This window comes from Bombina bombina, chromosome 6, assembly GCF_027579735.1.
Source record: "Bombina bombina isolate aBomBom1 chromosome 6, aBomBom1.pri, whole genome shotgun sequence".
Taxonomy (NCBI): Eukaryota; Metazoa; Chordata; class Amphibia; order Anura; family Bombinatoridae; genus Bombina; species Bombina bombina.
The window spans coordinates 165,061,163-165,329,361 of NC_069504.1; the positions used below are offsets into that span (position 1 = coordinate 165,061,163).

At 38.4% G+C, this 268,199-nt stretch overlaps 2 protein-coding genes across 5 annotated transcripts; both read right to left on the minus strand.

The window, feature by feature from the left end:
* Positions 1 to 28,032: 28,032 nt before the first annotated feature.
* LMOD2 (leiomodin 2) lies at positions 28,033 to 35,903 on the minus strand. Its single transcript, XM_053719767.1, has 3 exons — positions 35,504 to 35,903; positions 30,488 to 31,858; positions 28,033 to 28,268 (listed from the first exon to the last, which is right to left on the minus strand). The coding sequence occupies exons 1-3, from the start codon at positions 35,774 to 35,776 to the stop codon at positions 28,242 to 28,244; spliced, it is 1,671 nt and encodes a 556-aa protein (XP_053575742.1). The 5' UTR covers positions 35,777 to 35,903; the 3' UTR covers positions 28,033 to 28,241.
* A 46,036-nt stretch (positions 35,904 to 81,939) lies between these two features.
* On the minus strand, positions 81,940 to 223,345 carry ASB15 (ankyrin repeat and SOCS box containing 15). Of its 4 annotated transcripts, none has more exons than XM_053716661.1 (11): positions 223,327 to 223,345; positions 212,926 to 213,009; positions 191,332 to 191,455; positions 172,913 to 172,965; positions 172,688 to 172,819; positions 170,093 to 170,251; positions 149,035 to 149,280; positions 143,110 to 143,281; positions 116,894 to 117,464; positions 116,618 to 116,771; positions 81,940 to 82,460 (listed from the first exon to the last, which is right to left on the minus strand). In XM_053716661.1, the coding sequence occupies exons 3-11, from the start codon at positions 191,430 to 191,432 to the stop codon at positions 82,456 to 82,458; spliced, it is 1,593 nt and encodes a 530-aa protein (XP_053572636.1). In that variant the 5' UTR covers positions 191,433 to 191,455; positions 212,926 to 213,009; positions 223,327 to 223,345; the 3' UTR covers positions 81,940 to 82,455. The 4 variants fall into 4 exon arrangements, with proteins under 4 accessions (XP_053572636.1, XP_053572635.1, XP_053572638.1 ...); XM_053716660.1 differs by lacking the exon at positions 81,940 to 82,460 and adding an exon at positions 115,117 to 115,411; XM_053716662.1 differs by lacking the exon at positions 81,940 to 82,460 and having other exon boundaries at positions 116,639 to 116,771; positions 116,890 to 117,464.
* Between the last annotated feature and the right edge of the window lie 44,854 nt (positions 223,346 to 268,199).

Sequence of the window (268,199 nt, forward strand, 5' to 3'; positions counted from 1 at the left end):
TGTGTTCTTGATGTGGGATTCTTCTTGGGTAGAAATTAGTCTTTTTTTTCTTCTAGGAACCTGTCCTGACTCTGTTACCACTTCATATGATCTGATTTCTACCATGGCTTGTATGCTTGCTTTACACAACTCTGTTCCCTTGTTTTAAAGCTGTACCCACACCTGTTCCCTAACACTTAGAGGACATAGGTCTTTGGCTCCCTTGTTGTCAGTGTTGTTGTCTATAGGAGCACTTGAGCACGTGAACCCCCTGACCCCCTGGCCCTGCTGAACCCCCTGGCCCTGCTGAACAAAAAATAGTGAGAAATAAAAAAAAATGACATTTTTAAACCTTTTTTTGATGAATAATACAATTTTAAACCTTTTCGGCTCAATAAATAAATAAAAATCCTCCAGGCTCCACTGCAGTGTACCTAAAAAACAAAAATTGCCGTTTTTACTTCTATCTTTTGCACAGCACAGCATGTGCGATAGATAGAAGTATAGGCAAAATCCCTTTCCATTGTCAGACTGCAGTGTCTGCAGCGCCACCTACAGCCCAGCCCATAGGCTTGCTAATCACACAGCACTTAGTGTGCGAGTGAGAGCCAGCTGTCACGTGACACTTGCACACTAAGAGCTGTGTGTGTGGGAGGAGGAGGAGCATTGTGGGTTTAATTTCAGAAGCTGAGGAGGTGCCGAGCAGAGAATCTGCTGTAGCCTGTAGCAGTTAGGTCAGCTCAGCTGCCGTTAGGTATCAGGCATCCAGTTGCAGAGACAATGAAGAGGGGAGATTAGAAAAAATCCTCCAGCTTCATGGGTGACCAGGGGAGCCATGATTTAGTAAGTTAGTCAAATAAATTTAAACACCTTCACTTCACTTCTACTCTGCTGCATTGTTAGATTTATTATTGTAAAGGAATACTTTTGGGTTTTTTTCAGAAAAAAAATTACTTTTCCAAGGCTTTAAGGATTCTGTGTAGAATGCTAGAGAAACTGTACTGTATTGTTTATATGAATAGAAATGATCTCTTTTCAAACATGCCATGTGCAGTGCTTAGAACTTCTAATCACATGGCATGTTTGAAAAGAGATAATTTCCATTGATATAAACAATAAGTTAGAAGGGAGGACTATCTGTTCACATTTTTTATTTATTTATTTTACATTCCAGGCAAAACGGTGCAATTTAACATAAAACATGCAGCAAACACTTAAAAAAAAAAATCTGTTTATCGCAATGGCCACTTTAATGTTTATAGTATGCACACATACACACTAAACAAACTTACACATTCACACACACACACACACACACTACACATTTACACACATACTATACATACACACATACATACACACACACTACACAAAATACACTACACACATACAAACATACACATTCTACATACTACACATACAGTATACACACATTCACACTCATATACATACTACACATATAACACATTCAGATTATTTATAATATGATTACCACTAACTGAACCAGATTACACCTGAGATCTCCCATATTCTTAAACTAAGCTGGATGAGGAAAAAAAAATAATATATATATATATATATATATATATATATATATATATACTGTATATATAAGCCTAGTTCATCCCTTGTGAACCCCCATTTGAATAGCCCACGAGCCGTCACTGCCTGTTGTAATGAGCAACCTACAGTTAACATTGCTTCATGCACAGGTGCTTTCCTTTCATCACTTGAGGCTGTAGTAGTAAACACCCTCTCATTGGGTAGTCTTTGAGCAGAACTACACTCTAGGCCTTGCATTGGTGTGTTGCAATGACCCAACAATGCCAGGTAAGGATCAGTTCCTGAAGACAAGACCTTTTGCAGATGTCTCTTAGCACTCTTTATTGGTGGCTCCACTTTCCCATTGATCTGAGGGTATACAGGTGAAGAGGTAAACAGGTCAAAGTTACATTCTCTACTAAAGTATTTGAATTCTATTGATATAAACTGGGGTCTATTATCTGGAACATACAGTATCTGAGATTCCATATCTAGCAAAGTGGGCCTTTAACTTTCTTATTTCTGTGGTAGATCTTGTATCCTTTAGACAATCTATCTCCCAGAAGTTAGAGTCATAATCCACTTTTATTAAATACTCCTTGCTGTGAAATGTGAACATATCTGTCCCAAGCTTTTACCAAGTTCTAGCTGGGATCTCATGTGGCATTAATGTTTCTTTCTGTTGTTTGGTATCAAATAAACAGCGAATAGGTCAATATATTCTTTCAATAGCGCACTCATTCCTGGCCAGTAAACCCTCTCCCTGGCTCTTCGGAAGCATCCTTCCACACCTAAATGTGAAGAATGTATTTATGACATAATATCCACTCTGAGATTTGATGGAATAACTACCCGCTCTCCTTTAAATAGAACACTATCTTTTACACTCAGTTCATCACGTATGTTGTAAAATGGCAAAACATCCAGGGGTACTTGTTCCCTTTAAAACAATTTGCTTCACTGCTTATAATGCCTTGTCTTTATCTGTACTTTATTGTATGGCAAAAAGTCTTCTGTTTGAGATGGGTATATGTTTATAGTTTCAATCTGGTGCTCCACAGAGCCCTTCATGAAAACTTCTTTTAGATAAGCCTACTTAATGATGTATTGGTGCTTTAAACAAGGGTTTCTTCATAATGCTTTCAAATGGCTTATAGTCAGATTGTACAGCTATTCTTTCCCCAAACGTGAATTGGTGGAATTTTTCCACTCCAAAGGGAACCGCTAATAGTTTCTCCTCTTTCTGTGCATAACCTTGCTCTGTCTCTGTAATTATTATGATTGCAAAAGCTATTGGTTGTTTTCCTTGCATAAACACTGCTGATTCATCTGGGTTATAATACTTAAGTACAGATGCACTGCCTATTTTTAACTTAATTTGCTCAAATGCCTCTTCATGCACCTAAGCACACTCCCACACTGCATCTTTCTGGGTTAGTTGGCGCAGTGGTGCAGCAAAATCTGAGATGATCTCACAAAACCTTGATAGATAGTTAACAACCCCAAAAATCTCTGGACTCCTTTAACAGCTGTATTTATGTTTTGTTTTTCACTAACCTTGCTGGTAGGACATTACAGATTGCTCCAAAATCCAAACAAAATGCAATTGCCTCCTGGCCAATTAACATAGCAGCAAACTCAGCTGATGGAAATCTGCCTACTGTTTTCTTCAGTGAATAAATCTGAAAAGCTGGTTGCAAAGTCAGACCCAGAATGTCTTTATTTCTTTCATGTAATTAGCAAGAGTCCATGAGCTAGTGACGTATGGGATATACATTCCTACCAGGAGGGGCAAAGTTTCCCAAACCTCAAAATGCCTACAAATACACCCCTCACCACACCCACAAATCAGTTTTACAAACTTTGCCTCCTATGGAGGTGGTGAAGTAAGTTTGTGCTAGATTCTACGTTGATATGCGCTCCGCAGCAGGTTGGAGCCCGGTTTTCCTCTCAGCGTGCAGTGAATGTCAGAGGGATGTGAGGAGAGTATTGCCTATTTGAATTCAATGATCTCCTTCTACGGGGTCTATTTCATAGGTTCTCTGTTATCGGTCGTAGAAATTAATCTCTTACCTCCCTTTTCAGATCGACGATATACTCTTATATATACCATTACCTCTACTGATTCTCGTTTCAGTACTGGTTTGGCTTTCTACTACATGTAGATGAGTGTCCTGGGGTAAGTAAGTCTTATTTTCTGTGACACTCTAAGCTATGGTTGGGCACTTTTATATAAAGTTCTAAATATATGTATTCAAACATTTATTTGCCTTGACTCAGGATGTTCAACGTTCCTTATTTCAGACAGTCAGTTTCATATTTGGGATAATGCATATGAATAAATCAATTTTTTTCTTACCTTAAAATTTGACTTTTTTCCCTGTGGGCTGTTAGGCTCGCGGGGGCTGAAAATGCTTCATTTTATTGCGTCATTCTTGGCGCGGACTTTTTTGGCGCAAAATTTTTTTTTCTGTTTCCGGCGTCATACGTGTCGCCGGAAGTTGCGTCATTTTTTGACGTTTTTTTGCGCCAAAAGTGTCGGCTTTCCGGATGTGGCGTCATTTTTGGCGCCAAAAGCATTTAGGCGCCAAATAATGTGGGCGTCTTTTTTGGCGCTAAAAAATATGGGTGTCACTATTGTCTCCACATTATTTAAGTCTCATTATTTATTGCTTCTGGTTGCTAGAAGCTTGTTCACTGGCATTTTTTCCCCATTCCTGAAACTGTCATTTAAGGAATTTGATCAATTTTGCTTTATATGTTGTTTTTTCTATTACATATTGCAAGATGTCCCAGATTGACACTGAGTCAGAAGATACTTCTGGAAAAACGCTGCCTGGTGCTGGATCTACCAAAGTTAAGTGTATCTGCTGTAAACTTGTGGTATCTGTTCCTCCAGCTGTTGTTTGTAATGAATGTCATGACAAACTTGTTAATGCAGATAATATTTCCTTTAGTAATGTTACATTACCTGTTGCTGTTCCGTCAACATCTAATACTCAGAGTGTTCCTGTTAACATAAGAGATTTTGTTTCTAAATCCATTAAGAAGGCTATGTCTGTTATTCCTCCTTCTAGTAAACGTAAAAGGTCTTTTAAAACTTCTCATTTTTCAGATGAATTTTTAAATGAACATCATCATTCTGATTCTGATAATGGTTCCTCTGGTTCAGAGGATTCTGTTTCAGAGGTTGATGCTGATAAATCTTCATATTTATTCAAAATGGAATTTATTCGTTCTTTACTTAAAGAAGTCTTAATTGCATTAGAAATAGAGGATTCTGGTCCTCTTGATACTAAATCTAAACGTTTAAATAAGGTTTTTAAATCTCCTGTAGTTATTCCAGAAGTTTTTCCTGTCCCTGATGCTATTTCCCTGTAATCTCCAGGGAATGGAATAATTTGGGTAATTCATTTACTCCTTCTAAACGTTTTAAGCAATTATATCCTGTGCCATCTGACAGATTAGAGTTTTGGGACAAAATCCCTAAGGTTGATGGGGCTGTCTCTACTCTTGCTAAACGTACTACTATTCCTACGGCAGATAGTACTTCCTTTAAGGATCCTTTAGATAGGAAGATTGAATCCTTTCTAAGAAAAGCTTACTTATGTTCAGGTAATCTTCTTAGACCTGCTATATCTTTAGCGGATGTTGCTGCAGCTTCAACTTTTTGATTAGAAGCTTTAGCGCAACAAGTAACAGACTATAATTCTCATAGCATTGTTAATCTTCTTCAACATGCTAATAACTTTATTTGTGATGCCATCTTTGATATCATTAGAGTTGATGTCAGGTATATGTCTCTAGCTATTTTAGCTAGAAGAGCTTTATGGCTTAAAACTTGGAATGCTGATATGTCTTCTAAGTCAACTTTGCTTTCCCTTTCTTTCCAGGGTAATAAATTATTTGGTTTCAGTTGGATTCTATTATCTCAACTGTTACTGGAGGGAAAGAAACTTTTTTACCACAGGATAAAAAATCTAAAGGTAAATTTAGGTCTAATAATCGTTTTCGTTCCTTTCGTCACAATAAGGAACAAAAGCCTGATCCTTCACCCACAGGAGCGGTATCAGTTTGGAAACCATCTCCGGTCTAGAATAAATCCAAGCCTTTTAGAAAACCAAAGCCAGCTCCCAAGTCCACATGAAGGTGCGGCCCTCATTCCAGCCCAGCTGGTAGGGGGCAGATTACGATTTTTCAAAGAAATTTGGATCAATTCAATTCACAATCTTTGGATTCAGAACATTGTTTCAGAAGGGTACAGAATTGGCTTCAAGATAAGGCCTCCTGCAAAGAGATTTTTTCTTTCCCGTGTCCCAGTAAATCCAGCGAAGGCTCAAGCATTTCTGAAATGTGTTTCAGATCTAGAGTTGGCTGGAGTAATTATGCCAGTTCCGGTTCTGGAACAGGGGCTGGGGTTTTATTCAAATCTCTTCATTGTACCAAAGAAGGAGAATTCCTTCAGACCAGTTCTGGATCTAAAAATATTGAATCGTTATGTAAGGATACCAACATTCAAAATGGTAACTATAAGGACTATTCTGCCTTTTGTTCAGCAAGGGCATTATATGTCCACAATAGATTTACAGGATGCATATCTGCATATTCCGATTCATCCAGATCACTATCAGTTTCTGAGATTCTCTTTCCTAGACAAGCATTACCAGTTTGTGGCTCTGCCGTTTGGCCTAGCAACAGCTCCAAGAATTTTTACGAAGGTTCTCGGTGCCCTTCTGTCTGTAATCAGAGAACAGGGTATTGTGGTATTTCCTTATTTGGACGATATCTTGGTACTTGCTCAGTCTTCACATTTAGCAGAATCTCATACGAATCAACTTGTGTTGTTTCTTCAAGATCATGGTTGGAGGATCAATTTACCGAAAAGTTCATTGATTCCTCAGACAAGATTAACCTTTTTATGTTTCCAGATAGATTCAGTGTCCATGACTCTGTCTCTGACAGACAAGAGACGTCTAAAATTTATCTCAGCTTGTCGAAACCTTCAATCACAATCATTCCCTTCGGTAGCCTTATGCATGGAAATTCTAGGTCTTATGACTGCTGCATCGGACGCGATCCCCTTTGCTCGTTTTCACATGCGACCTCTTCAGCTCTGTATGCTGAACCAGTGGTGCAGGGATTACACAAAGATATCTCAATTAATATCTTTAAAACCAATTGTACGACACTCTCTGACGTGGTGGACAGATCACCATCGTTTAGTTCAGGGGGCTTCTTTTGTTCTTCCGACCTGGACTGTAATTTCAACAGATGCAAGTCTTACAGGTTGGGGAGCTGTTTCGGGGTCTCTGACAGCACAAGGGGTTTGGGAATCTCAGGAGGTGAGATTACCAATCAATATTTTGGAACTCCGTGCAATTTTCAGAGCTCTTCAGTCATGGCCTCTTCTAAAGAGAGAATCGTTCATTTGTTTTCAGACAGACAATGTCACAACTGTGGCATACATCAATCACCAAGGAGGGACTCACAGTCCTCTGGCTATGAAAGAAGTATCTTGAATACTGGTATGGGCGGAATCCAGCTCCTGTCTAGTTTCTGCGGTTCATATCCCAGGTATAGACAATTGGGAAGCAGATTATCTCAGTCGCCAAACGTTACATCCGGGCGAATGGTCTCTTCACCCAGAGGTATTTCTTCAGATTGTTCAAATGTGGGGACTTCCAGAAATAGATCTGATGGCTTCTCATCTAAACAAGAAACTTCCCAGGTATCCGTCCAGATCCAGGGATCCTCAGGCGGAAGCAGTGGATGCATTGTCACTTCCTTGGAAGTATCATCCTGCCTATATCTTTCCGCCTCTAGTTCTTCTTCCAAGAGTAATCTCCAAGATTCTGAAGGAATGCTCGTTTGTTCTGCTGGTGGCTCCAGCATGGCCTCACAGGTTTTGGTATGCGGATCTTGTCCGGATGGCCTCTTGCCAGCCGTGGACTCTTCTGTTAAGACCAGACCTTCTGTCGCAAGGTCCTTTTTTCCATCAGGATCTCAAATCCTTAAATTTAAAGGTATGGAGATTGAACGCTTGATTCTTAGTCAAAGAGGTTTCTCTGACTCTGTGATTAATACTATGTTACAGGCTCGTAAATCTGTATCTAGGAAGATATATTATCGAGTCTGGAAGACTTACATTTCTTGGTGTCTTTCTCATCATTTTTCCTGGCATTCTTTTAGAATTCCGAGAATTTTACAGTTTCTTCAGGATGGTTTGGATAAAGGTTTGTCTGCAAGTTCCTTGAAAGGACAAATCTCTGCTCTTTCTGTTCTTTTTCACAGAAAGATTGCTAATCTTCCTGATATTCATTGTTTTGTACAAGCTTTGGTTCGTATAAAACCTGTCATTAAGTCAATTTCTCCTCCTTGGAGTTTGAATTTGGTTCTGGGGGCTCTTCAAGCTCCTCCGTTTGAACCTATGCATTCATTGGACATTAAATTACTTTCTTGGAAAGTTTTGTTTCTTTTGGCCATATCTTCTGCTAGAAGAGTTTCTGAATTATCTGCTCTTTCTTGTGAGTCTCCTTTTCTGATTTTTCATCAGGATAAGGCGGTGTTGCGAACTTCTTTTAAATTTTTACCTAAGGTTGTGAATTCTAACAACATTAGTAGAGAAATTGTGGTTCCTTCATTGTGTCCTAATCCTAAGAATTCTAAGGAGAGATCATTGCATTCTTTGGATGTAGTTAGAGCTTTGAGATATTATGTTGAAGCTACTAAGAATTTCCGAAAGACTTCTAGTCTATTTGTTATCTTTTCCGGTTCTAGGAAAGGTCAGAAGGCCTCTGCCATTTCTTTGGCATCTTGGTTAAAATCTTTAATTCATCATGCTTATGTCGAGTCGGGTAAAACTCCACCTCAAAGGATTACAGCTCATTCTACTAGGTCAGTTTCTACTTCCTGGGCGTTTAGGAATGAAGCTTCGGTTGATCAGATTTGCAAAGCAGCAACTTGGTCTTCTTTGCATACTTTTACTAAATTCTACCATTTTGATGTGTTTTCTTCTTCTGAAGCAGTTTTTGGTAGAAAAGTACTTCAGGCAGCTGTTTCAGTTTGATTCTTCTGCTTATAATTTCAGTTTTTTTCATTATAAGATTTAAACTTTATTTTGGGTGTGGATTATTTTCAGCGGAATTGGCTGTCTTTATTTTATCCCTCCCTCTCTAGTGACTCTTGCGTGGAAGATCCACATCTTGGGTAGTCATTATCCCATACGTCACTAGCTCATGGACTCTTGCTAATTACATGAAAGAAAACATAATTTATGTAAGAACTTACCTGATAAATTCATTTCTTTCATTATTAGCAAGAGTCCATGAGGCCCACCCTTTTTGTGGTGGTTATGATTTTTTTGTATAAAGCACAATTATTCCAATTCCTTATTTTTTATGTTTTCGCACTTTTGTCTTATCACCCCACTTCTTGGCTATGCGTTAAACTGATTTGTGGGTGTGGTGTGGGGTGTATTTATAGGCATTTTGAGGTTTGGGAAACTTTGCCCCTCCTGGTAGGAATGTATATCCCATACGTCACTAGCTCATGGACTCTTGCTAATATGAAAGAAATGAATTTATCAGGTAAGTTCATACATAAATTATGTTTTTCCTTTGGTCTTCTGTCTTATTATAAACTGCTTGTACTGCTGCCTTCCTTTGTTGTATACTGGCACAGTATTGGCTAATGAAATGATTGGCTTAACACATCCTTTACATTCCTGTCAAAATGCTCGGCATTTCTCTTTCAGTATCTTGTGATGCTTCCCACAATACGTGCACTGTATTGTCTGGGGCCATTGGCATTCTTCTGCGACCCTTCATGAGTGGGTCCCTTGTTTACATCCCATGAACTGACACTGCACTGGTGCTGGGACTCTCTATAATTTTAACCTTGTCTAGACAGCTCAGCAACTCTACCTATTTGTAAACATTTTTCCAGAGTTAAGTTAACCTCTCTCAACAAGCACTCTAATATTTCCAAAGCTGCAAGTGGCTACCGGAGTACACAGTTCTGTGGCATATTCATCTATTCCTTCCTCTTCCCTCTGACTTCTTGAGAAAAAAAAATATATCTTTCCAGCCTCATTCTGCTTTGGTTAACAATGATCATTAAATACTCTCATTATTTTTACCAGTAAGGGAGCTACTACTCCTGTTTTTATCCTCTCTGCTTTTTTCCTCAAGTAAGTTTCAAGCGCGTTTTCTCAGGATGTTTGGAATTTTCAAATTTTATACAAAAGCATTTTGCTGATTTTATGGGCATTTCTTCATCATTCACACAGCTATTTCTTTCATACAGGTGATGAGAGTACCCTATTACTCATGGGAATCACTCCTCTTTACCACTAGTAGGAAAAGAGTCCCAAACCTCAAGAACTCTATAAAACCCCTACCATGTCACACATACCTCAGTCTTTACCTCCATTGGAGGAAGTTGAAGAAAACATTTGATTCTTCAGAGAGAGGGGTTTTCAGTCTATATCGAGGCCCTGTTTCCCCTCAGAGTACAGTGCTTGTCAGAGGGACTTGTCTTTTGCCTCCCTATGGATCTACAATATACAACTATTCCATAACCTCTGCTGATATGTTTCTGTTTGACTTGTTTCTGGTTTGGCTATCTGCTGCTTGTTTGTTAGTGGTCGAGTGTCTATTAGATAATGCTGATGTAGTGTTTCTTGCCATGAATTTTTTTTTCAAGGCTGCAGTTTATGAAGCATTGGCAGCTCTCCCGCCTTCAAACAAGTGTAAGAAGTCAGTTCAGATTTTACCTTCTACAAGTGCTTCCCTGTTATGTGCACAGTATTTCCCTATGGAACTTCAGCCATGGCTGTCCTCAGCTGTCGTATGGACTTGTCCTGCAGCATCCACTTGTGGGATTCCTACTGCAATCCTACTGCAATTTCCTACTACAATCCTCTGTGGTACTTGTATCTGCATTGGATGGGCTTCTACTGGATACTGATGCAGCTACATGTCGGGTAAGCCGGTGAAAGGGTACTATTGTAGGTAAGTGCCTTACCTTAGCACACACAGCCCAGTGGCTATTTGTAGGTACTCAGACACAAGTACAACATAGCCAGGGGACTCAACCTGTTTCTCCTCTTGACACACTTTTTTTTCTTATTTTGCAGGTTTCTGCATACTTTATTCTGTTTACAAACATTACAGACAACACTGAACAGCTTTATTAACTCTCTGGCTGCTCTGTGGAAACAATTTTTAGCACCTTTATGGAAATAGTTGTTTGGCCCATTAAGAAATCTCCTATCTGCTCTGTGCAGTTAGCAGTTCAGATGTGCACACTCCAGCCTTGTAGGGGATGTATGTGTTTTATGGGGGGGGGGGGGGGTTATGCTCATTATGCCAAGTACAAAGTGTGTTTGCAATTTTAAGTTTTTCTAATATTAGTCCTTACACTGGCCATTAGCCCCTCTCCCCACCTACAGCTTCACATTTATTTTCAAATACTCTAAGGCCTTCAGTATAGAGAATCAGTGCAGAGGTCTGGTCTTTAATTCTTCCAGTTTGATGCATCTAAACTTGGATTTAGTTGCACGAGGGGGTGAGTACTCATGTAAAGAGCAGACAGTTTTTTTCTAGTTTACAAGTTCAACAATGTAGGTGCAAACACTTTGAAACACATTGTTGTGACTATGTTTGGACTTATCATACATGAAGGTCCATCCCCTATAAAACTCCTACAAATAAGGCTAAGGGTGGGGAGAGTCTGGCTATTGAAAAACAATCGCAATAAAAAGGATGTTAATTTGTTTTAAACTTGGCTGATATGTTATTCTATAGCAACACAACAGAAAAGTCTTGTAAATAAACAGTGTTTAATGTCATTTTAAAACCTGTCTTTCCTTGTGGAAAGTTGTGTGGGTATACATACCCAACATATCCTCTTTATCCTTTTACTTCCCACTCTACAGAGAAGGCTACTGTGCTAAAGGTGCTTTCCATATGGATGCATTTCTGTTTTGAATATAAGCATTTTATAATAGACATGCATTAGCTAAAATGCTTCTAATAAAAGCTATAGCTTTTTCAGATCTGTATTTAAGTATGCACTGTGCACCAGCATTTTAAACACAGCACTTGCTCAGAGTCTAAAGTGCTTGTACCATCTGGTAATGACTGAATTTGTTAATTGCCGACATGATACAAGCCCCACTTGTGCTCTGAGCAGCTGCAGTACTTAAAATCCTGGTGCACTGAGCATATCTAACTTCACATCCATGTGCAGAGAAAAATGTTAACACTAAACCAGTGCTAACTTTTACTAGAAGCATTTTTGCAAATACATGTATATTGCAAATATATTTATATCTAAAGATGTAATTAATCTATGTGCATTTAAATTTTGACCGGAATGTCATTTTATAGACTAATTTCTCTCGGCTTATAAGCATAACCCCTGCCTAAGAGACATTCAAACGAGATTGCAACTGGGTGACCGGGTTTTATAGAGAACGCGCCTTAATACAAACATGGTCATGAGAGTGCGTTTTACAGTGCTTGCACCTACAGCTTTTGATGCATTGCTGTTCTTGTTTGATATGTGAGATATTATGTATTGGTCACCTCATTCAATTAAAGGTGTTAATTGCAGAAATGCCAACTGGTGAAAGTGGTGATAGGCTGGAGAAGATAAGTGAAGGACAGCCTAATGAGAATCCATTAATTTAGGCCAATGACACACTTTACTAACATAAAAACAAGCTGTTTTGCTTCCTAGTAAAGGAATTATGCAAAATTATGTTTTAAAATTAAATTAAAGAAATAAAATTGCATTGATGATCCTGTGAGATTTGTTAATCCTTAGTACTTTTATGATTGTATGCATAACTTCCAAACAAATAAATTGTGGCCTCCAGATGCTTATAGGAATGTGAAACTGGACCTTATTACATTTGTATATAATTATGAAAAAGGGAAAGAGAATATTGTATTGTTAAGTGGAAAAGGTCTTAAAAGACCATTAAAGGATCACTAAACACAGTAGAACAGCATAAAAAACAATGCGAAAGCACTTAGGGGCTCCATGTACAAAGCAGCGTAAGCTGCTCTGGAGCCCTTGTGGGAAGCAGCGGGCATTACACTCTTACACTCTTCTCTTGCAGCAGAGTGTGTAATGAATACGGGCCAGTGGATAAACAGATCCACTGCCCGTATGCGTGAAGCTGTCCACACGCCCTTTGATACATGGGCCCTTAGTATGTATGGCAAATGAATAGTAGATTTTTTCTGACAAATGTCAAAGTTTATCATGTGACAGCCATCAGCCAATTACAAAATACATATACGTATATCCAGTGAATCTTGCACATGCTAAGTAGGAGCTGGTGCCTCATAAAGTGTGCAGATAAAACGATTGTACACATTTAGGTAATGGAAGTGAATTGCTACGTTTTTTAAAACAAAAAGACAATGGGGTTATTCTGAATTTTAAATCAGTAGTAGATTTTTTTCTGAGAAATTTAAAAATGTATTTCAATTTTCCAGCCCCTGTATCATGTGACAGCCATCAGCCAATCACAGACTCATATAACTATGTGCTGAGAACTTTTGCACATGCTCAGTAGTAGCTTGTGCCTCAGAAAGTTTGCATATAATAATAATGTTAATGCTCTATCTGAATCATGGAAGTTTAATTTTGACCTGAGGGATTAGAATCTCCTTTTTTTTTTTAAACAGCTATAAATAAAATATTCTATGATTGCCTCATGTGTTATTACCAATTTGTGTATATTTGTGCACTTCAATTAACTAGTAACTGTGTTATAATTTATATCTTAGTAAACTATAGTTAAGAATAGCAGATATTCATCACTGTGTGAATCATGTCTGCTTTATTCTTCAGCTGTTGATATTTTATGGCTGGAATTTTATTCTGGCTCTGAGGGTTGCACTGATGTGTCAAGACCTTATGTTACTGAAAACCAAGGGATGAGTCAAGCAGTACTAAATCTGACAGAACAAATACAGAGTGGGAACTTACTGGGTGACAAAAAAAAGAAAAGAATCTACTACAGTTGTAAACATTAGGCAGGTGTTATCTCCGACTCCCTGAAGAGTTTTATTCATAATACAATAAAGAAAAAGGAGTGAACAAAATTAAGACACCCCAAAGAATGGCCAAGTTGCAAACAAAATACGTTTTAAAGGGGGGCGGAGCAAGCTTTGGAACTGAGCTGTCGCACACTATCATAGCTCTGCATATAATCCATGATTTTATAATTAAGTGACTGCTTGGCGGACCAAACTTTACTTTAAAGGAGAGACGAAATCCTTGGGGAATGGAAGTTACATCCAGGGGCCACCTCTGAAACTGAATTAAGCCCCTTTCAAGTGGAACTCCTCAATATAAAGCAGCTTTATATTTGCGTGGCGCATTGCATCTCTAACAACATAAGCCACTCAAGGTAATATCTACCAGATATCTATGGCAGGTACGAAGCATATATCAGAGGAGAGGGTGCTTGCACCCCTGGAGGAACATTTTACCGTTCTGAATGCATGGGTAGATCGCAGCATTGACCACTTTCTCATCTCTCTGGCTATCAAATAGGGCGAACCGACTCCTCCGCATGGCCAAGCAGTAACTTCCGAAAGCAACACACAGGTGGGCGCTGCACCAAGGGAACAAACCGATGCCGCTGCTTACCTCTGGTGCTCCCAAGTGGGACGAAGATTTGGCCTCTACTTGTTCTGGAGCCCATGGGTGAAACGGGGGAGTGTGGATGCTCTTACATTGTCTCTCCTTTGACGACTATGGATAATATAACAACTCACAGAGATATGATTGAGATTTTGAGGAGGGGGATTGACCCCTCAGAGTCCTGGCTGCACTCACTTCTCTGGATTGGGGTCCCCACGGACCTCTCCAGGGGTCTTGTCGGCTAGATGTGCGGTGCTGCGGCTGGTGCAGACTTGCAAAGTTGGTGTCTGCTAAAACTTGGGTCAGATTCTGGTGGAGCTAGAGGCTCTTGACTGTGACATTCTATGACTATCTCATGGTGCTGTACCAAACAGCCGTCAACTTTTGTGATTCCTAAGATATCTGAGGACTGAGTGCGGGCCCTGCTCCTACCAAATTTTTTTTTTTTTTTTTTTTTTGAGGCTCATCCATGTTTTCTCTTATTCCCACATGTAAGGTCTATTGGGCTAATATTTGTAGTGACAGATAAATATTCATGCTTCCTCCAACTCTAACTTAACTTTTATTAAATATATATGCTATGCTTTAGCTATAAGGGTGAGCTTCTCATACCTATATACATATTATATGCAGGTAAAATATAATGTGTTAGATTTATTGCATAGGTTAGAATGTCGCCTCTGTATATATCTGTTAGGTTACTCTATTTTGTCGAGTATATATTGTCTCCATTCTTGTCTAACTGGGGTAAACTACATGAGATTTAAATTTCTCACTCTACCAACTTACAGTCTTTAGGATAAATATTACTTTTGGCTGTGTCTCTGGTGTCAGCGGCCGGGATGGCAGAGTTCACTATGCCTCTACAACTTTTGGTGGAGGGGAGTTCATGCTTGGCTAACTACTGTTAGATAATTTTATAGGGTACAAATGCTAAAATGTATTATCATAACTAGACTATACTGGAGTTCATGTTATTCTGCTTTGTTGTTTAAAGGTTTGGAGGTTTTATTCAGCTAACTAACATTTCCATAGTCCCAAGCACGACCCTTCTTGCTACTGATATATTTTATTTTGAGACCATGAGTGAGCGCTGGTTTCTAATATTACTATCCAGCTAGGGGCGGCCTATGCCTATCTTATAGTTATTTATTTTGTTACTTAGTAAGTTTTAGCTCAAGAGTGTTTTCAGTGTGCATAGCATTTACTACAGCAAGGAGATATCGCCCTGTTAGGCGTCACCCCCCTTACTAGAATTATTGCGGATAGGCAACTAAAACCCTCTGCAAATCTAGGCAGAGTTAGGTCGTCTCTGCTCTACCCTAAGTGCTAAATATTCTTTACCTTGTAGCTAATGGACCCTACCGTTCATTACACTTTTTTCTCTATAAACATAAGGCAGGTGTTCTTAGTTTATTTATACATAAAAGCTGTACTTTGATGTAAATGTATTATATATACTGACTAAATACCTTAAGTCTCTCTTTAAGTGAGATCATGGCACAGTATCTTTTGTATTTTCATAGTACAAATTTACATTCAGTGACTACTTTATAAGTTTATATAGGCCATTATCTGGCACCCATAAGTAGGTCCGTTGGCTACAGCGGTTATTATTGCATTAAGTTTATGGCCTACAAGTGGCCTGCTAGGCCTTCCTCCTATTTAAAAAATAAAATTAGGTTCTACTTTCTAGATGGGATCCAAAAGCGGTCCCATATTTTTCATTAGCCTTCCATAAGTCTTAAAAGTGTGAAAGGCCCAAAAGTGGCCTTCATTATCGGCCAGAAGGTGTACTATGTTGTACTGTATGATGTAAATACCATTCAATGTGATTGTTATTGTTGTTTGCAGCAAGATGGGGTGCCTAGCGCCTCCCATTCTATGCACTTGTAAATGTACGCATTAGTGTCTCACATTGTGAGTTGCTTTATTCCCTGTACTGCTTAGTGAACCTTAATAAAAAATTATTTAAAAAAAATAAATAAATACATTTTAAACAGTTTTATTACAGCATCCAAATATCCAAAACATGTATCAAAACATAAATCAAACTTATCTGCAGATAAGATACAATGCATTCACAAGGGGTGAGACAATTCTGCTGAAGACTCCAAGAAAATAATATATGTCCAATCAAGCAGGTCACCATTAAAAGTTCTCTTCTGAGGGGGCGTGTCCGGGAAGCGGCCATATCCGCTGCTAATCACAGATCTAAGACACCATCTGAAGATTACCACAATTTCAATACCCATTTTATAAGCCCAGATCTAGTTTGCAGTCTCTATGACCCTTGATTTCTGCATCAGACCTCCTGGAACTCAGGCAATGGCCTAGCACAAGTCTCCAGTACCACCCGGTAACCTGGGTACTGTAGTTCATTCAAGTCTGCACTTACTTACTGAACTCCACATTAGTTGTATAAGCATCTAAGAATGCCTACTCCTGTCCTTTTGGAGGTGCTAAGAATTTTATAACAAGGATATGAAGCTGCTTTTGCAACAGAAATGCAATCACCACTCAGCCCTTACGCCATTAATCTGTCAGCTACAGAGCCTCACTCAAACTCTATTTCTTTCATGTAAGCTAGTGACGTATGGGATATACATTCCCATACAAAGTTTCCCAAACCTCAAATGCCTATAAATACACCTCCCACCACACTCACACCTTAGTTTTACAAACTTTGCCTCCTATGGGGGTGGTGAAGTAAGTTTGTGCTAGATTTCTTCTATGATAAGCGCTTCTAAGCATTTTGAAGCACAATTCCTCGCAGAGTACAGTATTTATCAGAGGGATATGAAGAGAGTATCGCCTATTGATTTTTAATGTTTCACTTATGGGAAATCTTTTCAAGGGTTCACTGTTATCGGTCGTATGGATTAATCTCCTACCTCCCTTTTCAGATCGACAATATACTCTTATACCATTACCTCTGCTGATAGTTTTCAGTACTGGTTTGACTGTCTGCTATATGTGGATGGGTGTCTTTCGGTAAGTATGTATCATTGTTTAAGACACTCTCAGCTATGTTTGGCGCTTTATGTATTAATATACGCCTAGATTTAGAGTTTTGTGTTAGCCGTCAAAACCAGCGTTAGGGGGTCCTAACGCTGGTTTTGGCCGCCCGCTGGTATTTAGAGTCAGTCAGGAAAGGGTCTAACGCTCACTTTCCAGCCGCGACTTTTCCATACCGCAGATCCCCCTACGCCAATTGTGTATCCTATCTTTTCAATGGGATCTTTCTAATGCCGGTATTTAGAGTCTTGGCTGAAGTGAGCGTTAGAAATCTAATGACAAGACTCCAGCCGCAGAGAAAAGCCAGGAGTTAAGAGCTTTCTGGGCTAACGCCGGTTAATAAAGCTCTTAACTACTGTGCTCTAAAGTACACTAACACCCATAAACTACCTATGTACCCCTAAACCGAGGTCCCCCCACATCGCCGCCACTCTAATAAATTTTTTTAACCCCTAATCTGCCGACCACACACCGCCGCAACCTATGTTATCACTATGTACCCCTAATCTGCTGCCCCTAACACCCTAATCTGCCCCCCCCAACGTCGCCGCTACCTTACCTACAATTATTAACCCCTAATCTGCCAACCGGACCTCACTACTACTCTAATAAATGTATTAACCCCTAAAGCTCAGTCTAACCCTAACCCTAACACCCCCCCTAAGTTAAATATAATTTTTATCTAATGAAATAAAATAAATCTTATTAAATAAGTTATTCCTATTTAAAGCTAAATACTTACCTGTAAAATAAACCCTAATATAGCTACAATATAAATAATAATTATATTGTAGATATTTTAGGATTAATATTATTTTACAGGCAACTTTGTATTTATTTTAACCAGGTACAATAGCTATTAAATAGTTAATAACTATTTAATAGTTACCTAGTTAAAATAATTACAAAATTACCTGTAAAATAAATCCTAACCTAAGTTACAATTAAACCTAACACTACACTATCAATAAAATAATTAAATAAACTACCTACAATTACCTACAAATAAATACACTAACTAAAGTACAAAAAATAAAAAAGAACTAATTTACAAAAAATAAAAAAATAATTTACAAACATTATAAAAATATTAGAACAATTTAAAGCTAATTACACCTACTCTAAGCCCCCTAATAAAATAACTAAGCCCCCCAAAATAAAAAAATGTCCTACCCTATTCTAAAATAAAAATTGAAAAGCTCTTTTACCTTATCAGCCCTTAAAAGGGCCTTTTGCGGGGCATGCCCCAAAGAAGTCTGCTCTTTTGCCTGTAAAAAAAAACCATACAATCCCCCCCAACATTACAACCCACCACCCACATACCCCTAATCTAACCCAAACCCCCTTTAAATAAACCTAACACTAAGCCCCGGAAGATCTTCCTACCTTATCTTCACCACGCCGGGTATCACCGCTCGCATTCTATTGGCTGTTCCGATCAGCCAATAGAATGCGAGTTCAATCTGATTGGCTGATCCAATCAGCCAATCGGATTGAACTTGAATCTGATTGGCTGATTCAATCAGCCAATCAGAATTTTCCTACCTTAATTCCGATTGGCTGATAGAAACCTATCAGCCAATCGGAATTCGAGGGACGCCATCTTGGATGATGTCCCTTAAAGGAACCTTCATTCGTCGGGAGTTCGTCATGGATGAAGGATGTTCCGCGTCGGCGGGATGAAGATGGAGCCGGAAGAAAGAAGATTGAAGATGCCGCTTGATAGAAGACTTCAGCTGGATGATGGACCTCTTCAGCCCCCGCTTGGATGAAGACTTCAGCCAGATGATGGACCGTCACCTCTTCATCCCCCGCTTGGATGAAGACATCGCCCGGATAGGATGAAGACTTCGGACCCTCTTCTGGACGGATCGGTGATACCCGGCGTGGTGAAGATAAGGTAGGAAGATCTTCAGGGGCTTAGTGTTAGGTTTATTTAAGGGGGTTTTGGGTTAGATTAGGGGTATGTGGGTGGTGGGTTGTAATGTTGGGGGGGTATTGTATGTTTTTTTTTACAGGCAAAAGATCAGAATTCTTTGGGGCATGCCCCGCAAAAGGCCCTTTTAAGGGCTGGTAAGGTAAAAGAGCTTTTCAATTTTTATTTTAGAATAGGGTAGGGCATTTTTTTAATTTGGGGGGCTTTGTTATTTTATTATGGGGCTTAGAGTAGGTGTAATTAGCTTAGAATTGTTGAAATATTTTTATAATGTTTGTAAATTATTTTTTAATTTTTGTAACTTAGTTCTTTTTTTATTTTTTGTACTTTAGTTAGTGTATTTATTTGTATTTATTTGTAGGTAATTGTAGGTAGTTTATTTAATTAATTTATTGATAGTGTAGTGTTAGGTTTAATTGTAACTTAGGTTAGGATTTATTTTACAGGTAATTTTGTAATTATTTTAACTAGGTAGCTATTAAATAGTTAATAACTATTTAATAGCTATTGTACCTGGTTAAAATAAATACAAAGTTGCCTGTAAAATAAATATTAATCCTAAAATAGCTACAATATAATTATTATTTATATTGTAGCTATATTAGGGTTTATTTTACAGGTAAGTATTTAGCTTTAAATAGGAATAATTTATTTAATAAGATTTATTTTATTTCGTTAGATTTAAATTATATTTAATTTAAGGGGGTGTTAGGGTTAGGGTTAGACTTAGCTTTAGGGGTTAATACATTTATTAGAGTAGCGGCGAGGTCCGGTCGACAGATTAGGGGTTAATACTTGAAGTTAGGTGTCAGCGATGTTAGGGAGGGCAGATTAGGGGTTAATACTATTTATTATAGGGTTTTTGAGGCAGGAGTGAGGCGGATTAGGGGTTAATACATTTATTATAGAAGCGGTGAGGTCCGGTCGGCAGATTAGGGGTTAATAATTGTAGGTAGGTGGCGGCGACGTTGGGGGCGGCAGATTAAGGGTTAATAAATATAATATAGGGGTCGGTGGTGTTAGGGGCAGCAGATTAGGGGTACATAGGGATAACGTAGGTTGCGGCGGTGTACGGAGCGGCAGATTAGGTGTTAAAAAAAATATGCAGGGGTCAGCGATAGTGGGGGTGGCAGATTAGGGGTTAATAAGTGTAAGGTTAGGGGTGTTTAGACTCGGGGGTTCATGTTAGGGTGTTAGGTGCAGACTTAGGAAGTGTTTCCCCATAGGAAACAATGGGGCTGCGTTAGGAGCTGAACGCTGCTTTTTTGCAGGTGTTAGTTTTTTTTTCAGCTCAAACTGCCCCATTGTTTCCTATGGGGATATCTTGCACGAGCATGTTTTTGAAGCTGGCCGCGTCCATAAGCACCGCTAGTATTGAGAGTTGCAGTGGCGGTAAATATGCCTCTACACTCCCTTTTTGGAGCCTAACGCAGCCCTTCTGTGAACTCTAAATACCAGCGGTATTTAAAAGGTGCGGGGGAAAAAAGCACGCGTAGCTAACGCACCCCTTTGGCCGCAGAACTCTAAATCTAGCCGATAAAGTTTTAAATATATGTATTTACTTATATTTGCCATGAGTCAGGTCTATGTGTATTTCCCTTTGCAGTCTAACAGTTTCAATATGGGAATTATGTTTTAGGAAGTTACTTTTTAATATTTTCTTACCTGGGGTTTAGTCTTTTTTCCATTTTGACTTGTTTTTCCTTAATTTCGGGGGCAAATCTAGGCTCGGGAGGGCACAAAATGCTGTTATTTATTGCATCATTTTTGTTGCAAATTTTTTTTTGGTGCGAATTTGCGTCTATAGTGTCACAAGTTTCATAATTTCCTGCGTCTTTATTGATGTTAGGTTGTTTGGCGCAAAGTCGCACTTGTTATGATGCGAGTTGCGTCATTTCCAGATGTTGGTTGGCGCCAAAAAATGTTCACTTCCCTTTGTGTCGTGCGTCATACTTGCCGCCAAATATTTTTTTGGTTATATTACCTCACTTCCTTTATGCTCCTTGCTCTCTTTATATTCTAGAGGGCTATGCTGTTTTCTTTTCTGCCTATTTAGCATATGCATTTTGTCCCATTCCTGAAACTGCTATATGAGGAAATTGGATATTTTGTTTAAATGTTATTTTTTATTTTACATTTTGAAAGATGTCTAAGTCTGATCCTGTCTCAGAAGCTACTGTAGGAACCATGCTGCCTGAACACAGTTCTACCAAAGCTAAGCGTATCTGTTGTAAGCAAGCTGAGATTATTTTCTCCGGCTATATTATGTAACAGTTGTCATAATAAGCTTTTGCATGCTGATAATGTTTCTATTAGTACTAGTACCGCGTCTGTTGTTCCCTCAACATCCAATTTAAAACTTCTCATAAAACTGATGAAATTTGTAATGACTAACAGCATACTGAAATATCCTCCTCTGAAGAGCATCTCTCTGCTTCAGAAGATCTTACTTCAGGCATTGAAACTGATAAATCTTCTTATCTTTTTAAGATTGAATATATTTGGTCTTTGTTGAAAGACGTATTGGTTACTTTGGGTATTAAGGAGTCTGGTCCTCTTGATAACAAAACCAGTAAACTTTTAAATTCTGTTTTCAAACCTCCTGTGATTACTCCTGAGGTTTTTCCTGTCCCAGATGCGGTTTCCGATGTGATTGCTAAGGAATGGTCTAAACCTGGTGCTTCATTTAATCCTTCTTCTAGGTTAAAGGAAGAAGTTATGTCCTTTACCAGTGGCTAATTTGGAGTTTTGGGGAAAAGTCCCTAAGGTTGATGGGGCTATTTCTACTCTTGCTAAATGTACTACTATTCCTATGGAAGATAGTACTTCTTTTAAGGATCCTTTAGATAGGAAGATTGAATCTTATCTGAGAAAAGCTTATTTACATTCTGGTTATATTCTCGGGCCTGCTATTTCTATGGCTGATGTTGCGGCTGCATCAACATGCTAATCATTTTATCTGTGATGCTATTTTTGATATCATCTAGATTGATGTTAAATCTATGTCTTTAGCTATTTTAGCTAGAAGAGCTTTATGGCTTAAATCATGGAATGACATGATATAAAAAAAATCTAGATTACTATCTCTATCTTTCCAGGGTAATAATTTATTTGGTTCTCAGTTTGATTCTTTTATTTCCACTATTACGTGGGGAAGGGAGTTTTTTTGCCCCAAGATAAAAAATCTAATGATGAATCGAAAGTTTCTAATCGTTTTCGTTCCTTTCGTCAGAATAGAGAAAAGAAAACCACTCCTTCCCCTAAGGACTCTGGTTCAAATTGGAAGCCATCTTCAAGTTGGAAGAAATCCAAGCCTTATAAGAAACCAAAGCCAGCCCCCAAGACTGCATGAAGGTGCAGCTCTCAATCCAGTTCAACTAGTGGGGGGCAGATTTAAATTATTTTAAAACATTTGGGCAGATTCTGTTCAGAATCAGTGGATTCAGAGCATTGTCTCTCAAGGGTCTCTCAAGAAAAGGTTTCAGAATAAGACCTCCTGTGAGAAGATTCTCTCTATCTCACGTTCCAACAAATCCTGTGAAAGCTCAGGCTTTTCTGAAGTGTGTTTCAGATCTGGAGCTTTCAGGGGTGTTTATACTAGTTCTGCTTCAGGAACAGGGTCTGGATTTTTATTCAAATCTATGCATTGTCTCAAAGAAAGAAAATTCATTCAGACCAATTCTGGATCTGAAGTTTTTGAATCGTTTTGTAAGGGTCCCAACTTTCAAAATGGTTAATATAAAGACTATTCTGCATTTTGTTCAGCATGTCCACAATAGACTTACAGGACGCTTATCTTCACATTCCGATTCATCCAGATCACTATCAGTTTCTGAGATTCTCTTTTCTAGACAAGCATTACCAATTTTTCACTCTTCCATTTGGCCTAGTGACAGCTCCAAGAATCTTTTCGAAGGTTCTCTGTGCTCTTCTATCTGTAATCAGAGAGCAGGGTATTGCAGTGTTTCCTTATTTGGACGATATCTTGGTACTGGCTCAATCTTTTCATTTAGCAGAATCTCAGACAAATCAACTAGTGTTGTTTCTTCAAAGACATGGTTGGAGGATCAATTTACCAAAGAGTTTCTTGATTCCCCAGACAAGGGTCACCTTTTTAGGTTTCCAGATTGATTCAGTGTCCATGACTCTATCTTTAACTGACAAGAGATGAATGAAATTGGGTTCTGCCTGTTGACACCTTCAGTCTCGATCATTCCCTTCAGTGGCTATGTGCATTTTAGGTCTCATGACTGCAGTATCAGACACTATCCCCTTTGCTCGTTTTCATATGAGACCTCTGCAGCTTTGCATGCTGAATCAATGGTGCATGGATTATACTCGGATATCACAATTAAATTCTTAAATCCCAGCATTTTACTCTCTCTGACTTGGTGGTTAGACCATCATCGTATTGTTCAAAGGGCCTCTTTTGTTCGTACTTCCTGGACTGTAGTCTGAACAGATGCAAGTCTTTCAGGTTTGGGAGCTGTCTGAAGGTCTCTGACAGCGCAAGGAGTTTGGAATCCTCTAGAGGCGAGGTTACCTATCAATATCTTAGAACTCTGTGCTATTTTTAGGGCTCTTCAGGCTTGGCCTCTATTAAAGAGAGAATTTTTCATTCACTTTCAGACAAACAATATCACAACTGTGGCATATGTCAATCATCAGGGAGGGACTCGCAGTCCTTTAGCAATGAAAGAAGTATCACATATACTTTCTTTGGCGGAATCCAACTCTTGTCTAATTTTCTGTGATTCATATCCCAGGTGTAGACAATTGGGAAGCGGATTATCTCAGCCATCAGGCTTTACATCTGGGGGAGTGGTCTCTCCATCCAGATGTATTTTTTCAGATTGTACAGATGTGGGGTCTTCCAGAAATAGATCTGATGGCTTCCCATCTAAACAAGAAACTTCCCAGGTACCTTTCCAAGTCCAGGGATCCTCATGCAGAGATGGTGGATGTCTTAGCAGTTCCTTGGTCTTAACAACTTGCTTATATTTTTCTGCCTCTAGTTCTTCTTCCAAGGGTGATCTCCAAGATCCTAATGGAACAATCGCATGTGTTTCTGATAGCACCAGTATGGCCTCACAGGTTTTGGTATGTGGATCTTCTGTCTCAAGGGCCGTTTTCCCATCAAGATCTCAAATCTCTAAATTTGAAGGTATGGAAATTGAACGCTTAGTGCTTAGTCATAGAGGTTTCTCTGACTCAGTGATTAATACTATGTTGCAGGCTCGTAAGTCTGTTTCAAGGAAGGTTTATTATCGGGTTTGGAAAACCTATATTTCATGATGTTCTCATAAATTCTCTTGGCATTGTTTTAGAATTCCTAGAATTTTACAGTTTCTTCAGGATGGTTTGGATAAAGGCTTGTCTGCAAGTACTTTGAAGGGACAAATCCCTGCTCTTTCTATTTTATTTCATATAAAGATTGCTAAACTTCCTGATATTCACTGTTTTGTTCAGGCTTTTGTCCGTATCAAGTCTGTTATTAAATCTATTTTTTTCACCCCTCTTTCTTTCTTTCTTTCTTTCTTTCTTTCTTTCTTTCTTTCTTTCTTTCTAAAAGAGACCTTTTAATGGTAACTTGCTTGATTGGACATATAATTTTTCTTCAGCAGAATTGTCTCATCCCTCATCATGTATGCATAGTATACAGTATGTCTAATCTGCAGATAAGTTTTATTTTATGTTTTGATACACATTTTGGAAATTTGGATGCTGTAATAAAGCTGTTTAATATGTATTTTGTGTGCCACTTGGACATTCTTTAGGGTGTCTTTATTTTTTTCACCCCTCTTTCTTTCTAATAGTGATTAATTATATTTAGGGCCGTTGGCACCAAGGAATCTGTTAGATTCTAAAAGGTTATATGTTTAGCACCATCAATCCTATTTTTGTCACTTGAATTAATCCTTGCAAAAAATCTGTGTATATATATATATGTGTGTGTGTGTGTGTGTGTTTGTGTGTGTGTGAAACCCAAAATCTATTGCATAATGTATGTATACTTGAGGCTCTGTTGGACGTGTTTTGTTTTTTTCCTCTCCCTTTCTCTCTTCTTCCCCTTCCTCTCTCTCTCCCCTTATCCCCCGACACTCAGACATACACATGTGTCCTTCTCGTAGTTTTGTACTTATTCATGTATCCTTGCTAGATGGACACAACTTTATTATCTTGGTCATAATACACACCGTGCTGTACAACGACTGTTAATATTTGCCCATGTATTCACCATATATTGTAATGGTTGTTGTTTTTGATTATTATTGTTACTTTATTATAATGCCATTAATCTTGTAACTTTCACTTTTTTTATTGTTGTAACTTTGGCATGTTCTAATAAAAAATATTTTAAAAAAAAGATTGGAAGAATTAAGCAAAGTAATTGCACTTGCATATATATATGAATGGATTTTAATGCCTTTTAATGTTTATTATTATTAAAGAAGCATTGGAGTAAAAAAAAAAAAATCTGGTGTCTATGAAAGATCAGCATTTAATCATGTTAAAAATATTCAGGTGAAAATATTAATTAAAGCATTTGTCAAAAAGAAAAGCACTAAAATAGCCTCCTAGCGTTTTTTGTTTGAGAGTAGAAATATTATTCACACACACATACACACACATACACACAAATATACACACACATATACACACACATACATACACACAAATATACACACACACAAATATACACAGACACATACACACAAATATACACATGCACACACACACACACACACACATACAAACACACACATTCACACACATACACACACATTCATACATACAAACACACACACATTCACACACTAACACGCACATACACATACATTCACACATATACACACACATACAAACACAAACACATTCACACACTAACACGCACATACATACAAACACCGACACATTCACACACTAACACACACATACACACACATAGTGCACCTAAAATTGACTGACAAAGCAGCTGCTATCCAAAGCTGATCCACACATTTGTAAATCTGGTTCGGAGTATTTTTTAAAACAGCACAATTCTAACGTACCTACATTTTGTGGCCTAGATTCAATTAAACTTGTTGGTAAACCTAATATTTTGCTTAAAAAAAACTTGATGCAACTTCAGTATTCAAAAATTGTGGAATTCAGTTACTTGAGAGGCAAGATCCATATCACTGAAATCAAAAGAAGCTGCTTCTATTTTGCAACTGTTAACTACCGGCTTCCAACCAACATCATAGGTACTGGCATTGCAAGAATGCTTTAAAAACATTGCAAAACAAAGAAAGAAATCCTCTCTTACATATGCACAAAAGACAACTTGAAAACATTTCAAGAAAAATAAAATAAAACAAGCCAACCTCCTCAGCTTTGACATAGAGAGACATGACCGAAACTCAGTTTAGGTGAAAAATCCAGACTATGGGCACCATTTATCAAGTAGCGGTTGGTGCTTCAGAAGCGCATCATTTGAAGCTCGCCTGAAACAAAAGTTAGGAAGCAGCAGTCATAAGACCACTGCTCGGCTTAACCTGTCTGCCATCTAAAAGGTGGTGGATTGAAATCTTTCCGATCTAATGCGATCGGGATGACCGAGAGCCCCTGCTAGCGGCAGATTGGCTGCGAGTGAGCAGGGGGCAGCATTGCACAAGTTTTTCTGTTGAAATGCTTGTGAAATGTTAATTGCGGACAGTGTATGCTGTGCACCTGCAGCGATATCCAGCGGACCTAAATGACTAAAGTAAATTATGTCCACTTGGCAATTGATAAATGGAGCCCTTTGCCTTTAGAATGCCTGGTTAAACCTGGAACATCCAGTGAGTCAGCCCCTTGTTCATATCTGTGAGATTGAAGAGGAAAGTTCCATTCTATCCAGTGACATAACTTTAATATAACAAATATACACATTTACAGAATCCATTTAGTCCGTGTTGCTAGTGGTTCTTCTTTGCTATGTAAGATATCATGTATTGGGATATTTAAATAGAGACAAAGATAAAGTGAAAATTAAACTTTTTTAATATGTAATTTTAACCCCTTAATGACCACAATTTACTCTGTATGTTGCTGGTCATTAAGGGTTTTTCAGGCTATAATAGCACGGGTCTCGCTAGTGGCAATACCACGCTATTATAATCTCCCTCCAGCAGGCCTCCTGGAATATTACAGTCTCGCCGCTGGCTGTAAGACTGCGCTATACAAAATCAAGTCCCAAAGAAAGGGGTTAAATAACTTTGAAAATTACGTCTATTATTATATTTGCTCTGCTCTCTTGGTATCCTTTGTGTAAGTCTAAGTAGGTTCAGGTTCATAGGAGCTTTGGAGTGTGCATGTGTCTTTAGAATAGCAGCAGTGATTGAAACAATTTATAACACTGCTACATACAAGGTAGCAAAACACAGCTACTATAGAGTACTAACGACACGTGCACGCTCCTGAGGCAATGTGAGCCTACCTAGATTTTCTCTTTAAACAAAGGATACCAAGAGAACAAAGCTAATAGGATGATAGAAATAAATTGGAAAGTTGTTTACAATTCCATGATCTATCTGAATCATGAAAGTTTAATTTTGACTTTACTGTCACTTTAACACAACTATATACATGTTAATGACATGAACGCTCACTAAAGATTGGTTAGAAGAGATAGGTGAAGTATTCTCTCACCTTAACAAAGAGGCAACTTAACAGGCTAATAATCATCCATGAATCTAGCCCAATAAGCAAAACATTTTATTTATTCTGACCTTTTTCTACTGGGAAAAAAATTGTTAAGATTAAAATTAATATTTATTTCATGTTCATAAAAAAATGATAAGCCACATAAACAAAACAATTTAGTGCAAAAGACAAGACGTTTGATAAATGATCAGTATAGCTAAACATTATTATTTAATAGAAATGCATTTTTTTTTATTTTTTTTACATATTTACAAATCATCTTGTTACAATTAACATATTTCTGCCAGTAACGGCTACCATTAAAAAAATATATTTCAAACTTGAGTGTATTTTGCTAATAACATAAATATGTTTAAAGAACTGCAGATAACTCAACAAAGCTTCTTTTTTTTCATTTGGTTGTCACTTGATATTATCGAAGGTATTCTGGTACTTCCACCTACAAAATAAAGGTATTTATTAAATAGTCTTTTTTAATTCACATTCAATTATAACATATGTATAAATACACTATAGTCATTGTCAGGGATACACAAAACTGTAATATAACCTATCAGGTGAGAACAGAGCACTGTAAAATGTCTTTAATGTGTTCCCAATTATCCCATTTAACCTGCTGGGTTGTATTAAATTGTTCCAAATATATAATATACCTTTATTTTGTCATTTGAAATAACTGCTTTTGTCATTTTGAAAGTGCCACTTATACTGAACATTTCAGGAATACAGGAATGGCTACAGAAAAGCTATGTAACGAGATATGAGAAGAAATCACACTCACAGTGGGGGTGGGAGTGAGAGGTTCTAAGATGTTGTTATTTTTTTTTTTTTAAAGATGTTAATTTTCTATTGCTCTCTTTAAGTATTGGGCTTTGGGTATACAGGCAGATGTACGATAAAGAAGCCTCTGTGTGTAAATAGAGTGATACGATAAGGAGATCTGCACTTCCTGAAAACTAAGCCCATTTAAATAGTTATGGGGGAAAGTTATTTCATATACAAAAAATAATCCAAAAGGGGTGATGTCCCATCCTTTTTATATAGAATAATACAAAAACAAAAGTGACAGTATACTAGCACTCATGAACGTACCAATAACCGTTATCCTTTGAGGAAGCCGTGATAACCCATTTTTTACCTCTTACCCATCCTTTTAATACACTGCAGCTGGTATAACAAGTCATTGAAACACATTAAGGAGAACCTATTTCTAGAGTACACTTTCTATGTTGTTATAGACAGTGATAAGGGATAAGAAAGTTGAAATTAAACTTGCATGATTCAGATACAGCATGTAATTTTAAGACACTTAAATTCCCTTTTATTTTCAAATGTGCTTCGATCTCTTGGTATCCCTTGTTAAAAAAGAATACTCACATATCCTACACTAGTGGTAGCTAGCTGCTGATTGGTTCCTGCACACATTTATCTCTTGTGATTGGCTAACTAGATGTATTCAGCTAGCTGCCAATAGTGCAATGCTGTTCCTTCAGTAAAGGATAACAAGATAATGAAGCAGATTTGATAATATAAGTACATTGGAAAGTTGCTTGAAATTGTATGTTCTATCCAAATTATAACATTTTTTTTTGTAGTTTCCTGTCCCTTTAAATGTTAAATCAAAGCATTCTTACACATTCACAAGTCTAGACCATCTCTAACTTAAAATTAACCAGAATCAGGCTGACTTGTTGATTGATCTTATTACTGGATACAGTGTGATGGGTTTTATGCTACATGCAATAAAAATAAGAACAACTGAAAATGAACATTTTTAGAGCTTTATCTCTTCCACCTCCCACTGTGAGTGTAATTTCTTCTGCTGGCTATGTTTACATAGTTACTTAATAGCCTATACCTAGGTATAGAGACATTCAGTATAGGTAGGGATACTACAGGCTAAATCCGCTATTATCAATGCTGATATAAATGCTAAGGAGCTATTTGTAAACAATTTAATACACTGCAGCAGGTAAAATGGATCATGGGGAACAAATTAAAGGAGAGAAAGTTTTTGGGTAAACTGTCCCTTTAAGTAAACAAACGGTATTCTCATAAATACTATATCTTCTGGCACAATGTTTAACTTTCACTTTGGGTTTGTATATTTTGTTCCCATCTCATAAATTCTTGCTTAAAAAAACAGTTTCTTGTCTTTTCTGAAATAAAAAAAAAAAAAAAATGATTGAGGGGTGTATATGGTGTGTGTTTATATAGGCTAATATGTGCTACAAGACACAACTGCAGGTACTCACTGCCCCCCAGGCTAAAGCGCAATATAGTGTCCGAGGAAGTGCACATGAACTGCATGACTGTAATGTCATGTTTGCATTAGATGTGTAGATTCCATTCCATTTGAAAAGCCAATCAAATTATTTAACAAAAATAATCCATAGAAAATTTGGAAATTTCTGGTAAGCTTTTCAACTTGAACATATAATACCTTGTTATAGTATTGCAAATAAATTAAATTCATAATATGCTATAAAATGGAGCTATTTCCTTTAGAGTCCCCCTTACTATGTACTTATTTTGGAGAAAACAAAGGGGATTTTTCTGTTCCCCTATTCCTTCTTCCAACTACTCATTATTATGAATAAATCCACAGAACTATAATATTATATAGTTAAATTGTATCTACAATAGTCTGAAATTTACCTTTTTCAACTGCCTTACGCTGCTTCCTCTGATAGCTTCCATTAGATCATCATGTACAGACCGTTGGGGGGTAGATGGTCTTGATGACTCTTCCACTTTCTTCTCTGATATTGACCGTAATGAATTTTTTATTTCTTTCAATATGTTATTTTGTTCCTTTTTATTTTTTTTGCCTTTCGTCTTGTGATGTCCATTTTGTATTTTCTTGGCTGAGCGCTCATGCTGTTTGATAACTTCTGCTATATTTCGAGAGGGAACTTTTTTCTCATTTAGTGATTGTACTGGTGGAGGAGGAGGAGGTGGGGGAGGTGGAGGTGGTGGAGGTGGTGGAGAAGGAGGCAAATTATTTGCCGGTTGAACTTTTCTAGTAAGTTTTGGGGATGACCACGGTGAACCTCTCGGGGAGGAATATGGTGAGGATCCGGGTGTTCCTCTCTGGAAGGCCTTGGGTCTTAGATTGTTTGTTGGATCATAACCAGATTCCTTTTGCTCTTGCATTCTTTTCTGTCTTTGTTTATCCATATTTCTGGTTAGGATACTTGTCATAGACATACGTGGTCCTGGAAGCTCAAAGTGATATCCTAGCTTCACTACACTTGTATTGTCCTTTAAAAGTTTTGCGATTTCCATTTCCACCTGGCTTCCCATGATATGCCTCTGATTATGGAATCTTAGTTCTGTTAACACATTATTGCTGTACTGCAAAGCTCTCATAATGGCTAATATGCCTTTTCCTGTGATGTAGTTGGATTCTATATTTAGGCTTGTGATACTCTGATTAACTCTTAACATACTAGCAATAGCTAGAGCAACATTGTCATCAGCGTGTGTGTTTGCTAAGCTAAATATTTTGACATTGGTATTATCTTTTAATGCATTTGCAAAATCTATCAGTGTATCTGCCGTACTATTTTCTATGTTATTCAGGTTGACCTCATGTGTGTCTGGATCATTGGCTTTAATATTTTCAAGTGCTTCATCTATGACAGTTGGGTTAGAGCCAGAAATACACATAGCTGATCGGTTGTTTGGTGCTTCTTCTGTTTGTCTGCAATTTTTCACTGCATTTCCACTATAACCATTATATGCTTTACTATTGTCCATCAAACCATTCAGCTTTATAGAAGGGATTTGTATAGAAGATATTTTAACTTCAGGTTGTTCAGTTCTGCTAGATATAACATCATCACTGTCTTCTTTGTCACTTTCTTCCTGTTCACTTTCTTCTTCCTCCTCTTCTCCCTCCTCTTCTTCCTCTTCTTCCTCTTCCTCCTCTTCCTCTGTGTATATCTCTTCTGAAACCTCACTGTTTGTCCCGGTAAAGTCTTCTTCCTCACTTTTGTCGTCGTCTTCATCTTCCTCTTTTGAACTCTGAATAGAAAAGAAAAATGTTAATTATCACTTTTTAATTTAAAGAAATAAAATTTTTATAACATAAATTATTCTCTTCTTGAAATACCTTAATATATAGGAATAGAATAGACTATAGGTCAAGCATGCCAAAATGAAGTTGTGCTATGTAGACTTAACACAATACTGAACCTATGCCGAGGTCCATTGAGGTGCAAATTAATACGTATATCAAAAATGTCAAAGATGTCAAAGAAACTATGTGGAGGGTCATGATAACTTGTCACGTTAATATGTAATTCACCATGTCAAAATGAAATTGTGTTGAGGGTTATATTACTAGGTTCCACTATACCAGGGGTGCTCAACCTTGGTGCTCCAGAAGCTTTGGAACTTTCCCATGATGCTCAGACATGGGAGCATCAAGGTTGAGTGCCCCCGCTCTATACAGTCGGCCATGGTTAAGATTTTGTTTTAAACAATCAGCTGATGCATTTATATTCTAAATGTGGATATATGCAATAACATGTTATCTAGCCATTCTAACATTATTGCCATTACTCATATTCTCTATCCTAACCACTAGGCTTTCTCTAACCTCTATATCAATTTCTGATCATTGCTATCAGTTTCTAACTTATTTGATAAATGGCTTTGTAGAACTTTTTCTCCCCAGCTCTTTTTTTTACTGCTTGTGCAATACAAATGATAGACTTCGGGACCACAGAACAAAACAGCAGAGGATTAAGAAAAACAACGTAGTTATAAGTAGAGTATCCAGGGATTTGAAGATGTGTGGTGTTTTCAGCAGGTAAAGGAGAATTTAAAAACAATTTGATACAATCCAGCATGTAAAACAGATAAGTGAAAACACATTAAAGCAGAGAAAAATGTACAGTACACTGTCCCTTTTAAAATCTACATGTTTAAGAACATAGAAGTCAAACCAATTGCTGTTTGGTTACTAAGCAGAGATATTCTTAACCCCTTAATGAACAACGTACCCTGTATGTCCGCAAAGCGGCAAAGCCGTGCTAGTACTGCATGCTACACTTCCGGAGGCATTATTATTATTCATATCATCGATTATTTGTATGCAGATATAGCACGGTCCTGAAGACATCGGAAAGACCTGCACTATTTCCAGCACATGTGTTGGGGCTATGTGAAACACCGCCGACATACAGGGTAAGTTGGTGGTCATTAAGTGGCAAAAGATACGTATTGTTTACAGGCCTCATAGACTGTAATTTAACACCCCTGTAAATGACAATCATGAACTATGTATATTATAGGACACATTGTGAAATCTAAAGTTTAATAAAGTGAAATTTAAATAGTTGGACTTAAAGGGACACTGAACCCAAATTTTTTCTTTTGTGATTCAGATAGAGAGGCCTATTTATGAAAGGTCTTGCGGACCTCATCCGACAGTGCAGATCAGGTCCGCAAGACCTCGCTGAATGCGGAGAGCAATACGCTCTCCGTGTTCAGCATTGCACCAGCAATCTTGTGAGCTGCTGGTGCAACGCCACCCCCTGCTGACTCGCGGCCAATGGGCCGCCAGCAGGGGGTGTCAATCAACCCGATCATACTCGATCGGGTTGATTTCCAGCGATTCCTGTCCGCCTCATCAGAGCAGGAGGACAGGGTTATGGAGCAGCGGTCTTTAGACCGCTGCTTCATAACTGGTGTTTCTAGCGAGTCTGAAGACGGCCCTTCAAGCTCCATACGGAGCTTGATAAATGGGCCTCAGAGCATGCAATTTTAAGCAACTTTCTAATTTACTCCTATTATACATTTTTCTTCGTTCTCATGCTATCTTTATTTGAAAAAGAAAGGCATCTAAGCTTTCTTTTGGTTCAGCCCTCTGGACATCACTTTTTTATTGGTGGATTAATTTATCCACCGATCAGCAAGGACAACCCACGTTGTTCACCAAAAATGGGCCGGCATCTAAATTTACATTCTTGCATTTCAAATAAAGATACCAAGAGAATAAATAAAATTTGATAATAGGAGTAAATTAGAAAGTTGCTTAAAATGTCATGCTCTATCTGAATCACAAAATAAAAAAATTGGGTTCAGTGTCCCTTTAACAAGGAATCTTAATACAGTATAGATGTAACTATATTTTACTGAATGTAATAGCAAACTGGGCATAGGACCTGTAGAGTAAGATATACATTTTAATAGCCAATACAGAAAATAAGGAACACATGAAATGAATTATAATGCACAATACAATAATTTAAAGTTGATAGGGAGATGATTCATGGTTAAAGCAGCGATTAAAGGAAAATGAAGCCCAGAATTTTTCTTTCATGATTCAGATAGAAAACACAAGTTTATAAAAGTCTCCAATTTACTTATGTTATCAAATTTGCTTAATTTCTATAGTATTTTTATTGAAGAGAATACTTTAGTAGGTAGAATGCATATATGTAGAGGAACTGTCATTAGTTTTGCAGGTATCCTTTTGAGTACTAGATAAAAGCAGTGTTACCACAATGTACAACATTGTTTAAAGCATTCATGCTAAACTGCTACCATATAGTGCTCTAGACCAATACACACTCCTGAGACTGCCTATCTGCTTTTCAACTAAGGATACAGAGAGAACAGAGTAAATTTAACAATATAAATAAGTTGAGAACTTTTTAAAATTGTACCCTCTATATATGAATCATGAAAGAAAAAAGTAATGTCTCTTTAATAATGAGGTTAGTATGTATGTGGCATATATACTTTCTACTTTAGAATATATACAACTTTAATTTAGCTGTTATCTGTTATCAAAGTATATATTACTTTACAATATTGTATTTATCTTTAACTTCTTAGTCATATCCTAACAATAGCATTTTTTCAAGGACATTCAAGGTGTTATGACTAATGCAGCTGTCAATCAGACAACACATGGCAATTCATCTGAGGGTATCAGGCAGTGTGATGATTACAGATGTAAATATAGAAGCAGGACAATAAGTGCTGATAAAAGCCTTGTTTTGGAAACAATATAATGCAGGGGGCATTAGAGGAGCCAGGGAATTTATAACACATCATTGGGACAATTCTAATAGATGGTTTTAAAAAAAATAATTAGCATCTTGAGAATCTTTTTAGCTTCATTTAATTTTAACAATTCCCTGCATTTGTACCAATTTTATGTTATCTATAATTAGGAAATATTTGCTGTAAAGAATTTCAGTGCTTTGAAAATATCTTGTAGATTTACTATAAGTGCCCCACAATTAGAATGTAATGGGATTTTTATAAGCAAACACACATTGATACTGATTGCTTCATCAATAAGTTTGCATAAACAAAGCAAGAATGGTATTTTTTAGTTAATATCAGGTATATTCTAATAATTTACAAACATTTTATTTACAAAAAATACATATTATGCAAGCAGATTTGTAGAGAACAAAATTGTGATTATGTTTCCATAATAGATTAGAATATGCAGCAAAGATAGTTTGCAAACCATTATTCTGTGTAATGAAAACGTATGTCATTTTCTTTTCATTATGGAGTTAAATTACACATTAAGATTTTATTGGGTCTTCCAACTTACATTATATAAGTTATAAATATAGCATTCATTTACTTATTATTAAAATAGACTCTAAACTAACATAATGTAGGAAATAAGGGGGATACCTTATCACATGCACCCAAATTTTCCTTTTCCATCAGCTTTTTAGTCTCTTTTTCCCAATAGGCCATTAGTGCTTCTCTACTAAAGTTTGCAGTTGGAGACTTTTCTGTTAGGCTTTTTTGTCTCATCCCAACTGGGAGTTTACGGTCAGGTTCAATATCATCCAGTTCTCTTTCCAGTTCCTTGAGCTCCTCTGGTGAAAGTGAGGCCAGTAGCTCATCTTCATCAATATCTTCATATTTACTAATCTCTCTCCTGTATCCGAAAGTAGACATTTTGCCCCTGTTTAAAACCAGCAGGGCTGATATATAAGCAGCTGACAAATGACAATACAGAAAGATATGCTCAGTGGATTCTTCATGAAGCAACTGGTTTACTAGCAGAGAAGAGGAAGCCTTTTAAGAAAAGCTCAATGGGTGTTCCCATAATACAAAAAGGGATGAAAGCATACTCTATTTCAGCCTCAAACGTCAGCTGAACAAGGGGACAGAGGCAATGTGACATCACACTGAATGCCAGGCTCTCAGACTGAGGGATTACTGACACTTTATATAAAGTTTATCTTGATTAGGAAAGAATACTCATGTTGCAAAAGACTAAAAAATTAATATTGAGCAGAAAATTCTACAATCGCAAAGTAAAAAAATAGTTTATATATTTTTTTAAATGTTAAGTCATGTACCACTGTGTAACAGATAGTTTTCAATTACTGGATACATTATTTATGGGATAGATAGATCTAATACGCATCAACGCCTACCTGTGATCTGAGAGTCAATTTACCTTATTAAATAATTGAGCAAGAGTATCAAATGTTATTGTTATGTGCAAGAACAAAGCTTAAAGCAATATTTTTATAGTGCTACAGCTACAAAAAATGAGCATACACAGCTTTTACACATGCTTATCTTGAAATATACAGAATATTTTAGTTTTATAGTGCTACAGCTACAAAAAATGAGCATACACAGCTTTTACACATGCTTTTCTTGAAATATACAGAATATTTAACAGCTAGTTATGCTCTCCTAGGTCCATGATTGGCGGTCAAGTGAAGTCATGGCCCATATACACAGTCAATAAAAGGGACAATAATGGACCATTATAGGCCCAGATTACAAGTGGAGCACTAATGATAGTGCAATATCAATATTGCTGGACCACTCTAAAATTAGTGCGCAAATTGGTATTACAAGTCCATGGTACAACTGAATTTTCCGAGAAGGTTTAGCACGGCCGACATACCTAAACATTGCTCATATTACAGTTGAAAGTTGCTAATGGGCGAAAGCCAAAATATTACTAGAAGAATTAGCACAACCTGAGACATGAAGTAAAGTGTTAGGGCTAAAATAGAAGTTTCACAAACACATATAAAACATAATAAAATGATTACACACACACACACACACATATATATATATATATATATATATATATATATATATATATATATACAGGTAGCCCTCAGTTTACGCCGGGGTTAGGTTCCAGAAGGAATGGTTGTAAATTGAAACCGTTGTAAATTGAAACCCAGTTTATAATGTAAGTCAATGGGAAGTGAGGGGTTTAGGTTCCAGGCCCCTCTCAAAATTGTCATAAGTAACACCTAATACATTATTTTAAAGCTTTGAAATGAAGACTTTACATGCTAAACAGCATTATAAACCTAATAAAATAAGCACACAACACAGAATATATAATTAAACTAAGTTAAATGAACAAAAACATTTGCTAAACAGCATTATAAACCTAATAAAAAATCACACAACACAGACTTTACTTGCATTTTTTTGAAAACAGTTATTTCTATGCATTCCGATTTGGACTGATTTATAGACAGGAATATCTTGTTCCTTTGAAATCTGCTCGATAGCTCAGGTCTGGTCAAACTGATTAATTACAGCTTGCTTGGCTTGCATATCTTTGCTGCAACACAAGCGGACAGCTCCACCTACTGGCTATTTTAATCAATGCACTGCTTCTCAATGCTTTTCAATAGCAGTCACATGACTGAAAAAAAGGTTGTTATTCTGAAACGGTGTAAATTGAACCGTTGTAAACCGAGGGCCACCTGTATATATATATATATATATATATATATATACTGTACATATTAATATATATATACATACTGAACATATCTAATAAAAAATATAAAGGGATATGAAACCCTAAAAAAAACTTTACATTTTTAAAATCATATTCTGTTCTATAAATTAACATCTATTAGCCATTTGTTATCCTTTACATGTAATTTTCTCTGGAAAATATTACTGCTGCCAAACCCTTCTTTTGACTAATTATGCTTGGCGAATTACAGCGTTCTACCTAGGTAGAACAAATATGGCGGACCACATGCGCATATCCTATAATACGAAGCAACACATGCGCACAACTAACCTCACTCCAGTTATCCACTCCGCGCTGGATACTGACTAAGTGGCCAGTGACGTTGCGGTGGGAGTGGCACACCAGAGCTCTGAAGACAGAGAGAAGCAGGCAGTGAGGTTTGGAGGAGCGCATGGAGCACCATCAGCGGCGGCAGTTTTGGTAAGTAAAACCCCTAGACTGACGAGCATTTTAATTTTTGTAAACCCCTATAGCCCATCAGTGTGTGCGCATGTGTGATTACCGATAATGAAATATGGAAAGCCGGCACTTAAATCTCCATTGCGCATGTGATTGCCCAAAGTTTTAAACTGCGCATGCAAAATAGTAAGATACTCTCCTTTATGCATATGCAAATAATTACATCAGTGCTGCACCACTAAAGGCAGATAGGATTGAAGGCATAATCTGTGAATCCAGCCCTCAAATAGGGGCAATTCTTGGAGCCATTAGATGCAGAAAATAAAATATAGTTTTAATATATTTTAAAGCTCAATTTCAAGGAAACATTATGGGCCAGATTATAAGTGGAGTGCAAACATTTGTGCGCGAGCGATAAGGGCTTTATCGCGGGTTTTGTGTTCGTTGGGCTTATCGATAGTATTACATTGAAAGTAAACGCAATTGATGGAGCGCAATCGCTATTTACACTAGAATGATTACCGCGACATCAGAGCTCTGGTTAACTGTTTCGCGAAACTAAAAAGTTGCACAAAACTAAACTCATAATAACACTATCTAATAAAAATTATTAAAAAAAAATATTGAACCCAAAAGTGCTCAAAGATATGAGATCTTAAGTGTAAGAAAAAAAAGACAGGAAAAGGTCTTTAACATTGAGATACATACATATAAATGTCTAAATATGTATATATATGTGTGTATATATATATATATATATATATATATATATATATATATATATATATATATATATGTGTGTGTACTATTTACCTACACATAAATACAATTGTACACACATATAAATATATAAGTGAATTGGAGCCCTTTGCAGTTAAGTAGATGAAAACATATAAAAGCATATTTATGCAATATTCATATTTAATAAAGAATTTAATTGTGCATTTACTGTAAATATTTCAGATTCCAATGCTCTGCACATAGCAGAATATGTTCTAAGTATTTATAAATAGATATTCCTATATATATTTGTAAATCCAAGAGAAAAGCAACAAATGGCGCCAGAACTGTTTCTTTAAAAGTAGAAAATCTTTATTGAGGTGTCATCTTAGAAGGACAGTCTAAGTGACCTGAAACGTTGCTGTCCTCCTAAGATGACACCTCAATAAAGATTTTCTACTTTTAAAGAAACAGTGCTGGTGCCATTTGTTACTTTTCTCTTGGATTTATATACAAGAGGTGATACAGGACCCTCTGGCGGACGTGCACTTCAGTATAGATAGATATTGTACCAAAAAGCATCATATCTATATAGAAATATTTATTTATGAATAAATGGAAAATATTCTTGTATGTGAAGAACATTGGAATGTGAAATATTCATATTTTCATGTCAGATTAGCCCACTTTTTTTGCTCCATTGACTTCTAGGGGGGAATATGTGAACGTGCACGCAATATTCTAAGTTAGGCTTTTTGCACTCGTCGTGTTAGTGCAAGAGCAAAAGCAGTTTACTTTCAACTCAAAATATGGGGTAGATTTATCATAGTGCCAGTGGACATGATACGATGTAGCGTATCATGTCTGCTGCACATCGATAAATGCAGATAGTATACTGTCTGCATTTATCATTGTTCTTGTTAACTGCTAAGGCAATGCCACCCCTGCAGATTTGCGGTCAATTGGCTGCTAGCAGGGGGTGTCAATCAACTCGATCGTATTCGATCGGGTTGATTTCTGTCCGCGGCCTCCGAGCAGGCGGACAAGTTATGGAGCAGCGGTCTTTAGACCGATGCTTCATAACTTCTGTTTCAGACGAGCTTGATAAATCGGCCCCTATGAGCACAACTTGATGAGCGCAAAAAGCTTACTTCTAGCGCAGTTATTGCTCGAGCTTACCCAGGTGGCCCACCAATCACTATACGTGCCGAGACAAAGTGTCGGATTGCGGATAGGGCACCAAAGAAGCACACCGCTGCAGCCACAGAAGTATTAAGGTAAGAGTTGATAGTGACACTGTGGCCCATAACACAGCGGGGCTGGGGAGCTGCAATACTTAAGTTAATTTGCCCATCAAAATTGCCTTAACAGTCCCTTAGTGGGAAGGCCATAGTCCGGACCGGAAGCATGACACGGATCTATCATAGGTGCCATGTCTGATGGTGCTGTTCACTTAAAATAATTGCACAGCTGCATTATCATTGCATTAAAAACCCAACACGCCTCAAAAAAGGGTTTCAGCTCCACACTCCTAGACAAACAACCAGATTATCCCAGTACCTGAGTGTTTAGAACCCCCGGCACTCTGAATTATATCTATATATAGACAATCTAACAATATAAGACCTGAATAATAGTTATAAAATGGCTGTGAGACACCCGACAAAAGCAGATAAAACACCTAAAAGTGGGTCCTCCACAGGCCCTAAGATGGACAACTACTTTAGAGCATTAGAAACTGCCTCATCTGGGTCTGACGATGCATCATCACAGATAGCAAATTAAATAATTGCAGAGACAACCACATCACCATTGGAGGCTGACAGACCAGTTACAAAAGCAGATTTAAAATACCTACCCACTAAAGCAGACTTTGCTTCTTTCCTGAGTCAGTTTAGCCAACTTATTAAAGACGGCTTATCAGAAGTTAAGCAAGACCTCAACACGTTAGGCCACAGAGTTTTACAATTAGAGGAGAATGCTGATACAACCTCAACATGTTAGGCCACAGGGTTTTACAATTAGAAGAGAACGCTGATACAACCTCAATGCGTTAGGTCACAGAGTTTTACAATTAGAGGAGAACGCTGATATAACCTCAACGCGTTAAGCCACAGAGTTTTACAATTAGAAGAGAACGCTGATTCAGTGATCGCTGACCAAGACACTTTTACTATACAATTACAACAACAAGGTGCTCAGATAGGAGCATTGCAACAGCAAGTTGAGGACCTCGACAACAGGGGTCGTTGACCGAATTTAAGTGGGAGAAGAGTACTAGAGTCTGTTACACCCAAACTAATTCATAAATATCTGCAAAAATTGTTTACAATATTAGGTACTTCACCTGATACAATAATCCACCTAAACAGAGCTCTCAGACCCAGACCCCCAGACACAGTGCCATCAAGAGACATCATTCTAAAATGTCACAAGTATAGTGACAAAGAAAAGATCATGAATGCAGCCATAAAACTACATCCAATAATGATGGAAGGACATCAGATACAAATATATGCAGGCACCAGTCCACTCACGCTTTCCAGAAGGCGGGAAGCAAAATACCATACACTACATTTATTTGAGTTAGGAATACCATAAAGATGGGGCTTCCTATTTTGCATTAAAGTTCTTAAAGATAACCAAACTGCTGTGTATAAATCACCTGAAGACCTGGAGGACTTTGTTCAAAGCTAGACATCTCATGCCCGACATTACACAAGATTGACACAACCAGACCTTCGAAAAAACAACTAGACTATGCACCTGCTCTGAGACCTCAATGTGTTCCCTGGACCTCAGTCTCCAAGAAGCGGTGAACCAACAAACAGCCACCTAGCCCTACAATTCATCAACATGAAGAGAGACCTATGTCATCACCTACAGAATGGCACTAACCCAAAATTTGATGTAAGTGAACCCTAGATAACCTTACTTAGTACTAGATGCACTAAGACATTTCCCAACTTTTGATACTACCTATGTGCTAACTAACCTTGGCCTATAAAAGACAAACTAATTACCTTCCTGCAAACTATGGTCATAAAGCAGGAAAGTATGCAGTTTATAATGTTCCTAGTCTTCCTTGCCCACTTGCCTTCTATGGGTTTCCATGCAAGAAGCATGAGACTGGAGGGTTGCCTTTTTTGTTCCACTAAATAACTAAATATGCCCCGCCGGCAGTACTGGACAAAGCTGTTTAGAAAATAGGAGTCGGTAAGAGTATTTAGGAGCCAGGTATATTTTTAGGAGTCAGACAGTTGGATTTGTATATAGATATATGGAGAATAATCCAAAAAGTTAGGAGCCAGGGGTAAAATTCTAGGAGCCAGTGGCTCCCAGGCTACTGGGTTTGTCGAGCCTTGAAATATTGTTATTACCTTGTTAGTATAGCCTGTTATAATGAGTATGTTTAGTAAGCATGAGGAGTCTCAGGTTCTCTTATGTTGAGTTGCATTACCCTCTATTTGAACTGAAAATGTGTTATTTGAGAGTTGATAAATTTCGTTATGTTTTTGCTATGTTACAATAAAAAGACATATAAATATTGCTAATTATTTTTGAAAAATGTACCACACAAGATTGTATTTTTCTTATTTACTTCTACCCATCCCCTTTTCCCTTGTTTCCTTCTGCTTCCCTAGAGAGAGAAAGCTACAAATATGACATACCTCACCTAATTTACTTTTGAGAGGAATGGCCACGCCTAAGACTACTTGTCTATCCCTCAACATGAAGGGCCTAAATTCCCCTTTTAAAAGATCACTTGCACTAAACTGGTTTAAAAAACAGAGTGCAGAGATAATATTTATCCAAGAAGCTCACTTTTCTAGTATTAACATGCCAAAATTTCAATCTAAAGAGTACCCCACATTCTACTTTAGCTCAGCGACCAAAAAACATAAAGGGGTCGGCATTCTTCTCAAGAGGTCCCTTAAAAGGTATGCTTAGAATTACAACAATTAAAGAAAATCAGAAAAGCACTTTCTCCGAAGCTCCTTCTATTATGAAGGGAATAGAGCAAGACCCCTTTTAGCAAGAACGCTTAAATAGAGAACTTACAAGTCATATATTTACAAACTAAAAGATACAGACGGATCATATACACACAACAGTAAGAACATAGCCAATATTTTTAGCAAATTTAACAACTCGTTATATAATCTATCTTCTGATACTTCCCCTATGTTTCTCCAACAACAGGCATCCTACATTGCCACCGCTAACCTCCCTAAAATACACCCCAACCCTTAGAAAATCCCATTACACTACAAGAAATAACAAAGGTGATAGATGATCTTCCAACTGAAGAATGCCCAGGCCCAGATGGATTCCCAAACCTGTACTATAAAACATTTAAATATGTCTTGGCTCCACACCTGTTGTCTGCATTTCAAACAATAGATGACACCTTAACACTCCCCTCCACGTTTTTGGAGGCATACGTAACTGTTATCCCCAAGGCAGGTAAGGACCCAGAGGAACAGGGAAGCTATTGACCAATCTCTCTCTTAAACTCTGATCTGAAGATTTTAAGTAAAGTGTTAGCTAAAAGAATAAACACTGTTCTTTGAGACTTAATACACGTAGACCAGGCAGGCTTTGTCCTAAACAGAGAGGCACAGGATAACACAATTAGAACACTGAAACTCATGTCCTATGCTAAACTAAAAAAATATAATCCGTTCTGGTCTCACACAATGCAGAAAAAACATTTGACCGCAAAAGCTAGTCTTTCTTTCACAGAACATTGGAGGCGTTCAATTTCGGCCCTCATATGATAGCTAAGATCCTTAGGCCTAGATTTAGAGTTTGGCGTTAGCCGTGAAAACCAGCGTTAGAGGCTCCTAACGCTGGTTTTAGGCTACCTCCGGTATTTGGAGTCACTCAAAAAAGGGTCTAACGCTCACTTTTCAGCCGCGACTTTTCCATACCGCAGATCCCCTTACGTAAATTGCGTATCCTATCTTTTCAATGGGATTTTTCTAACTCCGGTATTTAGAGTCGTGTCTGAAGTGAGCGTTAGAAATCTAACGATAAAACTCCAGCCGCAGGAAAAAAGTCAGTAGTTAAGAGCTTTCTGGGCTAACGCCGGTTTATAAAGCTCTTAACTACTGTACTCTAAAGTACACTAACACCCATAAACTACCTATGTACCCCTAAACCGAGGTCCCCCCACATCGCCGCAACTCGATTAAATTTTTTTAACCCCTAATCTGCCGACCACCAACTACGTTATCCTTATGTACCCCTAATCTGCTGCCCCTAACACAGCCGACCCCTATATTATATTTATTAACCCCTAATCTGCCCCCCACAACGTCGCCGCCAGCTACCTACACTTATTAACCCCTAATCTGCCGTCCGCACGCCGCCGCCAGCTACATTATCCCTATGTACCCCTAATCTGCTGCCCTAACATCGCCGACCCCTATATTATATTTATTAACCCCTAACCTGCCCCCCACAACGTCGCCGCCACCTACCTACAATAATTAACCCCTAATCTGCCGACCGCAAAGAGCCGCCAGCTACATTATAGCTATGTACCCCTAATCTGCTGCCCCTAACACCGCCGACCCCTATATTATATTTATTAACCCCTAACCTGCCCTCCCTAACATCGCCGACACCTAACTTCAATTATTAACCCCTAATCTGCCGACCGAATCTCGCCGCTATTCTAATAAATGTATTAACCCCTAAAGCTAAGTCTAACCCTAACACTAACACCCCCCTAAGTTAAATATAATTTACATCTAACGAAATTAATTAACTCTTATTAAATAAATTTTTCCTATTTAAAGCTAAATACTTACCTGTAAAATAAACCCTAATATAGCTACAACATAAATTATAATTATATTATAGGTATTTTAGGATTAATATTTATTTTACAGGTAACTTTGTATTTATTTTAACCAGGTACAATAGCTATTAAATAGTTAAGAACTATTTAATAGCTAAAATAGTTAAAATAATTACAAATTTACCTTTAAAATAAATCCTAACCTAAGTTACAATTAAACCTAACACTACACTATCAATAAATAAATTAAATACAATACCTACAAATAACTACAATGAAATAAACTAACTAAAGTACAAAAAATAAAAAAGAACTAAGTTACAAAAAATAAAAAAATAAGCGCTGGAACTGTAGCAAGAGTAAATTTGTTATATTCTTACAGTATCACAATATGACAATACATAGGAGATCATAATATTAGCAACTACTATATCTGTCAAAGGGTGTATAAGTTTGACTAAGTGCTCTGCAGCTTATCCTATTCGATATTGACCTATTCATATAACTATTTTTCTCTCCCATTAACGTAATGGTAATATTACCTTAGTTTATCACATATCAGGGTAATTCACATTTTGACCACTAGATGGCCATAACGATTTAGCAGATGGAGCCATGATAACTTCACGTTTTTTTTTTAGTCACCACATTTAGTTTTTAGAAGTATATTCTTATTTATAGTGGACAATTATGCTCCCATGGTGCAGACCTTCCATAACAGCTTAAATGTCAGTTCTTGTTTAACAGCTACAAGCCACAAAAACATATATCTTAATTTTTAGGCTTAGAGACCAGACAAGCTAGTACACTATAGATACCAGTGGAAGTGTTTAAGAAGAGTAGTTGCTATTTCATTAGGTCTATATTCTCCTCACATTACTTAAACGACTAATTGTGAGGGATACCTACTATTGGACTGCTATGGATAGGCTTACCATAATTTTTAGAGGTGAAACTGGGACCACCTGGTGCGGTGCCAGTGGGGGTATGGTCAGGAGCGTGGTCAAGGGGGCGTGGCAATTACCGGTCCTTTTAAAGTAGTAGCTTTTATGTGTCTAATGTTTCATGGATACTCTACCCTTCTTCAGTCAAACAAGTGAATCACACAGTTTAAATAGACCATAACACCACCCCCTAGTGAAAAAAGCACCATTACGTTGTCATGGCAAATAAATCATTAATCTAAATCTCAGAATCTCTAAATAATGCCAAACATCAAGCATAATTATCACTTTATCAATTTCACAATTTAATATCTGCAGTGTAATATGTGTTTTATGTGTCTAATTAAGGAACAGAGCCAAATACTGATAAGGCATAAATACAATATTGAATGAAAGTAAAAGAGAAACGCGTACCCACTAAAGCTGTTTAAGAGGCTACTCTATACCATAATGCAGGAAGATTATAGCCAAAATGCTATCCTGCATGAAGTAAAGCAAGATCCAGGCCAAAAATCCTTCCTGACTGTACTTCCTAGTCATACCCATATGATTCCCCTAAAGGTGTATTACCGGCAATGTCACCAGGGGTCGGGGGGGTGTTAAATTCTTAGAAAAATAAACCAAGTAGTACTACAAAATTAAAAAAACCTATGCTGCTCACTCAGCCTGTATTACTAAATGTAAACTTTGAAGGACACGAACGTTAAGTTAAGCAGGGCTGTATGTAACAAAGTACCAGCATCCAACTATGCTGGAGAGCCACAGTCCAGTCATTTTGAATAATGTGTCTGGGTTTCAGATGGTCTGAAGCCCGGAAACATGATTTGAAACCTGGAGGTGGCAACCCTACTGGGACAGAATGAACAACTGGGTGGGACACTGGGACAGCCCCTCCAAACCGGGACAATCTCAGTAAAAGTGGGACTTCTGGTAAGCCTAGCTATGGAGGATTACAATCTAAACAGCTCACGTATTCTTGGAAAGTCTGCCTGGCTCTGAGGTATAGTTAAGGTTATAAATGTGTCCCTTATCCATTTTCACTCCTAGCACCCCAAAATATGTGTTTTTTTTTTTTATTTGAAGATTAGGATTAGGCTAGAATATAAGAAGCCTATAGTAAGTCAGAGACTCATTGAAGTAGCCAGCTGCCTATTAGCCATTTTCTCTGCTGAGATCTTGTGTGCTTATATTTTGTGTGTTAACATGTCTAGTACCATTGATAATCTGCTAATGTTGGTGCAATTTTGGACAAAGCTATTACTAACAACTGTGTATTTTTTACATCTGTTCCTTGTATTCTGAAATTCATATTTCATTTTAGACAAGTGGTAAAGGGTTAATTTATAAGAGGCTTATAGTGGGTAAGTGGTGGACTTTCAAAAATATACTACTATATTGATATTCTCACTTCTCCATAAACCACAAGCTAAGGGTTTAAGGTCTAATGGCACCTCTGTATCCATCTCACATAAAGAACCTGCAGTTGCATACTTTATAGAGGCTATCCTTGACACTCACTTCATGATGTTAACTCTTATATGATGATTGTTTTTTATCTTGTTCTACAAGGAGTTTTGTATTAGATTAGTCCCTTCATTATACCAGTTTGGGCTCCGCTTGGTGACATAGTGACCGCGGGACCCCTAACATTCTATATAACAAGAGAACTATACCAAATGATAGATTAGAAGATATGACCTGGAATCTGCACTGTATTCATTACTTACTATATTTAAATAGATGCAGAAGCAACTCCAATATTGCTGTTTTAGTATAGTTTAACGGTCAAATAAGATAGCATGTCTTGAAATCTATACTACTCAAAGCACTTTAAAGATAGTTACAACATGTAAGCTAACATCTCTCTAGCTTGATAATTATTTCCAAGTTTATTCCCTACCTATTTGAATGTATATAGTTCAGCTACATTAAACTTCAATATCCTCCATTGCTCAGTAATGTTAGTGCTAAAGGTCCAAAAGAGGACTAAATGTATAAAGGAGGATTACTACAGCAAATATTGAACACAGATAGTCGTTATCACAAACTTATAGTAAAATGAGGTTCTTTAGTTGAGACCCAAGAGTGGTCTCCTTATGTTTGAGAATTGCCTACTGATGTTGTTTATTTTCGTGTCTCTGAGAGGTCCAAAAGTGGCCTCATGATTTCTATAGTAGGCATATAATGTGATTGGCAAACAATTTGTATTCTAAGATCAAGATATGTCATATAACCTGTAATAGACATTCATTCTGATTTTTACTAGATATGTAACTGGAAAATATTGTTATTCAAACTGTTCACATATATTTTATGTTTGTATGCCTTATTTTGAACCTCAATAAAAATATTTAAAAAAAAAAAAAAAAAAAAAATATTTACAAACATAAGAAAAATATTACAACACTTTTAAACTAATTACAACTAAGCCCCCTAATAAAATAACAAAGCCCCCAAAATAAAAAAATACCCTACCCTATTCTAAATTACTAAAGTTCAAAGCTCTTTTACCTTACCAGCCCTGAACAGGGCCCTTTGCGGGGCATGCCCCAAGAAGTTCAGCTCTTTTGCCTGTAAAAAAAAACATACAATACCCCCCCCCAACATTACAACCCACCACCCACATACCCCTAATCTAACCCAAACCCCCCTTAAATAAACCTAACACTAAGCCCCTGAAGATCATCCTACCTTGTCTTCACCTCACCGGGTATCACACCGATCCGTCCTGGCTCCGATATCTTCATCCAACCCAAGCGGGGGCTAGACATCCACTGAAGAAGTCCAGAAGAGGGTCCAAAGTCTTCATCCTATCCGGGAAGAAGAGTAGATCCGGACCGGCAACCATCATCTTCCAAGCGGCATCTTCTATCTTCATCCGATGAGGACCGGCTCCATCCTGAAGACCTCCACCGCGGACCCATCTTCATCCGGCGACGTCCAACTGAAGAATGACGGCTCCTTTAAGGGACGTCATCCAAGATGGCGTCCCTCGAATTCCGATTGGCTGATAGGATTCTATCAGCCAATCGGAATTAAGGTAGGAATATTCTGATTGGCTGATGGAATCAGCCAATCAGAATCAGAATCAAGATCAATCCGATCGGCTGATCCAATCAGCCAATCAGATTGAGCTCGCATTCTATTGGCAAAGGGCCCTGTTCAGGGCTGGTAAGGTAAAAGAGCTTTGAACTTTAGTAATTTAGAATAGGGTAGGGCATTTTTTTATTTTGGGGGGCTTTGTTATTTTATTAGGGGGCTTAGAGTAGGTGTAATTAGTTTAAAATTGTTGCAATATTTTTCTTATGTTTGTAAATATTTTTTTATTTTTTGTAACTTAGTTCTTTTTTATTTTTTGTACTTTAGTTAGTTTATTTCATTGTAGTTATTTGTAGATATTGTATTTAATTAATGTATTGATAGTGTAGTGTTAGGTTTAATTGTAGGTAATTGTAGATATTTTATTTAATTAATTTAATGATAGTGTAGTGTTAGGTTTAATTGTAACTTAGGTTAGGATTTATTTTACAGGTAATTTTGTTATTATTTTAACTAGGTAACTATTAAATAGTTCTTAACTATTTAATAGCTATTGTACCTCGTTAAAATAATTACAAAGTTACCTGTAAAATAAATATTAATCCTAAAATAGCTATAATATAATTATAATTTATAGTGTAGCTATATTAGGATTTATTTTACAGGTAAGTATTTAGCTTTAAATAGGAATAATTTATTTAATAAGAGTTAATTTATTTCGTTAGATTTAAATTATATTTAATTTAGGGGCGTGTTAGTGTTAGGGTTAGACTTAGCTTTAGGGGTTAATACATTTATTAGAATAGCGGTGAGCTCCAGTCGGCAGATTAGGGGTTAATAATTGAAGTTAGGTGTCGGCGATGTTAGGGAGGGCAGATTAGGGGTTAATACTATTTATTATAGAGTTAGTGAGGCGGATTAGGGGTTAATAACTTTATTATAGTAGCGCTCAGGTCCGCTCGGCAGATTAGGGGTTAATAAGTGTAGGCAGGTGGAGGCGACGTTGTGGGGGGCAGATTAGGGGTTAATTATTGTAGGTAGCTGGCTGCGACGTTGTGGGGGGCAGGTTAGGGGTTAATAAATATAATATAGGGGTCGGCGGTGTTAGGGGCTGCAGATTAGGGGTACATAGGGATAATGTAAGTAGCAACGGTTTACGGAGCGGCAGATTAGGGGTTAATAATAATATGCAGGGGTCAGCGATAGCGGGGCGGCAGATTAGGGGTTAATAAGTGTAAGGTTAGGGGTGTTTAGACTCGGGGGACATGTTAGGGTGTTAGGTGCAGACGTAGGAAGTATTTCCGCATAGCAAACAATGGGGCTGCGTTAGGAGCTGAACGTAGCTTTTTTGCAGGTGTTAGTTTTTTTTTTCAGCTCAAACAGCCCCATTGTTTTCTATGGGGGAATCGTGCACGAGCACGTTTTTGAGGCTGGCCGCGTCCGTAAGCAACTCTGGTATCGAGAGTTGAAGCTGCGTTAAATATGCTCTACGCTCCTTTTTTGGAGCCTAACGCAGCCTTTATGTGGACTCTCAATATCAGAGTTATTTTTATGGTGCAGCCAGAAAAAAGCCGGCGTTAGCTTTTCGGGTGTTTACCGACAAAACTCTAAATCTAGCCGTTAGTCTTTATTCAAATCCATCAGCAAAAATTAAAGCTCAGGATATCCTATCGGAGGCCTTTTTACAATCCCTTGATGCTGAGAAGGCCTTTGATAGGATTGAATGGAATCAACTATTTTATACTTTGGAGAAACTAAATATTAGGGATAGATTTCTTGAATATATTAAAGCAGTTTATACCCCAACAAATGCATATCTCTGCAAAAATGGACATACATCCACCTCAATCCAACTAAATAGAGGTACATGACAGGGGTGTCCCCTTTCCCCTCTTCTTTTTAATTTAGCACTAGAGCTGCTTATACACCTTATAAAAAATACTAGGTATTCAATTAGGAGATACATATTTGAAGATGGCATTGTTCGCAGATAATCTGCTGCTTTTTGTATCTGAGCCAGAACTATATATAGAATTTTTTTTAGAAAGAATTCTTTTATTTGGAAAGATTTCAGGGTTTAAGATCAATATGAATAAATCTCAGATATTATGGCTTTATAAAAAATCAAAGGAAATTTTTTTTTTTTGAAGAAGTGGAGGTGGAAATTATGACTTATTTGGGAATAAAAATATCTAATAATCCCAATAAAATATATGCTATGAATTTTCTACCCCTAATCAAAAAGATAGTTAAAGATCTCAGAATATGGCAACAACTTAATTTGAATCTGACAGGTAGAGTCCATGTAATAAAAATGTTTATTCTTCCTAGACTGTTATATCCTATTCACATGCTGCCCTTAAGAATTCATAATAAAGACATTAAAATATTAAATACTGCAATCAGGAACTTCATCTGGAAAGGGCATAAATCCAGGATTAGTATTTCCAAATTGCAAATGTCAGCTAGTAAATTAGGATGGAGCATGCCAAATATAAAATGTTATAATTTGACGGCACTGGCAAGATATAATATTGAATGGCTAACAGGTAAAGACAAGTATACCAATATAAAAGTGGAAAAAACATTGCTCTTGCCTTTATCAATATCCTACCTATGCCATGCAGAGACCCATGAAATCCCTAAAAATATCAAGACACATATAGTGTATCGGGACTGTCTAACAACATGGAAGATTATTAATAGATACCTTGGAGTGAATTATAAATACTCACGATATATATCAATTACTGGGAATCCTAAATTTCCAATGGGAAATAACTATCCATTCCGAAACTGGAATATTCTTGGGATCCATAAAATAGGAGGATCTATATAGTGAGAATAGTAAAGATGTATTCTCCATTCAAGAGTTGTCTGATAAATTCCAAGTCAAAGTAAAAAACTATCTATATTATGTACAGATTAAATATTATCTCAAAACGGTAATTAGGGTTTCACAAAATGTGATTAAGGAAAATAATATCACAGAAATATGTGAAAAATATATAAAAGGAAACTACAAGATCACTAATATATATAAAAAAAATATTGATAAAATTGATGAGGGTAATGCTATAAAGATTATCGATAAATGGAAACAGGTAACGGATCTAGTAACTACCAAAGAACAGCTATATTATAGTATCAATACTGTCAAACAAATTACACTGGCAAGTGAATTAAGGGAACCACAATATAGAATTCTTCATAATGATTATATCACAATAACAAAGAGGAGCAAATGGACAAAAGAAGTAAATCCAATTTGCCCAAAATGCTCATATGGCTTTCCCAATTTGTCTCATTATTTTTGGGAATGTCCCAAAATGTATCAATATTGGTCCCAGATATCATTTTGGATATCAAAGATACTTAAAATCCAGTTCTGCTTAGATAAAAAAGCAGTTCTTCTACTACAAATACCTAAATTGAAAAGCTCTAATTATAAACCTTTTATTATAATAGTCATATTGATAGCGAGAAAGATAATCACTAAACTTTAGATTGAAAAAAAGAAGCCTTCTATTCCTATGTTTAATAAAGCAATATGGAATCAATTAATAATAGAGAAATATGATGTATTAAATGACACTAATAGGAGAAAGAAAATCTTTAGGAATAAATGGGAAATGTATATTAAATCTATGGGGGTATAAACCCAGAATATAATGGGATATAGCTGACCAATTATGTAATAAAATATGATTGACAACAGTATAATTATCAACACAGCAGGAATCAGTTGCTAATTTTAAGACACAAATGTATGGTTTATCAGTATAACTGGTAGGATATATCTGTAAAACTGATATATATATATATATATATATATATATATATATATATATATATTTATATATATATATATATAATATGTCATTATGAATTTTAAAGTATATATGTAATATAAAAACTTTTTTTGTGATATATTATAAAGATATTAAAAAAAAATTAAAGCTAATGGCATGCTTTTCTCATCATTTAAAATTCGGAACGGCACTAGAAAAGGATGCCCTCTGTCCCACACACATTAGACATAACACTCATATCACAGGCATAAAAATAGGACCACAATCTCATAAAATAGCCATGTATGCAGACAATGTCCTTCTCACCTTGTCTGATCCACTGCAGTCCCTTCAACAGGCTATCAACACAATCCACACTTATAAGTGATATTCAAATTGTCTGATCAACAGTTCTAAATCGGAAATATTGAATATTAACCTATCAAAACATGAATTGCAATCATAACAATCTTTCAGCCACCTAACAGATTTAAACTACCACTATTAAATACTTGGGCATATACCTCACGCTTCAATCCCAGCTCCTATTTAAGGCCAACTATTTATCTCTTTTAAAAAATATTGAAAAAGAACTTAAACTTTGGGATATGAAACAAATTTCATGGTGGGGAATAATACAGTCAATTAAAATGACCGTATTACCAAAAATTCTCTACATCCTGCAAGCTTTACCCATTGTTTTACCACGCTATTATTTAAGACAATTACACAATACTATATTGACCTTTATATGGGGTAACAGAAAACCTAGAATCAACAAGCACTCTTTATGTCATAGTTTTAAAGATGGAGGCCTGGGAGTTCCCAACCTTGGCATATACTATGATGCAGTAACTCTGGATCGTATCCTTGATTAGCATGGCTTCCAATCAGAAAAGCTTGGGTCACTATCGATGCCCAGATCTTAAAATGCCCACAGGTGGGTGCATTGTGCTGGGTACCAGAAAACTGTAGACCACCAATATGCTCTTCCATCGACACTTATTTGTTTTCTGGAATCGGATCCTAAAGTCTTATAAAGGAATCTCAACTTCTCGCTCAACACTCTTCCCGATCCCAATAAACACAGAACTTCAAGGGGGATTAGATCATAGATTTCCAGGGAAGAAGGAATGGGGATATACAATTCCATTGACCAAACTATTAAAAAATGGTAAATTGCTTCCAAGAGACATGGCTGAAATACTCTCAACTTCACCATCTAATACAAACATCGAAATACAAACAACACGTAACCCAAAACAGCCACCATAACACTCGCTCGAGATAGCCTCAAGGATACCCAAAAACACTTCTGAAACAGATCTACCTGCATACACTGCAAGGTGGCAAAATGAGCTAGAAGAGCAGTTTACAATAGCAGAATGGAAATCTATATTTAAACAAATAAATCCTCAATATTTCCCCAAATATTAGAGTTAAATACTAAACTGTTAATGCAGTGTTACCTCATACCTGCCCGCCTGGCAGCAATATATAAAACTGTGTTGGGGGCCTGTTGGAGAGGATGCGGAACCCATGGCACTCTAGAACACATCTGGTGGAATTGCCCACTTATAACCCCTTATGGAGAACAATAGAAAAGCGCTTCCAAAAAATATTATCAGTCACCTTAACGCTAACACCCAGAATAGCTCTTTTAAACAAACTACCGAAAAGAACACGTAAACTACGCACACACCTATTACAAATCAGGATAAACAGCGCTAAATCCTTGATAGCTAGACATTGGAAAACCACTACCTCCCCATCTAAACAAACGTGGATAGATAGAACATATGAACTTCTATATTTAGAAGAAAATGGCTATATCAGGCACAAGGAACACACTTTTTTTTATCAGTCTTTAGGACCAGACATCTGACATAATTATCAGCACCTCACTATACTATAGAAGGCCTAATAACACTCATAGACCGAATTCTGACCCACTCCCTAAGTAAATTAACTGTAAATTAACTGTAAATTAACTGAAGAACTCGCTCTCACCGATAGTCCTTAACTCTCCCTTCCCTTCCCCCTTGCTTCCTCCCTTCTATTTTACCCATCTTACTTCTGACCCATTGTTTTCTTTCCAATCCAAGACCCTTTCATTTCATTAAAAGTCAAGGCAAGCAAAACCTGTAATGTAATTTTTCACATTGTATATTCAGAGTCATCATATTAAATGATGATATGATATGTATAATTATGTACAACTTCTGTAACCTTCTCTAATTAAAAAAACACTGTTTTTAAAAAAAAAAAAAAAAGGATATGGTATATGTCAAGGTGTTTAACTGGTAAGGGCTCCAAAGTGCATATGTATGTATGTGTGTATATATATATATATATCTCAAAGTAGATAATCAGTACAAGACTGACATTATAGTACACTTGTATAGCACTCACTTTCCCCTTCGGCTATTAAATTAAAGAGCAATTGTGTAATAATGATCAGCAGAGATATAGAAAGTTAAAATATAACCTTTAATAGGATGTTTTAAAATAAATGTTCAACTCACACACATACAACTTAAAAATGCAGAGAAGAGAATCAGGTTATATATGTTTGGATACTTATGAGAAGGTGGAGGCACAGTTTCAACTTCTATATCAATCCCGAGCTAGGATGTCGGTGTTAATCCATAGTCGGGTCGTATACAAGAAGGCCTATTTAACAAATGTCTGTCGGACCTGATCCGACAGTGCGGATCAGGTCCGACAGACATCGCTAAATGCGGAGAGCAATACACTCTCCATATTCAGCAAGAGCTGCTGGTGCAACGCCGCCCCCTGCAGACTTGCGGCCAATCAGCTGCCAGCAGGGGGTGTCAATTAACCCGATCGTACTCGATCGGGTTGAATTGCGGTGATTCCTGTCCGCCTCATCAGAGCAGGCGGACATTGTTATGGAGCAGCGGTCTTTAGACCGCTGCTTCATAACTGGTGTTTCTGGTGAGCCTGAAGGCTCGCCAGAAACACGGGCCCTCAAGCTCCGTACGGAGCTTGATAGATAGTCTCTAAGATGTGTAGTAGTGCTTTATTAGAGTTTGCTGCCATTCAGGGGCAAGAACATCAATCTATTAAATCATGTTGATGGTAATGCTGTGTAATAAAGTATGGATTATACTAATTTAAATACACATAGAAATGCTCTAATTGTAGGTCTAATATTTGGCTCAAGCAGCTTTATGCTGAAAAGATACTAGAGTAATTCAATTCCTAATAATGAGCCAATACTAGGAATATTTTGAGCCCTTAGTGAATTGGAATCAATTAGATCTGAAAAGCAATCAGATGTCTCTATATTAGGTAAAAACATACGATATAGTTATTCTTAATATATTATGTATGTTAACGGTAAAGGACAGTAAGAGGTAATAACATCTAAAATCAAGTCATTAGACAGCATGTAATGAATACATCTACACGCTAATGGTGCTTGAATAGCCTGTTTGATATTATAAAGATTGTATCTAAAGTTTATGCTTGCACTCCTAATTATGTATCTGATAGTGTACATACACACTTTGTAACGCTGTTATTTAATATATATTTAGCCTTTGGACACGCGCACACATCCGCAGAGTGTCAGACATTAATGTGTCAATTACATTCAGTTACATGAAAGGTGCTGTATGTTTCTCTTATCGCTCAGCAGGTTAAGTACTATAAGTAATTTCTTAGACTTCTGATAGGTAATCAATATAATTGTACCATTAGGAAAAGGCACACGATAATCCACACTCCACGCACCTAAATTCTATCTCAAATCCTGGACTGTAATAACATATACAGATATATCCATACTTCTATTATGATATAATGAATACTAAGATCGATGCTTGTACCCTCATATGCGCCCCTCCACAACTCTTTCTAAGTGCTCGGAATATGACTAAATGGAATATAGTCAAAAATAAATAACACGCGCCAACATTTGCAGCATGTCTTGTATTACAATTTCAAATCCCATCAGTCTATATATGAGATAACCTAAGTCTTCTCGCAATTTAAAAAAATATTAACCGTATTAATCTTAGCCCTTACATGTTTTGCCACTTATTTGGCTTTTTTAAAAGGTACGGGCCGGCGTCTCGCGTGGGTATTTATTGGCTGTCATAACTCCACTTACATGATGTCACTCGCCAATCGATTTGTGTTTTCCTTTCTCCAACATTGGTGTGTCCGGTCCACGGCGTCATCCATTACTTGTGGGATATTCTCCTCCCCTACAGGGAAAGGCAAGGAGAGCACACAGCAGAGCTGTCCATATAGCTCCCCCTCTAGCTCCGCCCCCCAGTCATTCTCCTTGCCACTCTGAACAAGTAGCATCTCCTCGGGGATGGTGAGGAGTTTGTGGTGTTAGTTGTAGTTTTTTATGTCTTCTATCAAGAGTTTGTTATTTTAAAATAGTGCTGGCTTGTACTATTTACTCTACAACAGAAAAGTGATGAAGATTTCTGTTAAGAGGAATATGATTTTAGCACAAGTAACTAGAATCCATTGCTGTTACCACGCAGGACTGTTGAAACCAGAGAACTTCAGTTGGGGGTAACAGTTTGCAGACTCATCTGCTTCAGGTATGACTAGTCTCCTTCTAACAACACAGGCTAATGCTAGATGACAGTCATTTTTCCCCTCAGGGAAAATGGTAAGCCATTTTTCTTTCACCTCAGCAAAAAAGATAACAGGCTTCCCCTTTTTGATTTTTATGCTGGTAGACACTGTTAGGGGCAAAATCGATTGGTTTTTATTACAATATCATGGCATTTGAACTGTTTTATAAGCTCATATACACTTGGGAACGTTTTTTATTGATCTGGCATGTTTTAGACACCTAAATCTAGTCAGGAAGGCCCCTTCACTCTAGTGTGCTGAGGGAGGAAGCCTCATTTTGGTGCTTCAGCTGTGCAGTTGATTTCAAGGCAGTGCATGCAGTTTTCATGTGAGAGGGTCCTGTGACTCAGAAAGTGACTCCAGAAGGCTTATTTCTGTGGATGATTGACCCCTAAGGAAGGTAAAATGCTGCAGCAATACTGTAGCAGGGATTGTAGTGTATAAAAACGGTTAAATCCAACAATTAGCTCTGGTTTGCTTGTTTTAAGAGCTAGGGTCTCCATATTTGCTGTGCAATACTTTCTAAGCATTAAGACACTGTGGTCCAAATTTCATAAAAATCGGATATTGCCTTCATAGTTTTTTGAACATTCAGAAATAAAGTGTGTAATTTTATTATTTAAAGAGAGAGTAACGTTTTTGTTTAAAATCGTTTTTATTGCATTGTTTGCCTGCCTAAATCTGTTTAACATGTCTGTGCCTTCAGATAACCTATGTTCTGTTTGTGTAGAGACAAATGTGTTCCCCCTTTGAGTGTTTGTGATAATTGTGCCATAGCGTCCAAACAAAATAAGGACAGCTCTGTTACATTTCATAATGTTGCCCAAGATAATTTATCTAATGAAGGTAGTGAGGATAATTCTACATCCTCTCCTTCTGTGTCTACACCAGCTTTGCCCGCGCAGGCGACACCTAGCGCGCCAGTGCTTATTTCTATTCTATTATCCAAACTTCCAGCATTTCAGAGAAAGCGTGATTGTTCAGTTTTAAATACAGATAAAAAAAGGATGAACAATCAGACGCTGACGATGCCTTATCTATTTTACCCTCACATCAATCGGAATTGGCTGTGAGGGAAGGGCTGTCTGAGGGTGAAATTTCAGACTCAGGAAAAATTTCTCAACAGGCAGAACCTGATATAGTAGCATTTAAATTTAAGCTAGAACATCTCCGCGCTTTGCTTAAGGAGGTATTAGCTACTCTGGATGACTGTGATTCTGTAGTAGTACCAGAGAAGTTGTGCAAATTGGACAAATTTTTAGAGGTCCCAGTGCACGAAGACGCTTTTCCAATACCCAAGAGGGTAGCGAGCATAGTGGATAAGGAGTGGGAGAAGCCAGGTGTACCCTTTGCCCCACCTCCTATATTTAAGAAAATGTTTCCCATAGTAGACCCTAGAAGGGACGCATGGCAGACGGTCCCGAAGGTTGAGGGAGCTGTTTCAACACTAGCGAAGCGCACAACTATTCCTATAGAGGACAGCTGCGCTTTCAAAGATCCTATGGATAAAAATTGGAAGGATTGCTTAAAAAGATTTTTGTTCAACAAGGGTTCATCCTTCAACCAGCTACGTGTGTTATTACTGTCACTTCAGCGGCGTCCTTTTGGTTCGAGGAACTAGAAAGGTCGCTCCAGAAAGAGACTTCCTATGAAGAAGTCATGGACAGAATTCACGCATTAAAGTTAGCTAATTCCTTTATATTGGATGCCGCTTTTCAAATAACGAAATTGGCGGCGAAAAACTCAGGTTTTGCTATAGTAGCGCGGAGGGCGCTTTGGCTAAAATCCTGGTCGGCAGATGTGTCGTCCAAGACTAAGTTACTTAATATTCCTTTCAAGGGTAAGACCCTTTTTGGGCCGGAATTGAAGGAAATTATTTCAGACATCACTGGGGGTAAGGGCCATGCCCTCCCACAGGATAGGCCTTTTAAGGCTAAGAACAAGTCTAATTTTCGTTCCTTTCACAATTTCAGGAACGGACCGGCTAATAACTCCACTGCCGCTAGACAAGAAGGTAACGCGACCCAGCCCAAACCCCCTTGGAAGCCCATGCAAGGCTGGAACAAGGGTAAACAGACCAAGAAACCTGCTGCTGCTACCAAGACAGCATGAAGGGTTAGCCCCCGATCCGGGACCGGATCTGGTAGGGGGCAGACTATCTCTCTTCGCTCAGGCTTGGGCAAGAGATGTTCCGGATCCCTGGGTACTAGAAATAGTCTCCAAGGGATACCTGCTAGAGTTCAAGGGACTTCCTCCAAAGGGAAGATTCCACCTGTCTCACTTATCTTCAGACCAGATAAAGAAACAGGCATTCTCACATTGTGTAAGAGACCTATCAAAGATGGGAGTGATAAACCCAGTCCCCTCCGGGGAACAAGGTCTAGGTTTTTACTCAAACTTGTTTGTGGTTCCCAAAAAAGAGGGAACTTTCAGGCCAATCCTGGATTTAAAGATATTAAACAATTTCCTCAGAGTTCCATCCTTCACGTGGCTCTTCCATTCGGTTTAGCCACCGCTCCCAGAATTTTCTCAAAGGTGCTAGGGTCCCTTCTAGCGGTCCTAAGGCCGAGGGGCATCGCTGTAGCACCTTATCTAGACGACATCCTAATCCAAGCGTCGTCTCTTTCCAAAGCGAGGGCCCACACAGACATTGTGTTGGCTTTTCTCAGATCTCACGGGTGGAAGGTGAACATAGAAAAGAGTTCACTGTCACCGTCCACAAGGGTTCTGTTTCTGGGAACAATAATAGATTCTATGGAAATGAAGATCTTCCTGACAGAAGTCAGAAAGTTAAAGCTCCTAAACGCTTGTCGAGTTCTTCATTCTATTCCTCAACCCTCCATAGCTCGGTGCATGGAAGTAATAGGACTAATGGTCGCAGCAATGGACGTGGTTCCTTTTGCTCGAATTCATCTAAGACCATTACAGCTGTGCATGCTCAATCAGTGGAATGGGGACTATACAGACTTGTCTCCCCAAATTCAAGTAGACCAGGTAACCAGGGACTCACTTCTCTGGTGGTTGACCCAGGATCACCTGTCTCAGGGAATGAGTTTCCGCAGACCAGAGTGGGTCATTGTCACGACCGACGCCAGCCTCTTGGGGTGGGGCGCGGTCTGGGACTCCCTGAAAGCTCAGGGCCTATGGTCTCTGGAAGAGTCGCTTCTCCCGATAAACATTTTGGAACTAAGAGCAATATTCAATGCGCTCCTGGCTTGACCTCAGCTAGCGAAAGCCAGGTTCATAAGATTTCAGTCGGACAACATAACGACTGTTGCGTACATCAATCATCAGGGGGGAACAAAGAGTTCCCTAGCGATGAAGGAAGTAACCAAGATCATCCAATGGGCAGAGAATCACTCCTGCCATCTATCTGCTATTCACATCCCAGGAGTAGACAACTGGGAGGCGGACTATTTGAGTCGTCAGACTTTCCATCCGGGGGAGTGGGAACTCCACCCGGAGGTCTTTGCTCAGTTAACCCAATTATGGGGCATTCCAGACATGGATCTAATGGCGTCCCGTCAGAACTTCAAGATTCCTTGTTACGGGTCCAGATCCAGGGATCCCAAGGCGATTCTAGTGGATGCATTAGTGGCGCCTTGGTCGTTCAACCTAGCGTATGTGTTTCCACCGTTTCCTCTCCTTCCCAGGCTCATAGCCAGGATCAAACAGGAAAAGGCCTCGGTGATTCTGATAGCTCCTGCATGGCCACGCAGGACTTGGTATGCAGACCTGGTGAATATGTCATCGGCTCCACCATGGAAGCTACCTTTGAGACAGGATCTTCTAGTACAAGGTCCATTCGAACATCCAAATCTAGTTTCTCTGCAGCTGACTGCTTGGAAATTGAACGCTTGATTTTATCCAAACGTGGGTTTTCGAATTCTGTGATAGATACTCTGGTCCAAGCCAGAAAACCTGTGACTAGAAAGATTTACCATAAAATATGGCGTAAATATATCTGTTGGTGTGAATCCAAGGGATTCTCCTGGAGTAAAATAAAAATTCCAAGGATTCTCTCCTTTCTCCAAGAAGGTTTGGATAAAGGGTTGTCCGCTAGTTCTCTAAAGGGACAGATTTCTGCTTTATCTGTCTTGTTACACAAACGACTGGCAGCTGTGCCAGATGTACAAGCTTTTGTTCAGGCTTTGGTTAGAATCAAGCCTGTTTACAGAACCATGACTCCTCCTTGGAGTCTAAATTTAGTTCTTTCAGTTCTTCAAGGGGTTCCGTTTGAACCTTTACATTCCATAAATATTAAGTTATTATCTTGGAAAGTACTGTTTTTGGGTGCTATTTCTTCTGCTAGAAGAGTTTCTGAATTATCTGCTTTGCAGTGTAATCCACCCTATCTGGTTTTCCATTCAGATAAGGTTGTTTTGCGTACTAAGCCTGGTTTTCTTCCAAAAGTTGTTTCCAACAAGAATATTAACCAGGAAATAGTTGTTCCTTCTCTGTGTCCGAAACCAGTTTCAAAGAAGGAACGTTTATTACACAATTTAGATGTTGTTCGTGCTTTAAAGTTTTATTTAGAAGCAACAAAAGATTTTAGACAAACCTCATCTTTGTTTGTCGTTTACTCTGGTAAGAGGAGAGATCAAAAAGCTACTGCTACCTCTCTCTCTTTCTGGCTAAAAAGCATTATCCGATTGGCCTATGAGACTGCCGGACGACAGCCTCCTGACCGAATCACAGCTCACTCTACTAGGGCTGTGGCTTCCACATGGGCCTACAAGAACGAGGCTTCTGTTGATCAGATATGTAAGGCAGCGACTTGGTATTCTCTGCACACTTTTGCCAAATTCTACAAATTTGATACTTATGCTGCTTCGGAGGCTATTTTTGGGAGAAAGGTTTTGCAAGCCGTGGTGCCTTCCATTTAGGTAACCTGATTTGCTCCCTCCTTTCATCCGTGTCCTAAAGCTTTGGTATTGGTTCCCACAAGTAATGGATGACGCCGTGGACCGGACACACCAATGTTGGAGAAAACAGAATTTATGCTTACCTGATAAATTACTTTCTCCAACGGTGTGTCCGGTCCACGGCCCGCCCTGGTTTTCCTAATCAGGTTGGAATTTTTTTTGTCTTTATACACTACAGTCACCACGGCACCCTATAGTTTCTCCTTTTTCTCCTAACCGTCGGTCGAATGACTGGGGGGCGGAGCTAGAGGGGGAGCTATATGGACAGCTCTGCTGTGTGCTCTCCTTGCCTTTCCCTGTAGGGGAGGAGAATATCCCACAAGTAATGGATGACGCCGTGGACCGGACACACCGTTGGAGAAAGTAATGTATCAGGTAAGCATAAATTCTGTTTTTGTCCAATCAGAAATCTCTTGTTATTTGCAACTTAACATTATCAAGCTGTTATTGATTGTGATTAGTTCGCAGATAGTACATCCTTCATCACACCAATGGAAAAGGATTTGTATATATCATTATGACTGCAAACTGTGTATTACATTTATTAAAGGGACAGTCAAGTCCAAAAAAAAAAACTTTCATGAATTAAATAGGGAATGTAATTTTAAACAACTTTTCAATTTACTTTTTTTTTTTTTTTTTTTTTTGAGTTTTAAACAGAGTTTATTGAGATTCAAAATAGCATACAGTAAAAGGAAGTCACATAAGAAGCCAAAAAAAAAAAAACAAGCATTACAAGTAATTCACAATTTACATCAAAGCTCAGTACTTGCATGAAAAGGACACAAATGTACAGTAACTTCAAAACATGCGTATAAACTTCTGTTCATAATATCACATTTAGTCCAATAGTAATCTCAAGTGACAAAACAAATATATTTAATATTTACTGCTGGAAACCTGGGTTATCAACTATGAACCCTAAACTGGAACGTATCAACCAGGTTGCCCCAACTGGTCACGTTTTTTTTTTTTTTTTTTATTGTTTAAGGATAAGGGTGGGAGTGGGGAGAAGATGAGAGGGAAAGGGAGTCAGCTAGTGGGAGGGGGGGGGGAAAGGGAGGGAAGAGAGAGAAAAGAGAGGGATAAAAAAAAAAAATTTAAAAGGGGGGAGGAGGGATAATTGTGTTCAGAAAATTGTATTCTACAGAGTTATTGGATTTTGATCCAGTCTTCTCAGATCGCCTTTTCAATTTACTTTTATCACCAATTTTGCTTTGTTCTCTTGGTATTCTTAGTTGAAAGCTAATTCTAGGACGTTCATATGCTAATTTATTAGACCTTGAAGACTGCCTCTAATCTGAATGCATTTTGACCACTAGAGGGCATTAGTTCATGTGTTTCATATAGATAACATTGAGCTCATGCATGTGAAGTTACCCTGGAGTAAGCACTGGTTGGCTAAAAGGCAAGTCTGTCAAAAGAACTGAAATAAGGGGGCAGTTTGCAGAGGCTTAGATACAATGTAATCACAGAGGTAAAAAGTGTATTTATATAACTGTGTTGGCTATGCAAAACTGGTGAATGGGTTATACTTATAAAGGAATTATCTTTCTTTTTAAACAACAAAAATGCTGGTGTTGACTGTCTCTTTAAATGTGGATTTATATATGGATCTGCACTTAAAATCCTACAACTGTTTTGCTGAAAACTTACAATAAATTGCATTCTTAATTATATTAACTCTACCCTGGGTTCATACACACATATTAAAAGATTATATACCTGCTCCTTCGTTTTATATATAAAGAATGATAATAGCTTAGCACATACTTTTTACTAAAATGTGACCTTTTATTAGGGACATTAAATATAGCGTGAGTGAAAAGATTAGTGAATACCCTGAAACTGGGTTGTGTGAATATAATGATAATAACAATAAGTGCAGTGATGGAAAACTGCACTGTGATAACAAAAAATTGCTGTAAAATTGGACGTTCCTGTTCCAGAATGCTAGTGAATAGGGGATTCTTAAACTAATTCTAGGATCTAAAAATATTTTAAAAATCCATCAGTTTAATAAAATATGTGATGGGGTTCTTGGATAAATGAACTATATAAATAACTTGTGAGAATGTGCTTATTGGAAATAGTGTGGCATAAGTGCTGATTAGAGATATTAGTAAAATTTATTTCTTAAGTACCTATCATCTGTGTCTATAGTATGTGTAAGGTATAGGGCCAATTGTACGATAATTCATTTTCTACATTATATTTTGTGTCATACATTAGATAAGTATCTGCACCAGTTGTGATGCTGTGACAGTCATAATAATACTTTTTGGGCTCAAAACAATTTTAATGCTAGGTAGAAATAATAATTTAATTATATTTAATTCTTATGTTTTCAACCTAGTTATTTTTTTATTGAAAAAATTACTATGTTCTTCCCAATTCAGATACTAAAGTCTATTTATTTCCAATTTTTTCCAAATTTTCTATTTGGATGTCAGCATAGATGTTGATTCTTTATTCTAAATGTATGGCTGGAGAAAACCATTTAATTTGTTTCCTCAACCCTCAAAGATAAGAGAAATAGTTGTTGTGTTCATTTAGCCCTTGGGGTTGTACTGCATTAAGAAGATATATCCATCTGCATTCATGTTGTAATAAGATTTTTTTCTTTGTCCCCACCTCTTATTCCAAGGTTGATTTTTTTGCACTCCACAGCATTCCAAGCCATTCACTTTGGCTTGGTGATATCTGTAAAAGTGGTATGCTACTGAGGTGATCGTTCTCTTGTTTTTTATATCCTTTGCAGCATTCTTGATGTTTCGTAGTTGATTGTAGACGTACCTCACCTCTCCCTACCTATCCTTCGTTTATATATATTTATATATGTATGTGAAGAACATAGGAATTTCACAGGTAGAAATCATTTACGAACACTGCCACCAAAAAATGGTGTTTCAATGGCGGTGTTTGTAAATTATTTCTACCTGACCTCTGTCGGTCACCCATGGAGCAAGGTGATACAGCCTTTTGAGAGGTGGAGAGGCTGATAAGCTTTAGTAAAAGTCTGCAAGCGGAACTCACCTGCTAGCTTGCTGTTGTTTTATTAATCCTGCACCTGTGAATAAAGACTTCAATTACCTACATACCTAATTGGAAGGCCTTTTCCTGGATATTAGAGGACGTCTTTACCTCGTCTTCCAGTTACCTACCAGCAATCCATTTTTAGAGAACACACAGCAGCCTGTCTTATTTTCCTGGATACTAGAGGACATCTTTACCTCGTTTTCCAGCTGCTTATCACCAATCCAATCTAAGTGAACATACAGTACTTGGTGTCTGTGTGGAAAACTCATGGAGGTATTAACATCCTACCATAAGTGTACACATCACAGAAATCCACTTCTTACTGCCACGCAGGGCTGAATATAACATCTTATGAAACAAAGCACGACAGATAACAAATACAAAAATGATTCGTTATGGAATATTGTCAACCCCCTTGTAAACCAAAACAAAGAAAGAATAGTACACTTATCAACATCCCCGATTCCATACACTCCTATTTTCTAATATTTTCCTCTTTTTGACTCAAATCTTGAATAACACCTGTTTGTACAACAACCTCGCTATATGTATAGTTTAACAGACGCAACAGATAACGCTGAAAAGCAAGACACATAAAATAAATGTATACCAACGAAAAAAAAAAAAAAAAGGAAAAGGTTCTTTCCCCGACCGGGACCTATCTCCCCCCACCATAGTCAGTCATAGTCAGTCTCTTTCCAGCTCTCCCATGTTATGCCAGGATCGGGGAAAATGACCTGCCAATATCTGAAGTTGCATGTATGCAGTCTCGCTGAAAGGTTTAACCATCCTAACCTGCACTTCAACTGGAAAAGATAAAATAAATGTTCCCCATTGATTAAAGAACTTGGCTAACCTTTCATCTGAAACGTCTTGTAAGTTCCACTGTTCTTGTGTAAAATGGGTCATCAACGCGTTTTTAAGCTCATTCAATTTAGGTGCTGTTTTTGCCTTCCAGGCTCTCAGTATTATATTACGACCAAGAAATATAATCTGATTAATTAATTTGAAGTTTCTAGGGACAATTTGCGGTTGCACTAAAAAAAATATCTGTGTTGATTGAAAGTTAAAGTCTATCTTAAGCGAAGCCTGTATCCAATATTCTACCCTGCGCCAAAATTGAATAATCCTAGGGCAACTCCAAAAGCAGTGTAGTAAATCAGCGGTGTGAGAGGAACATTTGGGACACACCGTCTGTATCCTGTACCAATTGGTCAACCTAATTGGGGTCAGGTATGTCATAAAGGATAGTTTAATTTGAGTTTCTCTCCACGCCGTCAGTACCCAACTATTTCCAATTATTTTGAAAGTGTTCTCGATGGTCTGACTATTCACCGCCGGAAAAAACCTATTCCATTTTGCAGCAATGAATTCTCTTTGAAGAGCTGAAGGCCCCTGGTTCAAAAGGCTGTAAAGTGGAGATATAGAATATAGGCCTCCTTGAAAGATATTAATTTTAGCTTGGAGAACCGAAAGAGTCCAATCTAATCCATAGCTTTGCCTTAACTCAAAGAAAAAATGTCTTAGCTGCAAATAGGCGTAGAAATCTTTGTTCTCAAGATTCTTAAACTAATTCTAGGATCTAAAAATATTTTAAAAATCCATCAGTTTAATAAAATATGTGATGGGGTTCTTGGATAAATGAACTATATAAATAACTTGTGAGAATGTGCTTATTGGAAATAGTGTGGCATAAGTGCTGATTAGAGATATTAGTAAAATTTATTTCTTAAGTACCTATCATCTGTGTCTATAGTATGTGTAAGGTATAGGGCCAATTGTACGATAATTCATTTTCTACATTATATTTTGTGTCATACATTAGATAAGTATCTGCACCAGTTGTGATGCTGTGACAGTCATAATAATACTTTTTGGGCTCAAAACAATTTTAATGCTAGGTAGAAATAATAATTTAATTATATTTAATTCTTATGTTTTCAACCTAGTTATTTTTTTATTGAAAAAATTACTATGTTCTTCCCAATTCAGATACTAAAGTCTATTTATTTCCAATTTTTTCCAAATTTTCTATTTGGATGTCAGCATAGATGTTGATTCTTTATTCTAAATGTATGGCTGGAGAAAACCATTTAATTTGTTTCCTCAACCCTCAAAGATAAGAGAAATAGTTGTTGTGTTCATTTAGCCCTTGGGGTTGTACTGCATTAAGAAGATATATCCATCTGCATTCATGTTGTAATAAGATTTTTTTCTTTGTCCCCCACCTCTTATTCCAAGGTTGATTTTTTTGCACTCCACAGCATTCCAAGCCATTCACTTTGGCTTGGTGATATCTGTAAAAGTGGTATGCTACTGAGGTGATCGTTCTCTTGTTTTTTATATCCTTTGCAGCATTCTTGATGTTTCGTAGTTGATTGTAGACGTACCTCACCTCTCCCTACCTATCCTTCGTTTATATATATTTATATATGTATGTGAAGAACATAGGAATTTCACAGGTAGAAATCATTTACGAACACTGCCACCAAAAAATGGTGTTTCAATGGCGGTGTTTGTAAATTATTTCTACCTGACCTCTGTCGGTCACCCATGGAGCAAGGTGATACAGCCTTTTGAGAGGTGGAGAGGCTGATAAGCTTTAGTAAAAGTCTGCAAGCGGAACTCACCTGCTAGCTTGCTATTGTTTTATTAATCCTGCACCTGTGAATAAAGACTTCAATTACCTACATACCTAATTGGAAGGCCTTTTCCTGGATATTAGAGGACGTCTTTACCTCGTCTTCCAGTTACCTACCAGCAATCCATTTTTAGAGAACACACAGCAGCCTGTCTTATTTTCCTGGATACTAGAGGACATCTTTACCTCGTTTTCCAGCTGCTTATCACCAATCCAATCTAAGTGAACATACAGTACTTGGTGTCTGTGTGGAAAACTCATGGAGGTATTAACATCCTACCATAAGTGTACACATCACAGAAATCCACTTCTTACTGCCACGCAGGGCTGAATATAACATCTTATGAAACAAAGCACGACAGATAACAAATACAAAAATGATTCGTTATGGAATATTGTCAACCCCCTTGTAAACCAAAACAAAGAAAGAATAGTACACTTATCAACATCCCCGATTCCATACACTCCTATTTTCTAATATTTTCCTCTTTTTGACTCAAATCTTGAATAACACCTGTTTGTACAACAACCTCGCTATATGTATAGTTTAACAGACGCAACAGATAACGCTGAAAAGCAAGACACATAAAATAAATGTATACCAACGAAAAAAAAAAAAAAAAGGAAAAGGTTCTTTCCCCGACCGGGACCTATCTCCCCCCACCATAGTCAGTCATAGTCAGTCTCTTTCCAGCTCTCCCATGTTATGCCAGGATCGGGGAAAATGACCTGCCAATATCTGAAGTTGCATGTATGCAGTCTCGCTGAAAGGTTTAACCATCCTAACCTGCACTTCAACTGGAAAAGATAAAATAAATGTTCCCCATTGATTAAAGAACTTGGCTAACCTTTCATCTGAAACGTCTTGTAAGTTCCACTGTTCTTGTGTAAAATGGGTCATCAACGCGTTTTTAAGCTCATTCAATTTAGGTGCTGTTTTTGCCTTCCAGGCTCTCAGTATTATATTACGACCAAGAAATATAATCTGATTAATTAATTTGAAGTTTCTAGGGACAATTTGCGGTTGCACTAAAAAAAATATCTGTGTTGATTGAAAGTTAAAGTCTATCTTAAGCGAAGCCTGTATCCAATATTCTACCCTGCGCCAAAATTGAATAATCCTAGGGCAACTCCAAAAGCAGTGTAGTAAATCAGCGGTGTGAGAGGAACATTTGGGACACACCGTCTGTATCCTGTACCAATTGGTCAACCTAATTGGGGTCAGGTATGTCATAAAGGATAGTTTAATTTGAGTTTCTCTCCACGCCGTCAGTACCCAACTATTTCCAATTATTTTGAAAGTGTTCTCGATGGTCTGACTATTCACCGCCGGAAAAAACCTATTCCATTTTGCAGCAATGAATTCTCTTTGAAGAGCTGAAGGCCCCTGGTTCAAAAGGCTGTAAAGTGGAGATATAGAATATAGGCCTCCTTGAAAGATATTAATTTTAGCTTGGAGAACCGAAAGAGTCCAATCTAATCCATAGCTTTGCCTTAACTCAAAGAAAAAATGTCTTAGCTGCAAATAGGCGTAGAAATCTTTGTTCTCAAGCCCAAATGTATGTTTCAGTTCAGCAAAGGTTAAAGGTGTGCGATTCACATCCAACATTTGGGCGACAAATACCAAACCTTTAGTAAACCATATCCTAAAGACTTTATCTGACAGTCCTGGTGCAAAGTTAGGGTTCCCCGTAATGGGTAGATAATTGGAGATATAAGGTGAACAGTCCGCGAGGGAGCAACATTTTTGCCATGCTAGAATGACGTACCTAAAAGTACTGAGCGAAAAAAGCGAGGATGGGAGAGCATTCATAGGGCAATGTAAGATAGCGTCCAACCGAAAAGGGGCCACCAAAGCTGTCTCCCAGAGTACCGGCGAAACCTGATCACATTGCGTTAGCCAATCAACGGCAACCTTTAACCATGCTGCCAAGCTATAAAAATGCAAATTAGGCAGGGACAAACCTGCAGCTTCTTTATTACACATGAGACGTGCGGCAGAGATACGCACTCTGGCGCCACTCCAGATTAAATTCGAACATGCCCTGTTGTAATTTTTTATATCGCTATTATGAATAGGGATTGGCAGATTTTGTATGAGATAGAATAATTTGGGGAATAGAATAGTTTTTATAAGTGTAACCCTAGCTGTTAAGGATTCATCTTATCTATACACTCTAAAAAGCATTTACCGAAATTTAACTTATACCACTCCTCTGGATTTGCAGTTAACTTAATCCCAAGATAGGTTATCTGTGACGTCTCGATGAAAGGATGCTTAATATGACAATCTTTCCTATTGAGCCATAATAGCTCAGATTTAGTGAGATTGATTTTATAACCCGAAATTTTGCCAAACATTTCGATTACATCAAGTAAATAAGAAAGACTTTGTTCAATGTTGCTCAAACCCAAAAGTATGTCATCCGCATACATTAACAATATTATTTTCTGATCTCCAACCCGAATCCCCTCTAGTTGTTTCCGCAGTAGAATTGCTAAGGGTTCTAACGAGATGTTAAACAACAGCGGGGATAAGGGGCAGCCCTGACGTGTACCCCGTTGTAGAACAATCCGTTGAGAAATCTACCCATTAATGAGTAAAGATGAAATAGGGGAAGAATATATTAACTGTATAAATTTATGGAAGTGTCCTGTGAAGCCGAATTGTTCTAAAGTATAAAATAGATGTTTCCACGCAATGCGATCAAACGCTTTTTCTGCATCTAATGTTAATAAGGCGAGGTCTACTGTGTCCCTATATCTTGTTGTTCTGAATTTGTTCCAGAAAAAATCTATCAAGGTCATGACTTTTCGTATGTTCCTGGAAGGATTTCTCCCTGCCATGAACCCTGACTGATTTTCATGAATAATTGCACCAAGGTGAAGTTTTAATCTATTTGCTAGAATGGCCGTGAGCAATTTATAATCCGTATTTAATACGGAAATCGGTCTATATGATTCTGGGAGATCTGGTTCTTTGTTTTTTTTTAAGAATTAAAGATATCACCGCCGCAGCAAAGTATGGTGAGCAATTATTATTCCTGATGAAATAGAAATTAAACAGTTTTTCCAAAGCTAAAACAACATGTGGTTGGAGAATCCTATAAAATTCAATGGGAAGACAGTCAGGACCCGCTGCTTTGTTCGTTTTGGCAGACTTAATAGCTGCCACTATCTCTTCCATATCAATCGGTTTGTTTATCTCTGCTAGGCTTTCTGGGGATATTTTAGGAATCTGAATCTTGTCCCAAAATGCTGTCTGCTTTTCTATCGGATACTCTTCGGCAGTGTAGAGGGCACTAAAATAGTCAAAAAAGATCTTAGTAATGTCTGCGTTATTAGTGAACCTAGCTGTGCTAGATCTAATAGCTGTTATTGGGTTCCTATGATTCTTTTTAGTGAGCCTAGTCAAGAATTTGGCCGATCTCCCAACAAACCCTCCGTACAAGGCTTTTTGCCTCTGAATATCTAGGGCAGTTTTTTGTTTGATAAAAATATCACGTGCCATTTTGGCCTCTATATATTTCTGCCATTTATCTCTCGTATGTTCATTCAGATATGTTCTGTACGCATTTTTTACTTGATTACTTAGTTGGGTTTCTTGGTGTCTAATTCTTTTCTTAAGTTTACACATGTATGCTTTAATATTGCCTCTTAATACAGCTTTGGCTGCTTCCCAATATATCTCTGGCTTGTTTTTATAGTCTTTATTAATAGTTTCATAATCAGCCCATTGGTTAGTCAGCCAGTTCTGAAAATTGATATTATTCACTAGGTATTTGGGAAAAAAAATATTTTGATTAGTAGTACTTCGACACTGCTGTGCATTAAGTGACAGTGTAATCACTGCATGATCTGAAATTGTTATATCCTTTATGTCTGCTTCCCATTCTGAACCAGTCATAGAATCTGCCATCAGAAAGAGGTCTATCCTAGAGAGAGATTGCTGGCCTTTTGCTAGACACGTGAAAGCTCTCACATCTGGGTTTTGGATGCGCCACACGTCTATTAACCCAAGTTGCGCCAGAAATTTTTTAAGAGTATGAGTCTTTCTATCGCGAACAACCTTATGATCCTTACTTACCCTATCAAGAATAGGGTCCGCTGTTAGGTTAAAATCCCCTGCCACTATAAGGTTCTGACCTATAAATTTATGGAGATAAAGTACCATCTTGTCCCAGAATGTCTTATCCGCATTGTTTGGCCCATAAATGTTGCAAAACACAAAACGAGTTTTGTTAATCGTGATTTCTGCAATAATATAGCGACCTTCCGGATCTATAGCTGACGAATCTATTTTGTAGTCTAGATTTTTGTTTAAAAGAATGGCTTGCGTGTGTTAAACGGTGCCGCAATTACTTCCCCTACCCAATTAGTTTGAAGCTTCCCCATTTCCGAATTTTTCAAATGGGTCTCTTGTAAGAAGGCGAGATCTGGCTTTATTTTAGCTAAATGTTTAATTATGGTCTTTCTTTTTATTGGGGAATTTATGCCACCCACATTCCAAGACGCCAGCTTAAGCATGTCTAACATATACCAGAGAGTAAACGGACTCGTGTCTCGCCCCTATCATCACATTTATATAACCCATATATTCGTGCAGGGGGAGGCGGGACCCGGGGAAAGAGAAAAAAAAAAAAAAAAAAAAAACAGCGCCATATACAATTTTATACAAAATCCAATGCACGTAACAATATTTTCCATTCTAAATACAGTTTACTAACTTCCCAAGACTTTTTGCGTTACCGTCTGCTAGTCACACTATGCCCATTTTTTTACAAAGAGACCTGGCTTCCTCACTATTATTTACCACATATAAAACCCCTGCCTTATTGATTAAAAGTTTAGCTGGGTAAACCAATCTTACACTACATTCTGCTTTGCTAAATTTGTCAAAGAAAGGGGACATTTCTCTCCGCTTGGCCCTAGTTTCTGCAGAAAAATCTTGAAAAATTGCAATTCTATAAGAGTTGATGACCAGAGAATTAAGTTTACGGTAATGGGACAAAAATAAAACTTTGTCTTGATAATTGAAAAATTTAAAAATAATAGGCCTAGAATTGGATGAAGGGTTATTTTCTCTGGGTGCCCCAATTCTATGCGCTCTTTCTATCAGAAAGGGTGTAGGAGGAGGAGGAATCATGAGTGCCTGAGGGAGTGTGACAGAGACAAATTTTAATACATCTTGGAATTCCGCTGTTTCAGGAAGGCCAATCACTCTTAGGTTGTTCCGTCTTGACCTATCTTCGAGGTCTTCAACTCGCGCTTGTAGCTGGGTGATGGCCTTATCCTGAACAGAAGAAGCCGAACTCACAGCATTTAATCTGTCTTCCAGGTCAGACACCCTTGTCTCGACCTCCTCCATACGGGTAGTGAATTGTCTAATCTCATTGGAAAGATTAAAAATCTCAGACTTTATCTCTTGTTTAACTAGGTCTAAATGTGGAGCCATCATTTTAGCTACTTCCGCAGCAAACTCAGACATATCATTACAAAAATTCAAAACATTGCGGTCTTGTGAGGTGTCATGAAATGATTCTGTATTTTTAGAGTTGGCTCTCTTCTCTTTCGGTTTCGGGGGCATACTAGGCGAAGAGTTTTTTTGTTGTGAGATAAACCTCTCCATTCACATCAATATATATGAATTAAGTGCTATTTGTGAATACCAACGTGAAGGAAGGAAAAAAAAAAAAAAAAATTTTTTTTTTTTTTGAAGCTTGGATAAGCTCTGTGCTTTGAATATGTGAAAAACGTGAACAAAAAAAAAACAAAAAAAAAAAAAACCCAAAAGCAGGCTGTTAAAGTGTCAACAAAAAAAAAAAAAAAAGATCTTAGAGCTTAGTGAGCTCTGTATTGTGGATATGTGAAAAAAGTGAAAAAATGGGTAAGAGAGGAAAAAAAAGAAAAAAACTGGATGCGGACTGTTGAAAAACAAACAAAAAAACTTTGATGTGTTCTGTACTATTGATAAGTGAAAAAAGTGAGAAAAATGACTAAAAGAAAAAAAAAAGAAGGGGAATCACTGATCTCCTTGTGTGTGTAGGGGCTGAACTTAGCCAGTAGTGAACTTAGCCAGTAGTGAGAAAAAAAAAAAAAAGGGTGCAAAAATCTCAGATCCAATGCACTCAGTGTGCCAAACTAGTGAACCACTTAGTGAACCTTAGTGAATTCAATGGGGAGAAAAAAAGGAAGGGGGAAAAAAAAAAAAAAAAAAAAAAAAATTCTGAGAGCGAAAATTTGGCTCAAACCTCAATATGTTGCCTAAAAATTAGCAACAACTTCTCTCTTCCCAGGTTTCAAGCCAAAAAATTCACTGTGCCCAAGCGGTTGCATTCCGCCAACTCCAAGAATGTTACATGATATTTAACAGATATAGAAAGCTTTATAGAACTTAGTGTTGATATCTGACAAGATACTTTATATACACCGAACACACTTAGCAAAGTCTTTACAAACTATTTTCTATATACATAGTTTCAGGGCCAAACATGAGGCAATTGATAGAGTAAAGTCTGCTCAAAGCGCTCTATTCCATGTGTGGTTATCCGGCCTTGTGTTACTCTATATGACGTTAAATAGCCTCTATTATGACTCTGTAAAGACAATTATTACTATCTTTAAGCAAATGAGAGAGGTTTAGTGGGTGCCTGCAAGCACAGATTTTCCAGTCCCTCTAGAGTCACTAGAAAGTCTTATAGGGCCCAGACGCGATGTATTCTTCTTTGATTTTCAAGACTTTACAACTTGGGCTAATATCCTTCAATAGCCTTGTGATAGCAGTATTGCCTTGTATATACTTAGTCCTTGGAAATTTCCAATGCCATGTATTTTCTGATATATTGCTGTACAAAAGATGCTAGGGCCCTAGCCCCTGATGTATTTAAGGCCTTAAAGACAAAACACAGTATTATCTAGATACAGGAGACCGGCAACAATAGCATGAGATCAATGAGGGTCACACCTGCAAAGTGCCAGCTCCCAGCGTTGCAGCCTGTAAGATTTCCTCAACACCGGCAATCACAATTTCTATTTCTGACCCAGGGAGGAAAGATATAACGATATTTGTGGAGTAACTGCCTTCTACATATGCCTAAAAACGCGCCCACTTAAACAACTCATACAGTGGTACTCAACCCCCCGATATCTTCACGGCGTTATTTGAAACCTCTCAGTGAGCCTTCTCTTCCAAAGCGATACGTGCTATCTCTGGAGCTGCCACGCTGCTGCCACTTGCCGTATGCTGCTGACCACCACCAAGGCTCCGACAGTGCTCCGTAGAGCGGATGTGACGTCACTGTGCTACGCCGGCTTCCAGGGGGGATAGTGAGACGCTAGAATCCGGGGTCGATTAACTTCTCCCTGCCAACCAGGCAACTCCAGCCCAACAATCACCTGGACACTGCTTCACGGCTGCCGCCCGGAGCCTCCAGGGCGCACGACACGTGCCTCCCAACGCGGCACAGCCACCTTTCTGAGACCCAGTCCCGGACGGATGGTCCACCTCTCACCTGGGTCAGAGCTCTTAGCGAGACGTTTCTGAAATAAGGTATTCCCTCTGCAGGGTGTTGTGTAATTTTCCCTTGTAGTCTTCGCTGCAGCGCTGCCTGCACTTCAATTTGTTGCCATACTTCTACTTCAGTTCTGTGTTTAAGGCTGGTCCCAACCAGCCTAAAAGGGTATATTGGACTTCCTTATGCCATGTAATGTCCTCGGGTAGGGTATTATATTCTCCCCACAATAAGGCTCTATGACTGGGACACTGATGTTACGGTGCTCCTCTCAAAGGAGAGCCTGAGCGCACTCCATTACCACAGCGCTCCGCCCACAGGAAGTCTAGTGGTTATTTCTCATTCGATGTGGACACATATATATATATATCTATATATATAAATCTGTATATCTTCATCTAGATAAGTATATATATATATATATATATATTTTACAAAAATGATCATATATACAGTATATATATATATATATATATATTTTACAAAAATGATCATATATACAGTATATATATATATATATATATATATATATATATATATATATATATATATATATAAAACACAGGAATGGACCGCACTCACAGACTGGACTGGGTACACATCCTAAGCCACTGTTAACTCCACAGCCCTGAACCCTGACAGACAGCTGCAAAGTTCCCAGCAACCCAGGCAGTTAACCCCCGAGCAACCTGGGTGTCAGGTCCGCAGGGGAGCATTACAAACATTAACACAAGACAAAAAAAACCCAGCACTCACTAGCAGATTCACAGAAATGTTTAAAAGCAAAACTGGGGGAAGTCAGTTACATTTGGCGCCAAAGGATCAAGCCCAGGACCACGACAAGGTCTCCCCCTTCCTGGGACCCTAACCAGCACCCACACAATGCATACTTCCAAACAAACCAACTGGGAACCTCCCAGGGTGACACAGGCTTTTGTAACCTCCCCTATGTAAATACAAAACACAGGAATGGACCGCATTCACAGACTGGACTGGGTACACATCCTAAGCCACTGTTAACTCCACAGCCCTGAACCCTGACAGACAGCTGCAAAGTTCCCAGCAACCCAGGCAGTTAACCCCCGAGCAACCTGGGTGTCAGGTCCGCAGGGGAGCATTACAAACATTAACACAAGACACAAAAAACCCAGCACTCACTAGCAGATTCACAGAAATGTTTAAAAGCAAAACTGGGGGAAGTCAGTTACATTTGGCGCCAAAGGATCAAGCCCAGGACCACAACAAGGTCTCCCCCTTCCTGGGACCCTAACCAGCACCCACACAATGCATACTTCCAAACAAACCAACTGGGAACCTCCCAGGGTGACACAGGCTTTTGTAACCTCCCCTATGTAAATACAAAACACAGGAATGGACCGCACTCACAGACTGGACTGGGTACACATCCTAAGCCACTGTTAACTCCACAGCCCTGAACCCTGACAGACAGCTGCAAAGTTCCCAGCAACCAAGGCAGTTAACCCCCGAGCAACCTGGGTGTCAGGTCCGCAGGGGAGCATTACAAACATTAACACAAGACACAAAAAACCCAGCACTCACTAGCAGATTCACAGAAATGTTTAAAAGCAAAACTGGGGGAAGTCAGTTACATTTGGCGCCAAAGGATCAAGCTCAGGACCACGACAAGGTCTCCCCCTTCCTGGGACCCTAACCAGCACCCACACAATGCATACTTCCAAACAAACCAACTGGGAACCTCCCAGGGTGACACAGGCTTTTGTAACCTCCCCTATGTTTACAGTGGCTTAGGATGTGTACCCAGTCCAGTCTGTGAGTGCGGTCCATTCCTGTGTTTTGTATTTACATAGGGGAGGTTACAAAAGCCTGTGTCACCCTGGGAGGTTCCCAGTTGGTTTGTTTGGAAGTATGCATTGTGTGGGTGCTGGTTAGGGTCCCAGGAAGGGGGAGACCTTGTCGTGGTCCTGGGCTTGATCCTTTGGCGCCAAATGTAACTGACTTCCCCCAGTTTTGCTTTTAAACATTTCTGTGAATCTGCTAGTGAGTGCTGGGTTTTTTGTGTCTTATATATATATATATATATATACACACATCTGTTTAAAAAAAGAACATTTTCTTCTATGTGAATGTCATGCCGCTACCTCCGCTCCCTTGTTCTCCCGCCTCCGCTCCTCAGCCGTTGCCATGGCCCCATGAAGTTGTGCGGCGAATGCCAATCCGTTCCTCAGTTTGCACCTGTGTTTCCTCCTTGGCACGAGCCTGCGCCAATTTAATGTAATAACCTATTTTCAGTGCCCTAGTATAGATTGTACTGTGTGTACTTCTGGGTGCTCTATTTCAATTGATTGGACTGTTTTCCTGCTGCTGAACTCTGCTCTGCCTAACTGAATACTACTTCTGCTTAACCCTTTGGCACTCTGAAAGACTGGACTAACTTCCTGCTGCTGGTTACTCTTCAGCTTTGTACTCTGGAAGATTGTACTATCAACTAGTTGCTGTACCTGCTCTGCCTAGTAACTTTCAATCACCTAGATTACGAGTTTTGCGTTTGTGTTTTAATGCTTAAACGCCATTTCAGCGTTAAAACAGTAACGCAGCCATGACGAGTCTTGTCGGTATAGCTGTACTGCAAGCCTTTTAGCATGTAACGCAACATCAGTCCCACACTCAAAAAAATTACGTTTTTGCATGGGATTTCCATAGCGCTGCAATTACAAGTTTTGCAGTGAGGCTAATATGCTTGCATTGTAGCCTATACCGACACGATCCGTTTCGCAATCTGAGAACAGTAGTTATGAGTTTTACGCAACAAAAGTGTTACACAAAACTCATAACTAAACTATTACAAAGTACACTAACACCCAAAAACTACCTATTAACCCCTAAACCGAGGCCCTCCCGCATCGCAAACACTATTTTAAAGTTATTAACCCCTAATCTGCCGCTCCCGACTTCGCCACCACTAATAAAATGTATTAACCCCTATTCCGCCACTCCCCAACTTTGTCGCCACTATACTAAAGTTATTAACCCCTATTCCACCCGCATCCCAACATCCCCCACACTATAATAAAGATATTAACCCCTATTCCGCTGCTCCCCGACGTCACTGCCACTAAATAAAGTTATTAACCCCTAAACCTCTGGCCTCCCACATCACTACCACTAAATAAACCTATTAACGCCTAAACTGTCAGTCCCTCACATCGTCAAAAACTAAATTAAACTATTAACCCCTAAACCTAACAACCCAATAACTTTAAATTAAAATTACAAGATCCCAATCTTAAAATAAATAAAAACTTACCTGGGAAATAAAAAATAAAAAAATTAAACTATAAATTAAACTAACGTTACTATTATACTAAAGTTAAAATTACTACAAATTAAATTAATTAAATTACACATTAAAAAATGTAACCCTACTAAAAAAATTAAATCTACAATTACAAAAATTACAAAAAATTAAATTACAAAAATAAAAAAATACTAAAGTACAAAAAATAACAAACACTAAATTATGAAAAATAACAAACAAAATTATTCAAAATAAAAACAATTACACCTAATCTAATAGCACTATAAAAATAAAAAAGCCCCCCAAAAATAAAAAACCCTAGCCTACAATAAACTACCAATAGCCCTTAAAAGGGCCTTTTGTAGGGCATTGCCTTAAAGAAATCTGCTCTTTTCCCTGTAAAAAAAATACCCCCCAACATTAAAACCCTCTACCCAACCAACCCTCCAAAATAAAAAAACCTAACTCTAAAAAAACCTAAGTTACCCATTTCCCTGAAAAGGGCATTTGTATGGGCATTGCCCTTAAAAGGGCATTCAGCTCTTTTCATTGCCCTTAAAAGGGCATTTAGCTCTTTTAAGAATGCCCAAAACCCTAATCTAAAAAAAAAACCCACCCAAAAAAAGTTTAAAAAAACCTAACACTAACCCCCGATGATCCACTTACAGTTTCTGAAGTCCGGACATCTAGGAGGCGAGAAGTCTTCATCCAGGTGGAGAGGTCTTCATCCATCCAGGTGGCGTCTTCTATCTTCATCCAGGCGGCATCTTCTATCTTCATCCCGGCGGCGTGGAGCGGCTCCATCCTGAAGACATCTGGCGCGGAGCATCCTTTTCATAGGTCACCGCTGTATACTGATTCTTCAATATAAGGGAGCCTTTTCAAAATGGCGTCCCTTGTATTCCTATTGGCTGATTTGGTGGAATAGGGGTTAATATCTTTATTATAGTGTGGGCGATGTTGAGGCGCGAGGGAATAGGAGTTAATAACTTTAGTATAGTGGCAGCGATATCAGGAGCAGCAGATTAGAGGTTAATAGATTTATTCCGGTGGCTGTGATGTCGGGAGTGGCAGATTAGGGGTTAATACATTTATGTAGGTGTCGACGATGTTGGGGCAGCAGATTAGGGGTGTTTAGACGTAACTTTTTTTTTTCTTTATCTTTCCACTTGAGACCGGGATAAGAAGACTACTGGCCAGGATTGGTCTGATAAAGAAATATCCCATGAACTGACGAACATAGGAATATAAAGTATTCCTAAGGCACCTTTGGTTTTAGTGCAATTGTTCTTGTGTATCGCGCTAACTACTAAGGATTTCTTCAGCGTGCCCCATAGAAGTCAATGGGGAGGATTTAGCGTGCTTGAGATAGCTGAAGTGCTGAAGTTAGCACTCCTTAGTCTTTCGCTCTCGCCTTACCGTTTTACTTTCAACTTGTAATATGAGTCATAACTTTCTACTTTGAGCGCAGTTAGTGCTTGAAAAAAAAAATAATAAAAATAATAGCGTCCCACATGTAATCTGGACCCTCTTGTTCACATGAAAAAATTGTGCTTTGTGCCAAGCTTCCTAGAGAAGCCAGAAAGCAATATCAGTAACCTAGGTTTTCAAACTGATGTAAACTACTTAAATTAGCTATTAAATTTGGAACATTTGTAGGTTATAGAATGTGCATGTTAGCCTCTCTGAGAAGAATAGGACAGCAAGCGTAATGTCCTTTGTATGCCTAAACCTAAAAATGGCACCAGGCCAAGTTTTGTGCATTTTTTTTTACTATTAGTTTTTACACCAGTGTATGTACATAGTGGTAACAATTTGTGACTTCAGTTGGTCTCCTCCCTTGAACTGCGTGTGCAGCTGTGTGAGCGTCATTAGCAGTTTTTTAAATTTGTATTAAAAAGGAAATTAAACTTAAATCTTATACAAGCAGTGAAAAAATATGCAGTTTATTTCTTATTTATTTTTACTGTAAATATTATGCTTTTTCTACACCACCAGAAAGGCTAGAGTACATAATACCATACTTAAAAACACATTACATTTTTTATCTTTTTGAAAAAAAAAAACAGATATCTAAAAGCTATACTTAAAGGGACACTAAACCCACATTTTCTTCTTTCATGATTCAGATAGAGCATGCAATTTTAACCAACTTTCTAATTTACTCCTATTATCAATTTTTCTTCGTTCTCTTTCTATCTTTACTTGAAAAAGCAGGAATGTAAGCTTAAGAGTCGGCCCACTTTTGGTTTAGTATCTGAGTAGCGCTTCCTGATTGGTGGCTAAATGTAGCAAACCAATCAGCAACTCTTCCCAAGGTGCTGAACCAAAAATGGGCTGGCTCCTTACCTTACATTCCAGCATTTTCAAATAAAGATATCAAGGGAACGAAGAAAAATTTATAATAGGACAAAATTAGAAAGGTGATTAAAATTGCATGCTCTATTTGAATCATGAAAGAAAAAATGTGGGTTTAGTATCCCTTTAAGTATAGCTGAACATTGTTTTGGACTTTAGTGTCATGCATTAAAGGGACACTGAACCCAATTTTTTTATTTCGTGATTCAGATAGATCATGCAATTTTAAGCAACTTTCTAATTTACTCCTATTATCAAATGTTCTTCATTCTCTTGGTATCTTTATTTGAAAAGCAAGAATGTAAGTTTAGATGCTGGCCCATTTTTGGTGAACAACCTGGGTTGTCCTTGCTGATTGGACAGAACCAATAAAAAAGTGATGTCCATGGTTCTAAACCAAAAATTGGCTGGCTCCTTAGCTTAGATGCCTTCTTTTTCAAATAAAGATAGCAAGAGAATTAAGAAAAAATGATAAAAGAAGTAAATTAGAAAGTTGCTTAAAATTGCATGCTCTGTCTGGATCATGAAAGAAAAAAAATGGGTTTAGTGTCCCTTTAAGCCTTAGTTCAATCTTGCTGTTTATGTGATCTTTCATTTGAACTACCAACTATTCTTTTGCTATTAATCAGTAAAGCTTTTAAAAAGACTTTCATTGTTCTGTGTACTTGTTCCTGCATTCTGAGTTCCACACCATAACTCCCTCAGCCAAACTCTTACAGAAGAATCAGAACAGACTGGAACAGCAACGCCAGCACCAGTGCACCTGTATCAGAATCTACTGTTAACAATCTACCTGAACCTAGAATTGCTTTACTTCAGAAATTTAATGGGTATTTGTCCCAATTTCAGACTTGTATCACCTCTTATCAGATTCTGTTTTCTCTGCAACCCAGAACTTACTACAAGGACTTTTTACAAGTATGAACTGTTATTTCACTTCTCTCTGGAGAGCCACAGTTATGGGTTCACCAACTCCTGGTCACTCACAGCCCTATCCTTGAGTTTTGGGGCTCCATTTATTAAGCAGAGGATGCTGCTTCGGAGCCCCATCGTTTCAGGTCCACCTGAAATGGAAGTTAAGAAGCAGCGATCGTATGACTGCTGCTCCTTAACGTATCAGCCACCTTTTAGATGGCGTACTGAAAAAATCCTGATCCAATACGATGATTGATGACCCCTGCTAGCGGTCGATTGGCCGCCAGTGAGCAGGGGGCAGCATTGCACAAGCATTTCACCAGAAATGCTTGTGCAATGTTAAATGCCGACAGCAAATCATGTCCGCTCTTAAATCTACCACCTGGGATACATTTTTGCAAAGTCTTAGGTCACAATAGGAAGACCCCAACAAGATCTCCACTGCACAAGCTAAGATCCATGCCCTTAAACAGGGTGGAAGAGATGTGGAGGAATTTGTAATTGAGTTTTGTCCCCTTGCCATCATAACAGCTTGGAATTAAGCTGCCCTCCTGGATCAATTTCGGTTAGGCCTGTCTGTTACTCTGAAAGATAAACTGGCACGAGTAGGGGTCCCTAAAACACAAGAAAGCCTTGTCTCTCTGTCGACTCTGATTGACCATCGCCTTAGGGAGAAGCCCATGGAAAAGGCTGCTGCCCATAGTCCTCCTGTTCGTCCTCTGCCTCCACCTTTAGAATCTGTCTCTACTGAAGAACCCATGCAAATTTGGGGTGTCCGGGGTCCCCTCTCTGAAGCCTACCTCTCTCATTGCAGTGGAACAAGAACTCTGTTAGTCTAAAAAGAAAACAAATATATATGAGAACAACTAAAAAAAAACAAAAAAAACTGTCTGCGTCAATTGTGAACTGATATAAATATCCCTACAAAACACAAATATCAAATAGTGAGCATATTCATATATGCTATAACAAAAAAGTGTTATGTGATCACAGTAGTGTAGAAATGAACTAATAAATAAGTTCCAGTGATAAGAGTTCCAGTAATAGAAAATTCCTCCAGGAGCCACTCCTCTTCAAACGATAAACGTTTTCCCCCAAACAGGTGGGCAGAGTAATCTATATATACGAGATAAAAGAGGGTGCTCCAATGGTGAAGTATGACACAAACTACCAAAAGATAGAGAAGCAAGTATGTGCAATATACTCACAAACAAAGTGCAAATGGGGCAGGCTGAACTATCAGAGCCGTCCATCCAGCTGGCTCACGATCCAGCTACAGCTATTACTACAAAAGTCGTAATCCAAATTAGAAGAAGTAGGGCCCCCTTTGACATGTTCAGTTTTTGACCAAGTGACTAAAACGTATATGCACTTTATTCTTAAGTGTAGTCAAACTTGGAAATGTTGTAAAGGTAGTAACACACAAACACAGAAACACACAGACACACATAAGGATTCACATATAGACACTCTAGCAGACACGCAAAGAAACACACAAACACACTCAGACACAGACACCCACACAGACACTCAGCACTTGTTCACATTGACCTGACAAGTAATGAGGTAGACTACAGTTTTGTCAAAAAAGGAGATTTGCAATTCAAAATATGGAGTTCTGATTATCTTTTTTGTCAAGGAAGATGCCAACTATATGATGATAACAGCATGCAGTGGCTGAAAGGAAGGGCCCTGAACTTCCTAAACAATCATTTAAAGGTTAAGTGGTGGATTGGTGACTTTCAGAAAGGTCTCATTAGTCTCAAAGTCTGTAGAAAGATGTGAATAATCAGTAGTAAGGTCGAAATGTCCTAAAAAGGACATACACACACAAGAACTCAAACACAAACTTGCACATACACCAAAGGAAACACCCACAGAGACAGCCTCAGAAAACAAACAAAGACATACACACTCACAGACACCCACAGAAAACACACAAAGACATACACACACAGAGAGACACTAACCCACAGAAAACCACAAATACATACATACACACGCCCTCGCAGAGACATCCACAGAAAATGCACAAAGACAGACACACAAACCCTCACAGAGAGATCTACAGAAAAAAAAGACATACACACTCATAGAGACACCAACAAAAGCACAAAGACATAAACACAGACACCCACAGAAACACTCACAGGGGGTACAATTTCTGCACATTGCCATCCCCTAAATCAACAGTGTGTGACATGCATGATAAAAATAAAATAGCAGAAATTAAGAAATCACTTTTTAAAGAATCATATTTGTAAATGTACAAACAAAATACTTCTGTGAATTCAAAATTGTACATTACTGATCTGTCAAAATGGGTAGATGAAGAAAAGTAATTTTGAAAGTTTGACATATGTTTGCCCCCCCTCCCATTTTCCCCAACCAAGAACACCACCTCAAATCTGGTGTACAAATGTTCCCATCTGTCAGCTGTACTTATAGATTTTAAAAATGCTGTACTCTATATGGTCTTGGTGTAACAATAAGCTGTGGCACTAGGTTTCATACCATTAAATCTGGTTAAATGCAGGATTTAGGCTTGTTTGTATGTATTTCAAAATTAAGTCAGCTATAGTGTAAACTGAATAGTGTTAAGTTAACCTGTCTCATTTCAAACACTGAGCAATCTTAGCCTGAGAGTATAAAATTTTATGCAGATGTAAAAATCTTAGATAAAATGCCTCCTGGCATCTGGAAAGTCCTTGCATAAAGGGGCAGTAAACTGGAATATATATATATATATATATATATATATATATATATATATATATATATATATATATATATATATATATATATATATATATATATACACAAAAAATCATATCTGCCAAAAGGGTACCTACCATTTGTACATTGAGGAGGAAACATTTCTGCATGGTTTTAAATATAGAATTTCTACAGCATTGTCAAATAATCATAAATACACTGCTGCATATTGCTAAAAAATGTTTTGTTGGACCCCTGGCCCCACCACACAACTACCACACTGAAGTTACAATCTAAAATAGCACAAATAAATAAAATACATTTACTAAGTAAGTCCTACCTCCTCTGTACAAACTGAAGTGCCAAGTCTGTCTCACACTGTGCATATTTGTTCAGTGAACACTCAGAAATCCTGTCAAATCCTGTAATGACATTTCCCATGGCTGCCAAAATGTAAAAAAAAATAAAAAAATGTAAACAATAGTTGTGCTTGCCTCATGGGACCCCCTGGCCCACTGGGCCCCTGACAGGAGTAACCCTATTCACCCCCTGATGGCGGCCCTGGTGGTGCTTTCTACTTCTTCTAATTTTGGCTTTTGCAGTGATAGCTGTAGCCGGATCGTGAGTCAGCTGGACGGCTCTGATAGTTCAGCCTGTCCCATTTGCATTATTGAGTGCATTGTGATGTGAGTATATTGCACATACTTGTTTCTCTATCTTTTGGTAGTTTGTAACATACTTCACCATTGGAGCGCCCTCTTTTATCTCATCTATATAGATAACTCTCACCTAGATTACCCTAATGTTTAAACCTAACACCAACATAAACCCCGAGTCTAAACACCCCTAATCTGCCGCTCCTGATATTGCTGCCACATAAATAAAATGATTAATCCCTAATCTGCCGCTCCCGATATCTCCGCCACTATACTACATTTATTAACCTCTATTCCGCCGCACCCCAACATCGCTGTCACTATTTTAAAGTTATTAACCCCTATTCCGCCGCTCCCCAACATTGCCGCAACTAAATAAAGTTATTAACCCCTAAACCTCTAGCCTCCCACATTACTAACACTAAATAAACCTACACAATAAAAACAGTTGCAGCAAGTAAAAGTGGTTTTCAAACTAATGTAGTGAAAATGGTGGATAGTTACAAATTCTTATCCTGAATGGATATCATGGATAGTAACTCCAACCTAAAGAGGATTTGTGGTAAACTTTAATGGTAAAGGTATGTTTATAATATGCTGTGGGCTAACATCCCTGCTAAATGAGGCCAAACCTTTTGGGGGCCACTATTCAGTCAAAGTGTGTGCTTATATATTGTATACCCACTTAGGGGCCTATCTATCAAGCTCCGAATGGAGCTTGATGCCCCGTGTTTCTGGTGAGCCTGCAGGCTCGCCAGAAACAGCAGTTATGCAGCAGCGGTCACAAAGACCGCTGCTCCATAACCTGTCCGCCTGCTCTGAGCAGGCGGACAGACATCGCCGGAATTCAACCCGATCAAGTACGATCGGGTTGATTGACACCCCCCTGCTGGCGGCTGATTGGCCGCGAGTCTGCAGCGGGTGGCGTTGCACCAGCAGCTCTTGTGAGCTGCTGATGCAATGCTGAATACGGAGAGCGTATTGCTCTCCGTATTCAGTGAGGTCTGGCGGACCTGATCCGCACTGGCGGATCAGGTCCGCCAGACTTTGATAAATATAGGCCTTAGTGTCATGTGGATACTAAAATAAATTGTACCCATATGTACTCTGTGATAGGGTACTGCAACAGTAGTGGTATGGCTAGGTATTTTATTGAGTGTAACCCTTTTTAACCCTTTGAGTGCTTGGGAGTCTGTAGCTGCTTAGATGCCTGAGATACAGACTTCTAAGCAGCATGCCCCCTGCTCTTATAATTAACATTGTTAAGTATAAATAAAGTTGCGCGGTGACATCATCACGTTATTGCGCGTGACGTCACTGCGCATCACGTGAAGCCACGGCGATGCCTGTCACTATGTAGGCCCGATCGCTGGGGTAGAAGTGGGTGGGAGCCCCCAGATCTCCCTCAATGTGGGAGAGTGCTCATGACGGCTCTGAGCCGTCATTAGCACCAGAGTGAGAAACTCTGTGACGGCTCAGAGCCGTCATTAGCACTCAAAGGGTTAATTGAAACTAATAAAGTTGATATATTTTAAAACCTATATACACTAAGCCCATACGTATGAGGGCAGAGTGCTTTTCTGGTTAGTATCCTGTCCAGCTCTCTTGCTGGAATTGTTTTTGTATATGTTTTTCTCTGATACTCAGCACCAATACACACAATTACATAGTATAACTATATATTAGATTATATTCCATTCATTTAAATATAGTGTTCCCTCAAAGTAACAAGAGTGGTGCCATTGCTTATCTCTCAAATGTTACACTGGGGGTATCTGAGTCCTAGATCCGCTTGTTTTGAGATCCATGGAAACCACAGCGGTACCGTTTGTTTGTTTGGCGGCGGATCCCACGGTGGAGGCTGGAGCTGGATTGCGAGTTAGCTGGACAACTCTGATAGTTCAGCCTGCCCCATTTGCACTGTTGAGTGCATCGTGTTTGTGAGTATTGTGTGTATACACTTTACCTTTGTTTTTGTGTTCATCAAGACATACTTCACTATTGGAGCGCCCTCTTTTATCTCATCTCTAATTTGTAATGTATTTTTGATGTGTTTTGTGCAACTTTTTAGTTTCGGAAAACAGTTTACCATAAAGCTTGTAGATAGTGGAAAGGATTGAAGCGTAAAAGGCGATTTCGCTGCACTTGTAATATCAGCGGTATGAAAATGGTTCCGGAAAACGTAATTGCGCCTTCCTCAAACCAGCTGTGCCTGCTGTACCTACCAGGTATTTTGTAACATCCTCTCCATTTACTGCACAACTCAAGCACCAGTATCCATTTCAATTTGTTTCTACAACCTACTAAAGTATTCTGAACTTTGTTTTTGACTTTAGTGTCCTGCATTAGGCCTATGTTCAAACTTGTTGTTTCTGTGATCTTTAATTTGAACTACCAACTGTTCCTTTGCTTATAATTCAGTAAAGCTTTTAAAAAAGATTTTCATTGTTCTGTGTATATGTTCCTGCATTCTGCGTTCCACACATCATAACCCCCTCACATACCTACAGTTTTGTGTGTGTGTGGGATGTCACTCTCCACTAGAAGAACCGTAGAAGTGTTCTTATCAGCTACTAAGCAATGAGATCTGCACAAGTATGCATTTCCTTTTATCCGTCATTTAGTTTAATTATTATTTACTTACAGTACATACTACCAATCTTTTTATCATGCAAAAATATTGTAAAACATATTAAATAGTGCTCTTTTGGAAGTATTGCGATTTTTTTAAGACTATTTAACTAAAGTAGATTTTTCCTGAGCCTACTGCATGCTACACAGTGTTTACAGTGTGGTACTGCATTTATTTCTCTGATTATAATTGGTCAATTCAGAGAAGATAAGATAAAAAATACCAAAGTAACTACTCAAGTGGCTATTATTAGTGGATTACTGTAAAACAGAAAATGACTGTTTTAAAGCTACAGACAACAACCCTATAAAGGGCTAGATTACAAGTGGAGTGCAAAAATATTAGCATTATTGTGTATTATATTCACTCAAACACAATGCGTAGTGTTTCTATTTTAATGTTACAATTACGGTTATTTTTTAACGCTTGAGAGATAGTCTAGGACGCACTGCCACCTGCATGTCAGACAGAGCAGGTGCAATAAATCCCTTCATAACAGGCTTCTATGGGAGAAGCAGTAAAATTCATGTTAGATATCACATGGTGGTGCAAATAAGCCGATGGTGCGCAAGTAATGGAAAATGCGCAAAAAGGTTTATGTAAACATTTGTAACTGTAAAATATTTGCATGCTTGATTTGTTAGGCTAAAGTAGTCTAATTAAACAGAAGATGTCTCCAGGGGCTGGTCATGGACGCTCTGCAGAATTCTAGAGGCGTTTGGGATTTTTTTTGCCTCAACTAAGTATGCAGAATTCATAATGACTATATTGCCACTGTAAAGTATCTTGTCTAATGGTTATGGGCCACATGTACCAAGCAGTGAAAGCAGCTTTGGGGCCCCAGCATTTTAGACTTGTGTGAATGAGCCTGAAATGCTAATTAAGTAGCAGTGGTCTTAATACCGCTGCTACTTAACCTCTCCGCCACCTAAATTATGGCGGGTGAAATCAACACGATCCGATTGGGATGACTGACAGCCGCTACTCGCACACAATTGGCTGCATGTGAGCAGGGGGGCGGTATTGCACAACTAATATTAAATGCTGGCAGTGTATGCTGCTCGCAGCGAAGCCAGACGGACATGTTTGTGGTAGCGAAACTTGTCCGTCCATCCATTAATAAATGGGGCCCTATGTCTCACTATTTCAAAGCTGACTACATTGTCTTGTTTTTATTTTTATTTAATTTCCCTTTCAATGTTTTACATTTCTTTTTTTGGATATGTTAGTGTGAACTGTTATACAGAGGACGTTATTTTGTTTTAATTTGTTTATCCTGTAAGACTTTGAAGGCATTTTTCTGATGCTGGTATCCTTCAGAGTGGCAATTGCATGCTCCAAGAATTGAACAGTTCTAGATAGATGCTGTTTTATTGATTATACGGGAGAGCGACTCACAGCTTGTTGCAGTTTCAATCCTTTTTAAATTTCGCAATTTTCAAGTTCAGATGTTAGGATGAGTTTTTTTATTCCACCAGGTATTATTTTCACAAACAGGTTTTGAATATGCTAACCCATTGTTTACTTGAAAGAAAAACAAAAAAGCTGAAAAATGGCACATTGAGAATTTTTGTCTTCACATAATTCACAGGAAGTCATCTTGCTTAAAAATCAGTCAGCTAGATTCCAAGTTTTGAGCGTTATAGGGAAATTAAAGACCGCCACTAAAGCGGCGATATTTAACCTCCCTATAGCACTGCTATTACAGGTTTTTGTAAAACCCGGCTTGTGCAGGTGATATGGTGGCTTTGAGCTCCATACCTTACCCAAATACAATTATATACAAATATATTTTAATTATATTTAAGTTAGGGGGTGTTAGGGCTAGACTTAGGCTTAGGGTTACGTTAGGGTTAGGTTTAGGGGTTAATATATTTATGTAGTGATGTGGGAGGCCAGAGGCTTAGGGGTTAATAGTTTATTTTAGTATATTTCGTTGTGGGGGGCTTGCATTTTAGTGGTTAATAGGTTTATTATTGCGGCGGTGTGGGCGGACGGCAGATTAGGGTTCAATAATATTTAAATAGTGTTTGCGATGCGGGAGGGTAGCGGTTTAGGGGTTAATAGGTAATTTATGGGTGTTAGTGTACTTTTTAACACTTTAGTTATGAGTTTTATGCTACAGATTTTGTAACGTAAAACTTATAACTACTGACTTTAAATGGCAGTATAAGGTGTACCGCTCACTTTTTGGCCGTACAGCAAAACTTGCAATACCGGTGCTATGAAACTCCCATTGAAAAAGGACTTTTTTTAAAGTTTGGTACTGATTATACGTGATGGCCAAAAAGGTGTGCGGTACACCTATACCTACAAGACTTGTAATAGCGGCGTTAGGGAAAAAGCAGCGTTAAGAAGCATAACGATGCTTTTTCACTCATAACGCAAAACTCGTAAACTAGCTGACTGTTTGCTGCGTGCTCTTATCAAACCCTCAATAAATATAGGGCCATATTACTAGTGGTGCGCTAACTTGCACTCACGCTATATAGGGTTTATCGCGGGTGTTTGCGCACATGGGAAGCAGTGTGCGTATTACAAGTTAAAAGAAAACGAATTTAACGCAATTGAATTTAACGAGCGTCGGGATAGAGTGACAGAGCTCTGGTTAACTGTTCCGCTCAAGTAAAAAGTGTTACAAAAAACATCAAAAATGCATTTCACGGTACAGTTACACTCATAATAACACTGTCTGATAATAATTATTCAAAAAATATTGCAATAAGGGCTTAAAGATTTGAGGTTTCAGGTGTTAGAAAAAAAGAAAAAAAAAGCTGATAAGAGCTTTAGCATAGACATACATACATATACATGTCTAAGTATGTATTTGTATGTATATACGTGTATAGTGTATGTATTTATGTGTTTTACTGTATATTTACTGTACATATTTAGCATTCCAATGTTCTTCACTTAGAGAATAATTTCCTTTTTATTGTTAAATACCTATTTCTATATATGTGTGTATATACCTATGCCAACATATCTATTCCTATAGATATATAGGTATAGATATGTATTTTACATGAGCAGTATCAAATATATATATAAATATATTTCATAAAAAAAGTACATTATTTTCTATTAGAAAAACAAAGGTATGTAAAACATGCGTTTTGTGCATCACGTTTCTCAATTCAGATCTTAACGCAGTCGGTTGGCAAACATGAGAACTTAATATTCTTAAGGCACTTTATTGAAATATTACATATAAAATATTATATATATATATATATATATATATATATTTATACCTATGAATGTATAATCATCTATATATTAGAAAACGTAAGTAAAAGTTTTACAAAGCTGCACATACACATACAATAATAGTCTCAAACGAGAACTGTAATCCTTTCCTCTATAGTCCCTTTCGGAGCATCTTGGACAAAACAAGCAAATTGTTAGTTAACCCATTGGTATTATACTGAACAAGAGGTAACTGTCATATAGCAAACAGTAATTCAACGTTGTGGGACCCACACTACCCGGCTCATACGGCTGTGCATGCTAGAATCAGCGGTAGTGGAACCTTTAAAAGCAGCCTGTGCCCAACACAGCGTATAGCTGCTCCCACTCACCGCTCTTGCTGTGCCTTCTCGGTAGCTTTCACGCTGGGGTCTCCTGTTCTTGCAACAAACGATGCCGCTAGTAGCCGCATCCAGTTCCTGTATGGGTGGGTGTGTCCAAGCACCTGACCGGCCCAAGCCAATCACTGTAGACTTGCTCCGGGACGGATCTGCAGTAGTACAGAGTGGAGGAATGGCGAGCTTCCCTTCACCTTAGGTCCCTGGTCCAATTTCAAGAGTTTAGAAGTAAAGTAGTCCCAAGGCAAAGTAAAATTCTAAATTTTATTATAATCTGCATAGGATAAAAGAAACCCACGGGGGTCCCAAAAAGCACATAAAAGCACAAATGCATTAGGCTGACATGTTTCAGCTTGCTGCCGTAATCATAGCTGATTCAATACATTTGCGGCACTCATTTAAAAGCACACCTTCTTTTTCATTGGTTGTGAAAACTACCAATGCCTGTGTTCAATTTATGTGTCTTATTTTAAGTGTCTCATTTTAACTTCTTGTACTATTGTCTGTGGAGATTTAACTATATAACAACCTGTACCCTACTTCACTATTCCACTAAACTCTCCCATATGTATTTACACATGGCACTTAAAAATAAAAAGTAATTTTGGTCCTACTATATCTGTGTTTATATATATGGAGTTAAATATATGTTTATTCATATATATATATGGAGAGCTGTCCCTCTCATAGGGGTACAGTAGTGGATATTCTACTTGGAAGGCTATGGTATGAACATAATGTCAGAATAGATCAGCAATATGATATAAAGTTGCTACTATTACACTTGGTATATTTCCCCAAGGAAGGATCTATTTTACTATTGTGCTTAACTACCAGTGTCTCCTATCGGGGCTACTTTTATCAATGTTACTGTACTACATTATTTCTAAACTTTAGTGTTAACCTAATGGAAGTTACAAAAATAGAATCTATATGGTTTCAATGTGTTACAGTCTCTATCGGATACTTACATCTTATTATCATAGTCTCCCCTGAAATAAACATATGGGTATTATAGTCAGAAAGAATAAACATAGTATGAAGGAAGGGGTTTTGGTACCCATTATATACATTTGCATTTTTCCAAGTGCACACACATATATATTTACATATATGTTGGTAAGGTGCATTAATATATAATATATAAGTTGTGTTGTATTTTTCTTATTCATATTCATGTGTATTGCTTAACATATCTTGAATGCATTCTAGGTTCCATACAAAAAACTTAGCCCTGAGGAGACTAACAGTTCCTATGTCAAAAAGTGGAGCAGGCATCCTGGGGTGTCAGGGCCCAAGTCAGAGTATGATTCAATGCTCAAATCCAAATAATGTCTGCAATAGTTACTTCCAATAGTTTATCAAATCATACTCTGAGTTGAGCTCACTAGGCACCCTGGTCTGGAGTCTGAAAACTCAGAACATTTCACGTTTGCCTAGAATTTTGTCCCTATCTCCACCTCTAGTTGGATTCTTAATCCATTCTATAGCTTGCCACCTCAAAGTAATGTTACTCTTATTATGTGTGTTTTTGAAATGTTTAACCAGCAGTGTAGTAGCCTCACCAGTTTTTATTGTGGACAGGTGCTTTCCGATGCTTGTTTTTACATAATTTGTCGTGAGGCCTACGTATTGCAAATGACACTGAATGCATGTTAATACATATATGACATAGGAGGATGTACAATTGAGCCAAGTAATGTTAAATTCTTCTCCCGTAACGTCTGAGTGAAACTTATCAGAAAATATACAAAATTCGCAAGGCCTGCACCTTGTTTTCCCACATTTGTACATCCCCCTATGCCTGAGCCAGGAACCTTGTGCCATAGGGGTTAGAGTAGGTAGTTCTGAAGGGGACAAGTAGTTCCCTATTGTTCTGCTCTTCCTATAAGAGCAGCATAAGCCCCTCTCAACACATTTAGTGAGTTTATCATCTGCTGCTAGCAATTGGAAATGCTTTTTTACTATTCTACAGATGTCATTGTATTCCTCACTTTATTCTGTGACAAAGGTGACTTGATCTTGATATCTCCTATCCCTGCCATTCTTGACCTCTTTTGAACCTTTCAGTAACAAACTTCTGTCCTATTTGTCTACTTGAGCTTTTGCCCTATCTAACACACTCTTCGAATACCCTCTCAATTGTAATCTGTTCCTCATATCTTTACTTTGTTTTTTGTAATTGACTTCCTCTGTACAATTTCTTTTTACTGTAATCAGTTGCCCCTTTGCAACCGCAAACGGTACGTGCTTGGGTTGGCAGCTTTTGGCATGGAGAAGTGTATTTTTGGAGATTGGTTTTCTACATAAATCACTTGTTATCTGCCCATTTCCCATGGCTGTGAGTGTGAGATCCAAATAATTGATGGATATATCCTGTTTCTCAAAGGTAAAGCATAAACCTTTGTTGTTATTTAGGTCCTGTATAAAATCCTCTATAGACTCAACATTTCCTTGCCAAATTAAAAGCAAATCATCTATATAACACCTATAAAAGGCAATATTCTCTTTGTGTACATTTCTATCTCCATAGATGTGGGACAGCTCCCACCAACCCATAAACAGGTTGGCTTAGGAGGGGGCACATTTTGCCCCCATCGCTGTCCCACATCTCTGGAGATAGAACTTGCCTTCAAACCTAAAGTAATTGTGTGTGAGAATGAACCTTGTGACTCTCAATATGTAATCCACAAAATCTGTTGAAAAGTTAGAGAAATGTTGGAGAAAGAAGGCCATAGCTTTTAGACCTTCCTCAGGTGGGATAGATGAATAAAGCGCCACAACATCCACTGTCAGCCAAACATTATTGTTTTTATCCCAACGTACAGTTTACATCAAATTAATTAGATCTTTTGTGTCTTTCAGGTAACTTTGTAGGGAGACAACAAAGGGATGTAATATGGCATCTAGCCACTGGGACAGGTGCCCAAACAGAGAACCCATCCCACTCACTATGGGGCGGCCCTGTACGTTAGTTAGTGTTTTATGTTCTTTTGGAAGATGGTGGAAAATGGGCACCACTGGATGTTCTATGAACAAAAATTCATACGTGGCTAGATCATAGTGCCCATCTTCCAACCCATCATCCAAAAGTGACCTTAGGTCCTTTTTGAAAGTGGCAGTTGGATCTCTTTCCAGACACTCATAGTTACTCTCATCCTGTAACTGTTGAAGTGCTTCTCCAACATAATCCACCCTATCCAAGATAACTACTAAGCCCCCCTTATCCGCTGCACAAATAACTATGCCCTTGTTTTCCTGGAGTTCCAGTAGAGCTTCCTTCTCTATCCTTGATAGATTCTGTCTTCTATGTTTGGCACTGTTACTTGCTCTACTGTTAGTGGAGAGTTTTGTTAAATCACCCTCTATTCTCTTGAAAAAAGTCTCAAGAATTGACCCCCGACTTTGTATAGGGTAGAATTCTGATGCTTTTCTGTATCCACTGAAACTTTTTGCTTTTTCTGCCCCCTCATCCATATGTCTCCTCAAAATATCTAGGGTGGCAACATCACATGCTTCTTTGAAATTTAGAGGTGCATTATACCTACTGTTAACACAAAATCATCCCTTCCTGTCTCTATAGATACCTGTACTGTATCTCCAATTTCTGTGTTCCCACAGGTGGGGGCAAAATTTAGACCATAGCATAGGACCTTTAGTTGTACAGCAGACAAAATGCATGCAAAGAGATTTATCACATTATTTATTGATATACTTTGTGGTTTTGTTCCCCCTCAAGGGGTATCTGTCTTGTCTCTCCTGCCCTATGTCTGTCTTCTCCCTGGGCTTGTAAAAAACCTGCTAAAAAAACTGGCGATCTCCACCTAAATTAGTGGCGGCCCCTGTTTCTGGTGGAGTAACACTGCTGATATATTTAGACCCTGTGGTGTAAGTGATCTTGTTTGTAGCATATTCCTTGGGTCTTATTACCTGATTTCTCTTGTAAGATGTATCGAGTCCACGGATTCATCCATACTTATGGGATATTCTCCTTCCCTACAGGAAGTGGCAGAGAGAGCACCCACAGCAGAGCTGTCCATATAGCTCCTCCCTTAGCTCCACCCCCTAGTCATTCTCTCTGCCTGCTTAACTGCTAGGAAGGGCAAAGTGAGTGTGGTGACAAAAATGTTAAGTTTTTATTTTCTCAAGCAGGGAGCTTTCAGACCAATCTTGGATCTCAAATTTCTAAACAAATTCCTCAGAGTACCATCTTTCAGGATGGAGACTATTTGGACTATTCTTCCTCTGATCCAGGAGGGTCAATATATGACTACCGTGGATTTAAAGGATGCGTATCTACACATCCCTATTCACAGAGATCATCATCAATTCCTCAGATTCGCCTTCTGGACAGGCATTACCAGTTTGTGGCCCTTCCCTTCGGGTTGGCCACGGCTCCCAGAATTTTCACAAAGGTGCTAGGGTCCCTTTTGGCGGTTCTGAGACTGCGGGGTATAGCAGTGGCGCCTTATCTAGACGACATCTTAATTCAGGCGTCGACTTTCCAGCTAGTCAAGTCTCACACGTACATCGTGTTGGCTTTTCTGAGATCTCACGGGTGGAAGGTGAACATAAAAAAGAGTTCTCTCGTCCCTCTCACAAGAGTTTCCTTCCTAGGGACTCTGATAGACTCGGTAGAAATGAAAATATTTCTGACAAATTTCAGAAAATCAAAACTTTTAATCACTTGCCGAGCTCTTCATTCGATTCCTCGGCCATCAGTGGCTAAGTGTATGGAGGTAATCGGACTCATGGTAGCGGCAATGGACATAGTTCCCTATGCCCGCCTACACCTCAGACCACTGCAACTATGCACAAACAGTGGAATGGGGATTATGCAGATTTATTTCCTCAACTGCATCTGGACCAAGAGACCAGAGATTCTCTTCTCTGGTGGTTGTCTCAGGACCACCTGTCTCAGGGAATGTGTTTCCGTAGGCCAGAGTGGCTCATAGTAATGACAGATGCCAGCCTGCTAGGCTGGGGTGCAGTCTGGAAATCGCTGAAAGCACAGGGTTTATGGTCTCGGGAGGAATCTCTCTTCCCGATAAACATTCTAGAACTGAGAGCGATATTCAATGCGCTTCAGGCATGGCCTCAGCTTGCTGCGGCCAAATTCATCAGATTTCAGTCGGACAACATCACGACTGTAGCCTATATCAATCATCAAGGAGGAACACAGAGTTCTCTAGCGATGATGGAGGTAACCAAAATAATCTGATGGGCGGAGGATCAATCTTGCCATCTCTCAGCAATCCATATCCCAGGGGTAGAGAACTGGGAGGCAGATTTCCTAAGTCGTCAAACTTTTCATCCAGGGGAGTGGGAGCTCCATCCGGAGGTATTTGCCCAGCTGACTCAGCTATGGGGCACACCAGAATTGGATCTGATGGCATCCCAACAGAACGCCAAACTTCCTTGTTACGGGTCCAGGTCCCGGGATCCCCAGGCGGTACTGATAGATGCTCTAGCAATGCCCTGGTCCTTCAATCTGGCTTATGTATTTCCACCGTTTCCTCTCCTCCCATGTCTGGTTGCCAGAATCAAGCAGGAGAGAGCTTCGGTGATTCTGATAGTGCCTGCGTGGCCACGCAGGACTTGGTATGCAGACCTGGTGGACATGTCATCTGTTCTACCGTGGACTCTGCCAATGAGGCAGCACCTTCTAATCCAAGGTCCGTTCAAGCATCCAAATCTAATTTCTCTGAGTCTGACTGCTTGGAGATTGAACGCCTGATTCTATCAAAGCGTGGTTTCTCTGAGTCGGTCATTGATACCTTGATTCAGGATAGAAAGCCTGTTACCAGGAAAATCTATCATAAGATTTGGCGCAAATATCTTTGTTGGTGTGAATCCAAGGGTTACTCATGGAGTAAGATTAGGATTCCTAGAATTTTGTCCTTTCTCCAAGAAGGATTGGAGAAAGGATTATCAGCTAGTTCCTTAAAGGGACAAATATCTGCTCTGTCTATTCTTTTACACAAACATCTGGCAGATGTTCCAGACGTTCAAGCATTTAGTCAGGCCTTGGTCAGGATCAAGCCTTTAAACCTGTTGCTCCGCCATGGAGCCGAAACTTGGTTCTTAAAGTTCTTCAAGGGGTTCCGTTTGAACCTATGCATTCCATAGATATTAAGCTTCTATCTTGGAAAGTTTTGTTCTTAGTAGCTATCTCTTCGGCTCGAAGAGTTTCTGAGTTATCTGCTTTACAGTGTGACTCACCTTACCTAGTTTTCCATGCAGATAAGGTGGTTTTGCGTACCAAACCTGGGTTTCTTCCTAAGGTTGTTTCTAATAGGAATATCAATCAGGAGATTGTTGTTCCTTCTCTGTGTCCTAATCCTTCATCAAAGAAGGAACGTCTGTTGCACAATCTTGATGTGGTTCGTGCTTTAAAGTTCTACTTACAAGCAACTAAAGATTTCCGTCAAACATCTTCATTGTTTGTTGTTTATTCTGGTAAACGGAGAGGTCAAAAGGCTACGGCTACCTCTCTTTCCTTTTGGCTGAAAAGCTTCATCCGTTTGGCTTATGAGACTGCTGGTAAGCAGCCTCCTGAAAGAATTACTGCTCATTCTACTAGAGCAGTGGCTTCCACATGGGCTTTTAAAAATTAGGCTTCTGTTGAACAGATTTGTAAGGCGGCAACTTGGTCTTCGCTTCATACTTTTTCCAAATTTTCCAAATTTGATACTTTTGCTTCTTCTGAGGCTATTTTTGGGAGAAAGGTTCTACAAGCAGTGGTGCCTTCCGTTTAAGGTACCTGTCTTGTCCCTCCCTTCATCCGTGTCCTAAAGCTTTGGTATTGGTATCCCATAAGTATGGATGAATCCGTGGACTCGATACATCTTACAAGAGAAAACAGAATTTATGCTTACCTGATAAATTTCTTTCTCTTGTGATGTATCGAGTCCACGGCCCGCCCTGTCTATTTAAGACAGGTAGTATATTTTTATTTAAAAAACTTCAGTCACTACTGCACCCTATAGTTTCTCCTTTTTCTTCCTAGCCTTCGGTCGAATGACTGGGGGGTGGAGCTAAGGGAGGAGCTATATGGACAGCTCTGCTGTGGGTGCTCTCTCTGCCACTTTTTGTAGGGAAGGAGAATATCCCATAAGTATGGATGAATCCGTGGACTCGATACATCACAAGAGAAGAACTTTATCAGGTAAGCATGAATTCTGTTTTTTCGTATCCTATGTCTGTTTGGAGCTATTAATAGTGACCTGTTTGTTAATATTTTTAGTCGCATTTTTAAGTATGCCCTTTGGTGTATCCTCACTACCGGATGCCCCTGTTTCTTCTCCAGACTCCACTTCACTGTCAGAGACCCCTAATTGTCCTGAATCTCTGCCTTGTGTCCCATGATTGTCCCCCCCCTTCCTCTATTTCTACTTCTAGATCTCCCTCTTCTGTTTGTGAACCTTGTATTCTGATTTTTCTGTGTATGGTTCCAAATGTACACTGGCTTATTTTCATAGTCTGATGAATCCCTTAAATACTTACAGGGAGTGCAGAATTATTAGGCAAATGAGTATTTTGACCACATCATCCTCTTTATGCATGTTGTCTTACTCCAAGCTGTATAGGCTCGAAAGCCTACTACCAATTAAGCATATTAGGTGATGTGCATCTCTGTAATGAGAAGGGGTGTGGTCTAATTACATCAACACCCTATATCAGGTGTGCATAATTATTAGGCAACTTCCTTTCCTTTGGCAAAATGGGTCAAAAGAAGGACTTGACAGGCTCAGAAAAGTCAAAAATAGTGAGATATCTTGCAGAGGGATGCAGCACTCTTAAGATTGCAAAGCTTCTGAAGCGTGATCATCGAACAATCAAGTGTTTCATTCAAAATAGTCAACAGGGTCGCAAGAAGCGTGTGGAAAAACCAAGGCGCAAAATAACTGCCCATGAACTGAGAAAAGTCAAGCGTGCAGCTGCCAAGATGCCACTTGCCACCAGTTTGGCCATATTTCAGAGTGCCCAAAAGCACAAGGTGTGCAATACTCAGAGACATGGCCAAGGTAAGAAAGGCTGAAAGATGACCACCACTGAACAAGACACACAAGCTGAAACGTCAAGACTGGGCCAAGAAATATCTCAAGACTGATTTTTCTAAGGTTTTATGGACTGATGAAATGAGAGTGAGTCTTGATGGGCCAGATGGATGGGCCCGTGGCTGGATTGGTAAAGGGCAGAGAGCTCCAGTCCGACTCAGACGCCAGCAAGGTGGAGGTGGAGTACTGGATTGGGCTGGTATCATCAAAAGATGAGCTTGTGGGGCCTTTTCGGGTTGAGGATGGAGTCAAGCTCAACTCCCAGTCCTACTGCCAGTTTCTGGAAGACACCTTCTTCAAGCAGTGGTACAGGAAGAAGTCTGCATCCTTCAAGAAAAACATGATTTTCATGCAGGACAATGCTCCATCACACGCGTCCAAGTACTCCACAGCGTGGCTGGCAAGAAAGGGTATAAAAGAAGAAAATCTAATGACATGGCCTCCTTGTTCACCTGATCTGAACCCCATTGAGAACCTATGGTCCATCATCAAATGTGAGATTTACAAGGAGGGAAAACAGTACACCTCTCTGAACAGTGTCTGGGAGGCTGTGGTTGCTGCTGCACGCAATGTTGATGGTGAACAGATCAAAACACTGACAGAATCCATGGATGGCAGGCTTTTGAGTGTCCTTGCAAAGAAAGGTGGCTATATTGGTCACTGATTTGTTTTTGTTTTGTTTTTGAATGTCAGAAATGTATATTTGTGAATGTTGAGATGTTATATTGGTTTCACTGGTAAAAATAAATAATTGAAATGGGTATATATTTGTTTTTTGTTAAGTTGCCTAATAATTATGCACAGTAATAGTCACCTGCAAACACAGATATCCCCCTAAAATAGCTATAACTAAAAACAAACTAAAAACTACTTCCAAAACTATTCAGCTTTGATATTAATGAGTTTTTTGGGTTCATTGAGAACATGGTTGTTGTTCAATAATAAAATTAATCCTCAAAAATACAACTTGCCTAATAATTCTGCACTCCCTGTAGTGTGTTTCAGGTTCAGTATAAGATTTTTGGATTCTATCAATGTATTTCTTAGAATCCCATCAAACCTAGGGTAATCAACCTAATCTTTCCTGTTGTTCAGCTCTGATTGTATTACACCAATTTTATCTCTGATTATATCTAGCTGTTGTGTTGTGTATGTAATTAGCCAGTGCATCAATCTAAGTGAACACTCTGTTAATCTTATATTTATGGTAAGCAAGCTCAAAACATATAATATGTACTTTAATTACATCTTTAGGAAATGCTTTTAATTTTTTATTATTATTATATTGGTGCAGACCCAAAATTACTATATTTCTTAAACTTTTAAAAGATAGACACTATGGATATGAGAGTCATAGAGGCCTATTTATCATATGTCTGTCGGACCTGATCCGACAGTGCGGATCAGGTCCGACAGCTGAATGCGGAGAGCTGCTGGTGCAATGCCGCCCCCTGCAGACTCGCGGCCAATCGGCCGCCAGTACGGAGGTGTCAATCAACCCGATTGTACTCGATCAGGTTGAATTCCGGCGATTTCTGTCCGCCTCACCGCTGCTCCATAACTTGTGTTTCTGGCGAGTCTGAAGACTCGCTAGAAACACGGGGCATCAAGCTCCATTCAGAACTTGATAGATAGGCCCCATAGTGTAAAAGAAAGGGAATTCAGCACTCTTTTCTAGTAACACTCAAATTTATTTAATTAGCATAGTCATATATTTCTGAATGGACTAAAGGATACATCCCGTTGTCACAGCAATATACACACATCTTATCACCTAATAAAGTGCAACACAGTACAATACCAAACATAAGAATATATAAAAAATACACTTGAAGCAGCTCTGATGGGAGACTATACATGCAACACCCTGCTGAACCAAACCCTATATGCCACAGGTCTTGTCTGGCCAGGTTATACGTGGGGATCTATGCATGCATATATTCACAATGATGGTAGCAACTTTACTATAAATAGCATGTAATAAAGGAAACCATCCCTTATGCTTATGCAGATTCAAACTGATGAAAAAAGGCAAAAGTTAGTAATTGTGAGGCAAACATTTCAGTCAGTAGGCATTCAAGCAGTAAAGCATCCTGAAATTAGCAGCTTTAGATTAGCAAAAGCAAGCTGGGTTAGTGACGTAGCAGAGTCATGGCAAACATCCGTATTATCAATGTTCCACATCCAATTGATATAGGTAATCAGTGTATTATACACACAATATACTGAGGAGGCAACGTAGTGTATCCCGGATCACCTGCCACACATACTAAACAGGTTCAACATTTAGCGGCTCAGTAACTAATATGATACCTCTCCTTTTGACTGGATATCAATTTTGCCTTTTTAGAACGTGAGTCCTGTATCCATGCTTGCTCTGGTAGTAATCATCAAATGCTTGTGGTATTCACATCGAACCAAGTTTGAAACAGCGAAAGCCTCAATCTTTGCACCATCAGTTTGAAAGTACTCCCACATCAGACAGCACAGCCATGCCTACGCGTGTTTCACCCCCACTGGCTGAACAACAGGGCTTCGTCAGGGGGTAATGACATCACCAGGCACACCTAAAATTTATTGGTGATGAAGTGCAAAGTCCTCAAACAAAAGGTGAAATATTATTAGATGGTTTTTTGACATAGAAAAATAATGAAAATAAAATGAAACAGGTTAACAAGATCCGTGCATTATCATGGCGCTAACTGAACCCGATATGTATGGAAGTAATATAGACAAGGAACAAAAAGATATCAGTTTATAAAAATACCTTGTATTTATCTGCTAAGTTAAATCATAACCTAGAAATACATACAGTAAATACATGCCAAATAATTATAATTATTTCTTTCTTTCAAGTTTTACATAAGTTACCAGGCCCTTCATAAACAAACAGTATATGTCATGAAGCTATATAGACTATTGCCCTAAAAAACAGGAATAGTCTATTTTTTCATTTAGCCCATGAAGTGATAGAGTTTTAAGGCAATACGTATATCTTGATTATTTCCTTAACAGGCAGTTATCATAGTCCCCTCCTCTTCCATTAATTATGCATTTATCTATCCCTATGAATCTAAGTGACTCTGGGTTACTCTCATGATATTCCATGTAATGTCTAGCAATGCTACTATCCATGTTCTTATTTTTAACATCATCCCTATGTTCTCTTATCCTATCATTTAATTTTCTCTTAGTTTTTCCTACGTAAAAAATGGGACATGAGCAGTGTAGAAGATAAACTAGTCCTTCAGTATTACAATTAAAGAAGAATCTAATGTTATAAAAATATTTCCTCATTTGTAGAAAATCTTTTAGTCCTTTCCATGTATTCAAACGTTACACATTTTCCACAAGGAAAATTGCCTGTGATTTTCACGCCTGATAGCCAATTTTTTGTTGATGCTCTATAGTTACTGTGAGTAAGTCTATCTCTAAGGTTCGGTGCTCTACGAGCGTATTTGTTTATATACTTGGTTATCAAATAAAAATACATTATTGTCAAGTATAAATTCCATTAATTTTAAAACAAATTCAGTGTGTGTGTTATATGTTACCCAACGACTTTCAAGAAAGTAGCCACATGCCTTCAAACCTACCTTATGAGGGATGGAGGAATATAGACTCTCCACATCAAGTGAAACTCATAATGTTTATCTTTCTATGCTTAAACCATCTAATTTTTTAAGGAGGTCAGAGGTATCCAGAACAAAGGAAGGTAGAGTATTCAAAAAAGGCCTAAAAAAATAATCAACATATGTGCCAATTTTTTCCGTCAGACTTCCTATGCCGGCAATTATTGGTCTCTCTGGGTTTTTTTCTATATTCTTGTGTAGCTTAGGGATACAATAAAATACCGGCATAACAGGATGAGGGGGATAGAGATACTTGAATTCTTCTATATTTATTATTCCATCGTTTTTAGCATCATTTAGAATTTTAAATAGGGAAGATTATATATTTTTAATGGGATTAGTAGGTAATTTGAGATACTGATTTCTATCACATAGTTGTCTTTTAATTTCTGAAACATATTTATTCTCATCTAGGAGTACGAGATTGCCACCTTTAACGGCCGGCTTAATTATTAAATTGGGTGCATTTTCAATTTCTTTTAAAGCTTGTCTCTCTCTCACAGTCAGATTGTCATTAATCACTCCTGTAAACACAATTTTGTCAATATCATTTTCAACAGTCTTTACAAAATGTTGTACTGCAGCTATTAATGATAGTGGGGGCATATATTTTGATTTAACTTTAAACCCTATTTGTGTATTTACAATTTGTTCATTCTCAAAATTTTCTAATTGGCCCTCATTATCATTTAGAAGACTCTGCAGATCAGTTATTGCTGCAGAGTCTCCTCTGTCCAACTTGACAATATTCAACATTTCTGTTTTGTTTTTACTTTTGAACATTTGTGATAAAATAATCTTTCTTGCATAATACTGTAAATCTTTTAAAAATTCAAATTTATTAAGATGTTTTTTTGGGCAAAATGAGAGCCCCTTTTGTAATAGCTCTATATGGGCCATATTAAGTTTAAAGGAGGACAAATTGACAATCTGAAAGTTATTTTCCTCTTTAGGATTTTCTAGAAGTCCCTCTGTTTCCCTCTTCTCCTTCTGTAGTTCTGACCCTGCATTCGATTCTGATCTTGATATCCTGCTCTGCTGTACCGTGTTGGATATCTCCTCTCTTGTGAATTTATATCTCCACTTTTTTTTTTGCTTTTCGTTTCCTACCTCCCCTTCGTTTCCAGTTGATCATTTTCCGTTTTTTGATGCTGGCTCAGTTTCTGCATCAGAATTATCTGTTCCAGAGTCATAGGAATTTCTTATAGTATAATAGGAATATACTCTATTTTAATGTTGAGTTCCATGAGTCCACTAATTCGGATTCTTAAACTTCAAACATGGGGAACTTTTTCACTCTAAGACCCCTTGGAACAATTTGCATCTTTGCATACTTTTCAAAAGTCCATACATCAAATTGTAGTTTATGTTCTTTTATCAGTAATTTTTCCATTTCATCAAACAGTTCTTCCAGACAATAGGTTGTAACATCTGTTGAAAAAACTCTGTCCATATCCAGACTGACATTGCCTCTTTCTGTCACAGGCAGCAGAGAATAAAAGTTAAAATTGGTCCCCTCCATGTTTAAAGAAGCCCTTTTCTGTGCAAAATTGTAAATATGTGCTGCCAGGAAGCACCAAAATCAATCAAACATAAGTAAAAAGTTTCACAGTTGCACATACACGTACAATAATAGTCTCAAACGAGAACTGTAATCCTTTCCTCTATAGTCATTTTTGGAGCATCTTGTATTAATATGCATTCAGTGTCATTTGCAATACGTAGGCCTCACGACAAACAATGTAAATACAAGGATCAGAAATCACCTGTCCACAATCAAAATTGGTGAGGCTACTACACCGCTGGTTAAACATTTAAAAAACACACACAATAAGAGTAACATTACTTTGAGGTGGCAAGCTATAGAATGGATTAAGAAACCAACTAGAGGTGGAGATAGGGACAAAATTCTAGGCAAACTTGAAATGTTCTGGGTTTTCAGACTCAAGACCAGGGTGCCTAGTGAGCTCAACTCAGAGTATGATTTGATAAACTATTGGAAGTAACTATTGCATTTGAGCATTGAATCATACTCTGACTTGGGCTCTGACACCCCAGGATGCCTGCTCCACTTTTTGACATAGGAGCTGTTCTCCTCAGGGCTAAATTCTTTGTATGGAACCTAGAATGCATTCAAGAAATGTTAAGCAAAACACATGTGTATATGAATAAGAAAAATACAACACAACTTGATACAAGATTAGGTAATTAGATTCAATATGCAACATATAACATTAAGGCACGATCCTTTGTACATGATGCACTAATATATTAATGTGCACTTGGAAAAATGCAAAAGTATATAATGTGTGCCAAAACCCCTTCCTTCATACTATGTTTATTCTTTCTGACTATAATACCCCTATGTTTCTTCCAGGGGAGACTATGATAATAAGATGTATGTATCCGATAGAGACTGTAACACATTGAAAGTTTAGAAATAATGAACACACTGAAGTTTAGAAATAATGAAGTACAGTAACATTGATGAAAGTAGCCCCTGATAGGAGACACTGGTAGTTAAGCACAATAGTAAAATAGATCCTTCCTTTAGGATATATACCATGTGTAATAAGAGCAACTTTATATCATATTGTCAGGGTGCCAGGAATCAGACTGAGAGAGAAGTGCAAAAATAATCACACCTTTATTAATAGCAAAAAATAATAAAAAGTCCACAAGTCAAATAACAAGCCAGGAATCAAAACCAGAGCTGGTAGTCAGATGAGCCGAGTCAGGAGCCAAAGCGAATAGTCAGACGAGCCGAGTCAGGAGCCAAAGCGAGTAGTCAGACGAGTCGGAATCAGGAACAAGGAGAACAGCAGAGTCAGGAACAAGCCAGGGATCAGGAACCAGGAGGGACGGTTGCTGATCTATACTGACATTATGTTCATACCGTAGCCTTCCAAGTAGAATATCCACTACTGTACCCCTATGAGAGGGACAGCTCTCTCTCTCTCTCTCTCTCTATCTATATATATATATATATATATATATATATATATATATATGGATATACATATATTTACCTCCATATATATAAACACAGATATAGTAGGACCAAAATTACTTTTTATTTTTAAGTGCCATGTGTAAATACATATGGGAGAGTTTAGTGGAATAGTGAAGTAGGGTACAGGTTCTTATATAGTTAAATCTCCACAGGCAATAGAGTACAAGAGGTTAAAATGAGACACTTAAAATAAGACACATAAATTGAACACAGTCAGGGGTGTATTATGGCCTAGGCCAACAAGGCCCGTGCCTAGGACGGTAGATTTTGGGGGGGCGGCACTTTTTGCATAAAGCCCCTTTAAATTTGGCATCCTCACTTTCACTTTGTTGCTTAAATTTAGAGCAGTGTGGCTGGATGTTATATAGGTCACCAAGAAGATCCAGGAGACGCCAGTCAAAGATAAACTTAAAATGTAAACTTGCGTTTTAAGTTTAGCCTCTACTGGTGTCTACTGGGTTCTTCTTGTTGTTCCTCATTTGTTTTTGTTCACTGGGAGTCATAAAGTGGCTCCTGGTCCAGGTTGATGACGTCACCGATTGAGCGGCACTGTACTGCTGTGAATGAGAAGGCGATTGATATGGCACCACAATGTATGCACAGCACTTACACTTTAGAGCAAAAAGATTTTTTCTGCTGGGTGGTCACTGCTCAGCATTACGTGGAAATAATACACTGGAGGGTGAGTTACCATTTTATTCCCTTACTCAGATTACACTTGCACTGGTTTTACAATTCTCATTGCTACATATATCCATTCTTACCACTTATATTGGAGTGTTTTATTTTACCTCATTACATTCGTACGTGAACACTTAAGACAGCAGCTGTCTATATTGTGTAAAACACTGTTTTTTGTGACAGCACCATCATTTGTGTTTATAATGTGCAACTAAGGGACAATTCTTACTTAAAGATATTATTACTTGCGCAAGTAATATTCAGAGATATACAATATAGTGCAATTTTGCAGTTCAATAATCCATTAAATAAGTATTTGCTTTGTAGGTAGTGTTTTTAAGTATGAGGTGTGTGCGCAATGCTTGTGTGTGAGGTGTGCATGTGCTAAAAAAGGCCTATAACCTGGGGGGGCAGCAGAATTTTGAGTGCCTAGGGCAGCACAAAACCTAAATACGCCACTGAACACAGGCATTGGTAGTTTTCACAACCAATAAAAAAGAAGGTGTGCTTTTAAATGAGTGCCACAAATATATTGAATCAGCTATGATTACGGCAGCAAGCTGAAACATGTCAGCCTAATGCATTTGTGCTTTTATGTGCTTTTTGGGACCCCATGGGTTTCTTTTACTCTATGCGGTTTATAATAACAATTTGAATTTTACTTTGCCTTGGGACTACTTTACTTCTAATCTATATATGATAGATAAATACAGTATATATTTTACAAAAAGAAAAACAGATATACGTAGAAATTTGTATTTATGAATGAATAGAACATATTCTGCTATGTGAAGAACATTGGAATGTGAAATTATTAATATTTCATGTCGGGTTTGCGCACTTGAGAAACACATAAATACATATGTATACATATATAGACATATATACATATATAGACATATATATATTATACATATATAAGTGTTTTGGAACCTTTTACAGTTAAAGGGACAGTCTAGGCCAAAATAAACTTTCATGATTCAGATAGAGCATGTAATTTTAAACAATTTTCCAATTTACTTTTATCCCCAATTTTGCTTTGTTCTCTTAGTATTCTTAGTTGAAAGCTTAACCTAGGAGGTTCATATGCTAATTTCTTAGACCTTGAAGGCCACCTCTTTTCAGATTGCATTTTAACAGTTTTTCACCACTAGAGGGTGTTAGTTCACATATTTCATATAGATAACACTGTGCTCGTGCACGTGAAGTAATCTGGGAGCAGGCACTGATTGGCTAGACTGCAAGTCTGTCAAAAGAACTGAAAAAAGGGGCAGTTTGCAGAGGCTTAGATACAAGATAATCAAAGAGGTTAAAGTATATTATTATAACTGTGTTGGTTATGCAAAACTGGGGAATGGGTAATAAAGGGATTATCTATCTTTTAAAACAATAAAAATTCTGGTGTAGACTGTCCCTTTAAGGAAATGAAAACATGTAAAATTATATTTATGCAATATTCATATTTAATAAAGTGTTATACTGTGTATTTATTGTAAATATTTCACATTCCGATATTCTGTACATAGCAGAATATGTTCTATGTATTTTTAAATAGATATTCCTATATATATATCTGTATAGATCTATATATAATCATGTATATAAAAATATAAATATACATTTGTGCAAAAATCCATCTGATATATATTTAAGACTAAATAGAACATATTCTTCTATGTGCAGAACATTGGATAACGAAATATGAAATATTATCTTCTTATGATGCGCTTTTAAATAAGCGAGTTAGTGTTCACGCCACTTGTGGCTCCATTGAAGTCTATGGGGGAGTATTGTATTGGCGACTTCTCAAAGTTTGTTACCGCGATGTTACAAACGAGAGAGTGCAAAGTTTTTACTTTCAACTCGCAAATCGCGTGCGAATCTGTCAGTGCAAAAAGTTACTTCTAGCAGTTTTAACGCTTGAACACAAGTGCAAACAACTGTTCAACTCGTCATCTGAACTTTTATGCATATTTTACACTTGTTATTGAAAGTTCTTGCAGATGAATATTTATGTTACAAAGCAATTCTTAAATAACACATTATGAGCTAGATAACGAGTGGAGCTCTATTTATCACTCCCGATTGCGCACAAGTTGGGTCCGTACCGCTATTTCTATACTGCAGCTATTACAAGTTACAGAACAACTTTTTTGTTGTTGTGAGGTATGGTACGGTAAGCCCCATATAGCACCAAAAAAAAGTTTAGGCTTTGCATGCTCGTGAACGTTTTGGAAAAAAAACTAACACCTGTGATTAAAAAATGGCGTACGCATTAACGCCTTCCCTATTAAAGTCTATAGAGAAACTAAAGTTGTTTAAAAACCTAAAATAAGCCCCTAGTCTAATAACCCCTTAACCACCGTCCACCCACATTGCCAACACTAAAGTTATTAACCCCTAATCCGCCACCCCCCCCACATTGCCAACACTAAATAAAGCTATTAACCCCTAAACCGCCACCCCACATCACTACTACTAAAAATAAACCTATTAACCCTTAAACTGCCGGCCCCCACATCGCAACAAACTAAATTAAACTATTAACCCCTAAACCTAATGCCCTAAACCTAACACCCGCTAAATTTTATAAATAAAATAAAATTACGAGTTTTTGGCTATTGAGGGTGTGAAACGATTGCAACAAAAGTTGCGTTATTTCACCCTCCATAGCGTTTCTGAAAAGCCACCATGTGCGTGCGATATGGTGGTGATAAGCTCCATACCGCACAAAATCCAAGGGCAGCATCTTCTATCTTCACCCCGGCAGCATGGAGCGGGTCCATCCTTGAAGACATCCGGCGCGGAGCATCATCTTCACACGATCACCGCCGTACACTGAATCTTCAATGCAAGGGAGCCTTTTCAAAATGGCGTCCCTTGCATTCCTATTGGCTGATTTCATTTTTGAAATTCAAATCAGCCAATAGAATGAGAGCTACTGAAATCCTATTGGCTGTTCAAATCAGCCAATAGGATGAGAGCTACTGAAATTCTATTGGCTGATTTTTTTAATTTCACAGGTAAGTTTTTATTTATTTTAAGATAGGGATATTGTAATTTTAATTTAAAGTTAGGGGGTTGTTAGATTTAGGGGTTAATAGTTTAATTTAGTTTTTTGCAATGTGAGGGACTGGCGGTTTAAGGGTTAATAGGTTTATTTAGTGGTGGTGATGTGGGAGGCCAGAGGTTTAGGGGTTAATAACTTTATTTAGTGGCGGCGATGTAGGGGAGCGGCGGAATAGGGGTTAATAGCTTTATTATAGTGTTGGCGATGTTGGGGTGCGGGGAATAGGGGTTAATAACTTTATTATAGTGGTGGCAATGTTGGGGTGTTGCTGAATAGGGGTTAATAACTTATTAGTGGCGGCGATGTAGTGAGCGGCAGATTAGGCGTTAATAAGTTTTAAATGGTGTTTGCAATGCGGGAGGGTGTCTGAATAGGGGTTAATAGGTAGTTTATGGGTGTTAGTGTACTTTGTAACATTTTAGTTATGTGTTTTGTGAAACATTTTTGTGGTGCAAAACTCATAACTACTACTCTCAGATGGCGGAATGGATCGTATCGGTATAGGCTGTATCGCAAGCATTTTAGCCTCACTGCACAACTTGTAATACCGGCACTATGGAAATCCGACGCAAAAACGTCATTTTTTTGAGTGCGGGATTGACGTTGTGTTACAGGCTAAAATGCTTGCGGTATAACAATGCCGACAAGACTCGTAATGGTTGCATTACTGTTTTACGCTGAAATGCCCATTTTTTTCAGCATTAAAACCGTAATGCAAAACTCGAAATCTAGGTGAATATAACTACCGTAAAATAAATAAAAACTTACCTGTGAAATAAAAAAAAACTAAGCTTAAATTATAAATAAACCTAACATTACTATTTAAAAAAAATAAAAGATACCAAACTAAAAAACTTAAATTACAAAATTAAATTTTTTTAACACTACAAAAAAAAACTAACATTACAAAAAAATAACAAAATCTAAAACTAAACAAAATAACAAATTCTAACATTACACAAAATAACTAACTCTAAAATTACGAAAAATAAAAAAATCTAAGATTAGAGAAAAAAATTAATTTATCCAAGATAAAAAAATTAAACATAATCTAATACCCCTATAAAAACAAAAAAGCCACCTCAAAATAAAAACTCCCCTTAAGCTAAAACTAAACTACCTAGGGCATTGCCCTAAGTTTAACAGCTCTTTTACATTAAAAAATACAAATTAACCCCTAACAGTAAACCCCCCCACCCCCAACCCCCCAAAATAAAAAAGCCCTAATTTGAAAAAATCTGATCCACCCATTGCCTCTAAAGGGGCATTTGTATGGGCATTGCCCTTAAATGGGCTTTTTCCTCTTTTTAGTGCCCATTAAAAAAACAAAAAAAGCCCTAATCTAAAATAAAAAACACCCCCCAAAAAAAAACTAACACTAACCACGACATAGGTACTCACCATTCCTGAAGTCCGGCGGTGAAGGTTATTTTTCATAATTTAGTGTTTGTTATATTTTGTAATTTAGTATTTTTAATTTTTTTTTAATTTTAGACTTAAATATTTTTAGTAGTGTTAGTTTTTTTGTGTGTAATTTAGTTTATTTAATTGGTAGTTATTTTAAGATTAGTATAATAGTTATGTTAGGTTAATTGTTAGTTTAAACAGTTTTTTTTTTATTTTAATTTTTGAAATTCAAATCAGCCAATAGAATGAAAGCTACTGAAATCCTATTGGCTGTTCAAATCAGCCAATAGGATGAGAGCTACTGAAATTCTATTGGCTGATTTTTTTAATTTCACAGGTAAGTTTTTATTTATTTTAAGATAGGGATATTGTAATTTTAATTTAAAGTTAGGGGGTTGTTAGGTTTAGAGTTAATAGTTTAATTTAGTTTTTTGCGATGTGGGGGGCTGGCGGTTTAGTGGTTAATAAGTTTATTTAGTGGTGGTGATGTGGGAGGCCAGAGGTTTAGGTGTTAATAACTTTATTTAGTGGTGGCAATGTTGGGGAGCGGCGGAATATGGGTTATTAGCTTTATTATAGTGTCGGCGATGTTGGGGTGCGGGGGAATGGGGGTTAATAACTTTATTATAGTGGTGGCAATGTCGGGGAGTGGCGGAATAGGGGTTAATAAGTTTTAAATAGTGTTTGCGATGCGGGAGGGTGGCTGAATAGGGGTTAATAGGTAGTTTATAGATGTTAGTGTACTTTGTAACATTTTAGTTATAAATTTTGTGAAACATTTTTTGGCGCAAAACTCATAACTACTGCTCTCAGATGGCGGAATGGATTGTGTCGGTATAGGCTGTAACGCAAGCATTTTAGCCTCACTGCACAACTTGTAATACCGGTGCTATGGAAATGCCACGCAAAAACGTAATTTTTTTGAGTGCGGGATTGACGTTGCTTTGCAGGCTAAAATGCTTGCGGTGTAGCTATACAGACAAGACTCGTAATGGCTGCATTACTGTTTTTACGCTAAAATTGCCATTTTTTCAGCGCTAAAACCGTAACGCAAAACTCGTAATCTAGGTGAATATAACTACCTTAAAATAAATAAAAACATACTTGTGAAATAAAAAAAACTAAGCTTAAACTATAAATAAACCTAACATTACTATTTAAAAAAAATAAAAGATACCAAACTAAAAAACCTAAATTACAAAATTAAAAAATTCTAACACTACGAAAAAAAACTAACATTACAAAAAATAAAAAAATCTAAAATTAAACAAAATAACAAATCCTAACATTACACAAAATAACTAACTCTAAAATTACGAAAAATAAAAAAATCTAAGATTACAGAAAAAAATTATTATAAAAACAAAAAAGCCACCTCAAAATAAAAACTCCCCTTAAGCTAAAACTAAACTACCTAGGGCATTGCCCTAAGTTTAACAGCTCTTTTACATAAAAAAATACAAATTAACCCCTAACAGTAAACCCCCCAAAATAAAAAAGACCTAAATCTAAAAAAGCTGATCTACCCATTGCCCCTAAAGGGGCATTTTTATGGGCATTGTCCTTAAATGGGCATTCAGCTCTTTAGTTCCCATTAAAAAAACAAAAAAAAAACCTAATCTAAACCCCCCCCAAAAAAAACTAACACTAAGTCCGACATAGGTACTCACCATTCCTGAAGTCCGGTGGTGAAGATCTTCTTCCAGGTGGTTCCATCTTCATAAAATAGGATTTAAATAGCTCTCATCTTATTGGCTGATTTTTTTTAGCCAATAGGAATGCAAGGTACCCCAATATAAAACGGGTACCTTGCATTCAATCTTCAGTGTGCGGCGGATGATCAAATGAAGAGGAACCTCCACATCAGATGTCTGAGCAGCCGCCGATTCTGCTTCACTCCGTGCCGCCTTCGCTCTGTGCCACCAGGATGAAGAAAAAAGATGGTTGTGCGCTGGATGAAGATGGAGTCGCCTAGAAGAAGCCCTTCACCGCTGGACTTGGTGAGTACCTATGTCAGGGTAAGTGTTAGTTTTTTGGGGGGGTTTTTGGGTGTGTTTTTTTTTTTTAGATTAGGGTTATTTTTTGTTTTTTTTTAAAGGGCACTAAAGAGCTGATTGCCCTTTTAAGGCCAATGCCCATCCAAATGCCCCTTTAGGGGCAATGGGTAGATTCGTTTTTTTTAAGTTAGGTCTTTTTTATTTTGGGGGGGTTGGGTGGGTGAGGGGGTTGTACTGTTAGGGGGTAATTTGTATTTTTTAAAGTAAAAGAGCTGTTAAATTTAGGGCAATGCCCTACAAAAGGCCCTTTTAAGGGCTATTGGTAGTTTAGTATTAGATTAGGGGATGTTTTTATTTTGGGGTAGCTTTTTTTATTTGGGTATTAGATTAGGTTTAATTTTTTTATTTTGGATAATTTCGTATATTATTTTCTGTAATCTTAGATTTTGTTATTTTTCGTAATTTTAGAGTTTGTTATTTTGTGTAATGTTAGGTTTTGTTATTTTCGGATACCGCGATTATTATTAGTTGAAAGTAAAAAGTTCTCCCATAGGGGGCGATTTATCAAGCTCCGTATGGAGCTTGATGCCCCTGTTTCCGTGTGAGCCTTCAGGCTCACTGGAAACAGAAGTTATGAAGCAGAGGTCTAAAGGCCGTTGCTCCATAACCCGTCTGCCTGCTCTGAGGCCGCGGACAGAAATCAACCCGATCAAATACGATTGGGTTAATTGACACTCCCTGCTAGTGGACGATTGGCTGCGAATCTGCAGGGGGTGGCATTGCACCAGCAGTTCACAAGAACTGCTGGTGCAAGGATAAATGTCGACAGCGTATGCTGTCGGCATTTATCGATGTGCAGCGGACATGATACGCTACATTGTATCATGTCTAAACGCACTATGATAAATCTACCCCATAGACTTCAATAGAGCACGAAAAGTGGAAAACACCTAACGCCCGACAAGTAGCGCAAACTCGTTCGCATTTTTGCAAATGCGCTAACCAACATAAAATATATTTCCCATTCCAATGTTCTTCACATAGCAGAATATTAGAATATGTTCCATTTATTCATAAATACACACACACACACACATATATAAATGTTTTTTTTTGTAATATATTTATATATAGAGATATAGATAAATATATATATATATATATAGGAATATATATTTAAAAATACTTAGAACATATTACCCTATGTGAAGAACATTGGAGTGTGAAATATTTACAGTGCAAAACACAGTAAAACACTTTATTAAATATAAATATTGCATAAATATGATTTTACATGTTTCAGCTACTTAACTGCAAAAGGCTCCACTGCACTTATTTATATGTCCATATAGGTATACATATGTAATTATGTGTTTTTATGTGTATACATGTCTGTAAGTACATATATACACATATAAATACATGTGTACCCACATATATATTTTTAGACATGTATATGTATGAATCTCTATGGTAAAGCCTTTTGAAGTCCTTGAGACCTCGTATCTTTTGAGCCCTTTTTATAATAATTTTTATCAGATAGTGTTATTATGAGTCTAACTGTACTTTTAAATGTAATTTTAATGTTTTTTGTGCAACTTTTTATTCTTGTGTACCAGTTAACCAGAGCTCTGATGCTGCGCTAACCCGACGCACATTAAATTCAATTGTGCTTGAGTGAAAGCATTTACTTTCAACTTGTAATATATTCACTACTTCAATAAACGTGCAAACAGCCGCGATAAACCCTATATCATTTGTGCACAACTATTAGCACACCACTTGTAATCTTTTCCCATGAGTTGACAAAATGGTTACCAAAAAAGTAGTCAACTTTTGAGTGAAAAACATTTTAGTCCGCGTTGAAGTCAAGTGAAATATCAATATTGTTTCTATATTGAAATTCCAAAATGATTAAATCATACCTATAGACATTACTAAAATAAGCACCCTTCATCATTTTAAAAACGTTGATTAATTTCTCATAATAAGATAATCAGCAAATTAAAAGAGCATGATTAAATTAAAAAAAATATATATATCATAGTATATTTTCCCTTTATTCTTCCATACTAAATAAAATGTGGGAGATTACAGTGACATTAGTAATGGTCCATAACAAGCAACACAATATCATTTTTATATAAAAAATGTTTCTTAACATGACTCGAATTCTAAACCTTTGCCATACAAATCATACTCTTTGAACATTAAATAGGATTTAAGCAGAGGGGGGAGTGGAAGTTTATTCATTAATAGTGGCCTGTTTAGCCTCTCCAACCCAACGAGATTCCGTATCTTGAGACGACACAAATGTTTCAATGGTCGAGGATTTTCTTAATACAAAAAAAGGTAAAAAAAGATGGAGTTAGTAATAACGGATTGTTAAACCATAGTACAAATGTTATTGTAATGTATTGTGCTGATAAATAACCACTTTCAAAATTCTTTACTTTTAGAATACTAAGGGGCATATTTATCAAGCTTGGTACAGAGCTTGATGCCCCCTGTTTCTGGCTTTCAGCTCGTCGGAAACAGAAGTTATGAAGCGGCAGTCTAAAGCCCGCTTCTCCATAACCTGTCCGCCAGAAATCAATCCGATTGAATACGATCAGGTTGATTGACACCCCCTGCTAGCGGCCTCGAATCTGCAGGGGGCGGCATTGCACCAGCAGTTCACAAGAACTGCTGGTGCAATGATAAATGCAGAGAGCGTATGCTGTCGGCATTTATCGATGTGCAGCAGACATCTGTAATATCGGATCATGTCCGCTCACACAATGATAATTCGGCCTCAAAGAATTACAACTACATGTCTCAATTTCTTTCTTCCATTTACAGTATGTATATGACTTCATCTTCTTTATTTTTGCTACATCAATGACATTTAAAAAGAACCACTTGGGTCTAATACCAATGGATACTTCTCCTAACATCTCCCACTGCCTTACATCTGCAAAATTTTACTTCTGCATCCATTTTTTTTACCAGTTTCCACATAAAATCTTACTTTTTGTTGCATAATACACAAATAATTTTGCAATTCACTTTTTTGTCAGGTGCAGTTATGCTTATGTAGTTTTTTTCATCATCCAGATATTCTCAATCAAATTCACCAAGAATGGAACAACCAGACAAATTAACCTCCCTTATATAAAAAATAGTAGTGAAGTTTCTTCCTGTCCTGTCCCTTACTTAAAAACCCAACTATAACAATACGACCCAAGATATTTCTGTCATGGCTCTATATATTTTCCACACCACTAATTTGGCACTAACCTTCACCACTCTCTTTCTCTTACCAAAACTCCACATAAGAGAGTTTTTCAGCTTGGCACATAGTTTCTGATTTTATATCTACTGCTTCTGTACTTAAACTTTATTTGCATTGTGTCCTTTACATTCAGAGTACATCTTATTGTCAATTATACCCATATATATTCAGGGCTTTACACAAGATGCCTTCCACTGATGAGTATGTCTATTTAAGGTTGAGTTGTTAAAAAAAAAAAAATATATATAGCTTCAACCAATTCACTTACCTATAATTTGCAGAATTTCAGGCCACTCTTTTTGTTCTTCAATAGCACTTTTTAATTTTGTACAAATTCGAACAAAATCCATGTAGTCTACTAATATTCGAATAACTTTTCCAACTAAATGCTTCATCCATGATACAGAGATAAAATCACAAAACTAAAAAAGAAGTAAAATGTAGATAACTGTAAGATCAAACACAAAATTAGTTCAAAGTATATTACTAAGTCATAAAAATCAGGAAAGGAAAAGGAAAAAATATTAGTTGTATTTATACCTACAGGGGTATCTTTAATGATGCATGAAGTCCATCCTGGTAAAATCTCTTCTTCTAAAGAAGACCAGATGAACGAACCACCAAAAATGTCGCCGTGAAAGCAGTCAAAGCACATTTCGGCTTTGTATCCATTATTTAGCAATAATCTTAGCATGATGTCATCATTCAGTGCATACTGAATTGCACTAGGAAAGTGTGTATCATTTACAAGCATGAAATAGCAGTTGACATCTGCTCTGTGAGCCAAGAGCAACCTTACAATTTCATGATTTCCAGCTCTTACAGCCACTAGGAGACAGTTTAATGGGTCATTGTTTGGGTAAGCACCAGCTTTTAATAACATCTCTGTGCACAAAACATCTTTATTGGATACTGCAAAAAATAAGGCTGTTTTCCGTTTATCATCATATGTCTCAGATACATGCTCAGCCAATAACTCATTGACGTCAAACTCATTCTCAATCAGTAGTTCCAGACACTGTACATTCTGTCCATCTGCTGCAGAGTGAATAGGACTCAATCCACTTCTTTTAATTGCATGTTTTGATGTTACAGGAATAAGATATTTCAGTGCTCTAAAGAAAAATAAAATGATTAATCTTGCTTTATTCAAACATATGAACATAAAAAACAATGACATTTGTAATAGAGATCACTTTTAACTACAATGAAACCAATAATATTAAAAAATAAAGAGAAAATATCATAAAAAATAAAACATATATTAAAAAGTAAAACAAATAGCAATATGAAAGCCACTATAATATTTTACAAAATTCCTAATAAATAATTAAAATAAAGCTTACAACTTTAGCACAACTAAAATATACCAAGTGAAAATGATATGCATCTATTTATTTCTTGCCCAAGACCATTAGTGTTTATATAACAGTGAATACATTAAAGAGAGAATCCCGACGTCTGGGATGCGATGTGAGTACAAGTGGCATCTCCTCTCTGCAAACTTGTGGCGGTTTCTACAACTTACATCAATTGGATTCTTCCTAACCTTGGCAACAAGGTACCACAGCCTCAGTAAAACCGGATGAGATCGTTCATGGAACGTTTTTCTTTATTGAACTCTATTACAACCAGCGGACATAGTCCTTGAGCGCTGGATATCTGGGATATATATTGATATATCACTGATACCCCAAAAGACTCTCGGCTAGATTACGAGTTGTGCGTTCGGGTAAAAAAACAGCGTTAAGAGTCCTAACGCTGCATTTTTACGCCCGCTGGTATTACGAGTCTTGAAGGTTTAGGGTGACTGCACACTTCTTTGGCCTTATCGCAAAACGACTTACGTAAACTTCGTAAAGTCTTTTTTTTATGGGACATCCATAGCGCCGGTATTACGAGTCTGTCCTGGGAGGCCAAAAAGTGATCGGTACACCCTACCCTGTCAAGAGTCCTAACGCATTTAAAAGTCAGTAGTTATGAGTTTTATGGTACAACGCCGTAGCATAAAACTCATAACTAAAGTGCTAAAAAGTACACTAACACCCATAAACTACCTATTAACCCCTAAACCGAGTGCCTCCCGCATCGCAAATACTAAAATAAAAATTTGAACCCCTAATCTGCTGACCCCAACATCGCCGACACCTACATTATATTTATTAACCCCTAAACCTAAGTCTAAACCTAACACCCACTAACTTAAATATAATTTAAATAAATCTAAATAAATATTCCTATCATTAACTAAATTATTCCTATTTAAAACTAAATACTTACCTGTAAAATAAACCCTAAGCTAGCTACAATATAACTAATATTTACATTGTAGCTAGTTTAGGATTTATTTTTATTTTACAGGCAAGTTTGTATTTATTTTAACTAGGTAGAATAGTTATTAGTTATTAACTATTTAATGCAAGGAAAAAATGAATGCAGGCACTCATAGTTTTGAAAAAATAAAACGTACCTTTTATTAGTACACAGGATAAAACATTAGGTGTTTCCAAACAGAGGGCAGACAGGGAGGCAAGCAGTCTGACTGCTTGCCTCCCTGTCTGCCCTCTGTTTGGGAACACCTAATGTTTTATCCTGTGTACTAATAAAAGGTACGTTTTATTTTTTCAAAACTATGAGTGCCTGCATTCATTTTTTCCTTGCATGACTACACGGCCTGATCCGCCATTAAGCTACGGCACTCCAAGCTTTACCTCTAGCAGAGCTCTTTGAATTCCTCACTCGTACACACGGACCATTGGTCTGACCGTGTTCCGGACACCCCTGTTAAAATAAAGACAAATTCACCTGTAAAATAAAACCTAACCTAAGTTACACTAACACCTAACACTACACTAAATTAAATTAAATTAGCTAAAGTACAACCCCCCCCCCACTAAATTACAGAAAATAATAAACAAATTACAGAAATTTAAACTAATTACACCTAATCTAATAGCCCTAGCCTAAACTAAACTACCAATAGCCCTTAAAAGGGCTTTTTGTGGGGCATTGCCTATAAGTAATCAGCTCTTTTACCTGTAAAAAAAATACAAACAACCCCACCCAACAGTAAAACCCACCACCCACACAACCAACCCCCCAAATAAAATACTAGCTAAAAAAAACTAAGCTCCCCATTGCCCTGAAAAGGGCATTTGGATGGGCATTGCCCTTAAAAGGGCAGTTAGCTCTTTTGCAAGCCCAAACCCCTAATCTAAAAAATAAACCCACCCAATACACCCTTAAAAAAACACTAACCCCCTGAAGATCGACTTACCGGGAGGGGTCTTCATCCATGCCGGGCGAAGTGGTCCTCCAGACGGGCAGAAGTCTTCATCCAAGCTGGGCAGAAGTGGTCCTCCAGACAGGCAGAAGTCTTCATCCAGATGGCATCTTCTATCTTCATCCATCCGGCGTGGAGCGGCTCCATCTTCAAGACATCCGACGCGGAGCATCCTCTTCTTCCGACGACTAAAACAGAATGAAGGTACCTTTAAGTGACGTCATCAAAGATGGCGTCCCTTAGATTACGATTGGCTGATAGAATTCTATCAGCCAATTGGAATTAAGGTAGAAAAAATCCTATTGGCTGATGCAATCAGCCAATAGGATTAAAGTTCAATCCTATTGGCTGATCCTATCAGCCAATAGAATTGAGCTTGCATTCTATTGGCTGATTGGAACAGCCAATAGAATGCAAGCTCAATCCTATTGGCTGATTGGATCAGCCAATAGGATTTTTTCTACCTTAATTCCAATTGGCTGATAGAATTCTATCAGCCAATCAGAATCTAAGGGACGCCATCTTGGATGACGTCACTTAAAGGTAACTTCATTCTGTTTTAGAAGAGAAGAAGAGGATGCTCTGCGTCGGATGTCTTGAAGATGGAGCCGCTCCGCGCTGGACGGATGAAGATAGAAGAAGCCATCTGGATGAAGACTTCTGCCCGTCTGGAGGACCACTTCGCCCGGCTTGGATGAAGACATCTCCCGGTAAGTCAATCAGTGGGTTAGTTAGTTTGGGCTTGCAAAAGAGCTAACTGCCCTTTTAAGAGCAATGCCCATCCAAATGCCCTTTTCAGGTCAATGTGGAGCTTAGGTTTTTTTAGCTAGTATTTTATTTGGGGGGTTGGTTGTGTGGGTGGTGGGTTTTACTGTTAAGGGGGTTGTTTGTATTTTTTTTTTACAGGTAAAAGAGCTGATTACTTTGGGGCAATGTCCCGCAAAAGGCCCTTTTAAGGGCTATTGGTAGTTTAGTTTAGGCTAGGGTTTTTTTATTTTAAGGGGACTTTTTTATTTTAATAGGGGTATTAGATTAGGTGTAATTAGTTTAAATTTCTGTAATTTGTTTATTATTTTCTGTAATTTAATTAATTTATTTAATTATAGTGTAGTGTTAGGTCTTAGTGTAACTTAGGCTAGGTTTTATTTTACAGGTAAATTTGTCTTTATTTTAACTAGGTAGTTATTAAATAGTTAACTATTTAATAACTATTCTACTTAGTTAAAATAAATACAAATTTGCCTGTAAAATAAAAATAAATCCTAAAATAGCTACAATGTAACTATCTTAGGGTTTATTTTACAGGTAAGTATTTAGTTTTAAATAGGAATAATGTAGTTAATGATAGGAATATTTATTTAGATTTATTTATTTATTTTTTAAATAATTTTTTTATTGAGGTTAAAATAGCATATACACAACAGTCTCATCAACAGGTTACACTTCACAACATACATTATACTGAAAATCTTAAGAGGGGTATTCCCTATGGGCAATTTCTGCGCCTTCGCAGAATCTGCTCTGGAGATCAAACCTTTAAACAACAGGCCAAAGATATGGCGACTCGTTTCCTTGAGAGAGGCTATTCAAAAAGATGTGTAAAAAGAGCACTCTATAAAGCATCTCAGCATCAAAGAAAAGATCTTCTGTACAAAAAGAATACCAAAAGTGAGAATGTGGAAGACACTAAAATCAGATTTATTACTAAATATAATGCCCATTGGAGTAAAGTTAAAAGTATTCTTAACAATAACTGGCATTTGCTGACTAATGACTCTACATTACACCAACATGTGGGGGACTATCCCCTAATGACAGCAAGGAGACCTAACAATTTGAAAGATCTCCTTGTTAAGAGCGAATTTAACAAAGTGCCTACATCTAACTGGTTAGAACGCAATGCCCAAAAAATAGTCGGCAGTTCCCCCTGTAATCACTGTGTCTGCTGTCAATTCGTGCAGAAAACTAAGACTTTTAGCACGAATACAGGTGTCACATATAAAATCAATTCTTTTATTAATTGTTCCACAAAAGGAGTCATATATCTTCTCTATTGCTCGTGTAAATGCTTTTATGTGGGTAAAACTTTTAGAGAATTACGCTCCCGCATTACAGAACATAGAGACGATATAAAGGACTTCAATATTGACAGCCCAGTGGCGAGACATTTTGCTCAATTTCACGAATCAAAAATTGATGAACTCCACTTCATTGGAATAGAATCAGTCAAACTGAGCATGCGCGGGGGGGGACATTGATAAAATTCTTTTACAAAAAGAAACAAGATGGATGTACAAACTAAACACTCTATCTCCTAATGGCTTAAATGAAAAATTGGAATTTGCTTCCTTTTTAGGCTAATTCCTTATACCTTACTTTATCTGCACATCTCCATTTATTTCCATATGTGTATGGATAGTGGGTTCTCAAAATTAATAAAATAAATCAAAAGTGTAAATATATACTACTATGATGAGCTAAAATGCACATATTTGCTGTTAGAATAATTTGACACACATAACATTATAATTAAGTATTGTCTTTTAAATATTGCACAATGGTGTATTAAAATAAAACTGTTTTTAGCATATTTTGTATATATGATTTGTTGCGGATGTGTGTGTGAGTGAGTATTTGAATCATTTAATAGTATACAACCAACTTCTGCTATTGAATACCTCACCTTGGTTACTTGAGAAGCCCTTAATTTAGCTGTATTTTAAAAGTAACAATTGCAAAGACATTGCAACAACGGCTAATTGTGATTGACATAAATTTCATCAAATTGAAAGGACTCTGGAAACCGGTATCCAATAAAAAGGCAGGTAATCAAGGTGTCGTTAGCACCTGGAAGAAGCTCCATGCTGCACTGACTGAAGGAGCGAAACAAGCATTTGGACTCGTCGTGCTTGGCAGCCCTTACAGCAGATCCCCTGCTCATCGTGACTTACCCCTGATGTCTGGACACTCCATGTACAAGGCAGCTAGGAGGAGCGACCGCGTGAACAAATACAGGTAGAATATGTTATACGCATCTGTACACCGAATATCACTGTCTTAAAGGAATACAGCACCTGTGAATAAAGACGCGTGTTTCTATTGCTCCTCCTATGCTATGTCTTTTAAGCACCAACCGACTCAGTAACTCTGGGGGTTCAAGTCTGAAGTAACTGGTTTTTATACACCGGGGACTGTATAACTGCATCCATTTCTTGCATTAACGCTGCACTTATTGGATTACAAATACCTGCAAGTTTTAAATGGACTGTTTTTGGTCTATTTCCCCTGGTGCACCAGATAATAATTTTTTGGCCAGTACTTCATTAATACTGCTTTGTGTGGGATCCCCTGTATGAATGTGAATGTGTGTATTGTGCATTTGTTTAATAAATATTTACATTGTTTTTGACATACAAGCTTTTTGTAGCGCTTTTATTCAATTTTACAGTTGTGCTGGATTTACCTAGACTTTTGGGAATTTCTTATTGTGAAATCCCCACTTCCTTTTCTATGTTGTTCTCATACATTATACTGACATGACTTGTTACTTTAGGCACCTCATTTTTTGAATCTTATAGGTTCGCAAAGTCCTCAGACAACAGGTCCAATCAAGGGACCAGAAATTAAGCAAAGCAATCGAGGGCATGTTAATGGAGATAATAGTAAAAAATTGCAGCTTCAGCACATATGGGGTAAATTCCAATTCTGAAATGAATATACAATATCTAAATAGAGAAGCATAAAGAGGGCACCAATGTAACTCTGTGTAATTCGTCAGTTGATAAAAGTGAGGTGCAGAACAGTCCTCAGTTGCTATTTTAAACCGATTATCTATCAACACTGAGCAATTATTGAAACATAGACATTATTAAGACTATTATCTTGGATGAACTTCAGGAAAGCAGGAAATCATAAACAAAGTTAAATTTCCTGTATTGGAACCCCGAGAGCCATTTTACATAAATTCAGGGAAAGACTGAGTCATGGCTCTTCGGGTTGGACAGAGACTGCTAAACTCTGTCAAAAGGATATGCAGAGGAGAAAAGAATCATCCCTAACCGCACAAAAGTGGTGGGGGGCGGAGGGTAGGCCGAAAATAGCATATCCTTCTATTGCTAATTTACATATCTAACAAATTAAGCAACCCTAGAATCACCTGGATCAGGGCACTATAATGTAGGTAATGTCTTCTAAGTGTACTCCTAGAGGCATGGGACTAGAAGATTGCCAGTACATGGTAGAGATATATGTATTGTTAGGTTCTGGTATTCAGAGCAGCACTTTATATCACAGATTTTCACACTAATCAGCAAGGATGCATACAGCCCTCAACAAAGGTGGGAAAGGAGCATCTTATATATAAAAGTAAAAAAGTTCTCACAGTATTAATGTTATACACCATAGACTGTTGACCCACACTATAAACAGGGAAGGAATCCAGTCATGGCGTACTCTAAACACCTAATCATAGATATACAGTACGCTCCGAAGTCTATATAAGCTTTAGTATCTATTTAAGTGGTTGCTTCAAGCCTATGTGAGAGCTATGTTATAGATAACATGTTCTGACTACACTAGAAAACATAGAATAGTAATAAAGCAACTTAACATCATTTAAAACTGAACATGAGGGTAGTGGTTAAGTGAGACTTACAGTTCTGAGTCAAGTTAACAATGCATGAAAATCTGGTTATGAATTCCCTCTCATCAAGCATAATAGTCAGCCTAATCAATACATATTGAAAATACTCTCCTCATCTAAACAAACTATAATATCTAGAGGAAGCTATAATAATATTTTGAAAATAATCTAATTATAGAACATATATGGCAGGGGGTAGTAGCAATCCGCATAGTGTAAATGCTGTGGGTAACCTTTAGCAGGCAAGGGCTCTGCTAAGATCTGAACATAATAGTGACCCACCTCGTGGTTCTCAACTCCCATCCAGTCAGCGGAAGCATACAGACAGATAATGTCAGTAATAACCAGAAAGGTTTAGACCCCAACAATTATGTGAGAGTACAAATACTCCCCTCACAAATAAACATACTAATCTGTAAACATTTGTGCTGGGAAAACTGCTGATTTCAGAAAGAAAAGTTTTCACGCAGGATATGTCCCATAGAAGAGATGGCATATAGAAAAGTCTGCGATGCTAACCCACAGCTTGTTCTCATAAATTGGGTCTCATAGGTCGGATCTTTCAGGCTAAAGAGCCGTCATTTAGGGTTATGAGGCCACAGTACTCAAAGACAAGCCACATAAATAAAAATAGGTTTATCCTATACCAGTTCTGCACATGCAGGTCAGTCGTGTGGCGTGCTGAGTAGTGGATAACTATGCCGGACCAGGCCGTTACAAAAGTGGTTCCGAGACATCTCTACAGCCGTCTGAGCCAGTCTCATACAAAAAATCTCTTTGAGTTCGGCAGTCAAACAGAACGCTCGACTGACCCATCGCCGCAGCTATAAAACACTCCCTCCAGACATGGAAGCCGTCATCAGCTTCCCACAGCAAGCCAGTCGCATCTCTCCTTTCCGGGTCCAAGACAGGTCTCCAGGAACCCTCAAGGTCCACCTGTTCAGCTTACTCTGGGTTGCCGGTTTCGTCTCCACCTCCTCCACATGTCCAGAAACCCCCACTTGCAAGTGTGTACATTCCATGAGGTACTGGAGGCGGTCAAATCTATTACACATACGGAGCTCAAAGTCGTTCATAAGATCTCGTATAGCCGCGTAGTCTGCCTCCATTTTGAGTGAATATATGTGATGGGATTATGGGCCTGCTTCCAAAGGCCTTGTTCCCTGGGAGGGGGTGCTTAAATCTTCCTTGAACTATCTGAAGTATGCTGCCTGGAAATAGATTTAACGTCTGATGCTGTCCACTCGATACTCTCAAGGGTATTAGTTATAGCAGCATGTATTCCAGCTTAGTATTCTTAAGAAAACTCAGATTAATAAGGGTGAAATACACAGAGCTCTGCATCCCTGCAGCCTTATTCTTTGAGTTGTCCTATTCTAGAAGCCGAGTAAATCAAGGAGCAGCAACCGGTGGATCTGTTTGTACTTTCTCTGAGAAGCGAAAGTACAAACAGATCCACCGGTTGTTGCTCCTCGATTTACTCGGCTTCTCGAATAGGACAACTAAAAGAATAAGGCTGTCAGTTATCTATATTGGGATGCTGCAACAACTTCAGCACTTTAGTTTTCCAGCAAGAGAGAGGACAGATGTTGTGTAGATAAAACTCAACTCCCTGCAGTATTTTGCTTCCTAAGGAATCAAACTTCAAGTTCTAATTCGTTGAAAGATATCGTTTTCATTCTAAACCAGGACACCGGATCATCACCAATATAGGATTGTTTTCATTGGATCAGGATTTTGGACTTTTCTGGGACTCATTTTTGGGACATTGTTCAATTATTTGTTTATTTGTATTGTTCACTATTATTTGGATGTTTAGATATATTTGTTAGTAGAGATTTATTGTAATTAGTACCCTAGAAATAAGGGTTTATTATCCAAGTCACTGTGGTTAGTTTCACACATGTGGTAATTATTTACAACACTACACTGTCTATAGCAATGGCTTATTTTTTATTCTCATTGATCATACCGGTATTTGATCTTCACACACCCCTTGTGTTCATTTTTTTCAAGTAATTTTACAGAGGTTTGCAGATTTTTTAAATTTTTTAACTTTTTAATTTTTTCTTTTTGCACAGAAGATTGCAATTTTTGTTTTGCATTCTATTTTTCACCCACAATTTTAACATTTTTTATTTTTCTTGCACATTTCTATTCCCACCATTGGGTTATCACATTAGTGCCCGATTCATATGTAATATGGTATAGTTGTTAACTCCTCCGGAACACGAGAGGATAACTCACTATTAGTATTGATATACTCATTTTGGATCAATTAATCGATATCTGCTTAGGTGAATTTTCACCTCATAAGTTCTATTATACAAGTTGAATTTGAACTTTAAGTCTTGAGGTTTGATGCTTAATAGACTTTTTTAATGGTTTTATGTATTAATGTTTTTATATGTGAATAAACATTGAGAAATATATCTTTTCATACCTTGTTAGTTGAGAAAAATTTAAATACACCTTTAGGATATTAGTGGTGTTGTTGGTATATTAACCTGTTGTTTACCTTAGCCTGTGGCGCTCCTATACAAACAATTTACAATAAGTTGAAAAAGTGACAAGTCGATTATCCGTTATCGTTGCTTTATAAACCCTTAGAAGGAGAGCTAAAGAACCAATCATTAAGGCGCAAATGGACGCGCCTCTAAGATGGCCAATTAGTATCGATTGCTTACGTGTAGCACATCTTGTCAATGGTATCAGTGTTTTAATTGGATGGAGTATCAGTGCACATATACTATCGTGTCTTACCACAACAATACACTCCCCTAAACAGAAATCCGTCTGGAAAATTAAGCAGCTTATTTGACATAACATGATCGTGTGTATTATTTGATCTGGTACTGATTCGTCACCACAATTGTTAGATCGCATCTAAGGAGCACCTCAAAGACAGCTGCAAAGACAGGCTACTCCTCATTGTATGGAAAACCCACACACTACGTCCAAAACATTTGGTGATGATTCACAGTTCCATACACAATAGCGATCAATTCATAAGTAGATATATGTCATTTTAACATTAGGGGATAAACACCAAAAAGCATACACTCAGAAAGTGAAACAGCAAGAGCGCTCTGTAGAATCAAGGGTGTTAATATTACAATCTATAATCACACAAACAATGCATATGTGTGGATGAATGTAAACACACAATGTAAACACACAATGGAGATGAGGTAATCAAATGAACAACATGCATACAATGTAAATGATATACAATACAGATGAATATCCAAACACTGCAAAAGGATATGTTTGCCTCAGGAATTCTTTACATCAGACCGCAGTGTGTAAAACAGGTGATGCAGCTTCCCAAAACACACAGCACTGGAGGCTGGATGTCGCTAATACAAATACAAAAGAAAAGAAGGGCGGCGCAAAACACCTCTAAGTGCAGACTGTAAAATCACAACAATTTTATTTAAGCATATCACGATAAAAAACTCACACTCTCAAACCTCAAACATATGAGGTATGTTAAGTCACAGCAATGAAGACACACTCAGATGCTCACTCCTCCGTGATAAAGTCCCAACACACAAACAGTCCTCAGCACACTGTTGTGCGATTACCACAAAGAGTTCAGCAAAGAGTTCAGCAAAGTTCACAGTATAAAGGTCCGTTATAAATAATTATGTCACAAATATTAACGTCAAAAGCCCATACTGCACCAGACTACCAGGTGAAAAAGCCGGCTACCCTGCAGCTGGTGTATGCGGCGTGACGTCAAGACGGTGGGCGGGGCCTAACGCGTTTCGTAGGACGTCTTCCTACTTCGTCAGAGGCTCTACAAAACGCGTTAGGCCCCGCCCACCGTCTTGACGTCACGCCGCATACACCAGCTGCAGGGTAGCCGGCTTTTTCACCTGGTAGTCTGGTGCAGTATGGGCTTTTGACGTTAATATTTGTGACATAATTATTTATAACGGACCTTTATACTGTGAACTTTGCTGAACTCTTTGCTGAACTCTTTGTGGTAATCGCACAACAGTGTGCTGAGGACTGTTTGTGTGTTGGGACTTTATCACGGAGGAGTGAGCATCTGAGTGTGTCTTCATTGCTGTGACTTAACATACCTCATATGTTTGAGGTTTGAGAGTGTGAGTTTTTTATCGTGATATGCTTAAATAAAATTGTTGTGATTTTACAGTCTGCACTTAGAGGTGTTTTGCGCTGCCCTTCTTTTCTTTTGTATTTGTATTAACATTAGGGGATATTGGCATAATACTGCGCTGCAGATACCAATTGCAATTTGAAAACATTACGGGTTAGCATGTTAGAAAATAAATAAAGTCATATACATGGGACATGCACACATCGAACATAATCCTTATAAACTGCTATAATGTCTTAAAGGTTTATTTTGTGAGACTGGCTCACAGACCAGTACCAAACCTTAGTGACATTTTAATAATACATTCATTAAATGCAGCTAAAAAAGGGGGGCTCAGTCCAATTCGATTTATTACATGTTAAGTGTGCAAATCCTTATACAGAGATTGAAATTTCCTCCAAATTATTGCAAACACTTTACACATATCATTTTTAATAGTATGAAAGCACATTTGGGGTGCACATCCCATACTATGGGTTAAATGGATAGCTAATTATAATTGCACACAGGTACAAGCCCAAGATCCTAAAGAGTTAAAATCATGGGCAGAGATCGTCCAAATGTGCATAAGTACATAGATAGTGGAAAGCAACTCGAGTTTTATTATCCAACTATTGTGTTCCATAGATGTAATGTCCATACTGTAATAACTCAATGGTTATAATATTTACACATGTCCATAGTTGGCATCTAGTCGTCATTTCTACATAGATTAGGTCACATTCACATGACACACAGTATATTACATTGGTGCTTTTGCAATTAATATGGTTGTTAATTATCCACTTTTGACGAAATCTATCAAATATAAATTTCTTTTTGATCATATGTGGACATATGTTGCAACACCCACATGCGATAGACCCTTTATATAGTGGGATTTTCTTCGCATTTCTGTTAAAATGACTGGTTGTCAGACAAGTTATTAGCCCTTCTATATGTGAGCAATGGTTCTTCAGGAATGACAGTTTCTAGTAATTCATCAGCTTTCAAAATATGCCAGTGCTTCTGGAAAATGCTGGAAATTGATTGGCTCTGATTTGTGTATGTAGATATAAACCTGAGGAGGTTTGTAGAGTCTTTATTTCTAGGCTTCAGAAGTTCAGATCTATCCTTCCCTAAGGCTTTATTATATGCTTTAGCTAAAGCTTTCTTGGTATAGCCTCTTTGTAGCAATCTTGTTCTCAAGTCTTTTGCAGCATTATTGAAAGATTCCACTGTTGAACAGTTTCTACGAATCCTATGGTATTCACCTATGGGTAAGCTTTTAATAGTGTTTGGATGATGATAACTATCAGCACATAAGATGTTATTAGTGGATGTTGGCTTTCTATATGTTTCGGTTTCCAGATGGTTTTCACCCTTTCTTATATTAACATCCAAAAGTTCCACTTTATGCTTATCACTGCTCATGGTGAGAAATAAACCTAAGGGATTCGTATTTAAAGTGGAGATAAATTCAGACAAGACTTCTGTTGTGCCCTACCATACAAAAAAGATGTCATCTATATACCTGGACCAGTGGGTGATGTGTTGTGTAAACCGATTCATAGTATCATGAAACCCTACGGTTTCTTCCCACCACCCCAGGTATATGTTTGCATAGGTAGAGGCGCAAGATGTCCCCATCACTGTTCCGAACGTTTGCAGATAAAACTTATCATCAAACACAAAATAATTATGTGCTAATACACATTGAAATAGCTCTATTAGGAATTCTTTTGTTTCATTGGACACAGACTTATTTTTCAACAAAAAATATGATACTGCCTTGCATCCCCATTTAGTGTCAATGCTGGTGTAAAGTGATTCAACGTCACAAGTAACTAAAATGGAGTTGGAAGTTAATGCAATTTGATCAATTTTGTTGAGTATGTGCATTGTGTCTCTGGTGTATGACGGAAGGGACTCTACCACATATCGAAGTCTGGCGTCAATATATCTTCTAGCCTTTTCTGTTAAAGATGCTATGCCCGATACTATGGGTCTTCCCGGGGGGGGGGGCATAGTAGGTCTTTGTGTACTTTAGGAAGCAGATATAGAGTTGCTTCTTTCGGTTGCTTAGTTTCTAAAAAGCTGAACTCTTTATTATCAATAATGCCTTCAGATAGTGCTGAACTTATGAGTTTATTATATTGCTTAAGAAAACCCTCTGTAGGATTACCAAAGAGATTCTTATAGTTTTTGATGTTATTAAGTTGTCTTTTATCTTCTTCTATGTACATGTGGGTAGGCCACATGATTATATTACCACCTTTGTCACTTTGTTTAATTTGGATATCTGTCCATTGTGTTAATTCTTTAAGAGCTTGTTTCTCTTCAAATGTTAAATTATCAACACCAGACTCCCTAGTTTCAGCGAGACAAAGGATGTTTTTACACACTAAATCCAAAAAGGATATTGCGTTATAAGAGATGTTACTAGGTGGTACAAACTGTGATTTGGACTTGAGTACCTTTCTCCAATCAGTGTCCCCTTGTATGGCCTGTGCATTTTCCACATTAGACTCTTCTAATAATGAAATTAAATCATTAATAACAGTCATATCTGCTTTGTCTAGTGATTCATTATCATTGTTCCTAGAGAAATATTTCTTTAGCAATATATTGCGTACAAACAGATGAACATTACTTCAAACTTGTCAGTTGTGGGTGTAGGTACAAATGTGAGGCCCTTTTTGAGTACTGAAATTTGGGTGTCAGTGAGTATTTTGTCTGTAAGATTTATTATATTTAATTCTGACTGCTTGGTTTGTTCACTTTGTTCTGAGGTTTCGGATAAAATTAGACTTGTTTCCTTGTCCTTGGTCTTTTTTCTTTGTCCTCTGCGGGTTCTCCGCCTAAAGGGACACTCTGTGTATTACCATGTGGTGTTATCTTATTTCTTAAAATAGGTCTCAGTCTAACTTCATCATCAGATAAGTCTATTTCAGTTTCACCTTCCCTATCAGATATATCAGAGTCACTGCCTGTCTTCTTGTTCTGATTCCACATATAGACTTTATTATTAGCATAATCATTGACATCTCTGTCAATTTTCCTTTCCTTTTTTTCTGATATAAATTTAGCAAATTTTTCCACATCCCCCTTGATTTTGGTATAGGATTTTTGAAAATCCTCTCTGGCTTCATATAATTTAAGTTCTTCACTAATTACTGAGATTTGATCTGTTATTTCTTGTAGTTTCTCCATTTCATGTTCTATAAGATACCCAATAAGTTTGAGGGAACATTCTGTTAAAGCCTCTTCCCATTTTGTTTTAAGCTCTGGTTTTAAATTCTGAAAAGTGGGAAACATTTTGAGGCGTAAGCCTCTAGGGATTACCTTGCTATCTGTATAGAAGTTAAACGTGCCTATATTCCATTGTCTCTTTATTTGTTTCTTTCTTAATTTTTTAAGGTTAATAAGTGATTGAAACCATTCCACAGAAATTTCATTGTCTTTAGTATTTTTGTTTTGTAAATCAGCAGTTAAGTTTTTTATGTCGTCAGACCATTTAAGCATTTCAGCACCCAAATTAAAACATCGCCATCTTAGACCACACAATAATCTAGCAATCGTTTGATACGTGCTGCAATATCAAAATAAATGTGGTTTACCCACTAAGAAAGTACTTTCAAAATTGGCAGATATAGGCACAGTATCTAAATGTTAAGATAGCATTATAGAGGTATTATATAGATAATATCGGTGCTGCCCCTTTAAATTACATAGAAAACTAGGAGGGGGAGAGAAGGAGGACAAAGAGGGGATTAATAAGCACTCTTGCACCTATCATTGGTTACACCTATCTATCGGCTTATTACGAGTTTTTGTCGGTAAGGCTTGCGTTGCTAACGAGCCTTTTTTTCCCACCTCTCCCTTAAGACAATGCTGGTATTACGTTTTTTTTTTTGTTAAACCTGGCGTTAGCCGCAAAAAGGTGAGCGTAGAGCAGAATTTAGCTCCACATCTCACCTCAATACCAGCGCTGCTTAAGTCAGTGGTGAGCTGGCTAAACGTGCTCGTGCACGATTTCCCCATAGGAAACAATGGGGCTGAGTTGGCTGAAAAAAAACCTAACACCTGCAAAAAAGCAGCGTTCAGCTCCTAACGCAGCCCCATTGTTTCCTATGGGGAAATTAATTTTATGTCTGCACCTAATACCCTAACATGAACCCCGATTCTAAACACCCCTAATCTTACACTTATTAACCCCTAATCTGCCGCCCCCGCTATCGCTGACACCTACATTAAATTTATTAACCCCTAATCTGCCGCCGCAATGTCGCCGCCACTATTATGAATTTATTAACCCCTAACCCTAACACCCCCCTAACTTAAATATAATTTAAATTAAACAAAATAAATTTACTAAAATTAAATAAATTATTCCTATTTAAAACTAAATACTTACCAATAAAATAAACCCTAAGCTAGCTACAATATAACTAATAGTTACATTGCAGCTAACTTAGGATTTATATTTATTTTACAGGCAACTTTGTATTTATTTTAACTAGGTACAATAGTTATTAAATAGTTATTAACTATTTAATAACTTCCTAGTTAAAATAATTACAAAATTACTTGTAAAATAAACCCTAACCTAAGTTACAATTACACCTAACACTACACTATAATTAAACTATTTACCTAAACTACCTACAATTAATTACAATTAAACTAAATTACGAGAAAAAAACACACTAAATTACAGAAAAATAAAGAATTACAAGAATTTTAATCTAATTACATCTAATCTAATCCCCCTAATAAAATAAAAAAGCCCCCCAAAATAATAAAATTCCCTACCCTATACTAAATTACAAATAGCCCTTAAAAGGGCCTTTTGTAGGGCATTGCCCCAAAGTAATCAGCTCTTTCACCTGTAAAAAAAAATACAATACTGCCCCCAACATTAAAACCCACCACCCACACACCCAACCCTACTCTAAAACCCACCCAATCCCCCCTTAAAAAAACCTAACACTACCCCCCTGAAGATCTCCCTACCTTGAGCCGTCTTCACCCAGCCGGGCACAAGTGGAACTCCAGAGATGCAGAAGTCTTTATCCGATCCGGACAGAAGAGGTCTTTCAAGCAGCAAATGTCTTCATCCAGGCGGCATCTTCTATCTTCATCCATCCGGAGCCATCTTCAATCCAGCCGACGCGGAGCCATCCTCTTCAAACGAAGTCCAAGAGAAGAATGAAGGTTCCTTTAAATGACGTCATCCAAGATGGCGTCCCTTGAATTACTATTGGCTGATAGAATTCTATCAGCCAATCAGAATTAAGGTAAGAAAAATCATATTTGCTCATCCAATCAGCCAATAGGATTGAAGTTAAATCCTATTGGCTGATTGGATCAGCTAATAGGATTGAGCTTGCATTCTATTGGCCGTTCCAATCAGCCAATAGAATGCAAGCTCAATCCTATTGGCTGATTGGATGAGCCAATAGGATTTTTCCAACCTTATTTCCGATTGGCTGATAGAATCCTATCAGCCAATCGGAATTCAAGGGATGCAATCTTAAATGACATCATTTAAAGGAACCTTCATTCTTCGCTTGGACTTTGTTTGAAGAGGATGGCTCCGCGTTGGCTGGATTGAAGATGGACCCGCTCCGGATGGATGAAGATAGAAGATGCCGTCTGGATGAAGACATCTGCTGCTTGGAGGAAGTCTTCTGCCCGGATCGGATGAAGACTTCTGCCCCTTTGGAGGTCCACTTGTGCCCAGCTGGGTGAAGACGGCTCAAGGTAGGGAGATCTTCAGGGGGGTAGTGTTAGGTTTTTTAAAGGGGGGATTGGGTGGGTTTTAGAGTAGGGTTGGGTGTGTGGGTGGTGGGTTTTAATTTTGGGGGGCTATTGTATTTTTTTTACATGTGAATGCCCCGCAAAAGGCCCTTTTAAGGGCTATTTGTAATTTAGTATAAGGTAGGGAATTTTATTATTTTGGGGGGCTTTTTTATTTTATTAGGGGGATTAGATTAGGTGTAATTAGTTTAAAATTCTTGTAATTCTTTTTTTCTTTTCTGTAATTTAGTGGGGGGGTTTTCCGTAATTTAGTTTATTTAATTTAATTGTAATTAATTGTAGGTAGTTTAGGTAATTAGTTTAATTATAGTGTAGTGTTAGGTGTAATTGTAAGTTAGGTTAGGGTTTATTTTACAGGTACTTTTGTACTTATTTAACTAGGAAGTTATTAAATAGTTAATAACTATTTAATAACTATTGTACCTAGTTAAAATAAATACAAAGTTGCCTGTAAAATAAAAATAAACCCTAAGATAGATACAAATGTAACTATTAGTTATATTGTAGCTAGCTTAGGGTTTATTTTATAGGTAAGTATTTAGTTTTAAATAGGATTAATTTATTTCATTGTTGTAATTTTATTTAGATTATTTTAAATTATATTTAAGTTGGGGGGGCGTTAGGATTAGGTTTAGACTTAGGTTTAGGGGTTAATACCTTTAATATAGTAGCGGCGACATTGGGGGTGGCAGATTAGGGGTTAATAAAAGTAGGTAGGTGTCGGCGATGTTAGGGATGGCAGATTAGGGGTTAATAAAATGTAACTAGCGTTTGCGAGGCTGGAGGGCGGCGGTTTAGGGGTTAATATATTTATTAAAGTGGTGGCAATGTCCGGTCGGCAGATTAGGGGTTAATATATTTATTAAAGTGTTTCCGATGTGGGGGGGCTCGGTTTAGGGGTTAATAGGTAGTTTATGGGTGTTAGTGTACTTTTCAACACTTTAGTTAAGAGTTTTATGTTACGGCGTTAGCCCATAAAACTCTTAACTACTGACTTTTAAATGCGGTAGAAGTCTTGACAGGAGAGGGTCTACCGCTCACTTCTTCCAAGACTCATAATACCAGCATTAGGCAAGTCCAATTAAAAAGATAGGATACGCAATTGACGTAAGGGGATTTGCGGTATGCTCGAGTCGCGGAAGAAAAGTGAGCGGCGACATTGGGGGTGGCAGATTAGGGGTTAATAAATGTAGGTAGGTGTCGGCGATGTTAGGGATGGCAGATTAGGGGTTAATAAAATGTAACTAGCGTTTGCGAGGCGGGAGGGCGGCGGTTTAGGGGTTAATATATTTATTAAAGTGGTGGCAATGTCCGGTCGGCAGATTAGGGGTTAATATATTTATTAAAGTGTTTCCGATGTGGGGGGGCTCGGTTTAGGGGTTAATAGGTAGTTTATGGGTGTTAGTGTACTTTTCAACACTTTAGTTAAGAGTTTTATGTTACGGCGTTAGCCCATAAAACTCTTAAATACTGACTTTTAAATGCGGTAGAAGTCTTGACAGGAGAGGGTCTACCGCTCACTTCTTCCAAGACTCATAATACCAGCATTAGGCAAGTCCAATTAAAAATATAGGATACGCAATTGACGTAAGGGGATTTGCGGTATGCTCGAGTCGCGGAAGAAAAGTGAGTGGTACACCTGTACCTGCCAGACTCGTAATACCAGCGGGCGTTAAAAAGCAGCGTTGGGACCTCTCAACGCTGCTTTTTAACCCTAACGCAAGACTCGTAATCTAGCCGTATGTAATTTAAAGGGGCAGCACCAAGGTTATCTATATAATACCTCTATAATCCTATCTTAACATTAAGATACTGTGCCCATATCTGCCAATTTTGAAAGTACTTTCTTAGTGGGTAAACCAAATTTATTTTGATATTGCAGCACGTATCAAACGATTGCTAGATTATTGTGTGGTCTAAGATGGCGATGTTTTAATTTGGGTGCTGAAATGCTTAAATGGTCTGACGACATAAAAAACTTAACTGCTGATTTAAAAAAACAAAAATACTAAAGACAATGAAATTTCTGTGGAATGGTTTCAATCACTTATTAACCTTAAAAAAATAAGAAAGAAACAAATAAAGAGACAATGGAATATAGGCAAGTTTAACTTCTATACAGATAGCAAGGTAATCCCTAGAGGCTTACGCCTCAAAATGTTTCCCACTTTTCAGAATTTAAAACCAGAGCTTAAAACAAAATGGGAAGAGGCTTTAACAGAATGTTCCCTCAAACTTATTGGGTATCTTATAGAACATGAAATGGAGAAACTACATTTGCTAAATTTCTATCAGAAAAAAAGGAAAGGAAAATTGACAGAGATGTCAATGATTATGCTAATAATAAAGTCTATATGTGGAATCAGAACAAGAACACAGGCAGTGACTCTGATATATCTGATAGGGAAGGTGAAACTGAAATAGACTTATCTGATGATGAAGTTAGACTGAGACCTATTTTAAGAAATAAGATAACACCACACAGCGTGTCCCTTTAGGCGGAGAACCCGCAGAGGACAAAGAAAAAAGACCAAGGACAAGGAAACAAGTCAAATTTTAGCCGAAACCTCAGAACAAAGTGAACAAACCAAGCAGTCAGAATTAAATATAATAAATCTTACAGACAAAATACTCACTGACACCCACATTTCAGTACTCAAAAAGGGCCTCACATTTGTACCTACACCCACAACTGACAAGTTCGAGGTAATTAAAGATGTTCATCTGTTTGTACGCAAAATATTGCTAAAGAAATATTTCTCTAGGGACAATGATAATGAATCACTAGACAAAGCAGATATGACTGCTATTAATTATTTAATTTCATTATTAGAAGAGTCTAATGTGGAAAATGCACAGGCCATGCAAGGGGACACTGATTGGAGAAAGGTACTCAAGTCCAAATCACAGTTTGTACCACCTAGTAACATCTCTTATAACGCAATATCCTTTTTGGATTTAGTGTGTAAAGACTTCCTTTGTCTCGCTGAAACTAGGGAGTCTGGTGTTGATAATTTAACATTTGAAGAGAAACAAGCTCTTAAAGAATTAACACAATGGACAGATATCCTAATTAAACAAAGTGACAAAGGTGGTAATATAGTCCTGTGGCTATCCACATGTACATAGAAGAAGCTAAAAGACAACATAATAACATCAAAAACTATAAGAATCTCTTTGGTAATCCTACAGAGGGTTTTCTTAAGCAATATAATAAACTCAAAAGTTCAGCACTATCTGAAGGCATTATTGATAATAAAGAGTTCAGCTTTTTAGAAACTAAGCAAACGAAAGTAGCAACTCTATATCTGCTTCCTAAAATACACAAAGACCTACTATGCCCCCTGGGAAGACCCATAGTATCGGGCATAGGATCTTTAAAAGAAAAGGCTAGCAGATATATTGACGCCAGACTTCGATATGTGGTAGAGTCCCTTCCGTCATACACCAGAGACACAATGCACATGCTCAACAAAATTGATCAAATTGCATTAACTTCCAACTCCATTTTAGTAACTTGTGACGTTGAATCACTTTACACCTGTATTGACACTAAATGGGGATGCAAGGCAGTATCATATTTTTTGTTGAAAAATAAGTCTATGTCCAATGAAACAAAATAATTCCTAATAGAGCTATTGGAATTTGTATTAGGACATAATTATTTTGTGTTTGATGATAAGTTTTATCTGCAAACGTGCGGAACAGTGATGGGGACATCTTGCGCCCCTACCTATGCAAACATATACCTGGGCTGGTGGGAAGAAACCGTAGTGTTTCATGACACTATGAATCGGTTTACACAACACATCACCCACTGGTCCAGGTATATAGATGACATCTTTTTTTGTATGGGAGGGCACAACAGAAGTCTTGTCTGAATTTATCTCCACTTTAAATACGAATCCCTTAGGTTTATTTCTCACCATGAGCAGTGATAAGCATAAAGTGGAATTTTTGGATATTACTATCAGAAAGAGTGAAAACCATCTGGAAACAGATACATATAGAAAGCCAACATCCACTAATAACATCTTATGTGCTGATAGTTATCATCATCCAAACACTATTAAAAGCTTACCCATAGGTGAATACCTTAGGATTCGTAGAAACTGTTCAACAGTGGAATCTTTCAATAATGCTGCAAAAGACTTGAGAACAAGATTGCTACAAAGAGGCTATACCAAGAAAGCTTTAGCTAAAGCATATAATAAAGCCTTAGGGAAATAAACGCCTAGATATAGAGTTTTGCGGCCGAAGGGGTGCTTTAGCTACGCGTCTTTTTTTTCTAGCGCTGCTTCTAAACAACGCTGGTATTGAGAGTCCTCTGAAGAGCTGCGTTAGGCTCCAAAAAGGGAGTGTAAAGGCATATTTACCGCCACTTCAACCCTCAATACTAGCGTTGCTTATGGTAGCGGCTAGCTGGAAAAATGTGCTCGTGCACGATTCCCCCATAGGAAACAATGGGGCAGTTTGGGCAGAAAAAAAACCTAACACCTGCAAAAAAGCAGCGTTAAGCTCCTAACGCAGTCCCATTGTTTCCTATGGGGAAACAGTTTCTAAGTCTGCACCTAACACCCTAACATGAACCCCGAGTCTAAACACCCCTAACCTTACACTTATTAACCCCTAATCTGCCGCCCCCGCTATCGCTGACACCTGCATTACACAATTAACCCCTAATCTGCCGCTACCGGACACCGCCGCAACCTACATTATACATATGTACCCCTAATCTGCTGCCCCTAACATAGCTGACGCCTACATTATATTTATTATCCCCTAATGTGCCCCCCCCAACGTCGCCGCTCGACGCGGCTTGAAAGTGCGGTGGTTTAGGGGTTAATAACTTTATTAGAGTAGCGGCAAGGTCCGGTCGACAGATTAGGGGTTAATAAGTGTAGGTAAGGTAGCGGCGACGTTGGGGGGGCAGATTAGGGGTTAATAAATATAATGTAGGTGTTGGCGATGTTAGGGGCAGCAGATTAGGGGTTCATAGGGATAATGTAGGTGGCGGCGGTGTGCGGTCAGCAGATTAAAGGTTAAAAAAAATTATTATAGTGGCGGCGATGTGGGGGGACCTCGGTTTAGGGGTACATAGGTAGTTTATGGGTGTTAGTGTACTTTAGAGCACTGTAGTTAAGAGTTTTATAAACCGGCGTTAGCCCAGAAAGCTCTTAACTACAGCCTTTCCATGGGCGGTAGGAGTTTTGTCGGTAGAGTTGTAACGCTCACTTCAGCCAAGACTCTAAATACCGGCGTTAGGAAGATCCCATTGAAAAGATAGGATACGCAATTGGTGTAAGGGGATCTGCGGTATGGAAAAGTTGTGACTTGAAAGTGAACGTTAGACCTTTACCTACACGGCTCTAAATACCAGCGGGCGGCCAAAAGCAGCGTTAGGACCCCTTAACGCTGCTTTTGACGGCTACCGCAGAACTCTAAATCTAGGTGAAAGACTCTACAAACCCCTCAGGTTTATATCTACATACACAAATCAGAGCCAATCATTTTCCAGCATTGTCCAGAAGCACTGGCATATTTTGAAAGCTGATGAATTACTAGAAACTCTCATTCCTGAAGAACCATTGTTCACATATAGAAGGGCTTAATTGCAAAAGCACCAATGTAATATACTGTGTGTCATGTGAATGTGACCTAATCTATGTAGGAATGACGACTAGATGCCAACTATGGACATGTGTAAATATTATAACCATTGAGTTATTACAGTATGGACATTACATCTATGGAACACAATAGTTGGAAAATAAAACTCGAGTTGTACTTATGCACATTTGGACAATCTCTGCCCATGATTTTAACTCCTTAGGATCTTTGGCTTGTACCTGTGTGCAATTATAATTAGCTATCCATTTAACCCATAGTATGGGATGTGCACCCCGAATGGGCTTTCATACTATTAAAAATGATATGTGTAAAGTGTTTGCAATAATTTGGAGGAAATTTCAATCTCTGTATAAGGATTTGCACATTTAACACGTAATAAATTGAATTGGCATGAGCCCCCTTTTTTTAGCTGCATTTAATGAATGTATTATTAAAATGTCACTAAGGTTTGGTAATGGTCTGTTAGCCAGTCTCACAAAATAAACCTTTAAGACATTATAGCAGTTTATAAGGATTATGTTCGATGTGTGCATGTCCCATGTATATGACTTTATTTATTTTCTAACATGCTAACCCGTAATGTTTTCAAATTGCAATTGGTATCTGCAGTGCAGTATTATGCCAATATCCCCTAATGTTAAAATGACATATATCTACTTATGAATTGATCGCTATTGTGTATGGAACTGTGAATCATCACCAAATGTTTTGGACGTAGTGTGTGGGTTTTCCATACAATGAGGAGTAGCCTGTCTTTGCAGCTGTCTTTGAGGTGCTCCTTAGATGCGATCTAACAATTGTGGTGACGAATCAGTACCAGATCAAATAATACACACGATCATGTTATGTCAAATAAGCTGTTTAATTTTCCAGACGGATTTCTGTTTAGGGAAGTGTATTGTTGTGGTAAGACACGATAGGATATGTGCACTGATACTCCATCCAATTAAAACACTGATACCATTGACAAGATGTGCTACACGTAAGCAATCGATACTGATTGGCCATCTTAGAGGCGCGTCCATTTGCGCCTTAATGATTGGTTCTTTAGCTCTCCTTCTAAGGGTTTATAAAGCAACGATAACGGATAATCGGCTTGTCACTTTTTCAACTTAAATCACATTGAGAAAGGCCGTACGACGGCCGAAATGTGTTTGTGCAGTTTTTAATAAATAGTTATTACTCTTATTCACCTTAAGTGCCACTTGTGTATGTTACTTTGTGTTACCCCTGGCACCTGACGCCGATGATTCCTGCTATCGGCCAGGAATACAGGGGGGAGGCACTTTTGTAGCGTTGCAGCTCCAGCGGTGTTTTTGAGGGTCATTCTATTGTTGTGGGTAAAATTATATATAGGTGGTGTTTATCACCTTATTAATTCATATTTTAACTTTATGAATAAAAATTAATAATTTTTTAATTATCTGTCACTTACTAGCAGTGCCTATACGCTGTTACAATACAGCATTAAACCAATGATAGGTGTAAGAGTTCTTATTAATCCCCTCTTTGTCCTCCATCTCTCCCCCTCCTAGTTTTCTATGTAATTTAAAGGGGCAGCACCGAGGTTATCTATATAATACCTCTATAATCCTATCTTAACATTTAGATACTGTGCCTATATCTGCCAATTTTGAAAATACATTTTATTTCCCCATAGGAATCAATGGGGCTGCGTTAAGGAGTTTTACGCTGCTTTTTTGCAGGGGTTAGACTTTTTTTCTCTCTCCCTGTTGATTCCTATGGGGAAATCATGCACGAGCACGTTACACCAGCTCACCACTGACTTAAGCAGCGCTGGTATTGGAGTGCGGTAATGAGCAAAATTTTGCTCAACACTCACTTCTAGTCTTTTAACGACGGGTTTCTGAAAACTCGTAATACCAGCGCTGCATGTAAGTGAGCGGTGAGAGAAAACTGCTTGTAAGCACCGCACAGCTCATAACGAAAAACTCGTAATCTGGGCCATAGAGTTTTTACCATCTAAGGCACACTTGCTTACATGCTAAATACTGGATAACACATATGACATGTGCGCTATTGGAAAAAATCTCTGGCTTTATGTGTCGCCTTTCTCCTTTACCTGCGTGGCACTACTTTTGATAAGGGTACTGTTGCCTCAATGTTCCGCATTCATCAAGTGTTGCATGATAAAGCTGCTTTGATATATACCAGTATACCACTGCATGCACGTTACTGCTTCTCTACTGCTTATATGACCATTACGTCTAACTGCTGCTATACTACACAGCCATCTGTATCATATAAACTTGTTGCCCCTTTGCTGGGACTATTATATTTATTTTTAACATTTGTTTAGGTTCATTTGGAGTGGACCTTTATCCCGTGCATTCTTCATACACATTACTACTTTGCATTAGTATATACCTTTATTGAGTGCTATTCTGAGATTATATATATATACAGTATATATATATATATATATATATACTGTATATATCTCATAATATTTAAAAAGACCGGCTTCCGAGAGATGTCCTCTCTTCCTCTCTCTCTCCTCTCTCTCTCCCCCCCTCTCCCCCTCCTCTCCCCCTCCTCTCCCCCTCCTCTCCCCCTCCTCTCTCTCTCTATATATATATATATATATATATATATATAGAGAGAGAGAGAGAGAGAGAGAGAGAGAGAGAGAGAGAGGGGAAGAGAGGACATCTCTCGGAAGCCGGTCTTTTTAAATATTATGAGATATATTTGTCTGTATCTACAGTATCTATCTATCTATCTATATATATTCATATTTATTCAGCAGAGCAACATTTTATATTTGAATAATAGGGAGGTACAACCTAAATGTTAGAAATTATGTATTTAAGACACGCTGCTCCTGTTTGTCACTACAATACCAACGCAGACACATCAAGACAGTAGAGGCACTGTGAGTATTTCTTGTAGGGCAAGGAGTTAGGTACGGTTTAGGGATATAAACAGGTATATACACTTTTTTATCTTTGTATGTAAGTCTAAAGTCAATGGTTAAAACCCTGAACTGTCACTTAGATAGTTATTAAAAAACAAAACATTTAAATCCTGGTGAATGCTTCTTTATAGATAGGTAGATAGATGATAGATAGAACGATAGATAGATGATAGATAGAAAGATATAAAGAATAGATAGAAAGATAGATATAGATAGATAAATAGGTAGATAGATAATAGAAAGAAAGATAGATAAAAAGATAGTTGATAGATAGATGATAGATAGATGATAGTTATATTAGGTTAAGCTCAATACTGCAACTTTGTTTTACTCACAGGTAATGTCCTCCATATGCTGCTTTGTGGATAGGTAAATAACCTTCTCTATCAGGCACATTTCCACTTGCTCCATACTCTAACAGAAGAGCCACACAATCTGGATCTCCTCCACCTGCTGCATCACTAAGTACTGATGACCCATCATGTGCTTGAGCATGGACATCACCACCTAACAAACAACAACACCTGAATACCAGCATTAAACTGACACTAAAGTCAAAATTCAATTTTCATGATTTAGATAGAGCATGCAGTTTTACTTCCATTATCAAATGGTTCACAGTAGTTTTAATAAGCACACTTTATGGTGCACCAGCTCCTACTTAGCATGTGTAAAAGGTCATAAAGCACATGTATATGAGTCTGTGATTGGCTGATGGCTGTCACATGATATGGGGGTCAGCATTATAAAGGTAGTGGACAAAAAAAATATAAAGGGAATTTGTTACAAAAAATCTACTGCTCATTTAAAATTCAGAGTAAGTGCTAATACATTGGGGCCGAATTATCATTGTCTGGCAGACATGATATGCTGTAGTGTATCATATCCGCCATACATCGCTGAATGCCGACAGCATACGCTGTCAGTATTTAACATTGCACAATCAGTTCTAGCTTGTGCAATGCCGGGGTGTCAATCAGCCTGATCAAGGCATTTAAATGTCCGGATTTAAGCTGATCACTGCTTGTTATATGCCTTCCTGCAGTGCATACATGTCCCATTTACCCAGTGTAAAAACAGAAACCCCATGCTCACTAGCGTTCAACAATTTGGTAATGAATACTACAGACTGTGCTCTCTCCCCTCTCAGAGCCTTGCTACGATTCCTGGTTGCTGTGGGGGCGGGAATCTGCTACAGCTGCAAAGAAGGGAGTTCGTGAAGTGCCATATTTACTGTTTTACAGACTTTCTCCCTTGCCTGCACACTGATAGTCAGAAGAGACTATCAGTGTGCCCTCTCAGCTATCTGCCCTGCTATTGGGAGCCATAATGCAGTCTGTGATTTCATACTTCTAATAAAACAAACTGTTTAACCCCTTGACTGCTTCAGAGGGTTGCTCTGGCAACCAAGGAGCTTAAACAGTGTGTTTTATAAGTTTTACATTTTTTTGTGCATTAAAATTGTAAATAGCCTGTTCTGTGGTTATAGTTAATATTTTCCTTTAATGTGTTCACTTTGTTGGCATACAAAGGGAGATATATATATATATATAGTATATATAGCAGCACACACATAAAAAAAAGTCCAGCACTCGCTCACAAGCTCTCAGCGAGGATTAAAAGCAAAACTGGAAGAGTTAGTTACCTCATTTGGTCAAATGGGACAAGCCCAGGTACCACGTCAAGGTCTCTTCCACATACCTGAGTCCCTAATACAGCCACACAACTGCAGCCACGCACACAAATGCAAGTTAATAATCAAACAAACTGGGAACAAGTCAGGGTTCACAGACTTATGTAATCACCTTGGGTATAAGCAAAACAAGGAGAAAGGACAGCACATCCAGAAGAAATGACACTTTGCTACAATGTAAAGTAGTGAGTGTACAGCCTGTATAACAGTGTAAATTTGCTGTCCCCTCAAAATAACTCAACACATAGCCATTAATGTCTAATCCGTTGGTAACAAAAGTAAGTACACCCCTAAGTGGAAATGTCAAAATTGGGTCCAATTAGCCCCCGGTGTCATGTGACTCATTAGTGTTACAAGATCTCAGGTGTGAATGGGGAGCAGGTGTGTTAAATTTGGTGTTATCACTCTCACACTCTCTCATGCTGGTCACTGGAAGTTCAACATGGCAAAGAACTCTTTGAGGATCTGAAAAAAAAAGAATTGTTGCTCTACATAAAGATGGCCTAGGCTATAAGAAGATTGCCAAGACCCTGAAACTAAGCTGCAGCACGGTGGGCAAGACCATACAGTGATTTCACAGGACAGGTTCCACTCAGATCACGCCTCGTCATGGTCGACCAAAGAAGTTGAGTGCACGTGCTCAGCGTCATATCCAGAGGCTGTCTTTGGGAAATAGATGTATGAGTGATGCCAGCATTGCTACAGAGGTTGAAGGGGTGGGGGTCAGCCTGTCAGTGCTCAGACCATACGCCGCACACTGCATCAAATTCTTATAAAGATGATGCACAAGAAAGCCTGCAAACAGACAAGACAAGCAGACTAAGGACCTGGATTACTGGAACCGTGTCCTGTGGTCCAATGAGACCAAGATAAACTTATTTGGTTCAGATGGTGTCAAGTGTGTGTAGCGGCAACCAGGTGAGGAGTACAAAGACAAGTGTCTTTGTACTCCTCAGTCAAGCATGGTGGTGGGATTGTCATGGTCTGGGCCTGCATGAGTGCTGCCGGCTCTGGGGAGCTACAGTTCATTGAGGTAACCATGAATGCCAACATGTACTGTGACATACTGAAGCAGAGCATTATCCCCTCCCTTCGGAGACTGGGCCGCAGGGCAATATTCCAACATGATAACGACCCCAAACACACGTCCAAGATGAACACTGCCTTGCTAAAGAAGCTGAGGGTAAAGGTGATGGACTGGCCAAGCATGTCTCCAGACCTAAACTCTATTGAGCATCTGTGGGGCATTCTCAAATGGAAAGTGGGGGAGCGCAAGGTCTCTAACATCCACCAGCTCCGTGATATCATCATAGAGGGGTGGAAGAGGACTCCAGTGGCAACCTGTGAAGCTCTGGTGAACTCCATGCCCAAGAGGGATTTATAGATGACATTTTTATTGTTTGGACCGGGGATTATGAACTTTTGAACTTATTTTTGGAGGATTTGAATATGAATAATTTAGGTTTAAAATTTACTAGTGAGATAAATAGCACTACTATACACTTTCTTGATCTTGAAATTAACATTGTTGAACAAAAAATCCGCACAAAAACGTTCTTTAAAAAAGTTGACGCAAACAACTACGTCCATATAGAGAGTTGCCATCTATCCAAATGGACCGATAACATTCCCATGAGTCAATTCACCAGGATTAAGAAAAATTTTAATAATATTGAAGATTTTGATATCCAATCCCAAATTCTAAAAGAAAGGTTCTTAGATAAAGGTTACGATGAGAATAATGTTAATGATGCGATGGAGAAAGCTAGATTAAAAAACAGAGATAACTTACTTAAAGGTAAAGAAGTAAGCCTTAGACCCAATGAACAAGGGAATAAATTGGATATCCCTTTTATTACTAAATTTAATGCTCAACATGGATTTATGAAAACCATTTTAAACAGGCATTGGCATCTTATAAAAAACGATCATATTTTAGGAGATCATGTAAAAAAACATCCTGACATTATTTATACCAAAGCAAGAAACCTAAAAAATAATCTAGCTCCCAGTATGTATAGAAAAAAGATCAATAAGTCAGATATAGATCTCACTGGCTCAAAAATAGCAGGGTTTTTTCCATGTTACAGTTGTGTGGCATGCAAATATAGCACTAAATTAAAGGAAATTATATCTACTACTAGGGACTATAAACATACTATAAATGACGTAATAAGATGTAGTGATAAGGGTGTTATTTATATCCTACAGTGCACTTGTAACAGGCAATACTTAGGACAAACCCAGAGAAAGCTAAGGGATAGAATCAGAGATCATGTCAATAACATCAAAAATGGCTTTGAAGGCCACTTTGTTTCTAAACACTTTAAAGAATGCCATGGGAGCAACATCAAAGATCTTAGATGGTGGGGTATAAAAAAAGTAAAAAAAGACGATAGAGGTGGTGACTTTGAAAAACTAATATTATACAAAGAAGCTGAATTGATCTATTATTTTGGTACACAAGTACCTGAAGGGTTAAATGTAGAACTAGATTTAAACCCGTTTTTACACTAGAAACCCAAATAACTTTATATACTCTTATAAATAGTTATGGTATTTTATTTTTAAAGTAACTGATAATTATTTAGGATTTTGATGTTTCTTTTATATATGTTTTCACATTAATTCTAGAAATTATTAATTCTTTTAGTTAACAGTACTTTAAGTGTAGATTTTTAACGAGTGACATCTGCCGGTTTTTGTATTATAAATTATTCTAGTGAAGGATGATATATCAGATATATATATATATATTTTTTTTAATCTTTGTTATATATGTTTTTAATATTTTTAATATTTGTAAAATGTTTATTAGCATAAATTAACCTTACATTAGAGAAATTTGCAAGAGGAATTATAATCATCACGTTCTATGGTACAATTGATTTGATATATTATCATTGTTTTAAAGGTGGATATATTTGTTTATCTGTTTATATGTTTTTAATAGTACTACTAGAATCAAATGTACAGAAAAGCAATACCCTTTTAAGTCATGAAATAAGCATGTATGAAATTAGGATGAACTAATCAATCAATGAAGGCAGGAAACGGATACCACTATAAAAGGGCAGTATAGGACATGAATCAAACATCTTGATAAAGGCCTTCTGAAGGCTGAAACGCGTAGATGTTAAACTGTGTATCTGTGATATCAGATCTACAATATTGAAGTCACCCGCTTCTCTACCAGAGCGCTCTGTGTATTCAAAATTCCCGGACTGGGATCATCAGAGAGGAAACTCCTCAACTGATTGGGTGAACCGGACCACGTGACTGCCTGGAATACGTCACACGCCAAAAAGTTACGTGCTGTAACAGAAAAGAAGAAATTACTTTACAACACCGCTTGCCTGACATATCCAGACACCTAGACTAGGTGAGCCTTGGTCGGGACTTTGGAAGTAAGTCAGACCGGATGGGTGGTAAATGAATGTTCAGGTATTATACTGTTGTACCGGCTTCAACCATATGGGATTAAACCGACAACCTATACTGCCTTTATAACTAAAAGTATTTTGGCTTCCAATACTGCTTTTTACAGACTGTGCTTTTAAGCTTTTAAGCTTGGAACTTTTGAAAAAAACACAACACCGGAGCCATCATTGTTTATCTCATTAGGATTTATATCAGGCGTATTGCTTTTATACATTGCTTATATACATGTTTTAGCTCATTCAACATGTTTTAGTTATTTACATGTTTTAGCTATAAAAATACCACCGGTGGTTAGTGTATATCATTTTAATCACTTTAGTCATTTATATTAGACTGTGTCATTAAATAAATTATTTTTCGCATTTACTATTTTTGTGATCGTTTTCATAGAGTATAGTTTAGAGAAATACCTTGATCTATACCTTAATAATTGATCTAACATATTGCTTTAAGATTAAGGATTTTACTTTGTCATAATTAATTTATTCGTTCCAGTAAATCACTTATAATAGTGATCACCTGTATTTTATCCACCTATATATATCTTTGGAAAGATAGTATTGATTAACTAAGTTTAATTATTTTAGCTCCCATATTATACCTTGCTTTTTAGCGTCACATCTATTTTGTTTATATGCCCAAGAGGGTTAAGGCAGTGCTGGAAAATAATGGTGGCCACACAAAATATTGACACTTTGTACTCACTTTTGTTGCCAACAGTTTAGACATTAATGACTGTGTGTTGAGTTATTTTGAGAGGACAGCAAATTTACATGGTTATACAGGCTGTACACTCACTACTTTACATTGTAGCAAAGCGTAATTTCTTCAGTATTGTCACATGAAAAAATATAATAAAATATTTACAAAAATGTGAGGGGTGTACTCACTTTTGTGAGATACTGTATATACATACCCATTTACCATCCTACCCCCCACCCCCTGGTTATCTGTTGAGTGTCCAGTATTTTTGTGGATGATACCTGGCAACCCTACCCATAGCAAAGATGCATGATCCCTTCCTAAATAAAACATTTCACATATATAAGGATACACGCAACTGTTTGTTATGTTTTTTTCTTAATTGCATCTAATATCTACATGACTCGTTGCTTCATTGTCATACCTTTATGAATAAGTTGTTCTAGCACATCACAGTGCCCATTTTCAGCTGCTACCCCCAAGGGTGTCACTCCAAACCCATCTCTCAGGCTGACATTTCCTCCATTTTTCAGTAATAATGTGACAAGGTTTGTGCGTCCCTGCTTTGCTGCTTCATGAATTGCTGACCATCGTTTTACACAAGGCTGATTAATTTTGCAGTTGTATTCAATCAGAGTTTCAACCATTTCATAATTCCCAATTCGAATAGCTGGCAGGTTAAAAAAAGCGAAATAAAAAAGATTTATAAATTATTTTATGCCAAAAATTAGTGAATAATTAGTATCTATATTTCACATTTTACATATAAAATACCTTTGTATGCCTGCTAACATGTCTACTTGAAATTTTTTATTTATTACCAATTCCCCAGTTTTTCATAACCAGCACTGTTATATTAATATACTTTTTACCTCTGTGATTACCTTGTATCTAAACCTCCACAGACTGACCCCTTCTCTCAGTTCTTTTAACAGACATGCATTTTAGCCAATCAGTGCTTATCCATGTTATCTATAATATGGCACATATGAAATAGCACTGTCTATCTGTGAAAAAAATTGGAGAGGACGAAGATGAAAGCTAGCAAAAGGTACCACATCTGAAGCTGCTACCATAAGACTACTTCAATACATTGTGCTACAGATGGAGAATGAGCCATCTGTAGGAAAAGACAGGCAGTCTGAAGTTTGGTTCTGCAAAGTTCCTTGAAAAATAAGCGCATTTGAAATGAGTCTGTTATCACACCCAGAAAGACCACCCTTGTGGCTGGTGATAACAAACTCTTAGGGACATTGATTTTCCATTCATGTTCCTAAAGGAAAGATACCATTCTGTGGCTATGAGCAGTAGCCAGAGAAAGAGACAGAGCTTGGGCCAATATATCATACAAATATGGAGCAACAGAGATTCCCTGAGCTCTGATCACTGCTAAGAGAGCCCCTAAAACCTTTGTGAAGATTCAAGGGGTGGTGGTCAGAGCGAAGGGGAGGGCCACAAGTAATGCTTGTTGATAAAAGCAAACCTTAGAAACTGAAAAGGATCCTTGTGAATTGAAATCTATAGTTGTCATAAATCGATCCTCCTGAATTAGAGGCAAGATAGTACAGATCGTTTCCATTTTTAAAAGGATACCCAAAAAAAATTGTTTAGAGTTTTTAAGTCCAGAATAGGACGATTGCCTTCCTTCTTTCGAACAATGAAGATGTTTGAGTAGAAACCCTGACCCTGTTAAGAAATTTGAACAGGTTGGATCAATCCCATATCCTCTAAGTCTTCTTGAACACATTGAACAAAGGCAGCTGCCTTTACTGGATCCTATGGAACGTGAGTCAGATGAAACCGTTCCTATGGAGGTCTAATGTTTATGCAGATTTCTCTTGGGCTTTTTGGTCTGTTTGTTTTAAGACCAAGAAGATTCTGGTTTCCAGAAAGGTTTGGAGGATTCAGACTTCTGGTTGGAGGAGACTTTTGATCTCTAGGGGAGCGAAAGGAACAAAAACTATTTGTTTCTTTGCCCCATTTCCCCCCAGAGACAGTTTTAATAATAGAATCCAATTCTTATCCAAAAAGCATCTACCCTTCAAAAGGAACTGATAATTGCCTATTCTTAGAAACCATGTCAGCTGTCCAATATTTAAGTCATAAAGTTCTCCTTAAGAAAATAGCAATGGACAATTTTTTACATCAATTTTGATGATGTCAAGGACTGCATCACAAAAAAAATCATTAGCCATTTTAAGGATTTTAATGCAGTTGCAAATATCCTCAGAAGATTGATCAGAAACCATTTGAGAAAGAGAATCAGACCAGAAAGACACCACAGCAGCCACAAAGGTGATTTCAACTGCAGATCTAAGCTGAAGTAAGTAATCAATTGAATCCCTAAATTAAATATAGAACTATCCTCCATAGGAAAAGTAGTGCATCAAGGTAAGGTGGAAATAGTTCCACCACCCTTAGAAACGACTTCCCAGGTTGTTAAATTCTCCTCTGAAAGTGGATACATTTTTTTGTAACTTGTTTGAAGGTGCAATAGGAATGCCTGGTTTCTTCCATTCTTCAGCTATATAGTATGTAACCAAGTCTGGTGTTTCAAAACCCTTAAGCACTTTAGGCGGTGCTTTAAAAACTCAATTCATCTTATTTACAGGTTTGAAATCCTCTGGATTCAGTTCTGATAGTTGCAAGGTATTCAAAATTTTCTGAAGTAGGATGCAGATATGGTCCACTTTAAATCTAATGTGGAAACAGCCTCAGGCTCAGGCATAGGATCAAGGTCCTCAGAGGAGACTTCACCCTCAAAACCCTCAGAGCCAGAGTTTTGTAAGGTTGGTGTTAATTGAGCCTGGGGTATAGAACCCTGCGTATTACAGGTAGTGTGAGGAAAATCTCCTGATTTTCATTAATGCTTACTTGGTTTGGGAATAGCGGCTCAAATCTCTGTCATACTCTTTAGAAGTCTGGATTTTAAACTCTGAAGAAATCAGTGGAATACCCTTGGGCCACAAAAACAGACATGGGCAGTAATTTGCAGCAACAAAAACAGCGTTTCGGCAATTACTGCCTTAATCATAGACATGTTAGTGTTGTATTAACCGTAACTTAAATAGCCCCTGTCTTGTGCACTAATTAACACTTGCTGAGCAACTTAAAGGTACTGTAACCTGACAGAATACATTCCAACACGGACATCTTGAGAAACACATCCAGTAGTATTAGTAACTTGGGCCTAGATTTGGAGTTTGGCGGTAGATGGGCTGTTAACGCTCCGCGGGCTTTTTTCTGGTATCGAGAGTTCAAACAAATGCTGCGTTAGGCTCCAAAAAAGGAGCGTAGAGCATTTTTACCGCAAATGCAACTCTCGATACCAGAGTTGCTTACGGACGCGGCCAGCCTCAAAAACGTGCTCGTGCACGATTCCCCCATAGGAAACAATGGGGCTGTTTGAGCTGAAAAAAAACCTAACACCTGCAAAAAAGCCGCGTTCAGCTCCTAACGCAGCCCCATTGTTTCCTATGGGGAAACACTTCCTACGTCTGCACCTAACACTCTAACATGTACCCCGAGTCTAAACACCCCTAACCTTACACTTATTAACCCCTATTCTGCCGCCCCCGCTATCGCTGACCCCTGCATATTATTATTAACCCCTAATCTGCCGCTCCGTACACCGCCGCAACCTACGTTATCCCTATGTACCCCTAATCTGCTGCCCCTAACACCGCCGACCCCTGTATTATATTTATTAACCCCTAATCTGCCCCCCTCAACGTCGCCGACATCTGCCTACACTTATTAACCCCTAATCTGCCGAGCGGACCTGAGCGCTACTATAATAAATTAATTAACCCCTAATCCGCCTCACTAACCCTATCATAAATAGTATTTACCCCTAATCTGCCCTCCCTAACATCGCCGAAACCTAACTTCAATTATTAACCCCTAATCTGCCGACCGGAGCTCATCGCTACTATAATAAATGGATTAACCCCTAAAGCTAAGTCTAACCCTAACACTAACACCCCCCCTAAATTAAATATAATTTTAATCTAACGAAATTAATTAACTCTTATTAAATAAATTATTCCTATTTAAAGCTAAATACTTACCTGTAAAAGAAATCCTAATATAGCTACAATATAAATTATAATTATATTATAGCTATTTTAGGATTAATATTTATTTTACAGGCAACTTTGTAATTATTTTAACCAGGTACAATAGCTATTAAATAGTTAAGAACTATTTAATAGTTACCTAGTTAAAATAATAACAAATTTACCTGTAAAATAAATCCTAACCTAAGTTATAATTAAACCTAACACTACCCTATCAATAAATTAATTAAATAAAATACCTACAATTACCTACAATTAACCTAACACTACACTATCAATAAATAAATTAAATACAATTGCTACAAATAACTACAATTACATAAACTAGCTAAAGTACAAAAAATAAAAAAGAACTAAGTTAAAAAAATAAAAAAATATTTACAAACATAAGAAAAATATTACAACAATTTTAAACTAATTACACCTACTCTAAGCCCCCTAATAAAATAACAAAGACCCCCAAAATAAAAAATTCCCTACCCTATTCTAAATTAATAAATGTAAAAGCTCTTTTACCTTACCAGCCCTGAACAGGGCCCTTTGCGGGGCATGCCCCAAGAAAATCAGCTCTTTTGCCTGTAAAAAAAAACATACAATACCCCCCCCCCCAACATTACAACCCACCACCCACATACCCCTAATCTAACCCAAACCCCCCTTAAATAAACCTAACACTAAGCCCCTGAAGATCTTCCTACCTTGTCTTCACCATCCAGGTATCACCGATCCGTCCTGGCTCCAACATCTTCATCCAACCCAAGCGGGGGTTGGCGATCCATCATCCGGTGGCTGAAGAGGTCCAGAAGAGGCTCCAAAGTCTTCCTCCTATCCGGCAAGAAGAGGACATCAGGACCGGCAAACATCTTCTCCAAGCAGCATCTTCGATCTTCTTGCATCCGGTGCGGAGCGGGTCCATGTTGAAGCAGGCGACGCGGATCCATCCTCTTCTTCCGTTGTCTCCCGACGAATGACGGTTCCTTTAAGGGACGTCATCCAAGATGGCGTCCCTTGAATTCCGATTGGCTGATAGGATTCTATCAGCCAATCGGAATTAAGGTAGGAATATTCTGATTGGCTGATGGAATCAGCCAATCAGAATCAAGTTCAATCCGATTGGCTGATCCAATCATCCAATCAGATTGAGCTCGCATTCTATTGGCTGTTCCGATCAGCCAATAGAATGCGAGCACAATCTGATTGGCTGATTGGATCAGCCAATAGGATTGAACTTGATTCTGATTGGCTGATTCCATCAGCCAATCAGAATATTCCTACCTTAATTCCGATTGGCTGATAGAATCCTATCAGCCAATCGGAATTCAAGGGACGCCATCTTGGATGACGTCCCTTAAAGGAACCGTCATTCGTCGGGAGACAACGGAAGAAGAGGATGGATCCGCGTCGCCTGCTTCAACATGGACCCGCTCCGCACCGGATGCAAGAAGATCGAAGATGCCGCTTGGAGAAGATGTTTGCCGGTCCGGATGTCCTCTTCTTGCCGGATAGGAGGAAGACTTTGGAGCCTCTTCTGGACCTCTTCAGCCACCGGATGATGGATCGCCAACCTCCGCTTGGGTTGGATGAAGATGTTGGAGCCAGGACGGATCGGTGATACCTGGATGGTGAAGACAAGGTAGGAAGATCTTCAGGGGCTTAGTGTTAGGTTTATTTAAGGGGGGTTTGGGTTAGATTAGGGGTATGTGGGTGGTGGGTTGTAATGTTGGGGGGGGGTATTGTATGTTTTTTTTTACAGGCAAAAGAGCTGATTTTCTTGGGGCATGCCCCGCAAAGGGCCCTGTTCAGGGCTGGTAAGGTTAAAGAGCTTTTACATTTATTAATTTAGAATAGGGTAGGGAATTTTTTATTTTGGGGGTCTTTGTTATTTTATTAGGGGGCTTAGAGTAGGTGTAATTAGTTTAAAATTGTTGTAATATTTTTCTAATGTTGGTAAATATTTTTTTATTTTTTGTAACTTAGTTCTTTTTTATTTTTTGTACTTTAGTTAGTTTATGTAATTGTAGTTATTTGTAGCAATTGTATTTAATTTATTTATTGATAGTGTAGTGTTAGGTTAATTGTAGGTAATTGTAGGTAGTTTATTTAATTAATTTATTGATAGGGTAGTGTTAGGTTTAAATATAACTTAGGTTAGGACTTATTTTACAGGTAAATTTGTTATTATTTTAACTAGGTAACTATTAAATAGTTCTTAACTATTTAATAGCTATTGTACCTGGTTAAAATAATTACCAAGTTGCCTGTAAAATAAATATTAATCCTAAAATAGCTATAATATAATTATAATTTATATTGTAGCTATATTAGGATTTCTTTTACAGGTAAGTATTTAGCTTTAAATAGGAATAATTTATTTAATAAGAGTTAATTAATTTCGTTAGATTTAAATTATATTTAAATTAGGGGGGTGTTAGTGTTAGGATTAGACTTAGCTTTAGGGGTTAATCCATTTATTATAGTAGCGGTGAGCTCCGGTCGTCAGATTAGGGGTTAATAATTGAAGTTAGGTGTCGGCGATGTTAGGGAGGGCAGATTAGGGGTTAATACTATTTATGATAGGGTTAGTGAGGCGGATTAGGGGTTAATAACTTTATTATAGTAGCGCTCAGGTCCGCTCGGCAGATTAGGGGTTAATAAGTGTAGGTAGCTGGCGGCGACGTTGAGGGGGGCAGGTTAGGGGTTAATAAATGTAATATAGGGGTCGGCGGTGTTAGGGGCAGCAGATTAGGGGTACATAAGGATAACGTAGGTGGCGGCGCTTTGCGGTCGGCAGATTAGGGGTTAATTATTGTAAGTAGCTGGCGGCGACGTTGTGGGGGGCAGATTAGGGGTTAATAAATGTAATATAGGGGTCGGCGGTGTTAGGGGCAGCAGATTAGGGGTACATGGGGATAATGTAGGTGGTGGCGGTTTGCGGTCGGCAGATTAGGGGTTAAAAAATTTTAATTGAGTGTCGGCGATGTGGGGGGACCTCGGTTTAGGGGTACATAGGTAGTTTATGGGTGTTAGTGTACTTTAGAGTACAGTAGTTAAGAGCTTTATAAACCGGCGTTAGCCCAGAAAGCTCTTAACTCCTGCTTTTTTCAGGCGGCTGGAGTTTTGTCGTTAGAGCTCTAACGCTCACTTCAGAAACGACTCTAAATACCAGCGTTAGAAAGATCCCATTGAAAAGATAGGATACGCAATTGACGTAAGGGGATCTGCGGTATGGAAAAGTCGCGGCTGAAAAGTGAGCGTTAGACCCTTTAATCACTGACTCCAAATACCGGCGGTAGCCTAAAACCAGCGTTAGGAGCCTCTAACACTGGTTTTCACGGCTACCGCCGAACTCTAAATCTAGGCCTAAATCTGTACAATTAGTGTCTTTAGACTGTTAAATCGAAAAATTATACAGTACTACATATTAAAAATAGACACAAGGTGTATATACATACAGTATATATAGTATTGTATAGACTCACACTGGTTAAAGTATGAAAACAGGCGAAAGAAGCAATGTGCCATCAGAAGGAATATCTTATAGTAATAGTAATGTATAGGAGGGGAGGGGGGCAGGTAATAGATTCTCTATTGTCTTTGACAGAAATTTATGATGTCACCATCTTTATTAAAGCCTAGTGGTCTCCTTGTTTTTAGTTGGAAGATCCAGAAGGCTTCCCTATACAGCAGCAATCTGCTGGTCCTGTCACCTCCCCTCAGTGAGGGTCTGACATACTCTAGTACTTGCTATTTAAAGCAGGTAACATTCTGATTATGGGTAAAGATAAAGTGCTGTGCTAGATCAGAGCAATTATTGCTTTGTCCAATGTTATTCAAGTGTTCTCTAATTCTTGATCTTGCTTCTCTTGTGGAGCAACCAATGTATTGTTTCTCGCACAGAGAGCACTCTACCAAATAACATATGCAGTTCTGCAATTGGTAAGGTCTAGTAGATTATACTTTCTTTGTGTTACTTTTGACAGGAAAATGCATGTAGTCTCAGCATGACTGCATGCTATACACTTACTAAAGTGGCATTTGTAGTGACCCTTAGCATTAAGCCAGCTACTATTGCTTATTTTGCCTGTTTTTAGCATACTCGGAGAAAGGACATTGCCAAAATTCAGCCTCTTTTCGCAACAAACTTACAGCCATTGGAAACATAGTCCTTGCGGCTTTCTTCGGCTGTCAGGATGGGAAAATGTTTTTCAACAATATTGCATATTTCCTTAAACTGTGAACTGTATGTGGTTACAAAGACTGGTTTGGAGGCATCAAACACAATGTGTGCTCTTCCTCTCCTGACATCCTGTAACATATCACTTATTTTCATCCTAGTAACTTCAAGGTATGCACTATTGATTGTTTTATTTTTATAGCCCCTCTCCTTTAGCTGAGCTATAAGAAGTTCACTCTCTCTCTCTGAAAATCTGTGTCGTTAGAGCAATTCCGTTTTATACGGATAAACTGCCCTTTGGCTATTACAAAACCAGTGTGTGGTGGGTGGTTACTTTGTGCGTGTAGAACTGCATTTGATGTGATTGGTTTTCTATACAGGACAGTATTAATCATGTTAGATTGTGAATCACCAATCAGTGTTACATCTAAGTATGGTATACTCTGTGTATGGTAAGAGAAAATGAATTTTAAGTTCACTTCATTATCATTCAAATAATTTAAAAATTCATGGGTTTCTTGTTCTGTACCGGTCCAGACCAGTAAAAGATAGTCAATGTATCTTTTGTAAGTTTTTATAAATTGACTAAAGGGATTTCAATCTCAATAAACGTGGGACCGCTCCCACCAACCCATAAAAAGGTTGGCGTAGGCTGGGGCAAATTTTGCCCCCATAGCGGTCCTACATTTCTGGAGTAAGTACTCTCCATCAAATTGGAAATATTTATGTGTCAGAAGTAGATCCAACACCCGCAGTAAGTAATCTTTAAGTTTTCTGTCATAACTGCTATAATATTTAAGTGAGGAGCTAATAGTTTGTAGATCAAAATTATGTTGGATGGCCAAATATAACTCCACCACATCTATTGTTAGCCAGGTACAATTGTCTTCCCAGACAATTTGACTTAGGGTGTTTAGCAAATGTTTTGTGTCCTTAATGTATGAAGGCAAATGTTGGACAAGAGGTTGCAAGAGGGTCTCTGTCCAGCTGGAGAGCCTCTAAAAAAGTTACCCAACACCCGAAACTATTGGTCTCCCCTGTACCTCCTCCAAGGATTTGTGCACTTTCGGGAGATGATGGAAGATCGGGCTGATTGGTCTTGTGACAAATAAAAAATCTCTAGTATCCACATCCAGTAATTGTCTGCCAGGTGTCATACTGGCAGGATTATGGCATGTAAATTTGAGATGTTGGACACAATTAGCACATAGCTGTTTTATTTGGTCCACTGGAACAGTTTTGCATAATAAACAAGGAGAATTTACTGCAGAAAGTCAAATTTAGTGGGGCCATTCTGGGTACAGACATGACTTCAAAATAATAAGCAAAACTGCAGGTAGTTGGAAATAAAAATATATTACAAAACTTTATATTATATGTGTATTTGCACAAAATACAACAAGGAAATGATTGTCTGGGGCTGCCTTTAAAAAACACCTCAGAACCCTAGAAGACAGAGAAAAAAACAAAATAATTTTTATTACCCACCCCCTCAGAAGCTCCTATGAGGGTACTCACCCCCCTCCTGGACATATAAAGGGTTAAAACTGGACCCAGATAGCTTGTAAGGACTGGAGACAGGCCCAGAGAAAATTTTCAGTCACTTGGAGATCCTGTGAGGGAGAGAGAAAGGGAGCCAAATGGGGGCAAGCCTAAGTCTGGAATAATGTGCAGGCTAAAGGCCTGTGAGAAAAAAAAAAACACTAAAACTCATCATATACATATAATATTGAATAAAAACTATTTTTGATCCTCCTTGTGCCCCCAACCCTAACCTCATCATGAGCTGAACCATTAACTGCATATGACAAATAACGGTTTTCTTAAAGAGACGGTGTTGCTTTTTTGTTCTATGAGGAAATATAGTGAACCCAGGACTAAAACATATTGAGGGTTGCTAAGGCAATGAAAAATATGAGATTTTAACTCTCAGTTCCATAATTTTTGGTGTTAAACACATAGATAAAGTGCTATCTGTAAAGGCTGAGAACCCCCAACGATGTAGTACCTATACAAGGAGGGTACTAGGGCTAGTTCATGGGCTATGTTTAGTGTCTAAGTCACTTATCTGGACTGCAGCACCCCTCCACTGTATCTTACCAGCTTGCTGAGGCCTTTGTTCCTCACGGAATGCTGATTTAGTAGAAAGCCCATCCAGTGCAAGTAAATATACTGCAGAGGATACTTGCAGATATACCAGCAACCCCTAAGGTGGAGGCTAAGAGGCATGTCCCCTGCGACGCCTGAGGGCAATTATGGCTGAGAGATTTACCTGTGAGAGTACTGACATGCTATAATTGAGGTATTCATTTACCCCTGCTTTACTCAGAATTTTGGAGAAATGATCCTGAAGTCTTCCCTGAGTGAAGATGGAAGAGGGGTACTGGGTCTCAAGTCAGGTCTGAGCTCCCAATAAATAATTAGAAAGAAAATAATAAAATCTTGCTTGCAGTGCACCTCTTTTAACCTCTTCTCCTCAGAGGCCAAGAACAAACTGGGTAGGGAGAGGAGGTGGGAGGGATTAAAGTTCTTGTGAGGGTTCATGACCTCCTCCTAGTTGCAGGAAATATATCCCACATGTTATGGACACCTATTAACTCTCCTCATTTTAAGAAAGAAATGGGCCTCAAATCGGTCTGAGAACCCCCCTTAACAAAAATTCAGGAGCACCTCAATTATTCACCCACCTCCTGGAATGCAAAAATTAGTCTGGCATACCAGTAAGGTTGGAGGGATGAAGGGCTCTTGAAAGTTTTGGGGAATCTACAGACAAACAAAGCATGCCTTCAAACAAAGACAATGAGATACAAACAAGTATGACACAGGCCCTTTGTAATCTCCTTAGAGAGTGCCATTCTTTCTATGTGTTGTGTTAAAGATTTTTTTTAAATTTTCCCTATGGGCTTTGCACCCAGGTTTAACTTGGGGTAACTGTCTGAGTCCATTAAAGCTGTGCAGCTGTCTAGGAGTGCTGGTGAGCACCCAGGGCTGTGAATTTAGCAGGGTCATGGGATCTGTACACCGTCTGGTTTGAGAGTGCAATCCATTTCCATGTTTTGTATGTGTCTAGGGATATTACAAAGGGCCTTGTTTGTATCTTAGTGTGTTTGGTTGAAGACTGGTATTGTGTGGCTGTTGGTTAGGGATCCAGGGAGGAAGAAACATTTCCCTGGTCCTGTCATCATTTGGCCAAGTTCTGTAACTAACTCTTCCATTTTGCTTTTAATCTAGCAGTGTGCTTGCAAGAGAGAGCCAGTCTTTCTATGTGTGTGTGTGTGATATATATATATATATATATATATATATATATATATATATATATATATATATATATATATTTATATATATATATATATATATATACAGTGGGGGAAAAAAGTATTTAGTCAGCCACCAGTTGTGCAAGTTCTCCCACTTAAGAAGATGAGAGAGGCCTGTAATTTTCATCATGGGTATACCTCAACTATGAGAGACAAAATGTGGAAACAAATCCAGACAATGACATTGTCTGATTTGGAAAGAATTTATTTGCAAATTATGGTGGAAAATAAGTATTTGGTCAATATCAAAAGTTCATCTCAATACTTTGTTATATATCCTTTATTGGCAATGACAGAGGTCAAACGTTTTCTGTAAGTCTTCACAAGGTTGTCACACACTGTTGCTGGTATGTTGGCCCATTCCTGCATGCAGATCTCCTCTAGAGCAGTGATGTTTTGGGGCTGTCGCTGGGCAACACGGACTTTCAACTCCCTCCAAAGGTTTTCTATGGGGTTGAGATCCGGAGACTGGCTAGGCCACTCCAGGACCTTGAAATGCTTCTTACGAAGCCACTCCTTCGTTGCCCGGGCGGTGTGTTTGGGATCATTGTCATGCTGAAAGACCCAGCCACGTTTCATCTTCAATGCCCTTGCTGATGGAAGGAGGTTTGCACTCAAAATCTCACAATACATGGCCCCAATCATTCTTTCATGTACACGGATCAGTCATCCTGTTCCCTTTGCAGAGAAACAGCCCCAAAGCATGATGTTGCCACCCCATGCTTCACAGTAGGTATGGTGTTCTCTTTCCTCCAAACATGACAAGTTGTGTTTCTACCAAACAGTTCTACTTTGGTTTCATCTGACCATATGACATTCTCCCAGTCCGCTTCTGGATCATCCAAATGCTCTCTAGCATACTTCAGATGGGCCCTGACATGTACTGGCTTAAGCAGGGGGACACGTCTGGCACTGCAGGAACTGAGTCCCTGGCGGCGTAGTGTGTTACTGATGGTAGCCTTTGTTACATTGGTCCCAGCTCTCTGCAGGTCATTCACTAGGTCCCCCCGTGTGGTTCTGGGATGTTTGCTCACCTTTCTTGTGATCATTTTGACCCCACGGGGTGAGATCTTGCGTGGAGCCCCAGATCGAGGGAGATTATCAGTGGTCTTGTATGTCTTCCATTTTCTAATTATTGCTCCCACAGTTGATTTCTTCACACCAAGCTGCTTGCCTATTGCAGATTCAGTCTTCCCAGCCTGGTGCAGGTCTACAATTTTGTTTCTGGTGTCCTTCGACAGCTCTTTGGTCTTCACCATAGTGGAGTTTGGAGTGTGACTGTTTGAGATTGTGGACAGGTGTCTTTTATACTGATAACAAGTTCAAACAGGTGCCATTAATACAGGTAATGAGTGGAGGACAGAGGAGCTTCTTAAAGAAGAAGATATAGGTCTGTGAGAGCCAGAAATCTTGCTTGTTTGTAGGTGACCAAATACTTATTTTCCCCCATAATTTGCAAATAAATTCTTTCCAAATCAGACTATGTGATTGTCTGGATTTGTTTCCACATTTTGTCTCTAATAGTTGAGGTATACCTATGATGAAAATTACAGGCCTCTCTCATCTTCTTAAGTGGGAGAACTTGCACAATTGGTGGCTGACTAAATACTTTTTTCCCCCACTGTATATATATATATATATATATATATATATATATATATATATATATATATATATAGTTGAATGAAGAGGAATAGCGGAGGACGGTTAAAACTTCTTGTTTTATTCAACCATAGATAAAATCGACATCCATGGATCACATAAACGGCACAGACTAGCAACAAACTGCTAACATGTTTCGACCCTTAGGTTAGGTTAGGACCTAAGGGTCAAAACATGTTAGCAGTTTGTTGCTAGTCTGTGCCGTTTATGTGATCCATGGATGTCGATTTTATCTATGATTTAATAAAACAAGAAGTTTTAACCGTCCTCCGCTATTCCTCTTCATTCAACTTTATTTTCATCAGGCGGCGGTGATGGTCTGTGCTCTTGGAGTCCCAGTGTTGGCTGTTTTATCGTTATCTTCTGCGGCTGTATCCATGGATGAGCCGATTGGAGCTGGAGAATAACGTGTTCCAACCAACGAACCCTCCTGCATAGTAGGATGTTGGAGCCTTCTTTACGAGTGATGGCTATTTGGAAGCACCGACTAACTGACTGACTGCTTGTGAGACGCTGATTGAGCCCCGGCCGGTTGCAGTGAGCGTAGGTCTAAAGGACCACTTAAGCAGATACTGCTATCACCATACTTTATACCACCAGAGCCTCAATATCGATTGTTGATATATAGTCCTCTCCAAGTTTTCACTTTGCAGTTTTTTCTCCAGGCGTGTACAGGGGGTTTATTCATGTTCATGTCTGTTTCAGCATAACCATTGTTGATTGTTATCATTGTGACTACTGTGACTCAGTAACCCAGGATTCTCATTTGAGTCCTAAACCAGCCTATTTACACTGGGACTTTTTGTATGTACAGGGAGTGCAGAATTATTAGGCAAGTTGTATTTTTGAGGATTAATTTTATTATTGAACAACAACCATGTTCTCAATGAACCCAAAAAACTCATTAATATCAAAGCTAAATAGTTTTGGAAGTAGTTTTTAGTTTGTTTTTAGTTATAGCTATTTTAGGGGCATATCTGTGTGTGCAGGTGACTATTACTGTGCATAATTATTAGGCAACTTAACAAAAAACAAATATATACCCATTTCAATTATTTATTTTTACCAGTGAAACCAATATAACATCTCAACATTCACAAATATACATTTCTGACATTCAAAAACAAAACAAAAACAAATCAGTGACCAATATAGCCACATTTCTTTGCAAGGACACTCAAAAGCCTGCCATCCATGGATTCTGTCAGTGTTTTGATCTGTTCACCATCAACATTGCGTGCAGCAGCAACCACAGCCTCCCAGACACTGTTCAGAGAGGTGTACTGTTTTCCCTCCTTGTAAATCTCACATTTGATGATGGACCACAGGTTCTCAATGGGGTTCAGATCAAGTGAACAAGGATGCAATGTCATTAGATTTTCTTCTTTTATACCCTTTCTTGCCAGCCACTCTGTGGAGTACTTGGACGCGTGTGATGGAGCATTGTCCTGCATGAAAATCATGTTTTTCTTGAAGGATGCAGACTTCTTCCTGTACCACTGCTTGAAGAAGGTGTCTTTCAGAAACTGGCAGTAGGACTGGGAGTTGAGCTTGACTCCATCCTCAACCCGAAAAGGCCCCACAAGCTCATCTTTGATGATACCAGCCCAAACCAGTACTCCACCTCCACCTTGCTGGCGTCTGAGTCGGACTGGAGCTCTCTGCCCTTTACCAATCCAGCCACGGGCCCATCCATCTGGCCCATCAAGACTCTCATTTCATCAGTCCATAAAACCTTAGAAAAATCAGTCTTGAGATATTTCTTGGCCCAGTCTTGACGTTTCAGCTTGTGTGTCTTGTTCAGTGGTGGTCGTCTTTCAGCCTTTCTTACCTTGGCCATGTCTCTGAGTATTGCACACCTTGTGCTTTTGGGCACTCCAGTGATGTTGCAGCTCTGAAATATGGCCAAACTGGTGGCAAGTGGCATCTTGGCAGCTGCACGCTTGACTTTTCTCAGTTCATGGGCAGTTATTTTGCGCCTTGGTTTTTCCACATGCTTCTTGCGACCCTGTTGACTATTTTGAATGAAACGCTTGATTGTTCGATGATCACGCTTCAGAAGCTTTGCAATTTTAAGAGTGCTGCATCCCTCTGCAAGATATCTCACTATTTTTTACTTTTCTGAGCCTGTCAAGTCCTTCTTTTGACCCATTTTGCCAAAGGAAAGGAAGTTGCCTAATAATTATGCACACCTGATATAGGGTGTTGATGTCATTAAACCACACCCCTTCTCATTACAGAGATGCACATCACCTAATATGCTTAATTGGTAGTAGGCTTTCAAGCCTATACAGCTTTGAGTAAGACAACATGCATAAAGAGGATGATGTGGTCAAAATACTCATTTGCCTAATAATTCTGCACTCCCTGTATTTATATAATATCATGTATTCCAATGCTCATTTATATTCTGGAATACATTCTGAGGGACAGTAAACTCTCACGTTTTTGTTTTATATATATATATATATATATATATATATATATATATATATATATATATATATATTATAACAACAAGAGAAAATCATGGGGCAGAAGTGCAAGGTACTCAAAATTCCCTTCCACAAATGCTCCAAAAGTCCACCCTTATCTGGCACAGTACTATAAGTATCCAAAATAAAAAATCAGAAAAATGCCACCTTGGTATGCAGAAAAATAAGTCATTTAATGAGATTAGAAATATAACAACATTAATATGTAAATATGAATAAAGCCACTATAGCGGTGTAATAAAGTAGTGTCCACTGCAGAAAATATCAAAAATTCAAATTGTCTCCAAGGGTACCCTTTGAAAAATATTTATAATAACTTCAGAGCTCTCAAAAATAATTAATTATATGTCCATATTAGGGTAAAGTTAAACCCACAATAGGAGTTAGTATCCCAATGGTAGTTAATCCATGTCTCCAAATTTCATATGATAATAAGCAGTCAAAAGCAACAGCAGTAAGTCCAGGTTAGAATAAGACAGTAGCGGTAAGATAGAAACGCACAGAGCAGTCTCCCCCAGTAATGGCAAAGCAATTCGTATAAAGCAGATGCTAGTATAGGAAGGGTTAGTTAGTCAAGCATGTATTTCTCATCCATAGTTGTCCAGGGCACAATATCCATGTATTTGTATCACCGTAGTGAATATAGGCAGTGTTACTCACCTAACCCTCCTGACGATATCACAACTAGCTCCGATGGCTGGGAGGCCGGTTGCCTATCGATATGCATGCTTACCGTATTGATCCAATGCTGTAATGCTGTTTGCGCAGACTTTTACCTCAATGCATATAAGGTTCCTTGTTGAGACTAGTCCTTAGTTCCCAGTTTCTGTAGTGGACACAGCCGGAAGAAGCCCCATGCCGTAAGGGATGAAACGTACATAGCGTAAGGCAAGAGAAGGCAGCTACATGTGTTCCACTACAGAAACTGGGAACTAATTGAGGTAAAAGTCTGCACAAACAGCATTACAGCATTGGATCAATACGGTAAGCGTGCATAGCGACAGGCAACCGGCCTCCCAGCCATCGGAGCTAGTTTTGATATCGTCAGGAGGATTAGGTGAGTAACACTGCCTATATTCACTACGGTGATACAAATACATGGATATTGTGCCCTGGACAACTATGGATGAGAAATACATGCTTGAGTAACTAACCCTGCCTATACTAGCATCTGCTTTATACGAATTGCTTTGCCATTACTGGGGGAGACTGCTCTGTGCGCTTCTATCTTACCGCTACTGTCTTATTCTAACCTGGACTTACTGCTGTTGCTTTTGACTGCTTATTATCATATGAAATTTGGAGACATGGATTAACTACCATTGGGATACTAACTCCTATTGTGTGTTTAACTTTACCCTAATATGAACATATAATTAATTATTTTTGAGAGCTCTGAAGTTATTATAAATATTTTTCAAAGGGTACCCTTGGAGACAATTTGAATTTTTGATATTTTCTGCAGTGGACACTACTTTATTACATCGCTATAGTGGCTTTATTCATATTTACATATTATAATAATAATAATAATAATAAATTGCGATTTATATAGCGCTTTTCTCCCTGTGAGACTCAAAGCACTTTACAAATATACCAACATAAGACATAAAATTTAGGAGTTTCTGAAGGTCAGATAAGCGGACTGAATGCCTGATGGAAGAGGTGGGTCTTTAGCTTTTTTTTAAAAGTCTGTAAGGACGGTGCCTCTCTGATTGCGCATGGTAAAGAGTTCCAGAAAGTAGGGGCAGCGTGGCAGAATGCTCTGGAGCCTGAGTTTGTCCTTATTCTTGGCACTGAGAGGAGAGATGTGTTGGCTGACCTAAGTGAGCGGGATGGGATGTAGGGTGTCAGGGGCTCTTTCAGGTACTGTGGGCCTTGGTTGTTTAAGGCTTTGAAGGTCAGCAGGCCAATTTTAAAATATGTTCGCCATTTAATTGGAAGCCAATGCAGGGAGTGGAGAACAGGTGTTATGTGGCAGGAGCGAGTTTGATTGGTCAATAGTCTGGCTGCTGCGTTTTGTACTGTCTGAAGGCGATGGAGTTCTTTTTTTGGGAGGCCCAAGTAAAGTGCATTGCAGTAATCTAGCCTAGAGGATACAAATGCATGGATTAATGTTGGCATATCATCCGGTGGAATTAAGTGTTGTATCCTGGCTATGTTTTTCAGATGAAAGTAGGCAGATTTTATTATGGAGGAAATCTGCTGTTTAAAAGATAGTCCAGCGTCAATCAGCACTCCGAGGTTTTGTACCTTTGCTGAACTAACGAGTTCAGAGCCTCCAAGCTCCAGGCCAGTTCGGTGATCATGGGATATTTTTGATGCCCGGGGTCCCCTCACCAAGAGTAACTCTGTTTTGTCAGGGTTTACTTTGAGACAGCTAGCATTCATCCATTCTATGAGGTCTGTTAAGCAACTGTTTATGCGGCATGCTGGGTCTGTAGTATCTGGAGCAAAGGAGAAGTAGAGTTGTGTGTCATCAGCATAACAATGATACCTTAAGCCATATCGGTTAATGATGTCCCTCAGTGGTAGTAAGTAAATTGCGAATAGCATGGGAGACAGGATAGATCCTTGTGGAACTCCGCAGGCCAGTTCTGTTGGTGCTGATGAGCTTGATCCTGATATTACTCTCTGTGATCTACCAGTGAGGAAGGATTTAAACCAGTTAAGGACTGTGCCTCCTAGACCACAGATGTACTGCAAGCACTCTATTAGAATCCTATGGTCAATGGTGTCAAATGCAGCTGAGAGATCCAGGAGGATTAGAATGGAGTAATCACCTTTGTCTCTTGCCATGAGGAGATCATTTAGCACTCCGACTAGCGCTGTTTCAGTGCTGTGGCGGCATCTGAAGCCTGACTGGAAAGGATCGAATATGTTTAGAATATGTTCCAGTTGAGTTGCCACTACTTTTTCAATTATTTTCCCCAGAAATGGGAGGTTGGATACTGGTCTGTAATTAGTCATGCAGTCTGGGTCTAATAAATGTTTCTTTAGGAGTGGTTTTACCACAGCTTCTTTTAGAGGATCTGGAAAGTCTCCTGTTTTTAGTGAACACTGCACTATTTTTGTGAGGACTGGGGCGAGTGTTTCAATGCATCCAGATATGAGCTGAGTTGGAGCAGGGTCTAAGTCACACGTAGTAGGGTGCAACTTTTGTATGGTGTTTTTAACTTCTTTTATATCCACATTTGTAAAAGTGGACCATAAACTGGGGCAGTCTGGCATTCCATTGTAGTGGTTCTGGTGTGTAACTGTTTGGCCTGCTGTGATAGCGGTTCGGATTGAGGAAATCTTGTCTCTGAAGAAGTTTGCAAATGCTTCACATTTATCCTGAGAAAAGTTGGTGGGGCTAAGCATGCATGCTGGTTTGCAGAGCCTTTCTACAGTGCAAAACAGTTGCCTGGGTCTATTGTGGGAGAGTGCAATTTCGCGTGATAAAAATGAAGATTTTTTCTGAGTTATCTTGGATTGATATTTATTTAGATGTTTGGTAAGAGTGGCTTTATCCTCTGGATCATGTGTTCTGCGCCACTTTCTCTCGAGCTTACGTCCTGTTCTTTTCATTTCTCTGATGGAGCTATCAAACCACGGTGCATTGTTGTGGGTTTGGACAGTGCGTATGCGAGATGGTGCAATGCTTTCTAGGGTGTCTCTCATGGTTTTGTTGTAGAGTCGGACTAAGGAGCTGGGGTCTTCGCAGGTGCCCATTAGTTCACTTAGATCCATATGTGATGCTACATCCAGTGATGTCACCCCTTTTAGTGAGCGGTGTTTGACCAGGTTCTGAGGCTGGTGTCTGGTTGATTGTGATACAATGGAGAAGTGAATGGAGTGGTGGTCTGACCAGGTAACTGGGTTTACAGTTACTGGTGACACTTCTAGTCCAGACTGAAACACTAGATCAAGTGTATGACCTTTTCTGTGGGTGGGAGTGGTGACGATTTGTGTAAAGCCGAGTGTACTCATCAAGCTGAGGAGATCCTGCCAAAGCAGGGATAGGGTGTTGTCAATCCAAGTGTTGAAGTCTCCTAATATATGCCATCTGGAGTGTTCAAGGATTAAGCCAGCCAAAAGGTCTGGGAGTTCCTGAAGAAATCTCTTCCCATCTCCTGGGGGTCTGTATATTAGCAGTATTCGGAATCCTCTCTCTATTGAGAGGCTGGCAGCTACACATTCAAATGATTGGGTTTTGTGGACTGATATTGGTCTGGGATTTAAAGATGATTTTGCACAGATCATAACTCCACCTCCCTTGCAATCTTGTCTCGGGCGGTGGAACACTGTGTAATTGTCTGGAATAGCTGCCTCTAGAATAGGCCCTGCATTTTCATCTAACCATGATTCTGTGATGCATGCTAATTCGCATGTTTCAATAAGGTCGGAAATAATAGCTGTTTTGTTCTTTATTGATCTGGCATTGCATAGGATTGCTCTGATAGGACAGTCTTGGGATTCTGAGTTTTTGCTCTGTACTTTGGAGATAACGTGTCTTCTAATAGGGATCACACAAAAAGATTTTCTTGATTTGATATTGCGGTTTTTGTGGCTTTTAGGTTGGATCACTTCAATTGGGCTTGCGGGTGGGCAGGGTGGTGGGGCAGCTGTGATAGTGTCAGGATATAGAACTTTACATTTTGATTTTCATCCACGACAGCCCCTGTCGGTCCCTTTGAAAATGCTGAGTGATTTTAGGGTAGCCACTAGTGAGGGACTGAGTGCAGATATGAGGGCGTATAGGTGGTCATTCCCTCTGCAGTGAAGGGGTTAAAATAGCTTCTAGTATTTGTAGGAATGTTAGCAGTGGGGGCTGGTTACATTGCCCTGCTCTATAGAATTCAGGCCAGAGTGAGGTGTGACATTTTGCACTTCAGGCTGCATTGTAGATAACAGATAAGAAAGCATGCAGGGGTTTTAAACCAATATATTAATGTTGTTATATTTCTAATCACATTAAATGACTTATTTTTCTGCATACCAAGGTGGCATTTTTCTGATTTTTTATTTTGGATACTTATAGTACTGTGCCAGATAAGGGTGGACTTTTGGAGCATTTGTGGAAGGGAATTTTGAGTGCCTTGCACTTCTGCCCCATGATTTTCTCTTGTTGTTATAACATTAATAATATAACGACCTCTGTGCACTGCACACTTGCAAGTACCCTAATTAAAGCAAGTGTGTACAATTCTGGTGCCAATCATCCTTGTAAAAAAAAAAAATTATAATATATATATATATATATATATATATATATATAAATTATTTAACGCAAAAAGTCTCACTCTTTAACATAAAGCATACCAGTAAGATCCCCTTAATGAGATACACAGTACCTAAGGTAAAAATTGCCTTAAAAAAATTCCTGAGGGGTCTAACAACACTGACAAAGAATCTTACAGAATCTCACCAGACCAGAGAGCTTTAGCCAATTAGTTCATGCATAACTCCACGGGCGTGAACACAATGTTATCTATATGACACACATGAACTAGCACGGTCTGGTTGTGAAAAGCTAATAAAATGCACTGAGATAAGAGTCAACCTGCAATGGCTTAGAAGCAGGCAGAGATTTAGAGGTTATAAAGTATATTAATATAACAATGTTGGTTGTGCAAAGCTAGGGAATGGGTAGTAAAGGCATTATCTAATTTTTTAAACAACAACAAAAATCAAGTATACTATCCCTTTAACATTTACCTTTGTATGTCTGAGAACCAAAGAATCTGAAATCAGTAACAATGATACTTACAAATCAGTAGTGCAGATTCTCCTCTGCTACTTTTGGTGTTTGGCCAGACTCCCTTTTCTAGTAATGCTTTTACATTTTCAACAAGGCCAGCTTTGGCAGCAAGAGTTAGTGGGGTTTCTCCATCATTTGTCCTTTGTTCCCAAAATGTTTTATCTACTGCTGCATGGAAATAAAAGAAAATGTTATTGCATATTTGTCTTTAATATTTTCCTACTATATAGCTATACATGCAACCTGAAATGAATAACACTTTGAGGAAAATAACACAGAAATCTTGATAAAGATTGTCTGCGCATAGACACAAAGTCAATGTACCAAGATCCTGAAACAGAGGGATCAAGTGGATAATATGAAGAGGAAACGTAGCAAGAAAAACCATTGAAAATATATATCATTACAGAAAGAGAAGCAATCTGCCAGGAATGAACAGCAGCTCAGTAGCTTGTGCTATGGCCCGGTTACCTTCCTGGGAGTAGCTTCTTTTAGCCCAATTGTGCTTTTCATAGAGGAAAACTTTCCAGAAGTATATCAGTCTGATCCCGCCTAACAAGGGCAGTCCAGCCTCAAAATACCAGGCTATTCTCCTCTGAACAAGGGAAAAGGCAACCCCAGACAATTGTTTTGGCCTCATCAGTGAGGTGCAGCCATATCCCTCTAGGCATAATGAGCAAGGAAACCACATATGGTTTCCCGCATCACCCTTTTGTGTATTTGTATTATGACTCTCCCCAGGGTCATAATACAAATACCTACAGAAAGAGAAGAAATCTGCCAGGAACAAACAACAGCTCAATGGCTAGTTCTATAGCCCGGTCACCACCTGGGAGCCTGGGAGTAGCTTCATGTAGCCCAATTGTGCTATTCACAAACTACTATGGAATATGGTTGCACCTCACTGACAAAGCCCAAAGAGGGCCGAAATGATCGTCTGGGGTTGCCGTGTTCCTTGTTCAGAGGAGGATTGCCTGGTATTTCGTGTCTGAACTGACCTCACTAGATGGGATCAGACTGATATACTTCAAGAAAGTTATCCTCTGTGAAAAGCACAATTGAGCTAAAAGCTGATCCTAGGTGGTAATTTGCCATAGATCAAGCTACTGAGCTGTTGTTCGTTCCTGGTGGAGTGCTTCTCTTTCTGTATGCATTTGAATTATTACCCTGGGGAAGTCTCCCTAAGGGTGATGGGGGAAACCAGATATGGACTCCTACTTGCCCAATGTGCTTAGAGGAATATGGCTGCACATCACTGACAAGGCCCAAAGAAGGCCAAAAGGATCATCTGGGGTTGCCGTGTTCCCTGTTCAGAGGAGGATTGCCTGGTATTTTGGGGCTGGAGTGACCTCACTGAGATTAATCAGACTGATATACTTCAGGAAAGTTCTCCTCTGTGAAAAGCAAAATTGGGCTAAAAGAGGCTGCTCCTATGTGGTAATTCACCATACAACAACTACTGAGCTGTAGTTCATTCCTGGTAGAGCGCTTCTCTAAATATGTATTGTTGCCTTTTTAAAGCCTGACCGGCAAAGTTTTTTAGCTTTTTCCTTAAGGCAGGGTATTCATGGGTGGCTATTTATTAAAGAGATGTGTGCCTAGTACTAGTGATCTCTTTACCTCTTTTCTATATTCTTTTTTTCTATACAGTGCTTGGGGATATAGGGATGTCTGTGATGTGTTGGATAAATAATACGTAGGCACACAAGGCTCTTGGTAAGAATACCTTTTTGATGGATAGGTGGATAGGGTAGAGCATTATTCCTTTAATCTGATACGCTACTTCTATTTACTCAGCAAATGGATGTCTGTTCTGGGCAGAGGTAAATAATGTCTCATGCAATGGCAAATTTAGCAATATACTTAATGTAACACATGATGTCAGTTACCTGCAGCTGGTACCGTACATCTATATGTTGAATGAGAAGTGTAAAAGGGAGCAAATAAAGAATGATACCACCCAGACAACAAGGATTACCTATGGTCCAACCACTGAAAAGCTAATCCCAGTTCCTTCACAAATAGAAGATTTAATTCAAGGCAATGCCACAAAGTCTGTTAATCTGACCTTAAATAAGACTGATCTTCTAACCACATTTCCTAGAGTGAAAAATCTAGCAGTAATACCCATGCACATGTTATGTATCACACGCAAGTATACTTCTATCTTATTAGCAGAAGAACTTTTAATTAGGCCATGAACCTGGCCAACTAATTATAAATAAAATCTTGTAACTAATACAGCAGCAATTCAATTTTTAAATCTTGACACCAATACAATTTCATAGGGATTAAGCAAATCATATGCTTATTTTTCTTTGCTCTGTTGTGTTAGATGCCTGCTCCCTTCCTCTTTTGAGAACATTTTCAATACAGTTGAATGAAATGAAATATCCCCAGCATCACCAACTAGCCTGAAGTAGGAGAGGCAACACTGTTCAACATTTGCAAGTTGCTTTTCCTGTTCTAAGGAAAAAATAAGGCCATTAATCTTTGTTTTACAGTGTATGGAAGAAAAAACAACAGTTTCAATTCATAATCTTGAATAAAATCTCTGTAGTGTCAAGCATAAAAGGTTTGAATTATTATTGTGAATATACTTACCATCAAGAATTATTTCTGTAATTTGGCGGATTGGCTGAACTGAAGCTTCATGCAAAGGAAACCAGCCTTTTTCATCAGCTTCATCAAGGGCATATTTATATTGCATATATCTCTGTAGCTCAGTAATTTCTCCTGTAGACAACACAAATAACCATAACCAATTCCATTTTATTTTTATGACTAAAAACACTGAAAGCATAGAACGCTAAAGGTTAGACTCATTACCTTGTTGTATAGCATTTACAATTTTCCTGTTCACCTCACTGGTTGGCACAAACCTTTAAACAGCAAAATATAAAATAAAAGAAGTATTACAAAGCATTTACTTGGAAGTTTAACTGTATGACCTGTGTAAGAAATGTTACAGAAAACATTTAGCCAAACATCAGAGAGTTTATTACTCATTCCCCAGTTTTGCATAACTAGCATGGTTATATTAATATATTTTTTTACCTCTGTGATTACCTTGTAGCTAAGCCTCTGAAAACAGCCACCTTATTTCAGTTCTTTTGACAGACTTGTATTTTAGCCAATCAGTGCTGACTCCTAGGTAACTCCACGGGAGTGAAAACAATGTTATCTATATGGCACGAATGAATTAGTATTGTCTAACTGTGAAAAACTGTCAAAATGCACTGAGATATGATGCAGCCTTCAAGGGCTTGAAAATTAGCAAAGTAAATTGCAAAGTTGTTTAAATTTGCATGCCCTATCTGAATCATGAAAGTTTAATTTTGACTAGAATGATATAACATGCTTTTATTTACAAATTATACAAAGGAGTCCGGACACTGTCTCACCCTCTAAGCCTTTTATTTACAAACATTAAGAGTAAAAGAGGCAACCAGACGTGGACTCCTTGCACACATGCCCTAGATGCAAATGCACCTCACTGACGAGGCCTGACATACGTCTGGGGCTTGTTGTTTTCTCTTGTTCAGAGCAGATTTGCCTGGTATTTTGGGGCTGGACTGTCATTTGGCAGGATCAGACTCATATGCTACATGAAATGTGTCCTTTGTGAGAGGCATAGGGGCCTATCTATCAAGCTCCGAAAGGAGCTTGACGGCCCGTGTTTCTGGCGAGTCTTCAGACTCGCCAGAAACAGAAGTTATGAAGCAGCGGTCACAAAGACTGCTGCTCCATAACCTGTCCGCCTGCTCTGAGCAGGCGGACAGACATTGCCGGAAATCAACCCGATCGAGTACATGATCACAATCTAAACATGATCACATAGCTAATGGTTTTTAATAGAATAACATCTTTAAAGTCTATGGAGATTTTGGTAAATAAATCCCTTTTCTAAAGAATTTTGATCAACCCTATATACCTGCAGAGTAAGTACAGCTAAAATGGAATGCTCTAACAATTTACAACATGCGCATATTCCACTACAATGTCCCTTTTATAAATAAAACAACTAATTAAAAGCATATCTATGATTGTGTCGTAATATATAGCAATATAGAGCAGTTCAATATTTAAACCTGGATGTTCCTCTCCTAATTTTAACTTCACAGAATAATTCCAATAATTTGGCATCACAATGTGTGCTTCTAAATTTGAGGCTATTGTTAACAAATAACCATCTACTGGCCTTCCCAGAATGTTAGTCACCTCTCTTTATTAGAATTTGACATTGAATTCCTACCAGGGTTTTATCATTCTGGTGAGCTCTAGAAGATTAAAGGCTCCACTGTGTTTTTGAAACATTGGTGAGACTGGACTTATATCAGTAGCTCCATTAATCTACTTCAGACTGATGGAAAAAAACACTATCTGCAAACATGATGTACAGTATAAATAAGAAATCCTAAGTGTGACACTTTTACCATTTAAATGTCACCATAGTAATTAATCTATCCTTTGGTAGACAAAGTTGTAAGATAGTTCTAGTGCAGAAATGAATGCTTTCCAACATCTTATGCAAACGGAGCTAGCTACTTTATCATTGTTAATTACTTTGATTTGCATTTGAAAATGGTCAACACATTATCCAAAATGTCAAGCAGATGCAAATACATTTTAAACAGTTAAAAAAAAAGAATAATTTGAACCAAAGGTATTTGTATTTGGACGTTACATGAGTTAATGCTATAGATTACTGGCTAGACATAGAATTATATTTTTATAAACCAAATCAGACGTGTTGTTTAATATAGGTCTATGTGGATATTTATTTAATTTTGAGTTAAAATCATTTTGGCATATATAACAGAGAAAATGCCAAACATTTTAAAAATTCACTATCATCTCAATCCTTTAAAAAAGTTTATCAAATGATTTATCTATAGAAATCTCCATGTTTTAATGGTGGCTTTTGTAGAAAAATCATTAGCTAAAATCTTTGTAAAGGATTGTGATCAACAACAAAATGTATCTAGTACTATATCACAACCAAAATGACAGAGTGTGGCCTTTACAATCTTGTACTCTTATTGTTTTGGTTCACATTGTCACTAGACAAGCCAACTCCTGAAAACCCATTGGATGCCAGTGTTGCAATGTCTTGCCAACACATAACCTTGGTCCAACCCCTTACTGTAACCACAATGGTGCAACTAACCTGTCTCAAAATGGGTGTTCTCCAACACTGCAGAATGTCATCAATGGTGAGATGTTGTTACACTCAAGCTCTCGATCCTGAAAACTGTTGTAGCAATACTGTTGACTTCAGAATTAAGATTGCAACAATAGTGCTTGAAATTGAAAAAAAAAAATCCTACTATTCTAACAAACCAAACTTTTTTTTATGGTGGAGACACATTAAATCATATAAAGCTTAATATGCTTTTGTCTTAAAGAAAAAAATAAACGGCTAGATTATGAGTTTTGCATTATGAGGGGTGCGGTGCTAACTTGCACTTCATTCTCACCGCTCACTTTTCCTACAGCGCTGGTATTACTGGTTTTTACAAACCCGGCGTTAAAAGGCAAGAAGTGAGCGTAGAGCAAAATTGTGCTCCATACCGCACTCCAATGCCAGCGCTGCTTAAGTCAGCGGTGAGCTGGTTATACGTGCTCGTGCACGATTTCCCCATAGACATCAATGGGGAGAGCTGGCTGAGAAAAAGTTTAACACCTGCAAAAAAGCAGCGTAAAGCTCAGTAACGCAGCCACATTGAATCCTATGGGGAAACACATTTTATGTTTACACCTAACACACTAACATGAACCCCGAGTCTAAACACCCCTAATCTTACACGTATTAACCCCTAATCTGCAGCCCCCGACATCGCCGACACCTACATTATACTTTTTAACCCCTAATCTGCTGCCCCCAACATCGCCGACACCTACATTATATTTATTAACCCCTAATCTGCTGCCCACAACATCGCCGACACCTACATAATGTTATTAACCCCTAATCTGCCACCCCCAATGTCGCCGCCACTATAATAAACATATTAACCCCTAAACCGCCATACTCCTGCATCGCAAACACTAGTTAAATATTATTAACCCCTAATCTGCTGCCCCTAACATCGCCGCCACCTACCTACATTTATTAAACCCTAATCTGCCGCCCCCCACATCGCCGCCACTATATTATATTTATTAACCCCTAAACCTAAGTCTAACCCTAACACCCCCTAACTTAAATATAATTAAAATAATATAAATAAAACCTACTATCATTACCTAATTGGTTCCTATTTAAAACTAAATACTTACCTGTAAAATAAACCTTAAGCTAGCTACAATATAACTAAAAGTTACATTGTAGCTAGCTTAGGGTTTAGTTTTATTTTAAAGGCAAGTTTGTATTTATTTTAACTAGGTAGACTAGTTAGTAAATAGTTATTAACTATTTACTAACTACCTAGCTAAAATAAATACAAATTTACCTGTAACATAAAACCTAACCTAAGTTACACTAACACCTAACACTACACTACAATTAAATAAATTACCTACATTAAATACAATTAACTAAATTAAATACAATTAGCTAAATTACAAAAAAACAAACACTAAATTACAGAAATTAAAAAACAAATTACAAGATCTTTAAACTAATTACACCTAATCTAATAGCCATATCAAAATAAAAAAGCCCCCACAAAATAAAAAAAAACCCTAGCCTAAACTAAACTACCAATAGCCCTTAAAAGGGCCTTTTGCAGGGCATTGCCCCAAAGAAATCAGCTCTTTTACCTGAAAAAAAATACAAACAACCCCCCAACAGTAAAACCCACCACCCACACAACCAACCCCCCATATAAAACCCTAACTAAAAAAACCTAAGCTCCCTATTGCCCTGAAAAGGGCATTTGGATGGGCATTGCCCTTAAAAGGGCATTTAGCTCTATTGCTGCCCAAAGCCCTAACCTAAAAATAAAACCCACTCAATAAACTTGTAAAAAAAAACTAACACTAACCCCTGAAGATCCACATACAGTTTTGAAGATCCGACATCCATCCTCAACGAAGCCGGGAAGTGGTCCTCAAGATGGGCAGAAGTCCAACGACAACTACCCAACAAATGAATGTACCTTTAAGTGATGTCATCCAAGATGGCGTCCCTTAGATTCCAATTGCCTGATAGAATTCTATCAGCCAATCGGAATTAAGGTTGAAAAAATCCTATTGGCTGATGCAATCAGCCAATAGGATTGAACTTCAATCCTATTGGCTGATCCAATCAGCCAACAGGATTGAACTTGCATTCTATTGGCTGTTCCAATCAGCTAATAGAATGCAAGCTCAATCCTGTTGGCTGATTGGATCAGCCAATAGGATTGAAGTTCAATCCTATTGGCTGATTGCATCAGCCAATAGGATTTTTTGAACCTTAATTCCGATTGGCTGATAGAATTCTATCAGCCAATCGGAATCTAAGGGACGCCATCTTGGATGATGTCATTTAAAGGAACCTTCATTCCAGAAGAAGCCGTCGATTGAAGAGGATGCTTCACACCGGATGTCTTGAAGATGGAGCCGCTCCGCGTCGGAAGGATGAAGATAGAAGATGTCGTCTGGGTGAAGACTACTGCCCATCTGGAGTACCACTTCTGCTGGCTTCGTTGAGGACATCTTGCTGCTTGGATGAAGACTTCTCCCAGCTTCGTTGAGGATGGATGTCGACTCTTCAAAACTGTAAGTGGATCTTCGGGGGTTAGTGTTAGGATTTTTTAAGGGTGTATTCGGTGGGTTTTATTTTTAGATTAGGGGTTTGGGCTGCAATAGAGCTACATGCCTTTTAAGGGCAATGCCCATCCAAATGCTCTTTTCAGGGCAATGGGGAGCTTAGGTTTTTTTAGTTAGGGTTTTATTTGGGGGGTTGGTTGTGTGGGTGGTGGATTTTACTGTTGGGGGGGTTGTTTGTAATTTTTTTTACAGGTAAAAGAGCTGATTTCTTTGGGGCAATGCCCCGCAAAAGGCCCTTTTAAGGGCTATTGGTAGTTTAGATTAAGCTAGTGGTTTTTATTATTTTACGTGGGCTTTTTTTTAATTTGATAGGGCTATTAGATTAGGTGTAATTAGTTTAAATATCTTGTAATTTGTTTTTAATTTTGGGAATTTATTTAATTGTAGGGTTAGGTTAGGTGTTAGTGTAAGACAGGTTAGGTTTTATTTTACAGGTCAATTTGTATTTATTTTAGCTAGGTAGTTATTAAATAGTTAATAACTATTTAGTAACTATTCTACCTAGTTAAAATAAATACAAACTTGCCTGTAAAATAAAAATAAACCCTTACGCCTAGATTTAGAGTTCTGCGGTAGCCGTCAAAAGCAGCGTTAAGGGCTCCTAATGCTGCTTTTGGCCGCCCGCTGGTATCTAGAGTCGTGTAGGTAAAGTTCTAACGCTCACTTTCAAGCTTTTCCATACCGCAGATCCCCTTACGCCAATTGCGTATCCTATCTTTTCAATGGGATCTTCCTAACGCTGGTATTTAGAGTCTTGGCTGAAGTGAGCGGTAGACCCTCTACGGACAAGACTCCAGCCGCAAAAAAAAGTCAGTAGTTAAGAGCTTTCTGGGCTAACGCCGGTTTATAAAGCTCTTAACTACTGTGCTATAAAGTACACTAACACCCATAAACTACCTATGTACCCCTAAACCGAGGCCCCCCCACATCGCCTCCACTATAATAAAACATTTTAACCCCTAATCTGCCGACCGGACCTTGCCGCTACTCTAATAAATGTATTAACCCCTAAACCACCGCACTCCCGCCTCACAAACACTATAATAAATTGTATTAACCCCTAATCTGCCCTCCCTAACATCGCCGCCACCTAACTTCAAGTATTAACCCCTAATCTGCCGACCGGACATCGCCGCTACTCTAATAAATGTATTAACCCCTAAAGCTAAGTCTAACCCTAACCCTAACACCCCCCTAAGTTAAATATAATTTTAATCTAACGAAATAAATTAAATCTTATTAACTAAAGTATTCCTATTTAAAACTAAATACTTACCTGTAAAATAAACCCTAATATAGCTACAATATAACGAATAATTATATTGTAGCTATTTTAGGATTTATATTTATTTTACAGGCAACTTTGTATTTATTTTAACTAGGTACAATAGCTATTAAATAGTTATTTACTATTTAATAGCTACCTAGTTAAAATAATTACAAAATTACCTGTAAAATAAATCCTAACCTAAGTTACAATTAAACCTAACACTACACTATCAATAAATTAATTAAATAAATTACCTACAATTACATACAATTAAATAACTTAACTAAATTACAAAAAAAAAAAAAACACTAAATTACAAGAATATTAGGCTAATTACACCTACTCTAAGCCCCCTAATAAAATAAAAAAGCACCCCAAAATAATAAAGGTCCCTACCCTATTCTAAATTAAAAAGTAACCAGCTCTTTTACCAGCCCTTAAAAGGGCTTTTTGCAGGGCATGCCCCAAAGTAATCAGCTCTTTTGCCTTTAAAAAAAATACAACCCCCCCAACATTAAAACCCACCACCCACATACCCCTACTGTAACCCAAACCCCCCTTAAATAAAACTAACACTACCCCCCTGAAGATCACCCTACCTTGAGCCGTGTTTACCCAGCCGGGCACCGATGGACCAAAAGAGGACATCCGGAGCGGCAGAAGTCTTCATCCTATCCGGGCAGAAGAGGACATCCGGACCGGCAGACATCTTCATCCAAGCGGCATCTTCTACTGTATGTTCATCCATCCGACGAGGAGCGGCTCCATCTTCAAGACTTCCGGTGCGGAACATCCTTCTTTCCCCACGACTAGACGACGAATGACGGTTCCTTTAAATTACGTCATCCAAGATGGTGTCCCTAGAATTCCGATTGGCTGATAGGATTCTATCAGCCAATCGGAATTAAGGTAGGAGAAATCTGATTGGCTGATTGAATCAGCCAATCAGATTTAAGTTCAATCCGATTGGCTGATCCAATCGGCATTTAAAGGAACCGTCATTCGTCGTCTAGTCGTCGGGGAAGAAGGATGTTCCACGCCGGAGGTCTTGAAGATGGAGCCACTCCTCGTCGGATGGATGAAGATAGAAGATGCCACTTGAAGTTAGGTGGCGGCGACATTGGGGAGGGCAGATTAGGGGTTAATACTATTTATTCTAGGGTTTGCGAGGCGGGAGTGCGGTGGTTTAGGGATTAATACATTTATTATAGTGGCGGCGAGGTCCGGTCGGCAGATTAGGGGTTAATAAGTGTAGTTAGGTAGCGGCGACGTTGGGGGGGCATATTAGGGGTTAATAAATATTATGTAGGTGTCGGCGATGTTAGGGGCAGCAGATTAGGCGTACATAGGGATAATGTAGGTTGCGGCAGATTAGGGGTTAATTGTGTAATGCAGGTGTCAGCGATAGCGTGGGCGGCAGATTAGGGGTTAATAAGTGTAAGGTTAGGGGTGTTTAGACTCGGGGTTCCTGTTAGGGTGTTAGGTGCAGACTTAGAAAGTGTTTCCCCATAGGAAACAATGGGGCTGCGTTAGGAGCTTAACGCTGCTTTTTTGCAGGTGTTAGGTTTTTTTTCAGCCCAAACTGCCCCATTGTTTCCTATGGGGGAATCGTGCACAAGCACGTTTTTCCAGCTAGCCGCTACCGTAAGCAACGCTGGTATTGAGAGTTGAAGTGGCGGTAAATATGCCTTTATGCTCCCTTTTTGGAGCCTAACGCAGCCCTTCAGAGAACTCTAAATACCAGCGTTGTTTAGAAGCAGCGCTAGAAAAAAAAGACGCATAATTAACGCACCCCTTCGGCCGCAAAACTCTAAATCTAGGCGTTAGTTAGCTACAATGTAACTATTAATTATATTGTAGCTAGCTTAAGGTTTATTTTACAGTTAAGTATTTAGTTTTAAATAGGAATTATTTAGTTAATGATAGTAGGTTTTATTTAGATTTATTTTAATTATATTTAAGTTAGGGGGTGTTAGGGTTAGGGTTAGACTTATATTTAGGGGTTAATAAATTTAATATAGTGGCGGCGACGTTGAGGGGGCCAGATTAGGGGTTAATAAATGTAGGTAGGTGGCGGCGATGTTAGGGATGGCAGATTAGGGGTTAATAATATTTAACTAATGTTTGCGAGACGGGAGTGTGGCGGTTTAGGGGTTAATATGTTTATTATAGTGGTGGCGATGTCCGGAGCGGCAGATTAGGGGTTAATAATTATATTTTAGTGTTTGCGATGCGGGAGGGCCTCGGTTTAGGGGTTAATAGGTAGTTTATGGGTGTTAGTGTACTTTTTAGTTATGAGTTTTATTCTACAGCGTTGTAGTGTAAAACTCATAACTACTGACTTTAAAATGTGGTACAAATCTTGACGGGATAGGGTGTACCGCTCACTTTTTGGCCTCCCAGGACAAGCTTGTAATACCGGCGCTATGGAAGTCCCGTTGAAAATAGAATATACGCAAATTGCGTAAGTTGATTTGCGGTAAGGCCAAAAAAGTGTGCGGTGCCCCTAAATCTGCAAGACTCGTAATAGCAGCGGTAGTAAATAAGCAGCGTTATAAGTATTTTTACTCATAATGCAAGACTCGTAATGTAGCCGAAAATGTTTTATCTGTGCTATTTGCTAGCAAGGGCAAGAATCTTACATCTAGCTGGCTGATTGGGAGATAAAGTCCACTCTTGGAAAATACAGAGGTGAGGGTGAAATATAAGATTTGTGAATGACAACATGTGATCTAATATTAGTTTGTGATTTTCCTGAGGTGAATACATAAATAATGATGAAATAATAATAATAGTAAAAAAAAGTAATTATAATAATAACAGTAGGTTGAAACCTGCACTGTAATTTGAATAAAAATACATCTTTCACCTACTGTAAAACATGTGAAGGACCCTTCAATCTTTTTGCTTCATTTTATAGGCAGTCATAACCTATGAATGTGCTTAATTAATATTGAGTTATATTAATAACATTAACATATATTGTATACATTCTTAAACATTTTAGCAGTTTATACAATTATTTTAGCAAGCAATAAATTGTAGCATATAGTATCCGACTGTTGGCACAATTAACTAATACAATGTTTATAAAAATTAACTGGATGCCTTGTGATCATGAATAATATAAAATCACATTTAATAAAAAAAACATATATATATATATATATATATATATATATATATATATATATATATATATATATACAGTATATCCATAATACTATGGATTTGCACTCAAGTGATGTCAATTTAACAAAGAGCTAACGTTTTCTTTGCTCCATTTGTAATCTAGATCTTATTTGCTAAGAATTTTCTGCAGCAGTAACACACCTAATTTCTGTAAATTCATTAAAGGGACATTATACACCCAAACAATATTGGCTAATTAAATAAAATGTTTGATATAGAGAAAGTTTGTAATTAACATGCATAAGCTATTTTGCTTCTAAAGCTGCTAAAAGTTGGAAGAAACTTGAATTTCTTTAACAGCATATGAATATGAACATAATACCTATTTTTTATTTTTATAGGGCTATTAGATTAGGTGTAATTGTTTTTATTTTTGATCATTTCGTTTATTATTTTTTGCAATCTTACGGCTAGATTACAAGTTTGGCGTTAGAAGCTATGCGGTGCTAACGAGCAGTTTATGCTCACTGCTCACTTACAGACAGCGCTGGTATTACAGGTTTTTACAAACCCGGCGTTAACCGCAAAAAAGTGATCGTAGAGCAAAATGTTGCTCCACATCTCACCTCAATACCAGCACTGTTTACATTAGCGGTGAGCTGGCTGAACGTGCTCGTGCACGATTTCCCCATAGGAATCAATGGGGGAGAGCCGGCTGAAAAAAAACCTAACACCTGCAAAAAAGCAGCGTTTAGCTCCTAACGCAGCCCCATTGATTCCTAAGGGGAAAATACATTTATGTTTACACCTAACACCCTAACATGAACCCCGAGTCTAAACACCCCTAATCTTACACTTATTAACCTCTAATCTGCTGCCCCCGACATCGTCAACACCTACATTATATTATTAACCCCTAATCTGCCGCTCTGGACACCGCCGCCACCTACATTATATTTATTAACCCCTAATCTGCCGCTCCAATGTCGCCGCAACCTACCTACACTTCTTAACCCCTAATCTGCTGCCCCCAATGTCGACGCCACTATATTAAAGTTATTAACCCCTAATCCTAAGTCTAACCCTAAAACCCCCTAACTAAAATATAATTTAAATAAATCTAAATAAAAATAACTATCATTAACTAAATTATTCCTATTTAAAACTAAATACTTACCTATAAAATAAACCCTAAGATAGCAACAATATAACTAATAGTTACATTGTAGCTAGCTTAGGGTTTATTTTTATTTTACAGGCAAGTTTGTATTTATTTTACTAGGTAGAATAGTTATTAAACAGCTATTAACTATTTAATAACTACCTAGCTAAAATAAAGACAAAAGTACCTGTAAAATAAAACCTGACCTAAGTTACAATTACACCTAACACTACTACTATAATTAAATTAATTCCCTAAATTAAATAAAATTATCTAAAGTACAAAAACCCCCACTAAATTACAGAAAATAATAAAAAAAATTACAAGATTTTTAAACTAATCACACCTAATCTAATCCACCTAACAAAATAAAAAAGACCCACCAAAATAAAAAAAGCCCAACCCTACACTAAATTACAAATAGCCCTTAAAAGGGCCTTTTGCGGGGTATTGCCCCAAAGTAATCAGCTCTTTTACCTGTAAAAAAAATTACAAATCCCCCCAAACATTAAAACCCACCACCCACACAACCAACCCTACTCTAAAACCCACCCAATCTCCCCTTAAAAAACCTAACACTAACCCCCTGAAGATCGACCTACCAGGAGAAGTCTTCATCCAACCGGGCAGAAGTGGTCCTTCAGACGGGCAGAAGTCTTCATCCATCCGGTGCGGAACGGCTCCATCTTCAAGACATCCAACGCGGAGCATCCTCTTCGTCAGACAGCTACGACTGAATGAAGGTACCTTTAAGTGACGTCATCCAAGATGGCGTCCCTTCAATTCCGATTGGCTGATAGAATTCTATCAGCCAATCGGAATTAAGGTTGAAAAAATCCTATTGGCTGATGGGATCAGCCAATAGGTTTGAAGTTCAATCCTATTGGATTGATTTCATTTAAAGGAACCTTCATTCAGTCATAGCCATCGGAAGAAGAGGATGCTCCTCGTCGGATGTCTTGAAGATGGACCCGCTCCGCGACGGATGGACGAAGATAGTAGATGCTGTCTGGATGAAGACTTCTGCCCGTCTGGAGGACCACTTCTGCCCGGCTTGGATGAAGACTTCTGCCCGTCTGGAGGACCACTTCTGCCCGGTTGGATGAAGACATCTCCCGGTAGGTCGATCTTCAGGGGGTTAGTGTTAGGTTTTTTTTAAGGGGGGATTGGATGGGTTTTAGAGTAGGGTTGGTTGTGTAGGTGGTGGGTTTTAATGTTGGGGGGATTTGTAATTTTTTTACAGGTAAAAGAGCTGATTACTTTGGGGGAATGCCCCGCAAAAGGCCCTTTTAAGGGCTATTTGTAATTTAGTGTAGGGTAGGGCTTTTTTTATTTGAGGGGGGGCTTTTTTATTTTGTTAGGGGGATTAGATTAGGTGTAATTAGTTTAAAAATCTTGTAATTTGTTTATTATTTTCTGTAATTTAGCGTTTGTTTTTTTGTACTTTAGCTAATTTTATTTAATTTAGGGAATTAATTTAATTATAGTGGTAGTGTTAGGTGTAATTGTAACTTAGGTTAGGTTTTATTTTACAGGTACTTTTGTCTTTATTTTAGCTAGGTAGTTATTAAATAGTTAATATCTATTTAGTAACTATTCTACCTAGTTAAAATAAATACAAACTTGCCTGTAAAATAAAAATAAACCCTAAGCTAGCTACAATGTAACTATTAGTTATATTGTTGCTATCTTAGGGTTTATTTTATAGGTAAGTATTTAGTTTTAAATAGGAATAATTTAGTTAATGATAGTTATTCTATTTATATTTATTTAAATTATATTTAATTTATGGGGGGTTAGGGTTAGACTTAGATTTAGGGGTTAATAATTTTAATATAGTGGGGGAGACGTTGGGGGCGGCAGATTAGGGGTTAATAAATGTAGGTAGGTGTCGGCGATGTTAGGGTCGGCAGATTAGAGGTTAATAAAATGTAACTAGTGTTTGCGAGGCGGGAGTGCGGCGGTTTAGGGGTTAATATATTTATTATAGTGGCGGCAATGTCTGGTTCGGCAGATTAGGGGTTAAAAAAAATTTAAAAGTGTTTGCGATGTGGGGGGGCCTCAGTTTAGGGGTTAATAGGTAGTTTATGGGTGTTAGTGTACTTTTTAGCACTTTAGTTAAGAGTTTTATGCTATGGCGTTGTAGTGTAAAACTCTTAAATACTGACTTTAAAATGCGGTACCAGGCTTGACAGGAGAGGGTGTACCACTCACTTTTTGGCAGACTGGTAATACCGGCGCTATGCAAGTCCCATTGAAAAAAGAGGATACGCAATTGACGTAAGTGGATTTGCGGTATTTCCTAGTCTGGCCAAAAAAGTGAGCGGTACACCTGTACCTTCAAGACTCGTAATACCAGCAGGCGTTAAAAAGCAGCGTTGGGACCAGCCAAACTCGTAATCTAGCCGTTAGTGCTTTTTATTTTTTGTAATTTTAGTTTTTATTATTTTTTGTAATCTTAGATTTTTTAATTTTTTTTTGTAGGATTATTTTTTTAAAAATTTGTAATTTAGGTTTTCAATTTTTTTTAGGTTTTATAATTTAGGTTTTTTAAATAATATTTTTTATTTTATTTTATTAGAATAGTAATTTTAGGTTAATTTATAGTTTAATGTTAGGTTTATTTTTATTTCACAGGTAAGTTTTTATTTATTTAAATATAGTTATATTGTAATTTTTATATAAAGTTAGGGGGTGTTAGGTTTAGGGGTTAATAGTTTAATTTAGTGTTTTGCGATGTGGGGGGCTGGCGGTTTAGGGGTTAATAAGCTTAGTTTAGTAGTTATGATGTGGGGGGCTGGTGGTTTAGAGGTTAATAGGTTTATTTAGTGTCGGCGATGTGGGTGGGCAGCAGATTAGGGGTTAATAACTTTATTTAATAGTTGTGATGTGGGTGGGCAGATTAGGGGTTAATAAATTTAATATAGTGTTTGCAATGCAGGAGGGTGGCGGTTTAGGGGTTAATAGGTAGTTTATGGGTATTATTGTACTTAGTAACATTTTAGTTATGAGTTTTGCGAAAAAAATTTGTTACACAAAATCCATAACTACTGCTCTCAGATGGCGGTATGGATCGTGTCGATATAGGCTGTAATGCAAGCTTTTTAGGCGGACCACACAACCTGTAATACAAGCGATATGAAAATCCCACACTTAAACGTAATTACAATTAATTAATTTTGAGTGCGGAATGGAAAATAAATATCTTTACCATATTAAAGGATTAACATAATTTTTTTTTTATTAACAGGTATTTGTAGAGCGCCAACAGATTCCGCAGCGCTATAAACATAGTTGGTATACAGGATAACATTTATAAAGATCAAATGGGTAGAGGGCCCTGCAGAGAGTTGCACTTTTGTAGTCGGCTCTTATGAAGGCGATCTACAAACAGCTGAGCTCATAGGCTTACATTCTAAGGGGTTCAAGGGGAAAGAGATGGAGTTAGGAAAGGTTAGTGTTGGTTGTATGCATCCCTGAATAGTGATTGAAGCTGTTAAAACTAGGGGAGAGTCTTGTGGAGCGAGGTAGGGAGTTCCACAGGATGGGGGCCAGTCTGGAGAAGTCCTGTAAATGGGAATGTGAGGAAGTAACAAGAGAGGAGGAGAGTAAGAGATCAGTGTAGTTGAGGGCTTTATATGTCAGCGTGAGGATCTTGTGTTTAGTCCTGGAGGCAAGAGGAAGCCAGTGAAGGGATTGGCAGAGAGGTGCAGCAGATGAAGAGTGACGTGTAAGGAAGATGAGCCTGGCAGAGGCATTTATTGTGGATTGTAAAGGTGCTAGGTGGCAGCTTGGTAGACCAGAGAGGACAGAATTGCAGTAGTAGAGACGGGAGAGGATATGAGAGTGGATTAAAATCTTAGTTGTGTCTTGGGTAAAGAAATGTCTAATTTTAGAGATGTTTTTAAGGTGGAAGATGCAGGCTTTAGCCAAGGACTGAATTTGAGGAGTGAAGGAAAGGTCTGTGTCAAGTGTGACCCCAAGACATCGGACATGCGGGGTAGGGGTAATGATGGAATTATCAACAATTATAAAAAATTGGGGGGGGTGGAGATTTTGGAAGAAGGGGGAAAAATAAGGAGTTCAGTTTTGGAGAGATTTAGCTTAAGGTAGTGAGAGGACATCCAAGATGAGATATGAGAAAGACAGTTAGTGACACGGGTTAGGAAGGAGGTAGGTCTGGTGCAGAGAGGTAGATTTGGGTGTCATCGGCATACAAATGATATTGAAACCCATGGGACTTTATTAAGGAACATAATGATGACATATAGATTTAAAAGAGAAGGCGACCGAGGACAGAGCCTTAAGGTACCCCAACAGAAAGTGGTAACGGGGCAGAGGATGCTCCGGAGAAGGCTACACTAAAGGTACGGTTAGATAGATAGATAGGAAGAAAACCACAAGAGAGCTGTGTTGCAGATGCTGAAGGAATGGAGGGTTTGGAGCAAAAGAGGCTGGTCAACAGTGTCAAAGGCTGCAGACAGATCAGGGAGGATAAGCAGAGAGAAGTGACCTTTGGATTTTGCTGTAAGTAGGTCATTGGTAACCTTGACACTTGCTGTCTCTGTGGAGTGATGGGGATGAAATCCAGATTGCAGTGGGTCAAGAAGAGAGTATAGTGTAAGGAAATGGGATAGACGTGCATTTACTAGCTTTTCAAGGAGCTTTGAGGCAAGAGGGTGTAGGGAAATAGGATGGTAGTTGGATGGGGAGGTTGGATCGAGGGAAGGTTTTTTCGAGGATAGGCGTGACCAGTGCATGTTTTAGAGATGAGGGAAATATACCAGTGCTGAGGGAGAGGTTGAAAATGTGTGTGAGTATAGGGGAGAGGGTAGAAGAGAGGGAGGGGGTAGTTGTGAGGGTCGAAGGGACAGGTAGTGAGGTGGGAGGACAGTATAAGGGCAGAAACTTCTTCCTCGGTAACAGGTGCAATAGAGCTAAATTTAAGGGTATGTCAGGGTGCCAGGAATCAGACTGAGACGAGAAGTGCAAAAATAATCACACCTTTATTAATAGCAAAAAATAATAAAAAAGTCCACAAGTCAAATAACAAGCCAGGAGTCAAAACCAGAGCTCGTAGTCAAACGAGCCGAGTCAGGAGCCAAACAAGCCAGGGATCAGGAACCAGGAAGGACATCAGGCAGCCAGGTAATACACAGGAACTCTCACAAACAGGTCTGAGACAACGCAAAGGCATAGCATACTGAACAGAGGCCCTTTAAATAATAAGTGATGACATCACAATTCTGAGACTGCATCCTGTCTCACACGGATGATGCACACCAGTCTGGCCATAAAAGGTGCAGGATGGCCATAAAAAGTGCAGTCTGGCCATAAAAAGTGCAGGAAATGAGCAGCATCCCCCACAATGCACCATAGTCAGCAAGATAGGTGAGTAAAATGGCTGCCAGCAGCACATGGCAAACAAAACAGGGAAAAAAACCCTGAGAGGGTATTTGGGTTTTAAATAATTGTGAGCTTTTGAGGGGGTGGGAGATTGGTAGTAAGTTGAGAGGTGATTTCATTTCTGATGGAGTCAATTTTGTTATTGAAGTGGCTGGCAAAATCTTGAGCTGAGAGAGAAGTTGTATTAGGAGGTGGGGGTGGGCGGAGAAGAGTATTGAACGTGGAAAACAGACGTTTTGGGTTAGAGGAAAGAGTATAGATGAGATTAGAGAAGAATTGTTGCTTATAAAGATTAAGGACAGAATAGTAGGAGTTCAGGATGAACTTGTAGTGAAGAAAGTTAGCTGAACTCTGAGATTTTCTCCAGTGTCGTTCAGCAGCACGGGAACATCTGTGTAGGTACCGTGTCAGAGGAGTATGCCAAGGCTGAGGACGAGAGTGTGGTTTCTGAGCTATGGTAGGAGGGGCCAAGGTGTCAATGACCGATGTAAGGGTGGAGTTATAGTGGCAGATTGGTCAGGGCAGGAAAAGAAGGTGATGGAAGAGTGGAGAGGTTTGAGAGAGCTAGCAAGCTGTTGCTGATCTAATGACTTAGTGCTTCTGTTAAGTTTGGTGTAAGGGGTCGAAGAAGGGGGGGTTGTAGGGAAGGAAGTGATGTTGCAAGATAGGAGATGATGGTCAGAAAGAGGAAAATGGGAGTTTGTGAAATTTGAGAGAGTGCATCTATAGCTGAAAATCAGATCAAGGGAGTGACCATCTTTGTGAGTGGGAGAGTCAGTTCAGTGTGACAGGCCGAAAGAGGAAGTGAGTTGCAGAAGTTGTTTTGCAGAGGAGGTGTTCTAATTTAAGTTGTATACCGCGTAGAAATGTGACTACCGCGTCACTTCTGGTGACTTTAATCAGCTGCTGGAGGTTTGTGGCGCTCACTGCTCATGCGCTAGAGGCCCAACCTCCTACAAACAGCTGTTTAAGGCAGAATAGGTGACAACTTATTTTAGAACACCGGCGCCCAGTGGTTTCTGTCAGGTTTGTTTAGTGTTTACATTTGTTGTTTGACAAATGTTTTGATATTGGCGACACCGACAGGAAGTCTTTAACCTGTTATAACCGTTATGAAGAAGGTTATACAATGTACCAGCAACAAGTATGTGATGGACCGTGGATGTGAATGGTTAGAAATTGAATTGTTGCTGTAGTTTGTAGTGTGCAAGTTCCCTCATAAACAGTGAGGGGGAACTTGCACACTACAAACTACAGCAACAATTCAAGCTTGCAATATCAAACCAGTTGTCAAACAACAAATGTAAACGCTAAACAAACCTGACAGAAACCACTGGGCGCCGGTGTTCTAAAATAAGTTGTCACCTATTCTGCCTTAAACAGCTGTTTGTAGGAGGTTGGGCCTCTAGTGCATGAGCAGTGAGCACCACAAACCTCCAGCAGCTGTTTATACGTCACCGGAAGTGACAAGGTCGTCACATTCCTATGGTAGACAACTTAATTTAAGACACCGGCAGTGGGATTGTCAAGAGGGATGTTGAAGTCACCAAGAATGAGGGCAGGGGTGTCTGAGGAAAGGAAATAAGGAAGCCAGGCAGCAAAGTGATCTAAAATTGAGTTGGGGAGCCAGGGGGGCAGTATATGACTGCAACACGTATAGAGAGGGGAGAAAATAAACAAATCATTGGGCAAACATACCCAGTATACCCATAATGCCTATATACAAGTGGCATTCAGATTGTTTTTAAAAAAACACTCCTCTATCCAATTGCAAAACACACTCACAGACTGCAGTAACCCATTTGGTTTTTAGTGATTGACAGCCATTATCTGTTAACAGTGCCGTTTTAGGGAAATAGAAATCAAATATAGTGGGAGTTATCAAAACCGGTTGTGTTTGACTCAGAATAATTGTGACCATCTTGATCAGGTAGATGTGAGCATCAGCTCTTACCAGCTCACCCTAGCTTAAAAAGAAGTTTGTTCCAAAGTATATTAAGTATACTAACAGGTCTATTTATTATGCTCCAAAATCACCTACAGAGCTCCATCGGCTGCAGATCCACATGAGCAGACAGCTACTTCTTAACCCCCTGCGCCACCTGTTATGTGGCAAATGTCAATCCTGGATTTTTCCAACTTGGGGAGATTGACAGCCCCTGCTCAAGCGTGATTGGCTGCTCATGAGCAGGAGGCAGGGTTGCACACTTCCAGAGGCAATACTGTGTGGACAAGGGCAAAGATGTGCGCCCATGTCAGCCCGGTCTTTAGTAACTTTTATATAACTGCTACTTTGCTACTGCACACTTTGACAGCCTCGACACTAAGACATTTTTTTTTCCTGACATTTTCGCTGTTGTCCAATCTAAATTTGTAGCATGCTTCAATGTAAAAACCCCCCCACAGATCTTTTGTGCATGGCGCTGGTAACGCATGCGCAAAAGATAAAAAAACATTTCAGTGAAACATGCTAAATGTAACAGCGTCATTTATTTTTGTCAATTTGTAATATTTTCTGACCTGTCTTGATAATGTGAGTATGGGGCAATAGTCTCCAAGGATTCTTGTATCCCAAACTGAATTTCATATCTATCAAGCTGGTCTTCCTCTGTCTCCTCCATTGCTTTCTGGAAATTTATATAATCTACAAAAAAAAATTGCATTAAACAGTGGAAAATTTGAAATCACTCACTGTAATAGCCATAGTTAATAATAAAGACATGATTATATCATGAAAAAATTGTTTGCCTTTATGGTTGTTGAGTGTGTCACTGTCTATCAACACAGCTCCAACAAGCCATATCTTAATATGATAGATAAAATATAAAAAACAATTTTCCTAAGGGTAACAGTGTCCAGTATTAAACCAGACAGTCTAGAATTTCAACAGACTGCATAGTAAAATCTATACAAAAAATGGACACTTAATTGAACATATATTAATGTCCCCTACTCCCTTGAGTGGCAGCTAACTTTTAAAGGGACAATAAACACTAAGAGCTAGATTACAAGGGGAGCGCTAAATTATTGTGTGCCCCCAAAAAGGCAAATGTGCCCGTTTGCGCGCAATTATTAACCAGTCATTACAAGTGGCTGCTTATTGCTACCACAAGCTTGCGGTAGCAACTAGCGCTCCAAAAATTAACCAGAGATTATATATATATATATATATATATATATATATATATATATATATACATACATACATATTTAAAAATGCTGCGCTACTTACCCCCTGCGCTGTGCGATGTTCGAGGCTCCCATAGGAGTCTATGGAAGCTCCACTTTTAATCTAGCCTTAAATAAATGCTAGATAAAATGATGCATTCAAAGAAAAGATTAGTCTGAGAATAACATGTAGATGTAGTTTATAAAGTTTCATTAGCTGTTTAAATATTGACAAAATAAGTGTAAAGTTGTAGTGTCTATAAAACAATGGGAGATGCCATGTTGTAACTTAAGTTACCTTCTCTGCTGTGGCCAATTAGGGACAGTTATAAATAGGTCACTAGAGTGTGCAGCCAATGGCTGTGTGAAATATTAACAGTGTTCTGCACTTCCATTTTGAACAGGAACTGAAACGCTCACAGTTTCAGAATGGAATTGCAGGCAAAGGGGGAAAAATAAGTAATAGACAGAAAAATGTTTATCATAAAGCGCCAAAAATAATAAAGCCCCTCAAGCTCTTTCTTAAAAGGGCGAGGTCTCCCAAACGGATCTCAAAAGGAAGAAGAGAAAATAATATGCCATAGAAAGAGCGCTACAATATCCCTGCTAAGGTGTATGTTGCTTAAGGTGGTGTCCACGATATGTATAGTTGTTTAGAGTATTTTTATCGAAATATATTGGTAAAAATCTTGGTATGTATCTCGTACAATATATTAGTTTAAGAATTAAGAATTATTGCTCAGTATAAAATTATTATTTAATGGACAATATTCTAAAATACAGTAAATGAATATACAATATTCTAAAACACAGTAAATTAATATACAATATTAAAAGTTACAATATATAAAATATAGAAAGTGCATTAAATATAATGTCTAATGTCCTAAAAAATAGTTGGTTAATGAGCAGTACAATAATACAAAATGGTAGGAAAATTAATAAAATATATGTCAATTAATTATCTAGATTAAAAGATAAGAAAAAGAAAAACACAATCCATGCAGTTCCAAAAACAGTTCCAAAAACAATGTTTATAAGTATGTAGTTCTGGCAGAGTGGCCAGTAAGAGATATGAACAGTGTCCAGAAAAAAATCCAAAGATGGTGAAACGTAAAAAATCCGTCAAATTGTAGTAATAGTGGTGATATTGGTGATACCGTGTGTAGTAAGTGAAATCGAAGTGTCCAAAGTTATCTCATAAGAGATCTAAAAAAATATGTGTCTAAATATGTGTATACAAAACAATACTAAAAACAGAAAACAAAAAATAAAAAATTAAAAATTACGTGTGCTTTGTGAAAAATATGTAGCCAAAAAAGCAAAAATGTAAAAATAAGTGAAAAAAGGTGTACACCTAAAAGGATATGTATACTCTGCAGAGCGACGGTTACAATCCACACACGGAGCTGTACAGCATGTGTAACAGTCATCAGCCGACAAAGCCTTCAGGATTCTAGACGAACGGACAGTCTAAAGTACGGTAGTGTTTCTATTAATGATTATACCTCATTTTGTATTGACTTTGTTTGCGGGTACATGTCCTTCACTATACGCTCTGTCCTCCTAATAACCACTTGAACTGCCTCTGATTTACTCACTCATATGCATGCTCATAGCACAGTTATCTCAGTCACAAACTGCTAGATTTACTGGAAGAGTACTCTTCTGTGTGATACTTTTACTGAACCTACCAGTGTTTGCTGCAGCTATTGGATTAGACTCTATCAATTATATATATACATAAGCTCACTCAAGGATGCACTGTATTCTACGGTCTCAAGACTAAGCCCTATTAAAACAAGGTTCTACAACTAATTTCTAATCTGACAAATCTAGATCCATTCCTAACCAATTCATGCCATGTGTTAATAGCAATCAGTATGGGTTCCTTTGTAGTATTTGTTTGACTAATTGACCTATCTATGGTCACCCTCAGTTCTATGAGCAAACCATGGTTTGTCATACACGACAATACCCGCAGTGGGGTGTGAGACTGAGTGGTACATATTTATATATATATATATATATATAAAATGTAGCAAAGAAGCACTCACTGAACGGTTCCAACTGTGACCAAAAGTTTTAATTCAAATTCGTGACGTTTCGGGACAGCAACAGTCCCTTCCTCTGACAAATTAACAATGTGAAAATGCAGGCCTTAAATAGGCACCAAACTACCCTCCCCACAAGTTTGACCAATCATAGTCAAAGTAACATAACGTATCTTACCCAGTGACCAATAGTTATCAACAATACAAAACTAGTGTATATAGTGCTTAAAGTGAATAGTGAAAAGTAATTAAAACATGAAACTCCGTGTTGCCAATAAAATGGGGGGGGGCAATCTCAGTCCAACCACACATATAAATCAGCTAAATAACCTTAAAACTATAAACAAAACAATAAAACGACAGTGAAAAGAAGGATCGTAATTCAACCAATCATTATCGCCCTGGCCATGGGGATCGTAATCCCACCAACCAGCAGTGTTCTAACTTATAGGAATCGTGGTAGCACCAATCAGCGACATTATGGCACTCCGTGTCAGATACGTCATAGCTACATGCGTTCAAGCTACGCCCACCTGTCACAAGCGATGCAAATTACCTACAGCAGCAAGGGGATATCCCATCTAGTTAACCCTCAAGCAAAGCACTCACTCGATCGCTGCTTATCAATCATAAGTAACTGAAGTACAAAGACCGCCCTTAACTTAACAGTATAAAAACTAAATGTGTAGTTAATTTCGATCTAAGTCAGTGTTCGCACTACCATCTCAGACATCTAAGGTCGTTCAAATGTAGACCTGACAGTGTCTTACAAAATCACATCTGTAACGCTATGCGCGCAGGTGAAAACCAATCACATCTGTCACGCTATGCGCGCAGATGAAAACCAATATGTTGGCCCTGTTTGCATCGCACTCTGTGCATCGGCTAAAGTAGTGCTGTCAAAGTTAAAAGCAATGTCAAAAAACTAACCTATCAAAAGTGTGTCCCCACCCATATGGGCGTGCCAAAACATCGCTAAGTGTTAACTGTATCTATGTGTCACACTAAAGCTGAAACTGATGAGCGCACCTAGTGACTTCTTACCATTACCGCTCATCTAGTTGTGGCTAGCACTATCTACATTATCATTGATAGCACACATTGACAGATCGAGAGAGACATGTCTTTATCAGACCAGTGCTACATCAGTACTAATAGTGTACATGTTTTTTCTCACATAGAGGCACCAAAATGTGATTCTAATCCCTCTCTATGTATAGGCTACCTGAGCATAGGCTCATATCCAGTGCATCAATCACCACCCTAATAATAAAATGTATGTATGTATGCTCAGGTAGCCTATACATAGAGAGGGATTAGAATCACATTTTGGTGCCTCTATGTGAGAAAAAACACGTACACTATTAGTACTGATGTAGCACTGGTCTGATAAAGACATGTCTCTCTCGATCTGTCAATGTGTGCTATCAATGATAATGTAGATAGTGCTAGCCACAACTAGATGAGCGGTAATGGTAAGAAGTCACTAGGTGCGCTCATCAGTTTCAGCTTTAGTGTGACACATAGATACAGTTAACACTTAGCGATGTTTTGGCACGCCCATATGGGTGGGGACACACTTTTGATAGGTTAGTTTTTTGACATTGCTTTTAACTTTGACAGCACTACTTTAGCCGATGCACAGAGTGCGATGCAAACAGGGCCAACATATTGGTTTTCATCTGCGCGCATAGCGTGACAGATGTGATTGGTTTTCACCTGCGCGCATAGCGTTACAGATGTGATTTTGTAAGACACTGTCAGGTCTACATTTGAACGACCTTAGATGTCTGAGATGGTAGTGCGAACACTGACTTAGATCGAAATTAACTACACATTTAGTTTTTATACTGTTAAGTTAAGGGCGGTCTTTGTACTTCAGTTACTTATGATTGATAAGCAGCGATCGAGTGAGTGCTTTGCTTGAGGGTTAACTAGATGGGATATCCCCTTGCTGCTGTAGGTAATTTGCATCGCTTGTGACAGGTGGGCGTAGCTTGAACGCATGTAGCTATGACGTATCTGACACGGAGTGCCATAATGTCGCTGATTGGTGCTACCACGATTCCTATAAGTTAGAACACTGCTGGTTGGTGGGATTACGATCCCCATGGCCAGGGCGATAATGATTGGTTGAATTACGATCCTTCTTTTCACTGTCGTTTTATTGTTTTGTTTATAGTTTTAAGGTTATTTAGCTGATTTATATGTGTGGTTGGACTGAGATTGCCCCCCCATTTTATTGGCAACACAGAGTTTCATGTTTTAATTACTTTTCACTATTCACTTTAAGCACTATATACACTTGTTTTGTATTGTTGATAACTATTGGTCACTGGGTAAGATACGTTATGTTACTTTGACTATGATTGGTCAAACTTGTGGGGAGGGTAGTTTGGTGCCTATTTAAGGCCTGCATTTTCACATTGTTAATTTGTCAGAGGAAGGGACTGTTGCTGTCCCGAAACGTCACGAATTTGAATTAAAACTTTTGGTCACAGTTGGAACCGTTCAGTGAGTGCTTCTTTGCTACATTTTATCTTTTATTTCAGAGCACCCTGACAAGTTGCAAAAGTTGGTGAGAGTGCACTTACACCATCGCTTGAAATATATATATATATATATATATATATATATATATATATATATATATTATTAGGGTATCTATATTATATCCTTACAGAAGGGGATAAAAGTGTAAAAGGAAAAAGGAGATAAAAGTGCTAAAGAAAAGGAGATAAAAGTGCAAAAGGAAAGAAGGAGATACAAGTGCTGATGAATTGAGATTAAAGTGCTAAAGAAAAGGAGAGAAAAGTGAAAAAGGAAAGGAGATAAAAGTGCAAAAGGAAAGAGGAAGATAAAATTGCAAAAGAAAAGGAGATAAAAGTGCAAAAAGAAAAGGAGATAAAAGTGCAAGCGGTAAGAAAGATATAAAAGTGCAAAAGGAAAGGAGATAAAAGTGCAAAAGGAAAGAGGAAGATAAAATTGCAAAAGAAAAGGAGATAAAAGTGCAAAAAGAAAAGGAGATAAAAGTGCAAGCGGTAAGAAAGATATAAAAGTGCAAAAGGAAAGGAGATAAAAGTGCAAAAGGAAAGAAGGAGATAAAAGTGCTGAAGAATTGAGATAAAAGTGCTAAAGAAAAGGAGAGAAAAGTGCAAAAGGAAAGAAGGAGATACAAGTGCTGATGAATTGAGATTAAAGTGCTAAAGAAAAGGAGAGAAAAGTGAAAAAGGAAAGGAGATAAAAGTGCAAAAGGAAAGAGGGAGATAAAAGTGCAAAAATAAAAGGAGATAAAAGTGTAAAAGGAAAAGGATATAAAAGTGCTAAAGAAAAGGAGATAAAAGTGCAAAAGGAAAGGAGATAAAAGTTCTGAAGAATTGAGATAAAAGTGCTAAAGAAAAGGAGAGAAAAGTGAAAAAGGAAAGGAGATAAAAGTGCAAAAGGAAAGAGGGAGATAAAAGTGCAAAAATAAAAGGAGATAAAAGTGCAAAAGGAAAGGAGATAAAGGTGTAAGTGCACAATGCCTCTGTACATTTTGGCCCATGTACACTTTAACACTAATATATATATATATATATATATATATATATATAAACATGATACCCTAATGAAGGATACTCTAAGCAAAAAAGGGGAAACAGTCTAGCCAGACACCGTTCTCAGCGCATGTAGAGCAAAAGCACATCAGTAAACATTCGACCTGTAAAATCTAGACCAAAACGTCACATCTGATCCTTCTGATTCATACACATTAGCGCCTAATCAAAACAACCAATTCAGAAAACCCCATACTAGTAATAAAGGTGATACAATATAACAGCTCAATCTAAATATACAGTATCTAGAGTAACTATTGATAAAATGCAATGATAATAACCCTACATATACACCATGAAAAATACAAAATACTAATGTGTGGTGAAAAAGGTAAATAATAACAACTATATTGATGTTTGTAAATGATACTAAAGAGCAAAAATAATATTGCATCAATGCAATAGCACTAAATGTTTACTTTGCATGGCCTTTTCAATTGACAATATGTGAAGTGATTCCCCCGTTATCACTAATATTTTTTCTTTAGGGTAGCACCTTTGTTTATTATTTTTATATTAAGTATGTAAGTAAGGTAAGTATGTATTTAGTTTTAAATAGGAATTATTTAGGCAATAATTGTAAGGTTTATTTAGCTTTATTTTAATTATATTTAAATTAGGGGGTGTTGGGGTTAGGGTTAGACTTATGCTTAGGGGTACGTTAGGGTTAGGGTTAGGTTTAGGGGTTAATATATTTATGTAGTGATGTGGGAGGCCAGAGGTTATGGGGTTAATAGTTTAATTTAGTATATATCCTGGTGGGGGGCTTGCAGTTTAGTGGTTAATAGGTTTATTATAGCGTCGGTATGGGCGGATGGCAGATTAGAGGTTAATAATATTTAAGTAGTGTTTGCGATGCGGGAGTGCGGCGGTTTAGGGGTTAATAGGTTTATTATAGTGGCAACTATGTCGGGGAGCAGCAGAAGAGGGGTTAATATATTTTAATAGTGGCGGCGATGTCCGGAGTGGCAGATTAAGCGGTAAGAAAGAGATAAAAGTGCAAAAGGAAAAGAGATAAAAGTGCAAAAGGAAAGAAGGAGATAAAAGTGTAAAAGGAAAACGAAAAAAAAGTGCTAAAGAATCAGCCAATAGGATTGAGCTCGCATTCTATTGGCTATTCCAATCAGCTAATAGAATGCAAGCTAAATCCTATTGGCTAATTGGCTTGCAATGCCCATACAAATGCCCTCTTCAGGTCAATGGTTAGCTTAGGTTAATTTAGATTTTTATTTGGTTGGGTTTGGGTGGTGGGTTTTACTGTTGGGGGTTTTTGTATTTTTTTTACAGGTAAAAGAGCTGATTTCTTTGGGGCAATGCCTCACAAAAGGCCTTTTTAAGGGCCATTGGCAGTTTAGTGTAGGCTAGGGATTTTTATTGGGGGGGGGGGGGCTTTTTTATTTTGATAGGGCTATTAGATTAGGAGTAATTTGTTTTTATTTTTGATAATGTGTTTTTTTAATTTTTTGTAATTTAGTGTTTATTTTTTTTTGTAATTTAGAAAATTGTATTTTAGTAATGTAATTGATTTTATTTTATTGTAATGTTAGTTTTTAGTGTAAGGCAGGTAAGGTTTTATTTTACAGGTAACTTTGTATTTATTTTGGCTAGGTAATTATTAAATAGTTAACTATTTACTAACTAGTCTACCTAGTTAAAATAAATACAAACTTACCTGTGAAAAAAATAAAACCTAAGCTAGCTACAATATAACTATTAGTAAGTATGTATTTAGTTTTAAATATGAATTATTTAGGTAATAATTGTAAGGTTTATTTAACTTTATTTTAATTATATTTAAGTTAGGGGGTGTTAGGGCTAGTGTTAGACTTTTGCTTAGGGTTACGTTAGGGTTAGGGTTAGGTTTAGGGGTTAATATATTTATGTAGTGATGTGGGAGGCCAGAGGTTATGGGGTTAATAGTTTAATTTAGTATATTTCGTGGTGGGGGGCTTGCGGTTTAATGATTAATAGGTTTATTATAGCGGTGGTGTGGGCGGACGGCAGATTAGAGGTAAATAATATTTAAGTAGTGTTTGCGATGCAGGAGTGCGGCCAGGGCCGGATTTACATCTCAGGTGCCTGTAGGCACAAAAACCTGAAGCGCCCCCCCCCCTGCCCCCCCCCCCAAAAAAAAAGTGAAAAAACAGAGGAATTATTTTTATGATTATGGATAATAAGTATTTTGTTAGATATGCAAATGTTAGACAAATAGTATACAACACAGTACATTATAGAACAGAGTATGCTGCTTGTTGTATGGGACCCACACAACATGCAGCATAATCTGTTCTATGCACTAATATTTTTTTTTCCTTTTTGCCCCCCACCTCCCCCGATCATTAATTAGGGCACCCCAAACCCCCAAAACCCTTTAATTTTAAATTCACTAAAAAGTATCACCAGTCTGTTTTATTTTGTCCTGTGCATTTACTAAAGCTCATTCTCATATCTTCCTTTTTTTGTGTGAATTAGCTTCATAGAATAACAAAGAGATTAGTGAAATAGGAGGCTGGAGAGACTTCTTAGTTAATTTTGCCCAAAGAGCATGTAAATGTGTGCAGCTTGGCTGTGATTTATACAATTTCCTGCTTCTGCTATTGTATTACACTCATCTAAAATATCTCTCTAGTACCGAACCTACTAGTAATCCCATTACTGATTGACATTTGCCAGATGTCAGTACTATGTGTTTCATTATATTCACCAACCAGTGTAGTATTTATCTTACACATAAGAGTATAATAAAATTATGTGCACTAATATAACTATTATATTTGCAACCAACAAAACTACTGCATTATTATTAAGAGAAGAGGGAGAGAGACAGAGAGGGGAGAGAGAGACAGAGAGGGGAGAGAGAGAGACAGAGAGGGGAGAGAGAGAGAGAGAGAGAGAGAGAGAGAGAGACAGGTGGGGGGGGGGGGAGAGAGACAGGGGGGGAGAGAGAGAGAGAGACAGGGGGGAGAGAGAGAGACAGGGGGGAGAGAGAGAGACAGGGGGGAGGGAGAGAGACACAGAGAAGGGGAGAGAGAAAGGAGGACTTGAGAGAGAGACAGAGGGGGGAGAGATAGACAGATGGGAGGGAGAGAGACAGAGGGGAGGGAGAGAGACAGAGGGGAGGGAGAGAGACAGAGGGGAGGGAGAGAGAAAGGTGGACTTGAAAGAGAGACAGAGGGGAGAGACAGACAGACAGACAGAGGTAGGAGCAAGAGACAGTTATATTGCTTATAGAATTAAACCTTGGACTGTTGATTTTAAAATACATTCCAGGAATATCATTCAAACAGGGGCTCCAATGCTGCACGCCACCTCCTAAAAGATTGCCACTTCACCTCTTGAGTCCCTCCCTGGCTTTATTTATCATGGGAACTCAGGAGGCAATCCAACTGGCAAATGACATTTAAAATGAAAAAGACATTCCACCCCAATACCCACAGTAGCTGACTTAGAGGAGGAGCATTTAACACTAACTGTGCCCAGCTTACCCTATAGATCTCATACATACCACATATAGACACCCTTATAACATACTGAGACACACTCTAGGTTACCCTATACATCTCATACATACCACATACAGTATATTCACACTCTAGTTTACCATATCCAGTTAAAGCTGTGTCACACTGTGGCACTCTTGTGTACCCTATATATTGTATACATATCACATGTGTGTCCTATATATCTCATACCACATATAGTCACCCCACACATAGCCACACACTCTAGTAGTTTACCATATTCAGTTAAACCTATGTCACCCTGTGGCACTCTAGTATACACTATATTATATATTGTATACATATAACCCTATAATACAATGCAGGCTCTCCAGGGTACCTTAAAAACTCATATACATCACACTATATTAGACCGTCCGTATACCGCACTGTCCGCATACCATCTCACCAGCCTAGGGCTCACTTACCTGACAGCTCATCAGGTTCCAGACCACTGTCAGCGTCAGTCCCGCAGATCACAAGGTAATGAGCAAGGCGGCATTAGCTGCCGTGCAGCTCACCCCCCTCATCTTGCCTAGCAGAGAATGACCTGAGGAAGCAGATGATGGAGGATACAGGCTGGGGAGAATGCACGAGGGTACAGCAGTAGGCTTAACGCCAGTCTCCCACAAGACACTCCACGGCGACGGCGTGCACTGGGCAGGCGGGCGGCTCTGGCGACAGCAGCAATGAGCACACTCAGCTCACTTCACTTTCCCGCCGCGAGTCTGAGGGCGGCAGCCGGAATCATGTGATGTGGGCGTGACGCCGCCTGCCCTAAACCCGCTCCAAACCTGCAATCTGCAAACCACGGCACTGACTGGAGAGTGAGTGACTGTGACTGGAGTCAGGGTGGGAGGGACGAGACAAGGGAGGGGGCGTAAAAAAAGTTTAAAAGTAAAAAAAAAATATTTTTTATTTTTTTTTAAATACACTGACTTTACAGCCAGTGCCGTGGCGCCCCTCTCTGCAATGCGCCTGTAGGCACATGCCTACTGTGCCTAATGGCAAATCCGGCCCTGAGTGCGGCAGTTTAGGGGTTAATCGGTTTATTATAGTGGTGACGATGTCGGGGAGCAGCAGAAGAGGGGTTAATACATTTTAATAGTGGCGGTGATGTCCGGAGCGGCAGATTAGGGGTTAATAACTTTATTTTAGTATTTGCGATGCGGGAGGGCCTCGGTTTAGGGGTTAATAGGTAGTTTATGGGTGTTAGTGTACTTTTTAACACTTTAGTTATGAGTTTTATGCTACAGCTTTGTAACGTAAAACTCATAACTACTGAGTTTAGATGGCGGTACGGATCTTGTCGGTTATAGAGTGTACCACTCACTTTTTGGCCTCCTAAGCAAACTTGTAATACCGGCACTATGGATGTCACATTGAAAAAGGACTTTTTTAAAAGTGCGGTACTGACGTTGTGTGGCGGCCAAAAAGGTGTGCGGTACACCTATACCTACAAGACTTGTAATAGCGGCATTAGAGAAAAAGCAGCGTTATGAAGCATAATGATGCTTTTTTACTCGTAATGCCAAACTCGTAATCTAGCTGTGTAATAATTGTTTTTCCATGTTGCTATTGGATCTTATTTGATGTGTGAGATATCATATATTAGGCATCTTATGCAACTATGGGTGTCTATACATTTAGGCAAATGTCTAAATATATTAGATTGTTAGAATTATATTTATATGCATTTACATTTAAAATGTGCTTAGACAATATTGGTATGAAGTCTTAATAGGTTTTTAAATAAATGTCTGTCAGGCTCCAAAATTTGTTTAGCCCTGATGCAAACTTTTCCTAACAATCAATTTAGTAGTTTTAACGATAAATGAAATTATAATAAAATACTTTCACTTCCATAGTGATAAAAAGGCCCACCATGACATTTCACTTAAATTAATTAACTCTTTTAGCCTAGTTGTTCTCTCCCCGAATACATTTTAGTTAAGCAAAATAAACCCTATATCATGCCAGTGAATAAAAATACTGCTGACCACGTCTGGAAAATATTCAGGGCTTTAACAGAAATATTCAAAACAGGCACTTTCTTCAACAACATCCCTGATTTCAGAATCATGCAAAGTCCCTTTGAAGTTATAGAAGGAACATATACTACTAAAAAAAAGAGTTTAACCATTACTACTGTACTGTTATTATTAAATTAGCCATTGGGGCCTATTTATGAAAGGTCTTGCGGACCTGATCCAACAGTGAGGATCTGGTCCGCAAGACCTCGCTGAATGCGGAGAGCAATACGCTCTCCGCATTTAACATTGCACCAGCAGCTCACAAGAGCTGCTGGTGCAACGCCGCCCCCTGCTGACTCGCAGCCAATCGGCCACCAGCAGGGATGTGTCAATCAACCCGATCGTACTCGATCGGGTTGATTTCCGGCGATTCCTGTCCGCCTCATCAGAGCAGGCGGACAGGGTTATGGAGCAGCGATCTTTAGACCGCTGCTTTATAACTGGTGTTTCTGGCGAGTCTGAAGACTCGCCAGAAACACGGGCCCACAAGCTCCGTTCGGAGATTGATAAATGGGTCCCCTTGTCTCCTCAGTAGATTTTTTTTTTTTTACTTGGCAGAAAACTGGAAAAAAAATGCTAAAATTAAAAAGAAAAAAAAAATCCATTCAATAAAGGACCACATAAAGCTAATTGCACAGTTAGGAAATAATCAAAAGTAAGTAAAAATGAAAATACAATTGAAAAACACAAAGTGTATACAAAATAAGATAAGGATATGTCACAGAGTCCAAAGCGGAAGGACTGGAATAGTGTCCCAAAAACTTGCTTGCTTGAAGTGTAATGATGTGATGATCTTCACCCACCTCACAGAAGAGACGGAAAAATACAAAATAGTAAAGCCTATTAGGGAATGTGGTCTGATCACAGAGGAATAGTACTCACACTTTTCTGAGCTATGACTGCTCTTAGGCAGATTGGTATAAAACCCCAAGGCTCCCCTGAAGACTCATGAAACTCAGGAACTACAAAGTGGATTAAAGACAATATTTATTATAAACACATAGGACAGAAATACAGACTTCATACACAAGGTAATATCATAGCATACAAGAAATCGATCTTGAGTCTAGAGGCCAGCCCGGTACAAATCAGGCATACGAAACAGCGAATACACAGTGTGCCAGAAAAGTCAAAGTCCTGTAATATCCAATGCACGTTTCACTGATATGCTGTCAGCTTTTTTTTATTTGCAGCCACCATAAGCAAGTTCTATCCAGGGTGCTGAACCTAAAATTGGTTGGCTCCTAAGCTTTACATTCCTGCTTTCAAAATAAAGATATCAAGATAAAGAAGAAAAATGTATTATAGGATTAAATTAGAAAGTTGCTTAAAATTGCATACTCTATCTGAATCATGAAAGAAAAAATGTGGGTTTAGTGCCCCTTAAATTGTAGTAATCTATATAAGCTGTTTGCAGCATGAGGTTGCGTTATTGAACCTTTACTCTGGAAGTTTGTTGTTTAGATATTAAAAATTCCCAGGAATTATAAGACGGTATGTGGAAAGTTACCAAAGTTCGCTCCTCGTGGAAAGAAAGCAATTATCCGACAGTGTAAGTCTGAGACGTAATGTGTGCTTTAGACAAGGCCACTCCACTTGAACCCGGTGTGAGGGTAATCTATAGGATTGATAAAAGAAAAAGAGGGATCCGTTTTATTGCCTGAAGAAACCACCTGTTTTGGTCGAGAAAAGCATTGCTTAAAGATTAAAGCATTGTTTTTATCATATTTGATATCGGAAGTTGTCCTTTTGTTTGTTTTGACACTGACCCTATCGGTGGATACAGAGGAATATTTCACTCCTTTCTGAAATACATCCAAAATTGGATTTTGGCTGACAACATTGATCGGGGACATCCAGAACAGTGTACTAGCCACTGCTGAGCGCTAGCCTGGCACAGGTCACAGTACGGTGCAATTCCATCTGGTAAGCTTTCTACCATTTATGCTTACAGACCCATTGGGGACATATTACACTATGAGGCACCCTCTTTTTCTTTTATCAATCCAGTTGTTTATATATAGTGGTTTGACTTTTTGCTTTACCTGACATACTCTTCTGTATTAACCCCTTATTTTGGACTGCTTTGTGCTTGTTTTTGGATTCTGCATTTGTTTAATCATTCTGTGCTGCTTAACCTTGTGAGGACTTGACCTGGTCTGTCTAACTCTGAATTCCTTTATTCCCTTTCTGAGCATAGTGACTTTCAGTTAGTTTTTGTATTTGACTATACTCCTGACAATTGCTGCTGTTACTTGAATCACCAGTTCCTATTTACTTTGGATATCTCTGATCTTGAGAGATCTGCATTTAAGTCACCTATACAAGTTCATCTTCATCTGGATAATGAGACTAAACCTTTACTGAGGTACGTTTTCCTTCGATATTTAGATTAATTAATTTGCAGTTACATTCTAATACTTAATTTTTCTTTTGTTTGTAGATGGTGATTAAATTACTAGATTCAGCAACCAAGTTTAATCTCATTGCTCTCTTAGCCATAGCTCCTACTTGGTTACTGTGTTTAATACTGCAGTGTCTTGATAAGGGTTTGTGGTTGAGTTGGGCCACTCAGCAATTTATTCCAACTTGTTATATTTTTAGATACCAGTATTCCACCTGACGCTGGGGAAGATGGATATATTGCTCACACTTTCTAAAGCTCCAAATCCTACAAAGCATGTGCAAAAGTATTTTGTAGTTACCAGACATGTGATATAATTTCTTCCAGAGCAAACAAATGGCGAATATGGGCTCGTTTCCATTTAGCAGCAAAAAATGGAGCCATAAGCTACCGAATTTGCCGACAACTTAACGTAGTTTTTGGCTCCATTTTAGTACCAGGTTTCGATGGAAATATTTTGTGCAGTGCGTGAAGGTGTAAGTTAATGTTGTGTTAACACTTCCATCCAACGTCAGATTTCTCGAATATTGCGTCAGTTGCTATGTTAGCCCGACTTTACACTATAACATCTACATTTAATGTCTGCACTCCTTACCTGTGATCACCTCTAAAGAGAAACAAAAACAAAGATAGAATTATTTATAATACATAGTTTTTAACTATAAGCAAATACTACATTTCATTATAATTAAATTTTTTACTTTATTAACATATGTAATATTTATTGTTGCCCTAGGCATAGGTCTAGTTTGTATTGTGTAGATATGTGCTTGCATATATTCTTATATGTAAATATATATTGATATTTCCATAATAACATTATTGCAACTATTTCTATACATAAGACATTTTTTTCTGCATTGAAACACTTGCATTATTTGCAAGTTTAAATATGTGAATGTGATCTAGGCCTCAATGTATCGACAGCCTCAGACAGAGGGGCCAATATACTAAGCTGAGGATGCAGGCTCGCCAGAAACAAAAGTTAAGAAGCCGACCGCTGCTCATTAACTCATCTGCCTCCGCTGAAGTGGCGGACAGAAATCATCCCGATCAGATACGCTCGGGATGATTGACACCCCCTGCTAGTGGCCGATTGGCTATAAATTGTCAGGGGGCGCATTGCACAAGCATTTCACTAGAAATGCTTGTGCATTGTTAAATGCCGACAGCGTATGCTGTCGGCATTTAGCGATGTCGGACAGACATAATCTGTAACAGCGGGTCATGTCCGTCCGACATATAATAAATCGGCCCCAGAGTATTAACAGTTTGTGCTTTTCATAGGAAACTTGGTATAAGTTAACGCTTAATGTCTTCTAATAATTTCTATGGGACGTTAAAATACTTTTGGCCAGATTACTAGTGGAGCTGTAGTTTGTGCTCGCCTTTGAGCATTTAAACCGCTTGGAGATCTGAGCTTGTATTACGAGTTGAAAGTAAAAAGTTTGTGCTCTTGGGTCCTGAAAATGTCAGTAACAAATAGACTTTGAGAAGTCAAGAACACAGAATCACACTTCCCCTCCATTGCACTTATATATGTATATGTCTATATATGTATACATATGTATTTATATATGTCTGTAAATATATACATACACATATAAATACATAAATATATATATGTACACACAACATATATACATACATATCCATATTTAGACATGTGTATGTATGTATCTCTATGTTAAGCCCTTTTTTCTAACACCTGAGACCTCATATCTTTGAGCCCTTATAACGTTTCTATAAAAAGAATGTAATCAGCAGAATTTTAAGAACCGGATTTATTTTTGTGAAAGTGCAACACACTAAGATCTGTGCAAATCCAGATCTTAGTGTTTTGCACTTTCACAAAAAGGAAATATAGCTCCTAAAATGAATGCTGCTGGTGGATGCCATATTCAGCATTTATTTGCTACTGAAAGACACAAATGCACATGTCTAGCATATAAGTATATGCATTTTGTGATTGGGTGATGGCTGTCACATGGAACAGGGGAGAGTGAAAATTGTATTGACTATATACAGGGAGTGCAGAATTATTAGGCAAATGAGTATTTTGACCACATCATCCTCTTTATGCATGTTGTCTTACTCCAAGCTGTATAGGCTCGAAAGCCTACTACCAATTATTAAGCATATTAGGTGATGTGCATCTCTGTAATGAGAAGGGGTGTGGTCTAATGACATCAACACCCTATATCAGGTGTGCATAATTATTAGGCAACTTCCTTTCCTTTGGCAAAATGGGTCAAAGGAAGGACTTGACAGGCTCAGAAAAGTCAAAAATAGTGAGATATCTTGCAGAGGGATGCAGCACTCTTAAAATTGCAAAGCTTCTGAACAATTGAACAATCAAGCGTTTCATTCAAAATAGTCAACAGGGTCGCAAGAAGCGTGTGGAAAAACCAAGGAGCAAAATAACTGCCAATGAACTGAGAAAAGTCAAGCGTGCAGCTGCCAAGATGCCACTTGCCACCAGTTTGGCCATATTTCAGAGCTGCAACATCACTGGAGTGCCCAAAAGCACAAGGTGTGCAATACTCAGAGACATGGCCAAGGTAAGAAAGGCTGAAAGACGACCACCACTGAACAAGACACACAAGCTGAAACGTCAAGACTGGGCCAAGAAATATCTCAAGACTGATTTTTCTAAGGTTTTATGGACTGATGAAATGAGAGTGAGTCTTGATGGGCCCGTGGCTGGATTGGTAAAGGGCAGAGAGCTCCAGTTCGACTCAGACGCCAGCAAGGTGGAGGTGGAGTACTGGTTTGGGCTGGTATCATCAAAGATGAGCTTGTGGGGCCTTTTCGGGTTGAGGATGGAGTCAAGCTCAACTCCCAGTCCTACTGCCAGTTTCTGGAAGACACCTTCTTCAAGCAGTGGTACAGGAAGAAGTCTGCATCCTTCAAGAAAAACATGATTTTCATACAGGACAATGCTCCATCACACGCGTCCAAGTACTCCACAGCGTGGCTGGCAAGAAAGGGTATAAAAGAAGAAAATCTAATGACATGGCCTCCTTGTTCACCTGATCTGAACCCCATTGAGAACCTGTGGTCCATCATCAAATTTGAGATTTACAAGGAGGGAAAACAGTACACCTCTCTGAACAGTGTCTGGGAGGCTGTGGTTGCTGCTGCACGCAATGTTGATGGTGAACAGATCAAAACACTGACAGAATCCATGGATGGCAGGCTTTTGAGTGTCCTTGCAAAGAAAGGTGGCTATATTGGTCACTGATTTGTTTTTGTTTTGTTTTTGAATGTCAGAAATGTATATTTGTGAATGTTGAGATGTTATATTGGTTTCACTGGTAAAAATAAATAATTGAAATGGGTATATATTTGTTTTTTGTTAAGTTGCCTAATAATTATGCACAGTAATAGTCACCTGCACACACAGATATCCCCCTAAAATAGCTATAACTAAAAACAAACTAAAAACTACTTCCAAAACTATTCAGCTTTGATATTAATGAGTTTTTTGGGTTCATTGAGAACATGGTTGTTGTTCAATAATAAAATTAATCCTCAAAAATACAACTTGCCTAATAATTCTGCACTCCCTGTATATATATAAACTGTATATAGGGCTCAAAATGTGCACTAGTCCACTAGCCATTGGTGAGTGAAAATTGGCGAGTGAAAGTTAGTGAGTGAGTGTCTACAAATATTATCTAAAGGGATATTATATATCCATGAAAGGGCAAGGAAATGTTTTCCTCTAGGGCTATAGGCGCCCCATTAGTATTTAGGCTTACTTCTGAGAGGATAAATAGGGGCAGAGAGAGATTGGAGAGGAAAAGTGAAAGTGGAGAAAAAGTGAGCGTTTAGAAAGAATGGGGAAAAAATAAATAAAGAGAGTGAAGAGAGAGGAAGAGTGTAATGAAAAAAATGGCCTGAGAGAGAATGGAGGGGGTAAAAAGAGAGATTCAAAAGAGAAGTGAGTGGAGAAAGATAGATGAGAGATGATAATTATAAAACAATTTAAAAGGGAGTGGAGAAAGATAGATGAGAGATGATAATTATAAAACAATTAAAAAAATGTTCAGGTCTGCTATGACCACACATTAATGTCAACACTCTCTGCTTTCTCTCAGTTCAACAACTTCCTTTTTCTATTCAGCTGTTGTTTTCCCCAGAACCCTAGTTGATGTTGCTAACTGCTATGCAGGGCCGGATTTACATCTCAGGTGCCTGTAGGCACAAAAACCTGAAGCGCCCCCACCACCCCAAAAAAGTGGGAAAAAAATGAGGACTTTTTTATTATTATTTAGGACAACTAAAATAAATATTAGATGTAAAATTACATTTTCCCTTTTATGGAGATACACAAATACACACACGAATTGCAATATTTGTTGTAATGGAAGCTACACCAAAAATCAATATTCACTTGACTCAAATGGCCATACAATTTCTGTTATGTATAACATAAACAAATCATGTTAAACTTTTAATGCAAAATATTCTAAAGAAAACTCTATTTAAAGGGACATAAAATGTGACAGTTTGCTAGGGCATTTTAATATTGCACTATTGCTTGCACAGAAGTGTGTTAGCCTCTTGCAAAAGAGTTAAACACATAGTCAATGTCAGTTCTGAGACAGCAATACACATCTGTGCAGACCCAAATGGGCTCATAGCACATGTTAACTTACAAGCCATTAGTGTATTGCTTTTCTGGAGATGACTTTGACTATGTGCTTAACATTTTGTTGGAGTTAAACACAGTTTTGTGTAAACAATAGCAATATTAAAACTAGCAGCATGCAAGCTCATCAACAACCTTTGCAGCCAGTGGAAGAAAATGTAAAATGTAGGTCTTTTTTCCACTACATGAAAAGAATCTTGTGAACTCTGATATTTTTGGTACAAAATACACACAGATGTTACATTTATTTTGTTCTGAAATATAAATATAATATGATGTTGCTCCTCTTAAAGGAAAAAATGGAATGTTGTAGATTATATGTAATCCAGGGGTCAACAAATGTGTTTAAAATCAGAAATTAGAAATTTAATTTACCACAAAACACAAACATACCACACTTACTTGATAAAATGACAGATTAACAATTTTTAATGTGATGTGTGTGTATATAATATATATATATATATATATATATATATATATATATATATATATATATATATATATATACACATACATATACATACATACAAAAACAAATATGCCATGTGAGTGGTTTACACACATACACATTTTACAGCCTTACAGTCTACAAACTTTGTTGTCAAAGTGCCCTAAAGGCTGTAAATCAGCAGCTTGTAATAAAGAGCAGAGCAACTAGTCCCACATAACCTCCACACCTCCAATGCCTTTATAGAACAAAAACATTCATCCTGAAGCAGAATTTAACCCCCTGGCTATAAAAATGCCCTACAGCACATAACAAGTGAATACACTGCAACCCTCTCTGGTAGCCAAGGGGTTAAAGTGCTCTGCTTGTTATGTTGTCATTCTAGGCAGCATTAGAAGCCTTGTACAGTCCTAACCTGTTGTTATGATTCTGAAGCTTTCATTCCTCAACAAAAGTATCTGCTGCACATCAGCATGGAGCTTGGCTGTGTGAGGCAACAGAAGTACAGAAAATAAAAGTGAAACTAAGCATGCCTGGCGAAAATGGGAGGTGTTTAGTTTTAATCTTTGCCCTTCTCTCCTTCATGGCTCCCTCAACTGCTGTAACATATTCCCAATGAAACACTCGACTCTGTAAGCACCTGGCAGCACAATTCTTACTAAAATTAATGCCCTCACAGGCAGGCGCCCCTCACTGCAAGGCGCCTGTAGGCACATGCCTACTGTGCCTAATGGGAAATCCGGCCCTGCTGCTATGGACTAATTTTAGTTAAAGGGACAGGAAACCTACAAAATAATGTTATATAATTCTGCACATAGTGCAGAATTATATAACATTAGCTTAGCGCCAACTTTATCTATCAATGTATATCAGAGATATTTTATAACAAAGTTCAATTTTCCAGAACACCGCTCCTGGCTCTACTGAGCCCGATCGCGCCATTAATGTAGCTCGCTCCCACTCTGGTCTGGTCGGGGGAGCGAGCTACATTCAATTTATTTCCTCGATCTAGCATGCTGTGACTAGACAGCGCGCCCGCGATGCACTTAGGAAAAAAAAAGACCTGCTCAGTAGAGCCAGGAGCGACGTTCTGGAAAATTGACCTTTGTAATAAAATATCTCTGTTATACTTTGATGGATAAAGTTGGCGCTAAGCTAATGTTGCATAATTAAATAATATTATTTTGTAGGTTTACTGTCCCTTTAATTTATTACTGTATGTAGCATTTAATTTATGGTATAAAACAAAAACAATATTCAAAAACATTGGATAAACATATGCAAAGAGGGGGGGGTTAGTGGGTGGGATCAAAAGTCTTGATTAACATTTTGGGCTAGTAGCTTAGGGCTTAAAATTTTGAGTACTATAAATATATATATATATATATATATATATATATATATATATATATATATATATATATATATATATATATATATATATATATATTGTATAGCACAAGTAAGATATAGATTATCAGTCCTTCAATTAGACATGACAGGTTCCCGGGGGCAAAACTCTTTATAACAGCCAGGAAAGTGCAATTATCACAGCCAATAAGTTGTCACAACTAGACTGTGCTAAACACAGCCATATAGGTTAGTCTATTAATAGATTACTAGACAATAATAAAAAACAGTCTTGGGTAGATTTTTGTGCTACAGTACAACATTTTTCAAAAACCTCTCTGTCATGACTTTGCATTAACAATACGGGACTTTACTGGCTGTGAAAATTGAAAAAATAAGGATGGCGTATGCTGACAATAAAAGTGTTATATTAATATTTACAGTACAACATATTATATTGATTTTTTAACAATAAAACAATTCATGTATTTTGACTGACTTGGACAGTTACAATAGATATTAAATTCTAGAATTAGGGTCCCGAAATAGTCTTAAGCATTTGTCTGAAATGAGTAAACATATATTTTAAAAGAAACAAAGTAAGAAACCCAGCATCTATATATTGGTTGATGTGTTTTTTTGTAAAGTCAGCTAAAGACGTTTTGCAGCATAGAATATCCCTTTCTATCAAATATATTCCAGATTACAAATCATCATTAAAATATGCATTGCAAGTACAAATAAAGCTTAAAAGCAGCTACATTTGTTGTAGAAATATTTACTTCTGTTTTCTGCTGTGTACGTGACCCTAAAACAAACTGAACTGCTGTATAGCTGTTGACAGTACTTTACTACATATGTGCAGGCAATCGCTACAATACAAAAAAAAGTGCTTTCTCACCTTTTCCAGTATGATTACTGTGACACAGAGGCCTGTCATTTTCTCAGGAGCTGTGCTTTGCAGAACATGAGTCACACACCCTTTCTAAAAGTAAACATGAAGTTGTTGTTTAAATTAAGACATGACCTTGTGAAGCAGAAATCTGAGCACAGTCTGATAGGAGAGAACTACATGTGCATTGCAGGGGCTTGCTTTGGAACACAAGGTTTGTACATTAACCCCTTAGTGACCGAGGACGTGCAGGGTACGTCTGAAAAAAAAAGGCAGTTAACGCCTGACGACGTACCCTGCACGTCCTCGGCTAAAGTGAGTGCTGGAAGCGATCAAGATCGCTTCCAGGCACTATTACAGTACTGCAGGGATGCCTCGATGTCTGGGCATCCCTGCAGTGCTGTTACGGAGTGCCGGGACCGGAGCGATCACTCCCCCTTGAGTGATCACTTCCGGTTTTGCTCCACGTGGAGCCCGGCAGTGCAGCAGAGCATCGGAAGCGATCGGACACGCTTCCGATGCTCTGCTAGTGTGCTAAGTGCCTCGGTGGGTCGAGGCACTTAGTTAGTATATAAATCAAAGTAAAAATGTAAAAAAAAAATATAATATATAAAATAATAAAGCCCACATATAGCGCCCCCCCCCCCTCCCCCATGAGGCTTCCAAAATGGCGATGCCCGGTGCATCATGGGGCATCTGGGGGTGTCCCTAGCCTGTCTCACCATAGGGGCAAGCTAGGGTCACCCAATCTGAGCCTTCTTAGAAAAAAAAAAAATAATAATAAAATACCCCATTTGTCTGATCATGTCAATATTTGTAAATATTGACTCTGATCAGTGTGGATCTCCCTCCCTCTCCTCACTTGCCATTTTGTTGGAGAAAGAGAGAGACCTGTATTTTAGCAGAGAGAGATTTATTTCTTTTATTTGTTAAAAAATTTAAAATCCAAAGGCTCTTTTCAGAGCCATTAACCCCTAGCTTGCCAGTGATCACTATAAATCACTGGCAGTAGCACAGCTGCACTTTTTTTTGCTGTCTGTGCATTTTTTTAGGGGTTAATTTTTGTTGTTGTATTTTTTTTTAAAAACTCAAAGGCTCCTTTCAGAGCCATTTAGCTAATTTAATTTAAAGACTATTTAACCCCTAGCTTGCCAGTGATCGCTATACATCACTGGCATTAGCATAGCTGTAATTTTTTGCTGTCTGTGCATTTTTTAGGGGTTAATTTTTGTTGTTGTAATTTTTTAAAAACCTAAACGCTCCTTTCAGAGCCATTTAGCTAATTTAATTTAATTTAAATAGTATTTAACCCCTAGCTTGCCAGTGATCGCTATACATCACTGGCATTAGCATAGCTGTACATTTTTGCTGTCTGTGAATTTTTTTAGGGGTTAATTTGTGTTGTAATTTTTTAAAAAACCAAAGGCTCCTTTCAGAGCCATTTAGCTAATTTAATTTAATTTAAAGAGTATTTAACCCCTAGCTTGCCAGTGATCGCTATAAATCACTGGCATTAGCATAGCTCTACATTTTTGCTGTCTGTGCATTTTTTTAGGGGTTAATTTTTGTTGTTGTAATTTTTTAAAAACCTAAACGCTCCTTTCAGAGCCATTTAGCTAATTTAATTTGATTTAAAGAGTATTTAACCCCTAGCTTGCCAGTGATCGCTATAAATCACTGGCATTAGCATAGCTGTACTTTTTTAAAAAAAAACCCAAAGGCCATTTAGTTAATTTAATTTAAAGAGTATTTAACCCCTAGCTTGCCAGTGATCGCTATAAATCACTGGCATTAGCATAGCTGTACTTTTTTAAAAAAAAACCCAAAGGCCATTTAGTTAATTTAATTTAAAGAGTATTTAACCCCTAGCTTGCCAGTGATCGCTATAAATCACTGGCATTAGCATAGCTGTACTTTTTTTTAAAAAAACCCAAAGGCCATTTAGTTAATTTAATTTAAAGAGTATTTAACCCCTAGCTTGCCAGTGATCGCTATAAATCACTGGCATTAGCATAGCTGTACTTTTTTTAAAAAAAACCCAAAGGCCATTTAGTTAATTAATTAATTTTGGTTTTCTGTGACAGATACAAAAATGTCACAGAAAAGATATAGTGTTGAGGAGGCGTATGCCATCCTTGCGTCAGAGTCAGATGCCTCTATGTCTGACTCAGACCCCAATTTTGACCCTGCCATATGCTCAGATACATCATTAGATGCAGTCTCAACTGATAGTGATGTATCTGTGGCTGCTAGCCCCCCTGCCAGCCCCCCTGCTAGCCCCCCTGCCAGCCCCCCTGCTAGAAGGAGGCGTGTTGCTGCCATTGCCGCTGAAGAGTGGGTAACGCCTCATCTCCAGAGGCCAGATATCCCACCCTTCACAGCAAATGCTGGCATAAATATAGATGTGGCAGGTTTTAGCCCCCAACAGTTTCTGGAGGTGTTTCTGGGTGATGATGTATTGGGGAACATTGTCGCCCAAACTAATTTATATGCCCATCAGTACCGTGCTGCAAAGCCTGAAACATATTTGGCAAAGCAGCAATGGGCCCCCATCAATGTGCCAGAATTTAAAAAATTCTGGGCATTGACTATGCTGATGGGCATCATAAAGAAACCCTCCGTTCGCTCCTACTGGAGCAGTAGCCCCATCTGCTCTACCCCCATTTTCTCCCAGAGTATGTCGAGGCAGAGATATGAAATGATTCTTCATTTCATGCACTTCAGCGACAACAGCCTGTGCCCCCCTAGGGAGCATCCCCAATTTGACAGGCTGTATAAAATCCGCCCCCTGATTACCCACTTTTCTGCCAGGTTTGCAGAGGCTTATACACCTGGAAGGAATATATGCGTTGATGAATCCCTGATGAAGTATAAGGGAAGGCTGGGATTCAAGCAGTATATTCCTTCCAAGCGCTCCAGGTATGGGGTAAAGGTGTATAAGCTCTGTGAGAGCGAGACTGGGTATACTCAGGCCTTCCGGGTGTATGAGGGAAAGGATAGCCACCTTGACCCTCCAGGTTGCCCAGAACATATGGGAACCACTGGCAAGATTGTCTGGGACCTGATATTACCCCTAATGAACAAAGGGTATCACTTGTACTTAGACAATTTTTATACAAGTGTCCTTTTGTTCAAGCTACTGTATTGCTTTGATACAGTAGCTTGCGGTACTATTAAAAAGAACCGCAAAGGTTTCCCAGGACAACTTGTACGCACCCGGCTACGAAGGGGGGAGACCTCTGCTCTGCGCCAAGAGGAGCTGTTGGCACTGAAGTACAGAGACAAGAAGGATGTATACCTTCTTACCACCATCCACACAGAGAGGACGGTGGCGGTCTCTGTACGTGGCAGAGCTGAGATCATAAGGAAGCCAGTGTGCATCAAATCTTATAACCGGCATATGGGTGGGGTTGATCTGGCAGATCAGCTGCTGCAGCCCTACCTAATTATGCGGAAGACAAGGGCCTGGTACAAAAAGGTTGCAATTTACCTAATGCAGATTGCAACCCACAACGCTTTTTTGTTGTTCAAAAAAGCAAACCCCGGAATGAAACTGACTTTTTTACAATTTCAGCTCCAGATCATTTCGGGGATTTTGTACCATGATGCACCTGCTCCCCGGGCGGTGATGGGAGAGAGCAGAGTTGGGGCTACTCATTTTATTTTTAAAATCCCCCCTACTGCCGCAAAGCAGAGACCACAAAAAAAATGCAGAGTCTGTACCAAGAGGGGGCAGAGAAGGGACACTGTATATCACTGTCCTGATTGCCCTGGACAGCCTGGACTCTGCATTGGGGACTGCTTCAAGCGGTACCATACAATGGTCAATTTTTAAAAAATAAATAAATTTGCTGTTATTTTTTTTTTGTTATGTTTACTGTTAAATTTTTTGTTATTTTTTTACTTTTAATATGCCAGATTTTTACATTTCACTAATATATTTTTTTTTCTAAAATGGGGCTGTTCTTTTTTTTTTTTTTTACAAAAACCCCTGTCAAACCTATGCATGGGGACATAGGTGTACTCAGGGTGCCTAGCAGAAAACAACCTGTAGTATTTTTTTTTGCACTAACTTACAACAGTCTCTCCTAAATCATAGTCAAAAAGCAATGTGTGTGTAAAAATGAAAATTGAAAAAATGCCACCATACACTTTCTCCAATTTTTTTAGCTAAAACAGTTACTTCAAATGCATCAAAGCACACCATATACAATACCTTGGGGTGTCAACATTTCAAAAATATGCACATTCATGGCAATAAATAAAAGTGGGGTTTACAATAGGCCCCAAACTAAAGATAGGCCTATCAGAAGAAATACTCTCACTTAATAACTAAAATCACAAGTCATAAAATTGTAACATAACCTTCCCAAAATCCTGGCAAACCTATGCATGGGGGGCATAGGTGTACTCAGGGTGCCTAGCAGAAAACAACCTGAAGTATTTTTTTGCACTAACTTACAACAGTCTCTCCTAAATCATAGTCAAAAAGCAATGTGTGTGTAAAAATGAAAATTGAAAAAATGCCACCATACACTTTCTCCAATTTTTTTAGCTAAAACAGTTACATCAAATGCATCAAAGCACACCATATACAATACCTTGGGGTGTCAACATTTCAAAAATATGCACATTCATGGAAACAAATAAATTGGGGTATGTTAAAATACCCCCAAAAAGACAATAGGCAAAGAAAATATGTTAAATGTGAAAAAAAAATCACAAACGCATGTTGGACATTTGGCATTACACCCCCCGAACAAGCCAAGAAACTTATGCATAGGTGGTATCACTGTACTCAGGAGATGTTGGTGAACACATATTGGGGTCTTCTTTGGCAGTAACACATAACAGGAGCTGAGAATTCATGTCTAAAGTACAATGTGTGTGAAAAATAACACACAAAAAATGACTGCCTAATAGTTTGACAAAGAATTAGTGCATGGAAAGTGTTAAAATACCAGCATTTGAAATACCCTAGGGTGTCTACTTTTCAAAAATATATGGTTTGATGGGGGTAAATTACATTGGCCGGCTTCAGAAATGTCCTACATAGGACATGGGTGCATGGGATGTGAAAATTCCAAGTTGAAAAACTGGAATGCGCCCCCTAAAAATAAGGCCTTTTAGCCCCCAGAGAACCCAACACACCTATACATGGGTGGTATCACTGTACTCAGGAGATGTTGTTGAATACATATTGAGGTTTTTTTTGGCAGTAACACATAACAGGGACTGAGAATATATGCCTAAAGTACAATGTGTGTGAAAAATAATGCAAAAAAATGACTACCTAAAAGTTTGACAAAGACTAGTGGTTGAATTAGTGCATGGAAAGTGTTAAAATACCAGCATTTGAAATACCCTAGGGTGTCTACTTTTCAAAAATATATGGTTTGATGGGGGTAATTTACATTGGCCGGCTTCAGAAATGTCCCAAATAGGACATGGGTGCATGATGACAGATGTGAAAATTCCAAGTTGAAAAACTGGAATGCGCCCCCTAAAATTAAGGCCTTTTAGCCCCCAGAGAACCCGACACACCTATACATGGGGGGTATCACTGTACTCAGGAGATGTTGTTGAATACATATTGAGGTTTTTTTTGGCAGTAACACATAACAGGGACTGAGAATATATGCCTAAAGTACAATGTGTGTGAAAAATAATGCAAAAAAATGACTACCTAAAAGTTTGACAAAGACTAGTGGTTGAATTAGTGCATGGAAAGTGTTAAAATACCAGCATTTGAAATACCCTAGGGTGTCTACTTTTCAAAAATATATGGTTTGATGGGGGTAATTTACATTGGCCGGCTTCAGAAATGTCCCAAATAGGACATGGGTGCATGATGACAGATGTGAAAATTCCAAGTTGAAAAACTGGAATGCGCCCCCTAAAATTAAGGCCTTTTAGCCCCCAGAGAACCCGACACACCTATACATGGGGGGTATCACTGTACTCAGGAGATGTTGTTGAATACATATTGAGGTTTTTTTTGGCAGTAACACATAACAGGGACTGAGAATATATGCCTAAAGTACAATGTGTGTGAAAAATAATGCAAAAAAATGACTACCTAAAAGTTTGACAAAGACTAGTGGTTGAATTAGTGCATGGAAAGTGTTAAAATACCAGCATTTGAAATACCCTAGGGTGTCTACTTTTCAAAAATATATGGTTTGATGGGGGTAATTTACATTGGCCGGCTTCAGAAATGTCCCAAATAGGACATGGGTGCATGATGACAGATGTGAAAATTCCAAGTTGAAAAACTGGAATGCGCCCCCTAAAATTAAGGCCTTTTAGCCCCCAGAGAACCCGACACACCTATACATGGGGGGTATCACTGTACTCAGGAGATGTTGTTGAATACATATTGAGGTTTTTTTTGGCAGTAACACATAACAGGGACTGAGAATATATGCCTAAAGTACAATGTGTGTGAAAAATAATGCAAAAAAATGACTACCTAAAAGTTTGACAAAGACTAGTGGTTGAATTAGTGCATGGAAAGTGTTAAAATACCAGCATTTGAAATACCCTAGGGTGTCTACTTTTCAAAAATATATGGTTTGATGGGGGTAATTTACATTGGCCGGCTTCAGAAATGTCCCAAATAGGACATGGGTGCATGATGACAGATGTGAAAATTCCAAGTTGAAAAACTGGAATGCGCCCCCTAAAATTAAGGCCTTTTAGCCCCCAGAGAACCCGACACACCTATACATGGGGGGTATCACTGTACTCAGGAGATGTTGTTGAATACATATTGAGGTTTTTTTTGGCAGTAACACATAACAGGGACTGAGAATATATGCCTAAAGTACAATGTGTGTGAAAAATAATGCAAAAAAATGACTACCTAAAAGTTTGACAAAGACTAGTGGTTGAATTAGTGCATGGAAAGTGTTAAAATACCAGCATTTGAAATACCCTAGGGTGTCTACTTTTCAAAAATATATGGTTTGATGGGGGTAATTTACATTGGCCGGCTTCAGAAATGTCCCAAATAGGACATGGGTGCATGATGACAGATGTGAAAATTCCAAGTTGAAAAACTGGAATGCGCCCCCTAAAATTAAGGCCTTTTAGCCCCCAGAGAACCCGACACACCTATACATGGGGGGTATCACTGTACTCAGGAGATGTTGTTGAATACATATTGAGGTTTTTTTTGGCAGTAACACATAACAGGGACTGAGAATATATGCCTAAAGTACAATGTGTGTGAAAAATAATGCAAAAAAATGACTACCTAAAAGTTTGACAAAGACTAGTGGTTGAATTAGTGCATGGAAAGTGTTAAAATACCAGCATTTGAAATACCCTAGGGTGTCTACTTTTCAAAAATATATGGTTTGATGGGGGTAATTTACATTGGCCGGCTTCAGAAATGTCCCAAATAGGACATGGGTGCATGATGACAGATGTGAAAATTCCAAGTTGAAAAACTGGAATGCGCCCCCTAAAATTAAGGCCTTTTAGCCCCCAGAGAACCCGACACACCTATACATGGGGGGTATCACTGTACTCAGGAGATGTTGTTGAATACATATTGAGGTTTTTTTTGGCAGTAACACATAACAGGGACTGAGAATATATGCCTAAAGTACAATGTGTGTGAAAAATAATGCAAAAAAATGACTACCTAAAAGTTTGACAAAGACTAGTGGTTGAATTAGTGCATGGAAAGTGTTAAAATACCAGCATTTGAAATACCCTAGGGTGTCTACTTTTCAAAAATATATGGTTTGATGGGGGTAATTTACATTGGCCGGCTTCAGAAATGTCCCAAATAGGACATGGGTGCATGATGACAGATGTGAAAATTCCAAGTTGAAAAACTGGAATGCGCCCCCTAAAATTAAGGCCTTTTAGCCCCCAGAGAACCCGACACACCTATACATGGGGGGTATCACTGTACTCAGGAGATGTTGTTGAATACATATTGAGGTTTTTTTTGGCAGTAACACATAACAGGGACTGAGAATATATGCCTAAAGTACAATGTGTGTGAAAAATAATGCAAAAAAATGACTACCTAAAAGTTTGACAAAGACTAGTGGTTGAATTAGTGCATGGAAAGTGTTAAAATACCAGCATTTGAAATACCCTAGGGTGTCTACTTTTCAAAAATATATGGTTTGATGGGGGTAATTTACATTGGCCGGCTTCAGAAATGTCCCAAATAGGACATGGGTGCATGATGACAGATGTGAAAATTCCAAGTTGAAAAACTGGAATGCGCCCCCTAAAATTAAGGCCTTTTAGCCCCCAGAGAACCCGACGCACCTATACATGGGGGGTATCACTGTACTCAGGAGATGTTGTTGAATACATATTGAGGTTTTTTTTGGCAGTAACACATAACAGGGACTGAGAATATATGCCTAAAGTACAATGTGTGTGAAAAATAATGCAAAAAAATGACTACCTAAAAGTTTGACAAAGACTAGTGGTTGAATTAGTGCATGGAAAGTGTTAAAATACCAGCATTTGAAATACCCTAGGGTGTCTACTTTTCAAAAATATATGGTTTGATGGGGGTAATTTACATTGGCCGGCTTCAGAAATGTCCCAAATAGGACATGGGTGCATGATGACAGATGTGAAAATTCCAAGTTGAAAAACTGGAATGCGCCCCCTAAAATTAAGGCCTTTTAGCCCCCAGAGAACCCGACACACCTATACATGGGGGGTATCACTGTACTCAGGAGATGTTGTTGAATACATATTGAGGTTTTTTTTGGCAGTAACACATAACAGGGACTGAGAATATATGCCTAAAGTACAATGTGTGTGAAAAATAATGCAAAAAAATGACTACCTAAAAGTTTGACAAAGACTAGTGGTTGAATTAGTGCATGGAAAGTGTTAAAATACCAGCATTTGAAATACCCTAGGATGTCTACTTTTCAAAAATATATGGTTTGATGGGGGTAATTTACATTGGCCGGCTTCAGAAATGTCCCAAATAGGACATGGGTGCATGATGACAGATATGAAAATTCCAAGTTGAAAAACTGGAATGCGCCCCCTAAAATTAAGGCCTTTTAGCCCCCAGAGAACCCGACACACCTATACATGGGGGGTATCACTGTACTCAGAAGTTGTTGTTGAACACATATTGAGGTGTTTTTGCTCAGTAACATATAACAGGAACTGAGAATCCATGCCTAAAGTACAATGCGTGTGAAAAATAACACACCAAAATGACTACCCAAAAGTTTGACAAAGACTGGTGGTTGAATTAGTGCATGCAAAGTGTTAAAATACCAGCATTTGAAATACCCTAGGGTGTCTACTTTTTAAAAATATATGGTTTGATGGGGGTAATTTGCATTGTCCGGCTTCAGAAATGTCCCAAATAGGACATGGGTGCATGACGACAGATGTGAAAATTCCAAATTAAAAAACTGGAATGCGCCCCCTAAAAATAAGGCCTTTTAGCCCCCAGAGAACCCAACAGACCTATACATGGGTGGTATCACTGTACTCAGGAGATGCTGCTGAAGACATATTGGGGTGTTATTTGGCAGTAACCCTTAACGTTCTCAGTAAATGTATTCTTGAATTGCTATTTTGTCAAAAAATCACCATTTTTTTTTTTTTTTTCAAACTTTGGCATAGATTGGTGGTAAAATAGTTGCATGGAAAGAGTCAAAATACTCCATGTTTAATACCTTAGGTTGTGTTCTTTTAAAAAATATATATATGTGAAGGGTTAATCAGGGATTCCTGACAGATATCAGTGTTCCAATGTAACTATCGCTAATTTTTTTAAAAATTTTTTGGAAATAGCAAAGTGCTACTTGTACTTATTGCCCTATAACTTGCAAAAAAAGCAAAGAACATGTAAACATTGAGTATTTCTAAACTCAGGACAAAATTTAGAAACTATTTAGCATGGGAGTTTTTTGGTAGTTGTTGAAGTGTAGGAGATTTTGAGGGTCAAAGTTAAAAAAGTGTGTTTTTTTCAATTTTTTCCTCATATTTTATAAATTTTTTTATAGTAAATTATAAGATATGATGAAAATAATGGTATCTTTAGAAAGTCCATTTAATGGCGAGAAAAACGGTATATAATATGTGTGGGTACAGTAAATGAGTAAGAGGAAAATTACAGCTAAACACAAACACAGCAGAAATGTAAAAATAGCCTTGGTCCCAAACGGACAGAAAATGGAAAAGTGCTGCGGTCATTAAGGGGTTAAATACTCAGTCACATTACGCTGTATATATTGGATTTGCAATAAAGTGAACTGATATATCCAAGAAATGCATAAAGGGACAGTGAAAATTAAACTTTCATGATTCAGAAAAAAAAAAAAAACAATGAGGGGACCACTTCACATAACACAAATAATAGGGTCAGAATATGAAATTCAGTGAACAATCACTACTCACAATGTTGTAGCACCAAAAGAAATGCTAGCAGCGCTGCCTGGAAAGTTGGCAACTGGCTGATTCTAGGCAACCTTTGGCATAGTACAACCCCCCCTTCTGTCATCAGAGAGTCAGACACTCCATCCGGCCAGCTAATTGCCAACAACCAATCACAAGGCACACTCCTTCATCATGTCCTGCATGAGTCAGCTGCTCCTTCTCTAGTAACAGACAATCTTGTCTCTAGTGGTGATGGCAAAACCACTTACTCAAACCAAACTGGGTGTGATTCAGATACTTCCATTATCAAATTACCGCACTCCAATACCAGCGCTGCTTAAGTCAGCGGGGAACTGGTCATACGTGCTCGTGCACAATTTCCCCATAGGAATCAACAGGGAGAGCTGGCTGAAAAAAAGTCTAACACCTGCAAAAAAGCAGCGTAAAACTCCTTAACGCAGCCCCATTGATTCCTATGGGGAAATAAAATGTATGTTTACACCTAACACCCTAACATGAACCCCAAGTCTAAATACCCCTAATCTTACACTTATTAACCCCTAATCTGCTGGCCCCGACATCGCCGACACCTGCATTATATTATTAACCCCTAATCTGCCGCTCCGGACGCCGCCACCACCTACATTATACTTATGAACCCTTAATCTGCTGCCCCCAACATCTCCAACACCTACATTATATTTATTAACCCCTAATCTGCCGCCCCCAATGTCGCCGCCACCTACCTACACTTATTGACCCCTAATCTGCCGTCCCCAACGTCGCCGCCACTATAATAAATATATTAACCCCTAAACCACCGCACTCCCGCCTCGCAAACATTAGTTAAATATTATTAACTCCTAATCTGCCGTCCCTAACATCGCCGCCACCTACCTACATTTATTGACCTCTAATCTGCCGCCCCAACGTCGCCGTCACTATATTAAAGTTATTAACCCATACACCTAAGTCTAACCCTAAACCTAACACCCACTAACTTAAATATAATTTAAATAAATCTAAATAAATATTCCTATCATTAACTAAATTATTCATATTTAAAACTAAATACTTACCTATAAAATAAACCCTAAGCTAGCTACAATATAACTAATAGTTACATTGTAGCTAGCTTATGGTTTATTTTTATTTTACAGGCAAGTTTGTATTTATTTTAACTAGGTACAATAATTATTAAATAGTTATTAACTATTTAATAGCTACCTAGCTAAAATAAATACAAAAGTACCTGTAAAATAAAACCTAACCTAAGCTACACTAACACCTAACACTACACTATAATTAAATAAATTAACTAAATTAAATACAATTACCTCAATTAAATTAAATTAGCTAAAGTACAAAAAAACAACAACATTAAATTACAGAAAATAATAAACAAATTACAGAAATTTAAACTAATTACACCTAATCTAATATCCCTATTTAAATATAAAAAGCCCCCCCAAAATAAAAAAAAACCCTAGCCTAAACTAAACTACCAATAGCCCTTAAAAGGGCCCTTTGCGGGGCATTGTCCCAAAGTAATCAGCTCTTTTACCTGTAAAAAACAAACAAACAACCCCCCCCCCCCAACAGCCAATAGGATTTTTTCTACCTTAATTCCGATTGGCTGATAGAATTCTTTCAGCCAATCAGAATCTAAGGGACGCCATCTTGGATGATGTCACTTAAAGGTACCTTCATTCTGTTTTAGTCGTCGCCAGAAGAGGATGCTCCGCATCGGATGTCTTGAAGATGGACCCGCTCAGCGCCGGATGGATGAAGATAGAAGATGCCGTCTGGATGAAGACTTCTGCCCGTCTGGAGGACCACTTCTGCCCGGCTTGGATGAAGACTTCTGCCCATCTGGAGGACCACTTCTGCCTGGCTTGGATGAAGACTTCTGCCCATCTGGAGGACCACTTCTGCCCGGCTTGGATGAAGACTTCTGCCCGTCTGGAGGACCACTTTGCCCGGCTTTGGATGAAGACATCTCCCGGTAAGTCGATCTTCGGGGGGTTAGTGTTAGGTTTTTTTAAGGGTGTATTGGGTGGGTTTTATTTTTTAGATTAGGGTTTAGGCGGCAAAAGAGCTAACTGCCCTTTTAAGGGCAATGCCCATCCAAATGCCCTTTTCAGGGCAATGGGGAGCTTAGGTTTTTTTAGATTTTATTTGGGGGGTTGGTTGTGTGGGTGGTGGGTTTAATTGTTGGGGGGGTTGGTTGTATTTTTTTTTACAGGTAAAAGAGCCGATTACTTTGGGGAAATGCCCCGCAAAGGGCCCTTTTAACGGCTATTGGTAGTTTAGTTTAGGCTAGGGTTTTTTTTATTTTGGGGGCTTTTTTATTTTAATAGGGCTATTAGATTAGGTGTAATTAGTTTAAATTTCTGTAATTTGTTTATTATTTTCTGTAATTTAGTGGGGGGGGTTTGTACTTTAGCTAATTTAATTTAATTTAGGTAATTGTATTTAATTTAGTTAATTTATTTAATTATAGTGTAGTGTTAGGTGTTAGTGTAACTTAGGTTAGGTTTTATTTTACAGGTACTTTTGTATTTATTTTAGCTAGGTAGTTATTAAATAGTTAATAACTATGTAATAACTATTGTACCCAGTTACAATAAATACAAACTTGCCTGTAAAATAAAAATAAACCCTAAGCTAGCTACAATGTAACTATTAGGTAAGTATTTAGTTTTAAATATGAATAATTTAGTTAATGATAGGAATATTTATTTAGATTTATTTAAATTATATTTAAGTTAGTGGGTGTTTAGGTTTAGGGTTAGACTTAGGTTTAGGGGTTAATAACTTTAACATAGTGGCGGCGATGTTAGGGACGGCAGATTAGGGGTTAATAATATTTAAATAATGTTTGCGAGGCGGGAGTGCGGCAGTTTAGGGGTTAACATGTTTATAATAGTGGCGGCGACGTTGGGGGCAGCAGATTAGGGGTTAATAAGTGTAGGTAGGTGGCGGCAACATTGGGGGCGGCAGATTAGGGGTTAAAAATATAATGTAGGTGTTGGCGATGTTGGGGGCAGCAGATTAGGGGTTCATAAGTATAAAGTAGGTGGCGGCGGTGTCCGGAGCGGCAGATTAGGGGTTAAAAATTTTATTATAGTGTTTGCGATGCGGGAGGGCCTTGGTTTAGGGGTTAATAGGTAGTTTATGGGTGTTAGTGTACTTTTTAGCACTTTAGTTATGAGTTTTATGTTACGTCGTTGTACCATAAAACTCTTAACTACTGACTTTTAAATGTGTTACGACTCTTGACAGGGTATGGTGTACCGCTCACTTTTTGGCCTCCCAGGACAGACTCATAATATCAGCACTATGGAAGTTCCATAGAAAAAAGACTACACAAATTTTACGTAAGTCGTTTTGCGGTAAGGTCAAAGAAGTGTGCGGTGCCCCTAAACCTTCAAGACTCGTAATACCAGCGGGTGTAAAAAAGCAGCGTTAGGACCTCTTAACGCTGCTTTTTTACCCTAACGCACAACTCATAATCTAGCTAATAGTTTTTCCAGAAAATGTTACAGCCAACATCTTTTTAGTGCACTCTATGTTTTCAATGGATAGTGTGGCCCAGTGATGTGCGGTGAGGTCAGAGGCTGGTGAGGCAGTGGCTAGGAATCGGATACGCCTTCATTATTTAGATATCCTTTGTTGAAGAAATAGCAATGCACATGGGTGAGCCAATTGCATGAGGTATGTATATGCAGCCACCAATCAGTAGCTACTGAGCATATTAAGATATGATTTTCAACAAAGGATATCTGATTTTCTTCATTCTTTTGATATCCTTTGTTGAAAATCATATCTAAATATGCGCAGTAGCTACTGAGCATATTTAGATATGATTTTCAACCAAGGATATCAAAAGAATGAAGAAAATCAGATATCCTTTGTTGAAAATCATATCTAAATATGTGCAGTAGCTAATGAGCATATTTAGATATGATTTCCAACAAAGGATATCTGATTTTCTTCATTCTTTTGATATCCTTTGTTGAAAATCATATCTAAATATGCACAGTAGCTAATGAGCATATTTAGATATGATTTTCAACAAAGGATATCTGATTTTCTTCATTCTTTTGATATCCTTTGTTGAAAATAATATCTAAGTATGCACAGTATCTAATGAGCATATTTAGATATGATTTCAACAAAGGATATCAAAAGAATGCAGATAATCAGATATTAGATGTAAATTGGAAAGTTATTTAACACTATTTCCCTAAAGTTTTCAGGAAAAGCTTATAGAAGCAGAAGCAGCTACTTCAATGTCTTAGGACAGCATAGCTTGGGAGGTTTGTTCAGCACAGCAAGCATATCATAATAGTTTACCTCCCAACATTTCCAGGAAAGGAAGCAGGTGAGGGAGACTTGTGCACAGCCACAGAGAGAGTGTGTGGGTGTCTTGTAGGTGGGGCTAAAATTCCCACGCTTTACAGGCCTGACTGTTTATGTTTTGACGTTTTGATCTCAACTGCACTCATGGCTGCTGCACTGCACTGACTGCAGCCTTATTTTACAAAATATACAACTTAGCCACCCGACCCGGTCCCACGTTCAGAACGTCTTACTCTTACTATTTTTTTTAGTAACTGTTTTTGTCAGTGCTAGCCGCTATTATACTGTGTATTTTTCAAACCAATTTATAAGTTATGACATTTATTAAAATAACCGCATTAAACGAGGTTAATAAATCTCATAACTTATAAATTGGTGTGAAAAACACCACAGTATAACTATAGCTGCCACTGACAAAAACAGTTACTAAAAAATAGTAAAAGTAAGACGTTCTGAAGTCTGTCTGAACTTGTCACGACGAGTACATTTTGCTGCTGCAGTGCTGCTGCCTAACTGCCAAGTTTGCCAACAATCATCTGCCAATGCCTTAACCAATTCCAATAACCATACCACAATTCCTGTGTTATACATAACACAATTTACATGACAGATTTACATGACAATTTTGCATGACAGAGAGAGTAAGTGTGTGTGTGTGCATGACAGAGAGAGTAAGTTGGTGTGTGTGCTGTGCATGACAGAGAGAGAGAGAAAGTGTCAGTGAGTGTGTTTGTGACAGAGAGAGAGAGAGTAACAGAGATCCAGCTAGAATGTAGTAGTCATTCAATTTATTTTATAGGCATGGCTGGAAATTTCCATTTTACACTAGTCCAATGTTTATAAAAAATTGCAGAGACAGGACACATACACACACACACAAATATACAGTGATACTCTGATACACACACTCATACTCATACACACACACACTCACTCATACACACAGATATACACTGAAACACACACACACACTCATACCCACACACTCACTCATACACACACAGATATACACTGATACACACACATATATACACTGATACACGCATACACACACACACAGATATACATTGATACACACACAGATATACACTGATACACACACATATATACACTGATACACGCATACACACACACACAGATATACATTGATACACACACAGATATACACTGATACACACACATATATACACTGATACACACGCATACACACACACACAGATATACTCTGATACACACACATATATACACTGATACACACGCATACACACACAGATATACATTGATACACACACAGATATACACTGATACACACACGCATACGCACACACACTCATACCCACACACACTTACTCATACACACACACAGATATACACTGATACACACACAGATATACACTGATACACGCATACACACACACACAGATATACATTGATACACACACAGATATACACTGATACACACACATATATACACTGATACACACGCATACACACACACACAGATATACACTGATACACACACATATATACACTGATACACACGCATACACACACACACACACAGATATACATTGATACACACACAGATATACACTGATACACACACGCATACGCACACACACTCATACCCACACACACTTACTCATACACACACACAGATATACACTGATACACACACAGATATACACTGATACACACGCATACACACACACATAGATATACACTGATACACACGCATACACACACTCACTCATACACACACAGAGAGCCAGAAGGTGAAGGAAGTTAATGAAAACAGCTCTTTTACTTTTTTTAAATCCAGTAGCTGTCAATGAGTGTCCACGCCAAGATACTATGGTGATAGAGAGAGTCTGTGACATTGTGTCTGGGCACTCTGTGTCAGTTACTGAATTTAAAAAAAGTAAAACAGCTGTTCTCATTATTGAGAATATGAGGTAGGATGTTCCTTGGAAGTTCATAAGTTAGTGAAAGAGTTCAGTCATTTAACTCCTTACTTATTTCACTCATTAGTAATATGATAAAAAAAAAACAAAGTGTGATTGACTGGACCTGACAACCTCAGAACTATGATCTTATTTTTAGGTAGAGGGTGAATGGAGGCTTCAGAGCATTTGGCATATGATTCAGGTGCCCATTAGTGCACAGTTCAGAGGTTCCTGATCTGTGCACTGATTGGCATCTCAATGCCAAATGCTCTGAAGTCTACAAGGGTATAATTTGATCACATTTTGGAACTACTTCAAATGTCCTGCATTCAATAAATATATACTTGTATATGTATTTATTTATGCAGAACACATTTTATTTAGAAAAAAGGTATATGATACATTTTGATATGTGTGCTAAACTTAATATAAATAAAATGTGCTGCATAATAAATATATTGGGGGGGGGGGGGACATTTTTCAGATTGAAAGGGGGACAAAATAAATCATGAAAGTAAATTTTTATTTTTGTGTTTTATTAAGCATTGCATGCATGCTGCTGTGCCACTAGAAGAACTGTTCAAGGCTAGAAGATTTAGAACTGTTTGTTTTTTGGAATGCCCCTTTAAAACATATATTTTGCCTAATGCCTATATATATATATAGTTAGTTATTATTTACAGTGTTTATGGTGAGATGGATTAGGAATATAGTTTTGCTAATTTAAACATTTCTTTTCATAGCCTCACTGTCCTAAATCAGTTGCAGATTGATTTCTAACGATTAACAGGGGCCATTGCTGGGCACAGTTTGTTGGGTCCTGGTGTACAAATTTCAAAAAGTAAGGGAGATCTATTTATGTTTGCAATGCAACCCAACTCATACAAAAATGTCCTTTTTTTTAACCTTTTTAAGCTTAAGCCTATAAGTGTGGGTGACTGACTGGGAGGCAGACGGCAGTTCATCCTTTAAGGCTAGCTTGGATATTTCAATGGCCCTCTCCGGCAGCATTCAGCTCCTTCACTTACCTTTGTCGTTGTCGTTGTCGTCGTCGCATCGGGCTGCCTGACTCAAATCCACACCGGCCGCATCAACCTGACCACCAATGCGGCTGCGCAACAATTTCCCGCCCGGCAACTCAGCCTAGAGACTCAGACATACTGATGCCTGATTGGCTGAGCGGCCGGGCAGGCAGGGCTCAGGGCTCCCGAGGCTAGCCTCCGGTGGGAGCAGTTATGGGCTGCATTAGAGACTGCTGCATTAGTTTTTATTCCCCACTGGGTGGCAGTCTTTAAAGCAGCCCATAACATAATTACATTCATATTGCGCAATGGAAGGACAGCTGGCCTCATACCTTCTTGCGCAATATGAATGCAATGTAGTAAGTAAAGTTAAATTAAATAAACAATAAAAAGCATAATTTGGTGGAGGGGTGGGGGGGTAGGGGGGGTCACCTTTCATATGTAAAAAAAAAAAAAAGAAGAAAAAAAAACAACATTTTTTTTTTTTTTTTTTAATGAAAAAATAGATGTAATTCCCACATTGGCCAGGGGAGGCGCTGCCTCCCCTGCCTCTAATGAATGCACGTCACTGGTGTGGCCACACTAACATTGCACATATTGAAGGGAGACACTGATCCGTGACATGAACACGCAACACGTGCAGCGCAAAGCCACGTGGAGGTGGAGACAGTGAAGCGGTGGAGAAGCCGCGTTGCCCGTGTTGCCTGGCATTTTCCACAGCCCAGTTGGGGCTCCTGTAATTGGGAAAATGGCACCAGGCCTAGTGGGGAGGTATGACACCACCAGGCGGTTATGAGGAGGGTGTGATACCGCCTTGGTTGCTGCACGGACAGCATAAGAAGGGTCTAGAGTCCTGCTTCCATCAAAAGACCCGAACAATCTCATGGCTGTATGGAGCTTGGAAGCTGAAGTCGTGGAACTGCCTCACAAAAGGAGGCCTCTTCAACACTTAATTGAGAGACACTGACAGCTAAGGAGGTACGATTACTATAAGGTTCAGCAAACACCTCTATTCATGGATAAGAGGTAAGACTCCCTACAAACTGTTTTGAATGACTGTTTCGAATGTATAAAAGATCTCCAGTGATAATTCCACTGTGATTATTCCAAGAATCATCAGTTTGGGACTATTGACACAAACAACTTTCAGGCTGTTAATTGGTAGACAAGTGTGAGCTGTGGATTTTTCTTCTGTAACAAATTTATGGCTGCTTTTCCTCTTATATGTGTATTTTAAGATACATTTACACATTAGAGACTCTGGTATATCTAAATTAAAGAAAAAATAGGGGTGCTTTTGAGTGCGCCTTATACACTTGCATATTTTTTTTCTATTTAAATTTGTTCCAATCTTGAGGTGGATTGGTATTTTTTTGAGTGTTTAACTCAGTGGAAGTAACTGTAAGCACTTAAGACAGAGCGTATCTTCTTGTATAAATATATCTAAATTAAAGCAGATCTTGTGCCCGCTAAGTAGGCATCTGCTTTATAGGGGTCTTTCTCAAACATAAGGCAAAAGGGATTGAAGATTAGCTGTGTGTGCCATTCATTTTTAAGGAACAGCTTAAACTGAGACAGTTGATTGGTCAACCTCTGAAGGGGTAAACCACAATCACGTGTATAAGTAAGATATGAGCTGTCTAACAGCTGGACTTGGTGGGAACTGTGTACACTAAGTTAAGATATCTGTATGGAATATTCAATAACTTTCACTCTGAAACCTTTCTGCCTGGTTTTCCATACAGATATTCCAAGTCTTTTCTAGGGGACAGTGACCATTTACACTAGGTCTTTTAGTCAATTGAAGGCTTATGGATAAATACCTCCATCAAACCAAAATGTCTCCTAAATTTAAAAATTTAGAAAAAAAAGCAAGTAAAAATATCAACTCCCCTAGCAAGTCCTATGTGGAAGATAAACCACCTGACTCCCTTGAGCAAGTGGCATAGCCTCACAAGTATCTGCACTAATTATACCTAAAATAGAGGAGATTCGTAGAAGATTAGACACTATCATTGGAGAAATTAGAGCCCAAGATGAGAGAATTACAGATCTGGAACAAGGGTCTCTAACTGCAATGATATGCAAAGCAATATGGAAACAAAAATAGAATTTCTACTAAAACAAAATGTGATTTTATCTAATAAAATAAAAGATATGGAAATAGAGCTAGAAGGAGTAATCTGCAGTTAATCGGCTTGCCTGAAGCCCTTGAATTCCAAGAATTGAAAGCTTTTGTGGAGAATACTCTTCCTGATCTTCTGGGACTCAAACAAGATAAAAATATTTTTGTTTTGGAAAGAGTACAACCACATCTCAGTCAACCACATAACCGAACTCCACTGGACTGACCCCCACTGTATACACTTCTCCTTCAACAAACCCACCACACACCTCCGGCATCACCACCTGCCCCGCAGAAACTGGAACAACATCACCCAAGAACATCTGTACTCCACCCTGATCAAGTCCCCCCCTGCGACCTCTACTGACACCAACTACTCCGCACGCCACCTACATCGCTGGATCACAGACTGCGCCAACACCCTCACCACCCTCAAGAAACTGTCCAGCCACCAGCCCACCAACAAGGCCAGCTGGTTCACTCCCATCCTCCAAGACTCCAAACACCACTGCAGATGATTGGAGAGAACATGGATATTTGGCAGGTCCTCCTCAGACAAATCCGCCTACAAAGAACCACCACCACCTCATCAAAACCACCAAGAAAACCGCCATCCTAGACAGAATCCACACCAACACCCACAGCAGCAAGGAGCTGTTCACAATCATCAAGGAATTCTCCAAACCCAACAGCAATAACAACGACATCCCACCCTCCCAGGACCTCTGCGACAACATTGCTACCTACTTCCACCGCAAGATCATCAACATCTACGAAAGCCTCGAGCTCCAGAACTCACTCCTCACCATCGACCCACCTACCCCCTCCGACACCTCACCCAAACCCACCACCCCCCACCATTCACAGACTACCTGGATCCCCCTCACCATGGAGGACACACTCAGAATCATAAAATCTATCCACTCCAGAGCACCCTCAGACCCATGCCCGCACCACATATTCAACAAAGCAGGCTTTACCCTCTGCCGCACCATCAACTGCTACATAAAAAACGCAACTTTCCCAGAAAACTGGAAGCACACAGAGCTCAAACCCCTGCTGAAGAAACCCACAGCAGATCCAAAAGATCCTAAAAACTACCGCCCCATCTCTTCCCTTTCTAGCCAAAGTAATCGAGAAGACCATCAATGCACAACGTGTTGACTACATCAAGACTAACCACATCTTGGACCCCTCCCAATCCGATTTCAGGAGCCATCACAGCACTGAGACCTCCCTCCGCGCCGCCACAGATGACATCCGCAACCTGCTCGACCATGGAGAGACCGCTGCCCTCATCCTCCTAGACCTCTTAGCTGCATTCAACACTGTAGCCCACAGCACCCTCCTCACCCGCCTACACAACGCCGGCATCCGCAACAAGAACCTGGAATGGGTCACCTCCTTCCTTAGCAGCAGAACCCAGAAAGTCAGACTCCCACCCTTCTCCTCCAATCCCACAGCAATCAGCTGCGGGGTACCCCAAGTATATTCTCTCAGCCCCCCCTCTTCAACATCTACATGGCCCCTCTCGCCACCATCATCCAACGACAAAACCTCAACATTGTCTCCTATGCCAACGACACCCAGTTAATCATCTCACTCACCAGAGACCCCACCACCACCAAGAAAAACGTCCACAAAGGATTGACAGCAATCACCACCTGAATGAACAACAACCGTCTCAAACTCAACACTGACAAGACCGAAATCCTACTCCTCTGACCCACCGAATCCACATGGGATGACTCCTGGTGGCCCACAGCCCTCGGACACCCTCCAACTCCAACACACCACGCACAAAATTTAGGCGTCATCCTCGACTCATCACTCTCCATGGACCGCCAAGTCAATGCTGTCTCTTCGACTTGTTTTCACATACTCCACCTACTGCGAAAAATCTTCAAGTGGATCCCTACCGAAACCAGAAAATCCATCACCCATGCCCTCATCAGTAGTCGACTGGACTACGGAAATGCACTCTACGCAGGGTCCACCATCAAGCTCCAGAAATGACTCCAACGCATCCAGAACACCTCGGCCAGATTTATTCTCGACATCCCTCGCCAAAGCCACATCACCGAACACCTAAGGAACCTTCACTGGCTCCCTGTCAACAAAATAATCACATTTAAGCTCCTAACCCACGCATTCAAGGCCCTCCACAACATCGGTCCCGAATACATTAACCACCACGTCAATTTCTCCAGACAACTCCGCTCGGCCAACCAAGCACTTGCAGTCATCCCCCGCATCAAGAAAACAACAGCTGGAGGAAGATCCTTCTCCTATATGGCAGCAAAGACATGGAACACTCTCCCACTGCATCTCAGATTATCCACCTCCCTTACAAACTTCATGAAGGACCTCAAGACCTGGCTCTTCAACTGAATCGCCTTCCCTTAGCCCCTCCTCTTTTCCACCCCCCTTAGCGCCTTGAGACCCTCACGGGTGATTAGTTTGCGCTTTACAAGTACCCAATAGAATAGAATAGTACACAGACTGGGTAGAGAATCTGAAACCTCACGACAAGGATCTACAAAACCACGCCCGGTAATAGCAAAATTCTTGAATTTTCAAGGAAAATCAGAGTTGCTAAGAGCATATAGAAAACATCAGAATCTACATTATAAAGATGCAAATATTTTACTTTTCCAAGACCTCTCAGTGGAGACCTCACTCAAAAGAAGACAATTCTCAACTTTGTGCTCTCGCCTGGTATCAGAAAAAGGATTTTTTTCCAACTTCTTTGTCTTTAAATCCACAGAGGCAGCTCAAGTCTTCTTGGATAATGGAAGTTAAAAATTAACAAATTTAATGAGAGCTTATGATTTATTTAGTTTTAAAATAAGGAATGTATTATGTAATTTTCTTACCCCTTTTTTTTCTCCTCCTTTGTGGTATTCACGGTTGGATTCACTTAGATGCTCACTACAATATTATTTATATTGGCAAACAGAATTATGGTCAATCATGGACACTTTTTATTACTATTTATGATTTTTTTTGTTTTTTTTAAGAATGACTGCAAAGTTATGGATATGTGTTAAGCACGGTTTAAATTACTTAACTGTATATGTAATGATCTCTGTTTGAGAACAATATTGTATTATGAATTGAATAATCACTATAATATTATAGGATATTGGTCAATGGAACTATGGCCAATTGTGGACACTTTTTTCACAGTTTATGTAATATCATAACAATAGAGACCACAGGAAAAGAGAAACATGGGAAATTGTTATTTATTTATTTTTTCTTCCCTTTGTGGTATTCAGGGTTGGATTCACTTAATTATATAGGTAGTAATTTGGTATACATGTGATAATTTTTTTTGTCTACAGGAACTTCATACTATGGGGTAATTTACCAATGTCTGTCCGACATGATACGCTGTAGCGTATCATGTCCAACAGACATCGCTGAATGCTGACAGCATACACTGTCTGCATTTATCATTGCACAAGCAGTTCACCAAAACTGCTTGTGCAATACCGCCCCCCTGCTGATTCGCAGCCAATCGGCTGCTAGCAGGGGGTGTCAATCAGCACAATTGTATAGGATCGGGCGGATTGAAGCCCGCAGCCTAAGAGGCAGCGGACAAGTTATGGAGCAGCGGTCTGTTTTGCATGGAAACAAGGGGAACCAGGGCCATTGTTAAATCAACCCCTATAAGTTTGATGCTTACTACAATCTTATGGATATAGGCCAACAGAACTATGGTCAATTATGGACACTTTTTATTATTGTTTATGATAAATTTTCTTCCAAGAAGGACTACAAAGTTATGGATATGTGTTATGCACGGTTTGAATCACTTAATTGTATATGTAGCAATCTGGTATATATGTAACAAATATCTTTGTCTAAAAGGAATATTATATTATGAATTGGATGATCACTAAAACATTATAGGATATTAGTCAATAGAACCATGGCCAATTGTGGACACTTTTTTTTCACAGTTTATGTAATATAACAATAGAGATCACGGGAAAAGAGAAACATATGGCTAGATTACGAGTTTTGCGTTATGAATGAAAAAGCCTCATAACGCTGCTTTTTCACAACTGCTGGTATTATGAGTCTTGCAGGTATATCTGTCCCGCACACTTTTTTGGCCGTAACGCAACGTAACTACCGCAGCTTTCAAAAACCGTAAACTGAGTCAGTAGTTATGGCATTTATGTTACAAAGCCATAACATAAAACTCATAACAAAACTGCTAAAAAGTACACTAACACCCATAAACTACCTCTTAACCCCTAAACCAAGGCCCTCCCGCATCGCAAAAACTAAAATAAAATTATTAACCCCTAATCTGCCGCTCTGGGCATCGCCGCCACTATAATAAACATATTAACCCCTAAACCGCCATACTCCTGCATTGCAAACGCTAGTTAAATATTATTAACCGCTAATCTGCTGTCCCTAACATCGCCACAACCTACATTACTGTTATTAACCCCTAATCTGCTGCCCCCAAAATAGCTGCCACTATACTAAAGTTATTAACCCCTAAACCTAACCCTAAGTTTAACCCTAACCCTAATACCCACTAACATTAACATAATTAAAATAAATCTAAATAAAAATTACAATTAATACCTAAATAATTCCTATTTAAAACTAAATACTAACCTGTAAAATAAACCCTAAGCTAACTACAATATAACTAATAGTTACATTGTATCTAGCTTAGGGTTTATTTTTATTTTACAGGCAAGTTTGTATTTATTTTAACTAGGTACAATAATTATTAAATAGGTATTAACTATTTAATAACTACCTAGCTAAAATAAATACAAAAGTACCTGTAAAATAAAACCTAACCTAAGTTACACTAACACCTAACACTACACTACAATAATTAAATAAATTAACTAAATTAAATACAATTACCTCAATTAAATTAGTTTTATTTTTATTTCACAGGTAAGTTTGTATTTATTTTAACTAGGTAGACTAGTTAGTAAATAGTTATTAACTACTTACTAACTACCTAGCTAAAATAAATACAAATTTACCTGTAAAATAAAACCTAACCTGCCTTACACTAACACCTAACCTTACATTACAATTAAATCAATTACATTAATTAAATACAATAAACTAAATTACAAACTAAATTACACAAAATAAAAAAGAAATTATTTAAATATTTAAACTAATTACACCTAATCCAATAGCCCTATCAAAATACCCCCCCCAATAAAAAAATCTTAGCCTAAACTAAACTGCCAATAACCCTTAAAAGGGCCTTTTGTGGGGCATTGCAAACAAACAACCCCCCAACAGTAAAACCCACCACCCACACAACCCCCCCAAATAAAATCCTATCTAAAAAAATCTAAGCTCCCCATTGCCCTGAAAAGGGCATTTGGATGGGCATTGCCCTTAAAAGGGCATTAACTCTTTTTCAGCCCAAACCCTAAGCTAAAAATAAAACCCACCCAATAAACCCTTAAAAAAACCTAACCCCCGAAGATCCACTTACAGTTTTTGAAGACCGGACATCCATCCTCAACGAAGCCGGGAGAAGTCTTCATCCAAGCGGCAAGAAGTCCTCAACGAAGCCGGGAGAAGTCTTCATCCAAGCAGCAAGAAGTGGTCCTCCAGACGGGCAGAAGTCTTCATCCAGACGGCATCTTCTATCTTCATCCTTCCGACGCGGAGTAACTCCATCTTCAAGACATCCTGCGCAGAGCATCCTCTTCTTTCGAATCCTCTTGAAGAATGAAGGTTCCTTTAAATGACGTCATCTAAGATGGCGTCCCTTGAATTCCAAATGGCTGATAGAATAGGTAGGTGGCGGCGGTGGCGGGGGCGGCAGATTAGGGGTTAATTAGGGGTGTTTAAACTATGGGTTTATGTTAGGGTGTTAGGTGTAAACATACATTTTCTTTCCCCATAGGAATCAATGGGGCTGCGTTACGGAGCTTTACGCTCCTTTATTGCAAGTATTAGACTTTTTTGTAGTCGGCTCTCCCCATTGATGTCTATGGGGAAATCGTGCACGAGCATGTAAAACCAGCTGAAAGAAGCGCTGGTATTTCTGTGCAGTATGGAGCTTAATTTTGCTCAACGTTGCAATATTGCCTGCTAATGCCGGGTTTTGCAAACCTGTAATAGCAGCGCTATAGGGAGGTGAGTGGAGGAAATAACATGCAAGTTAGCACCAAGCCGTTCATAACGCAAAACTTGTAATCTAGCCGATAGGAAATTATTCTTATTTAATTTATTTTGTTGTGTTTTTTTTTCTCTCCTCCTCTGCTCCTTTTTCCTTTTGGAAATTCCCTTGAATTGGGAATTAGATTGTTAAGATACTGACGTGGAGTGCGGGAGGGATCCATTCCCCAATTAAGAGGAAAGCCATCATTAATTTCTTAGGAATTTTTGTTTTTGACATAGTATGCTGCAAGAAACCCACCTTTCAGATGTGGAACATAGCAAAATCAGGGCCAGATGGCTTAGAGAAACACTTTTTTCTTCATATAAAAAGGCGGCGAGAGGGGTAATGATACTACTCCACACTAAACTTGGTTATAAAATGCTTGCATGTAATGAAAGATAAGGAAGGTAGATACCTATTCTTGAGATTATTAATTCAAAATGAACATTATTTAATAGCCAATGTGTATAAACCAAATGGTCCTAATGAAAAATTATGGAATAGTTTAAAGGGACACTGAACCCAAATTTTTTTCTTTCATGATTCAGATAGAGCATGCAATTTTAAGCAACTTTCTAATTTACTTCTATTATCATTTTTTCTTCGTTCTCTTGCTATCTTTATTTGAAAAAGAAAGCATCTAAGCTAAAGAGCCAGCAAATGTTTGGTTAAGAACCATGGACAGCCCTTGTTTATCGGTGCTGTCCAATCAGCAAGGACAACCCAGTATGTTCACCAAAAATGGGCCGGCATCTAAACTTACATTCTTGCTTTTCAAATAAACATACCAAGAGAATGAAGAAAATTTGATAATAGGAGTAAATTAGAAAGTTGCTTAAAATTGTATGCTTTATCTGAATCACAAAAGAAAAAAATTTTGGTTCAGTGTCCCTTTAATCAAAAATCTACTTAAATTTCCAAAAGATAAGATCATATTAAGGGGAGACTTTAATATCACCCCTAATTCCTTTTTGGATAGGAGGAAATTAGGAGGACAAACAAAAAAAGTTTACAAAATATCATCTGAACTATGAAAAAATAATTTTCTCATTATTTACTTATGCTACGAGCTTGGTAAATGTATGGAGGCTGTTAAATTATATTAGTTATATTGTAGCTATCTTAGGGTTTATTTTATAGGTAAGTATTTAATTTTAAATAGGAATTATTTAGGTAATTATATTAGTTTTTATTTAGATTTATTGCAATTATATTTAAGTTAGGGGGTGTTAGGGTTAGGGTTAGACTTAGGTTTAGGGGTTAATACATTTAGTATAGTGGCGGCGACGTTGGGGGTGGCAGATTAGGGGTTAATAATATTTAACTAATGTTTGCGAGGCGGGAGTGCAGTGGTTTAAGGGTTAATATGTTTATTATATTGGGGGCGGCAGATTAGGGGTAATTAAGTGTAGTTAGGTTGCGGCGACATTGGGGGAGGGAGATTAGGGGTTAATAAATATAATGTAGGTGTCAGCGATGTTGGGGGCAGCAGATTAGGGGTTCATAAGTATAATGTAGATGGCAGCGGTGTCCGGAGCGGCAGATTAGGGGTTAATAAAAATAATGTAGGTGTCGGTGATGTCGGGGGCAGCAGATTAGGGGTTAATAAGTGTAAGATTAGGGGTGTTTAGACTCGGGGTTCATGTTAGGGTGTTAGGTGTAAACATAAAATGTGTTTCCCAATAGGAATCAATGAGGCTGCGTTACGCTGCTTTTTGGCAGGTGTTAGACTTTTTCTCAGCCGGCTCTCCCCATTGATTCCTATGGGGAAATCGTGCACAAGCACGTATGACTAGCTCACCACTGACTTAAGCAGCACTGGTATTGGAGTGCGGTAAGGAGCTCAATTTTGCTCTACGCTCACTTCTTGCCTTTTAACGCCGGGTTTGTAAAAACCCGTAATACCAGCACTGCAGGTAAGTGAGCGGTGGCACAAAACTGCTCGTTAGCACCGCATAGCCTCTAACGCAAAACTCGTAATCTGGCCGTCTGTCTTTTTGATAGCCAGCACTGAGATAAAGTCCTGATTTTTTGGGAAACTGCCAATGCCTATCTGAAAGCAGAAATCAATACTTATGTGGCTGGGCTTAAAAAATCCCAAAAGTTAAAGCACAGTGAGCTATCAAATAGATTAACAGTAACATATGCTTTATTTAAACAGCATCCAAATAGAAAGAAGAGAGAAGACTATTTTGCCTGTAAAAAGGAAAGAGATCTATTTTTGCTAGAGGAAGCACAGGATGCCTTATATAAAACTGCAGCTAAGTTTGCAAAATTTGGTAACAAGTCTGACAAATTTCTAGCCATGATTGTTAAAAGGCAGACCAAAAGAATATAAGTATATACGGAACAAGAACATATATATATAAGAATATAAGTATATACGGAACAAGAACATATATCTTTTTTTTTTTTTTAAAAAACTTTATTTATAACCAACAATAGCACATGGTGTATCTATTTCACACAGCGCAGGTGTATTGAAAAGAGATACCAACAAGTGAGAAAACAGAGAGAGAAAAAAATAACACAAACAAGTGACAACAGAGTAGTACAATACAATATACTTTTGACAAATTTTAGAGCAAACTGCTCGACACATATTTGTTGCTTTGAACACTTCTTTTACCACAATGTTGGAATTTTTAAACATAAACCAAAAAAAAGAAAATGCTTACAAACAAGACATTTTGGTCACGATTGTAATATTATAATAATCATATAAATTAAAAAAAGGAAAAACTGGGGAGGAAATCCTCTCACCTCTCCCCTTGCTCCATGTCCCAACCCCCCTCCCACCCATCTATATATCCCATATATCTTCATTATTCCAAAAGTATTATATTAATCTCTATTCATCTCAAAATCCTACCAAGGAAAATATTAATAAATTCTTAGAAGACATTAAGCTCCCCAAAATCTCAGATCTAGATATTAAATTACTAAATCAACCTATAGAAGAACAGGCAATCTACAAAATAATAACCTAGAGGGAAAACTCCTGGTCCTGATAATTACCTTTGGAGTTTTATTTGACTTTATCATCTAAAGTAGTTCCGATTTTGAAAGACCTTTATAAATATTATTTTCTGGATAATTCCAAAATATTAGAAGAATTTAAAAGAGATAATATTATTCTGACCCCTAAACAAAACAACGATCCCTTAGAAGTAACATCTTATAGACCAATTTCTTTATTAAATCTGCACTATAAAATTTTAACAAAGATCTTCGCAGAAAGGATGAAAACTATACTACCCAAAATCATACACCCTGATCAGGTGGGTTTTGTGAGTGGTAGAACATTGGAGGTGAATGTAAAAAAATCTTGAATACAATCTGTCACTATAATGGAGGCTGTTCTGCCCTGTCTGAGGCCTTTCTGCTATCTTTGGATGCAGAGAAAGCCTTCGACAGGGTGGAATAGCCATTTATGTTTAAGGTTCTGGGAAAATTTGGATTTGAGGGAAGTTTTCTGAGTTTGGTTGGAAATATTTACTCTGATATCAAGGCATCTTTATTGATGAACCCCTTGAGTGCTATTGAAGGCTCTGAGCCGTCGCAAATTTTCTCAGTCATGTGCTAACGACGGCTCAGAGCCGTCGCTAGCACTCAACGACCTTGAGGGCAATCTGGGGGCTCCCACCTACTCCCACCCTGGCGATCTGGCCTGAATAGTGAGAGGCATTGCCAGAGCTGTGTTTTGTGTGGTGACGTCATGCGCAATGAATTGGAGGAACAGGTTTGCTCCCCATACTCTCTAAATTGTATTTCTTTCATGTAATTGGCAAGAGTCCATGAGCTAGTGACGTATGGGCTAGTGACGTATGGGATATACAATCCTACCAGGAGGGGCAAAGTTTACCAAACCTCAAAATGCCTATACATACACCCCTCACCACACCCACAATTCAGTTTTACAAACTTTGCCTCCTATGGAGGTGGTGAAGTAAGTTTGTGCTAAGATTTCTGCGTTGACATGCGCTTCTCAGCATTTTGAAGCCCGATTCCTCTCAGAGTACAGAGAATGTCAGAGGGATGTGGAGTGTATCACCTATTGCATGCAATGATTTTCCTAGCGGGGTCTTTTTCATAGGTTCTGTCATACTCTGCAAGGGAGCAGGATCAGGAGTAAGGAGCTGTTGTGCAGAGGTGTCAGGTTTTGGGGTTAATGTTGTGTTTTGTCTGCGTGAGTCTTTCCTTTTAGGCATAATTAAACAGGTACAACGTTTTAGGAAATAAAGGAGATGGTTTTATTTATAGGATAAAGCAATGCAGGTGGAGCCAGAGAGTCAAAGTTGCAGCAAACAGAAAAACACAATATTCTTTTCCTGTGATCAAGCCATCTGGTGGCATAGTGGTAAAGCAACAGGCTGGGAAATAACAGCTGCAGAAATACAGACAGGTCCCAGGTTCAATTCCAGGCTGAACCCTGACAGTACCCCCCCCTCAAGGACGACCTTTGGGCAGACTTGGCATTCTCATATGACTCCAAATCTTTGATGCGTACCAAAGTGCCATCAGAGGGTATTATCTTTTTTGAAGGGCTCTTCAGGAGAGGATTATGGAGACTGGAATTAGTATAGAGGGCCCAAACAGGACTGATCTTTGGTTTCTGTGCAGTTCTAGGCTTGTAGGTTCTGGAGAGGTGGGTCTGAGGTAGAGGTGGTAAAGGACCTTTTGACCGCACAGCAGTTTGAAGCACTGTCCCTCCAGTGTCAGAATCAGTATCATCTTCAATGGTTGAATAGTTAGACATTTCCTCTGGAAAGCACAAAGATAACAATGTAGCGGGATCTGGTAGGAAAATCTGTGGATTCATAGTACTAGGATTCTGTGGATGACATGTTAGTACTTCAAAGGAATCAGAGTCTTTGAAAGGTGCAGTCCTAGGCTGGTCAAATTGGGGATGTAAAATAGAACCCATGCATAGCTCATCTCCAGAGGAAATTGAAGTGGGATAACAGTTTGACTTCCTCTCTGTAGCCTGTCCATTTGATGACTCAGGATTTAGAGGTGGAGACCGCGGAACAGACTTCTTAGGGGGTCTCACTGGACAATAGGATATTACATGCCCAGTAGCTCCACAATAGAAACATAAGCCATTATTTCTCCTTCTGGCCATTTCATCAGTGGTAAGAGGGGTTGAAATCCTCCTTTGGATTGATAAGGATACAGCCTTTAGGGAGTGGGCACAGGAGTAGGAGTGCCAAACCCAAAATTGTTTTTATTGAAAAAGGCTTTCAGGCTATCCTGTAAAGTCTGGAATCCCGCAGTGAAATCTTGGATAAGTGACTTCAATGCATCTGGAAGAGATTTTAGAAGTTGGTTAAGTTGTAGTAGATGAGAGTCCACAGACAAAATTCTCTCTGACACTTCATTCAAAGAGTGAATCACCTCTGCAAGCTCCAATTTATGGCTTTCACATTCTGTCATACTCTGCAAGGGAGCAGGTTCAGGAGTAAGGAGCTGTTGTGCAGAGGTGTCAGGTTTTGGGGTTAATGTTGTGTTTTGTCTGCGTGAGTCTTTCCTTTTTGCTTTTATTGTATTATCACAATATAAAATCTCTGAGTATAAATTTATAATATATGGTAGGATCAGAGTTTAAAATTTGAAATATCATAGGTTATGACAACTATCTCATTATTATATATAACTTTTTTGATGTTATTGGGTTTTTAAAAATCTCCTATACATATAAATCTGAACGTAATGGACATCTAAAGGGATTATATGAGTTATATTGAGTGTTCATGCTTATTTGTACACAATAATAAAGTTCAGTGTAACCTAATATAATTACATATCTACGTGACAAATGAATTAATATGAGTACACTGCAATCCTTTAATGGACGATTATGGATATTGTTAAATAATGATATAACAATGCAAGCCAGACACCTTTTTGCTTTTATTGTACTATCACATAAAATCTTTGAGCATAAATTGATTAAATAAATATATGAGGATTTAATACCAGATTCAGCCCATAGTGCTCCTATCACCTCTCTAACAGGCCGTTCTTAGTGAGAAGCGGAACAGAGTACAGTGACAGGGGGGCGTATTCACGCCCACGTCATTACCTCACTGCACACTATTGGAAGAACGGCACACACCCTCTGCTCTAGCCAATCGCCAATTTGGTGCTTTCACATTGAGAGTTATACTCTGAAACACTCTCTGCTCCTGTATCCTGTGTGAAATACAGATTTGTTGGATTTCCTGGTTCCTGATTTCTGCTACAATTACTGTCTACTCTTCTGGATAATCCCTTGGCACTGTGTTTCATTTTTGGACTGATTTCCTGGCAATTGAGCTTACCTAAAACTTTCTTTCCTAAAGACTGACTCAGATACTTTTGCTTGCTTGTTTCCTGATACTACAAAGTTTAAATTGCAGTCTATGCAAATATCCTGTTTGTTTCTACAAAGTTCCAAATTGCAGTCTATGCAAATATCCTGTTTGTTTCTACAAAGTTCCAATATGAAACTGACAATATGCAAAAGGAAATACATGAACCGGACTCATGGCAAATATAAGTACAATACATATATTTAGAACTTTATATAAATGTATTAAGTGCCAAATCATAGCTGAGGTGTTTTAAGAAATAAAAACATACTTACCAAAAGATACCCATCCACATATAGCAGATAGCCAAACCAGTACTGAAACAGTTATCAGTAGAGGTAATGATATATGAGAGTCTACTGCAATTTAAACTTTGTAGTATCAGGAAACAAGCAAGCAAAAGTACCTGAGTCAGTCTTTAGGAAAGAAAGTTTTAGGCAAGCTCAATTGCCAGGAAATCAGTCCAAAAATGAAACACAGTGCCAAGGGATTATCCAGAAGAATAGACAGTAATTGTAGCAGAAATCAGGAACCAGGAAATCCAACAAATCTGTATTTCACACAGGATACAGGAGCAGAGAGTGTTTCAGAGTATAACTCTCAATGTGAAAGCACCGAATTGCAAACAAACCTCCCAGATAAAGCAGGCTGCTGATTAAATGATTTGTTTCAGCTGGCAAGCAGGTGGAGCCAGAGAGCCAAAGTTGCAGCAAACAGAAAAACACAATATTCTTTTCCTGTGAGCAAGCCATCTGGTGGCATAGTGGTAAAACAACAGGCTGGGAAATAACAGCTGCAGAAATAGAGACAGGTCCCAGGTTCAATTCCAGGCTGAACCCTGACAGGTTCTCTGTTATCGGTCGTAGAGATTCATCTCCTACCTCCCTTTTCAGATTGATGAAATACTCTCATATATCATTACCTCTACTGATAACTGTTTCAGTACTGGTTTGGCTATATGTGGATGGGTGTCTTTTGTTAAGTATGTTTTTATTTCTTAAGACACCTCAGCTATGGTTTGGCACTTAATGCATTTATATAAAGTTCTAAATATATGTATTGTACTTATATTTGCCATGAGTCCGGTTCATGTATTTCCTTTTGCAGATTGTCAGTTTTATATTTGGGAAAAGTTAATATTAAGAATTATTTTTCTTACCTGGGGTTTAGTTTACTACTTTGTTTCAAATTGCGGGCTGACTTAGGCTCGTGGGTGCGCCAAATGCTAGACTTTATTGCGTCATTCTTGGCGCGAGAATTTTTGGCGCGAAAGGCATGTCCGTTGACGCAAGTTCGTAATTTCCGGCGTCGTAATTGACGCAGAGGTTTCACACAGGGTTGCGTCGTTAGTGACGCGAGTGTGACATTTCCGGACATGGCTGGCGCCAAAAAAAAATTTCAGTTACGTTGTGCGTCATACTTGGCGCCAATTTTTTTTCATTATTTATTGCCCCATTCCTTTTGCCTCTTGCCTTTTTCTATGTCAGAGGGCTATGCTATTTGCATTTTTTCCCATTCCTGAAACTGTCATATAAGGAAATTGATAATTTTGCTTTATATGTTGTTTTTTCTTTTACATTTTGCAAGATATCTCAATCTGATCCTGCCTCAGAAGTATCTGTTCGAACTTTGCTGCCTGACATCGGTTCTACCAAAGCTAAGTGCATTTGTTGTAAAATTGTGGAGATTATATCTCCTAATGTCATTTGTATTAGTTGTCATGATAAACTTTTACATGCAGATAGTGCGTCCATGAGTAATAGTACATTGCCGGTTGCAGTTCCTTCAACTTCTAATGTGCATGATATACCTATGAATTTTAAAGAATTTGTTACTGATTCTATTCAGAAGGCTTTGTCTGCATTTCCACCTTCTAATAAGCGTAAGAGGTCTTTTAAAACCTCTCATAAAGTTGATGAAATTTCAAATGACCGACAACATAATGAATTATCCACCTCTGATGAGGATCTATCTGATTCAGAAGATCCTTCCTCAAAGATTGACACTGACAAATCTACTTATTTATTTAAAATGGAGTATATGCGTTATTTGTTAAAAGAAGTGTTAATTACTTTGGATATTGAGGAAGCTAGTCCTCTTGATATTAAAACCAGTAAACGTTTAAATGCTGTTTTTAAACCTCCTGTGGTTATTACAGAGGTTTTTCCTATTCCTGATGCTATTTCTGATATGATTTCTAAGGAATGGAATAAGCCGGATACTCCTTTTAATCCTTCTGCAAGGTTTAAAAAATTGTATCCTTTACCAGCAATTTCAATAGAGTTTTGGGAAAAGATCCCCAAAGTTGATGGGGCTATTTCTACTCTTGCTAAACGAACAACTATTCCTATGGAAGATAGTACTTCCTTTAAAGATCCTTTAGATAGGAAGCTTGAATCTTATCTAAGGAAAGCCTATTTATATTCAGGTCATCTTCTTAAGCCTGCAATTTCTTTGGCTGATGTTGCAGCTGCTTCAACTTTTTGGTTGGAGAATTTAGCGCAACAAGAATTAGATTCTGACTTATATAGCATTGTTCGTTTACTACAACATGCTAATCATTTTATTTGTGATGCTATTTTTGATATTATCAAAATTGATGTTAGATCCATGTCTTTAGCTATTTTAGCTTGAAGAGCTTTGTGGCTTAAATAAGTCTAGATTATTATCTCTTTCTTTCCAAGGTAATAATTTATTTGGTTCTCAGTTGGATTCTATTATTTCAACTGTTACTGGGGGAAAGGGAGTTTTTCTGCCTCAGGATAAAAAACCTAAGGGTAAATCTAAGGCTTCTAACCGTTTTCGTTCCTTTCGTCAAAATAAGGAACAAAAACCTAATCCTTCCCCCAAGGAATCTGTTTCCAATTGGAAACCTTCCTCAAATTGGAATTAATCCAAGCCTTTTAAGAAACCAAAGTCAGCCCCTAAGTCCGCATGAAGGTGCGGCCCTCATTCCAGCTCAGCTGGTAGGGGGCAGATTAAGGTTTTTCAAAGATGTTTGGGCAAATTCTGTCCAAAATCAATGGATTCAGAGCATTGTCTCTAAGGGGTACCGAGTAGGATTCAGAGTAAGACCTCCTGTGAGAAGATTTCTTCTCTCACGCATCCCAGTGAATCCAGTAAAAGCCCAGGCATTCCTGAAGTGTGTTTCAGACCTGGAGGTTTCAGGGGTAATCATGCCAGTTCCTTTTCAGGAACAAGGTCTGGGGTTTTATTCAAATCTATTTATTGTCCCAAAGAAAGAAAATTCTTTCAGACCAGTTCTGGATCTGAAAATTTTGAATCGTTATGTAAGAGTACCAACTTTCAAGATGGTGACTATAAGGACTATTCTGCCTTTTGTTCAGCAAGGACATTATATGTCTACAATAGACTTGCAGGATGCTTACCTTCATATTACGATTCATCCAGAACATTATCAGTTCCTGAGATTCTCTTTTCTAGACAAGCATTACCAATTTGTTGCTCTTCTATTTGGCCTAGCAACAGCTCCAATAATCTTTTCAAAGGTTCTGGGTGCCCTACTCTCTGTAATCAGAGAACAGGGTATTGTGGTGTTTCCTTATTTGGACAATATCTTGGTATTAGCTCAGTCTTTACGTTCTGCAGAATCTCACACGAATCAAATAGTGTTGTTTTTTGAAAACATGGTTTGAGGATTAATTTACCAAAAAGTTTTTTGATTCCTCAGACAAGGGTCACCTTTTTAGGTTTCCAGATAGATTCAGTGTCCATGACTCTGTCTATAACAGACAAGAGACGTTTGAAATTGGTTGCAGCATGTCGGCACCTTCAGTCTCAGTCATTCCCTTCAGTGGCTATGTGCATGGAAGTTTTAGGCCTCATAACTGCAGCATCGGACGCGATTCCTTTTGCTCATTTTCACATGAGACCTCTCCAGCTTTGTATGCTGAATCAATGGTGCCGGAATTATACAAAGATATCACAATTAATATCCTTAAATCCCAATGTTCGACACTTTCTGACGTGGTGGTTAAATCACCAGCGTTTAGTTCAAGGGGCCTCTTTTGTTCGGCCAACCTGGACTGTGATCACAACAGATGCGAGTCTTTCAGGTTGGGGAGCTGTCTGGGGATCTATAACAGCACAAGGGGTTTGGAAATCTCAAGAGGCGAGATTACCAATCAATATTTTAGAACTCCGTGCAATTCTCAGAGCTCTTCGGTTTTGGCCTCTGTTGAAGAGAGAACCGTTCAATTGTTTTCAGACAGACAATATCACAATGGTGGAATATGTCAATCATCAAGGGGGGACTCACAGTCCCCAAGCTATGAAAGAAGTATCTCGGATACTTGTTTGGGCGGAATCCAGGTCCTGTCTAATTTCTGAGGTTCATATCCCAGGTGTAGACAATTGGGAGGCGGATTATCTCAGCCGTCAGACTTTACATCCAGGAAAGTGGTCTCTCCATCTGGATGTGTTTTCTCAGATTGTTCAGATGTGGGGTCTTCCAGAGATAGATCTCATAGCCTCTTATCTAAACAAGAAACTTCCCAGATACCTGTCCAGGTCCAGGGATGTGCAGGCGGAAGCAGTGGATGTGCTGACACTTCCTTGGTGTTATCATCCTGCTTACATTTTCCCGCCTCTAGTTCTTCCAAGAGTGATATCCAAAATCATCATAGAACAATTGTTTGTGTTGCTGGTGGCTCCAGCATGGCCACACAGGTTTTGGTATGCGGATCTTGTTCGGATGTCCAGTTGTCAACCTTGGCCACTTCCGTTAAGGCCGGACCTACTGTCTCAAGGTCCGTTTTTCCATCAGGATCTCAAATCATTAAATTTGAAGGTATGAAAAATTGAACACTTAGTACTAAGTCATAGAGGTTTCTCTGACTCAGTAATTAATACTATGTTACAAGCTTGTAAATCTGTCTCTAGGAAGATTTATTATTGAGTTTGGAAGACTTACATTTCATGGTGTTCTTCTCATAAATTCTCTTGGCATTCTTTTAGAATTCCTAGAATTTTACAGTTTCTTCAGGATGGTTTGGATATAGGTTTGTCTGCAAGTTCCTTGAAGGGACAAATCTCTGCTCTTTCTGTTTTATTTCACAGAAAGATTGCTAATCTTCCTGATATTCACTGTTTTGTACAGGCTTTAGTTCGTATTAAGCCTGTCATTAAATCAATTTCTCCTCCTTGGAGTCTTAATTTGGTTTTGAAGGCTTTACAGGCTCCTCCTTTTGATATATTAAACTACTTTCTTGGAAAGTGTTGTTCCTTTTGGCCATCTCTTCTGCTAGAAGAGTTTCTGAGGTATCTGCTCTTTCTTGTGAATCTCCTTTTCTGATTTTTCTTCAGGATAAGGCAGTTTTGCGGACTTCATTTGAATTTTTACCTAAGGTTGTAAATTCTAACAACATTAGTAGAGAAATTGTTGTCCCTTCCTTGTGTCCTAATCCTAAGAATCCTTTGAAAAGATCCTTACATTCTTTGGATGTGGTGAGAGCTTTGAAATATTATGTTGAAGCTACTAAAGATTTCAGGAAGACTTCTAGTCTATTTGTTATATTTTCTGGTCCTAGGATAGTTTAGAAGGCCTCTGCTATTTCCTTGGCCTCTTGGTTAAGGCTTTTGATTCATCGAGCTTATTTGGAGTCGGGTCGAGCCCCGCCTCAGAGAATGACAGCTCATTCTACTAGATCAGTCTCCACTTCGTGGGCTTTTAAGAATGAAGCTTCAGTTGATCAGATTTTCAAAGCAGTGACTTGGTCCTCTTTGCATACATTTACTAAATTCTACCGTTTTGATGTATTTGCTTCTTCTGAAGCAGTTTATGGTAGAAAAGTTCTTCAGGCAGCTGTTTCAGTTTGATTCTTCTGCTGATGTTTTAAGTTTTTCTTTCCTTCATGAGAATAACTTATATTTTGGGTTGTTGATTATTTTTTCAGCATTTAGCTGTTGTTTATTTTTATCCCTCTCTCTAGTGACTCTTGCGTGGAGTTCCACATCTTGGGTATTGATATCCCATACGTCACTAGCTCATGGACTCTTGCCAATTACATGAAAGAAAACATAATTTATGTAAGAACTTACCTGATAAATTCATTTTTTTCATATTGGCAAGAGTCCATGAGGCCCACCCATTTTATGGTGGTTATGATTTTTTTGTATAAAGCAAAAATATTTCCAAATTCCTTTGTTGATGCTTTTTACTCCTTTCTTTATCACCCCTCTTCTTGGCTATTTGTTAAACTGAATTGTGGGTGTGGTGAGGGGTGTATTTATAGGCATTTTGAGGTTTGGGAAACTTTGCCCCTCCTGGTAGGATTGTATATCCCATACGTCACTAGCCCATACGTCACTAGCTCATGGACTCTTGCCAATATGAAAGAAATAAATTTATCAGGTAAGTTCTTACATAAATTATGTTTTTCTTGCCTCAGAGACCTAGGTATAATCATCTTCTCTCATCCCTTATTTAGGGATATCTTGAAAGTCTGGAGGAAATCCATGAATTGGATGGGGAATAAATCAAATGTCTCTAAATGGCTTCCAATACAGGGCAATAGGTATGTCCCGTTAGGAATTACATCTAATATATTTAGTAAATGGCCACCAGGCAATCTTCTGGTCATTAAGAATTTTTGTTATATCAACTCTAAGAAATTATATTCCTTTTATGAATTTCAGAAACTTTTTCCAGAAGTTCAATATAGGCATAACTTTTACTTTCTGCAAGCCAAAAATGATATTGCAAAATTAACTATGAACTTCCCGCAGATTTAGCACAAACATCCATTAATGGAAGCCATACATTTTGGGAAATGGTCATTATATTCGATATATAAAATCCTTAGAGTAACAGATGGGGAAAGACTTTTAAATGATTTATTAAACAACTGGGTAAATTTATTGGATATCCCGACCTGGATGAACCCCTTTTGCAAAGCCTTAACAAGACTCAAACATTATGTACTTCTACATATTTAAGGGAAACTCATTTTAGACTACTTCATAGAGATTACCTTACATCACGAAGGGTTGCTTAATGGAAAAAGGAGGTCAATAATGTATGTCTCAAATGTTCATATGTAAACCCAGATTTAGGACATCTTTTATGGAATGCACGTAGTTAAAACAATTCTGGTTTAAAATAAGCTATTATCTCTCTCATATATCAAAAAGGAAAATTACTTTGACCAAGGAAGCTGATCTTCTTTTAGTTAGTAATGACTCCTGGGGAAAGAAAGTCAAACTTGTTCAAACAGTGATCTTAATCCTTAGGAAATTAATCCTTTTTTTTCTTTTTGTAAGATAAGGTAAGTGGGATGGTCCAAGAGGCTGAGAATCAGAGGATAAGAAGACATGTCTTATTAGATAATTTTACAGATCTTTATTTATAAAATGTAATAGGATAGTGGAGACCTGTGAAACATATAGTACAGGTCCTTAAGAGATAAGAAGGGTATTCATTAATTCAGATCAGACTATATTATTATCACCTGATCTATAACGAAATAGAGAAATCAAATGTCTTAAAGCTTTGTTTACCTATGAATTGAACACATAAAGTAATTGCTGAAGATATTTTTATGACTGTTTTATACTGAAAAGACATGTTTTGAGATATTTGTAAACACGACAATTTGATATTGTCAGGGTATCTGTGAAGTGGCCTTAACTAAACTACAGATACATCATAGAATCTAATATTTAATTTTAGCAAAAATCTAATTTAACATGAATTAGTCTCACTATGGCCCCAACCCCCCTTTTTCCTGATTAACAGAACATCTGAGAACAAAGGAACTTACATCTGTAAAATCTCAGGATGACACAGACCACCTGCCGTGACTAGAATATACATTACAAGCCAGAATGTCCCAATTATCCATTTCAGGAGGCCTGTGTAAAGATTTTTTCCCCTGTCTGAAAAACCAGTAACTCCATCTGTAAAAAGAGTGGAATGTACAAACATACTCAGAGGAAATATCCCTTAGCATATAGGTGATAAATTGTCCCATTCTAAGCCCCCAATATACATCTCCCAGATGAGCTGGCGTTTCAAGTCTCTGTATGACATGGGAAACTAGATCTCAGATAAAGGAATTATGCCTAATTTTCATGTAATTTAATATACTCAAATGGATATATATATTCAGACACATATTAATTATGAACATATAAATCTGGGAGATTGTCTATGCCTAAGAAAGGTAATATGGGAAGCTGAAAGCCTAAGAATCAATGTTTCAACATGTCTTAACCTATATATTTTTGAAAACATAGAAGTCTTAAGGATTCGAAGTTTGGACAAATCATATACAGGTGGCCCTCGTTTTACAACGGTTCAATTTACACCGTTTCAGAATAACAACCTTTTTTTCCAGTCATGTGACTGCTATTGAAAAGCATTGAGAAGCAGTGCATTTATTAAAATAGCCAGTAGATGGAGCTGTCCGCTTGTGTTGCAGCAAAGCCAAGCAAGCTGAAATTAATCAGTTTCACCAGACCTGAGCTATCGAGCAGATTTCAAAGGAACAAGATCTTCCCGTCTATAAATCGGTCCAGATTGGAATGCATAGAAAGAACTGTTTGCACAAAAATGCAAGTGAAGTCTGTGTTGTGTGATTATTTTATTAGGTTTATAATGCTGTTTAGCAAATGTTTTTGTTCATTTAACTTAGTTTAATTATATATTCTGTGTTGTGTGATTATTTAATTAGGTTTATAATGCTGTTTAGCATTTAAAGTCTTCATTTCAAAGCTTTAAAAATAATGTATTAGGTGTTACTTATGACAATTTTGAGAGGGGCCTGGAACCTATCTCCCTCACTTCCCATTGACTTACATTATAAACTGGGTTTCAATTTACAATGGTTTCAATTTACAACCATTCCTTCTGGAACCTAACCCCAACATAAACTGAGGGCTACCTGTATATAGTTTTCAAACATTAAATATGTGCCTCAGATTATTAAATAATAGGTACAAATAAATGGATATGCGAATGTTAATTTTATAACATTAAATATGAATATTTGCTGAATTTAATAAGTAGCTATACAGTCAATTTAAAATGTCCAATTTATTTCAAAATTAATAACCTATTATTTTTATTTTTCAGGCATCTGACAGGTGCATGTGCAGTTGGTGCTGTAAATTGTGTCATATGTTTTTGTGCACTCAGCAAGAGGTGTACTGAATGTGGAGCATACTGTATTTATATAAATATGGGACAACAATAATTAAATGAAACTTTAAAGGCATCTTCTAAAATATGAGAAATATATCATATCTAGTCTTGAAATACTCAAGATAAATAATATGACATAATCCAATACACATGGAACATATGACTTATTAATACTAGAAAATATAGTATATTTAATAAAAATATATATGAACTGCATTTACTGTTAGCAGTTTAAAAATGAAACTGTTTGTCTTGTCTGCTGCCCCCGACGGCCTAAATCCAGTATTACAGCCAAAAGGAATTTGGCTGTTGAAAATGAAATTTCCCAGTAGCCAATCAGAGAAAATTGTGTATCCAAATCTATCGAATGATTAAGACATGGGGAGGAATTTTGTCTCAGACAAAAGCTCCCTGCACAGAGAGAGAAAGGATCTTGGTGGAAAAATTTAGGTTGGTGACTGTTTGCAATCCTGCTGTTGCCATTTTTGCTTATAGAGAGACCAGTGTGCGAACACAGTTTTCTGTAAGACAAATACATTGGGACACTCTTTGTGGACTATCAAGATTAATTCTCTTACAAATGGGCATAATTCTCCTAAAACATATGATGATAGACATATTCGGATATTAACTGAATTCTCAAACTGGTCATATGGTAAAGTATAAGAAATTGTTAAATATATATAATATTTAAATCAAGGGCATTCTAAGGCTATAGTTAGATTACAGCTGGTAAATTTAAAGAGCATACTTTCACCTAGATTACGAGTTTTGCGGTAACAGGGGTGCGGTGCTATTGCTCAGTTTCAGCTCACCGCTCACCTACAAACAATGCTGGTATTACAGGTTTTTTTCAACCCGGTGTTAGCCTCTAAAAAGTGAGCGAAGAGCAAAATTTAGCGCCACATCTAACCTCAATACCAGCGCTGCTTATGGTAGCGGTGAGCTGGCTAAACGTACTTGTGCACGATTTCCCCATAGGAAACAATGGGACAGAATCGGCTGAAAAAAAACCTAACACCTGCAACAAAGCAGCGTTCAGCTCCTAACGCAGCCCCATTGATTCCTATGGGGAAAGAAAATGTATGTCTACACCTAACACCCTAACATGAACCCCGAGTCTAAACACCCCTAATTTTACACTTATTAACCCCTAATCTTCCGCCCCCGACATCGCCGACACCTGCATAATATTATCAACCCCTAATCTGCCGCTTCGGACACCGCCGCCAAATACATTATACTTATGAACCCCTAATCTGCTGCCCCCAACATCGCCGACACCTGCATTATAGTTATTAACCCCTAATCTGCCCCCCCAACGTTGCCGCAACTATATTAAATGTATTAACCCCTAATCTGCCGCCGCCAACGTCGCCACCACTATAATAAAGTTATTAACCCCTAAACCTAAGTCTAACCCAGACACCACCCTAACTTAAATATAATTTAACTAAATCTAAATAAATTATTCCTATTTAAAACTAAATACTTACCTATAAAATAAACCCTAAGCTAGCTACAATATAACTAATAGTTACATTGTATCTAGCTTAGGGTTTATTTTTATTTTACAGGCAACTCTGTATTATTTTAACTAGGTACAATAGTTATTAAATAGTTATTAACTATCTAATAACTACCTAGTTAAAATAAAGACAAATATACCTGTAAAATAAATCCTAACCTAAGTTACAATTACACCTAACACTACAATATAATTAAAATCATTTCCTAAATTAACTACAATTAATTACAATTAAATTAAATAAACTAAAGTACGAAAAAAAAAACACCTTAAAAGGGCTTTTTGAGGGGCATTACACCAAAGTAATCAGCTCTATTACCTGTAAAAAAATACAATACCCCCCAACAATAAAACCCACCACCCACACACCCAATCCTACTCTAAAACCCACCCAATCCCCCCTTAATAAAACCTAACACTAACCCTTGAAGATCACCCTACCTTGAGACATCTTCACCCAGCCGGGCACAAGTGGTCCTCCAGAGGGGCAGAAGTCTTCATCCGATCCGGGCAGAAGAGGACCTCCAGACGGGAAGAAGTCTTTATCCAGGCGGCATCTTCTATCTTCATCCATCCGGAGCGGAGCAGGTACATCTTCAAGCCAGCCGACGCGGAGAATCCTCTTCTTCCAACGACTCCCGATGAATGAAGGTTCCTTTAAGTGATGTCATCCAAGATGGCGTCCCTTGAATTCCGATTGGCTGATAGGATTCTATCAGCCTATCGGAATTAATGTAGGAAAAATCCTATTGGCTGATCCAATCAGCCAATAGAATTGAGCTTGCATTCTATTGGCTGATTTGAACAGCCAATAGAATGCGAGCTCAATCCTATTGGCTGATTGGATCAGCCAATAGGATTGAACTTCAATTCTATTTGCTGATTGGATCAGACAATAGGATTTTTCCTACCTTAATTCCGATTGGCTGATAGAATCCTATAAGCCAATCGGAATTCAAGGGACTCCATCTTGGATGACGTCATTTAAAGGAAAATTCATTCGTCGGGAGTCGTTGGAAGAAGAAGATGCTCCGCGTCAGCTGGCTTGAAGATGGACCTGCTCCACTCTGGATGGATGAAGATAGAAGATGCCGCCTGGATGAAGACTTCTGCCTGTCTGGAGGTCCTCTTCTGCCCGGATCGGATGAAGACTTCTGCCCCTCTGGAGGACCACTTGTGCCTGGCTGGGTGAAGACGTCTCAAGGTAGGGTGATCTTTAAGGGGTTAGTGTTAGGTTTTATTAAGGGGGGATTGGGTGGGTTTTAGAGTATGGTTGGGTGTGTGGTTAGTGGGTTTTAATGTTGGGGGGTATTGTATTTTTTTTACAGGTAAAAGAGCCGATTACTTTGGGGCAATGCCCCGCAAAAAGCCCTTTTAAGGGCTATTTGTAATTTAGTATAGGGTAGGAATTTTTATTATTTTGGGGGGCTTTTTTATTTTATTAGGGGGATTAGATTAGGTGTTATTAGTTTAAAATTCTTGTAATTATTTTTTTTTCTGTAATTTAGTGTTTTTTTTCCTCGTACTTTAGTTTATTTAATTTAATTGTAGTTAATTGTAGTTAATTTAGGAAATTATTTTAATTATAATGTAGTGTTAGGTGTAATTGTAATTTAGGATTTATTTTACAGGTATATTTGTCTTTATTTTAAATAGGTAGTTATTAAATAGTTAATAACTATTTAATAACTATTGTACCTAGTTAAAATAAATACAAAGTTGCCTGTAAAATAAAAATAAACCCTAAGCTAGCTACAATGTAACTATTAGTTATATTGTAGCTAGCTTAGGTTTTATTTTATAGGTAAGTATTTAGTTTTAAATAGGAATAATTTATTTAATTATAGTAATTTTATTTTGTTTTATTTAAATTATATTTAAGTTAGGGGGGTGTTAGGGTTAGACTTAGGTTTAGGGGTTAATACATTTAATATAGTGGCGGCGACGTTGTGGGTGGCAGATTAGGGGTTAATAAATGTAGGTAGGTGTCGGCGATGTTAGGGACGGCAGGTTAGGGGTTAATAATATTTAAATAGTGTTTGTGAGGTGGGAGTGCGGCGGTTTAGGGGTTAATATATTTAATATAGTGGCGGCGACGTTGTGGGTGGCAGATTAGGGGTTAATAAATGTAGGTAGGTGTCGGCGATGTTAGGGACGGCAGGTTAGGGGTTAATAATATTTAAATAGTGTTTGTGAGGTGGGAGTGCGGCGGTTTAGGGGTTAATATATTTTTTGAAGTGGCGGCGATGTCCAGTCGGCAGATTAGGGGTTAAAAACTTTAGTTAACTGTTTGCGATGGGGGGGGCCTCGGTTTAGGGGTTAATAGGTAGTTTATGGGTGTTAGTGTACTTTTTAGCACTTTAGTTAAGAGTTTTATGTTATGGCGTAAGCCCATAAAACTCTTTACTACTGACTTTTAAAGCGGTAGGAGTCTTGACAGGAGAGGGTGTACCGCTCACTTTCTCCAAGACTTGTACTACCGGCGTTAGGAAAATCACATTAAAAAGATAGGATACGCAATTGACATAAGGGGATTTGCGGTATGCTCGAGTCGCGGAAAAAAAGTGAGCGGTATACCTGTACCTGCTAGACTCGTAATACCAGCAGGCGTTAAAAAGCAGCGTTGGGACCGCTGCTTTTTAAGGCTAATGCAAGACTCGTAATCTAGCCGTTTGTATTTTAAGCTTGTGTTCATAGTCCTGTGTAGTTTAAAACTAGTCATATTTAGTGCTAAGTAATTTATATTTGCATCCATATATTTTAGAATTTGCTTTATTGTAGCTAAATGAGGTTATTTCAGTTCAGATAAATTGGCATATCAATTAGAGATTAAAGTATTTTGTTATATTGTCTAACTAAGCATTGTTAATTTTACTGTCCATATTCTGGTATTTCATTGTGGTATTTTAATGTGATTCATTGTGAGTAAGGTTGATTTTAAAGGTATATTTTTTTTATGATCTTTGTATAGAATATTGTAACAGTTTAAGTGTGTATCATTTGATTCACAATCTGGTTTCTATAAATATAATTCAATGTTTATATAGATTTTAACTAATCTTAAAGAATTTAGGAATAAATATTGATTTTAATTGTTTCTTATATATATATTTATTGGGGGTTTGTTTTAAAGAATAATAATAAATAAATTGTATTATAACCCTGCTATATACCGACATATTATTTGGAGGTGCTGCAGTAGAGATTATTAAATGTATCACATTGATATAATATACTTTGTAGTAAATAGAAATTAATATCTAGAGAATAATAAATTATCAATTTTTTTAAATTTTAATATTATTTTTTTTTCTCTTCTCGTTGGTAAAAAGAAATTGTATTAGCGCTTTAAATTAGCCAAATACTAAGCCAAAATAATAATGTCTGTTACTAGAAGTGAATAAAATGAATCTATACATAGTATTGAAATATGTTCCCTAAAATTACCTCTCACTCAGGGCGATATCCTTAAGATGGACTGTTAGATGTTGTTTTCAGAGGGGGACCGTGTCAGTCAGGGCTTGGCCTGGAACACACCTTATCAGCTGGAAATTAATGTATTTGATGAGGATATCCACGAGAATAAAATTCAGACCACGCAGCAATGATCTAAAAACTATTCTGTTTATTTAAAGACACACAACATGTCTTATAGCCAACAATTACAGCATACAGGGTTAACATGATGACACGTTATGACCGCGTCATATCATACCATATTTCATGAAGAAAAGAAGCTTATTAAAATATATGAGAGAAAGAGGAGTATGAAGGAGTGTTTCTTATAACAGTAGCAAAAATACATCTGTGCGCATATTTCAGCTTAAAGCAAGGTCGTTTGGCCATCTTACCTATATAACGGACTTCCAGGCGCCTTGCCAGGAACATTTACAAGGCCAATAAAACTACTACAATTCTTACTAACATCAGCATATTTCTCACTACATAATAACTGCTATAATAAAAGATTCATTAGACAAGATGGATGCCTAAGACAAAATGGCAGCCAAGAACAAGATGGCGCTAGTCATGCTAACAATTCCTAACATGGACGTTATAGGCCACATTAAAAAGAGGTGTAATATTGCAGGTGATTTAAATGATTATATGGATATGCTTGCAATTAAGGCTAAAAATATTACTATTGATGATGGAAGGTGGAATGAAATAAGTGAATTGTTCCAAGAATTATTCAAAATGAATAGATGAAAAAACGCTAAGAAGCAAGATGAGTTAGTACTAAAATCCTGGCCCCTTGTAATATGCATTATTGACGAAATGTCCCTCCTCTTTATAGAAAAGGAACTGCAAATACAGGGGCTAGAAGATAATATTCGCTCATCACGCAGATGCGAAAAGAATTTAAATATAGCCGAAAATGAAATTGTTACAATTAAACAGGACATGGCTGCCTTAGATAAGCATAACCAAAAACACTAACCAAGATAGAAGATATGCATAAGCAACTCGCACAAAGCCAAAGAGAGTCAAGTGATTTAAAAAAAGCTGTATCGTCATAATGAAAACCCCTCTATTAGCAATGAGGATAAAACAGATAATTCTAAATCCCTTAAAGAATTGATCAGAAATGAACTGCAGAACTTTAGGTAAGGATTTAAACAAAGGACCCCTATTGGGTCAGAAATACACTTCCCAAATAGACAGTCACCTCATGTTATAAATTCAGGGAACTGAAGATAGATAGGGGGCACTCCAGCCCCAAAAATAAGGTCCCTAGGAAAACCCAAGATACGTCTAATAAGGTATATGACACCCCAAAAATAATTACTTTCTTAAAGGATGCAGTGCCTAAATTTTCCAAAAACAGCACCACTTCAATAATTGACCACTTAGAGAACTATGAAAATGCTTTATCCATAATGAATGTTACTAGTGAGCAGTCAAAAATTGGATTTCTGCCCTGGGTATTTGAGGGTAAACATCACAAATTCTTTGCTTCACTCAAGGATATAAATATTAATTCATGGAGTGAAACAAAAAAATCAGTGCAAAAAAGAATTCGGGAAATAGAGATTTCTCTTGTAAGGTGTATCCAGTCCACGGATCATCCATTACTTGTGGGATATTCTCCTTCCCAGCAGGAAGTTGCAAGAGGACACCCACAGCAGAGCTGTTATATAGCTCCTCCCCTAACTGCCATATCCAGTCATTCTCTTGCAACTCTCAACAAAGCTGGAGGTAGTAAGAGGAGAGTGGTGAAATATAGTTAGTTTTTTCTTCAATCAAAAGTTTGTTATTTTAAATAGTACCGGAGTTGTACTATTTTCTCTCAGGCAGTATTTAGAAGAAGAATCTGCCTGCGTTTTCTATGATCTTAGCAGCTTGTAACTAAGATCCACTGCTGTTCTCACATATGTCTGAGGAGTGAGGTAACTTCAGAGGGAGAATGGCGTGCAGGTTATCCTGCTATAAGGTATGTGCAGTTTTAAGTTTTTCTAGGGACTAGAAAATGCTGCTGATACCGGATTAATGTAAGTTAAGCCTAATTACAGTGATTTAATAGCGACTAGTATCAGGCTTACTATCAGAGATATATACTCTTATAAAATGGCAATATAAAACGTTTGCTGGCATGTTTAATCGTTTTTATATATGCTTTGGTGATAAAACTTATTGGGGCCTAGTTTTTTCCACATGGCTGGCTTGATTTTTGCCTAGAAACAGTTTCCTGAGGCTTTCCACTGTAGTAGTATGAGTGGGAGGGGCCTATTTTAGCGCTTTTTTGCGCAGTTAAAATTACAGACAGAGACATTCAGCTTCCCTCAGCAGTCCCCTGCATGATATAGGACATCTCTGAAGGGCTCTAAAGGCTTCAAAAGTCGTTTATTGAGGAAGGTAGGGCCACAGTTGAGCTGTGGCAGTTGCTGTAACTGTTTAAAAAACGTTTAATTCGTTTTTTTGATCCGTTTTTTGCATTAAGGGGTTAATCATCCATTTACAAGTGGGTGCAATGCTCTGCTAACCTATTACATACACTGTAAAATTTTCGTTTGATTTACTGCCTTTTTTCACTGTTTTTCAAATTTTGACAAAATTTGTTTCTCTTAAAGGCACAGCACCGTTTTTTATACAGGCTTGTTAACTTGATTTAAAGTGTTTTCCAAGCTTGCTAGTCTCATTGCTAGTCTGTATAAACATGTCTGACATAGAGGAAACTCCTTGTTCATTATGTTTAAAAGCCATGGTGGAACCCCATATGAGAATGTGTACTAAATGTATTGATTTCACTTTAAACAATAAAGATCAGCTTTTGTCTTTAAAAAATGTATTACCAGAGGATTCTGTCGAGGGGGAAGTTATGCCGACTAACTCTCCCCACGTGTCAGACCCTTTGACTCCCGCTCAAGGGACTCCCGCTCAAATGGCGCCAAGTACATCAAGGGCGCCCATAGCGATTACTTTACAAGACATGGCGGCAGTCATGGATAATACACTGTCAGCGGTATTAGCCAGGCTGCCTGAATTTAGAGGAAAGCATGATAGCTCTGGTGTTAGGCGTGATACAGAGCATACAGACGCTTTAAGGCCCATGTCTGATACTGCCTCACAATACGCAGAAGCTGAGGAAGGAGAGCTTCAGTCTGTGGGTGATATCTCTGACTCAGGGAAACCTGATTCGGATATTTCTACTTTTAAATTTAAGCTTGAGAACCTCCGTGTACTGCTTAGGGAGGTTTTAGCTGCTCTGAATGACTGTGACACAATTGCAGTGCCAGAGAAATTGTGTAGACTGGATAAATACTTTGCAGTGCCGGTGTGTACTGAGGTTTTTCCAATACCTAAAAGATTTACAGAAATTATTAATAGAGTGGGATAAACCCGGTGTGCCGTTTCCCCCCCCTCCTATTTTTAGAAAAATGTTTCCCATAGACGCCACCACACGGGACTTATGGCAGACGGTCCCTAAGGTGGAGGGAGCAGTTTCTACTTTAGCAAAGCGTACTACTATCCCTGTCGAGGACAGTTGTGCTTTTTCAGATCCTATGGATAAAAAATTAGAGGGTTACCTTAAGAAAATGTTTATTCAACAAGGTTTTATCCTGCAGCCCCTTGCATGCATTGCTCCTGTCACTGCTGCTGCGGCGTTCTGGTTTGAGTCTCTGGAAGAGGCTTTACAAGCAACGACTCCATTGGATGATATACTTAACAAGCTTAGAGCACTTAAGCTAGCTAATTCTTTTGTTTCTGATGCCATTGTTCATTTGACTAAACTAACGGCTAAGAATTCTGGATTTGCCATCCAGGCGCGCAGGGCGCTATGGCTTAAATCTTGGTCAGCTGACGTGACTTCAAAGTCTAAATTACTTAACATTCCCTTCAAGGGACAGACTCTATTCGGGCCTGGTTTGAAGGAAATTATTGCTGACATTACTGGAGGTAAAGGTCATGCCCTTCCTCAGGACAGGTCCAAATCAAGGGCCAAACAGTCTAATTTTCGTGCCTTTCGAAACTTCAAGGCAAGTGCAGCATCAACTTCCGCTGCTACAAAACAAGAGGGAACTTTTGCTCAGTCCAAGACGGCCTGGAAACCTAACCAGACCTGGAACAAAGGCAAGCAGGCCAAAAAGCCTGCTGCTGCCTCTAAGACAGCATGAAGGAACAGCCCCCTATCCGGTAACGGATCTAGTAGGGGGCAGACTTTCTCTCTTCGCCCAGGCATGGGCAAGAGATGTTCAGGATCCCTGGGCGTTGGAGATTATATCTCAGGGGTATCTTCTGGACTTCAAGGCTTCCCCTCCACTAGGGAGATTTAACCTTTCACGATTATCTGTGAACCAGATAAAGAAAGAGGCATTCTTACACTGTGTGCAAGACCTTCTAGTTATGGGAGTGATCCATCCAGTTCCAAAGGAGGAACAGGGACAGGGATTTTACTCAAATCTGTTTGTGGTTCCCAAAAAAGAGGGAACCTTCAGACCAATCTTGGATCTAAAGATCTTAAACAAATTCCTCAGAGTTCCATCATTCAAAATGGAAACTATTCGGACCATCCTACCTATGATCCAGGAGGGTCAATATATGACTACCGTGAATTTAAAGGATGCTTACCTTCACATTCCGATACACAAAGATCATCATCGGTTCCTAAGGTTTGCCTTTCTGGACAGGCATTACCAGTTTGTGGCTCTTCCCTTCGGGTTAGCTACAGCCCCAAGAATTTTTACAAAGGTTCTGGGGTCACTTCTGGCAGTCCTAAGGTCGCGGGGCATAACAGTGGCCCCTTATCTAGACGACATGCTGATACAGGCGTCAAACTTCCAAATTGCCAAGTCCCATACGGACATAGTTCTGGCATTTCTGAGGTCGCATGGGTGGAAAGTGAACGAGGAAAAGAGTTCTCTGTCCCCACTCACAAGAGTCTCCTTCCTAGGGACTCTGATAGATTTTGTAGAAATTAAAATTTACCTGACGGAGTCCAGGTTATCAAAACTTATAAATTCTTGCCGTGTTCTCCATTCTATTCCGAGCCCTTCGGTGGCTCAGTGCATGGAGGTAATCGGCTTAATGGTAGCGGCAATGGACATAGTTCCGTTTGCGCGCCTACATCTCAGACCGCTGCAACTTTGCATGCTCAGTTAGTGGAATGGGGATTACACAGATTTGTCCCCTCTACTAAATCTGGACCAAGAGACCAGAGATTCTCTTCTCTGGTGGCTATCTCGGGTCCATCTGTCCAAAGGGATGACCTTTCGCAGGCCAGATTGGACAATTGTAACGACAGATGCCAGCCTTCTAGGTTGGGGTGCAGTCTGGAATTCCCTGAAGGCTCAGGGATTGTGGACTCAGGAGGAGAAACTCCTCCCAATAAATATTCTGGAATTGAGGGCAATATTCAATGCTCTTCAAGCCTGGCCTCAGTTGACAACCCTGAGGTTCATCAGATTTCAGTCGGACAACATCACGACTGTGGCTTACATCAACCATCAAGGGGGAACAAGGAGTTCCCTAGCGATGTTAGAAGTCTCCAAAATAATTCGCTGGGCAGAGAAACACTCTTGCCACCTATCAGCGATCCATATCCCAGGTGTAGAGAACTGGGAGGCGGATTTTCTAAGTCGTCAGACTTTTCATCCGGGGGAGTGGGAACTCCATCCGGAGGTGTTTGCTCAATTGATTCATCGTTGGGGCAAACCAGAACTGGATCTCATGGCGTCTCGCCAGAACGCCAAGCTTCCTTGTTACGGATCCAGGTCCAGGGACCCGGAAGCGACGCTGATAGATGCTCTAGCAGCGCCTTGGTCTTTCAACCTGGCTTACGTGTTTCCACCGTTTCCTCTGCTCCCTCGACTGATTGCCAAAATCAAGCAGGAGAGAGCATCGGTGATCTTGATAGCGCCTGCGTGGCCACGCAGGACCTGGTATGCAGACCTAGTGGACATGTCATCCTTTCCACCTTGGACCCTGCCTTTGAGACGGGACCTTCTACTACAAGGTCCTTTCAATCATCCAAATCTAATTTCTCTGAGGCTGACTGCCTGGAAATTGAATGCTTGATTTTATCAAAGCGTGGCTTCTCCGAGTCAGTTATTGATACCTTAATACAGGCACGAAAGCCTGTCACCAGGAAAATCTACCATAAGATATGGTGTAAATATCTTTATTGGTGCGAATCCAAAGGTTACTCATGGAGTAAGGTTAGGATTCCCAGGATATTATCTTTTCTCCATGAGGGTTTGGAAAAAGGATTATCAGCTAGTTCTTTGAAAGGACATATTTCTGCACTGTCTATTCTTTTGCACAAGCGTCTGGCGGATGTTCCAGACGTTCAGGCATTTTGTCAGGCGTTGATTAGAATCAAGCCTGTGTTTAAACCTGTTGCTCCCCCATGGAGCTTAAATTTGGTTCTTAAAGTTCTTCAGGGGGTTCCGTTTGAACCTCTTCATTCCATAGATATCAAACTTTTATCTTGGAAAGTTCTTTTTTTATGGCTATTTCCTCGGCTCGTAGAGTTTCCGAGTTATCTGCTTTACAATGTGATTCTCCTTATCTGATCTTCCATACAGATAAGGTAGTTCTGCGTACAAAACCTGGGTTTTTGCCTAAGGTGGTATCTACTAAGAATATCAGTCAAGATATTGTTGTTCCATCATTGTGTCCTAATCCTTCTTCAAAGAAGGAACGTCTTTTACATAATCTGGACGTGGTTCGTGCTTTAAAGTTTTACTTAAAAGCTACTAAAGATTTTCGTCAAACATCTGCTTTGTTTGTGATTTACTCTGGACAGAGGAGAGGTCAAAAGGCTTCGGCAACCTCTCTTTCTTTTTGGCTAAGAAGCATAATCCGCTTAGCCTATGAGACTGCTGGACAGCAGCCTCCTGAAAGGATTACAGCTAATTCTACTAGAGCTGTGGCTTCCACTTGGGCCTTTAAAAATGAGGCTTCTGTTGAACAGATTTGCAAGGCGGCAACTTGGTCTTCGCTTCATACTTTTTCAAAATTCTACAAATTTGATACTTTTGCTTCTTCGGAGGCTATTTTTGGGAGAAAGGTTTTACATGCAGTGGTATCTTCTGTTTAAGTACCTGCCTTGTCCCTCCCTTCATCCGTGTACTTTAGCTTTGGTATTGGTATCCCACAAGTAATGGATGATCCGTGGACTGGATACATCTTACAAGAGAAAACACAATTTATGCTTAACTGATAAATTTATTTCTCTTGTGGTGTATCCAGTCCACGGCCCGCCCTGTCATTTTAAGGCAGGTCAAAATTTTAGATTAAACTACAGTCACCACTGCACCCTATGGTTTCTCCTTTCTCGGCTTGTTTCGGTCGAATGACTGGATATGGCAGTTAGGGGAGGAGCTATGTAACAGCTCTGCTGTGGGTGTCCTCTTGCAACTTCCTGTTAAGAAGGAGAATACCCCACAAGTAATGGATGATCCATGGACTGGATACACCACAAGAGAAATAAATTTATCAGGTAAGCATAAATTGTGTTTTTGATGAGCACTGCTCATTGGACCGGCTGATCAAAGAGAGTACAAAGTTATACTCTATTCAGAAGTCCGGTGAACAGGGGGTAGCCCCAAAATTGTGGCAGAAACTAGGGTGTCACCCAGCCCCCTCAATTTGGAGTCTAAAAAGAAAACCTATGCGGAGGTGGCTCGAGAAAACAGACTATCGCCACAAAGTTTTAACTCTGCCCCTCCCCCAACACAGGCTGAGGTGCAGAGAAAATATACTCAAAATGGGGGGCATACCCAGGTAAATAATTATCCCCAAAGAGATGAATACTCACAAGGTAATCAATATCCCCGTAAAAGTAAATACCAAAAGTGGCGAAAATACTCTCAGGGTAACCAGACACCCCAAGTAAATAATGCTCCCCAAGACATTAATGCTGAACAAGTTGAACCACAAAGACAACCACATCAAAATAGGAACAATAGCTATGATTCTGAGGGATCCCAACGATCCAGGAATCAATACCCTGGGACATCAAAAAATCGGTCCATGAGTAAAAATGGCTTGTCCGTTCAAGTGGGCCAACTCAGTACGCAAATAAGTCAATTATGTACACTATTTACTAATATGAGTCAAGCTTTGACGGCTCAGCACCCTTATAATCCTTTTTTAGGGGTACAGCCAGTGGCCAGCAGTGGGCCACAGGCACAGTCATAAACACTGCAGTATTACCTGAAAGAGAGGGGAGAGATATACCAAATAAAATGATAAATGTCAATAGAAGTACTAATAATGTTCTCTCCCTACAGACCAGAAATGGACAATTTAGCTGTGATGACGAGCAACTTCAGCCTGGAAGCTCTAACAAATCTCTTCCTTTGCAGTATTCACTTATTTCCACATATGCAGTACACAGGAACCCTGTCAGCCCTATTATAGAGGAGGGGACCGGTAAGAATGAGAATTCTTCTGCATCAGGTAACATGGCGTATTAAGGTAACTTGTGGCAAAGGCCACAGATGTGTAATCATGCCAATTTTATGTGTGAAATGGTAGAAACTGCAGGGAGATATTATGTATTAGCTGAGCTCCAGGATTCGGTTTCCAACCCTATCATGGGATTAATTGATACTGGATCTCAGGCAACTATTTTATCCCACAGGTACTACACACAGCTAAATAGGCTGACACCCCACCAGCCTAAACTAAAATAATTTGATGGTTCACTAATAGGTGTTGGGGGTGACTCTCTAAAAGTCTACGGTACTGCATGGTTAAAATTGAAACTGGG

What these genes read in the sequence shown, in the direction of transcription:
- ASB15 (XM_053716660.1), bottom strand. Translation starts at nt 191,432, where the DNA reads ATGGAGGAGACAGAGGAAGACCAGCTTGATAGATATGAAATTCAGTTT. An exon ending in TACTCACATTATCAAGACAG is followed by an intron (nt 172,966 to 191,331) that starts GTCAGAAAATAT and finishes TGCTGTTTAAAG; the next exon opens with GTTTGTGCCAACCAGTGAGG. An exon ending in TGAAATTCTGCAAATTATAG is followed by an intron (nt 115,412 to 116,617) that starts GTAAGTGAATTG and finishes TTTTGTATTAAG; the next exon opens with AAAATCCTCGACCATTGAAA.
- LMOD2 (XM_053719767.1), bottom strand. Translation starts at nt 35,776, where the DNA reads ATGTCTACTTTCGGATACAGGAGAGAGATTAGTAAATATGAAGATATT. An exon ending in ATTTGGGTGCATGTGATAAG is followed by an intron (nt 31,859 to 35,503) that starts GTATCCCCCTTA and finishes TTTTCTATTCAG; the next exon opens with AGTTCAAAAGAGGAAGATGA. An exon ending in GCGTAAGGCAGTTGAAAAAG is followed by an intron (nt 28,269 to 30,487) that starts GTAAATTTCAGA and finishes TTTATTTTGTAG; the next exon opens with GTGGAAGTACCAGAATACCT.